This window comes from Hyperolius riggenbachi, chromosome 2, assembly GCF_040937935.1.
Source record: "Hyperolius riggenbachi isolate aHypRig1 chromosome 2, aHypRig1.pri, whole genome shotgun sequence".
Taxonomy (NCBI): Eukaryota; Metazoa; Chordata; class Amphibia; order Anura; family Hyperoliidae; genus Hyperolius; species Hyperolius riggenbachi.
In genome coordinates, this window is record NC_090647.1 from 430,956,203 (window position 1) to 431,174,202 (window position 218,000).

At 45.4% G+C, this 218,000-nt stretch overlaps 3 protein-coding genes across 8 annotated transcripts in view; 1 reads left to right on the top strand and 2 right to left on the bottom strand.

Moving 5' to 3' along the window:
- LOC137544538 (acetylserotonin O-methyltransferase-like) overlaps positions 1-18,489 on the bottom strand; it is an 83,288-nt gene extending 64,799 nt beyond the window's left edge. Inside the window, exons 1-2 of one of the 3 annotated variants that reach the window (XM_068265632.1) lie at positions 18,383-18,489; positions 12,914-13,027 (exon numbers count right to left, since the gene is read on the bottom strand). In XM_068265632.1, the coding sequence (XP_068121733.1) occupies positions 12,914-12,985 (72 nt within the window). In that variant the 5' untranslated portion in view covers positions 12,986-13,027; positions 18,383-18,489. Of the gene's footprint in view, positions 1-12,657; positions 12,713-12,913; positions 13,028-18,351 lie in introns of those variants that run through there. The other 2 variants (XM_068265633.1, XM_068265634.1) reach the window with 2 other exon arrangements.
- Positions 18,490-63,820: 45,331 nt separating this feature from the next.
- On the top strand, positions 63,821-190,655 carry AKAP17A (A-kinase anchoring protein 17A). 2 transcript variants are annotated; one of them, XM_068269942.1, is made up of 5 exons: positions 63,821-63,841; positions 176,945-177,719; positions 182,954-183,102; positions 186,302-186,542; positions 189,595-190,655. In XM_068269942.1, the coding sequence occupies exons 2-5, from the start codon at positions 176,958-176,960 to the stop codon at positions 190,432-190,434; spliced, it is 1,992 nt and encodes a 663-aa protein (XP_068126043.1). In that variant the 5' UTR covers positions 63,821-63,841; positions 176,945-176,957; the 3' UTR covers positions 190,435-190,655. The 2 variants fall into 2 exon arrangements, with proteins under 2 accessions (XP_068126043.1, XP_068126042.1); XM_068269941.1 differs by lacking the exon at positions 63,821-63,841 and adding an exon at positions 173,513-173,653.
- Positions 107,126-173,571, bottom strand: LOC137546914 (acetylserotonin O-methyltransferase-like). Of its 3 annotated transcripts, XM_068269944.1 has the most exons (10): positions 173,471-173,571; positions 173,180-173,291; positions 165,525-165,643; positions 161,792-161,966; positions 136,733-136,862; positions 131,924-131,992; positions 126,240-126,358; positions 123,249-123,389; positions 118,064-118,186; positions 107,126-107,432 (listed from the first exon to the last, which is right to left on the bottom strand). In XM_068269944.1, exons 3-10 carry the CDS (start codon positions 165,591-165,593, stop codon positions 107,221-107,223), a joined length of 1,038 nt encoding a protein of 345 aa, XP_068126045.1. In that variant the 5' UTR covers positions 165,594-165,643; positions 173,180-173,291; positions 173,471-173,571; the 3' UTR covers positions 107,126-107,220. The 3 variants fall into 3 exon arrangements, with proteins under 3 accessions (XP_068126045.1, XP_068126046.1, XP_068126047.1); XM_068269945.1 differs by lacking the exon at positions 173,180-173,291 and having other exon boundaries at positions 173,355-173,488; XM_068269946.1 differs by lacking the exons at positions 173,180-173,291; positions 173,471-173,571 and having other exon boundaries at positions 161,792-161,914; positions 165,525-165,620.
- Positions 190,656-218,000: the final 27,345 nt, after the last annotated feature.

Genomic DNA, 218,000 nt, shown 5'->3' on the forward strand with positions numbered 1-218,000 from the left:
ATATCGTTACACCGTGCTCCCCCCTCCGAGTCTGACTGCAGAGTGAGCGCAGGGAAGCGCTGTATACAGACTGCAACTCACCTCCCTTGTTCCAATCGCCGCTCACTCACCGCTGGTCTCCTCCTCTGCCTAGCCGCTGATACACACATCAGTGGCTGGGCAGAGGAGGAGACCTTCAGCAAGTGAGCGGCGATTGGAACGCAGGCAGGTGAGTTGCTGTTTGTATACAGGGCTTCCCTGCGCTCACTCTGCATCAGACTCGGAGGGGGGAGCACGGAGGGCGGCCCGCGGAGAGGAAGGGAGAGAGAGGTCGGGCAACCCTCCTCGCGGCTAACTCCCCCCTCCATTATGGGGCGGTACCTAACTATACTGGGGGGCAGCTACCTATCTAACCTATACTGGGGGGCACCTACCTAATCTAACCACACTGAGGCAGCTACCTAATCTAACCTATACAGGGGGGCAGCTGCCTAATCTAACCTATACTGGGGGGCAGCTACCTATCTAACCTATACTGGGGGGCAGCTACCTAATCTAACCTATACGGGGGGGGGGGCAGCTACCTAAATTAACCTATACTAAGGGGTACCAACCTAATCTAACCTATACAGGAGGGCAGCTACCTAATCTAACCTATACTGGGGGGCACCTACCTAATCTAACCTATACTGGGGGACAGCTACCTAATCTAATCTATACTGGGGGGCACCTACCTAATCTAACCTATACTGAGGCACAGCTACCTAATCTAACCTATCAGAATCAGAATCAATTTATTTTCACCAAGTAAGTTTGCACCTACAAGGAATTTGTCTTGGCAGTTGCTTAACAAACTCAACCAAAAACAATACAAGGACAGACAGTGTGTATATTACAAGTCAAGGACATTATAAGTATAGTGGCAGTAAGCAATGTGAGAATTGTTCATTTTCAGTTCTGTGCTGATTACTTTCAAGTCCTAGCAGCTCTAATGTGGTTCAGCATTAAGTATGGCTACCGCTTGAGGAAAAAAGCTGTTCCTGTGTCTAGAGGTTTTGGTAGCGATTGACCGGAATCTTACTCCTGAAGGCATGCACTGCAAGATGGAGTGAGCTGGGTGAGAGGGGTCAGAGGCAATTTTGGTCGCTCTCTTTCTGCACCTGCTGGCGTAAAGATCCTGCAGCCAGGGAAGGTAAACTACAGCCAATTATCCTTTCCGTTAATCGGATGATGCGCTGCAGCCTCCCCTTTTCTAATGCTGAGAAGGAGCCGAACCATACAGTCATAGATGATGTTATGGTGGATTCGATGATTGCAGTGTAGAACTGCACCATTAGATTTTGAGGTAGGCCAAACTTTTTCAGCTGCCGTAGATGGTACATCCTCTGTTGCGCTTTCTTGACAATAGTGGCAGTGTTGTTGTCCTATTTTAGGTCATTTGAGATCATGGACCCAAGAAACTTAAATGACTCAACCTGGGTTATTGTGGATCCATTTATGGTTAAGGGGAGGTGCTTGGGGGGAGATCTCCTAAAGTTTATTATCATCTCCATAGTTTTGAGAGCATTTAGTTGTTGCTGCTGCACCAGGAGGAAAGCTGTCCCACCACATGCCTGTATGCAGACGTTTTGTATGAGACCAACTACTGTTGTGTCATCTGCAAGCTTCAGAACCTTAACAGATGGATCTGTGGAGATGCAGTCATTGGTGTAAAGTGAGTAGAGCAGTACTGACTGTCAGAGAGCTGGATGTGAGTTTACCAAGTCTAACACACTGTCTTCTGTCGATTAAGAAATCGGTTATCCATTTGCAGATGGATTCAGGTATGTGTAGCTGGGAGAGCTTGCTGTGTAGCAGAGATGGCATTATGGTATTAAATGCAGAGCTGTAATCTATGAATAAAATCCTGGTGGGGTGTCTAGATGTTGTAGTACATAATGCATACACATGTTCACGGCACCGTCTGCGGATCTATTAGGCCTGTAGGCAAATTGCAAAGAGTCCAGCAGGGGATCTGTGATGGATTTCAGGTAAGTCATTACCAGTTTGTCAAATGCTTTCATGACCAATGATGTCAGGGCAACAGGCCTGTAATCATTTAAGCATGTAGGTTTTTTGTTTTTTTTGGAATTGGTACAATAGTTGAGCTTTTAAAACAGGCAGGAACAATTGAGAGTTCTAGAGATGCTTTGAATATGTCTGTGAATACAGGCCCTAATTGATCAGCACGGAGATTCAAGCATTTCGCAGAGACAGTGTCTGGCCCCATTGCTTTCCTAGTGTTTTGTCTTTTGAAGAGTTTATTTACAACTGATTGGCATATTGTTAGAGCATGCACATCTGGGGACAGGTTAGCAGATTGTGTCTGATCTGCTGTGTTATGTAGATACTGAGGCACTGCAGGAGGTGGAGACGATGGCTGGCTGGAGGAGTGCTCAGTTTGCCTGTTACACAGATGTAAATTATGTAGACTGACTTGGTGTGTTTGGCTATTGTTGCTAGTGTCAAACCTGCAATAAAAAGTATCCAGTTCATTTGCAAGCTTCAGGTTGTGTAGTGAGGGCGGAGATTTCTTCCTGTAGTCTGTAATTTCATGTAGAGATTTCCATATTGAGGATGAGTCGGCGTTGGAAATTTTTTCCTCAAGTTTTTTAGAATAATCTTTTTTTGCGTCAGTAATGGCTCTCTGCAGTTTGTATTTCACAGCTTTGTAGAGGACTTTATCGCCTGTATGATATGCCCTTCCTTTATCGAGGTGCAGCTTCCTGAGATGTGATATAAACCAGGGTTTATCGTTATTGTACCTGGTGCACTTTTGATACAGGACTCTTCGCAAAAGGTAATATATGATGTCACAGCGTCAGTGTATTCATTTAGGTCACTGGAGGATTCTTTAAATATATTCCAGTCAGTTAAATCAAAGCAGCTCTGCAGTTTTTCTACAGCTTCACTAGTCCATTTCTTAATTGTGGTAACTACATGTTTGGCAGTTTTTAATCTTTGGATGTATGTTAGGATAAGCTGTATAACAGCATGATCAGAGTTCCCCAAAGCTGCCCTGCTGACAGAGTGATACGAGTCCTTAGTCGTAGTGTAACAGTGGTCAAGTGTCTTACCTTCTCTAGTTGCACTTGTGATGTGTTGCCTGTATTTGGGGAGTTATTTGGAAAGGTTAGCACTGTTGAAATCCCCTAGTATGATAAAAAAAGAATCTGGGTACTCCCTTTCCACCTCTGTGATTTGATCTGCGAGATCTTGGAACGCAGGCTGCATACATGTTTGTGGAGGGATGTACACTATACTGGGGGCAGCTACCTATCTAACCTATACTGGGGGCACCTACCTAATCTAACCTATACTTGGGGCAGCTACCTATCTAACCTATACTGGGGGGCACCTACCTAATCTAACCTATACTGGGGGGCAGCTACCTATCTAACCTATACTGGGGGGCACCTACCAATCTAACCTATACTGGGGGCAGCTACCCATCTAATCTATACTGGGGGCACCTACCTATCTAACCTATACTGGGGGGCACCTACTTATCTAACCTGTATTGGGGCACCTACTTATCTAACTTGTATTGGGGGCACCTACCTACCTAGCTAGCCTATAGTGGTGGCAACTATACTGGCTACCTATATTTGAGGCACCTACCTAACTAACCTATACTGGGGGCACCTACCTATCTAACCTATGCTGGGGGCAACTATTCTGACTCTCTATATTAGAGGCACCCACCTAGCTAACCTGTACTGGGGACACCTACCTATCTAACCTATACCAGGGGCACCTACCTATCTAACCTATACCGGCTACCTATACTGGAGGCACCTACCTGGCTAACCTATACTGGGGGCAACTATACTGGGGCACCTATGCCTGGCCACCTATACTGGGGGGACCAATAGCCGGGCATCTATACTGGGGCACCTATGCCTGACTACCTATACTGGGGGGACCTATAGCTGGCTACTGAGTGCAACTAGACCTGGCTAACCTATACTGCAGGCATGTATACCTGGCTCCGCGGGGGGGGTTGTTTTTACACCCTCGCCCTTGGTGCATTTTAGCCCAGAAACTGCCCTGGTCAAAATGCTTGAATTGAATCAAAACACAACAAAGGTACCACTTCCAGTAATCCTCCTCCCATGTTTGCGCAGGCAAGGACAGGGCGCTCTAGCGATCGCATGGGGATGTCGGGCATGTGGACATTCTTTAGTCCAACTCCTCGACTTAGCGCTTCCAGCTCCACCCTCCATCAACGCCTGGACCGGCAGGTAGCCGACTACCTGGCCTTAAGTGTGGATGTAAACACTGTGAGCAGCGATGAACCCTTGAACTACTGGGTGCGCAGGCTTGACCTGTGGCCAGAGCTGTCCCAATTTGCCATCCAACTTCTGTCTTGCCCTGCCTCAAGCGTCCTGTCAGAAAGGACCTTCAGCACAGCTGGAGGCATTGTCACTGAGAAGAGAAGTCGCCTAAGTCACAAAAGTGTTCAGTACCTCACCTTTATCAAAATGAATGAGACATGGATCCTGGAGGGCTACTGCCCGCCCGAAGACTAAGTCAGTCCCCACACACAGCATCTCTGCCTGCACGCCGTGTGACTGGCTGCCTGCCCCAAGACTAAGTCGCTCCCCACACAGCACCTCTGCCCGCAGGCCGCTTGACTGCCTTCTCCGCCACCACCACCAACAGGGTCCAGGACTCCAGGCAAGCAGCGGCCGCTATAATAATTTTTCTGGTGCGTGTACATGCCTGCCTAATTTTTCTGGCTGCACTGCAGCTGCAACCACAAAACAAAAGGCATGTACATGTGCCCATTCCCCTTCGTGATCATTACCTTGCTGCGGTGAAGGGGCTTGCGTATCACAATGAAGCAATGACCGCCGGCTATATGAGTGTCTCGGGGGGTGGCACACCAAAGATAATAAGGTCGTTGCTTCATTGTGGACAGACCAAATTTGATTAGCTGGACAGTCACTGTTGTTCTATCATTGAGCTACCACAGCCCAGCGACCATATGGGCTTGAAAACCGCCACGGCCTGCACTCTGGCCATGGTGTGCACCAGTCCAGCAAGGCCATCACTACACAAACAGCTGTTTGCGGTGCGTTACACAGTGAGTTTGGTGTGTCAGTGTGAAGCAGTACTCTAATTACACTCCCTGATTGATGTATACACATACAAGATGTTTGAAAGCACTTTAGGCCTGCAATTTAGCATTCAATGTTATTTCTGCTGCTTTGCATCCAATCCAGATTTTTCCCCGGGAATTTTGGCATGTATCCCACTCCGCCATGCCCCCCTTTAGGTGTTAGACCCCTTGAAACATCTTTTCCATCACTTTTGTGGCCAGCGTACATTTTTCTAGTTTTCAAAGTTCGCCTCCCCATTGAAGTCGATTGCGGTTCGCGAAAGCTCGCGTGAACCGAACTTTTGCAAGAGGTTCGCGAATCCGGTTCGTGAACCTAAAATTGGAGGTTCAGGCCATCCCTACTGGCAAGTAGCCTATGTGTGATGTGGGACTGCAATACAGATAAGATCTGTTACATCTCAGGCTATTCTCAGTTTCTCTCCACTCTCATTCTCTCCCTCATTCACCTTTTCCCCCTTCCACTAGTGCTGGGTGTCTGTGTCAACTTGTCATATCGGTAAGCTAAATAAAGGTGCAATCCAGTGTTGCCAACTCATCCCTTTAATTACTGACACATGTAAGTTATACAGGTTCTCGGGCTACTTACACATAATCAGTGCCTTAACTGCATCTACCTAGCCATGAAACCTGTATAATTCATATGTGTCAGTAATTAAAGGGATGAGTTGACAACACTGGTGCAATCCTGGTGAGGTAAATATCTTCTTCTCTCTCTTTCAGCTTCTCTCCCCTCTCTCCTCACTGCCTCTCCCTTATTTTCTCCTCTGTCTTTGCGTCAATTTTTACTGACAGACGAAGCAGTTCATTTCGGCACTCAGTGCCAAAGCCGGGCGCCGTCATAGCAGCAATGCTATGCTGCAGCCCCGTGTAACGGTAATTCAGGGATCCGGTGATTGCTGGACCCAAATTACATCTCCCTTCGAGCTGTAACAACTCAGAGGGGGAATAGTATTTAACGCTGCTGGGGAGTTTAGCGGCAGCAGGTAGAGCCGTCATTCTGCCCGGCGCCGTCGTAGCAAGCAGAGAGGTTGCGAACGGTTCCCGAACCATTCGCCGGCAATCATCTCTGCTTCACTGGGCCTTGTACTACTTCGGGGTTGCTATGACCTGGAGTAGTACGCCTGCGCTGCCTGGCGGAGCGTGTTCTAGATCGCTCTCCTGTTGCCAGGCACTTTCTGCGCATCTGCGTGACGTCATGAACGACGTCACGCTCATGTGCAGAAAGTGCCCGGCAACAGGAGCACGATCTAGGACGCGCTCCGCCGGGCAACGCAGGCATACTACTCCGGGTCATAGCGACCCGGAAGTAGTACAAGGCCCAGAGATGTTCGCCAGGCGAACGGTTCAGGCCATCTCTAGTAGCAAGTACCCCCGACAGATTCTTTTACTATGATTAAATCTGCTGCTTATCAACTAGCCACATCAAAAAATGTATCAGAATTACAATCAAATGGTAAATTTTGGTTGACTGGACACAGCGGTGGAGTGGCAGTAGATTAACGGCCCATAGCATTGCACTATATCGAACAGTGCACTGCTGCAGTCCAATAGATTTCATGGTGAAATCTATGAAAAATCTGTGTGCAGTGTATGGGGAGAATCGATCCCTCTCTGATCAGATTAAGATCAGAGAGGGATTGATCTGTTTGCCACATGAGGAAAAAATCTATGCATGTATGGCCACCTTAATACTTTTACTTAATTGTATCCCTATTCCTATAACCCCAGTCCCTATACTATAGCTATATTGTCCAAGTGCTAATTTCTCCTAACCTCCATGTTAGATACTTTTACCTTACTTTTGTTCCTTCCCACTCAAATGTCTAACCCTGATCCCCTGATTTCTCAGGATTCTTAAAAAACACGTATTTCCCATAACGGATAGCCCTATCCTAACTTTAAAACCTTGTACACATGCATGAGGAATGTCGCCTGATGGGTGACACTATAGACTGGCCCAATACAGATGTATCTCTAGCCTGCAGGCTAGCGATGTGTTCTGTTGCTTGGTGAGGGGGGTCAGAGGGCCAACAGAGCAGAGCAGTTGTGACAGTGGGTTAGGTTGGTGGGGAAAACAAAGCTCTAGGTTGTCGCTCGGCTGTAGCAATCCACCAGGTGAATCCTCACTCTCCTAGGGCCTACCTCCTTTGTTCTCTAAAAATCTATTAACCCTTCGCACTCTCGCATGCAAATGTTCAAACAAATGCATTCACAGATTCACTCATCCAGGCACAACTGTTATCCCTACAGCTAAGTTAAAAGCCGGGGACTTAGTTCACAGAAGAATGCATTCTTATGCTTAGTCACCTATACTGCGCAGAAGTACCCATAATAGTAATCCATTGATAGGTTTGATGCAATGAATGTGTTTGCATGTCTGCACTATGCATGTTACAGGGCCAGAGTTAGGACACCTATGTTTACCTGGGTACTTCTGCGCAGTATAGGTGACTAAGCATAAGAATGCATTCTTCTGTGAACTAAGACCCCGGCTTTTAACTTAGCTGTAGGGATAACAGTTGTGCCTGGATGAGTGAATCTGTGAATGCATTTGTTTGAACATTTGCATGCGAGAGTGCGAAGGGTTAATAGATTTTTGCTGTTTTCTAGCCAAACCCCCTTCAGCACCTCCCTTTCTTTAACCACTTGATGACCCAGCCTTTACCCCCCCCCTTAAGGACCAGCGCTGATTTCGCTGATCTGTGCTGGGTTGGCTCTACAGCCCCCAGCACAGATCAAACACCAGGCAGAGCGACCAGATCGCCCCCCTTTTTTCCCCACTAGGGGGATGATGTGCTGGGGGGGTCTGATCGCTCCTGCCTGCGTGTGGCTGGCGGGGGGGGGGGGGCACCTCAAAGCCCCCTCCACCGCAGGATTCCCCCTCTCCCTCTCCTCCCTCCCTTCCCCGGAGATCGGAGGCTGCACAGGAACGGATCTGTCCTGTGCAGCCTCTAACAGGCTCCTGCCTGTCATGTGACAGCGATCCCTGGCCGCTGATCGCTGATCTAGTACAACGCTGCTACTGTTAGCAGCGTTGTACAAATGTAAACAAAGCGGATTATTTCCGCTTGTGTTTACATTTAGCCTGCGAGCTGTGATCGGCGGCCCGCAGGCTATTCACGGAGCCCCCCCGCCGTGAATTGACAGGAAGCAGCCGCTCGCACGGCTCGAGCGCCTGTTTCCTGATTAATTAGCCTGCAGCCGGCGACGCAGATCTGCGTTGCTGGTCCTGCAGCTGCCACTTTGCCGACGCGCATTATGAGTGCGTGGTCAGCAAGTGGTTAATAACTTATTTAATGTCCTAACTAGAGGCCTGGATATATGTATTTTTTTCCTTTGTTCTCCAGGCATGTGCAGAGCTCAGTGCAGTGGTGGGATTTGAGATAGAGACACACCTTCTCCAGAGTTGGATGTCCTGTATGTTCTCTGCATGGCCACCAGCTGTCTACTACCCAGTTCTTCTGCAGGAAATCTAGACAGGCAGAGAGTGGCCAGGTGAATCAGAGGATGGATGAGACATCCAGCACTGGAGGAGGTGAGGGTCTTATCTCAAAACCCTGTGTAGCACGTAGCTCTGCATCTACTGGGGGACCACTAGACCACCAGGAAAAGGAAAGCTATGTGGGGAAGGGGGGACCATCAGACTACTACCAGGGAATACTGTCAGGGAGATGGGGGGACCACCAGGAAGAGGCACATTGGTATACCACAAGACCACCAGGGAATATTGTTGGGGGGGGGGGGGGGTAAAGTACACCACCGGGGAAAGTTATATGGGGATTGGGGACAATTAAACTGCCAAGGAATACTATAAGGGTGGAGGCCAGGGGGGGGGGGGGGGACCACAGGAGTACCAGGAACTACTGTGGTGGGGGGCACTTAACCACCAGGGAATACAGGGCTTTTAAGGGGTACTCTGCCTACTTATGTTTAGTAGTGCACTGCTACTTTTTTGTTCTGATAAAAAAGCCTTTTTCCCCCCAACAGATCGAGATTAGAAGGGGGGGGGGGGCTCGGGGCTGTAGGTTTGCCAAGTAAGGGGCCCAGAAATGTATGATGGCAGCCCCGGTGCATGGCATGCATGCTAGCCTACTTACTCTGACCCCTGTATTGAAACTTTCTGATTGGTGCTGCCAGGTCAGGCTGTCACAGGCAATGCGCTGTGACCTGGCTGTAAACTGTGAGAGAATTGAACAAGGATGGATTGGAGGAGAGAAGGATCCTTGACATCCAGACATGCCAGCACTTGAGGAGGAGATTCTGCGTAGTCTGGTGACCACACTAGCCTGACTCTGAGGACAGATGAGCTGAGGTCTGAGGAGGCCACCAGAACCAGAAAACCTTCACTGGTAGAACAGTCACTGAGAACTGGAGAGAGGGAGAACTGCCTGGATGTTACACTCAGGTTATCATAATGGCTTTTTTAGCTATCACTACTGACTATGTACAGTATGTGGCCTGTAGGGTGTCATACTATAGTGAAGTGGGTGACCACCGATTAAATGCAGGTAATCAAGGCATGGATAAGTGTGTGTGTGTGTGTGTGTGTGTGTGGGGGGGGGGGGGGGGGTAGGAAGTTTAGTAGAGATGTGTCTGCTAAAGGGGGAGGGGGGTATCAGAGATGGAAGGGGGGCCTATTTGAGGAATTAGTAGAGATGGTAATGAAGGGTAGAACATAAGTGTGTGTGTGTGGGGGGGGGGGGGAGGGGGGAGTCTTGGGGAATTAAAGTGTACATACATCTGGCAACTTGGTAATTGGTCACGTGTATCGATCTGAGATGCTGGGAAATCTCAGGCTGATGTATTTGATCGCATGCATGGCTGACACAACGGAAGTCCATTGCCATTGTCCCTCAAAATGTATTATGTGCCCCCTGGTGCCTGTGCATTTATACTGTCACACTCTCTGTCAAGTGTCCTTGCTGTATTTCAGTATTTCCGCATTGGCGCCCTATGTGACTACCGGCATATAGCACATGGGGTGCGTGTGTGACATCATTTAGGCTGTGGCTGCCATGAAAATGGGCCTCTGATTTGTGTTTTCCCCCAGGCAAAAAGGTTCCATTCCTCCCCTGATCAGCTGTGCCACTATTGATACAGCAATAACTTTTTATTACCTATGCCCTTTATTAGGCGTAAACACAAAAATTACACTTTTTTTATGTTTCCATTCCACAGTTTTAAAACGCCTCAAAATAGGGGTTGTAACTGGTAATGGTTGTAACTTCACAAAAAAAACAACAACAACTTACATTTTATTCCCCCACCACTGTAACTTTATTTGAATGATTGCTGCTTAGAGATGGCCCAAACGGTTCGCCGGCAAACGGTTCCAGGCGAACTTTGGGTGGTTCGCGTTCGCATGCGAATGCAAACTTTTGCGGAAGTTCGATTCGCCCCCATAGTGCACCATTAGGGTCAACTTTGCCCTCTACATCACAGTCAGTAGGCACATTGTAGCCAATCAGGCTACACTATCTCCTGGAGCCACCAAACCCCCCTTATATAAGGCAGGCAGCATCGGCCATTATAGTCGTTCGTGTCCCTGTAGTAATTAGTGAAGGGAAAGCTGCTGACAGACTCTCAAAGGGAAAGATTAGTTAGGCTCTTGTAAGCTTGTTAGCTTGCTCCTTGCTGATTGTTATTCCTGAAATAGCACCCCACAACAGCTCTTTTGAAAGCTAATCTTGTTCATGTGGTTTTTTTTTTTACCTTCCTACCTTTCCCTTCTACCTTCCTACCTTTCCCTTCTCCCTTCTCCCTTCTCCCTTCCTCCCTCTCCCTCTGATTTTGTCTTCCAGGGATTTATAGGCTGTCAAAAGCAAGCTCACATATATTGACCAGGAATCAAACCCAGTTCAACTGCTTGGAAGGCAGCTACGCTCACCACTATACCACCATTGGCCAGGAATTGAACCCAGGTCAACTAACATTACAGGCTGAAGCCAGCCATTTCACTCATCTCTTCAACTACAAGAAAGTAGTCTTAGCTACCGTAATATCTATGTTACGGCAGGGCCCTTATTACACTTTCTCTTACAGAGCTATGGAAACCGTTTTGCCCATGCGATAAAGCGAGGTGCAAAAATTAAATCATGCCTAGCAGGGGGTGGTTTCAATCCATCAACCTCTGGGTTATGAGCCCAGCACACTTCCGCTGCGCCACTCTGCTTACATTTGTATACAATCTTCAAGTTTAAGAAGGGTACAATAGTTGAAATAGTTACACTACAATCTATGTTACAGCAAGGCCCTAATGACACTTTCTCTTAAGGGGCTATGGCTGCCGATTGGCCCATGTGGTAAAGCAAGGTGTAAAAAACAAAGTACACCTAGCAGAGGATGGTTTCAATCCATCAACCTCTGGGTTATGGGCCCAGCACATTTCCGCTGCACCACTCTGCTGCCACACAGTGAATGCTTCATTGTAGGAAAACGTGGTGTTAAACTTCTTAGGCCAGACTTACTTCCTCCCTCTAAAAGACACACATACATCCCCATAAAATCATTTAGCAGCAACTACATACACAATCTCTGTGGCACAATTGGTTAACGCATTTGGCTGTTAACCGAAAGGTTGGTGGTTCAAGCCCACCCAGGGATGGCTTTGTGTTTTGTGAAGGGAACTAATGTACCCTTCTTAAACTTGAAGATTGTATACAAATGTAAGCAGACTGCAGAGTGGCGCAGCGGAAGTGTGCTGGACCCACAACCCAGAGGTTGATGGATTGAAACCATCCTCTGCTAGGCATGATTTCATTTTTGTACCTTGCTTTATCGCATGGGCAAACCGGTTTCCATAGCCCTGTAAGAGAAAGTGTAATAAGGGCCCTGCCGTAACATAGATATTACGGTAGCTAAGACTACTCCTGGGCCTTTCTTGTAGTTAAAGAGATGAGTGAAATGGCTGGCTTCAGCCTGTAATGTTAGTTGACCTGGGTTCGATTCCCGGCCAATGGTGGTATAGTGGTGAGCATAGCTGCCTTCCAAACAGTTGACCTGGGTTTGATTCCTGGCCAATGTATGTGAGCTTGCTTTTGACAGCCTACAAATCCCCGGAAGATAAAATCAGAGAGAGAGAGAGAGAGAGAGAGAGAGAGAGGAAGGAAGGGAGGAGGGTGGAAGAATTACACTCCCTGATTGATGTTTACACATGCGGTAGTGTAGGCCTGCAATTTAGCATTGAATGTGATTTCTGCTTTGCGTGAAAACTAAAAAAAATTCTGGGACCTTTGACATCTATCCCAGTCAACCATGTCTCCCTCCAGGTGTTTGACACTTTAAAACATCTTTTCCATCACTTTTCTGGCCAGCATAATTTTTTCAAATTTTTCAAGTTCGCCTCCCCATTGAAGTCTCTGGCGGTTCGCAAGTTCGCGAACGTTTGCGGAAGGTTCGCGAACCTAAAATCGGAGGTTCGGGCCATCTCTATTGCTGCTACCACGCATGAGTTCGGGGGCACGTGCACAATCGTGGCAGTGGCTTTAGTTAGTGTTGGACATGAGTCTAAGAACCTTTAGTGTAGCTAGTTCGGACGTGAGACATCCAGGAAGCTGACATGGGCTACTCGTTCCTGTTCTGGAAACGTAGGCACATGATTTCAACTAGAAGAGATTGAATACATTTATAATATTTACGGTACAAACAGTTCTAAAATTATGCATATTATGACTAACTTATAAGGCGATAATGTATATGAAGGAGATAATGGAAATGAACTGAAAAGAAAAGCTGTCTCCAAATAACAATATACATGGTAAATAGACTTACTTTTGAGACTAAAAATCCATCTCTATAGTCAATGAGTTGCTTTGGATAGTCCAGCTGCTCTGTGGAACTCATGTTGTTGTGATGAATCAGTCAATCCTTCCAAGTCGCCTTTACCTAAAGATATATTACAAAAAACAGTAACTGACCTGCACGGGGTGACCCAAAATCACTAGGAAAGTATAGGGGACTGTAATGATCCGCTCAGCTGTCTGTACAGGCAGACAGCTGTTTGACTATTCCTTAAAGGGGAACTGAAGAGAGAGGTATATGGAGGCTGTCATGTTTATTTCCTTTTAATCAATACCAGTTACCTGGCGGCCCTGCTGGTCTATTTCTCTGCAGTAGTATCTGATTAAAACCAGAAACAAGCATGCAGCTAGTCTTGTCAAATCAGACTTATAAGTCTGAACCACTGAAACACCTGAACTGCTGAATGCTTGTTCAGGGGCTATGGCTAATAGTATTAGAGGCAGAGGATCAGCAGGGCTGCCAGGAAACTGGTATTGTCTAAAAGGAAATAAACATGACAGCCTCCATATACCTCTCTCTTCAGTTCCCCTTTAAGTCTGAGGGCTGCAGGTCTCTGGAAAAGAGACCTGTCTTCACTTTGCAAGTTTCAGACCTGCTCTGCTGCTGAGGAATTTGCATACATTTGTCATGCAAATTGCCTAGCCGCCTCCTTTGAAGGCTTGCAGCATAAATACCATGTGATCCCACAATCCTTTGCTGGTCATGATGGTTTGTTACAGCTAAGCACTCCTGGAGTGTCAGCCTTGCTATTACTTGCTAAAGATTATCTTAGAGCAGGGGTAGGGAACCTTGGCTCTCCAGCTGTTACAGAACTACAATTCCCACAATGCATTGCAGGAGTCTGACAGCCACAGTCATGATTAATAAAGGCAAATGCATTGTGGGATTTGTAGTTTTATCACAGCTGGAGAGCCAAGGTTCCCTACCACTGTCTTAGAGTATTCTTGGGGACTGCACTAGGCATCCCTCTAGTGCAGTCAGGTTGCATTATCTGTATTGCCTGTCTTGGCTTGTCCTTGCGATTGCACTGTCGCCAGCGGTTGGCGATGGTGAATCGTTTGGTCCAGTACCTGGATCACACTTGCCCTAGCGTTAGTGGCAGTGGGTCTCTCTAGTCTATGTCTTGGAGTTTTACCGTAGCTGCGGTTGCTACTGGTTACTCTTTCTGTCTGTCTTGCCGTGTGGATCGCACTCGCTCTGGCGGTAAGAGCAGTGGATCCTGCTAGGCCTATTCCTGTATTTGGATCACACTTGCTCTGGTGGAAAAAAGCAGTGGATCCTGCTAGCTCTGTTTCTGTACTTGGATCACACTTGCTCTGGTGGAAAAGAGCAGTGGATCCTGCTAGCTCTGTTTCTCTACTTGGATCACACTTGCTCTGGTGGAAAAGAGCAGTGGATCCTGCTAGTTCTGTTTCTCTACTTGGTTCACACTCGCTCTGGCGGAAAGAGCAGTGGATCCTTCCTGTCCTGTCCCTGAACCCGGATCGCACTCGCTCTGGCGGAAGAGCGGTGGATCTTATCTGACCTATTCCTGTTGTTCGTTCTTCTGTCTGTCTGGAGCAAACGCTTGCGGTTGCCTGTGGTAAGGCAGCCGTTTAGCAAGCGTTCCAGTTATTTGTTCATTTGTGTTCATTCGTTAGTCAGGGTGGCGTGCTTGTCTCTGTTGCGCTTATCGTGCGGAGACCGCGCCGTAAACGCGCTTGTCGCTGTTGCGCCTAACACGCGGTGACCGCGTTTAGGTATTGCGTTTGTTATTTTCGTTGACATTCTCATTGTATGATATGCTGTGCCTTTCTCTCTGCTCCTGCGTTTAACCTTTACTCTGTTTTGTGTCACTGTTGGCAATCGCCACTCTTGCGATTGCGTTCACACTTTGGTCTTCGCTGTTGTATGTCGACCGTCGCCGGGCAGCGACTAGATTGGTAGACATACATACATTCTGTCTCTGTGCTCTCTCCCTCGAGAGAAACTATCCTGCTCTGTATTGCCCCATTACGTACAATCATTATCTGGCATCTGTGGCTGTGCAGAGGATCTGTTCCTCTGCACTCCACAGCTCCATCTGCCGGCAGGAATTCCCCTCTACAGGTGCATTGCACCGCAGCTGGGTTCTCTCAGATTAGACGCTTGTGGAGGATTTCCGCAGTGTCAGTGCGCATCCTGTGCACTGACCACGGAAATAATTCCACAATCGTTATAAGTATTCCTTGGGACTGCACTAGGCATCCCTTCTAGTGCAGTCAGGTTGTATTATCTGTATTGCCGTGTTCTGTCTCTCTGTCTCGATTGTCTTGTCGCCAGCGGTGGTCGACAGGAAATCGTTCTGTCTGTCTGGGAGTGTAGGCCAGAGCTGCGGTTGCTACTGGCTGCTCCATCTGTTTGGATTGCATTCACCCTAGTGGTAGTGGCTGTGCTTCCTTCTGTATTCTACCTTGGGGGTGCTAACCAGAGCAGGGGTTGCTACTGGTAGAGCCCCATCTGTTGTCTGTCTGGATCGCATCCGCTCTAGCAGTAGCAGCGGTGGTTCCTTCTGTGTTCTGCCTTAGGGGTGCTAGCCAGAGCAGCGGTTGCTACTGGTAGTCCCATCTGCCTGTCTTGTCTGGTACGAACGCTTGCTGTAGGCTCGGGGAGGTAACCGTTTAGCAAGCGGTTGCGTTTGTGTTTGTGTTTCATTGGTTAGTTAGGGTGGCACGCTTATCACTGGACACCTAACACGCGGTGATTGTGCTTAAATGTGTTCGCTGTTGTGAATGAGTGCAGTGTTTGCGTTTAGCTAGCGTTTGTTATTTTCTTTGACGTTCTGATCATTGTTATTGTTGTGTCTTTCCTGCTACACTTGTGCTCTGTCTGATCTGGTCTTGTGTCTCTATTGGCAATCGCCACTCTTGCGATTGCGTTCCCACTTTGTTTCAGTTGTTGTGTGTTCACCGTCGCTGGGTGGCGACTGGATTGGTGGACACACATACATTTTATCTCTGTGCTTATTCAGTTTTGTTTCGCTGTTAGCAATCGTCATCTCTTGTGATTGCGTTCTCACTTGGTTTCCGCTGTTGTGTGTTCGCCGTCGCTGGGTGGCGACTAGATTGGTGGACACACATACATCCTGTCTCTGTGCTCTCTCTCTTTAAGGGCTATCTTGCCCTGCATTGCTTCGCCTCGTACAATTCCTATCTGGCATCTGTGGCAGTACAGAGGGGTTGTTTCTCTGTTCTCCACAGCTCCATCTGCCGGCAGGAATTCCCCTCTACAGGTGCATAGCACCATTGCTGGGTTCTCTCAGATTATACGCTTGTGGAGGATTTCCGCAGTGTCAGCGCGCATCCTGTGCGCTGACCACGGAAAGAATTACACAATCGTTACAGGGACTAAAAAAGATCAAAAAGCCCTCCTACCAAAAAAACAATGGTTAGTGTGGTAGTTCAGATGTAAGCATGTAACTGTGGTTACCTACAATGCATGCTGCTGAATATGTAAATTATCTCTTTATGCCCTTGAAGCCAGTCTTACATCCAGAGACGCTGATGTATGTTGGTGTAGACCAACAGTCTGAAACAGGCTGTCTACATGTTGGGTTGATGTGGCTCTGTAAAATTTAAAGAGACACTGAAGCGAGAATAAATCTCGCTTCTTGTCTCATAGTCAGCAGGGGCATGTGTGCCCCTGCTAAAACGCTGCTATCCCGCGGCTAAACGAGGGTCCCTGACCCCCCAACCCCCCCCTGCAAAATCTACGACCAACTTGGTTGGTTGATTTTGCTGCTCTTGAGGCAGGGCTAATGGCTGCAGGCCTGCCTCTGAGCGCCGTCTATCAGCGCCTCATCGCCGCCTCTCCCCCGCCCCTCTCAGCGAAGGAAGACTGAGAGGGGCGGGGGAGAGGCGGAGATACGCGCTGACAGACGCGCGTGAGGCAGGGCTGCGGCGGTTAGCCCTGCCTTAATAAGGAAGAGGGGATGCGCTGCTCGGAGGGGATTTCGGGGGGTAAGGGATCCCCGTTTAGCCGCAGGATAGCGGCGTTTTAGCAAGGGCACACATGCCCCTGCTGACTATGAGGTCTGAAGCGAGATTTATTCTCGCTTCAGACTCTCTTTAAAGCTTGCTATACATCAGTGGTTCTGGGTGTAAGCCTGGCTTCATGGGCATAAAGAGATACATAAAGAGATACTTACAATTAAAAACTAAGCCAGGATCAGACAGATGCTTCCTCATCTGAGTTTGTACAAGTATTTCTATGAGGCATTTTATTAGTGTACTTTATATAATTACTTCAGAGAGTTTAAATGAAAGATCACATTTATTTAAAAAAAAAAAAATCACAGCAAGGAATCATGATTTTAAATACTGTACAAATAAATATGCATTCATGTTTAGAATAATAAATATCTAGTTTTAAAATACCGTGCATCATAACTGATACTTTAAAAGATTTGTCAAAAAAGGATTGCTAAACTTTCAAATGTTAGATTTCCAAGATGATAACAAAACAGATATTAGCAAACGCGTACGTATATGCGTGTCGCTGGTGAGCTGGGTGCAGGGCGAGCCAAATGACGTCTCTCCCTGCTGCCGCGAAACTCGGAGGGAGATGTAATTTGGATTCTGGCAACCGCCGGAGCCCCGTATTACCCTTACGTGCCCTGCACAGTATTACATTAGTGCTATGGGGCAGATCTCTGCTAAGCAGGTAAGTGTGTTTTATTTATGTATTTTCATTTTTTGTGATGTGGATGTACTGCTTTTTTACTTTTAGTCATTTATGTAAATGGGTAAGGGGTTCAAAGAATGGCCTCTTTACCTTTTTGCAATGGCATGGGTGGGTATTTGGTAACCCCATTATTAAGGAGATGACCATGCAACACCATAATCCCACATTTTTTTAACCTGCATGTTCTTTATTAAGAACAGAAAAGTGTGATGGGACAAAAGTGCTATCCAAAGGTAGGATTGAGATTAGAATTTGTATAAAGTATAAGGTGCGCTGGAATTAATATTACATAAGAATTAACACCTACTACAATTCCCTTTATGGATTAAATAGTTTTATTGTTCACAATTGCAAAGAAAAATAAATATAAATCTGTGATAAATCACAGTTTAAAAAACATTCCTCACATCAATCTCAATCCACTTCACTCGTCCACACTCACAAGCATACACGAGTGATCTGGTCCCCTTTAAAAGAGTAATAAAAAGGTTGTTGCATATGCATAAGCTCAAATAATTAGAATTAGTAGGAAATATAAAAATCTTTGCATATACGTCTATGACGATAAGATTGAGATCCTAACTGGTAGCCGCATTGGCCTAATACACTCATGTCCGTGCTGTCCGTACTATGGGAGCCACACCACAAATGTCCCAAGGTGCTCCGTCAATGCTGAAAGATTAGCAAATAGATTAAGGTATGCTCACCGGTCCGTTTGTGTGTAAAGAATCCGCTCACCTTTCTGGTGTGTCGGGCTTACCTCCCGCCCGGCGTATGTTACCTTCGGGACACGGATTGGATTGAGATTAGATGCAAGATATGTAGCCCAAATCCTCATGGATAGCTACTGAGCAGGGCAATGAGCCAAGAACTTGGTTCTCTTTATTTACACAGTTGCCATGTGATGTCATCGATGCGCTGCTCTGTCATTCCCCCCTGCTCATAGCAACAGGTCGTTCTTTAGCCTGCAGGCTAGTCATATGGCTGTACAGTGTTGGCTTCAAACTCTTGCCCGAGGGATCAGATAACAATCCCTTGCTGGCAACTTTTCATGTGCTCCTGTAGAGGGCTTTCCTTTAACTAAGTGTTAACTGTTTCATGCAGAAATTAAAAGGCACTATGGTGAAAATTATGCTGTTCCATTATCACCATCATCCGTTATTTAATATAAACAGCATACATTTCACCATAGAGCTAGTGTTAAAAAAATAGCTCCTAACCAATTCTACTCTCCTATACAGCTGAGCTGCATCATTAAATCAGCTGTTCCTGATAAGAAGTGACGGGCTGGGCTGTTTCATTCTCTGCTCTCTGCTTAACTGCTAGCAGACACTCTGCTACAGCTTTATAATGGGACTCACACACTACAGAGCCAGGCTGTTGCTTTTCACATGTGGCTAGACCTGTATGCGGAAGGAAGAACTTTACTGAATATAACAATGAGTAAAATTGTTTTGTTTTTTTACAATATACATTTATATTTATTTAGCGTTTGCCCATTATAAATTCTTTCCTCACCCTAATTTACATTCTGACATCTATCATAGGTGGCGACATATTTACTGTTGGTAGGTATGTGCAGAATGTTTTGTTTACTGTGTGTTCTGAAACCAGCTGAAATAAAACCTGGTATTCCAGAATGCTCTTTTATGCGTAATGAACAGCCTTGGCTAAACATCACTGGGAGGGCAGGGCTATGTACCAACATACAGCAATAATGATATAAGAAGAAATTATGATGCTGAAACTAGGATAATTAAAGTGTACATGTAAGAAAAAAGTGCCTCCAAATGGGTTCTCACCTCAATAGAGGAAAACCTTTGGATAATCCAGAGGCTTCCCTGTCCTCCTCCACCGGGTTGTTCAAGCTCCGTGTTTCCTTAAATACTGTTGGAAGAGGATGGGGAAGCCTCTAGAGGAGGGAAGTATCTACATTTTTTTCTTTACAAACCTCACAGGTTTACTTTAACATAAAAGTGACTATTGTACTGACTAATTTATTACATTCTGTTATATGACCCTTGAGTCCATTTTTAACATCAGATGCATGAAGGGCTGGATTTACTATAAGGCATGTGCTTGATGATGGAAAGGCAGCTCACTCCCCTCCTCTAGTGCCTCCCTCCCTATGCAGAGTCCCGAGCGAGGTGTAAATGAGAGCTTTTAGCATTCCTCTGATGAGATCTCCCTTCAGCCAGGGGCACCTCAAGCCCCCTAATACTTGGGGCCAACTCTAGCTACATAATACTGAGGGTACCTCTAGCTACCTAATATCAAGGGGCACCTGTGGCTACCTACACTGGGAAAGGGAAGTAAGGGAGAGGTGTCAGATGGTACAGCCAGCACACTTGCGGTGTAGTTCAGCGGGGTTTGTGGATTCATGGATGGTGAATTCTAGGGTGCCAGAACATCTGTGCCTATAGGCTCCTGTTATGTAAATCTGGGCCTGGTTGCAAGTAAACTTACGGTATCCTAAAGACTGCTGTATACTGGCATACTGCCACCCTACGTGCTCAGAATATAGATCCCTCTCTGATCAACATCTGATCAGAAAGGGGTCTATTGCTTTTAAAAGGAGGTTGAGCAGTTAAGGTAGTATTCAAAGGGCTCACATTGCTTTGGACCGCCACCCACAAGAAATACCCAAGTGGCATGGGGGCAGGCAGTGCAAGTATTTTTGTGGAAGTAGTTGTGTGTGGTTTCCCTGGTGGTGAGGGCACTTAGGGAGAAGCAAGGAAATTTGAGCCCCTGTGGCTAATGGACTATTTGGGCGCCACATAGGCACTAATGTAAACATTGGCTATCAAATGCCAAAAGCAGCATTTGTGCACCCGATAAATAGCAGGCACTGGGCCCGTCTAACTGAAATTTTTCGTTTTTGAGAATTATCGTTTTGAAATGTATTGTTATTTTTCATATTAAGATGTGTCTTTTTTAAAATGTATTGTTTTTTTAAATGTATTAGGGTTAGGGATCAGGAAGGGGGTTTTAGAGTTAGGCATCAGGAAGGGGTGTTTTAGGATTAGACATCAGGAAGGTGGGCCTTAGGGTTAGGCGTCAGGAAGGTCGGTTTTAGCGAAGGTCGGTTTTAGACGTTAGAGTTAGGCATCAGGAAGGGGGGGTCTTAGGGTTAGGCATCAGGAATGGGGGTTTTGGGGTTAGGAATCAGGAAGGGGGGTTTAAGACTAGACGTCAGGAGGGTGGATATTAGGGTTAGGCATTAGGAGGGTTGGTTTTAGGGTTGGGCGTCAGGAAGGGGGATGTTAGGGTTGGGCGTCAGGAAGGGGGATGTTAGGGTTGGGCATCAGGAAGGGAGGTCTTAGGGTTAGTGGTCTGGATTGGGGGTTTTAGGGCTAGGCATCAGTAAGGGGGGGGGGGGGTTAAGGCTAGGCATCGGAAGGGGGCTGGGTATTGGCAATATTTACCAATGTTTTACTATCGTCATTACCAGCAGGGTTGCTCGAATACCTCCAATCACGATTAGAGTGGATTCGAATCCAGGTACGGGAAAATCCGGATTCGGCTGTGATCACGATCATAGAAACCGATTCGAGTTCGCATTCGTGTCGCGATTACGCATTGAATCCGGATCACGAGTCGTAATCACGAATGGCCTTTAAATTGCTTTTAAAACTTCTTTTATGGTAAATGATGCATAAATCATCATGTTTCTTTTAAAGAAAAAACACAATTAAATAGGTGTATAGGTATAATTAAAAAAAAAAAATTATGGAAAAAAATTGTTTTCTGTATTTGTTTGTTTATTCTTCTTCACTGTCTTTGTCTTCACCTTCTTCTTCTTCTCTCCATCTTTTTCTTCATCGTCTTCTTTTTCACCTGGTTCTTCTTCTTCTTCATCGGGTTCTTCTTCACTTGGTTCTTCATCTTCTTCTTCACCTGGTTCTTCTTCTTCTGGGTTTTCTTCTCCTTCTTCTCCTCCTTCTCCTTCTATCTTCTCCTCCTCCTCCTTCTTTTTCTTCTTCTTCCTCTTAATTTTTTTGTTCTTATTCTTCCTCTTGTACCCAACTTAATTTTTGTTCCTTTTCACATTTTTTTTAAAAAATGTTCTGCAACAGCATAGCTAAATTTGTGGCGTAATAGCTAGTGGCGCATGGCAGCAGCACCTTATTCTGTGGACCCTGGCTGTGGCAGCACAGGCAGCAGGAGGTTAAAGCAGCAGCAGCAGCAGGAGGAGGAAGAGGAGGAGGAGTGACGTGTGGCAGCAGGCAATATAACAGGCCATGGCACCTAGCGGTGGTACCACGGCTGTAAATATAACAGAGCAAACAGCAGGAGGCTCCGGACAGCGGTCGTGAAGCCCACATTGTGTCCAATACAAAATTGGGACAGCACAGTTTTCAACACAGACACTTCTATTTTTATTTAACAACTACAAAATACATAGCTATTGTAGTGGCGTAATAGCTAGTGGTGCATGGCAGCAGTGCATAATTCTGTGGACCCTGGTGGTGGGAGCACAGGCAGCAGGAGGTTAAAGCAGCAGCAGCAGGAGGAGAAGTGACTTGTGGCAGCAGGCAATATAACAGGCCATGGCACCTAGTGGTTATACCACAGCACAAACAAAAATAAACAACCGTGAGGTTCCAGGAAGTGGTCGTACAGCTGCAGTTGGGTTCTTTTTTGGGGGTTTTTTTTGTTTTTTTTTTTACACAAGAACAGTAATAGCTATTTTGATGGTGTAAAATAGGTAGTGGCCACAGCGCATAATTGAGTGGACCCTGGTGGTGGGAACACAGACAGCAGGAGGTTAAATACAGCAGGAGGAGTAACATACATGGCAGCAGGCAGCCTAGGCCATGGCACCTAGCGGTGGTACCACAGCACCTAAAGAAAAACCAGGCTGGCCAAATTAGCAGGAGACTGAAGGTTGGTGTGCAAAAAAAAAAAAACATTCCCAGACACCTCATGTCCCCCTCTCGCCGACAACAGGGGCCAGGAACATGCCTTCAATCCAAGCCTGGTTGATGTTCAGGAATGTCAGTCTGTCTACAGACGAGAGCGCTTCTCTATCACCATGCCACCGGGCACACTGAAGCACCTCTAGGACAGCACGCTGGAAGGTGGCAAGCCAGGACTTCCAGGGCGTACTGCGCCAGCTCACTCCAGATCTCCAAGCGCTTGACCTAGTACTCCAAGGGGTCCACAGGCTCCTCACCACCGCTGGTGTCAAGCCCGCTGAAGGACCCCATGTAGTCTGCCACCATCCGGGTCAGGCGCTGGCTCTGACTTTGAGAGGAGGATGATGCTGCAGGCACCTCTTCTCTCGGCAGCTCTACTGTCGTGTAGAGTGCCTTAGTCAAAGCCAGCAGGTCTCCTGGGCGCCTTCTGCTGCTGCTGCTGGCTGGACAGGGACAGAGGGGGTGGAAGGCTGGGGGAAGGCTTCCTCCAATCACCGAACAAGGATCCGCTGCAACTCTATTGTTTGCTGCTCAGGGTCTCCAGCAGGCAGGAACTGGCCCACCTTCTCCTTCAGTCATTTGTCCAGGATAATGCTGATGCAGATGTCCTCCCGAGTACGCATCTGCTTCACCCTGGGGTCCCTGCGCATGCACCGCAGCATGTGCGCTGCCATGGGAAACCGGCTGGACAGTCCAGCAGAGACATCAGAGTCATCAGCAACGCTGTCCTCCTCCTCTGGCCCCTGAGCCTCTTCCTGCCCTCTCCACCCTCGCACCACTGCAGCTGCGCTCTGCTGTTCCCCCTCAACAGCAACGTCAAGGACCTCCAACTCCTCCTCCAACAACTCAAAGTCCTCCTGAGAGGTGGACTGCGCAGCCGGCTGCTTATCCAGCTGGTTCAGGCCCTCCTCTCCCACTTCCATCAGATCACACAGGGCCCTGTCCAGCAGACAAACCATGGGCACCCACTGGCAGAGGTATGGCCATTCCTGGCTCACCAGGTTGGTTCCCTGCAGGAAGGGAGCCAACACCAAGCACACCTGCTGCATCTGCCCCCACTGTGCGTTGGAGAGGAGCTGGAGGTTGGTGGTGCCGGAAAGAGTGGCGTCGATGATGTAGCAGTTCACAGCCCTCCTCTGCTCAAGCAGCCGCTCCAACATCGCCAGGGTGGAATTCCAGCGAGTTGGCACATCAATGACAAGCCAGTGTCGTGGCAGACCCTCGAGCTGCTGCACGTCGGCCAGGTTTGCTGTGGCATCGGCTGAGCGCTGGAAATGGCGCACAATTTTCCTAGCCGCTTCCAACAGATTGTCCATCCCCTGGTAGGTGCGCAGGAACTTCTGCACCACCAGGTTCAGGACATGGGCCAAGCAGGGGACGTGGGTCAAGTGTCCCCTGGTGATGGCAGCCAGCAGGTTGGCCGCATTGTTGGACACCGCCAATCTGACTCTGAGGCCTCTGGGGGTCAGCCATGTCTTCTCCTGCTCCCTGACTGGCTGAGGTTTTTTCCTTTTGGAGGCAGGGCCGGATTTATGGGCAGGCCACCAAGGCTGGGGCCTAGGGCGGAGCCTAGGACGATGGGATGGCTGGGGCGATTCATGCTTGCCTCTGCTCGTCAATGCGTCCTTGCTCTGCCCGCCCTCTATGCGATCTGCATCTGCCCGTCTGGTGTATGTCCGCCCGCTCCTCCTGTCACCCGCCTGCTTCCCTCCCCGGCTTGCTTCTGCTCTCCTCTGTCCGGGGTGTACCGGCATTTGGCTCCTCTTAGTTCCCCCTCGCTCGCTGCCTGCTCAGCATACATACTCGCACCACAGATCAGCGCCGGTAGCCGGGGCGCCTCTCACAGAGATGAGGACAGCGAGAGGCGTACAGTGCAGTGCCGTATACAGGAAGTGACATCACCGTCACTTCCTTGTATTTGAACTACATGGCACGCACTACACTGTACGCCTCTCGCTGTTCTCATCTCTGTGAGCGGCGCCCCGGCTACCGGCGCTGATCTGTGGTGCGAGTATGTATGCTGAGCAGGCAGCGAGCGAGGGGGAGCTAAGAGGAGCCAAATGCCGGACGGAGGAGAGCAAGAAGCGAATGAGGACTGACGGGAGCCAGCCGGAGGGGCTTAGGTAAGAGCCAAGGAAGAATGGTCTATGGGAGGGGTCTTTTGGAAGCTGACCTGGGTAACTATACTGAACTGGGGTGGGGAGAGCTCACCTGGCTACATATACTAAATTGGGGGGAGGGAGAGCTCACCTGACTACCTATACTAAATTGGGGGGAGGGAGAGCTCACCTGGCTACCTATACTGAACTGGGGTTGGGGGGAGGGAGAGCTCACTTGGCTACCTATACTGAACTGGGGTTGGGTGGAGGGAGAGCTCATCTGGCTACCTATACTGAATTGGGAGGGAGGGGGGATGGGAGAGCTCACCTTGCTTACCTACACTTGACTGGGGGCAGGTGAGGTAGTGGTCATCTGGCTACTTATACTGCACTGGAGGAGGGGGGGAGGTCATCTGGCTACATATAATGTATGGGGAACTTCATCTCTATTTTGTACTGGGGGGGGGGTCATTTGGAAACTTGTACTAGGGGGACGGGTGGGGTAGGGCCATCAAGCATTTATACTGTAAGGATTGGGTCATCTGGCTACCTATACTAAATGGGGGCCGGGGGGGGGGCAATTTCTTACATATTTTATTCATCAAGTTACATTTATCACTGCAATGACCACTTCTGTGCTTTGTACAGTGTCTATATTTGGTGTACACCATTATCTGTATTATTATGTACGCTGTGTTTATATTCCTACTTTATACAGCGCCACGGAATACGTTGGTGCCTTATAAATCAATAATATTCATAATGTTGCTGCTTAATTATTTTACCTTGAGGCAACTTGTGGTTTCATTTAACTTCTGGCCCCTACTTACTGGTAATTATTGTATCTGCAGGCATGTGACTGTTTTACATGGAGGCATGTGATTACTTAAAGGACAACTGAAGTGAGAAGAATATGGAGGCTGCTATATTTATTTTCTTTTAAACAATACCAGTTGCCTGGCAGCCCTGCTGATCTATTTGGCTGCAGTAATGTCTAAATCACACCAATAATGTCAGAAATGCCTGATCTGTTGCATGCTTGTTCAGCGACTATGGCTAAACGTTTTAGATCAGCAGGACAGCCAGGCAAGTGGAATTTCTTAATAAGAAAAAAATATGACTGTCCCCACATACCTCTTGCTTGCAGTTGTCTTTTAATTCTCTTATCTGGGATCACTACTTTTTATCTTTAGCATCTAGCTACTGTATTCTTTTATCTTGGGACATGTGACCACTTGATTCTTTTATCCTGAGGCATGTGACTACTAAATTACTTTATCTATAGGCATGTAATGTGAATACGTAATTGTTTAATCTGAGAGCATGTGACTACTTCTTGTATCTAGGGAAGCTACTGCAACCTAATGTTTGTATTCATGGGGTTATAGTGGCTATTCAATTGTGTGTATAAGTTGTGTGTGTGGGGTGGGGGTGTTTCTATTGGTCAGGACAGGGGGCGGCTGGTGATAGCGGGCCTTGGGCGGTAAAAAGTACAAATCCGGCCCTGTTTGGAGGGCTTTTTTTCCCCCTTTGGTTGGAGGTTTGGTGCGGGTGGTGGGAGCAGCTGAAGCAGCACGCTGTGGCTCCTGCCTTCCACGCCCTGTGTTGGCCGCCATGCTGCTGTGCCTGTGTCAGAGCCGCCTCCTCATCCTCCCCCGAGCTGCCTTCACATAACTGTGGCACATAGGGACGGTCCCGCACCTCATCATCATCATCATCCCCAAACATCTCCTCTAAGCCCCCAACCACCTCTTCAGAAACAACATCCCCTGGATCAGGCCCCTCCTCCTCCACCTCAAACTCCTCCTCCTCGCCTGTCCCCATCATCTCATCCTCAAACTCTGGCACAACATCCCTTTAAAGCGCTTGCGGTCTTTGGGGTAAACAGCGAGTTCAGGCTGGCCGCTGGGGTCGCCGTGACCTCAAGTGGTGGTGAAGTGTGGCGGCTGTTGCGGACCGGAGTGCTAGTGGTGGCACTGGTCTCGCTGGAGGTCTGGCTGGAACCGGTGGCCTGCTGCTCCGCCATCATTAACACGACAGCCTGTGTCTGACTCTCCTCAATGGGCTGGCAACGACGACCCGTCTCAAAGATGGGCGCAACACGCTGCTGCTGCACCTCTGCTCCCTCCTCCACAGCTGTGCGGCCAGTGGCTGGCGGCGGACCAGTCACAGACCTGCCAGCAGTGGTGACGACAATGGCGCTGCCTTTCCTGGTGGTGCCTCCTCTACCTCTGCCAGTCATTGTACAATATTACAAAGACAATAAGAAAAACAAAAAAAAAATATATACTTCGCGTCCTGGCCAGCCACTTCAGGTTCTGGCCGGCCAATGTGCGAAGTGGCCGCAGCGCAGCGGCCTATCTATCTATCTATCTATCTATCTATCTATCAATACATTATATATTGTGAAGTTTAGAGGGGTCGCAGCCAGCACGCAGTACACAGATGTATAAAATAAAGTCAGTTTATTGTGCAGCAAAAGATAAACAGCTTCAGTTCAGCAGTAAAAAGTGGAAAATAAACAGTCAGCTTACTTCAGCTTTGTAGTATAAGTCCAGCATGTTCAAACAAAGTTCATTTTTCCATCAGGCCAATGCCATACTAACAACAGACCAGCGTATGGTTTGGCTTCCATCAAGTGATCTCCAATACTCCTTGTCAGGAGATTCCGTAGCAGACATGCTACTGCTCCAACACCTCTCCTCAGACTGCCTGTGAGGCTGCTTCTTATGCATACATTAGCATCTAACCAACACCCCATTAGTGAGGCTTTCTCAGCCCCACTGACAACCAGGTGCAGGGTTGGACTGGGCCACAGTGTGATGATTTGCTCAGCTGCCTGTGCAGGCAGGCAGCTTTTTGACCATTGTGTAGGTTTGCATGCTGCAGGACTCTGGAAAGAAGAGCTTCTGTCAGTTTTGCAGCTTGTGCTCGCTGAGGAATTTGCATACGTTGTCATGCAAATTGCCTGGCCACATTCATTGGAGGCGTGTACTACAAGTACTATGTGTTTCCCACAATGGCTGTTCATAAGGAGTCTTCCTGTGAAACACTCTGGAGAGTGTCAGCCATGCTCTTTGTTTGAAGATCAGCTTAGAGTAATTCCTGGAAACTGTGCTAGGCAGATTTCCCTAGTGCAGTTAGGATTGTTTATCTGTTTTGTTTGTCTGTTGCGATTGTCCTGTCCCAGCGGTGGTCGATAGGAAGTCGTTCTGATCTCTGTTCTTGGAGCATAGCTGGTGCAGCGGTTGCTACCAGCTATCTCTTCTGTTATTCCTCTCTGGATCGCGCTAGCCACTTTTTGCTAGCGCTGTGGATCCTTCTGTTCTGTCTCCTTGGATCGCACTAGCCACTTTTCGCTAGCGCTGTGGATCCTTCTGTTCTGTCTCCTGGGATCGCGCCAGCCACTTTTCGCTAGCGCTGTGGATCCTTCTGTTCTGTCTCCTGGGATCGCGCTAGCCACTTTTCGCTAGCGCTGTGGATCCTTCTGTTCTGTCTCCTGGGATCGCGCTAGCCATTTTCCGCTAGTGCTGTGGATCCTTCTGTTCTGCTACTCTGTATCTGGATCGCACTAGTCTCTTTTCGCTAGTGCTGTGGATCCTGTCTCTCGCCTGTTCTTGTTCTCGTGTGTCTGTCTTGTCTGCTACGGACGCTTGCTGGAGGCTCGGTGAGGTAACCGTTAAGCAAGGGTTCGCGTCCTCTGTTTAATGTTTGTCTGTCGATGGTTAGTTAGGCGTGCTTGTCTCTATTGTGCTTATCACGTGGAGACCGCGCATAACCATGTGCACTGTTGCGAATGAGTGCGGTGTTCGCGGTTAGCTAGCGTTTGTTATTTTCCATATCTCCTCATTGTATGATTTGCTGTGCCTTTGCTACTCTCGTGCTCCGCCTTGCTGTAGCCTTGTGTCACTTCTGGCGATCGCACCTCTCGCGATCGCGTTTCTGTTTCGTATCTGCTGTTGTGTGTGCGCGGTCGCGGGGTGGCGACTAGATTGGCGCACACACACACAACCTGTCCCTTTGCTCGTTCTCATTTGCAATCGCTTCTCTTGCGATTGCGTTCTGCGCTTCGGAAAATTCCTGTCTGGCATTTGTGGAGGTACAGAGGATTGGTTCCTCTGCACTCCCCAGCGCCATCTGCCGACAGGAATTTCCCTCTACGGGTGCGTAGCACCTTTTGCTGGGTGCCTGCAATTATACGCTTGTGGAGGTTTTCCGCCGTATCAGCGCACGCGTTGTGCGCTGCTCACAGAGAAAGTTCCACAATCGTTACACACAGTAGTACAGTTTTTTCCCTCGGTGGGCCCCACCTCCAGGTCTCTGGTGGGCCCCCCCTCCTTGTCTGACAGAGCTCCAATTGCTGATTGCAGCACAAAAATTCTCTTCTCAGTGCTGTAATCACTCATGCTGAGACCAGTGGCGTAGCTAAGGAGCTGTAGGCCTCGATGCAAATTTTACAATGGGCCCCGCAAGCACTCTATACATAACAATTGATTCGACGCACCAAAACCTGCCAATGGCAACTACAGTGTCAGAGCCAGGGCCGGATTTGTACTTTCCAGTGCCCTAGGCCTGCAGTCACCATGCTTCTTTGTCCTCTGTGCGACTGGCTGCAGTCAGAGCCACAAACAGGTGGCAGGGCAGTGCGAGTGGCCAGAGCATGCGCTGCTTCTTTGTCCTCTGTGCGACTGGCTGCAGTCAGAGCCACACACAGGTGACAGGGAGCGCGAATGGCCAGATCATGCGCTGCTTCTTTGTCCTCTGTGCGACTGGCTGCAGTCGGAGCCACAAACAGGTGGCAGGGCAGTGCGAGTGGCCAGAGCATGCGCTGCTTCTTTGTCCTCTGTGCGACTGGCTGCAGTTGGAGCCACAGACAGGTGACAGGGAGCGCGAGTGACCAGAGCATGCGCTGCTTCTTTGTCCTCTGTGCGACTGGCTGCAGTCAGAGCCACAAACAGGTGGCAGGGCAGTGCGATGGAGAGTAGAGTTGGGCCGAACGGTTCGCCTGCGAACGGTTCCATGCGAACTTCAGCGGTTCGCGTTCGCGTCCCGCAGGCGAACCTTTGCGGAAGTTCGGTTCGCCCCATAATGCACATGGAGGGTCAACTTTGACCCTCTACATCACAGTCAGCAGGCCCAGTGTAGCCAATTAGGCTACACTAGCCCCTGGAGCCCCACCCCCCCTTATATAAGGCAGGCAGCGGCGGCCATTACGGTCACTCGTGTGCTGCCTGCGTTAGTGAGAGTAGGGCGAGCTGCTGCAGACTGTCTCTCAGGGAAAGATTAGTTAGGCTTAACTTGTTCCTGTCTGGCTGCATACCTGTTCTGTGAACCCACCACTGCATACCTGTGCTGTGAACCCACCACTGCATACCTGTGCTGTGAACCCACCACTGCATACCTGTGCTGTGAACCCACCACTGCATACCTGTGCTGTGAACCCACCACTGCATACCTGTTCAGTGAACCCACCACTGCATACCTGTGCTGTGAACCCACCACTGCATACCTGTTCAGTGAACCTGCCACTGCATACCTGTTCTGTTCAGTGGACCCGCCACTGTATACCTGTTCATTGAACCCACCACTGCATACCTGTGCTGTGAACCCACCACTGCATACCTGTTCTGTGAACCCACCACTGCATACCTGTTCTGTGAACCCACCACTGCATACCTGTTCAGTGAACCTGCCACTGCATACCTGTTCTGTTCAGTGGACCCGCCACTGTATACCTGTTCATTGAACCCACCACTGCATACCTGTGCTGTGAACCCACCACTGCATACCTGTTCTGTGAACCCACCACTGCATACCTGTTGTGTTCAGTGAACCTGCCACTGCATACCTGTTCTGTGAACCCGCCACTGTATACCTGTTCTGTTTAGTGAACCCGCCACTGTATACCTGTTCTGTTTAGTGAACCCGCCACTGCATACCTGTTCTGTTCAGTGGACCCGCCACTGTATACCTGTTCAGTGAACCCGCCACTGCATACCTGTTCTGTTCAGTGGACCCGCCACTGTATACCTGTTCAGTGAACCCGCCACTGCATACCTGTTGTGTTCAGTGAACCTGCCACTGCATACCTGTTCTGTGAACCCGCCACTGTATACCTGTTCTGTTTAGTGAACCCGCCACTGCATACCTGTTCTGTTCAGTGGACCCGCCACTGTATACCTGTTCAGTGAACCCGCCACTGCATACCTGTTCTGTTCAGTGGACCCGCCACTGTATACCTGTTCAGTGAACCCGCCACTGCATACCTGTTCTGTTCAGTGGACCCGCCACTGTATACCTGTTCAGTGAACCCGCCACTGCATACACTGCATACCTGTTGTGTTCAGTGAACCTGCCACTGCATACCTGTTCTGTGAACCCACCACTGTATACCTGTTCTGTTTAGTGAACCCGCCACTGTATACCTGTTCTGTTTAGTGAACCCGCCACTGCATACCTGTTCTGTTCAGTGGACCCGCCACTGTATACCTGTTCAGTGAACCCGCCACTGCATACCTGTTGTGTTCAGTGAACCTGCCACTGCATACCTGTTCTGTGAACCCGCCACTGTATACCTGTTCTGTTTAGTGAACCCGCTGTCAACTATGCTTTACAATGCCTTTAAGGGTGATGTGACGGCACAACGCCAGCAAGGTACCACTGCCACTAATCCTCCTCCCGTGTCCACGCAGTCAAAGACAGGACGCTCCAGCGATCTCATGGTGATGTCGGACATGCGGACGTTCTTTAGTCCAACGCCTCGCCGTAGCCCTTCCACCCTCCACCAACGCCTGGAACGGCAGGTAGCCGACTACCTGGCCTTAAGTGTGGATGTAGAAACTGCTGTGAACAGCGATGAGGAACCCTTGAACTACTGGGTGCGCAGGCTTGACCTGTGGCCAGAGCTGTCCCAATTTGCCATCCAACTTCTCTCCTGCCCTGCCGCAAGCGTCCTGTCAGAAAGGACCTTCAGCGCAGCTGGAGGCATTGTCACAGAGAAGAGAAGTCGCCTAAATCACAAAAGTGTTAAGTACCTCACCTTTATCAAAATGAATGAGGCATGGATCCCGGAGGGCTGCTGCCCGCCCCAAGACTAAGTCAGTCCCCGCACACACAGCATCTTTGCCTGCACGCCGTGTGACTGGCTGCCTGGCCTGCCCCAAGAAGACTAAGTCGCTCCCAGTCCCTCCACACAGCATGTCTGCCTGCAGGCCGCTTGACTACCTTCTCCGCCACCACCAACAGGGTCCGGGACTCCAGGCGGATTGCTGAATTTTTTAGGCCGCTGCTAGCAGCGGCCGCTGTAATAATTTTTCTGGTGCGTGTACATGACTGCCTAATTTTTCTGGCTGCACTGCGGGCAGCTGCAACAACAAAAGAAAAGGCATGTACATGCGCCCATTCCCCTTCGTGATCATTACCTTGCCGTGGTGAAGGGGCTTGCGTATCACAATGAAGCAATGACCGGCGCCTAGATGAGTGTCTCGGGGGGCACACCCACGATAATAAGGTCGTTGCCTCATTGTGGTCAGACCAAATTTGATCAGCTGGACAGTCACTGTTCTGTCATTCAGCTACATCAGCCAGGCGACCATATGGGCTGTAAAGCCACCAAAACCTGCACTCTCGCCATGGTGCGCACCAGTCCAGCACGGCCGTCACTACACAAACAGCTGTTTGCGGTGCGTTACACGGTGAGTTTGGTGTGTCAGTGTGAAGCAGTACCTTAATTACACTACCTGATTGATGTATACACATGCAAGATGTTTGAAAGCACTTTAGGCCTGTCATTTAGCATTCAATGTGATTTCTGCCCTTAAAACGCTGCTTTGCGTCAAATCCAGATTTTTCCCCGGGACTTTTGGCATGTATCCCACTCCGCCATGCCCCCCTCCAGGTGTTAGACCCCTTGAAACATCTTTTCCATCACTTTTGTGGCCAGCATAATTATTTTTTTTTTTCAAAGTTCGCATCCCCATTGAAGTCTATTGCGGTTCGCGAACTTTAACGTGAACCAAACCTTCCGCGGAAGTTCGCGAACCAGGTTCGCGAACCTAAAATCGGAGGTTCGGCCCAACTCTAATGGAGAGAAGCCCATCCAAAACCGAGAACAGGTAAGTAGCAAACATCCTGTCAGGACCCACTTTGGATGTTCTGTTGTTATTAGAGTGGACCTGAACTCAGAACTTCCTCTCTGCTCTAAAAGATACGCAACAACATAACCTTTAAATAAAAACATTTCTTTGTTACAGCTGATACAAATCCTGCAATAAATCTGCAGTGTGTCTACTTCCTGCTTTTATGGAAGCAGACATCTTTTTAACATCCTGTGCTTTCAAATGAGCTTAGCTGTTTTGGCAGTCAGGTGACACAGTGTAGAGATTAAATTACAACTTGTGACACAGAGGAGGGGGAATTAGACAGGCTCTCTAAATACATACAGGGTACAGTTCTCTGTTTTCCTTCTGTCCTGTGCAAGAGTTCAGCTTCACTTTAAAGCATCTGAATGACATTTATTTATATTTGCTGAAAAATCTATGCATCTCTTTTGAATGCTGAATGTACATATGGTGGTGTGCTCTAACATATTGACAGTATACGGGAACAAAGTCTGAAGAAGGCTTATTTAAATTGCCTTTAAAACGTTTTTTTAGGGTAAATGAGGCATGTAACATCATGCTTTTTTTAATGATGTGGGGACTTAAAATACCTCTCTCTCTCAGATGGGAAATCCGAGTTTGCTCGGACAGTGCTATTCAGATTTTGTTATGATCATGTCTGCAGCGTTTACTGCTGGCTGCAGTGGTATTGTAACCCAAGCAGTTCTGATGTCATTACATGCATTTTCTTGCATAGTTTGGTTTGCACTTAAACTAGTTGCTGATTCCATCTGCAGTCGCTCTGAAGTTAATGACAGTTTAATATGCTTTTGTGTACACAAACATTGTCTGCTGCAATGGAGGGGCAATCCCTTTCCTGCAGGCTGCATATCATTGTCTGCCTTTTCCTGCTGTCAGCCTGTGATTAATTACCATTCACTTGTGTGGGAATCTGCAGGTCTGCTCCCATTGGATGACCTCAGTATAAAGAACTGCTTCCTGCAATGCTTGATGGGCTACCATAGTCTCAGATTCTGTCTGTTACTCTGCCCGTGCCCCACCTCGTTCCTAGTCCGTGTGGACTGCGCTGACTCCTGCGAAGGGGTCAGCGAGTCCTCCTAGTTCTGCTCTTGTTCTAGAAGTTGTTACTCTGCTTGTCTTGTGCCATATATTGGTTCATCGCCAATATATACGCATACTTGCGCATTTTATTATTTTCCTTGTATTCGTGTTATGTTGATACATCAGTGTCGCTGATATATACGTACACGAACTGTTTATATCCTATGTTCCGTTAGTCAGCGTTCCAGCACGCTGAGCTAGTTATCCTGTTCCTGGTCCTGTTTGTGGATTGCGTTCATCTCTGCGAAGAGATAGCGAATCCTTCTGAGTCCTGTTCCCTGTATTACTCCAGCCTTAGTCAGAGTTCCTGCTTATGTCATATATCGGTTCATTGCCGATATATACATATGTTAGTCAGACGTTACAAATAGTTTCATTGATAGCTGTAATTGTAATACACTAGGAAATCATACTTATTGTATATTTATCTGTGTTACGTTCATCTATCTTGATCCTGCTATTTCCTGACTATCCTGTCCTGTCTTTGTGAGGCACGCCATTGCTGCAAACGCATTGGCTACCTCATTCCAGTCTGTTTTATTGTGGACGCTTGCTGTCACTAAGTAGTGGCTAGTTTAGCAAGCGTTCATTCTGTCTACCTGTCCTGATCTCCTCAGTCCTGGTTTATGCGCTCAGCGCTACTTTGCGCTGAGACGTTATTACGAAAGTGTTGTTTGTGGCTGTTCGAATCTGCACTGGCTCTGTGCACCACAATCTCCTATTGGAGTCAGTCCTCTCCTCCACTAAACTGGGGATATCCTGATTCCTTGTGCTGGTGTGTGTACCTCCTTCACGTCAGCTTATGTGTTGCATGCTGACTGTGGAGATTACACCTCCAAGCTTAACATTATGGTAGCCCCATTACCAATCCCTATTGTGGGGGGAATTTCCAGAAATTATGACACTGTTTGTCAGGGGTCCTGCTCCTTTAAAAAATTTGAAAAGCTTGGTCCTGAAGTTACAGACAAATTTATATCAGAATAGGTTAAAGTTCTGGCCAATCCCGACTTTCGGGCTTCTGCAATTTCTACCTGGTCTGATTGGATCGTTTGTGCTCTTTTTAAGGGCAAACTTTTTGATTGGGCAATCGATGTCTTAGATCACACTCAGTTTAGACAAAGTCCTTTGCAATTTATAGCTTTTGTAATTCACAATTGGTTGCGCATAGATCCATTGCCTTTTCCTCTTAATGAACTCCTGGCAGCAGGCCAATCAGCTGCTCCTTCAATTGCTTGCAAGAATGAGCAGCAAGCAGAAAGTGTTACTGATAATTTTCCTGCAGCTTTGAATAAATCACCAAAAACAGCAAGGTCAAAGGCAAAACGCAAACGTTCTAAGAAACGTGTCCAATCTGCAGAATCGTTATCTTTAGCGACTGCGCATCAGACCTGCAATAAGATTCTGCCATTAACAGATAATGAAATGCAATTGTCTTTCAGGGGAGTTAAATGGACTTATGAAACTACTAATGAACTTTCATCACTGGCTAGGGAAAATAAAGATTTTTGTTTAAAAGAATTATCTGAGTATGATTATGAGGATATATTACAGAGTACTGAACAAATCAATCTATTCGTGCAGCAAGAAAAATTTGCATACACTACAGTCCAACACTTGCTACAGGTATTGGAGATCCTTAGGAATAAGAAATCTGCCAATCGCCTGCTAAATAATCCAATGTATGTTTCTGCCAAAACCACATTTGCAAACTGTGATCTGCCTGTTAAGTATGCTTGGAATCCTCCATTTGAGAAAGGAGAGATGGAAGCTCTGGTCAATGAATGGAAGAATGATTCAAGTTCATTTTGTCAATTCTACAGTGCAAAAAAGTGAATTAGTATTGAATGCATGCATTAAGTCTGCCTATAACCTAATAAAAACTGGTGTGTGTGGGTATGACCTTGTGGCTCCATTGATCGATGTGTGGAAAATGATTTTGGACGATTTTTATGCGATTCAATCAGTTGATACCAGGGAAGACACACTGTCAATTGGAGACTGTTCCACTTCTCCAGTTACTGAGTCCCTACCATGTCTTGTGAATGTTCCCGTAACTCCACCCTGTACCATGGATAACTCAGTGTTACTTCCCAGTAAAACAGAAGCCACTGATAGTTTCTTAACTTTGCCCTGCACAAATTTCTCAGCAGAGAATCCAGAGGTCCTGCTGACTTCTGAGTCCAGCCTAGCCAGTACTCATGAGTCTTTGTTCAGTGAAACAGACACCAGAAAAATCTTGCCTGTCTCTGCAAACACTTCTGCAGAAATTACCTGTGTTAATAAAGTTCAACTCCTGTCTGATCCAGCAAATGCCAATAGATGCACTACATCAGTTTCCGAGTCCCAGCAATCCTGTCCAGAAACCTCAGAACCCCAGCATCTGAATTTTCCAATTTCACAATTGAATGGTGATTTAGATGCGCAAACATTGTGTTTTGATCTTCCTGTTTCTACACCTCACTCTAGCTTCGTGAATAACTCAGAGCGTCTGCTATGTGAATCCGAAATCGCAGAATTATTACCGTGTTCAGAAAATGTCCCAGTAAATTTGCCCTGTACCATGAATTGTGCAGTAGATCTCTCCAATGAAACTCAGGTCACAGAATCATTATGCTGTCCAGCAGGTGCTTCCATGGTTTTGCCCTGCAATATGGACTGTTCAGTGATCCTGTCCAGTGAAGCTGTGGTCGCAGAGTCTTATGCTTCACCCAGTACTTTGGATACTTCAAACCCTCTAGCAGAGGAGTCTGAGGCACTGCTTACCTCAGTTGGTGTTGCAGTAATATTCACTTGTCTAGCAGCTGTTTTGGAATTACAGTCTGCTCTAATAAAACTTGATGAATTTCTGCCCAGCGAAGCAGAAGCCATTGAAATATTGTCCTCGTCAGCAAGTGTGTTAGATACCTTGCCCTGTACACAGTCTGATTTAACCAATGTTGTTGAGTCCCTCTCCAGTGTTGTAACAGCCGAGGAACTCCAGCCCTGTCCTCTGAATGTTTCAAAAGTCTTGCCCTGTAACATGGATAATTCTGACTCGCTGGAAAAAATAATAGAAATCTCAGAATTTCAGTCCGGGTTAATGAGTGTTTCTGAAACCCAGCCCTGTATCCTGGAAAATTCTGGTTCTCTGGCTGGTGTGGCAGAAGTTCCAGAGTCCCCTTTCTGTCCAGTGAGTTACTCAGTTTTGCCTAGTTCAGTGGGGATTGCTGCACTACTGACTTGTTTTGCAGCCCTTCATGAGCTCCAATCCAGTGTATTTGATGAGTCTCTGTCTAGTCCAGAAGAAGTTATGGGAACCCTGTCTAGTTCGGTGCATACATCAGAAGATTTGTCCTGTCTTGTAAATGCCCCTGAACATGATTTGTTAATAACCTTGCTGGAATCAGAGACATCTAAGTCTGATCCTGCATTTTTTAGTGAGAATCCAGTAACTGTGAAGTCTAGTCATGATGATTTTTTTTTGCCCAGTCCTGGTTTGGGTCCTACCTTGACTGACTTTGAGGTTCGCAGTTCCTTGACATGCCCAGAAGTCTCTCTTGTGCCGGTGTGCCCAGATGTGCTTCGTATGCCAGAGTGCCCAAGTGTGTCTGTGTTGGCGTGCTCACACGCTTCCCTAGTGGAGACATGTTCTGATGTTGCCGGTTGGCCTGCATGCCCGGAGATGGTTCTGGTCCCTAAAAGCCCTGATCTTGATGTTTGTCCTTGTGACCCTGACTCTAGAGTTGCCCTGGGTTCCATAGGGGTTCTTGATAGTTCTCCATATGAGCCTAAGGGGCGTTCTGACCTGTGGGGATCTCTTTTGAGCTTCCAAGTGTTCTGGGAGATCTCTGAGGAAACTTGTCCTGGTACCTTGGACTGGTTCAACGGTGGGTTTTGTGTTGGTAGGGACAGTTCCGGTGGGCATTGCAAAGGCTTTGGCATTTTTGGACAGTCCCTGGAAGGCGGTGGGTATCGCTCAGAGAGTTTCTGGGGGCTTTTTTTCTGGAAGTCGTGGTTCTGATGGGTATCACACTGAGGCTTGTAGTGCTGACTGGCATGGTTCTGTAGGTTCTGGTTCTGATGGGTCCAGTCTTGTGGGGACTGATTCTGGAATTTGGTCTTGCCGGGCTGTCCCGGTCATCATGAATTATCAGTCAGATTGTTTTGTTGGGAATTTCAGTTTTGAAAAGCGTCTGGTATCCGCTTTTAAGGGGGGGGGGGGGGGTAATGTTATGATCATGTCTGCAGCGTTTACTGCTGGCTGCAGTGGTATTGTAACCCAAGCAGTTCTGATGTCATTACATGCATTTTCTTGCATAGTTTGGTTTGCACTTAAACTAGTTGCTGATTCCATCTGCAGTCGCTCTGAAGTTAATGACAGTTTAATATGCTTTTGTGTACACAAACATTGTCTGCTGCAATGGAGGGGCAATCCCTTTCCTGCAGGCTGCATATCATTGTCTGCCTTTTCCTGCTGTCAGCCTGTGATTAATTACCATTCACTTGTGTGGGAATCTGCAGGTCTGCTCCCATTGGATGACCTTAGTATAAAGAACTGCTTCCTGCAATGCTTGATGGGCTACCATAGTCTCAGATTCTGTCTGTTACTCTGCCCGTGCCCCACCTCGTTCCTAGTCCGTGTGGACTGCGCTGACTCCTGCGAAGGGGTCAGCGAGTCCTCCTAGTTCTGCTCTTGTTCTAGAAGTTGTTACTCTGCTTGTCTTGTGTCATATATTGGTTCATCGACAATATATACGCATACTTGCGCATTTTATTATTTTCCTTGTATTCGTGTTACGTTGATACATCAGTGTCGCTGATATATACGTACACGAACTGTTTATATCCTATGTTCCGTTAGTCAGCGTTCCAGCACGCTGAGCTAGTTATCCTGTTCCTGGTCCTGTTTGTGGATTGCGTTCATCTCTGCGAAGAGATAGCGAATCCTTCTGAGTCCTGTTCCCTGTATTACTCCAGCCTTAGTCAGAGTTCCTGCTTATGTCATATATCGGTTCATTGCCGATATATACATATGTTAGTCAGACGTTACAAATAGTTTCATTGATAGCTGTAATTGTAATACGCTAGGAAATCATACTTATTGTATATTTATCTGTGTTACGTTCATCTATCTTGATCCTGCTATTTCCTGACTATCCTGTCCTGTCTTTGTGAGGCACGCCAATGCTGCAAATGCATTGGCTACCTCATTCCAGTCTGTTTTATTGTGGACGCTTGCTGTCACTAAGTAGTGGCTAGTTTAGCAAGCGTTCATTCTGTCTACCTGTCCTGATCTCCTCAGTCCTGGTTTATGCGCTCAGCGCTACTTTGCGCTGAGACGTTATTACGAAAGTGTTGTTTGTGGCTGTTCGAATCTGCACCACAATCTCCTATTGGAGTCAGTCCTCTCCTCCACTAAACTGGGGATATCCGGATTCCTTGTGCTGGTGTGTGTACCTCCTTCATGTCAGCTTATGTGTTGCATGCTGACTGTGGAGATTACACCTCCAAGCTTAACAGATTTTAAGAAATATCCGAATTGCTATTCGAAGTTCGGATAGTGGAAAAAGTTCAGATTATCTGGGTAGTTCGGATACCCAAATATTGGATGAGCACCACTGCTCAGGTGTCATTTAAAATGACAATTTAGCAATGAAAGGGAAGAAAACAGCATTTTTTATCCTGCAGTCTCATAGATTTTAGGAGCTGGAGCACAGAAAATGAGTCAGGAAAGAGTTAACTAAGGAACAGAAGAGACCACTGCTAGCTAGGAAAAAAAAAGTCATAACAACAGTCATAAATTAGGATTAGATAAATTAACATCTGCTGAGGTCAGTGTCAAAGCTGTAAAAAGAGGAGAAGAAACGGCAGAGCTCACAGATGTTTGGGAATGCCTGCATTAAAACTCAGCGGAACTTAGTTCTATCTGCTTTACATCTTGTAATGTAAATCTCTGGTATTTCTCACATCGATCTGTAAGTCCATCATAGAAAGGAATGGATTATCAGATGACCGTTATGATTGATCCTGATTGTTTTAACACATCAGGAAGTGAGAGAGAGATGCAGGGATTGGGGAACTCTGGAATTCAGCTATTAGTGCAGAACAGGGCGCTGGATGGCTGCGCTGCGGGACCAGAAGAGATGATTTACTTTGATATATGACCTCTTCTCTCTCCAAGTCCTGCCGCCCCTCTTATCTTATCTAATTTTATCGCCCTAGGCCGTGGCCTTTCTGGCCTTTCCAGAAATCCGGCCCTGGTCAGAGGTGCAAAAAGGGGATGGGGAAATAGCTTGCTAATGATTACCACTGTTCAAAGTATCTATAGAAGTGATTATTATGAGCACAGGACCAATAGAGAGGTAATACTGTAGGTTAGGGAGGGCCCTTCGGGGCCCCTTTGGCCCAAGGGCCCCCGATGCGGTCTCAATCTCTGCAACCTCTGCGGTCGCATCCTCTGCAAAGTAGGACATTACTTTATATTGAAGGACAGGACTCTATGCAAAGTTTTGCTGGGCAGCAGTGTCTCTGAATTACAATGCTGCTAAGATCATGTACATTTGGCCCTGTCCATAATACATCATGACCACGCCCACCTTCCGGTGCATGGTCACGTCCTTTTATCACCTCAATCATGGGATGTGTGGGCCCCAGGTTGAAATTTCTTTGGTGGGCCCCCAGTGTCCCAGTTCGACCCTGACCAGGTGGGTACCTTGAGGGCGCATGTGCTGCTTCCCGACCCCCTTGCCTCTCTCAGCCACGGACCTTGCTCCGGTTCAGCCTCCGGATCTCCGCCTCCATTATCCGGACACTCTCCAGCATCTGACACAGCAACGCATGGTCATGTAAGCAGTCCTGAGGGCATGGTACACATTGCACACCGCCTGCTTGCTGTTTGCTTTAGACGCTGGCTTGCTTCTGCTCATCATATGCTCTGTGCTTCAAGACTTTGCATGTCACAGTTGATTATGTGCTTGGTTCACATGGACTAAATGCTGTTTTCTTGTATGGCTGAAAGGCTGCAGATGCTACATGATCACATGCTTTGGCTACAGTGCTCCCTGGCTATTGTGCAGATGGACTATATGCTCCTATATGGCAAGTGACCGGAGGATTTAGCCAATGGATGCTTCCTGATGTTTCTTTTGTGTGAACTCTGTGAACTTGGAGTTACCTATTAAGTGATGTCCTTACTTCCAGTTACTATATACAAATGAACTTTGCCTTTAATCATTCACAAGTATCTACATTGGGACTTTGCATCAAGTCGGTCCAATTACTTTTTCATATCTAAACCAGTTTTTGGGGGCCCCTTTGAGTCCAGCACTGCGGGTCAGTAGGGGGAGCAGTTTAGCGTTAGGCGGGTCATTTGGGGCACCTGGGGAGGCTGTGGGGGGGATCTTAGGGGTGCGGGACGGCACTTTTTTAATTGTGGTTTTTTAACGTTTTTTTTTTTTATAAATAACGTTTTTTTATATTTCGATAAATCAGGCAGGTGACAGGGAGCGCGAGTGACCAGAGCATGCGCTGCTTCTTTGTCCTCTGTGCGACTGGCTGCAGTCAGAGCCACAAACAGGTGGCAGGGCAGTGTGATGGAGAGAAGCCCATCCAAAACCGAGAACAGGTAAGTAGCAAACATCCTGTCAGGACCCACTTTGGATGTTCTGTTGTAATTAGAGTGGACCTGAACTCAGAACTTCCTCTCTGCTCTAAAAGATACGCAACAACATAACCTTTAAATAAAAACATTTCTTTGTTACAGCTGATACAAATCCTGCAATAAATCTGCAGTGTGTCTACTTCCTGCTTTTATGGAAGCAGACATATTTTTAACATCCTGTGCTTTCAAATGAGCTTAGCTGTTTTGGCAGTCAGGTGACACAGTGTAGTGATTCAATTACAACTTGTGACACAGAGGAGGGGGAATTAGACAGGCTCTCTAAATGCGTACAGGGTACAGTTCTCTGTTTTCCTTCTGTCCTGTGCAAGAGTTCAGCTCCACTTTAAAGCATCTGAATGACATTTATTTATATTTGCTGAAAAATCTATGCATCTCTTTTGAATGCTGAATGTACATATGGTGGTGTGCTCTAACATATTGACAGTATACGGGAACAAAGTCTGAAGAAGGCTTATTTAAATTGCCTTTAAAACGTTTTTTTAGGGTAAATGAGGCATGTAACATCATGCTTTTTTAATGATGTGGGGACTTAAAATCCCTCTCTCTCTCTCAGATGGGAAATCCGAGTTTGCTCGGACAGTGCTATTCAGATTTTAAGAAATATCCGAATTGCTATTCAAAGTTCGGATAGTGGAAAAAGTTCAGATTATCTGGGTAGTTCGGATACCCAAATATTGGATGAGCACCACTGCTCAGGTGTCATTTAAAATGACAATTTAGCAATAAAAGGGAAGAAAACAGCATTTTTTATCCTGCAGTCTCATAGATTTTAGGAGCTGGAGCACAGAAAATGAGTCAGGAAAGAGTTAACTAAGGAACAGAAGAGACCACTGCTAGCTAGGAAAAAAAAAAGTCATAACAACAGTCATAAATTAGGATTAGATAAATTAACATCTGCTGAGGTCAGTGTCAAAGCTGTAAAAAGAGGAGAAAAAACTGCAGAGCTCACAGATGTTTGGGAATGCCTGCATTAAAACTCAGCGGAACTTAGTTCTATCTGCTTTACATCTTGTAATGTAAATCTCTGGTATTTCTCACATCGATCTGTAAGTCCATCATAGAAAGGAATGGATTATCAGATGACCGTTATGATTGATCCTGATTGTTTTAACACATCAGGAAGTGAGAGAGAGATGCAGGGATTGGGGAACTCTGGAATTCAGCTATTAGTGCAGAACAGGGCGCTGGATGGCTGCGCTGCGGGACCAGAAGAGATGATTTACTTTGACATATGACCTCTTCTCTCTCCAAGTCATGACGCCCCTCTTATCTTATCTAATTTTATCGCCCTAGGCCGTGGCCTTTCTGGCCTTTCCAGAAATCCGGCCCTGGTCAGAGGTGCAAAAGGGGGATGGGGAAATAGCTTGTTAATGATTACCACTGTTCAAAGTATCTATAGAAGTGATTATTATGAGCACAGGACCAATAGAGAGGTAATACTGTAGGTTAGGGAGGGCCCTTTGGGGCCCCTTTGGCCCAAGGGCCCCTGATGTGGTCTCAATCTCTGCAACCTCTGCGGTCGCATCCTCTGCAAAGTAGGACATTATTTTATATTGAAGGATAGGACTCTATGCAAAGTTTTGCTGGGCAGCAGTGTCTCTGAATTACAATGCTGCTAAGATCATGTACATTTGGCCCTGTCCATAATACATCATGACCACGCCCACCTTCCGGTGCATGGTCACGTCCTTTTATCACCTCAATCATGGGATGTGTGGGCCCCAGGTTGAAATTTCTTTGGTGGGCCCCCAGTGTCCCAGTCCGACCCTGACCAGGTGGGTACCTTGAGGGCGCATGTGCTGCGTCCCGACCCCCTTGCCTCTCTCAGCCACGGACCTTGCTCCGGTTCAGCCTCCGGATCTCCGCCTCCGTTATCTGGACACTCTCCAGCATCTGACACAGCAACACATGGTCATGTAAGCAGTCTTGAGGGCATGGTACACATTGCACACCGCCTGCTTGCTGTTTGCTTTAGTCGCTGGCTTGCTTCTGCTCATCATATGCTCTGTGCTTCAAGACTTTGCATGTCACAGCTGATTATGTGCTTGGTTCACATGGACTAAATGCTGTTTTCTTGTATGGCTGAAAGGCTGCAGATGCTACATGATCACATGCTTTGGCTACAGTGCTCCCTGGCTATTGTGCAGATGGACTATATGCTCCTATATGGCAAGTGACCAGAGGATTTAGCCAATGGATGCTTCCTGATGTTTCTTTTGTGTGAACTCTGTGAACTTGTAGTTACCTATTAAGTGATATCCTTACTTCCAGTTACTATATACAAATGAACTTTGCCTTTAATCATTCACAAGTATCTACATTGGGACTTTGCATCAAGTCGGTTCAATTACTTTTTCACATCTAAACCAGTTTTTGGGGGCCCCCTTGAGTCCAGCACTGCGGGTCTGTAGGGGGAGCAGTTTAGCGTTAGGCGGGTCATTTGGAGCACCTGGGGAGGCTGTGGGGGGGATCTTGGGGGTGCGGGACGGCACTTTTTTAATTGTGGTTTTTTAACGATACTTATTTGATAAATAACGTTTTTTTATATTTCGATAAATCAATTTCTTGGTATTTGTGTCCAACCGGGTCATACCCACCTCTCCCTTTATCTCATCCATTTATGTGTATATATAAAATAAAGTCCGTTTATTGTGCAGCAGAAGATAAACGGCTTCAGTTCAGCAGTAAAAAGTGGAAAATAAACAGTCAGCTTACTTCAGCTTTGTAGAATAAAGTCCAGCATGTTCAAACAAAGTTCATTTTTCCATCAGGCCAATGCCATACTAACAACAGACCAGCGTATGGTTTGGCTTCCATCAAGTCATCTCCAATACTCCTTGTCAGGAGATTCCATAGCAGACATGCTACTGCTCCAACACCTCTCCTCAGACTGCCTGTGAGGCTGCTTCTTATGCAAAAATTAGCATCTAATCAACACCCCATTAGTGAGGCTTTCTCAGCCCCACTGACAACCAGGTGTGTACCTAGGTGGGATGGGAAGGCCCGCCCTTCCTTCCCTCCCATCCCAGGAGTCCGGTCCCTGAAAAGAAAAAACACAAGCAGCAACTGCTTGCTGCCACCAAAATCCGGACTCCTTTCCTAGGACCACACAAGGTTTTAACCTCCTTGCCGGTTATCCCGAGCTCAGCTCGGGGTAACCTGCGCAGGAGGATATCTCAGGCCCCGCTGGGCCGATTTGCATATTTTTTTTTTTGTTACAAGCAGCTAGCACTTTGCTAGCTGCTTGTAACTTCCGATCGCCGCCGCTCGCCGCCGATCCGCCGCAATCCGCCGCGCCGAGTCGCTCCCCCCCGCCCCAGAGACCTGCGCTGCCTGGCCAATCAGTGCCAGGCAGCGTTGAGGGGCGGATCGGGATTCCCTATGACGTCCCGACGTCCATGACGTCGGTGACGTCATCCCGCCCCGTCGCCATGGCGACCGGGTAAGCCCTGCAGGAAATCCCGTTCTCAACGGGATTCCCTGCATACTCTGATCACCGAAGGCGATCGGAGTGGGTGGGGGGATGCCGCCGCTTAGCGGCTATCATGTAGCGAGCCCTTGGCTCGCTACATGATTTAAAAAAAAAAAAATTAAAAAAATGTGCGGCGCTGCCTCCTTGCCGGATTTTTTAGACCGGCAAGGAGGTTAAAGGGACCACAGTCCAAATACTGGGGAAATGTACCTCCCATCTAATACCCAGCCCCGATGACCCCTACAATATGTAGTGTGTTAATTAGCAAAAACGCTGTGTTTACACAATGAAAAGCACTTGCTCAGACCAACAATAGCACTGGAAATGCTCTCAGTACCACAGAGTCACAAGCAAGGACGAGATCCGCAAGATGGCCGCCACTTTATATAGAGGAGGGGAGGGCCAGGCTCCCCTCCTCTAAAAGGTTGCTAGGGCCTCGGCTGGGGGCCTTCTGATTGGCCCATCAGCGTCATCGCCTGGATACCGCACGTCATCCGGATTCGTGATCACGGGTTAACCCGTGATCACGGCCGGTATTCGACTGCATTCACGGGTGCACTCGAATTTGGACCCGTGATCGGCATCGATCACGGGATCCAAATACTGAGCCCGTGATCATGAAAAACTATTAGTTCGTGATGAGCAACCCTGATTACCACTGTAAATATTTTTCCATTTTCATTGTTATAGATGATATGTTTACATTTTGGCTTAAAAAATCAAAGGGCGCTGGCTTTTAACACCGTTATTAAAAATATTTATTATTCTAACGCAGATAAAGATGAAGTAATGATAAAAAAATATATAATTATAGACTGTTATAGATGATATTTGGAAATGACAGCTTCATCTCATGCCCTTTCTTCCTTGCATCTTTATTCCGTGGCGGCTCCAGGATTTTTTTTTAGGGGGTGCTAAGCAGGTGAAAAAATGGGCGTGGTCATGACCGGATGAGGGCGGGGCTAACTGTAATTTAAAGTGAACCCAGGGTGAGAGTGATATGGTGGCTGCCATATTTATTTCCTTTTAAACAATTCTAGTTGCCTGGCAGCCCTGCTGATCTATTTGGCTGCAGTAGTGAACTGAATTACACCAGAAACAAGCATGCAGCTAATCTTGTCAGTTCTGACAATATTGTCAGAAACCCCTGACCTGCTGCATGCTTGTTCAGGGTCTATGGTTGAAAGAATTAGAGGCAGAGGACCAACACGGCAGCCAGGCAGCTGGTATTACTTAAAAGGAGATAAATATGGCAGCCTCAATATTATTCTCACCTCGGGTTCCCTTTAAAAGTGCAACGCAAAGACAGAGGGCCCAAGTATTGGTGACCCTTTCCCCAGAAAATTCACATAATTGTGCAGGTTTTCTCAAGAAAATACACGTAATGTGAGCAGATTTGAACAAAAAACATGTTCAATAACCCCAATATGCACAATCGGTAGCAGATATGGCCCCAATATGCACAATCGGTAGCAGATATGGCCCCAATATGCACAATCGGTAGCAGATATGACCCCAATATGCACAATCGGTAGCAGATATGACCCCAATATGCACAATCGGCAGAAGATATGACCCCAATATGCACAATCGGCAGCAGATATGACCCCAATATGCACAATCGGTAGCAGAAATGACCCCGATATGCACAATCGGTAGCAGAAATGACCCCAAAATGCACAATCGGTAGCAGAAATTACCCCAGTATATGCACAATCCGCAGCAGATATGACCCAAATATGTACAATCCGCAGCAGATATGACCCCAATATGCACAATCCGCAGCAGATATGACCCCAATATGCACAATCCGCAGCAGATATGACCCCAATATGCACAATCCGCAGCAGATATGACCCCAATATGCACAATCCGCAGCAGATATGACCCCAATATGCACAATCCGCAGCAGATATGACCCCAATATGCACAATCCGCAGCAGATATGACCCCAATATGCACAATCGGTAGCAGATATGACCCCAATATGCACAATCCGCAGCAGATATGACCCCAATATGCACAATCCGCAGCAGATATGACCCCAATATGCACAATCCGCAGCAGATATGACCCCAATATGCACAATCGGTAGCAGATATGACCCCAATATGCACAATCAGTAGCAGAAATGACCCCAATATGCACAATCGGCAGAAGATATGACCCCAATATGCACAATCGGCAGCAGATATGACCCCAATATGCACAATCGGTAGCAGAAATGACCCCAATATGCACAATCGGTAGCAGATATGACCCCAATATGCACAATCGGTAGCAGATATGACCCCAATATGAACAATCGGTAGCAGAAATGACCCCAATATGCACAATCCGTAGCAGATATGACCCCAATATGCACAATCCGTAGCAGATATGACCCCAATATGCACAATCCGTAGCAGATATGATCCCAATATGCACAATCCGTAGCAGAAATGACCCCAATATGCACAATCAGCACCACCTGAAAAAGAAAAGAAAAACCCATTTACTCACCTAGAGCCAGAAGACCTTCTTTCCCGACCACTGGCAAGACCTCCTTGTGGCGCGCAGCGCCCGCGCGCCCACGATCCTCTTCCTTCCCGACGTCACGACGAGACTTCCTGCTTGCATGCTGAGAGCAGGGCTACAGGAAAATGGCCGCCCGAAGTCTGCAGAACAGGGCTTTGGGCGGCCATCTTACCGTAGCCCTGCCTGCTGCTCCGTGCTGCCGCTGTGTGAACTGACTTGGCGTCTTTTAGACGCCTGAAGTCAGTTCACTCCAGGGGGTGCTTTGGGGGTGCTTGGACAATTCTAGGGGGTGCTCGAGCACCCCCCTGGCGCCGCCCCTGTCTTTATTTAATGTATAAACAGGAAGAAGCGTCAGGCACTAGAGAGAGAAGCATCCGCGCTGAAATGAAAGGAAGGTATGTGCATCTGCCGCTGCCCACCGCTGCACACACACAGTTATTGAAGCTGGAGGGGAGCGCAGAGGGGAGAGCCTAAGGTGAGGGAGGGCGGACCGTCCCCCCTCCCCGCCGAGTGTGGCCTTAGCTTTCCCCTCATGCTGCAACCCCTCCAGCCCCCCAAAATGACCCTGAGCAGGCCCTGGGGGGGGCGGGGCCTCCACGGGTGCAGGGGCTAAAGCCCCTATTGTTATGCCCATGGTGACATGGGTCCAAGCTTTAAGACACACCAAAATGTATTCTACAACTCATCATGGTTAAAATTATACCACATGTGCCTAATTTAGTAACAAACTGGTGGTGTACTCTCCACAACTATACTGACTGGACGTATTATACTGTATACGTCCTGTTGTCATTAAAGTGACTCTGTAACAAAAATTACAACGTTTTTTCTACCATCCTACAAGTTCCTAAAGCTATTCTAATGTGTTCTGGCTTACTGCAGCTCTTTCTACTATAACCATCTCTGTAATAAATCAATGTATCTTTCCCCTGTCAGGACTTGTCGGCCTGTGTCTGGAAGGCTGCCAAGTTCTTCAGTGTTGAACTGTTCCTCTATGCACACTCCAGTGTGTGTTTTATTTACATAAGCCAGCAGCTTCTCTGCTATCTTATCAGTGATAGAAGAGAGCTGGATAAAAATCCTCCTCTGGAGGGTGTGAAAGGAGCTGGTCTGTCACATACTAAGGAATTAACGACATAGGCAGAGCTGTCTGCAGGAAGCCTGTAATGTTCAGTGCATGAGAGAAGCTGGGGACAGAAGGTAAACACACACAAGTGATCTCTTGAGATTCAGAAGTAAGGCTGTATACAGCCTGCTTGTGTATGGATGTATTTTCTATGTGTGGACATACTGTACATCAACCTACTTCCTGTTTTGGTGGCCATTTTGTTTGTTTATAAACAAACTTTTTAAAACTGTTTTTGACTACTTTTAATGCGGCGGGGAGCGGTGAAATTGTGACAGAGGGTAATAGGAGATGTCCCCTGACACACTGGTATGTTTACTTTTGTGCGATTTTAACAATACAGAATCTCTTTAAGTGGTTCAACCCTTGCTAGATCTGGTACTGTAGGTGCCGATGTTGAAAGGCTTGTCCTGCAGACCATTTAAACAGCCAAGTGCTACTTGGGAATGAGCCATTCTTGGTGTAGTGATTTATTGCTGCCACATACTGCAAGTAGATTTTTAATAGATTTCATTTAGAAAGAAAGGATAGACAATTTGGTATTATAAAGAATTAACTTAGAGGCAATAAGAGTGCAGGGGGGGGGGGGTGCTCTGGGTGCCCAGGCGCCCCAATTTTAAAAATTTCCAAAAAAGGCCCCTGTGGCCGTGCAAAACAACCTCCGCCCCCGAATGCGATAAGCCCTGTCCACCCATGGGAAGCTCTGCCCCCCCCCCCCCAGCCTGGAACACTTTCAAGTGAAGAGGCCCAGACAGGAATCCTAGTGTGGCATACTGACCTCTCCCTCCACCTAGGACCCATACTGATCTCTACCTCCCCCAGCACCCACAGTGACCTCTCCCTCCAACTAGCACCCACAGTGACCTCTCTCTCCACCTAGCATCTACAGTGACCTCTACATCCACCTAGCACCCACAGTGACCTCTCCCTCCACCTAGGCCCATACTGACCTCTTCCTCCCCAGCACCCACAGTGACCTCTCCATCCATCTACCACCCACAGCACCCACAGTGACCTCTCCTTTCCCCAGCACCCACAGTGACCTCCAGAGGCGTCGCTAGGGCCTTTGATCTGGGGCACAAGCCTGGAACCTGTTGCCATGGTCCCCCGGATCGATTGATTGGCAGGAGGGGGCACTGGGCTGAGCGGTGGGGGGGGGGGGAGCAAGCAGTTAAAAACTCACCTCCCAATCGCAGCCTCCATCTTTCTCCGACTTCCTCCCTGGCGTCCATCGCTTTGGTTACAGCGCCCCCTGTGATATCATCACAGGGGGCGCTGTTACCAATGTGAACTACGCCGGGGAGGAAGTTGGAAGAAGCTGGAGGCTGCGATTGGAGGTGAGTTTTTAACTGCCCGCTCCTCCCCTGCTCCGCCTCCTTACTCCCGCCTCCTACGTTGGGGACAGCTACCTATCTAATCTACCCTAGGGAAAGCTTCCTATCTCACCTACACTGGGGGCAGCTACCTATCTCACCTACGCTAAGGCAGTTACCTATCTCACCTACACTGCGGGTGTTATAATTTAAGTAGGCCTCAGTTACTTGGCCTGAGTTTTATGTAAAAGGCTTGTCCGCAGTGTATGCCTTTAAAATAGATAGAGGTTTGGTGATGCAGGCAGAGGCATCTCAGGGTCTGCGTGTAGCAGAAGATACACGCAGATACTGAGAACATGTTCCTAAGAGAAGGCCATCGGTTTACTCTGACCTCCACTTACAGGACAGGAACAGTAAACATTGGCCATATTTACTAAACATCCACAGGCCTGCATCTGGGTCAAGTGCCTCATCGATTATTAATCGAGTAGGCGGGTATGATGACACCACGAGTGGGTCCACCAATAGACTGATATAGGGGGTGGCGAAGATGATGTCATATTTAACTCTTTCCTAGTCGGTATTAAATCTGGAGCGAGCGATGGGGAACTCACTTCTGCTTCTTCCTTCTGCACTAGCTCGCAAGGCCGACTTGGACCTCTAAGCATGTTATTCCTTTCTGTAATCTGATATAATGTATGCTGTACATAGGTAGTTTAGTGGAACGTAGGTTAGCAAGAAGTGCCTGAGTGACTTCAATAGGGAGTCTAATCATGAGCTTGTAACGCAACATGAAGATTGGCATGGCTAGGATATGATGAATGTATCTATCTGTATTTCTGTAGTTCTGAATAAATAACGTAAACATTTAAGAAGCCTGAGAAAGTCTATCTACTGTTTGCTGTGTGGAGAGTCAAGTGATCTCACAGTCTGTGAGACGATGGTGTCGAAGCAAGGTGATAAGAACAGTTTATAACAGTGGTGCCTGAAATCCTTCCCTGCCTAGCAAAACAGGCAGACGGGGCCGGGGCCGAAGGAAAATGGTTTCAAGATATTCCACAGCAAAACAAGCGGAATAGACGGACACGGACTGTAAAGCTTATCAAGCTGAGACTGATAAGCTGGTGTGAGTAGTGTGTGGGAGCCGAGCACACACGGGCACGGGCTGCAATTCGGGGAAACCAGCGGCGACACTCGTGGATGTTAAACTTTGACTGACAGTGCACATCAGTCACAGCCTAAACCGGATCACAGGTGACTGGAAGGCTCCGAGGCCGGCTGGCAGCTGCCGCTGGAGATTGATCCGCTGAGCCAGTGTGGGTACACAGAGCTGACGCTCAGTAGTTCCAGAGATCCACTCAGTGTCGTGGAAAGTTGCCAAAAGCTGGTCGAATTCGCAGGCGTACAAAGTCTTCTGCTCAGGCAAGTATGTTTTACGTTGTTATATGGCGTTATCTGTGTTAATGTGTACATTCTGTGTTAATTGCAGAGTGGAGGCTGCGGGCTTCTCATCTCTCCTGTGCGTGAAGGGAGGGGTGAGGAGAGGTGCAGCTCCAATGTAAATACAGAAGTGCTTTCAGAGTTTATGCGCTTTGATTGTTTCTTAGGATTCGATGTTCCTGTGTGGCAGATGTTTTGTTTTCTCTCTCTCTGGGTTTTGTTTTGTTTTTCTCTCCCTGTCCAGAGACTGGGCAGGATGATAGATAAGGGGGGGGGGGGGTCCCCCGCGGCAGAGGGAAACCAACAGTGTTAGTGGTGGACAGGGGGGAGAGGTAGCAGAGTAGACAGGAGAGAACAGTTGTAAAACTTAGAAGTAAGTTTTTCTCGGGGAGCTGGGTGGACAGCCCTTGTCTCTGGGTAGCTGTGGAAGTTCGCAGAGGGACAGCTGAGATAATGGGTGAGGTTTTTGTTTGTCTTTCCTCCGCGCGTTTCCAGTCAGAGGTGCTAACATGCTTGTAAATATCTGCATCTGTTATGTTGTTCAGCCAGCTCGTCTGTTGTTCGTCTCAGTAATAGCGCTGTAATAGTTCTGAGTTATGGCTGAGATAAGCTGCAGATGAGTTGTGGAGAGAGGGGATAGAGGGAGAGAGGAGGAAAGCGAGTGTCTTTCTGTTTGTGAGATGTTCTGCACGTTTCTCGCATTTCCAGTCGGTGCTGCTGCTAACATGTTTTTTCAATGTCTGTATTGTGTTGAAGTTCGAGCTGGGATGTTAACAGTTAAAACAGTTACAGTGGTTTGGAGTCGTATAGCTCGCTCGGGCGGTTCTTAGTTATGTCTGTGATAGAGTGAGAAAGATTCCTACGTCTCTGGGGATCCGTATGTCTGATTGCAGTTCGGATTACAGCTGAGACGTGAAGGAATGCTGAGGCTGATTTTTGTGCACTGTGGATAGATGCTGTGTGTAACTATGCATAAAAAAAATGTATGTTCTATTTGATTTTGTTCTTTCTCCTAAGATATAGGAAACGAGTGGCTGCTATGGGAGCAGCCATCTTAGCTGGCAGTCCAGGACTCAAAATGGCGGCAGTGGAGAGAGCCCGCCCCCGTGAGTCATGGCCCCCACACGTCATGGCAGGGGGGAGGAGGGGCTGGGGGATCCACGTCACGTCAGGCTGTGCTCGCGGCTCCGGGCAGAGCAGCTGAAAGGGAGGGGGGTAGAAATACAGAGACAGTCTACTGTGTGTCTCGGTTCTCAAAGTATTTCCCCAGAGCTTTTCCCTGGGTCCATGGAAAGGAATGCCAGAATAGGAAGTGTTTCCCAGCTGGGTGCAGGGACACACGTAGCAGTACAGATCAGAAATGGGTCTGTACTGTGTTGCTTATGGGATTATTCCTGTAAGTGGGGCACCTTAATGGGTGGTGCAGCATGAGTTCCCAATAGAAGGAAGGGGGGGACAGTGCATCAGGGGGGTGCCGGAGTTGGAAAAAAGGGAGTTGACCAATTCGGGTTTCCGTCGCCGCTTCTGCAGAGCGGTAACGTTTTTTCCGGTTTTGTCGTGAACAGGGCCAGAGCTGGACTGAGAGGTCTATGCTGGGCTGGAGCTGTTTTAGTGTGCGTTTTTTTTCGTCCACTGATTGGTCAAATATGTTTTTTCCAGCTCCTATCAATTGTAGCACAAAGAACAAGGACTGACAACAGTTCATGGGGCAATTATACAGATGATAGAATTGCCGTTTACAGAGTGACAGTGTATCAGTACGGTGTTTGCCATGTGACTACCTACCATGTGGGCATTCAGGGATCTGCATACAGGCATGTGACACTGGTATGCTTAGCCCTGCACCCTGTGTAGTTTAAGTGCAAAGTGCTCCTTCCGACAGGGAGGCAGCAATTTTTTGGTAGTTTAGGTGGTGGCACGGCAAACATTGATCAGAGGGTACAACACACAGAACTTCTAGCAGAGCTGGTATCGCGATGAAGTTCTAGATAAGTAAATGCGATAATGAGTAAGAGCATTGCAGGCTCACCTGCAAAGCAGCATCAGGTGTGGCATCCGTAATCTGTGCCTGCGACGGCCGCGCATGGACAGATAGGGGGGGATGTGGAGTGAGCTGCAATGAGGTGAGAGCTTCCAAAGGTGAAGCGAGCTTCCAAAGGTGAAGTCCGCGGGAGCATATTTTAAACAGGTAAGTACTAAGGATAGTACTGAGGTAGGGGGGTGAAGTTTAACTCCAATCTACCAATAAGAGTAAACAGAGTTCATGAGAACCATAAAGCAACGAGATCAATTACGGTATATATTGATCAATTTAAAGTGTAAAGAGTACACGCCGCAGGGCGAATCCCAAATCATTAATAAGAATTGATTTGTTTGTATTTCGATTTCAGGTGTTTGGCAATATGGAATTGAGACAGCTGCAGTGCTGGCAGCAAAGATGGAGATGTCAGTCGGATAAGCGAAAGGTTCCAGATGCCAATCTAAGCTTGGAGGAACATGAGATTCCTGAAATTGGAAAGAGACTAAAACACGAGATTCCTGAAATCGGAAAGAGACTAAAACACGAGATTTCGGAGATCGGAAAGAGACTAAAAAAACTGTCTGAGCAAAGCATAGTGCAAATTGCTAATGTTTTTCTTTCCCAAGGTGGTGCTTTTATAATGAGGAGTACCGTGCTGATGGTGATCCTGGGTTGAAATTTCGTCCTAGGAGAACGAAGAGAGGACATTCTCATGTATAATAAGGGGTTAATGAGAATGCAAGGCCCAAGCATGTTAATGTTTGGTGACAAAGGTACTAATCCTTTCACACCTCCCTCCGCTTGGCACAGACGGACCATGCAGGGACGGAGGAAAAGAGCACTTGTGCCAGGAGAAAGCAAATTTCATGGCACAAGGTGGGTGAAAGGTCTGAAGGGTCAAGTGTGCGGGCAGTGGGAATTTAATGGCAGTGTAAATCTGCTATTGAATGCCACACTCCCAGAATCAATGCACCGATCCAAAGGTTTGTTAAAAGGTACATTGCAGTACAATGGGTACATGCAAAAGGTGGAGTGTGTGATTCAGGGGTACCTTGTCGTGGTTATGCAGAGTGAGATGGTTCCAGATTGGAGAGGAACGAGCAGGGGGCGTCAATTCTCTTACCAGAGAGACGCAAGGGACAACATCACGCTCTGGAGCTACCAACAGAGAGTGCCTCTGAAACAACTATACACACGTAAAGGCTGGAAAGCCAAGGGTGGGTGGTTCTCGAAACAAGAAGTAAAAATCGAGATCAAGCCACATTTCCAGGTGACAAAGAGGGTGGGGAGAGCGGTCCCGGGGGAGGGAAAGCCCACACAGGGAACCCCATTCACACCACACGGGTCACAACAGGGGACGATATTACACAGTCCATATGCAGCAGCTTATCCTCATGATAGTTGGGTAAGTGATGAGGTACTCTTAATCGAAAGATTGCAGAGAGTACAGTCTTCCCGACCTCAGGTACATATTGTGCCTCAGGACATAAGGGGGGAAGAGGTCCAATCAGGACAGCTGGGGACATATTTTGTCAGCGAGAGATTGGACAAGGGGAGGTATATTAATTTTTCTGGAGAAGGATCTTTTGCATGGCAGCTTCGAGATGTTTGGGTGAACAAATGGAAACGGTGCAACGTTCCTTTAGGCACCGCTACTTCCTTAGTTCCCACCTCAACCCGTGTCTTACACCAGGACCTGAGAGGTCAACCTTTTTTGGTGCTAGACGGGGAGGTGAAGCAAGTAGAGTTGTCCTCATGCGGGCAATTCTTGCAGAAGTATCTGCGTTGGCCGGGGCAAGCCAAATTTAGTGAAGAAGCCTGCAGGCTCAATAACGCAGAATGCGAGGCTACCATTCAAAAGATCCACCCTGAAGCCAAACCAATAGTTCCGGTGGCTGAAGGAAGGGTTGGGTTTTTTAACATAAGGTCTAATGATACATTCAAGGTATATTCTCATAATTGTTCCGATAAGGGGGATTTTCCAAGGGGAACATATTGTGTGAGTGGAGATCCCATATGGATCCTGTCATCCAGGCTGGATGACGTTGTTTCTCAAATTGTTAAGAGAACTCTAAAGGTCAAAGTTTCACGGGTAGTTCCCGTCCTGAAAGAGAACACGACATGGGACAAAGGGGAACAGGGTTTGATCCAAGACGACCACATTTTGTTACAAAGGTTAAACAAACAGTACACTAAGTTAGAGGTAAGATTTCACCATGATACAGGTGATCTTAACGAGGTAGAACACAAAAATGAGCAGGTGAGTTCCAGTCTGCCCTGGTGGACAAAGGTTCCGGTGATGTTCCAGGGACACTCGGACGGGGCATCTGCAGTTCCAAAGTTCTTTCTACACCCACTGGTCGTCTGGATGGGGATGACAACTTTAGGCATCATTGTCCAGGTGAGGTTGCGGGTTAAAATTACGTAAAATAAATTAACCTGGTCCAGAGATTGGTGCCTCATAAACAATCTACTGAACCAATAGTTTAAATTAAGGGATATACAGGGTTACGGGTATAGGTTTAGTAGTACCTATGATGGAGCTGATTGTATAAAGGCGCTCTTTTAGAAGGCACCTGGCACTGCTCCATCGAGTAACAAACAAACGAGTTTCACTTTTCTGTGGTCATGCAAGTTTGTGAGTGATACGCAAGTGACGCAAATGCTGAGCATGTGGTATTGAGGGATTTAGAAGTAGGGCCTCCCCAGAGAGCCTGGTTACAGGAAGACCAAGAGGTCTTGCTCTCTCTCTTCCAGGGGTAACCGCCTAGAGCAGAGAAGTTGTGTGAGCACGAACATCGAAAAGTGAAACATACAAGAAAGAAACCAGGTACTGGGAGGTTCAGACGCTGAGATCTGCGGGTCAAGCCGTTTTAGGGGGGATTGTTATAATTTAAGTAGGCCTCAGTTACTTGGCCTGAGTTTTATGTAAAAGGCTTGTCCGCAGTGTATGCCTTTAAAATAGATAGAGGTTTGGTGATGCAGGCAGAGGCATCTCAGGGTCTGCGTGTAGCAGAAGATACACGCAGATACTGAGAACATGTTCCTAAGAGAAGGCCATCGGTTTACTCTGACCTCCACTTACAGGACAGGAACAGTAAACATTGGCCATATTTACTAAACATCCACAGGCCTGCATCTGGGTCAAGTGCCTCATCGATTATTAATCGAGTAGGCGGGTATGATGACACCACGAGTGGGTCCACCAATAGACTGATATAGGGGGTGGCGAAGATGATGTCATATTTAACTCTTTCCTAGTCGGTATTAAATCTGGAGCGAGCGATGGGGAACTCACTTCTGCTTCTTCCTTCTGCACTAGCTCGCAAGGCCGACTTGGACCTCTAAGCATGTTATTCCTTTCTGTAATCTGATATAATGTATGCTGTACATAGGTAGTTTAGTGGAACGTAGGTTAGCAAGATGCGTGGAGGTGTACAGAGGCGCCGGTAGGATAAAAGTCAATAAAAAGTTTAAAATTGCTTCGGTTGAGGTGGTGGACTAGCCAACCAAAGATAGGCACATGTACTCGTAATAATATCATCAATAATATACAATTTATTTGTTTGCTCCCAATAGTAGTCGCAACGCGTTTCACGGGCAAGAACCCGCCTCCTCAGGCAATAAAAGACAGGAGCAATACACAACATGTACTCGATGAGTTGCTTGGCACCTCTCTGTACACAGAGGTGCCAAGCAACTCATCGAGTACATGTTGTGTATTGCTCCTGTCTTTTATTGCCTGAGGAGGCGGGTTCTTGCCCGTGAAACGCGTTGCGACTACTATTGGGAGCAAACGAATAAATTGTATATTATTGATGATATTATTACGAGTACATGTGCCTATCTTTGGTTGGCTAGTCCACCACCTCAACCGAAGCAATTTTAAACTTTTTATTGACTTTTATCCTACCGGCGCCTCTGTACACCTCCACGCATCTAGAAGTCCACCCTTGGTGGAAGGGTGACATACCCTGCTATTTCCTCCTATCTACAGAGAGCGACGTCTTAATCCTGAGTGGGGACAGGCTTGTTCTCCCCACCTGCCTTTACAGTGGTTGCCTTGGAGGTAACCCTGGTTTGTGAGTATATTACTTACCTCTCATATTACTTTCCTTCCCTTCCGATACATACTACACCATATTGGGCTCTCGGTCTTCTACCCTTGTAGGTTAGCAAGAAGTGCCTGAGTGACTTCAATAGGGAGTCTAATCATGAGCTTGTAACGCAACATGAAGATTGGCATGGCTAGGATATGATGAATGTATCTATCTGTATTTCTGTAGTTCTGAATAAATAACGTAAACATTTAAGAAGCCTGAGAAAGTCTATCTACTGTTTGCTGTGTGGAGAGTCAAGTGATCTCACAGTCTGTGAGGCGATGGTGTTAAAGCAAGGTGATAAGAACAGTTTATAACAGCGGGCACCTACCTATCTAACCTATACTGGGGGAACATACCTATCTAACCTATACTGGAGGCACCTACCTATCTACAGCCAAGCAAAGTCCCAGGGCCCCAGCGCAGCAAAGCAAACCCCCCTCCCCATCCTAGCAAAGTCTCCTGGTCCCAGGCCAGCAAAGCATACAGCCAAGCAAAGCCTAGTAAAGCGCCCAGCCCAGCAAAGCCCCTCAAAATGCCCCCAGAAAATTGCCCAGCAAAGCCCCCAGCAAGTCACCTAGCAAAGCCAGGCCGGCTCAACTTCACCGCCAGCCAAGCTGGCACAGCATCACCGTCAGCCAGGCCAGCACAGCATCACCACCAGCTAGGCCAGCACAGCACAGCACAGCATAGCATAACCACCAGCCAGGCAGCCAGCATAACCGCCAGCCGAGTACAGTGCACAGGCCAGCCAGCCGAAGACAAGACAGAAGCCAGGTGAGGGGCTTATATATGTGAAATACTGCCTATTGAATATATTTAAGTTATGCCACTGCTATGTTCATGTACATTTGGCCCCACCTATGACCATACCCACTTTACGTGGCATGACCACGCCCATTTTTCGCTCTATGTGTGCCGCACACTCATTCCCTCTTGGTGCCCCGGATCTTCCAGGAACCTAGAAATGCCCCTGGTGACCTCTCCCTCCACCTAGCACCCACAGTGATCTCTCCCTCCCCAGCACCCACAGTGACCTCTCCATCCACCTAGCACCCACAGTGACCTCTCCCTCCACCTAGGCCCATACTGACCTCTTCCTCCCCAGCACCCACAGTGACCTCTCCATCCATCTACCACCCACAGCACCCACAGTGACCTCCAGAGGCGTCGCTAGGGCCTTTGATCTGGGGCACAAGCCTGGAACCTGTTGCCATGGTCCCCCGGATCGATTGATTGGCAGGAGGGGGCACTGGGCTGAGCGGTGGGGGGGGGAGCAAGCAGTTAAAAACTCACCTCCCAATCGCAGCCTCCATCTTTCTCCGACTTCCTCCCCGGCGTCCATCGCTTTGGTTACAGCGCCCCCTGTGATATCATCACAGGGGGCGCTGTTACCAATGTGAACTACGCCGGGGAGGAAGTTGGAAGAAGCTGGAGGCTGCGATTGGAGGTGAGTTTTTAACTGCCCGCTCCTCCCCTGCTCCGCCTCCTTACTCCCGCCTCCTACGTTGGGGACAGCTACCTATCTAATCTACCCTAGGGAAAGCTTCCTATCTAACCTACACTGGGGGCAGCTACCTATCTCACCTACGCTAAGGCAGTTACCTATCTCACCTACACTGCGGGCACCTACCTATCTAACCTATACTGGGGGAACATACCTATCTAACCTATACTGGAGGCACCTACCTATCTACAGCTAAGCAAAGTCCCAGGGCCCCAGCCCAGCAAAGCAAACCCCCCTTCCCATCCTAGCAAAGTCTCCTGGTCCCAGGCCAGCAGAGCATACAGCCAAGCAAAGCCTAGTAAAGCGCCCAGCCCAGCAAAGCCCCTCAAAATGCCCCCAGAAAATTGCCCAGCAAAGCCCCCAGCAAGTCACCTAGCAAAGCCAGGCCGGCTCAACATCACCGCCAGCCAAGCTGGCACAGCATCACCGTCAGCCAGGCCAGCACAGCATCACCACCAGCTAGGCCAGCACAGCACAGCACAGCATAGCATAACCACCAGCCAGGCAGCCAGCATAACCGCCAGCCGAGTACAGCGCACAGGCCAGCCAGCCGAAGACAAGACAGAAGCCAGGTGAGGGGCTTATATATGTGAAATACTGCCTATTGAATATATTTAAGTTATGCCACTGCTATGTTCATGTACATTTGGCCCCACCTATGACCATACCCACTTTACGTGGCATGACCACGCCCATTTTTCGCTCTATGTGTGCCGCACACTCATTCCCTCTTGGTGCCCCGGATCTTCCAGGAACCTAGAAATGCCCCTGGTGACCTCTCCCTCCACCTAGCACCCACAGTGATCTCTCCCTCCCCAGCACCCACAGTGACCTCTCCATCCACCTAGCACCCACAGTGACCTCTCCCTCCACCTAGGACCCATACTGACCTCTTCCTCCACCTAGCACACAATGACATCTCCCTCCCCAGCACCCACAGTGACCTCTCCCTCCACCTAGCACACCCAGTGACTTCTCCCTCCCCCAGCACCCACATTGACCTCTCCCTTCACCTAGCATCCACAATCACCTCTCCCTTCCCAGCTCTAGCAGTGATCCTGCCTACCCCAGCACCCACACTGACCTATCCGTCCCCCCAGCACCCACAGTGATCTTTCCCTCCCCCAGCGGCTACCCTCCTGTCCTCTGCAGCACCCACAGAGACCTCTCATCCCAAAAGAAGTTGACATCCAGCACATGCACCCAGAACTCACAAGGGACAGAGTACCTGCAATGAACACCCACCTGATGCAAAATACTCACCCATACAGCCAAAATCCACATGAAAACCCTGTGCAAGCACCCAGAACCCACATGGCACCCAACATCTGCATTTAGTACCCACATGACAACAAATACCCCACTAGCCAGAACCCATCATCCATATGTCACCATGTACTCACTCCTAGTACCCACTTGGCACTCAGTATTTGCACCCACATGAAACACTATAACCCCCATAATAAACACCCACATGGGTTCCTAGTACCCGTCCATGGCCAGCACCCAAATAGCACTCAGTACCCACCCTTGGTCCGAACCCATATGAGACTCAGTAATCTCCCAAGGCACACATCCAGACCACACATGGCACTCCCTACTCACTCATGTCCAACACTCACATGGCTCCTTGTACTAATTGGCACTCACATAGCACCCACTATTGTTTGTCACCATCTGCTACTCATTCAGCACCAAATACTGCATAGCACTCACGGCAAATAAACACCCAATACAAACTGGACCTTTGTACGCACAGAAGCTTGACACATACTGTACTTTTGCATCTCGGCACCCACAGCAACTTAGCCCAAAGTGGACCTTTGCATCTTACCACTGGGCACCTTGGCACTTACTACAGTTTTGCATCTACTAATGCTTAGCAACCACTGCATATTGGCAACCACTTCTTTGCCTGAAAAGCAGCTTGGGTGCTGACAGAGCCGGGCCAACACATACGGATCAGTGAATAATGGCACAGAGCGCCTATGCATAAAAATGGCGCCGCATTAAAAAGATACGCTTATCGCTATTTATTGTTAGTACTGCATAATAATATCGCACAGGGAAAAAAGAAGAAAAACGGCACACACTAACGTTATTTATCAATAGTGGCACACACTAGCGTTATTTATCAATAGTGCCGTTTATTTGCGAAACAGCAGACGTTATTGCCCACAGTAACGTTATTTATCAATAGCGCCCTACATAAGCCAAACTGCAGACGTTATTTAACTGCAAAACGGTGAATGGATTTAATGTGACACTGTCAAGGTTAGGCGACATCAGGGGGGTCTTAGGGTTAGGCATCACCAGGGGGATGGTTAGGGTTAGGCACCACCAGGGGGATGGTTAGGGTTAGGCACCACCAGGGGGATGGTTAGGGTTAGGCACCACCAGGGGGATGGTTAGGGGTAGGCACCACCAGGGGGGTCTTAGGGTTAGGCACCACCAGGGGGGTCTTAGGGTTAGGCACCACCAGGAGGGTCTTAGGGTTAGGCACCACCAGGGGGTGGTTAGGGTTAGGCACCACCAGGGGGGTTTAGGGGTTAGGGATAGGTGCAGAGAGGGTTCTGTGCGTTAACGCTAAATAACAATAAGGCTTTAACGCTAAATAACAATAAGGCTTTAACGTTAAATAGCGATAAGCGGCAAATGGATTAGCGGCAACACCGTGCGCCATTATTCACAGGCGCCATTTTCAGATGGATCCCGACACGAATCATAGGCTGGCAAGGCTACAGTCTCGGCGTGCTGGTCAGTGATGTAATTAATGAGCGCAGCCGCAGGATCTGATTCTTCTTTGTCTGCCCGGCGCCCGCCCTGTCTGCGGCTAATAATTCTGCGGCAGCGCAGTTCATTCTGTACTTACTCTCTTTGAGAGTAGGTAGTTGCCATGGTGACAATAATGCCAGTGCCGCCCTCTGCTCTCTCCTGCCACCGCCGACATGTTGTAAATGTGTAAGCCGCATGCAGGCCTGTCGCATATTGATTTACGCTCTTCTTGGCCGCCCGCCCCTCTGCTAATTTTTACTGGGATCTCTGCTGCCCACCTACCACACTAAGCTAACATCTCCTGTCCCCTGTTGTCTGCGGTCATCCTCCTATGTAGCTCACCCACTTGCCCTGGTTGTAATAGCCGCGCTGTCATCACAGTGTTGACAGGCACAGCTGTGGCGCTGGACCCGGACGCCACGGCCACAGGGCTCTGGCCTTTTCTGCTTTTTTAAGGCCATATCTCTGCCTACACTCACCTCTGAGCTCGCTCTTGCTGAGGTGGGAGGCGAGAGACATGGGCACGGCTGATCCTGCTCTGAACCGGCCACGGATCGCAGCCTGCGGGTCGGCGTGAGGACGGGGACCACGTGCAGGCATGGGAGAGGCGGAATGGATCGGCCGCCGCCACCTCCGGATCATCCGCGCTGACTCCACCAGGCGACGCAGCGTGTCACCCAGAACGGCTCCCAGCATCATCCAGGACAGCGGCGGATCGGCCACCACCACCTCCGGATCACCCGCGCTGACTCCACCAGGCACCGCAGCGTGTCACCCAAAACTGCTCCCAGCATCTTCCAGGACAGCGGCGGATCGGCCGCCACCACCTCCGGATCACCCGCGCTGACTCCACCAGGCACCGCAGCGTGTAACCCAGAACAGCTCCCAGCATCATCCAGGACGGCTCCATTAGGTGGTTACCAGCGTCCACAGCCGTCCCCTGAAGCCGCTGCCATGGAGACTAGAAAGCCGCCGCTATGGAGACCAGGACGCAAGGGGGGAACGCACAGCTGTTCCCACACCGCTCACAGCCAGCAAGCGCTGCCGGAGGATCCAGGTCGCTGCACAGAGGTGGGTCACAGCTGGTCCTCCGCTGCTGCCCCCAGCCTCTCACTGCACGTGGGAGAAGCCATGGCAGGCCTCATCCACCAGGGCCTGAGGATCCTTTTCAAGGCCTGAGGATCCTTCTTGTCCACATGGCAGCCCTGGATCCCCTTGGGCCCTGGAGAGCTTGGTTCTCTCTTCTACAGTCCTGGCTCTGTGGGTTTCAGCTGCTAGGAGCACGGGGTCCACTTTGCCTGCAACCACCATCCATACGGATTTTTGGCACATTTCCCCATCGAGGGATCCTTCACTGCCGCTGCCTCGGGAGATCCCTGCACACAATTGGACTGATTGTCGGACCCAGGGGTGTTCTTTTTTAATCTGCAGCCCCATAAGGTCCCTGCCTCTGTCTCTCTCTCCTTGCCTCGGTTCTTCTCTTGCTATCCTTTCTTTCTTTCTCTATCCACTCCTTTCCAGGACACACTGCGGGGCATCTGGAGCTGTTGTGGAGCGAGCGAGCGCCGTCAGTAGTTGGCAGGCTGCTCACCTCACACAGCACTCCAGTTTTCCTTCACTACAGTATGGGCTATATGTGTATTTAGGTATTTGCTTACTTGTACCACTGTACCTAATTGTATGTGTTGAATTGCATGCACGTATTGTACCATCTCCGACCCTGTATGAGCCAAAAATAATTCCGGGTACAACCCCCGTTGTACTTGGCGAAATAAATGATTCTGTTTCTGATTCTGATGTTGCTAGGCTACAGCAGGAAGCCAGTATCTGCTGTAAGGGAAGTGGTGCCGGCTTCCTTCAGAGTTGCCTGTTTACTTGCTGCACGTGTGAGCTGTGGCTGGACTGGACGGGGAGGGACCCCCTTATAACACTCAGCCAGACAGCAATAAACGTCATTCCTTTGCCCTTTGGATGACCGAAGGGGAGAGGGACCCAGCTGTATTCACGTGGATGCCTGGTATGAATTAGGTATGGAGGGGGGTTGGGGTTTTGAAAGAGTGAGTGTGTGAGTGTGTATACTGTATGTGTGTGTACTCTGTGTATACTGTATGTCTGTGTAGTGTATGTCTGTGTGTGTACTGTGTGTGTATACTGTATGTCTGTGTAGTGTATGTCTGTGTGTGTACTGTGTGTGTATACTGTATGTCTGTGTGTGTATACTGTATGTCTGTGTAGTGTGTGTCTGTGTGTATACTGTATGTCTGTGTAGTGTATGTCTGTGTGTATACTGTATGTCTGTGTAGTGTATGTTTGTGTGTGTGTGTGTACTGTATGTCTGTGTAGTGTATGTCTCTGTGTGTGTACTGTTTGTCTGTGTAGTGTATGTCTATGTGTGTGTATACTGCATGTCTGTGTAGTGTATGTCTGTGTAGCGTATGTCTGTGTGTGCGTGTACTGTATGTCTGTGTAGTGTATGTTTGTGTGTGTGTACTGTATGTCTGTGTAGCGTATGTCTATGTGTGTGTATACTGCATGTCTGTGTAGTGTATGTCTGTGTGTGTGTACTGTATGTCTGTGTAGTGTATGTCTGTGTGTATACTGTATGTCTGTGTGGTGTATGTCTGTGTGTGGGTATACTGTATGTCTGCGTAGTGTATGTCTGTGTAGCGTATGTCTGTGTGTGTGTACTGTATGTCTGTGTAGTGTATGTCTATGTGTGTGTATACTGCATGTCTGTGTAGTGTATGTCTGTGTGTGTGTACTGTATGTCTGTGTAGTGTATGTCTGTGTGTATACTGTATGTCTGTGTGGTGTATGTCTGTGTGTGGGTATACTGTATGTCTGTGTAGTGTATGTCTCTGTGTGTGCATACTGTATGTCTGTGTACTGTATGTCTGTGTGTTTATACTGTTTATCTGTGTACTGTATGTCTATGTGTGTGTATACTGTATGTCTGTGTACTGTATGTCTCTGTGTGTGTATACTGTTTGTGTACTGTATGTCTGTGTGTGTGTATACTGTATGTCTGTGTGTGTGTGTGTATATATTGTATGTCTGTGTACTGTATGTCTGTGTGTGTATATACTGTCTGTGTGTATACTGTATGTCTGTGTGTGTGTGTGTGTGTGTGTGTGTGTAAACTGCATGTCTGTGTACTGTATGTCTGTGTGTACACTGTATGTCTGTGTACTGTATGTCTCTCTGTGTGTGTATACTGTATGTCTGTCTGTCTACTGTATTTCTGTGTACTGTATGTCTGTGTGTGTGTATACTGTATGTCTGTGTACTGTATGTCTGTGTGTACACTGTATGTCTGTGTACTGTATGTCTGTGTGTGTATACTGTATGTCTGTGTACTGTATGTCTGTGTACTGTATGTCTGTGTACTGTATGTCTGTGTGTTTATACTGTTTGTCTGTGTACTGTATGTCTATGTGTGTGTATACTGTATGTCTGTGTACTGTATGTCTCTGTGTGTGTATACTGTTTGTGTACTGTATGTCTGTGTGTGTGTATACTGTATGTCTGTGTGTGTGTATACTGTATGTCTGTGTACTGTATGTCTGTGTGTACACTGTATGTCTGTGTACTGTATGTCTGTGTACTGTATGTCTGTGTACTGTATGTCTGTGTGTTTATACTGTTTGTCTGTGTACTGTATGTCTATGTGTGTGTATACTGTATGTCTGTGTACTGTATGTCTCTGTGTGTGTATACTTTTTTTGTACTGTTTGTCTGTGTGTGTGTATACTGTATGTCTGTGTACTGTATGTCTGTGTGTACACTGTATGTCTGTGTACTGTATGTCTGTGTACTGTATGTCTGTGTACTGTATGTCTGTGTGTTTATACTGTTTGTCTGTGTACTGTATGTCTATGTGTGTGTATACTGTATGTCTGTGTACTGTATGTCTCTGTGTGTGTATACTTTTTTTGTACTGTATGTCTGTGTGTGTGTATACTGTATGTCTGTGTGTGTGTATATATACTGTGTGTCTGTGTACTGTATGTCTGTGTGTGTATATACTGTCTGTGTGTATACTGTATGTCTGTGTAGTGTATGTCTGTGTGTGTGTATACTGCATGTCTGTGTAGTGTATGTCTGTGTGTACACTGTATGTCTGTGTACTGTATGACTGTGTGTGTGTGTATACTGTATGTCTGTCTATGTACTGTATTTCTGTGTACTGTATGTCTGTGTGTACACTGTATGTCTGTGTACTGTATGACTGTGTGTGTGTGTATACTGTATGTCTGTCTATGTACTGTATTTCTGTGTACTGTATGTCTGTGTGTGTATACTGTATGTCTGTGTACTGTATGTCTGTGTGTACACTGTATGTCTGTGTACTGTATGTCTGTGTGTGTATACTGTATGTCTGTGTACTGTATGTCTGTGTACTGTATGTCTGTGTGTGTATACTGTATGTCTGTGTGTGTACTGTGTGTATACTGTATGTCTGTGTTTATACTGTATGTCTGTGTATTGTTTGTGTACTGTATGTCTGTGTGTATACTGGGGGGGGGGGCGCGCAAATCTCTGCCTCTGGTGCTGGGTAACCTTGTCCCAGCCCTGGGTGCTGATCGTGTGTGTGTGTGTGTGTGTGTGTGTGTGTGAGTGCGTGCGTGCGTGCGTGTGTGTGTGGTTTAAGACTGCCTAATGCTTTCTGGAGAGGGGGTATTACATACACAATTTAGCACGATTGATCGATTAGGGCCCCTTTTTCTAATCTGAGCACCAACCCCTTGAGGATCCTCTGCAGGGCCCTGAGTACATCCTGGGAAATTTAAAGGCTCGGCAAACAAATTTAAAGAGAAACTCCAACCTAGAATTGAATTTTATCCCAATCAGTAGCTGATACCCCCTTTTACATGAGAAATATAATGATTTTCACAAACAGACCATCAGGGGGCGCTGTATGACTGATTTTGTGCTGAAACCCCTCCCACAAGAAGCTCTGAGTACTCTGGGCAAACTGCCACAATGTAACAATGTTCACAGACAGGAATTAGCTGTTTACAGCTGTCTCTGACAGCCAAAACAGCTAGGAGCAGCTACATAACCTGCCCACAGTAAAAATGTCACCATGTAATAAATGTCAGAATGTAAATCAGGAAGAGGAAAGATTTTACAATGAGCAAACACTGACTAAATCATTTATACATAATTATGGTAAAAAATGAAGCACTTTTTTTACTACATTATTTTCACTGGAGTTCCTCTTTAAGGAGGAAAGGAGGTTTTTGTAACCAGTTTAGATGTTCTTTACAACAAGACTGGTCAAGATATGGGATATCTGACTACAGGAAGGAAGTAGTTTAGCAATTTGTATATCTGTATTCAGGGCGTGTTCACAGCAGGGCAGGATTTGTAATTTCCACTGCCTAATGGCCCATACTCACGAGCTACTTTTGTTGCCTGTTGCTAGCACACGGGAGCGTGTGCGCAAACGTTCGGCGGCAGCTCGTCGCCAGGTCCCTCCGCATACACACGCGGAAGAGGGACTAGGGATGCGACGGAAGCTGTCGGCGACGTTCCTCCCCCCTGCCGGAAACTCAATGCACCGGCTATTAGGTTGCTGTCGCTAGTCCGCACACACACGTGGACTAGCGACAGTTGCGGCGAAGTTGCGGCGGCAACTGTCGCCAGGCGATTGACCGTGCCAATCGCCTGGCGACAGCAGCGACGAGCGATGGCTCGGGGTGCGTGCGGCATACTCACGGGCGACCTGTCGCCGCAACACGCGCGTGTCACGTGGTTGCGGCGACAATTGTAGCCCGTGAGTATGGGCCATAAAGCATGCTGTCACCAACCATCCCCCCCCCCCACCAAACACCATTCTGTCTAACACCCTGACTAGTGATCACTGGTTTGAATGGGCTCATTTCGTTTGTACTGCTCTGCCCTCCATTCAACAGTGGATGCTCTGTCTACTCACGCTCCCTGTAATTTGCGCTCCTGCACGAATGTGCACAGCAGCCGATAGTGTTCTGGGCATGCGTACTTGAGAAATGATGCTCATGTATGACCGGTACTTGTCAAGAATGCATAACACTGTACTGGCCTCAGTTGTTGTGCACATCTGGGCAGGAGCGGGAAATTACAGGGAGCGCAAGTGGCCAGAGCAAGCACTGCTCCTTTGTCCTCTGTGCGACTGGCTGCAGTCGGAGCCACAAACGGGGGACAAGGCAGTGCAATGGAGTGAAGCTCATCCAAAAGAGAGAAAGAAAACAGGTAAGTAGCAAACATCCTGTCAAGATCTCCTTTGGATGCTCTGTTGTAATTAAGGCATCTGAATGACATATATTTATATTTACTGAAAAATCTATGAATCTATTTCAAATGTTGAATGTAAAGTCTGAAGAAGGCTTATTAGCAGAAAGCTTACTCTTTTTCCTCTAAGCCAATAAATTGTATCATCCTGATTCAAAACTTTGCACTGATGGCTAAGACAGTACAATGCTCTGCTGCTATAGGAAAGTAGAAGGATCCCAAACTACACGCGCTGGCATAGATGTAGTATCAGCTCAGGTGTCCTTTAAACAGTGACAGTTTAGCAATTAAATGGAAGCAAACAGCATTTTTATTCCTACAGTTTGTCCTGGTTTCTAATAACTGTAGGAGCTGAAGGACTTAAAGAAAACCTGCAATGAAAAAAAACCTCCCCTGGGGGGTACTCATCTCGGGTTGGGGAAACCTCCGGATCCTATTGAGGCTTCCCCCATCCTGCTCGGTCCAGCAGCGGCGGCGATAAAGCTCCCCGAACAGCGGGGATGTAAATACTTACCTTCCAGACTCCAGCGCAGACGCAGTATCGGCTCTCCACTCGGAGATAGGCGGAAATAGCCGATCACTGTCGGGCCACTCTACTGCGCAGTAGAGCGGACCCGACAGAGACCAGCTATTTTCGCCCATCTCCATGTGGAGAGCCGCAACAGCGCCCCCGCTGGAGCCAGGAAAGTTAAATAAATCAGCGCTTATCAGTGCTTGTCAGCCTTGTCGAGGAAGGATTCCGGGATACTGCGGGGGAGCCAGCACTGGACTGCCTGCAGCTACTGGGGAGGGGGAAGCCTCATTGGGACCCTGAGGCTTCCCCCTCCCGAGGTGAGTACCCCCAGGGGAACTTTTTTTTGTTACAGGTTCTCTTTAAAATGAGTCAGGAAAGAGTTAACTGAAGCAGAGATCACTGCTGCCATAAATGTCCCTACCTAGCAAGAAAAAAAAAAAAGATAACGGTCATAAATTTTAGGTTTAGATAAGAAAGTAATTAACAGCGCCACAGCAGTTTCACAGCTGTAGTAGAGGAAAATAGCAGATCTCGTTGATATTTTCCATCTGTGAATGTTTGCATTAACCACTTGACCCTTTGACCCTATCTGGATGAATATGTTCGTCCAGTAAAAAAATTTACAATTAAAAAAAAAAAAAATAGTTACCTAAGGGTCTGAACTTTTTAAATATGCATGTCAAAGGAGTATATTAATATCATTTTTTAAATTATAGGCTTGTAAATAGTGATGGGACATAATTTAAATGGTGTAATAAGCGGGACAAATGGGCAAATAAAAAACATGGGTTTTAATTACGGTAGCATGTATTAATTTCAAACTATAATGGCCAAAAACTGAGAAATAATGCATTTTTTCCATTTATTTCTTAATCTTTCTGTTAAAATGGATTTAGAATAAAATAATTCTTAGCACAATGTACCACCCAAAGAAAGCCAGAAAAACCAAGATATAGATAATTTCAGTGTGATAAGTAGTGATAGTTATTGGCGAATGAATTAGAGGTAAAAGTTGCTCGGATGCATAAAGTTAACAACACTGTAGGCTGAAGTGGTAACCCACGGTAACTTGTTTCTGGCTGTCTGTGTACTGTAAATCAGGGGAGGACTGGGACCATTTGGCCTGGGGGGAAAAAATAACCTAGAGGCTCGGGTCTCGGAATCCCCAGCCCAAATACATTTGCATGCAATAAAGATATGTTTCAATGTTAGTTTAAAGCAACGATACATTTTGTAGTTATGTTAAGAAAGCATGGATCCATCCTGCCTCTTGTCAGCATTTCAGGCTAAGGGTGTAATTGCATGGGGGACACTTTCTTGGTGCACTTTGGGCCTTTGAGGGTACTAATCAGCCCCCTGAGTCAATACTTTGTAGAACCACCTTTTGCTGCAATTACAGCTGCCAGTCTTTTAGGGTATGTCTCTACTAGAGATGTAGCGAACGGTTCGCCGGCGAACGGTTCCAGGCGAATTTTGGGGGTTCGCGTTCGCCTGCACCAGGCGAACTTTTGCGGAAGTTCGATTCGCCCCATAATGCACTATGAGGGTCAACTTTGACCCTCTGCATCACAGTCAGCAGGCACATTGTAGCCATTCAGGCTACACTAAGCCCTGGAGCCCCACCCCCCCTTATATAAGGCAGGCTCCGGCGGCCATAAGCCTCACTCGTGTGCCTGCTAGAGACAGAGTAGGGACAGCTGCTGCAGACTTGTTCTTCTAGGGACAGATTAGTTAGGCTCTTGGCTGCTTATCTTGCTCCTGGCTGATTGTTATTGCTTTTATAGCACCCCTCAATAGCTCTTTTCAGAGCTCATCCTGTACTTTTTTTTTTCTGTGTGTCAAACTGACACTTTTGTTGCATGCACAGCCTTGCAATTGATAGTGTGTGTGTGCCACTGCCAGCAGCCCAGCACATTCAGTGACTACCTGTGTGTGTGACAGGGAGCTGCACATTGTACTACCCAGTGTAATGCATATACTGCAGTACCTGTTGTGTTTACTTAACCCACCTCATCACTGCATATACCTAGCTTTGTGTTGAGTGAACTCACCTCACTGCATCTAAGTATCTTTACTGTTCAGTGAGCCCAGCTCACTGCATCCTACTACCTGTTGTGTTGAGTGAACTCACCTCACTGCATCTAAGTACCTTTACTGTTCAGTGAACCCAGCTCACTGCATCCTACTACCTGTTGTGTTGAGTGAACCTACCTCACTGCATCTAAGTACCTTTACTGTTCAGTGAACCCAGCTCACTGCATCCTACTACCTGTTGTGTTGAGTGAACCCACCTCACTGCATCTAAGTACCTTTACTGTTCAGTGAACCCAGCTCACTGCATCCTACTGCCTGTTGTGTTGAGTGAACCCACCTCTCTGCATCTAAGTACCTTTACTGTTCAGTGAACCCAGCTCACTGCATCCTACTACCTGTTGTGTTGAGTGAACCCACCTCACTGCATCTAAGTATCTTTACTGTTCAGTGAACCCAGCTCACTGCATCCTACTACCTGTTGTGTTGAGTGAACCCACCTCACTGCATCTAAGTACCTTTACTGTTCAGTGAACCTAGCTCACTGCATCCTACTACCTGTTGTGTTGAGTGAACCCACCTCACTGCATCTAAGTACCTTTACTGTTCAGTGAACCCAGCTCACTGCATCCTACTACATGTTGTGTTGAGTGAACCTACCTCTCTGCATCTAAGTACCTTTACTGTTCAGTGAACCCAGCTCACTGCATCCTACTACCTGTTGTGTTGAGTGAACCCACCTCACTGCATCTAAGTACCTTTACTGTTCAGTGAGCCCAGATCACTGCATCCTACTACCTGTTTTGTTGAGTGAACTCACCTCACTGCATCTAAGTACCTTTACTGTTCAGTGAACCCAGCTCACTGCATCCTACTACCTGTTGTGTTAAGTGAACCCACCTAACTGCATCTAAGTACCTTTACTGTTCAGTGAACCCAGCTCACTGCATCCTACTACCTGTTGTGTTGAGTGAAACTACCTCACTGCATATATCTAGCATCCACCCGAGATGGACAAAATGGACAAACCAGGTAGAGGAAGAGGTAGAGGGAGACCCAGAGGAAGGCCACCAGGCACCGGCAGGTCTGTGCGAGGTGGTGTTGCTGTGATTTCATGCGGACCTGTCCCAAAATACAGTGCTCAGAAGAAGGCACGTGCCATCACTTCCCAAAATTGTGAGGATGTGGTTGAGTATTTAACACAGAAGACCTCATCTCCCGCAGCCAGTGCCACCAGCGCTAGTACAAGCACCACACCCGCTGCATTTGACACTTCGCCTGAGTTATTTGGTGGTGGTGGTGAAATCACTGATTCACAGCCACTACTGCAACAACAAGAAGAAGTCGCAGGTACACCACCTCATACATCTGAGTTAGGTGGCGATAGTATGGACGTATCGTGTGAGGAGGGGGATGATGAACCACCTGAAGTTGGTGCAGTTGAGGAGGTGTCTGAGGAAAGCCAAGCTGGCCAGGAGGATTATGATGACGATTATACGGATACCACATATGTTCCCGGTAGAAGAGATGACCAGGGGGACAGTTCAGAGGGGGAGTCAGAGAGGAGTAGGAGGAGACGACTCCATGATAGAAGCAGAGGAAGCTCATCCTCCAAAACAGCTGGGGGCAGTGTCTGGTGCCATGTATCGCCAGCTATGGCCAGCCAGCCAACATGCCCTTCAATGTCAGCTGCTGATGCCACCATAGCGCCATCACCGCAGGGGGGCTCAGCCGTTTGGAAATTTTTTCACGTGTGTGTCTCAGATCGGAGCAAAGCCATCTGTTGTCTCTGCCAGCAAAAATTGAGCCATGGAAAGGCCAACTCTCACGTAGGGACAAGTGCCTTACGAAGGCACCTGGAGAGAAGGCACAAACAGCTATGGCAAGAACACCTGAGGAAAAGCAGCACCCCTCAAAAGACAAGCCACCCTCCTTCTCCTCTTACTCCTTCAGGTGCATCGTCTTCATCCACTTTCTCCCGTGCACCTTCACAGCCACCCTCCTCCACACCGCCTCTTCCCTTCAGCGGTTCCTCCTCCTCTGCCCACAGCAGTACCCAGCTGTCCATGAAGGAAGTATTTGAGAGTAAGAAGCAAATGTCTGCCAGTCACCCTCTTGCCCGGCGTCTGACAGCTGGCATGGCGGAACTATTAGCTAGCCAGCTATTACCATACAAGCTGTTGGAGTCGGAGGCTTTCCGTAAGTTTGTGGCCATTGGTACACCGCAGTGGAAGATACCAGGCCGCAATTATTTTTCACAAAAAGCCATACCCAAACTGTACCGTGCAGTTGAGAGGCAAGTGGTGTCATCTCTGGCACACAGCGTTGGGTCAAGGGTCCACCTGACCACGGATGCCTGGTCTGCTAAGCACGGGCAGGGCCACTACATTACATACACAGCCCATTGGGTCAACCTGGTGACCGATGGCAGCAAGCAGGGAGTACGTGGCTGCGCAGCGGACCGACTTGTCACACCTCCATGGCTTGCAGGCAGGCCTTCAGCCACCTCCTCTCCACCTGCTACCACCGCTTCGCTGTCATCATCCTCCTCCTCCTCCTTGGCTGGTGCCGCGATCTCCTCTCCAGCTACACAGCCCCAGCACCCCAGGCCTATGCTGCATGCCAGGTACGACGGTGTCACGCAGTGTTAGACATGTCTTGCCTGAAAGCGGAGAGTCACACTGGAGCAGCTCTCCTGGCTGCTCTTAACAAACAGGTGGAGCAATGGCTGACCCCGCACAAGCTTGAGATCGGCAACGTGGTGTGTGACAGCGGCAGCAATCTCATTGCTGCGTTGAATTTGGGAAAGCTGACACACATACCCTGTATGGCACATAAAGCAGAGGGACACCAAGAGCCCCAATAGTGTAATTCGTCTTGGGGACAACAAAATAAATGAGAAGTTAAATTTATACTTACAAACCAGGGTTACCAATAGGCAACCACTGTATAGGCAGGTGGGGAGAACAATCCTGACCCCACTCAGGAATAAAAAGTCGCTCTCTGTAGACAGGAAAATAGGGTAACAACCCTCCACCCAGGGTGGACTCAATGTAGTGTACAAGATACAGAGGCGCCAAAAGAATAAAAGGTAATTAAATGAACTTAAAAAACCAACTGGTTAAACAGAGGAGGCAGCGGTGGTCTTACCCCCTCCAAACAGACACAGGCAAGGACTGCAATTCAGACAGTCAACAATTTATTCGGAACTCCAAAAACAATGCAACGCGTTTCACGGGACATACATCCCACTTCCTCAGGCAAAATACAGTAGGAGTCACAGCTGCAGAAAATACACAAACAGACAACCAGAGGCATAAAATCGTCAAAGTGCTGATATGAATACGAAAATTTACATTTTGCATTACATTTTAGTGACAAGTTGTGCGCGGGTTATAAATATTAGTTTCGAGCTGATAGTAGTCTCAAAGGTATGCTTGACAGCTTTAGAATGGGTAGGGGGAATGTTAAGGTGCATTGTGCTGAACAGAGTAAGACCAATGATAAATACAAACAAATATGCAAATACTCAAAGTAAATATTGGCTGGGTTTGCTGCCGGTTGTTGCGGACATCATGCAGAACAACAGTGAATAGTGGGTGAAATTGGGAGAAAGGGTTGACGTGGTCTAGACAGGGCCGGCCCTAGACTTTTTGCCGCCTGAGGCAAATTGTTAAAAAATTGTCACCGCCGCCCCTCCCCCCCCCCCTCGGAGGGGGGGGGGGCGCTCTGGGGGGCCGCCGAGCTGGAGGGGTAGCTGGCAGGACGGGGGTATTGGGCCAGCGGCGGGGAGGGGGGTCGGACCCCCCCCTCCCTCGCCTGGGTCCCCCGTCCTCCGCTCCCCTCCAGCCTAAATAGCAGCAGCCGTATGTGTAAGAGGCACGGGCGGGGAGGACACTCACCTCTTCCCAGCGTGCGTTCCACTGACGTCACTTCCTGCAGCGTTGCAGGAAGTGATGTCAGTGGAGCGCACGCTGGAGCGAGGAGGAGGTGAGTGTCTCCCCGCCCGTGCCTCTTACACATACGGCTGCTTCTATTTAGGCTGGAGAGGAGCGGAGGACGGGGGACCCAGGCGAGGGAGGGGTGGGGTCCGACCCCCCTCCCCGCCGCTGGCCCAATACCCCCGTCCTGCCAGCTACCCCTCCAGCTCGGCGGGCCGGCTCCCCGCACCCACGGACGGGCGGGTGCCGCCCCTGGAAATTTGCCGCCTGAGGCAAAAGTTTCACCCCGCCTCATGAGCGGGCCGGCCCTGGGTCTAGAGGAGAAGGAGGGAGGGAGGGTGTTGGAATGGCTAAAAAACAGGTGGAGTGGTTTCGGCAGCAAGTAAACAAGGGTATAAGGAGAAGGCAGACTTACCATCTGTATTATATCAGCGAGCTCGGCGCCTCTGTAATGCCAGAGGACACCTGAGTTCATTAAGTAGCATGGATTAGTATGAGGAATGTGAGAGTACTTCCGGGTGGAAGTGTGTCATAGAGGGGCGGGGACATCATGTGTGTATACTTTGTAAATTTTGTAAATAAAGTTGGGGAAGAAAAAAAAAAGGGAAAAGGTTAGAAAAATTAGTTTCGAACTGATGGAAGTCTCAAAGGTATGCTTGACCGCTTTAGAATGGATAAGGGGGGATGTAAAAAGTTGCATTGTACTGAACAGAGTAAGACCAATGATAAATACAAACAAATATACAAGTATTCAACATAAAAATGGTAGAAAGACATGTAAAATGCATAAAATGTATAAAAATCTAAATAAAAGTTGTATATCATAAAATTATAATAAACATATACATTATTAGAAGGATAAAAGAGAGGACTATTAAAAGACTGAACGGATTAGGTAAAGTGCTTAATGTATTTTTTCTAGTACTTCATTAAGACCCTCAGGAACCAAAGTCCTGAGGGTCTGTATCCAATACATTTCCAGTTCTTTTAGGGTAACAGAGGCCGCCGGGGCACTGTCGTTGATCTGATCAATGAGAGTGATGGTGAAGGTGTCAGGGGTGCCGTCGTGTGCGTGGTGAAAAAGACGTGAGACACTATGCAAAGGGAAGTGTTTGAGGATATTCCTTTTGTGTTGTCCTATCCTACTACGGGCGTCTTGTGTGGTTCTGCCAATATACTGGAGACGGCAAGAACAGGAAATGAGATAGATGATAAATTTGGAATGGCATGAGATATGTTTTTTTATTTGGTATTGAGTACCTGTGGTGTGAGAACTAAAGCTGACGGTGTTGGTAATGAAAGGACAGGCTAAACAGCGGGTGTGGTTACAGGCCCAGGAGCCGGGGGGAAGTGTACTGGAAGAGGCGGAGGGAGGATGGTTGCGAAGTTTACTGGGAGCTAACAGGCCGCGGAGGTTGGGTGCTCTCCTATAGGTGATTTGCGGTCGGGTAGGTAATAGGGGTTTAAGGTAGGGGTCCTGGAGCAGGATTTCCCAGCGATTATGTAAAATAGATCTAATGATTGAGTGTTCTTTGCAGTATTTTGTGATGAATCTAGATTGAGGGTTATTGTCAGTGGTAGGATTGGGGATGGTTTTAGTAGTGGATGGTTGGATTTTGGCCTTATGCCGTGCATCGCGGATCAGCTTCTTGGGGTATTTTCTCTCAGAGATTTTTTTTGCAAGAATATCGGATTGAGTATTGTAGTCATTGATATCGGAACAGTTTCTAAAAATCCTTTTAAACTGGCTATATGGGGTATTCTGGGTCCAAGGGCGGTGGTGAAAACTGCTGAATAGAATGAAATTGTTGGAGTCTACTGTTTTCAAGTATGTTTTGGTTTGTATGGAGTTGTTAACTATGGAAATAGTAAGGTCGAGGTAGTTGATTGTGGTAGGGTGGTGTTGGGGAGTAAAATTGAGTTGGGCTTTGTTACTGTTGAGGAATAATATGAAATCAGGAATGAGGGTGGTATCACCCTTCCAAATGAAAAATAGGTCATCAATATAGCGTTTATATAGGATTATATTGTTTTTGAATGGGTGATCATTGTTGAGTAATGTTGTTTCAATCAATCCCATGGTCAGGTTAGCGTACGAGGGTGCAAAGGAGCTCCCCATAGCTGTACCGCTAACCTGATGATAAATACAGTCATTAAATATGAAAATGTTGTTGTTCAAAATGAACTCAATGCAGTGGAGAAGGAACTGTTGTTGTAAGGGGGGCATATTGGGAATAGTGGTGAGATAATATTGAATAGCAGAAAGGCCGAATTGATGAGGAATATTGGAATATTTGTATATAAGGATGTAATGTCACAGGTTAACCAACTGTATTCAAAGGACCAGGTGATCTGGGATAATAGTTGTGTGAGGTGGTAAAAGTCTTTTAAATAGGATGGGAGGTTGATGACAAGTGGCTGTAGATGTTTATCAATAAACCGGGAGAGATTACTGGTCATGGAATTAATACCGGAAATGATGGGTCTTCCGGGCGGTTTATGTAGCTGTTTGTGGATTTTAGGTAGATGATAGAAAAAGGGGGTAGCGGGGTGTTGGTTAATGATGAAATTGCGTTCGTTTTTTGTAATGATGCTCTGGAAGAAGGCCTGATTGATGAACTGTTTGAGAATATTGTTAAGGGCTGTTATGGGGTCGGAAGTGAGTCGGTTGTAGTGGTTGCAATCATTAAGAAGTCTGAGGGATTCGTCAAGATAATCAGATTTATTGAGAATAACTATACCACCGCCCTTGTCCGCAGGTTTGATGCAGGTCATCAAACCTGCGGACAAGGGCGGTGGTATAGTTATTACAAAAAACGAACGCAATTTCATCATTAACCAACACCCCGCTACCCCCTTTTTCTATCATCTACCTAAAATCCACAAACAGCTACATAATCCGCCCGGAAGACCCATCATTTCCGGTATTAATTCCATGACCAGTAATCTCTCCCGGTTTATTGATAAACATCTACAGCCACTTGTCATCAACCTCCCATCCTATTTAAAATACTCTTACCACCTCACACAACTATTATCCCAGATCACCTGGTCCTCTGAATACAGTTGGTTAACCTGTGACATTACATCCTTATATACAAATATTCCACATCAATTCGGCCTTTCTGCTATTCAATATTATCTCACCACTATTCTCAATATGCCCCCCTTACAACAACAGTTCCTTCTCCACTGCATTGAGTTCATTTTGAACAACAACATTTTCACATTTAATGACTGTATTTATCATCAGGTTAGCGGTACAGCTATGGGGAGCTCCTTTGCACCCTCGTACGCTAACCTGACCATGGGATTGATTGAAACAACATTACTCAACAATGATCACCCGTTCAAAAACAATATAATCCTATATTGATTACCTATTTTTCATTTGGAAGGGTGATACCACCCTCATTCCTGATTTCATATTATTCCTCAACAGTAACAAAGCCCGACTCAATTTTACTGCCCAACACCACCCTACCACAATCAACTACCTTGACCTTACTATTTCCATAGTTAACAACTCCATACAAACCAAAACATACTTCAAAACAGTAGACTTCAACAATTTCATTCATTTCAGCAGTTTTCACCACCGCCCTTAGACCCAGAATACCCCATATAGCCAGTTTAAAAGGATTTTTAGAAACTGTTCCGATATCAATGACTACAATACTCAATCCGATATTCTTGCAAAAAAAATCTCTGAGAGAAAATACCCCAAGAAGCTAATCCGCGATGCACGGCATAAGGCCAAAATCCAACCATCCACTACTAAAACCATCCCCAATCCTACCACTGACAATAACCCTCAATCTAGATTCATCACAAAATACTGCAAAGAACACTCAATCATAAGATCTATTTTACATAATCGCTGGGAAATCCTGCTCCAGGACCCCTACCTTAAACCCCTATTACCTACCCGACCGTAAATCACCTATAGGAGAGCACCCAACCTCCGCGGCCTGTTAGCTCCCAGTAAACTTCGCAACCATCCTCCCTCCGCCTCTTCCAGTACACTTCCTCCCGGCTCCTGGGCCTGTAACCACACCCGCTGTTTAGCCTGTCCTTTCATTACCAACACCGTCAGCTTCAGTTCTCACACCACAGGTACTCAATACCAAATAAAAAAACATATCTCATGCCATTCCAAATTTATCATCTGTTTCATTTCCTGTTCTTGCCATCTCCAGTATATTGGCAGAACCACACAAGAAGCCCGTAGTAGGATAGGACAACACAAAAGGAATATCCTCAAACACTTCCCTTTGCACAGTGTCTCACGTCACTTTCACCACGCACACGACGGCACCCCTGACACCTTCACCATCACTCTCATTGATCAGATCAACGACAGTGCCCCGGCGGCCTCTGTTACCCTAAAAAAACTGGAAATGTATTGGATACAGACCCTCAGGACTTTGGTTCCTGAGGGTCTTAATGAAGTACTAGAAAAAATACATTAAGCACTTTACCTAATCCGTTCAGTCTTTTAATAGTCCTCTCTTTTATCCTTCTAATAATGTATATGTTTATTATAATTTTATGATATACAACTTTTATTTAGATTTTTATACATTTTATGCATTTTACATGTCTTTCTACCATTTTTATGTTGAATACTTGTATATTTGTTTGTATTTATCATTGGTCTTACTCTGTTCAGTACAATGCAACTTTTTACATCCCCCCTTATCCATTCTAAAGCGGTCAAGCATACCTTTGAGACTTCCATCAGTTCGAAACTATTTTTTTTTTCTTCCCCAACTTTATTTACAAAATTTACAAAGTATACACACATGATGGCCCCGCCCCTCTATGACACACTTCCACCCGGAAGTACTCTCACATTCCTCATACTAATCTATGCTACTTAATGAACTCAGGTGTCCTCTGGCATTACAGAGGCGCCGAGCTCGCTGATATAATACAGATGGTAAGTCTGCCTTCTCCTTATACCCTTGTTTACTTGCTGCCAAAAACACCCACCTGTTTTTTAGCCATTCCAACACCCTCCCTCCCTCCTCCTCCTCTAGACCACGTCAACCCTTTCTCCCAATTTCACCCACTATTCACTGTTGTTCTGCATGATGTCCGCAACAACCGGCAGCAAACCCAGCCAATTTTTACTTTGAGTATTTGCATATTTGTTTGTATTTATCATTGGTCTTACTCTGTTCAGCACAATGCACCTTTAACATTCCGGGCGGATTATGTAGCTGTTTGTGGATTTTAGGTAGATGATAGAAAAAGGGGGTAGCGGGGTGTTGGTTAATGATGAAATTGCGTTCGTTTTTTGTAATAACTATACCACCGCCCTTGTCCGCAGGTTTGATGACCTGCATCAAACCTGCGGACAAGGGCGGTGGTATAGTTATTCTCAATAAATCTGATTATCTTGACGAATCCCTCAGACTTCTTAATGATTGCAACCACTACAACCGACTCACTTCCGACCCCATAACAGCCCTTAACAATATTCTCAAACAGTTCATCAATCAGGCCTTCTTCCAGAGCATCATTACAAAAAACGAACGCAATTTCATCATTAACCAACACCCCGCTACCCCCTTTTTCTATCATCTACCTAAAATCCACAAACAGCTACATAAACCGCCCGGAAGACCCATCATTTCCGGTATTAATTCCATGAACAGTAATCTCTCCCGGTTTATTGATAAACATCTACAGCCACTTGTCATCAACCTCCCATCCTATTTAAAAGACTTTTACCACCTCACACAACTATTATCCCAGATCACCTGGTCCTTTGAATACAGTTGGTTAACCTGTGACATTACATCCTTATATACAAATATTCCAATATTCCTCATCAATTCGGCCTTTCTGCTATTCAATATTATCTCACCACTATTCCCAATATGCCCCCCTTACAACAACAGTTCCTTCTCCACTGCATTGAGTTCATTTTGAACAACAACATTTTCACATTTAATGACTGTATTTATCATCAGGTTAGCGGTACAGCTATGGGGAGCTCCTTTGCACCCTCGTACGCTAACCTGACCATGGGATTGATTGAAACAACATTACTCAACAATGATCACCTATTCAAAAACAATATAATCCTATATAAACGCTATATTGATGACCTATTTTTCATTTGGAAGGGTGATACCACCCTCATTCCTGATTTCATATTATTCCTCAACAGTAACAAAGCCCGACTCAATTTTACTGCCCAACACCACCCTACCACAATCAACTACCTTGACCTTACTATTTCCATAGTTAACAACTCCATACAAACCAAAACATACTTCAAAACAGTAGACTTCAACAATTTCATTCATTTCAGCAGTTTTCACCACCGCCCTTAGACCCAGAATACCCCATATAGCCAGTTTAAAAGGATTTTTAGAAACTGTTCCGATATCAATGACTACAATACTCAATCCGATATTCTTGCAAAAAAAATCTCTGAGAGAAAATACCCCAAGAAGCTAATCCGCGATGCACGGCATAAGGCCAAAATCCAACCATCCACTACTAAAACCATCCCCAATCCTACCACTGACAATAACCCTCAATCTAGATTCATCACAAAATACTGCAAAGAACACTCAATCATAAGATCTATTTTACATAATCGCTGGGAAATCCTGCTCCAGGACCCCTACCTTAAACCCCTATTACCTACCCGACCGTAAATCACCTATAGGAGAGCACCCAACCTCCGCGGCCTGTTAGCTCCCAGTAAACTTCGCAACCATCCTCCCTCCGCCTCTTCCAGTACACTTCCTCCCGGCTCCTGGGCCTGTAACCACACCCGCTGTTTAGCCTGTCCTTTCATTACCAACACCGTCAGCTTCAGTTCTCACACCACAGGTACTCAATACCAAATAAAAAAACATATCTCATGCCATTCCAAATTTATCATCTGTTTCATTTCCTGTTCTTGCCGTCTCCAGTATATTGGCAGAACCACACAAGAAGCCCGTAGTAGGATAGGACAACACAAAAGGAATATCCTCAAACACTTCCCTTTGCACAGTGTCTCACGTCACTTTCACCACGCACACGACGGCACCCCTGACACCTTCACCATCACTCTCATTGATCAGATCAACGACAGTGCCCCGGCGGCCTCTGTTACCCTAAAAAAACTGGAAATGTATTGGATACAGACCCTCAGGACTTTGGTTCCTGAGGGTCTTAATGAAGTACTAGAAAAAATACATTAAGCACTTTACCTAATCCGTTCAGTCTTTTAATAGTCCTCTCTTTTATCCTTCTAATAATGTATATGTTTATTATAATTTTATGATATACAACTTTTATTTAGATTTTTATACATTTTATGCATTTTACATGTCTTTCTACCATTTTTATGTTGAATACTTGTATATTTGTTTGTATTTATCATTGGTCTTACTCTGTTCAGTACAATGCAACTTTTTACATCCCCCCTTATCCATTCTAAAGCGGTCAAGCATACCTTTGAGACTTCCATCAGTTCGAAACTATTTTTTTTTTCTTCCCCAACTTTATTTACAAAATTTACAAAGTATACACACATGATGGCCCCGCCCCTCTATGACACACTTCCACCCGGAAGTACTCTCACATTCCTCATACTAATCTATGCTACTTAATGAACTCAGGTGTCCTCTGGCATTACAGAGGCGCCGAGCTCGCTGATATAATACAGATGGTAAGTCTGCCTTCTCCTTATACCCTTGTTTACTTGCTGCCAAAAACACCCACCTGTTTTTTAGCCATTCCAACACCCTCCCTCCCTCCTCCTCCTCTAGACCACGTCAACCCTTTCTCCCAATTTCACCCACTATTCACTGTTGTTCTGCATGATGTCCGCAACAACCGGCAGCAAACCCAGCCAATTTTTACTTTGAGTATTTGCATATTTGTTTGTATTTATCATTGGTCTTACTCTGTTCAGCACAATGCACCTTTAACATTCCCCTTACCCATTCTAAAGCTGTCAAGCATACCTTTGAGACTACTATCAGCTCGAAACTAATATTTATAACCCGCGCACAACTTGTCACTAAAATGTAATGCAAAATGTAAATTTTCGTATTCATATCAGCACTTTGACGATTTTATGCCTCTGGTTGTCTGTTTGTGTATTTTCTGCAGCTGTGACTCCTACTGTAGTTTGCCTGAGGAAGCGGGATGTATGGCCCGTGAAACGCGTTGCATTGTTTTTCGGAGTTCCGAATAAATTGTTGACTGTCTGAATCGCAGTCCTTGCCTGTGTCTGTTTGGAGGGGGTAAGACCACCGCTGCCTCCTCTGTTTAACCAGTTGGTTTTTTAAGTTCATTTAATTACCTTTTATTCTTTTGGCGCCTCTGTATCTTGTACACTACCTGTATGGCACATGTGCTGAATCTGGTCGTGCAAAGATTTGTGTCCAAGTACCCAGGCTTAGAGGACATTTCAGGCACTCTTACAAGGCCATGGCACGCTTTGCGGACATTCAGCGTAGAAACAACTTGCCGGTGAGACGCCTGATTTGTGATAGCTTGACTCGCTGGAATTCCACCCTGCTAGACCAGGAGAAAGCCGTCACCCAGTACCTGTATCATTACAGTACAAGGACACAATCTGGGAGGATGGGAATGTTGTGGCCCAACAACTGGACACTGATGCGAGTCGCAATGAGGGCACCATCAGCGACTTGATCCCCTACGCCTACTTCCTGGAGCGTGCCGTGCGTAGAGTGGTGGATACAGCTGTGGAGGAGTGTGAACGAGAACAGTTACAGCAGCAGGAGTCGTGGGAGCAATTTACATCCGAACCCGATGTTTCCACAACACCTGCGGCAGCACAGGGGGGGGGAGGAGGAGGAGGAGGAAGAAGAGGAGTCGTGTGGGGAAGGAGAGGAGTCAGACTCTGATGATGGTGATGATGAGGAAGGTGTTTCTGTGGAGGAGGAAGAGGCGGCGGAAGAAGAACAACCGCGGCAGCCGTCACAGGGGGCTTCTGCTGCTCCACGTTCCCGTGGTATTGTTCGTGGCTGGGGGGAGGAGGAGGAGTTGAGTCCCGTCACTGTGGAAGAGCAAGAGGAGATGGAGTACGTCTGCATCCAGCTTTGTGCAGGTGTCCTCTTTCATGTTGTCCAGCCTGTTGAGGGACCTCCGTATCAAAAAACTCAAGGCGAATGACCTGTACTGGGTGGTCACGCTACTAGACCCTCGGTAAAGGCACAAAGTGGCGGACCTGTTACCAACTCAACAGAAGGCCGAAAGGATGCAGCACTTGCAGAACAAGCTGTCGATGATGCTTTACAATGCGTTTAAGGGTGATGTGTCTGTACAACGCAATCAAGGTACCACTGGCAGTAACCCTCCTCCTCTCAAGTCCACGCAGGCAAGGACAGGACGCTCCAGCGATCTCAGGGTGATGTCGGACATGTGGACATTCTTTAGTCCAACTCCTCACCATAGTCCTTCCGGATCCACCCTCTACCAACGCCTGGACCGGCAGGTAGCCGTCTACCTGGCCTTGAGTGTGGATGTAGACACTGCGAAAAGCGACAATGAATCCTTGGACTACTGGTTGCGCAGGCTTGACCTGTGGCCAGAGCTGTCCCAATTTGCCATACAACTTCTCTCTTGCTTTGCCGCAAGCGTCCTGTCAGAAAGGACCTTCAGTGCAGCTGGAGGCATAGTTACTGAGAAGAGAAGTCGCCTAAGTCACGACAGTGTTCAGTACCTGACCTTTATCAGCGGCCACTACACTAATTTTTCTGGTGCGTGTACATCCCTGCCTAATTTTTCTGGCTGCACTGCGGGCAGCTGCAACAAATAAACAAAAGGCATGTACATGTGCCCATCCCCCTTCGTGATCATTAGCTTGCCACGGTGAAGGGGCTTGCGTATCACAATGAAGCAATGACCACCGGCTATTTGAGTGTCTCAGGTGGGGGTGGCACAAAAAAGATAATAAGGTCGTTGCTTCATTGTGGTCAGACCAAATTTGATCAGCTGGACAGTCACTGTTGTTCTATCATTGAGCTACCACAGCCCGGCAACCATATGGCCTTGAAAAACGCCACCGCCTACACTCTGGCCACGGTGCGCACCAGTCCAGCACGGCCGTCACTACGCAAACAGCTGTTTGCGGTGCGTTACACAGTGAGTTTGGTGTGTCAGTGTGAAGCAGAACTCTAATTACACTCCCTGATTGATGTATATCCATGCAAGATGTTATAACCTCCCTGGCGGTAAGCCCGTGCTCTGCCGCGCAGGAGGATTTCTCAGGCCCTGCTGGGCCGATTTGTATAATTTTTTTTTTGCAACACGCAGCTAGCACTTTGCTAGCTGCGTGTGCCCTCTGATCGCCGCTGCTCCGCGCTCGATCGCCGCAATTCGCCGCGCCGTGCCCTAGGCTCGCTACATGATTTAATTTTTTTTTTTAAAACAGTGATGCGCTGCCCCCCTGGCGGTTTCTAATAGACCGCCAGGGAGGTTAAAGCACTTTAGGCCTGCAATTTAGCATTCAATGTGATTTCTGCCCTTAAAATGCTGCTTTGCGTCAAATCCAGATTTTTCCCTGGGACTTTGGGCATGTATCCCACTTCGCCATGCCCCCCTCCAGGTGTTAGACCCCTTGAAACATCTTTTCCATCACTTTTGTGGCCAGCATAATTATTTCTATTTTTCAAAGTTCGCATCCCCATTGAAGTCTATTGCGGATCGCGAACTTTTCCGCAAACAGAACCTTCTGCAAAGGTTCGCGAATCGGAGGTTCACGACATCTCTAGTCTCTACCAGCTTTGCACATCTAGAGACTGAAATCCTTGCCCATTCTTCTTTGCAAAACAGCTCCAGCTCAGTCAGATTAGATGGACAGCGTTTGTGAACAGCAGATTTCAGATCTTGCCACAGATTCTCGATTGGATTTAGATCTGGACTTTGGCTGGGCTATTCTAACACTTGGATATGTTTTGTTTTAAACCATTCCATTGTTGCCCTGGCTTTAAGTTTAGGGTCGTTGTCCTGCTGGAAGGTGAACCTCCACCCCAGTCTCAAGTCTTTTGCAGACTCCAAGAGGTTTTCTTCCAAGATTGCCCTGTATTTGGCTCCGTCCATCTTCCTGTAATGATCTGCTCAGCTGGCTGCACAGGCAGACAGCTGTTTGACCATTCCGCTAGTCTGTGGGCTGCAGGTCTCTGGAAGAGAGACCTGTCTTTTCTTTGCAAGTTTCAGACCTGCTCTGCTGCTGAGGGATTTGCATACATTTGTTATGCAAATCGCCTAGCTGCCTCCTTTGAAGGCTGGCAGTGTAAAAGCCAGGTTTTCCCAGAATCCTTTGCTGGTCATCCTTCATGGTTTGTTTCTGATGAACTCTCCTTGAGTATCAGCCCTGTTGGTTTGCTAAAGTTATCTTAGAGTAATTCTTGGGACTGCACTAGGCATTCTCTGGTGCTAGTCAGGTTGCTTTATCTGTTTTGTCTGTGTTGCCTCTTTGCTGCGATTGTTCTGTCGCCAGCGGTGGTTGACAGGAAATCGTTCTGTCTGTCTGGGGGTGCTAACCAGAGCAGTGTTTCGATCGCACTAGCCTCTAGCGGTAGCGGCTGTGGATCCTTCTGATCTGTATTCTTGAGTGTAAGCTGGAGCAGCGGTTGCTACTGGCTACCTCATCTGTCTGTCTTGTTGGGATCGCACTAGCCTCTAGTGGTAGCGACTGTGGATCCTTCTGATCTGTATTCTGGAGTGTAAGCTGGAGCAGCGGTTGCTACTGGCTACCTCATCTGTCTGTCTTGCTGTGGTTCCTGCTAAACCTATTCTGTACTTGGTTCACACTCGCTCTGGCGGAAAGAGCAGTGGATCTGACCTATTCCTGTTTCTGTTAGTTTGTCTGTCTGGATCGCACTCGTTCTAGTGGTAGCAGCGGTGGTTCCTTCTCTCTGTCTTGTCTGATACGAATGCTTGCTGTAGGCTCGGTGAGATAACCGTTAAGCAAGCATTCGCGTACTCTATTTTCTTGTTTATGTGTCTTGTTTATGTGTCTGGTTAGTTAGGGTGGCGTGCTTGTCTCTGTTGCGCCTAACGTGTGGAGACCGCGCAGTAAACGCGTTCGCTGTTGCGTATGAGTGCGGTGTTCACATTTAGCTAGCATTTGTTGTTTTCCTTGTCTCTCATTGTGGTTTGCTGTACCTTTGCTCCTCTTGAGCTCTATCTAGATTCGGTCTTGTGTCACTTCTGGCAATCGCCTCTCTCCTGCGATTGTGTTCCAGCTTTGTTTCTGCTAATGTGTGTTCACCGTTGCTGGGTGGCGACTAGTTTGGTGGACACACATTTAGTCTGTTTCTGTGCTCTCTCTCTTAGAGGGCTATCGTGCCTTACTTGCCTTCATCTGTACAATTCCCATCTGGCATCTGTGGCCATGCAGAGGCTGTGCTCGTCTGCACTCCACAGCTCCATCTGTCGGTGGGAATGCCCTCTACAGGTACATAGCACCTTACCTGGGTCCTACCTTAATTATACGCTTGTGGAGGATTTCCGCTGTGTCAGTGCGCATCCCACAATCGTTACACTTCCCATCAACTCTGACCAGCTTCCCTGTCCCTGCTGAACAGAAGCACCCCCAGAGCATGATGCTGCCACTACCATATTTGACAGTAGGGATGGTGTGTTCAGAGTGATGTGCAATGTTAGTTTTCCGCCACACATAGCGTTTTGCATTTTGGCCAAATAGTTCCATTTTGTTCTCATCTGACCAGAGCGCCTTCTTCCACATGTTTGCTGTGTCCCCCACATGGCTTGTGGCAAACTGCAAATGGGACTTCTTATGCTTTTCTGTTAACAATGGCTTTCTTCTTGCCACTCTTCCATAAAGGCCAACTTTGTGCATTGCATGACTAATAGTTGTCTTATGGACAGATTCCCCCACCTGAGCTGTAGATCTCTGCAGCTCGTCCAGAGTCACAATGGGCCTCTTGACTGCATTTCTGATCAGCGCTCTCCTTGTTCGGCCTGTGAGTTTAGGTGGATGGCCTTGTCTTGGTAGGTATACAGTTGTGCCATACTCCTTCCATTTCTGAATGATCGCTTGAACAGTGCTCCGTGGGATGTTCAAGGCTTTGAAAATCTTTTTGTGGCCTAAGACTGTTTTAAATTTCTCAATAACTTTATCCCTGACCTGTCTGGTGTGTTCTTTGGGCTTTATGGTGTTGTTGCTCCCAATATTCTCTTAGACAACCTCTGAGGCCATCACAACGCAGCTGTATTTGTACTGACATTAGATTACATACAGGTGCACTCTATTTAGTCATTAGCACTCATCAGGCAATGTCTATGGGCAGTTGACTGCACGCAGACCAAAGGGGGCTGAATAATTATGCACACCCCACTTTGCAGTTATTTATTTGTAAAAAATGTTTGGAATCATGTATGATTTTCATTCTTTTCATTCCACTTCTCACATGTACACCAGTTTGTATTGGTCTTTCATGTGAAATTCCAATAATATTGATACATGTTTGTGGCAGAAATGTGACAAAATGTGGAAAACTTCAAGGGGGCCGAATACTTTTGCAAGCCACTGTATATATATATTTGTATTATGCACATAACATTTGTACACATTTGTTGTTGAAACTCAATAAGAAAATCTTCAGTATTTAAGTTATTCCAGTGCCATCTTGTGGGCAAAGCTGGAAGGACACCATCTATTCCTCAAATGAATTGTATTGTCCCTATAAAAGGAATTAAATGCAACTAAAAAATATATAATGAATAGCTGATCCAATTAACACACCTCCTTGTTAGGCAAAATAGGTATAAAGACACACCGTCCACTAGCAGACCCATGTAATTAGCATAAAGGAATGAATCTATCCAGGGCCGGCCTTAGGTTTCACAGCGCCCTGAGCGAACCAGATTTTGGTGCCCCCCCCATTCATCCTCTTTGCGTGTGAGCGCACCACACACATACACTAATGGGGGGGGGGGCTTAGTAGTGTGTAGGTAGATAGGTAGGTGCCCCCAGTACAGGTTAGATAGGTAGGTATCTGCAATATAGATTAGATAGGTAGCTGCCCCCAGTATAGGTTAGATAGGTAGGTGCCCCCAGTATAGGTTAGATAGGTAGCCACCCCCAGTATAGATTAGATAGGTAGCTGCCCCCCAGTATAGATTAGATAGGTAGGTGCCCCCCGTATAGATTAGATAGGTAACTGCCCCCAGTGTAGATTAGATAGGTAGGTGCCCCCAGTATATGTTAGATAGGTAGGTGCCCCCAGTATAGATTAGATAGGTAGCTGCCCCCCAGTATAGGTAGGTGCCCCCAGTATTGGCTAGATAGGTAGCCACCCCCAGTATAGGTTAGATAGGTAGCTGCCCCCCCAGTATAGGTAGGTGCCCCCAGTATTGGCTAGATAGGTAGCCGCCCCCAGTATAGGTTAGATAGGTAGCTGCCACCCAGTATAGGTTAGATAGGTAGGTGCCCCCAGTATAGGTTAGATAGGTAGGTGCCCCCAGTATTGGCTAGATAGGTAGCCACCCCCAGTTTGGGTTAGATAGGTAGCTGCCCCCCAGTATAGGTAGGTGCCCCCAGTATTGGCTAGATAGGTAGCCGCCCCCAGTATAGGTAAGTTAGGTAGCTGCCCCCCAGTATAGGTTAGATAGGTAGGTGCCCCCCAGTATACGTTAGATAGGTAGGTGCCCCCAGTATAGGTTAGATAGGTAGCTGCCCCCCAGTATAGGTAGGTGCCCCCAGTATTGGCTAGATAGGTAGCCGCCCCCAGTATAGGTTAGATAGGTAGCTGCCCCCCAGTATAGGTTAGATAGGTAGGTGCCCCCAGTATACGTTAGATAGGTAGGTGCCCCCAGTATAGGTTAGATAGGTAGCTGCCCCCCAGTATAGGTAGGTGCCCCCAGTATTGGCTAGATAGGTAGGTGCCCCCAGTATAGGTTAGATAGGTAGGTCCCCCCAGTATAGGTTAGATAGGTAGCTGCCCCCAGTATAGATTAGATAGGTAGCTGCCCCCAGTATAGATTAGGTAGGTAGGTAGGTAGGTAGGTGCCCCCCCCCCCCCTCATAGTGGAGGGGGGAGCCACGGGGAGGGCAGCCCGACCTCTCCCTCCCTTCCTCTCCGGGCCACCCTCTGTGCTCCCCCCTCTGATGCACACTGCAGCAGAGATAACTCACCTCCCTGGTTCCGATCGCCGGCGCCTCTCAATTGCCGCTGGTCTACTCTCTTCTACATAGTTTACTGATACACACTAAACTTCCTGTTAAGCAGGAAGTTTAGTGTGCATCAGTGACTATGTAGAAGATACCAGCGGCAAATGAGAGGCGCCGGCGATCGGAACCAGGGAGGTGAGTTATCTCTGCTGCAGTGTGCATCGGAGGGGGGAGCACAGAGGGTGGCCCGGAGAGGAAGGGAGGGAGAGGTCGGGCTGCCCTCCCCGCGCTGCGGCTCCCCCCTCCATCACTGCGCACGGACATCTTTACCCCCTTCCCCCCCCCAATCACCCCCAGCAGCGGCACCAGGGGGCGGAGCGGGAGTACCCAGCCGGGGCCGCAGCATCGATATAAAAACATGCAGCCAGGGGAGAGGAGCGCCCCCTGGAAGCCGGCGCCCTGAGCGATCGCACCGGTCGCTCAGGTCAAAGGCCGGCCCTGAATCTATCCTAATAGTTATTAACTGCATGCACTCGGCCCTGCAAAACAAATGTGTGTATATAAGTCATGCATGCAACCCGTACACTCACTGGTGTGCATGCAAAACATGAGAAAAAGGAAGGGGAGAGAGTGCATGGAACCAATGTATCCACTACTCACCAATGGATACAAAGACATCTGTTACTCAAACACAGAACAGAACATTTTATATCGCGCTTTTCTCCAGGCAGACTCAAAGTGCCAGAACTGCAGCCTCTAGGACGCGCTCTATAGGCAGTAGCAGTGTTAGGGAGACTGGCCTAAGGTCTCCTACTGAATAGGTGCTGGCTTACTGAACAGGCAGAGCCGAGATTCGAACCCTGGTCTCCCATGTCAGAGGCAGAGCCCTTAACCATTACTCCATTCAGCCACTCATACTCACAGCCAGATGTCAAATAACGAGTAAAAGGGTAGGGATGAAAGGGCAGTTAGAGCTTGTTGGTCATTGATTTGGGGTCAATCTGAGACAGGATACATAGAAAAAATTTTAGTTTAAGAAACAACCATAATTATAGTCCTCAGTAAGGCCCCATGGAGCCCTGGTTTTTAATTTGTGTATCCACCTCCACAGGCAAACCCGGGGGGGGGGGGGGGGGGACTTACAGCTGCCCAGAATCCGCCCTCAGACCAGGGCTGGTGCAGTGTCTGGAGACAGGCACAAGTTGAGACACCAGAATATCTGCATGCATCCTGCAGCTCACAGCACTGCCCCCTTTCTTTCCTGGCTACAGTTGACTTTGGATGGAGCAGCTGCGTGTGTACTGAGAATGGAGCAGGTCTGTGGAACTTAACAGAGTCAGGTATGAGCACAGCCCCATGCCCTGCTGTGTGAATGCTTCACTTTCCCCTTCATTAGCAATGTCAGCCGTCCTCATTATTATCTGTATCCAAACTGCTCCTGATTTATCCTATTGTCGATCGGGAGCAGATCGGATATTTAGGAAATAATCGCTAGATCCTGTCAGCCGGATGGGAAATTGCATTATTCTTACCCAGCATGATGTCCCACCATGTTATTATACTGTACTAGGTGACCTAAGCCCGTTTAAAAACAGGCTGTAGGTCTGTGTCGAATCCACCTCCCCTCCCCTTTCCTCTCACCTCCCCTCTCCTCTCCTCCCACCTCCCCTCTCCTCCCCTCCCACTCTCCGCCGCAGTGTCACCGCGCATGCGCGCACCCGCCGCACATCCGGCCACCCGCTGACCCTCTGCACGTCTGGCCTCCTGCTGACCCGCCACATGCCCGGTCGCCCACTGACACGCCACTCACCTGGCTGCCCGCTGACACGCCGCCCGCTCGGCTCCCTGGTCCCAGGCTATCCCTGTGTAGCGTTGTCCGTGCTGCGCAGTGCGCACATGCGCACAACGGTTCAGCACGGACAACGCTACACAGGGACAGTGCATGGACACAGGGTTTTATTATATAGGATTGTGCGTGGCTGAGGGAGACCTTTCAGGAATCCCCCCCCCCCTTGAAAATCCTGGGTTTGCCCCTGACCTCAACTCCTTCTTTAGTAGCACAACTGATATATTTCCTCCTTGTTCACTGCCCCTGACTTGTTGGATACCTAGAAACTTCTATCCCTTCATGTTACCATTGTGATAATCCAAGGCATGCTCTGCTATTGTGGCTAGTGTCTTGCCTTGCTGTCTGTCCCCATCTGTTAGACACACCGTGGACATATGTTTTTGCAGACGTATTTTTAACTGATTTTTGGTTTGCCCTACATACTGCTTGTGGCAGTGACATTCCATTAAGTATATTACTCCTTTAGTTTGACAGTTTATAAAGTCTCTGATGTCATATGTCTTACCTGTACTGGTACTTTGAAAATTTTTGTTTGTAGTCATCCATGGGCATATAGAGCAGTTTCCACATCTGTAACTTCCTGCTGCATCCATTTTCCTTTTTCTTCGAGAGAAGTGACTTTTACTCAAGATGTTCTTCAGAGTTGGGGCTCGTTTAGCTGTTACGCTAGGATGTGTGGTAATGCATTTTTTAATAATTGAGTCATTTTGTAAAATGCTCCAATGTTTCCTCAGTATTCCATAAATCTCATTCCATGCATTATTATATGGTGTAACAAACCTGGTTATATTGGTCTTGGTTTTGGGTTTGGATGTCAAAAGTTTTTCCCGTGGTGTTGTGCTCTGGCTCTATTTATCGCTTTTTCTAGACATTTTCTAGGGTAGCCCCCTCTGTTGGAATCTTGCTTTCATGTTGACACTTTCTTTCTCAAATACTTCTGTTGTGAAGCAGTTCCTTTTCAAACGTATGAATTGGCCTGTTGGTATATTTACCTTCAGATTTCTTGTATGATGAGAGTCAAAGCTCAGAAGGCTGTTGGTCGCGGTGGACTTTCTATAAATAGTGGTCTCCAAACTACCCCGCTCACTTGTTTGAATCCTTAGATTCAAGAACACCACCTCTTTTCTTGATATGTCGTATGTTAATTTGATGTTCAAGTAATTAATATTCAAGGTGCTCAGGAATTCCCGACAAAGGTGCTCCGGTCCCTGCCACAGAATGAGCAGGTCGTCGATGAAGCAAAACCACCCCAAAATATGGGGATGGTACCACTTCATCGACTCCCCCCACACAATCTCTCTCTCCCACCAGCCTAAGAATTAGCCACTGAAGGTGCGCATTTAGTGCCCATGGCAACTCCTCTTGTTTGAAGATAGTATTGTTGATCAAAAAGAAAAAAGTTTTTTTTGTGAGCATTAATTCCAAAAGTCTCAACAAGAAATAATTTCTCTCATTGTTGATTCTACTGGCCATTTGCATAAAGTACCTGACAGCCTCCATGCCATGTGTGTGGTTGATGTTGGAATAGAATGACTCCACATCACACGTTATGAGCAAAATATCCCTAGATAGACCTAGGTTGTTAATCCTACTTAACAGGTCACCCATGTCCTTAATGTAGGAGTCTGGGATAGTCACATAGGGTTGTAGGAAAAAATCAACATACTGACTGATCTTCTCGCTCAGGGCACCTATGCCGATATAATTGGCCTACCGGGAGGATTAACTCACTCAGCTATCATTCCCCTATTGTGTTTGAAGCAGAGAGAAACAAGAAAAGGGGATGCATGGCAGTGACTGCAAGCCGGATAACTAGAGATTAGGGTGTTGGGGGCCCTGGGGAGCCTCTTAGTCTAATAGCAATCAGTGTGTGATGGCTGGAATGGGAGGGATGGAGAGGCACACTGTGGTGTCTCAGCCTTGGGTGCTGGAGGATCTTGTCCCGACTCTGCGTCCGTGTGAACCGGGCCTAACTTTTTTCTTACAGAAAACTAGATAAAAACAAGGAACACCAAGAGCGTAATATGTACTGGTAAATGCTTACTAGATAGAGTAAATATTAATACTCACAAACCAGGATTACCATTAGGCAACCACTGTAAAGGCAGGTGGGGAGATTTTCCTGACCCCACTCATGAATAAGAAGTCGCTCTCTGTAGATGAGAAAAAAGGGGTTCAAATCTCCACCCAGGGTGGACTCAATATTATGCAGGAGAACAGAGGTGCCAAAAGGATAAAAGGAAGCTAAATGAGCTTAAAAACCAAATTCTTGGTAATTAGAGGAGGTAGTGGTGGACTTACCTCCTCCAAGTAGACACACAACGACTGTAGTAAAGACAGTCAATATATTTTATTTATGAACTCCAAATATGCAACACGTTTCGCAGGTTTGATCCCGCTTCATCAGGCAATAACAACGGAGCAATAGCATATGTGGTCAGTAGATGAGCCAGGCACCTCTGTTGCTGCACAAAGTATTGCCTTGTCACTTTACTGTCCCTGTCTATGTATGCATCATGTAGTGAATGTAACATAGTATAGGGCCAATTTACGGAGGGAGGGGGTGATAACAAAATACAAAAATGTCACTCTTTTTATTAATTAAAAAAACTGATATTAGACCAATGGGGAGCCTTGGAGCCAAAATTCAAGGATGTTTTTGGCTCTAGCTCTAGTATTTTTTTCTTTCTGCTCTCCTACTCGCATACTGCACTTATAGCATCCACCCACGCTGGCACCCTGGAACACCCATAGCACCCTGATATCTATGAGTAGATTTCCTCTTGCTCTTACTGCCCTCCTTAAAGGGACTCTGTAACAAAAATGTCATTGTGTTTTCTACCATCCTACAGGTTCCTAAATCTATTATAATGTGCTCTGGCTTACTGCTGCACTTAATACTATCACCATCTCTGTAATAAATCAGCTTATCTTTCCTCTGTCGGACTTGTCGTCCTGTGCCTGGAAGGCTGCCAACTCTTCAGTGTGATCTGCTATGCATGCCCCCTCTATGCACACTCCCCTGTGTGTGTGTGTGTTATTTACATTAGCCAGCTTTTCTTTGCTCTTATCTTTTACAAGCTGGATAAATCCTCTGTTCACATACTGATGAGTCACATACTGCAGAATTACAGACAACCAGGCAGAGCTGTCTGCAAGAGTAAACAAACAATCAGCTTGTAACTTCAGTGAGCTGCAGAGGTAAAGAAACACACAAATGATCTCTTGAGATTCAAAAGGAATGCTGTATACAGCCTGATTGTGTATGGATGTATTTTCTATGTGTGGACATACTGTACATCAACCTACTTCCTGTTTTGGTGGCCATTTTGTTTGTTTACAAACAAACTTTTTAAAACTGTTTTTGACTACTTTTAATGCGGCGGGGAGCGGCGAAATTGTGACAGAGGGTAATAGGAGATGCCCCCTAACACACTGGTATGTATACTTTTGTGTGATTTTAACAATACAGATTCTCTTTAACCACTTTACCCCCGCGCGTACGTATTTCTCCGCCCCTTTTTCCATCCTTTAACAACCAGGGACGGAGAAATACGTACTTTCCGCGTTCCCGACGCTGTCCGCGCTCCCGCTCGTAAACACGCCGCCCGCCGCTAGTAAACACGCCGCCGCCCGCTCGCCCAGAGATCAATGAACGGGAAAATCCATTCCCGTTCGTTGATCTAAGCCCCGCAATGATCCGCTGCTCTCCTATGGGCAGCGCGATCAGTGTGAGAAAAAACTCACGTGTCCAGCCTCCTTATACTTCCTCCAAGCTTCCGGAAGGAAGCTTGGAGGTCGCATTAAAACAAAAAGTTACTGTGGCCATCTTGTGGCCAAATAGTAAACTACACCCTACACATTTTTCACATACAAATAAATGACTTTTACCCATAAAATTAACTCATTACCTCCCACACTCCTCATTTTTTTTTTTTTTGTAATTAAAAAAAAATTAAAAAATTTACAATTAAAAAAAATACATAAATAGTTACCTTAGGGACTGAACTTTTTAAATATTTATGTCAAGAGGGTAGAACACTGTTACTTTATAAACTATGGGCTTGTAATTAGGGATGGACACAAAAATGAAAAAAATGCACCTTTATTTCCAAATAAAATATTGGCGCCAAACATTGTGATAGGGACATAATTTAAATGGTTTTATAACCGGGACAAAAGGGCAAATACATTTCATGGGTTTTAATTACAGTAGCATGCATTATTTAAAAACTATAATGGCCGAAAACTGAAAAATAATTATTTTTTCCCCCACATTTTTCCTATTTTCCCATTAAAACACATTTAGAAAAAAATAATTCTTGGCATAATGTCCCACCTAAAGAAAGCCTAATTGGTGGCGGAAAAAACAAGATATAGTTCATTTCATTGCGATAAGTAATGATAAAGTTATAGACGAATGAATGGAAGGAGCGCTGAAAGGTGAAAATTGCTCTGGTGCTCAGGGGGTAAAACCCCTCAGTGGTGAAGTGGTTAAAGAGGAACTCCAGTGAAAATAATGCAATAAAAAAGTGCTTTATCTTTACAATAATTATGTATAAATGATTTAGTCAGTGTTTGCCCATTGTAAAATATTTTAAATTCCTGATTTATATTCTGACATTTTACTGCTGGCAAGTGATGTAGCTGCTGCTTGCAGTTTTGGCAGTTGGAAACAACTGTAAACAGCTATTTCCCACAATGCAACAGGGTTCACAGACAGGAAACTGCCAAGAGTACGTACTCAGAATTTCTTTGTGGGAGGAATTTCACCATAATATCAGCCATACAGCGCCCCCTCATGGTCTGTTTGTGAAAAGAAATAGCTTTCTCATGTAAAAGGGGGTATCAGCTACTGATTGGGATAAAGTTCAATTCTTGGTCTGAGTTTCTTTTTAACATACCCTGCAAAATTTGTGTTTGTAGCACGTAAGGGTGCTTTGTTATTAACCGCTTAAATCATCATACAGAATGACATTTTGTATAAAGGATGCAGAGTCATCATACCACAAAAGTATACATCCAGAAATTATCACACGAATCCACTCAAGTCACCAAGGCATAGATGCATGTCTTTGCAAGGCAAAGGATGTGATATTTTAGCTACAAATGGGTCCAGATCTAATTGCTGCAATAAAGGGCTGCAATACTTGCAATGAATTTCTACACAGACAGACAAAGGAATCTCCTTTGACACACAGTTTGCCAACTCTACCCTGGAGTAAGCTGGGAATAGACCTATTCTCTGTACCTGGACAGGACTATATGATAATAGTTTAATATTATTCAGACTTCTGGGAGATAGACGCATTCTGTGACACTACGTCAAAAACAATAATCGAATGCTGCAAGATACATTTTATTTGGTATGAAATGCCTAACTCGGCCATAACAGATAATGGACCGCAATTCGTCAGCTCTTTGTTTGAAAAATTTTCAAGAAAGTGGGAATTTTAACATATTACATCATCCCCATACCACAGCCAATCCAATGGCAAGGCAATCAGCTGTGAAAACAGCAAAGACATTTATAAAGAAAGCCAAGAGAGATGGCAAAGATCTTTGGAAATCTATCTTAGTAGACTGTAGAAACATACCAACAGAAGGTAATTAGGACAGGTTATCAGGACACCTGTGAAATATAAAGACTACATCCGTTAACATATTTTTTTCTTTGTAGGCGCAGCAGTCCACAAACTGTTTTATGTTTAGAATTTACTTACATTTGCAAAAAAAGAGATGTTAGTAGATAGATGCATATATCTGCTGCCATCTACAGTAATGTAAAAGTACTGCATTCTGGCTGTGTGTTAATATTGTCTCTCAATAAGGTTTGTTGTTGTTCCACTGACCGGGAGGTAGACTAACATCGATCATGCCTGTTTATACGTGTGTTTCTTACTGTTAAGATACAGTTTAGTAAGAAAATGTGGATGGATGTGCCAAAGAAAAAAACAAAAACAAAAAAACCCTGAATACACACACACACAGGCATGCGCACACACACGCATGCGCACACACACACATGTACACACATACACAAACTCACACACACACAATGCATTAGGTGGGAATTAGCTCATTGACTTACATGTGCTGTCAATTCTAATGCATTTCTTAATTGTAGACAAATGTTAAAAAATGGACATAGTGTGAATGACGCCATAGCAAAAAACCTCAAATTCAGATTCTAACTGTCTCCTTGGATTTATCCAGCAACTAACAAAATCATTATCACTCAGTACATGTGTTCTGTTAAATTTTATTTATACGGTGTGTCTTTAGGTAGCAACATCATGGATGACATTACAGGTATACATCATCTTGGAACCAAATGACATACCTGATACATGAATGGTTTCTTTTCATGTATAGTCATTTTTTCCACATTTGGGTTTTTTACCTAGCTTTACACCTATGTGCTCAGAAAAGAAGGACTTGATGGAAGGACTTAATCAAAGATGCACCAGAGATAGGTTCATGTCTAGTGCAAAACATGATGTTTGTGTATTAAATGTTTTGTGATAACATAGCTCCCAAATATCCTTTTGGAGGGACAGTCACTCTTTGGAAGCCATATCCCATTGTCCCTCTTTCTTCCTCATTTGTCTCTCTTTAAGGACTGATGTACAATCTATGAAAATATATATTTTTCTACTGAAAAAAATGACTCTAAACTTCATTCCCTTCCTTTAAATTGATGTATTTCTTATTTTCATGAGTTAATATGAAGTAAAATTAACCCGGATAGAAAGGATTAGTGTGGTTTGAATTATAAAACATATTTTCCTTATGACATTTTTATGGTATGCATGACTAGGGGTGTGCCGGGGGCGTGATTAGGGGCGTGGCAGCACATGGCTTAAGTGTCCCTCTTTCTTATCTCAAAAAGTTGGGAGGTATGGGGATAATGTTGCTACCATTAATACTTAAAGGAATGCTCCGCGCAAAAAAAAAAGTTCCACTTACCCGGGGCTTCCTCCAGCCCGGAGCAGCTGTCCTTTGCCTCCGCCGCAGCTCCTACGTCTCCCGGTCCTCTTCGCCGGTGGAGCCGACCTCGCCAGGTCGGGTTCCGGGTCGGCCTCTTCTGCGTTCCACTGCGCGGGTCACGTGGTCCGGCCGACGTCATCTGGATGCTACTGCGCAGGCACAGAACTACTGCGCCTGCGCAGTAGCATCCAGATGACGTCGGCTGGACCACGTGACCCGCGCCGTGGAGCGCAGAGGAGGCCGACCCGGAACCCGACCTGGCAAAGTCGGCTCTGCCGGCGAAGAGGACCGGGAGACGTAGGAGCTGCGGCGAGGGCACAGGACGGCTGCCCCGGGCTGGAGGAAGCCCCGGGTAAGTGGAACTTTTTTTTTTGCGCTAATCATTCCTATGACGGAAATCTAAAGTAAAACAAAAAAACTAGGTTAACTTATCAGGGGATTCTTGCAGCCCCCCACAGCTATTCTGTGCCCGTGACCTCCTTCTGAGACCCTCCGGCCAGCAGCAGTGACCCCCTGAAAGCTGGCTGGCCACGCGCCTCCTTGTCACATCCCCGTGCATGGCAGTGTTCTGCGCATGTGCAGTATGGGAAAATCCCTACTGTGCACGTGCAGAACGGTCCCTGCAATGGGAATGTGATCAGGGTGTGCACGGCTCGGGACCGCACATGCGCAGTAGCCTCTGCCTGTTATAGACAAATGTTCAACAGAAAACAAACACACCTTTAAATGAATCCCGAGGTGAGAGACATATGCAGGCTGCCATATTTTTTTCCTTTTAAACAATACCAATTACTTGGCAGTCCTGCTGATCTTTTTGGTCAGTAGCATCTGAATCACACAATTGAAACAAGCATGCAGCTAATCTTGCCAGATTCTTGTCAGAAACATCTGCTCTGCAAGCTTGTTCAGGGTCTATGGCTTAAGGTATAAGGGGCAGAGGTTCAGCGGGACAGCCAGGCAACTTAACCACTTGAGGACCACAGTGTTAACCCCCCCCCCCCCCCCCAAAGACCAGGCCATTTTCAGTTAAATAGGCCACTGCAGCTTTAAGGCCTCACTACAGGGCCGCACAACACATCACACAAGTGATTCCCCCCCCCTTTTCTCCCCACCAACAGAGCTCTGTTGGTGGGGTCTGATCGCCCCCCAGTTCTTTGTTGGTTTTTTTCACAAATATTTATTCATTTTTATTCTTATTTTTATTCTTATTTTTATTAAATATACTTTTTTTATCCCCTCTCCCTCCTTCCCGCCACCAGCCAATCACGGCGATCGGCTGTCATAGGCTTCAGCCCTTGAGAGCCGATCGCTCTCTGGTGCCCCAGGGGGACAGCCGTGTCACCCAGTACAGCGCTGCTGCGGATCACAGTGCTATACAAAGTAATTAGACGGCAGTTTCGCTGTCTAACAGTCTCATGAGCGTCGATCGCCACTCAGAGACTGAAGGCGGGGCGGAGCTCCACCTTCCGAGCAGAAGATGCACGCACAGCCTGCACGTGATCTCCTGTACAAAGTAATTAGATGGCAGTTTCGCCATCTAACAGTCTCCCGAGCGGCGATCGCCACTCAGAGACTGAAGGCGGGGCGGAGCTCCGCCTTCCGAGCAGGAGATGCGTACACAGCCTGCGCGCGATCTCCTGCTAGCCCCATAGACGGCCAATCACGCCAATCAGCGTGGAGCGGTCCTGGGGTTGCCGCACTGCTCACGCCAATTGGCGTGGAGCAGTCGGCAAGTAGTTAAAGGACAACTGAAGAGAGGAGATGTGGAGGCTGCCATATTTATTTCCTTTGAGGCAATACTAGTTGCCTGGCTATTCTGCTGGTCCTCTGCCTCTAATACTTTTAGCCATAGACACTAAGCAAGCATGCAACACACCAAGGGCTTGATTCACTAACAGGCGCTAAGTATTAGAGCCAGAGTGAAAAGCCACTTAGTGCCCGAAAAGTAGCTTTACGGGCACTAATTGCCGCGCAAAGCTACATCGTGCACAGCCCAGGGCAGTGCGCGCGCAGCCGTTAGTAGTGCGCGGTGCGACGATAACACGCACCCGCTGCCTTGTAAACGTCACACCTGGTATGCCGAAAACGGCGCATCAGGTGTCCCCTAAAGCAGCGCAGTGATGCGCCGTTTCGGGGGCACCTGATGCGCCGTTACAAGGCAGCGGGTGCGACGTTACAAGGCAGCGGGTGCGATGTTATTATCGCACCGCGCACTATGAACGCACTGTCCTGGGCTGTGCGCGATGTGTGAGCGCCGGTTAGTGAATCAATCTGCAAGTGTTTCTGACATTATTGTCAGATCTGACAAGATTAGCTACCTGCTTGTTTCAGGTGTTTTTAAGACACTAAAGCATCCAAATAGATCAGCAGGGCTGCCAGGCAACTAGTATTGCTTAAATATGCCCGCCTCCATATTTTTCTCACTACAGTTGTCCTTTAAAGAGGAACTCCAGTGAAAATAATTTAATTTAAAAAAAAAGTGCTTCATTTTTACAATAATTATGTATGAATGATTTAGCCATTGTTTTCCCATTATAAAATCTTTCCTCTCCTTGATTTACATTCTGACATTTACCACATGGTGAAATTTTTACTGCTGGCAGGGGATGTCAGTGGAAGGAGATGCTTGCTTTTTTGGCAGTTGTACCCAGTTGTAAATAGCTGTTATTTCCCACAATGCAATGAGGTTCACAGACAGGAAACAGTCAGGATCATGGTCCTGACATCACACAGTGGGAGGGGTTTCACCACAATATCAGCCATACAAAGCCCCCTGATCATCCGTTTGTGAAAAAGAAAAGATTTCTCATGGGAAAGGGGGTATCAGCTACTGATTGGGATGAAGTTCAATTCTTGGTCACAGTTTCTCTTTAAACTGAGAAAATAAGGGTTGCCTGTTCTGGAAATAGGATTCCTGTGTTGCTGCACCCTGGATATTAGTGCACTTGCCCATTGCTTTGCCAGCACATTTACATGACATTCCACCCCAGCTTATCATTATTGCACATTCTTCATTCAATTTTTTTTATAAAAAAATCACAGGACAACACAATAAAAACAGATAATACAGTCAAGTAGGTATGCTGGAATAAGTAAACATTGCGGTTCATATTTTATGATCATACAATATTCAAATGTAGCAATGTGGGTACATACAAAAATCAGTAGGGTTATTGATCATAGTAAATAAACTTACACCAGACAGAAATATTACTGTTATATATTTGAATAAAGCAATGATGAGTTGAGTATATGACCTGGCAAGAGGCCATATAACAACTGGTGGGGTAACTGGGGTGCTTGGGGTTTGCCCTACATATAGCAGACTGTGCTTGGAGGCAGGGGTAGTTCACTGTGATTAGTTTGTAAGATATGAACCTATGTGAAGTGCTCAAGTGGTAGATTTTTTTTTTACTTGGGGATTAAAGGTGCAGTAAGTCCACTCCCAGAAAACAAGTGGGTCTAGATTGAGTTCACTGACGTATACTTGAATGCGGCCACTTGACATGCATGAAATAGTATAAACAGGGAAACAGGATAGGGGTACTTGATGTGCAGGGGGGTTGAGGAATAAAACATAAAAACAGCTGTGTGCCAGTAATAAACTGTTGGAAGCAAGGAGATGTCTTACATTATTAGATAATAAAACAAAGTTAGGTTGAATTAGCCATGCAGGAATAAACTCTATGCATCTTGCAGGAGCTTAGTGTCAGGGAGACTGCACTCTAAAGGTGAACTTTGTCAATGAAGGTTGTAAGTGTGTGAGATCTACGAGCCAATGCAAGTCCACTTTCCTTAGCACAGACTGGGTAGTAGGGAGAGAAACAAATTTCCAATTTTCAGCAATGGCTACCCTAGTGGCGATTAACACGCAGGAGATAATATACCTGGATTAAGCGAGCAAGGTTTCACCTTTAAGGTGGAGAATAGCTAGATGGGGTATAACTTCCTTAGTTTGACAGGCAGTTTGTTCAAGCATGCTTTAACAAATGCCTGCACTAAGGGACATGACCAGGATATGTGCGGGAGGGTACCTGGGTATCTGCATTTTCTCCAGCACTCTAAGGACATTTCAGGTTGAAACCTAGCAAGGTGCACTGGTGTGAGGTACCATTGCCAATAAGTTTTGAGAGATTTTCCAGGTGGAAAGGGTAAAGGGTAGTTCTGCAGATCAATTACTGCTTTTGTACCAATCCTATAGTGTGGGGGAGATATTAAAGGATGGGTTCCAGCTACTGAGTTGCCATTTATTGAGTCTTGTTTAAAGGAGCTAATCAGAATTGTGTCCTGGTTAAAGGAGCTAAGCAGAGAATAGATCAGGGAGTTGCCTTTAGGTGGGTTTAACTTGGGACCTAGTTAGTTGGATAGGGCTGGCAGGAAGTTAAGAGGTGAAGTGTTGGCTGTGTTTAGGAAGTAGCACTATTTGTAGGTATTTGTAGAAGTCATGATTATTGTACATATTTACTGCACATTTATTTCCAGGTTTATTCATAGTTCAGTGAACTTCCTTAGTCTTGATGAATTATAACACTATTGTGTTTTAATTCCTTAGTTATGTTGATACAGGAATATTACTTGTTCACTTATTAACCAGTTAGGTACCAGCAGTCACTGGCCCCTTAAAGAGGAACTCCAGCCTAAACAAACATACTGTCATTAAGTTACATTAGTTATGTTAATTAAAATAGATAGGTAATATAATCTCTTACCCACACTGTTTTAAAAGAACAGGCAAATGTTTGATTTCATGATGGCAGCCATCTTTTTGGTTGAAAGGAGGTGACAGAGAGCATGAGACACAGTTCCAACTGTCCTGTGTCCTGATCACCTCTCCCAGTTGCTAGGCAACGTGAATAACAACATAGGAAATCTCATCTTGCTCTGCACAGCATCAGGGAAAAAAAGCCTGGGCTTTTTTTCTTTGATGGGTGGAGCTTAGATAAAAATGCAGCTAAAAATGATGCTTTGGTAAGAAAAACAAAGTTCTGACGCTGTGAAACTGTTAAAGAAACACCTAGCCTTTCAGTTCTGCTGAGTAGATTTTTAGTCCGGAGGTTCACTTTAAGGACCAAAGACCGGTGGTACTAAATACCATGGCTCACATCACGCCACATGGAATTGCCACTGTCACCGTACCTACGTATATTTTTAGGTAATTCTTCACTTATACATTTAAGAACTTTTTGGAAACTGAGGATACAACAATATATATACCCTTCTTCGCTTGATGTATTCAGAGTGCAATAGTATGCATATGCATAATGAACATAAATTTTCATGCAACACAGGACAAAATATATGGATTTTAAAGTGTTTTTTTTAACTTTGCTGTGTATATATGTATATGGTTTGTTGTATTGAATAAACTGTTTTCTAATACCTCTCAGTGGTGCTGTCAAATGGCCTAATTTCCCTAGGAACTTACATAGTTACATAGTTACATAGTTATTTTGGTTGAAAAAAGACATACGTCCATCGAGTTCAACCAGTATAAAGTACAACACCAGCCTGCTCCCTCACATATCCCTGTTGATCCAGAGGAAGGCGAAAAAACCCTTACAAGGTATGGTCCAATTAGCCCCAAAAGGGAAAAATTCCTTCCCCGAAACCAGATGGCAATCAGATAAAATCCCTGGATCAACATCATTAGGCATTACTAGTAATTGTAGCCATGGATGTCTTTCAACGCAAGGAAATCATCTAAGCCCCCTTTAAATGCAGGTATAGAGTTTGCCATAACGACTTCCTGTGGCAATGCATTTCACATCTTAATCACTCTTACTGTAAAGAGCCCTTTCCTAAATAAATGGCTAAAACGTTTTTCCTCCATGCGCAGATCATGTCCTCTAGTCCTTTGAGAAGGCCTAGGGACAAAAAGCTCATCCGCCAAGCTATTATATTGCCCTCTGATGTATTTATACATGTTAATTAGATCCCCTCTAAGGCGTCTTTTCTCTAGACTAAATAAACCCAGTTTATCTAACCTTTCTTGGTAAGTGAGACCGTCCATCCCACGTATCAATTTTGTTGCTCGTCTCTGCACCTGCTCTAAAACTGCAATATCTTTTTTGTAATGTGGTGCCCAGAACTGAATTCCATATTCCAGATGGGGCCTTACTAGAGAGTTAAACAGGGGCAATAGTATGCTAGCATCTCGAGTTTTTATTTCCCTTTTAATGCATCCCAAAATTTTGTTAGCTTTAGCTGCAGCTGCTTGGCATTGAGTACGATTATTTAACTTGTTGTCGATGAGTACTCCTAAGTCCTTCTCCAAGTTTGATGTCCCCAACTGTATCCCATTTATTTTGTATGGTGCTAGACCATTGGTACGACCAAAATGCATGACTTTATATGTTTCAACATTGAATTTCATCTGCAATGTATGTGCCCATATAGCCATCCTATCCAGATCCTGTTGCAATATGACACTATCTTCCTGAGAGTTGATGATTCTGCACAATTTTGTATCATCTGCAAAATAGCAACATTGCTCACTACTGCATCTACTAGGTCATTAATAAATACATTGAAGAGCACTGGACCCAGAACAGACCCCTGTGGTACCCCACTGCTAACAGTCTCCCATTTTGAGTATGATCCATTGACCACAACTCTTTGTTTTCTGTCCAGTACGATCCATTGACCACAACTCTTTGTTTTCTGTTTTCTGACCTTGTTTTAAATATTGCTTGAGGCTAATAGCACAAAGAATACAGGCAGTGGTGCAGGTCCATTTGTTTTTTAACCACTTTGCATCCAGACCTTGTTTTCCCCTTATGGACCAGAGTGGTTTTGTCGTTTCAGCTATGTCCCTAATTAATCAGCAATAACCTTATCCCTACTCGCGACATCTAAATGATCTAGATATCATTTTTTTTCAAGGCAAAGTAGACTTTTGCTGGGGGGTATTTTGTCCCATGAAAAAATTTGTTTCCTACGCATTTTAAAGGGAAAAAGAGGGGGAAAAAATAAAAAAAATGCATTATTTCTCAGTTTCACCAATTCCAGTTTAAAAATAAAAAGTGCTATGATATATAAAAAAATGCCACCAGTATTATGCCCCCCCCAGGATAGATAGCCAGATGTGTCCCCAGCATCAGCCCCCCCAGTAAAGGTGAGCCAGTTGTGTCCCAATATCAGTCCACCCCAGTATTGCCAGATGTGAACTTCGCCTAACCGCCCCCCGCATCACCCAGTCCCATGCACGCCTCCAGGACTTCTCAAGAGCTGCTCCAACACTATGGAACTCCCTACCTCCACCCATTAGGGCAGCCCCCTCCTTCAACATCTTCAAGAAAGCCCTCAAAACTCACCTTTTCACTCTGGCCTACTACCCCTCACAAGTGCTCTAAACCTACAGTTGAACTCTAGTCCCCTACCATTCGTGTCCTTACCTCTCCCTTTAGATTGTAAGCCTTTGGGCAGGGTCCTCCTCCTTTTGTGTCCTACCTGATCTTGCACCTCCATGACTGTGAACCCATGCTATGCATCTGAGTGAACCTAACTTGCCTAATCTCCATGCTCCATCCAGTCACTGACTAAGCATTACCTGGTACTCATACTATGGTGTGTGATCTGGTTTTCTTGTTTTCCTGTATTGTCATATTGCTGTATGTCACCCCTAAATATTGTCTGTAACCTAAGTTAATGTTCAGCGCTGCGCAATATGTTGGCGCTTTATAAATACAATAAATAAATAAATGTGTCCCCCGTATTTGGCAACCCCCTAGTATAGAAAGACAGATGCGCGCCCAGGATTACTGGCCCTCATTATAGCCAAATGTGTCCCCAGGGATAGTGGTCCCCCATTACAGCCAGGTGTGCTCCCAGGATTAGCATCTCCTTCCCATTACAGCCAGATGTGCCCTCAGTAGTAGGGTATGCCTCCCAGGATCTCCAGATTTGCCCCTATTATTAGTTTACCCCCAGCCCAGTTACCCAGATGTCCCCCAGTAAACATTTCAACCCCCCCACTTCAGTATTCTTCCCCCCCCCCTTATGGATAACCAGACGAGCCCCCCCCCCCCTCTAGTCAGTCCACCCTTCCCCGTGGCCAGATCACTTAAAAACCGCCCCTGCAAGCAGCCTTTCTCACTTCACCTCGTTCCTGCGAATATCTTGCAGCCAGAGCTTCGGTTCCATGCTCTGCAGTCAGCCCTGTGATATCGAACATCCGGGTCCCGGCTTGATGACGTTGTCATGCTGGGACATGGATATTCACCACAGGGCTGACTGCAAAGCAGGCAACGAAGGCTCGGGCTGCAGGATATTTGCAGGAATGAGGTAAGGTGAGAGAGGCTGCTGGCAGGGGCGGTTTTTAAGCAATCTGGCCATGGAGGGGGAGAGATGAAGGATTGCTGCAGTTGGCTATTGTAACGATCATTCACCCGCAGGGGGGGTGTCTCTCTAATTGGCTTAAAGGGAACAATCAATTAGTAATGCAGCTGAAAGTGCCCGGGGGAGCGCACCTGATCGTGCACAGCTATGCTACAAGGCAAAATCATATATTTACGTCTTCGTGGCTTTAATGAAGTCTCAGAGGACGTAGGTATACTGTATTGGTGGGATACATGATTAATAAACAAACATATTTACAGGTCAAAGATAACACAACATTTTTATTAGTCCTAATAACTCATTAATACACTGCATTCATTTTCAATAACTATAAAAGGACACATTGGCTTATTTTCTCCCCAGAATGGCATCATACATCTTTCCAGTCGCTCTCACTTCAATATCTCTGAAGCCAGAGTCTTCTAGGAGCTTTCTATACTCAGATGGCATCCTCTCTTTGCCTTCTGTCTGAAGCAACATGTTCAGAGAATACAGTTGGGAAGTCAGAGGACCACTTCTGTCTTCATTCAAAAGGACTTCAATTATCAGCACTGCACCACCTTTGTATAGAACAGAGGGAAGGATAGTTTTTAATTATATCACATGAATAATAAGAAAATAAGAACTTTTGGTATGAAAACAACAACGTTCTATCACTTGTGCAAATTTGAATGTTAAAAGAAAACATCTGAGTTTAACGACAACATAGCCATTTGCACTTGTCCTCCATGACAGTCACCAGAAGACTACTCCTCCTATCTATGGGACAGAAAGCACACACACAGTTAGAAAGACACTCGACGCTTCCATCCCTCAGTATTTTCCCCTGTGATAGAAGGAAGTGTCATCCTGTTGGACTGTTGCGGACCCAAGGGTAGGTGCACATGTCTTCTTACCTGACTGGGGGCAGCCTTGTCTGTAAATCTCGGAGCGGCAGGAGAGGAGGTGTTCTGCAGTGCAAAAGCAAGATTGGGAGCACCCAAGCCCTGTTGAGGAGAGCATCCATTTTCCTATCAGCTACTTCTTTAAGATTCGCTGTATCTGTAAATCAGGGAATTTTTCAAAAGTATGGATGTAACCAAATCAAATTAAGGAATTTTATTGCCCACCTAGAACTATCATCTACCTCAAGGGGAAATCTTCTCTTGGTTGACTTATACAGTATGAGTTAATTTTGTGCCTGGTTCCTTCCACTCCTGAGAAATCAAATTTAACATAGATTTAAATATGGGGAAAGAGGGAGGTTTATATGCCTGATGTTCCGCAAACATTTCATCTTTAGCTGACAACTCTTTAGGGGTCTCCACAGGCAAATTAAGTGAAGAACGTATAATTTTCAAGAGCTCATCCATCTTTTCAGGAATACGTTTAAATTTACCCTTAATTAGCAATTTAGGACTCTCCTCATCCTGGACCTAAAAAGCCCCTGCCCCCTCCATATCGTCTGAAGAGGATTCCTCTTCCTGCACACCTGAAGTACCCTGCACCTCAGATTGGGGTACAGAAGGCTGAGGAAAGAAGTATAAGTATTTTTAAGATCTTTTTTTAAAATGCTGCAAACGTTTAAATGAGGCAGAATTTTCCTCATTAATAATTGTAGCTGTACAAGAGTGACATAAAGGCTTGTCATAAAATAATAATCTTTTTTTTACACACACCACAAGATTTGTTATGATTTTTTTCTGTGGCTTTTTTGGGTGCCTCCTGCAACACTAAACCTGACCCTAACTGCACCTTCTAGACATATAGCAGCTGCAGACCAGGCTTACCCCACCAGTAGTTGGTAGCTGAGTCCCTGCACTGAGACAGAGCGTCCACTATGGTTTCAGAGGCATAATGGTAAAAATAAAACATGCAGCTTTCTTTAACTTTAGTCTGTCATAGGAGGTCATAACTCACCCTGCTGGTGTTCAGCATCCTTCGGCAGCCACTTTCTGTTCCCCCCGCCCCCAATGTTATTTTTTTTTCAGAGAAAAAATGTTGTCTGTCCCTCATACAGCATGTGCAGACATTTCTTTTAACTGCTGTGGTGACTATCAGTGCAGGACTCTGTGATAAGTTATGATTCAATCAGACAACAGATCAGCCACTGCCTGCTTGAACAGACTGGCACTCAGAGTCCTCCAATGACCTCTCTCCCAGCAGATCTTCCTATGGGCAGAGGAGAATCTTCTCTCCCTGAGAGCTGTTCACCTAAAATGACGGGAGAACACAGTCACAGACTTTCTAAGTCATTAGATCCTTCTGTTATGTGCTTGAACAGGGAGGTCTTTGGCCAGATGGGGACATCGATGGGGGCGGCGTGTGCCCCGGCATATGCATGCCTGCATCTGGGCCTTTGGGAGAGACAAGATGTCTACCCAAGCCCAGATTTCGGGGCACATGTCGCCCTCTGGATAAGGTATATTGATGACGCCTTAATAGTATGGACGGGAACGGAAGATGAACTGCGAGCATTCATTGATCAACTCAACTGTAACAGGAGAAACATACGTCTAACATACACAGTTGATGCGTCTGAGATATCGTTCTTGGACCTAAAATTGATGTTCGATGATGGTCTCATAAGGACATCAACGTATCGGAAGCCGACGGCAGGCAACAGCATCTTGCATGCTACAAGTCATCATCCCCCTGCCCTGCTCAGATCAATCCCCTATAGTCAGTTCCTGCGACTACGCAGGAACTGTTCATCGGATGAGCAGTTTAAAATTGAAACTAGAGCTATGTATACACGCTTTAGAGAGCGAGGATATTCCCACAGACTATTGAAGTCAGCGATGAGAAAAGCTTGGGGGAAGCCAAGAGAGGAGTTGCTGTCATCGAGACCTAAAATCCCAAGAGAGACCCAATTTATGAGGATCACTACCACTTATGGCACACATTGGAGTGACCTAGGTGAACTCCTTACAAAACATTGGGGTATTCTACGAGCAAGTCCAGAGATATCGAAGATTGTAGGACCCAGACCACTATTGACTGCTAAAAAAGCTCATAATCTAAAAGATAAGCTAGTTAGAAGTGAATATAGACCATCCCAAAATGGAACTAACTGGCTGCGAAGTCAAGCAGCCAAAGGAATGTTCCGTTGTGGAAGATGCAAAATGTGTCCCTACGTTGACAAAACCAAAAACTTCAAAGATAGCAGTGGATCCCAGACTTTCAACATTAGGGAGTTCTTGAACTGCAATACAGAACGTGTAGTCTATGTAGTGGAGTGTCCGTGTCAGATGTTATATGTTGGTAAAACAGAAAGAGAACTAAAAGAGAGAATCCTTGAACATTTTAGAGAAATAGAAGATGGAGATGTTCAAATGCCACTATATGAACATTATAGACAGGTACACGGATCCTCCCTAGCGGGAACCAAAGTAAAAGCCATATATAAACTAAATTTGTCAGAGAGAAGGGGTGACTTCAAGGACATATTGCTAGCTAAAGAAAGTATGTGGATATATAAATTAAACACAATGGTACCCTATGGGTTCAATTCTGAATTAGACTTAACCCCATTTCTCAGACAGATTACATATAATAAATAAATCAATAGTAATATGGCCCTTAAGACTAAGCATGGTATGAATGAAAAAATGTTTGAGAAGGAAATGGCTAACTATGAGAAAATGAGACGGCCATTACAATTATTAGGTGAGACTCCAGTCCAATTATATATAAAATCTAAAGTAGAAAGAATCTACACTGTACTATGCGCTTGAAGCAAACATCTGTGTATAAATTGGAACTGTTATCTAAAGAGAAAAGGTCCAGAAGTGCAATAAACGTAGTTACTATAATTACCTCCTTTGAATGGAAAGAAACCTCTTCACATGCCACTAGATGGCAGTAGAAATCATGAGGCCATGCCAAGGAACTATTAGATTGGCTGCACGCATGGGATGTTGCCATGGTGATGTCTGATACGGAAGAAGCCATCTGTTGACCTACATGAAAGGCGGAACTATATGTGTGTTGAATGCGGAAGAGGCCACGCATTGACGCACATGAAAGGCGGAACCAAGGTGGAGGCGGAGACAGTGGGAATGTAAATAGGGCAGTGACGGCAACGGCAACCACGCCCTGACGAAGCGTCTGATGACGCGAAATGCATAGGCAGGAGGGGCCATCAACTTCCGTGCAGAGCAGCACGTGAGACGCCAGGCCGCTTACACCTCCTTACCTCAGCATACGCAGCCACGCTGAAACCTTTGAGAGGAAGCCGTTGGATATAACCCAGGAGCAAGAAACTGCACCCGCTGATGAGGAAATGGTCGCCCATCGCTGGGAAAAAGGCCTGGGAAGAACGGCATCTCGCTAACACAGGAAGCTGCAAGTATATTTCAAACTATCCAGTGTTCTATATCACATGACTATACCAGCTGGTGCATGCTGTTATGCTGAGCTTTTAAGCCTGATAAACACTGATGAAAAATGCAAAAGTTTGAATGCTGCAAGCTGTCAGTATACCGCTTCACTAACAACTGCCTCTGTGCTGCATAATCCATGTGAATTGCTTCTCTGCTATGCTACTGTGCTGTGTTTGGAAAGAAGTTTGCTTTATACTGAATATAGCTGAACAGCTGAATAGATGAACTGTTATCACCTTCTCTTGCCGGCCAACTGCGCATATATGTCATAGCCATATGGACTCTGTCCCTGTTAGTAGGGAGGCAGCTGCTGTGTAAATGCAGGATTGTCATCGTATGATTGCAGTGGTAGGAGGTGGGCGTCTGACTGCGGGGACGTTTTGAGTCAACATGGCCGCCGTCCCCGTAAGCAGATGAGACCTGACAAAAAAACATCTAGATATTGATGGCCCCCCGTGGTTTTTAAACACTTTCTGCGCAGAAAATTATTTTAATATAATACTGTGTCTGGCTCTTTTCAAAGAGCAAGTCTGTGAGTTCTATATGTGTAATAAATTCCTTTTTTCACCCATTTTTGCAACAATGAGCAGTGCTTAGACCAATTTGTTCTATGTTTTATGAAGAACAGATCAGCCACTGCCTGCTTGAACAGACTGGCACTCAGAGTCCTCCAATGACCTCTCTCCCAGCAGATCTTCCTATGGGCAGAGGAGAATCTTCTCTCCCTGAGAGCTGTTCACCTAAAATGACGGGAGAACACAGTCACAGACTTTCTAAGTCATTAGATCCTTCTGTTATGTGCTTGAACAGGGAGGTCTTTGGCCAGATTTGATCATTATTGGTTATTTTCATACACAAATTTCCTGCTACCTTGGTTCTTTACTCTGGATCCAAGGGGGAAGTAGGTAATGGGTGCATTTGCTCAGGATTGGAGCCTGGAGAGTGGGTTCGCATTTCCTCCCTTAAATCTGATTGCACAATTTATTTAAAAAGTTCTCCAGGATCAGCTGACTACAATATTGATTGCTCCAGATTGGTAACAAATGTGGTGGTATACCCTCCTGCTGAACCTTACAATGGGCCATGCCTGGACACATCCAGCCAGAGAGGATCTAATTTATCAAGGCCCAGTACTTCATCTAACACCTGCCAAACTCAGGCTCAACGGATGGATTTTTAAAGGAAATTTTTACTAAACCAAGTCATTGCCGAGAAAGCAATCTCCACGTTGATAAGTTTCAGACAGCTAATTACTTTTGGTATTTATCATAGAGTTTGGAAGGCATTTAGGGCGTTTGATCACAAAAAGCCAGAGTAACACCATTAGTTTTCATACTTCATTCCACTAGGGCAATTTCCTCTACTTGGGTGGAGAAAACCTCAATGTGTTTGTCACAAACTTGTAATGCAGCCACTTGGTCTAGTTATAATACTTTTATAAAGCATTACCTGATTGAATCTGCCTATCAATGAAGATCTGACTTTTAGATGCAAAGTTCTTTCTGCAATAGTTCCACCCTGAGAGGAGTAATGTGTAACTCCTGGTGACTGTTGTGGAGAACAAGTGAAAGTCTATGATTTCAGTTACGGAATATTATTTTCACTAAGTTCGCATGACAGGCCTAAATCTTGCCATATGGCAAGTCCACTTCTATACTCCAAGTAATATGTAAGCACTGAGGGGTGGAAGTGCGGAGTGTCTTTTGAACTGTGCGTGTGCTTCCTGTCTCATAGATAGGACAATCAATCTCCGACTCCCAGTGACTGTCATGGAAGACTTTGTGAAAATCATATTACTTGTAAGAGTAATCGTAGATGTCCATTTCCAACCTTTCGGACTGATTGTGGCAAGCACATACATGGATTTCAGCTGCCCTTGGAAAGTCTGAGTTTTTATGTATTGCTGTAGATTAAAGTGTTTGTAATATTCATACTTCATAGGAATCAATAAGAAAAATGAAATTTTATATATATATATATATATATATATATATATATATATTTGTGCATAATTACTTAGAGTTAAAGTCTTCTTAAAAGCTTCTTAAAATAATCATTGTTCCCGAGCACTGGCATACGACCTAAAAACTAGGACACATGGATCCATCTGAAAATGGCACCTGCGAATGATGGCACACGGTGTTGCCGCTAATCCGTTTGTCGCTTATCGCTATTTAACGTTAAAGCCTTATCGTTATTTTGCTCTGTTTATGTTATTGAAAAATAGTGTTAACACACAGAACCCTCTCTGTACCTATCCCTAACCCCTACACCCCCCTGGTGGTGCCTAACCCTAACCACCCCCCTGGTGGTGCTTAACCCTAACCACCCCCCTGATGCTGCCTAACCCTAACCACCACCCTGGTGGTGCCTAACCCTAACACCCCCCTGGTGGTGCCTAACCCTAAGACCCCCCTGGTGGTTCCTAACCCTAACCACCCCCCTGGTGGTGCCTAAACCTAAGCACCCCCCTGGTGGTGCCTAACCCTAAGACCTCTCTGGTGGTGCCTAACCCTAAATCTCCCCAGGTGGTGCCTAACCCTAACCTTGACAGTGTTACATTAAATCCATTCACCGTTTTGCAGTTAAATAACGTCTGTAGTTTGGCTTATTAGGGCGCTATTGATAAATAACGTTACTGTGCGCAATAACGTCTGCTGTTTGGAATATGAACTATTGATAAATAACGTTACTGTGTGCCGTTTTTCTTCTTTTTTCCCTGTGCGCCATTATTATGTAGTACTAACGATAAATAACGATAATCGTATCTTTTTAATGCGGCGCCATTTTTATGCATAGGCGCTGTGCACCATTATTCACTGATCCGAGGACACATGGGCCCATATGCAATTATCTTTTTCTCCTGAGTTTTCTCCTAGGAGAACATTTTCATCTTCTATTTACCAATTCTGCCGCCCGGACGTGAAGCTCACGTCCGGGCGGCTGCTCTGCTGCTGTGCCGCGCTTCGGTGCGCTCCCGCGCGTGATAGCGGGTGCGCACCCGTGCCCCTGTGGTGTCCCCCGGTAGCCCTGGGATCAGTGAATGGGAACATGGTTCCCAATAACCGATCTGTGTCCCCCGCAGAAAAACCGAAGCGCTCTTACAAGAGGCTTCAGTCTTTCTGCGCGTCAAAATTTCCGCATCCTCCTTGTGTTTCCGCTTAGTGAGAAGCACAAGGAGGGAAACAAAATGAAGGTGGACAACTTGTGGCCAAATAGTAAAACTACATCTACATATTTTTTACCTTACAATTTACACATATAACAACATTAAAAATTAACTGTTTATTTCCCACACCAAAATATTACCCAAATAAAATTTTTAATGAAAAAAAAAAATTACAATTAAAAAAAAAAAAGACATAAATAGTTACCTAAGGGTATGAACTTTTTAAACATGCATTTGAATGGGGTATACTACGAACATTTTTTAAATTATAAGCTTGTAAATAGTGACGGATGCAAAACGGAAAAAATACACCTTTATTTCCAAATAAAACATTGGCGATATACATTGCGATAGGGACAAAATGTAAATGATGTCATAACTGAGACAAGTGGACAAATAAAATACATAGGTTTTAATTACGGCAGCGTGGATTTTTTTAAAGCTATAATGGACGAAAACTGAGAAATAATGATTTTTTTCCATTTTTTCTTATTAATCCTGTTGAAATGCATTTAGGAAAAATAATTCTTAGCAAAATGTACCACCCAAAAAAAGCCTAATTAGTGGCAGAAAAAACAAGATATAGATCAATAAATTGTGATAAGTAGTGATAAAGTTATAAACAAATGAATGGGAGGTGAAAATTGCTCTGATGCATAAGGTGAAAAATCCCCGCAGGCTGAAATGGTTAAAGTAACTTTTCAGCCCTTTGCAACTAAAAAGGTACCAAAAAGAAGATGAAAAAGTACTATCACAATTATTTTGAGCATTTTCTTGCTTGCAGGGGGTTTAAAATGCATTTTATTGACAATTTTGAAAATATCACCTAGGAGAAAACTCAGGAGAAAAGGTTAATTGCATATGGGCCCATATGATGTCTGGTTACCAGGAGCTTTGTTTGGAACAAGCAAATGTGCCAGTGCTCTAAAATTATTAGAAACTTACATAGACAGTCTGATAAGGCTGAAGTTAGATAAGAGAAGCAGCAAAACATAATCGTGAAAAAAGGCGGTATACATAATAACCAAATGTGGCTTCTTTCATGTAAGCGAACAATTCTAGATTACACCTCACAACAGTGTTTTTAAAATAATAATATTCACTGATAGTAGGAAAGAAGCCTGGAAAGACCAAAGGAAAACTGACTCACGACTCTTACTTCCTAAGAAGCATCCAAAATTAAAGAACTAAAAAATAAGGAGGATGAACTACAGTTCATTCTCCCTTTCTTCGGTTTACTAATTTTGGACACTTTTTGAGTTAGATTTAGCTAGGCTGACCAGGCGTCCTCTTTTGCCCGGACAGGTCCACTTTTTATGACCTGTCCGGGCCGTCCTCCCGGGTCTTTAAATGTCCGGGTGAAGAGAGCTGAACACAGAGTGAGCCGAGCTGCAGAAGAGCCGCTTTGTTCAGTGTGTGAGTCAGGCGCAGACTGGCCAGGGGGGAAGGGGTTCAATCTCCCCCCAGGCAGCCTTTCATTCAGTGATTTAGGGCAGGTCTGGTGTATTCAGGTTTGTTGGTGTAAGACAATGTGAAACACTAGGCTAGCTGATAAAAGTGCATTTAGAGGGCAGGCAAGCTTGTAAATATACACAGCATGATGCAGAGCTTGCCTGGAGGGTCCCTGGGCAAATATCTGTCTGGTCTCTCCCCATTGTTATAATGACTGCATGTGTGGATAAGGCGCACATTTTCTCAGCAGTTACAGTTTTAGGTTGAACAGAAGAAATACAGCCATACAGTTCAGCCAGAATACTAAATCATTGTGCTTAACTAGCATGGTTTTTACCAGGGCTGTGGAGTCGGAGTGGGAGTCGTGGAGTCGGAGTCGGGGCAATTTTGGGTGCCTGGAGTCGAAGTCGGGAAAAAATGCTCCGACTCCTAATGAATTTAAACTGTAATTAAAATAGAAAATATGATAAAATGTTCTATTTCTCAGATAATAGTCATCATAAATAATTTATACATACAGTAATAGCTGTGCTTAGTCCACAAAAATAAAATAAACCAATCAAAATTAGTTACTTGGCTGCTTCAATAAAGCAGTCCCTGTATTTTTAAAGTCAGATATGCACATCTGATAGTGACTGTATATATGATGTGTACACAGGAATCTCTTATATATACTAAATAACATCTATGCTGTAAGTATAAAGCCTGATGTGTAGCCGTGTCACTAATAGAGATGGTCAATGAGATGGAAATAATTCTGCGTTGATTCTGATTTATGCAAATGTACTCATTTGCTCATGAAATCAAATAATTTGATATGTTGTTAAAAATGGTACCTGAGAATGATGAAAACAAAAGTGTTATACATACCTGGGGCTTCCTCCAGACCCATTCAGGCTAATCAGTCCCTCGCTGTCCACCTCCACCACCTGGATCTTCTGCTATGTGTCCCGGTAATTCAGCCAGTCAGCGCTGTCTGGCCACATGCCGCTCCTACAGCCAGGAACATTCTGCACCTGCGTAATAGTGCTGCGCAGATGTAGTACGCTTCCGGCGGCGGAGTGTGTGCATGTGCACTACGGCAGACTGGCTCAAGTACCTGGACTCATAGCAGAAGATCCAGGTGGCGGAGGAGGACAGCGAGGGACTGATTAGCCTGAAGGGGGCTGGAGGAAGCCCCAGGTATGTATAAAACTTTAATTTCATCTGTCTCAGGTTTACTTTGTTACAGAGTAGTACTATACTCTACATATGCACTCTCCACAGAGCTGCAGGGAATCCACTGAGAATGGTGTGCACATTGAACACAGCGGTGTTGTCTATCACCCATAAACCTGGTTCAGATTGTACATGAAGAATGTGTAATAGAGGAATAATCCCCTTATTCCCCTGCAAAGTACCTGCACATCACTCTTACATGTCCCCACAGTTACATTGCCTAGGGCCTGATAGATGTTCTTTCTTCCAGTCTGTACCTTTTACAAGTACTCTTACCAAGGACTAGTTTTAGTCTATGACTAAAGGGAATAAATATGGCAGTCTCCATATCCTTTTCACTTCAGTTGTCTTTTAAAATTCCAAACGTTGGCAGTTAAGAGACGAATTCCATGTTACATACTTTCAATCAACAAGATTGTAATATGCAAATTAGAGGAGTCGGAGTCGAGGAGTCGGAGTCGGTGGAATCCTAAACTGAGGAGTCGGAGTCGGTGGATTTTTGTACTGACTCCACAGCCCTAGTTTTTACAGTGTTCTCTGGAGTTCTCACCATGATTGTCATGTGTCTCCTGCCTGTGTGATTTTATTGCATTTTGTGGGGAAATCTTCTGCGAATCTGATTGCATTTTGTGGTCGGCCGGCCCTCCACCACCATGTGGTCTGGAAAAAAAAACGGCCCTCCATGCCCGCGAAGTTGGACAGCACACTGCTAAGGTCTTGTATATTTGGCCCCACCCATGACCACGCCCACATGCTGTTGTGATCGTCCTCTTTTTTGGAAATCAAAATATGGTCACCCTAGATTCAGTGTGCTAGTCCTGAACAGATGCTGATGCTTATCAGATCAGTCCAATTTCCAGTTACTCAGATAGCTCCATAAACCGTACTTGTACTTGCAACGTTGGCAGCATTGTTTCTGTTGCGTAGAATGTATGAGACAGTTGCAAAATGCTTAACTCAGTCATCTGCATAAATTCTATGAGCTCACCTGATCTGCAAGAATGGTAAATCTTCTTCAGCAGCTCCAGGCATTTGTCTTCCTTCCAGTCATGAATAATCCTGGCCATAATAAATAGGTCTGCCTCAGGAATGGTGTCATTAAAAAAGTCTCCTTTTGTGCAAAAGCAAAGACATTCTCATCATAATATTTGTAAACACTTGGTAAAAAAAAGGAAACCATTTAAAGTAACCCTGACTGGAAAAATAGCTCCCAATGTGGGTACTTACCTTGGGAGAGCCTCTAGATCCTCCTGAGACTTTCCCCGTTGCTCTCCTCCTCACAGAGCCAGCGCTAAGACCCCCATTTGCCCGTACTGCGCAGGTGCAGACAGCTCATGCCTGCCCAATAGCACAGAGCCAAACAGGCTTTGCATTTTCTGCCAGACCTGAGCAGTGGCTCTATGCTACTGCACAGGCCTGAGTCGTCTGCGCCTACCAGGGTTGCCAACCTGATTTCTAGTTTCTGACGGACAAAAAGCCCAAAAAATCTGGACACCCACAATTTTGGACGGACAGGGGGCGGAGTCAACAGCGCAGGGTTATGGGTGGGGCTTAATTGTGGGCGGTCACTTTAAAAAATGTTTTAATATAAATTAATGGTTGCAGCAGGACTAGGGCGCCGCATAGGGATCCCACAGGTCCTCATTTCTCTTTACTACCCCATTTCACCCTCAAACCACTCCCCTCCATATCGATGTCTTGCTTACGTACTCATTGGTGGTGAGTGCACTTCTGATTATCTCTCTGCTACAGTACTGGTAAAAGCCCTGTGTGTCATCTGAAAGGTGACTAAATGCTGTAAGCGTGCTCAAAACTGTGTATTGGTGTTGGTTATGAAATGAAGCCACGCTGGTACAAAGCCCTGAGCAGGTTTATATTGCACGGCTGCCTGTCAGATGACACAGAAAACACTCTCATGTCCCTAAATGTATCAGTGCTGCCGCAGTGGGGGTATGCTATACAGACAAAGCAGTGAGGTCTTGTAGCTCCTGCAGCAATGGTGACCCTGCAGAAGGAATGGTATAACTAGTGGAGGCTACATGGTGCACACCTGTAGAAAAATGCTGATCAAAGGTGGCAGGATGGGGGCTGGCAATGCATTTAGGGCTGGTGGAGGCAGACTGCAGTCAACAGGCACTCTATATGTGTGTTATGTGTGATATATATATATATATATATATATATATATATATATATTTAGCAATAAATGAGCTAGTCCTCACCTCTCACACAGCACTGCAACAGGAATAGGGGAAACTCTTAACATGGCTCCGACGGCCTCTACTGCTGAATTCAGGCATGATTGAACTCTGCATGACCTGATCAGTGGTCACAAGCAGCAGACCAGACCAGAGCGAGCTCCGATGGAATGCGGTGAGGGATAGCATTACTGAGTTGGGCTGCTGTGCTCCATTAGCTGGCCACACGCTCCAAGGTCTAGCAAGTCTGACTGTTTTTACTCACTTGCTTCTATCATGCCCATGCCATCCCGGAGAAGACTACAGACGATCATAGCAGCAGCTGGAGGCGGGGCCCGAGCCTGGGACGTTTTCACAGTGAGGGAAGAGATCTTACTGGCGGGGAGGAGTGAAGACTGAGTGATGTATCGCAGCAAGAGAGAGAAGCTGCAGTACATCACAGTAGAATCCACAAATTGACGGACACACTGAGCAAATATACGGGCAGTACGGACGGGACAATTTTGCCTCATTATTCACGGACTGTCCGTCAAAAGACGGACGCTTGGCAACCCTGGCGCCTACACAGTGCCGGCGAGCTCCATGGAGCTTCGGGGGTCCTAGCGCTGGAACGGAGGGAGGAAGGGGGATGAGGGAGTCTCTGTAGCATCCAGATGCTTTCCTCTCCCAAGGTAAGTATCTACATTTTCAATTTAACTATCTCCCAGGTTTGCTTTAACAAAATGTGTCAAAATAAAATAGCTGCTAGAGGCAACAGATTCATTACAGCTGAACTGTTCATACTTTCACAAATTATACAGTGTCATAGGTATACTTGTGGTGAATTCATTTTTTATTTATTATTTTACATATTACATTTAAGTTGACAGTGATTTCATCATTTAAAGGCTAATGAACTAATATCATACTTATGGGACCCTGTTGCATTACATTGTTATGTAGAATCAAAGAAAATGGCAGCACTCTAAACCAAGCTACAACTAACAGCAAAGGGCTACTTGAACATTTAAAGGCACACACTGCACTCACTACAGCTGAAGCAGGGGCTGTAAACTAATTAGACTTTATAGGAAATAGTACTTGAAACTTTGGTAGAGAGACATCAGTTCTATATATTGCAACAGCCTGCAAGATTCTCTCAAGTTTCCACCCTAACCTCAGTTTAAAACTCCTCCAATATTTTTGGGAAACATGCATACAAATAGTTACTTAGGCGCTACTTACCATAAGAGAGGGGGTGCAGCGCAGACAGCGTCCCCAAGTACTCTTACCACCTGGGGACACTGTCCAAAACTGCACACCGACCATGAAGGAGAAAGCATAATACAATTTGTTTGTAGAAACAAAGAAAATTAAAGTGCTCTTAATCAAGCTGAACCTAACTCACACTAGCTGGGAAGGGCTACTCAACAATTTAAAGGCAGACAATGTACTCACAAAAGCTGTACAAGTGAATGTACTACATGGAACAGTTCAGTACATGTTCTATTCCAATTGTAATTAAATAATGAGGTATCCGATGAAAAAGCAACTCGGCAAGAGTTAAGCATCCCTAAAGGCAGCATCTGACTCCCTGTAATAGCTAACACTGGAATATAAAGTGAATTTCCAAAGTTTATAACTGTCACCATAACAAAGCCAAAGGATAAATCACTACATGTGGACACCAACTCCTGGCAAGGCTGGAATTTCCCAAGCTATGAGAAATTCTCTACCCCATATTCCAGTGGGATAATGTGTTTCATATGGCAAACTAGGAGATTATTAATAAACAAGACAGCATAAATAGTACATAGCCAGCAAAGGGCTACATGGTATTTTTATTTTTATCTCCTCACAAAGTCCTTAAAGTGTACCAGAGGCAAACCTTGGGTACAAAACCCATACTTACTTAAAAAGAGGGAAGCCTCTGGATCCTTTATAGAGGCTTCCTACACCGTTCTCCGGTTCTCAATTGTCGAATTAGCAGCAGGGCTGCGCTCCACTTTAGACTCGAGCGTGGCATCTGTGTAAGCATAGCTGCCCCTGCGCAGTAAGCCAGAACCACTGGGAATTTCAGTCCATTGGGCAAAGAGAGAATGCAATGAATTTTACTGCATCAGAGGCAGTCAGGCTTTTATCTGTGTTTGTGTGACTCCAAATTAACAGAATTAAAGAGAGCCTGAGGTGGGCTCATAGATTAAAAAAAAACGTAGGCTACTTGATCCGAGTGGCTGAGCGGATCAGGTAGCCACAACAACTGCCATTCTCAGCCCCTCCTGTGGGCCCGCACTGGACCATTTTCACTTTTGTGACCTCTGGGTCACAACACTGGAATGAGAGACTGTGTCTCTCATTCACAGCGTGAAGGGAGGCGGGAGAGCAGCAGGAAGCACAGCCAGGGAGTGAGAGCTGCCCAATGGCAGCTCTGGAAACCCTGCAGGAACCCCCCTGGTGGGCATTTTAAACAGGGAATCCCTCTCCCCTATGCTTACCTCAGAGATAGTGACAAATATTGTAGCTAATCTCAGGGGGCTATAGCGCGGCAATGGGGGGGGGCAGAGAGTGGCGGTGGGGGGGACACAGAAGCATGTAATGAGGCAGAGAACATTCCTCTGTGTCCCATCTGCCCCCCATGAACCGCCTCAGGCTCTCTTTAAAGAGCTGGGTTACTCAGATACCAGAATTAAATAGCCATGTGCTCTCAGATACTAGAATTAAATAGCCATTGTGCCCTCCTAATTATTATTAGATCAGTATATTCCCCCAAAGTTGTTTAACCACTTAAGTCTATCTGCACGGATATATACGTCCAGATAGACTGCCCTGCTGCTGCTAACAGAGGCACGTTATCGCATGCGCTGCCATGCGCGCTCCCGTAGCCTTCCGTTATCCCCGAGATCAATGAATGGGAGCAACGTTCCCATTCATTGACCTAAGTCCTCGGCACAAAAACCAACGGCCTCTTATCAGAGACCGCAGTATTTCTGCGCAAAAATAAGTTTCCCGTCCTCCTAATGCTTCCTGGAAGCGAAAGCGTTCACTTCCAGAACTTTTTGACTGTGGCCATCTTGTGGCCAAATAGTAAAACTACACCCACATGCATTTTATATTAAATAAACACATAATTTTACATGTAAAATTAACTGTTTACATCCTACATCAAAAATTACCCAAATAAAAGTTTTAATTAAAAAAAAATTACAATAAAAAACAACATAAATAGTTACCTAAGGGTCTGAACTTTTTGAATATGCATGTCAAGAGAGTATATTACTATAATTTTTAAATTATAAGCTTGTAAATAGTGATGGACGCAAATTGAAAAAATGCACCTTTATTTCCAAATAAAATATCGGCGCCATTAATTGTTATAGGGACATAATTTAAATGGTGTAATAACCGGGACAAATGGACAAATAAAATACATGGGTTTTAATTATGGTAGCATGTATTAATTTCAAACTATAATGGCCAAAAACTGAGGAATAATTTTTTTTTTCCATTTCTTTCTTAAAGGACAACCGAGGTGACATGTGAGATAGACATGTGTATGTACAGTGCCAAGCACACCAATAACTATGCTGTGTTCCTTTTTTTCTTTCTCTGACTGAAAGAGTTAAACATCAAGTATGTAAGTGACAGTTTCTGTCTGGGTCGGGACCGGGTTGGACTGGGTCAGACTATAGCATAACTTTCACTGACAAGTAATTACAGTCATAAAACACTTTCCAGACAGCAAATGGCTTCTAAGAGTGAGAATGAGATAAAAAGGGTCAACAATTCATAGATTTGAGCTCTGGCATACTTAAATGAAGGTGTCATTGAGCAGAGATAATGAAACAGTAAAAACTAAAAAACTAGATTTAAATATAAAATAAAACTGTGCGATATCTAAAAAAGTTGTTTTAGGAGAAGGGGGATGGATACAATTGTTTCTGTACAACGCTTTTACCAGTAGTGTTATTATTTCCAGTAAAATGAAATATTTTGTACCTTCATGAAAATAGATTTGATGAACATTGTCTGTAATGAAATACTTCTTCGCTGTTTCAATAACTTTTGGTAACTCCATCACTGTGACTGTAGATCCAGGATATACAGATAAAAACTGCTTTGCAATAGCCCCCGAACAGCCTGTTAATCAAAGAGAACTTTGTTGTAAAATGAAGGTTTACACAGTAGCCTTGATTTTCAAAGAATGGAGAACAATGGAGACTGAGGACACTGGAGAATGCAAGTCATTCAGTAAACACAGACTTGATTTTTTAAAATATTGTCAACTTCTCGGCTATAAGTTTTTTTTGAAAACGAAGCATTGAATGAAGCCTGAATTGTATTTGTCTTTGGTCCTTAAAATATTTCTAATGTTATTGATCAACTCTGAATTGCTTCATCTCTGAATCAGAATAATTTTATTTTGCCAAAAAGGCTTGTACTTACAATGACTTTGACTTGGCAATTGCTTAACTGACACAGACAATATGATCCAAGGACAGACAATAAATATAAGTCAAGGACAGTATATGAGTTAAAGTGAACCTCCAGACTAAAAATCGACTCAGCAGCACTGAAAAGGCTTGGTGTTTCTTTAACAGTTTCAGAGCATCAGAACTTTGTTTCTCTTATACAAGCCTCATTTTTAGCTGCACAGAAGAAAACTGCCCAGGCTTTTTTCCCCTGATGCTGTGCAAAGCATGATGGGATTTCTGATGTTGTTGCTCTCGTTCTGCTGTTTTGGTGCAAATTTTATTTTCTTACATTTTGAATTTGACATTTGAAGCCTAGCGTGCGCAACTGGGAGGGGTTATCAGGACACAGGACAGTTGGAACTATGTCTCATGCTCCCTGTCACCTCCTTTCAACCAAAAAGATGGCTGCCCCCATGACAAAGATGGCAGCCCCCATGAATCACAAACATTTGCCTGTTCTTTTAAAACAGGGCGAGTAAGAGATTATATTACCAATCTATTCTAATTAACATAACTAATGTAACTTAATAACAGTATGTTTGTTTAGGCTGAAGTTCCCCTTTAAGATACCCAGGCCAAACAGATGTGTTTAAATGGAGGCTACAGAGATGTGACTTATTGCTCCTCTCAATCCTTCCTATGATGCTCCATTCCCGTGTTGAAGGCCCCATTAGCAATGGTGACCTGACTGAGCCACCAACCTTTAACCTGGAGGTACTCAGCTGTGCATGTGCCGTATGTTTGATCCACCCCCTTGTACTGTGGTCTAGATGGGAGTGTGTGCGCCAGTAATGCAGGAGCTAAGGGATCAGGATCACAAGGGGAATGGATCAGATATACTGCGCATGTGTAGCTGAGTATGTCCGAGTTAAAAGTCAGTGAGGCCTCTAATGGCCTTTTTCCACTACCCTGCGATTTGCGATTTGATTCTGATCGCAAATCGCAAGGTATTAGTGCGATCCGATTGCGATGCGATTTTGGTCAAAACGCAATCATCATCCTGCCGCGTTTTGGGTGAGATTGAGCTTTACTATAATGAGTATAGTAGCTCAAACGCAATTGCAATCGCATTTCATAGTGGAAAAGAGCCCTAATGCTTTTTGCAGGGAAATGGAGCATCAGGCTAGTAATCAGTGGGAGACTGGAGTGGTAAGCCTCTGCACTGATGCAGACACATTTCTGTATCCTCCTTTAAAGAGAACCCGAGGTGGGTTTGAAGAATGTTATCTGCATACAGAGGCTGGATCTGCCTATACAGCCCAGCCTCTGTTGCTATCCCAAACCCCCCTAAGGTCCCCCTGCACTCTGCAATCACTCATAAATCACAGCCACGCTGCTGACAAACAGCTTGTCAGAGCTGGCTGTGTTTATCTCTATAGTGTCAGTCTGCTGCTCTCCCCGCCTCCTGCAGAACTCCAGTCCCGGCCCGCATCCCTTCTCTCCCTGCTGATTGGAGGGAAGGGACGGGGGCAGGGACTGGAGCTATGCAGGAGGTGGGGGAGCAGCTGAGACTGACACTACAGATGTAAACACAGCCTCACAGCACGGCTGTGATTTATGAGGGATTGCAGAGTGCAGGGGGACCTTAGTGGGGTTTGGTAAAGCAACAGAGGCTGGGCTGTATAGGCAAACCCAGCCTCTGTATGCAGATAACATTCTTTAAACACACCTCGGGTTCTCTTTAAACATATCTGTTTGGCTCAAGTATCCTTGTCCTAGTGGAAAAAAAATGATGAAAGCATTCATAGTAGAAAAACAAGATGAGAGCAAAGGTGGATCGACTTGAGTTCTACATGAAATTATTTCTGACAACAAAACTATGCTTTAAAAAAAAAGATTTTTTAAGGAAAATAAACAATCAATGGCCCATTTGCAATTCATTTTTTCTCCTAACTTTTCTCCTAGGTGATATTTTCACACCAGGGGCTTGATTCACTAAACCGTGATAACTCAATTATCACACTTTATCAAAGATATCACACCTTATCAAAGTTAACACCCCTTATCAGAGTAGCATAGCAAGCGCTACGAACTTATGCCTGCTAATTGGCAATGGCCCTCGTCCAGCCCTGAGCCCCTGCGAGTTTGTAGCGCTCGCTATGCTACTCGGATAAGGCGTGTTAACTTTGATAAGGTGTGATATCTTTGATAAGGTGTGATATTTGAGTTATTACGGTTTAGTGAATAAAGCCCCTTGTCCATAAAATGCCCTTTAATCCCCCACCAAGCAAGAAAATACTTAAAATCATTTTGTTAGAAATTGTTTAACTTATTTTTGTAATAGTATTTCAACTACAAATTGCTGAAAAGTTATTTTAAAGAGAAGATCACAAATTATCTGAGGAGAAAAAGGTAATTAACCTCTTGAGGACCACAGGCTTAAGCCACAGGACCACAGGCTTTTTTTTGTTTTGTTTTTTTACTCCCACCTTCCCTACCTCTCTGCCCCCCAACTGTTAGTCTAGTTGTAGAATGAACAAATAAAATATAAAGCAAAACAGTACTGAAATTTTACCCCCAAGATCAAAGACTGTGCGAAATTCAGAAAGGTCAAAAGCTTGTATCACATCCTTCCCACATATATTCCATATAGAGTCCATATGATGCATGAAAGTCACCATCTCCTCGTCTGACCTAATAATGAACACAACGGGACATCAGACACTGAAACTGTTTAGCAGAAAGTGAAACATTTTCTATGTAGTTGAAAAGGACACAGATATTTATTAATGAATGTATTGCAGGAGGCAAAGCTATAGCAGCAGGGCAGTTTTTTTTTTTTTTTTTTTCCTTCAAACTCAGATGCATTTTTGATATGGGAAGTTTATCAGCTTATGGTCTAGTCGCTTGGACGCCCAAACCAGCGCTGAAAAATGCTTTCATCATTGTTTGAGCCATACATAGTTGAAACTTTATTTCACTATATTTATGTCTATGTGTGCTTCAAAAACCATAAACTCCCCCCTTCCCTTACACAACCCTCCCCATTCCAGAATTAACCATGTCTTACCATATCCTGTATCCCCTATATCTTAAATGAAAGGGAGGTGTAATAGCCCGTTGTTCTTGCAACCGAGTATGTATACACATTCAGAAACTCTTACATTCAACCAAGCATACCCTTCCTTAACCCATAACCCATCCATATTAACCTGGCCCAACCCACCTGACCACCCCACTTTTCCACTCTTACCCCCACTCGTGTTATACAGCGTAGCCCCTAACCCATCTTATTATATGTATACTTATTGCTTATCCATATAATTTTTTGTAATTGACAGCCAGGTATCCCTATAGGATCTGACCCACTGAGTACAATCTAAGTCAGGTGTGTGATCTGCTGTGTCGCCGTTGATTTCACTGCCACACAACCGATCCATTCTGCTCAACCAGTCATCGAGATGGGGGGGAGTCGAGTCTTTCCATTTTTCTACTATCATTCTTTTTGCGACTTTTGTTCCTAGTTCTTTAATAAGAGCACTTTCTTTACTATCGCCTGCTTCAGATATGCCAAAAATAGCTTCACTTGGAGAACGTTTAAAGCCCCCTTCTAGCAGGTTTTTACAAAAGCTTATTATACTATCCCAAAAGGTCTTTGATATGGGACATGCCCACCACATGTGCAATTCGGACCCGTCCTCCTGCCCACACCTCCAGCACAATTCTCTTTGTTTGGAAAATTTTTGTATACGTTCCGGGGTAATGTACCATCTAGCAATGGTCTTGTACTGGGTAAGCTGGAGATCAATATCCGGGATCATCCAATTTTTATGCCAAATCGTGAGCCATTTACTTTTAAGCGAAGGGCCGAGGTCTCTTTCCCATTTTGTACAATAGTGTGGAGTAAAATTTTGCCTTTCTCCTTGGCAAATAAGTCTATTAAGTTTGGATAAAGCTTTGTCCATTTTTTTATTAAGGAGAATATGTTTTTCAAAAATATTTGGGTCGTTCCTTAATCTGACAAACTTGAATTTTAATCTATGTATAAAACTTCTCGCTTGCATTGTACACCAAGTCTCCTTTTGCCTACGATTGTTTAATATGCCAGGTATCCCCAATGCAGGGTTTCCCCAGAGATTGATAATGCGCGTATCGGGGCTTATCGTGTTTCTGGAAAACCAGGACCTCACCAAGCCAGGCATGAAATCTGGATTCTCCCTTAAAGTGGTAAGTGGGGATGGGCCTGTGTCTTTGTGCCATTTTGAGACGAACCAAAAAAGAGTTTTTACTGTTGGTTTAATCAAAGGGTGATCCGTAGTGGAGTAAACTTTATAGATGTTTACTGGAATCCACGAGAAAATTAAATCTAAGTTACATTCGTCCTTTTCTAAGATAGACCAAGCTTTACCAGATCCAATGGGGGAAGATTCTATCTTCCAGTCCAAGACCCTTGCCAAGTGTGCACTTCTATAGTAATTTATAATGTTTGGTGCGGCTAGGCCTCCCTCCTCTTTCTGCCTAGAAATAAGTTTATAACTAATTCTACGTCTGGATTTACTCCAGATAAAATTTTGAAAAATTTTATGCCAGTTTTGGAACCATGAGTTGGGGATAGCCACTGGCAGGCTCCGCAAGAGAAAAATAAGTTTTGGTAAAACCAGCATTTTTAATATGCTGATCCTACCGATGACATTAAAACAGGGTCGATCCCATGATTGGAGTTTACCCTTGTACTCTTTAACAGTCTTAGAAAAGTTAGCCGTGAACAGGTCGTTAGGGTCTCTAGTGAGGGTAATACCAAGATATTTAATTGCTTGATCACTCCATCTAAATTTACTGTGTGTTTTAATAGCATTCACGGTGTCATGTGAACAACCCAAATTCAGGATTATAGTTTTAACCTGGTTAATCTTAAAATTAGAGTGTAACGAGAATACCTAGAGAAGTTTCTCACACCTGGCGATGGATTGGATTGGTTTGATCAAAGTTAGTAATAAATCATCGGCGTAGGCAAGTATTTTAATCTCCTCCGTCTTTGTTTTAACTCCTTTAACCATGTTGTCATTCTGAATTAGTTGTATAAATGCTTCTAAACTAAAATTGAAGAGCCATGAAGACAATGGGCAACCTTGCCTAACCCCATTCTTAATATTGAAAGTATTGGATACGGATCAGTTTATATTGACGCCTGCACTTTGATTGATATATAATTTCTTTATTCTGTTTATAAAGTTCCGGCCCAAACCCAATCTTTCCAATATAGCAAAGACAAATTCCCTTGATAGACGGTCAAATGCCTTTTCTGCATCTACTGCAACCATAACTGCTTCTATTTTTCTCTTTTTACAAGTATGGATCAGATTTGTTGCAGCGTAGATATTGTCTTGAATTTGGCTATTTTTGACAAAGCCCGATTGTTGTTTGCCCAGAACTCTATCGGCAACCCTGGTCAGTCTATTTGCCAATATTTTTGCATAGATTTTCACATCGCAATTTAATAGTGAAATTGGCCTAAAGTTTGCACAGTCTAAATTTGATTTCCCTTCTTTAGGGATTAGTGTTAGTATAGCTTGGTTAGATTCTTTTGAGAAGGTAGCAGTTCCTTCTTTGTTATTGACCAAGTTGCAGAAAAGAGGGGCCAAAATATGAGCAAAGTGCTGATAGAATTCTATGCAGTAACCGTCAGGGCCCGGGCTTTTCCCCTTCTGAAGCTTAGACACTGTTTCCAGAAATTCACTTTCAGTCACTGGTGTTTCGAGCATTTCGCGGTCACTGTTATCTAAGACAGGTAGGTTAATATTTTCTAAATATTCTCTTGTGTTTGTGGGTTTTGGTATGTCAGTGTTGTATATACCTTCAAAGAAACTAGAGAATATCTTACCTATGGTTTCGGTGTCCTGAACAATGCTTCCATCTTGATTTTTTATTTGGTGAATGAAGCAGCAGGGCAGTTTTTAGGTGAAATTGCTCCCAGGGCAAGGGTCGAAAAAAAAACCTCCCTCCCAAAGTATAAGTAGCCAGATGACACCTGCAGTGTAGGCTGCCAGATTCCCATCCTAAGCACACAGTATAGGCAGCGAGACCACCCCCCAACCAACCCAACCACACACAAGCACCAGAGACGCATACCTATTAATATGCCGCAGGGAGATTTGGGCACAGGATAAAGCCGATATACGGCTTACCTGCTTCTGGAGGTGTTAATTACTATTCCCCCTCCAGGTTGACGTGGATGGTAGGAAATGATGTAATTCGGTTTCCAGCTAATGCTGGCAGCTGAATTGCAGTGTTTTAAAAGTAATTTGAGCTTTGTCTTTTGACTGTGTCCACATTTTTCAGACTATAAGACGCTCCTGACCATAAGACGCACCTAGGTTTAGAGGACAAAACCAGGGGAAAAAATAAATACTAAAACTGGTGCATCCATGGTGAGGGGGCATCTTGTGCATCTTGTGGATTGTACCTATTGTGTCTCCCTGTGTCCTCCTGTGTCCCTCATGTGTCTGCCTCTGTCCACCTTGGGTCTTTTTCTATGCCCCTTTGTGTCCTCCTTTTATGCCCCCCTGTGTCCTCCATTTGTCCCGCTGTGTCCTCTTCTGCATGGGCACAGTACAGGGAGTCCCCGACATTGCGGCAGGTTGGAGGTTCATATTAGCAGGCATGCACCAGTTGTAATAAATATTTGTTGGTTGCTATTGGCAACAACACTACACCTTCGTTCAGCACCATATCACAGGAAGTGTGATAACTTGACACTCATCACAGCAAACAGCATAGGAGATAGAACTTCTTAGACGTCATCAAAGGTTCAAGAGTGTATTTGTAAAACAAATATACAGATGTGTTCAGTAGCAATATCTTCGTTACAGGTTAACCTCGGCAAAGCAAACGGTCTGTAGAATCTTATGCATTCCAGGCAGACATGATCTATCCCTAGTGACTAGATCAGGCGTTTTCTTTTGTTACATCTATGCTAGTTGCACTTAGGCATATATACAGCATACAGTTACGGAAAGTTACAAGAAGGAAGTCAGCAGGGAGCCCATGCTGACTATTCTTATTCTAAACTCTAAAGAGTTAAATGTGACATCATCCCGCAGGGATGATCTAGTACCCATCGCATGCAATTGGCTTATAATAGCATGTGATGGATGACCCTATCTACGCATGCTCCTAGGGGACAAGCCAAATATGGCGTTTCCTCCCTTATTACCCAGAAATGAGGGAAAATGTTCCCTGGCTATTGTTTACCTTTAGGAAATATGAAAACACTTGATGTTACAGTAAAGATGCCTAGCAGTCTGTACATCATGGACAAATAAGCACTCTGGCCTTGGGCTGGCCTTGTGTGAGAGACAAGACCATGTTCCACAGTGCTTCTAGAAATGCTCCTTAAAGGGAGACTCTCTGCAAGTCAAGTCTTTTAATTAACCTCAGTTAAAGTAACTGAGGCCTACGAATTCAAGCATACTTAAATTCTAACACAAGTCAGGAACTCCCTGTATTTGGACTATGAGACACACTTTCCCCCACTTTTGGGGGAGAAAAAGTGAGTCTTCAAGTCCAAAAAATACAGTACTCACCAAGCGCCGCCATAACCATAATTCCTATTACGGCCTATGGTGGCATGGCTGCGCCAAAATTTCCTGCTCTGTTTTAACAGAGTTTGCCAGAGACCCCCCATCCCCAGCCCCTTCACTCAGTATAGGCAGCCAGAGACCCCTAAACCCCACCTGAAGTATAGGCAGACAGAAGCAGTGCAATTCCACATGTGTCTATTTATCAAGAATTATTTGCCAAATGCTGTTGGTGTTCCGTTATACAGCTAGATATGGTGGCTTTCTGAGTTACAACATCACTTGTAAAAGTTGTCTGCACAATTAAGTTCTCAATGTGACCACAAGGCTATATATTAGTACTGGGGATGTCATTGTATGCAGCCCTGGAGCTGTTTCTGGGAAGTATGGAGTTGGTTTCACAAATTGACCTCCATTATGACTTGAACATATTTTAAAAGTTTGAATTAAAAATGTCTACTTCAAGATGTAAAAAGTTATTACTTTTTCTTCCAAAAGTATTACAGGCAATGTCATTTTCAAAAATGCTATTGTGTGTAATTTACATAACAAAATAATAATCAGACAGTCTGATAGTGGGGACAGGACACACAATATTCAAAATAGCATTTCATTTAAAAAGCAATATTGATAATGGAAATAATAGAGCATTGCTTGATGCAAATAGTGATATGCACATTACCTATAAAGAGCTTTAAATAAGTCCTTTGAAGAGACTCCAAAAGCTCTTTCATACTGACATCTTCCTTCTCTGAGACATAATAGAGAAACATTATTTAATTACATATGCACAACAAAACTTAACATTTATAGTTATTGCTTTCCTTCTGTCCATATATCTAAGATATCACAGAATTTACTAGCACAATCATGATCTCAGTGCACTAACTCTATGAGAAATTTGGGATACTAATTGGATAAAACACGATGACAACAGCATATGGTAGTTTTTTTTAATATTATTAACGACATATAAATGGTTTGGTCAATAACATTTTTTAATACAAATGCTTGGAATGTAGAACAGGATAATAAAAAAGTTCATTTCAAAATAGACTGCGAAACATATCCAACTTATTTTCTATATTAGAGTGCTAGACAAAAATATTGTATTAGCTTTATATGCGGATGTACTTGGAATGTAGAACAGGATAATATAAAAAAGTTTATTTCAAAATACACTCCGAAACAAATCCAAGTTATATTCTAAAGTAGAACACTAGACAAAAATATTGTTTCAGCTTTTTTACTGTAGGTGTTTCCCAAAATATAATAAGACGATGTACAAGAGGAATTATTGTGGGAAAAAAACATTTCTCAGCTTTTATTTACATATAAGCAAAAAGTGTCCAGTTCAAAATTATTCACGCCCAGTCACAGTCACAGTCTGTGGGAAAATCCAGAGTATTTATCTATACCATTCCAAATAGTCCAAGCTGTTCTAAAGCATCCTAATTACCCTGATTAATTGGAAACAGCTGTTTTAATCAACTCAACAGGTGAAAAACAGCAGCTCTCTGCAGTTGGTTTGTGCACAGTCATGGCTCAGACAAAGGAGCTCAGTGAGGACCTGCGGCTGCGCATTGTGGCTGCTCACAAGTCAGGTGGCTACAGTGTAAAGTATTATTAAAAATACAAGATGTTTTGCACTGTGGAAAATCTCAGAGGATGTGGTCGGAAGTCAAAAGTGACACCTGTGCTGGCCAGGAGACTAGTGAGAGAGGTGAAAAATAATCCAAGGATCACCACCAAGGCTATCCTGGTGAATCTGGGCTCTGCTGGTGGCAATGTCTCAAGGCAGACAATGCAATGGACACTGCACTCTGCTGTGTTCCATGGATGCAGACCAAGGAGGACGCCACTTCTCCAGATAAGGTACACAAAAGCTTGCTTGGCCTTGGAAAATGCTCATCTGGACAAAGAAGAAAAATTTAATTGTTTGGTCACAATGATGTTTCCTTCATTTGTAGTAAAAAACGGAGAAGCCTTCAACCCAAAGAACACCATCCCCACTTTCAAACATGGTGGTGGGAACCTACTGCCTTTGGGGATGTTTTTCAGCCAATGGACTAGGGAACCTAATCACAGTACACAGCTCCATGAAAAAAGAGCAATACATGAGGATGCTCAACAAGAACATCAGGCAGTATGCAGAAAAACTTGGCCTTGGGCACCTGTAGGCATTTTAGCATGACAATGACTCAACACACACAGCAAAAGTGGTGAAGAAATGGTTAGCAGACGACAACATTAATGTTTTGGAGTGGCCCAGCCAGAGTTCTGACTTGAATCCAATTGAGAATCTGTGGAGGTAGCTAAAGATCAGGGTGATGGCAATAATACCCTCTAACCTGAAAGATTTGGAGCTCATTGCTAAAGATGTATGGGCAAAAATAATATTGATTGCTATAATAGCCAATAAAGGCTTTTATATTGATTACTGAGAAGGGTATGAATAATTTTGGACTGGACACTTTTTGCTCAAATGTAAATAAAAGCTGATAAATTTTATTTTCACAATAATGCCTTTTGTACAGTCTTATTGTCTTTTGGGAGACACCTATGTCATTTCCCATCAAAAAATTACTTGCTGGTTGAATAACAGTAACTTTAAGTCAAAATTTGCCAGGGGTATGAATAATTATGGGCAGCACTGTACATATACACAAATTTTTGACACAGCTGAAATTAAATGGTGGGACGGAAACAAGAAAGGTGTGGTTCATCAAGTAGAACACATTTCTCCATTCCTCAGTTCAGCACCTCTAGCCAGAGGCAACTGTTTCTTCATGAACTGTTAAGTGTAAAATGTAAAGCCTGAAAGATTGCTTTGTAAGGCTGAATGAAATTCAGGTAATTGAAGATACTTTCCTCATTAGCAAAGCTCATTTTGGGTAGAAGTATGCTGTATGGGCGGTAAGGACTGATTATAAAGCATCACCACTACGAGCAGTATATGTCCTAGTAGCTGTGGATCTATTTACTTTAGTTTGCTTTTCCTCAAATTGTGACTGTTCTACCTACATCCAATATTATGTTCTGTTCTTTTGTTTACTATGTTAAATCATTATTTAGTACAGATGATATACTGTACATTCCGTGAGTAATGTTATGGCCAAAGTATAGAACTTTCTCTTAGAGGGTCAGTACCTACCTCTGAATGTGGAAGGATATTATACAGCGTTGTATACTTTTGGTATATTCCAACCAAAAGAGGGAAAATAGGAAAGGCAACAGTCTATACCCCTTTTACATATGCTGCTATGTTGTAAAGACTTGTAATCAATATCATATTGCAAAATACATGGTATATCCTGAAGTCATCTTCCATGTTATCTTGCCTTTTTGTTCATTAAAATTATTATGTGAAAAAAAGTAAAGTCTGAGACTTTCCTATGTATACCATGCTTGTAGAGCTAAGCTGAGTAAAGGTACGTACACAAGTCTGATATTTGCACGTGTATACGTTCGATCGTTAGACTGATAGCAGCAGTTTTGACTGATCCACTTGGCGGATTCGTTGGACTAACTATCATTCAAACGACAGCTAGGTTTGTACAGGTGTACAAATGACTTGTTGTTTGAAAGTCTATTACTTTGACACTAACAGACATTCAAACAACAAGTTGTTTGATCAATCTTTTGATCTGGTCCATTGTTCTATCCAGTCCAGTGACCAGTCAAACAACATTTAAATTAGCTGTAATTAGCACTTAAAACGTTTTGTCGTCTGTGTGTACAAGGAATCTGAACAACTTTTTGTTTGAATGACAAGTCGTTCAAACGTCCAGTTTGAACGACAATAGGGCATAAAATCAGATGTGTGTATGCACCTTAAAGAGGAACTCCAGTGAAAATAATGTAATAAAAAAGTGTTTCATTTTTACAATATTTATGTACAAATGATGTAGTCAGTGTTTGCCCATTGTAAAATCTTTTAAATCCCTGATTTACATTCTGACATTTATCACATGGTGACATTTTTACTGCTGGCAGGTGATGTTGCTGCTGCTTGCTGTTTTGACAGTTGGAAACAGCTGTAAACAGCTATTTCCCACAATGCAACAAGGTTCACAGACAGGAAACTGATAGGAGTACCATGGTCCTCAGAGTTTATTGTGGGAGGGGTTTCACCACAATATCAGCCATACAGAGCCCCCTGATGATCTGTTTGTGAAAAGGAATAGATTTCTCATATAAAAGGAGGTATCAGCTTCTGATTGGGATGAAGTTCAATTCTTGGTTACGGTTTCTCTTTGAGATATCTGAAAGTTTTCACACTTCCTTCACCTTCTGGAGAAACACTTTCAGGGGTGGTTAGAAAGACTTACATTTCAACACTTTCAGAAAGGGTTCTGTACTTAACTCCAGGGTCTACCACTGTTTACTGTTAGTCATCAGAACACTAAAAACACTAATCAATTTTATTTTAAATCATCAGGCATGTGGAGCTTCCCATATGGTGTCCCAGGAATAAAAGCCTTTGCTTAAAGGGTGACTCAGGTCTATATGCTTTTGAGTATTTTAAATCATCTGTTACAGTAGGTGTCGGAAATAAATGAGTTTTAATATTACAATTCAAAATTGAAGTTACAGACTAACAGTGAACATACAACCTGCGTATGGACTGAGTGTACATGCACAGCCCTAAGACCATCCTGCCTGCAAATTTCACCTTTCACCGGCGAACCGGAAGTACTACCCTCAGTTCCCATAGCAACAAGGACACTTGATCATTTCCCTGCCCAGCCCTTATGGCTATATATTCTTATGTGTGCACAGCAGTGACTCACTTGACAAAGGTGTGGATGCGCCGAAACGCGTTGTAAGGTCACTGCACACGGTCACCAGAGGGAAGGCTCCTAATGTCCACTACCACCAGGGACACACACCACTGCTGGCCACAGAGGAGGAGCAGGTTGCCACCCATGGTTGTTTGTTTGGGTTTTAACCCAAGATATGCTTGTGTTCTACCACTTTCTAGTAAGTGTATTTAAAACCTTGCGTGTTTTATGATTACAATTTTAATGCACTACGGAGCGCTCCTCCTTTTTTCTTTTTTCTGCCTGGATAGACAAATGTCTTTTTTTTCAACCTAGATAATTTTTATTCAACCTAGATAATTATATAACTTTGTAAGTTCAGATAAGACAATGGAGTTAATTTCTTCATTACCAGGTGAATATAACAAATTACTATCTAAACACAGACAAGACGCAAAACATTTATATTGCGCTTTTCTTCTGGCGGACTCCAAGCACTTCATTGCTGCAGCCACTTAGGGCGTGCTCCACTGAAAACCAGGATCATTAGAGAATTTTATTTAAAGACTCCTTTCTGTTTTACGTACTGGCTTGAGCCAGGTTTCGAACACTCAGCATCAAAGGCCAGATGGTGATTTTGCACTCTGGATACCAGTATGCTGTCCAGCTGACCCTCCTAGGGCTAATCAAGAAAAAAAGACACCACACCAACATGAATAAAAAGTTACCTTACAGCTTGAGGTAGGAAGTTCCAGCACATATACATGGTCTGGGAATAGTACATCATCATGTGAAATAAGGTCTTCGGACTTGATTTAACCAAGTATATGGAAGAAATTTCTGTGTTGGAATAAAATGCTTAAAAAAGACAAAATACATAAAATTACATAATGCTATTTAGGTGCATGCAAAATATTTGTTTGTTAAAATCTCAGCTCCTTGTACAAATATTCTATCAGTGCTTTAAATGCACTCAGTGGCAGAATAGGGTTTAATCAGCAATTGATTTTCTGGTTTTAAATAATTTTTAAACAAATTAATGAAGTGCTCTCCTACCAACCATTGCAACATATGCTTCTCACAGCTAGAGAATATGGTCTTATCAGGAGGTTAGATGTTCCCTGAACAGCATAATGATGCCACTACCATCAGATGCCTCTGCCACAGAGACTAAAGTTAATTCTTGCTGGTGAACTGCATCACGTCACATGATCACATTTGTACAACAGTGTTTTTTGTTGCAGAATTTGAGCCACAAAAGAAAGCTTTTAGCTTACTAAATTATTGGGTAGTATGTCTAGATCTGTGCATGGAGCTAGGGGAGTATAGGTTTCATTTTGCAAGCAAATCAGCAAAAATATACCAATCATAGCTGGTGTTTTTGGATTAACCGTAGAAATCAGTGTGTAAAGAAAATATGTCTAGTGGGTTTGTGTAATACTGATAACAGTGTTAAAGAGCAGTTGTTTCAACCTATGTGTACATACTTGTACCCCTGACCCCTGTGTCTCTGCGTCCTCTCCTGTCCCTGTGTCCGTGCCTTTGCGCTACTGTGCATGTGTGGCACGCAGGTGGCCATTGGGAAGGGAGGAGGACGGGGCCAGGGGCGGGCGTATGCGCGTGTGGTGGATGGGCGTGTGTGGGTGTTATTGTAACGGGATTAGGCCTACTAGTGAGTTCATAATGATTTAGTATATTCGGAAAGCAAGCATTAAAGCCAACAAGAGACAAAAAGATAAATGTGGCAAAAACAAAGTGGGGAGTGCCCCTCAGTGCGTTGCAGCAACAGTTGGGAACATGTTAATTCATTCAGAGGAGAAAGCAGTGCCCCTGTCTGTAAAAAGGATCATACTTTCTGTGGAATCCCCTTCCAAAACTCATTAGTCACTCTTCAATCTTTGAAATCTTTAAGTGCCCCCTCACAACTCACTTTTTCCCGACAACAAGCATACACTCTAACTTAGGCCATTCCCATTCAACCTCTGGCCAAGTTGTACTCCTTACTAAATATAACCTAAAAACACACTAGGTATACGGTACATATTCTATATTACCCCACCTCTTGTCTCCTCCCTATTCCTTTAGATTGAAAGCAAGAAGTTTTGAATCAGGATGATTCAATTTATTGACTAATTTAGAAAAAAGCAGTAAGTTTTGGCTATGAAGCCTTCGTCAGATTGATTCCTGTATACTGACAAAATTTAGAACACAGCTTATATACACTGGACATTAAAAAAAGGAGATACATTGTTCTGCAATAAAAGTCATTGGATGCCTTAATTACATCAAGAAGGTTTCACAGGCATGCCAGCTAATTTATGACCAAAAGATAAGACCACTTGTTTGATTGAACATCAGATTTCTCAGACTTAAGGCTTGTACACACATCTGACGGAAGGCAACGACGGGTCCGTCGGCGGGCGGATCGCTCAGAAACAGCCTTATCAGTCCGCCGACAGACTGTACACACGCTGTACTGTCTGCTGAAAACCCGCCCAGCGGAGGTGCCGACTGACCCGTCGTTGCCTTCCGTCAGACGTGTGTACGAGCCTTTAGTGTGAAGAGGAAACATCGTAACTCATTCAAACACAACTTGGTCAGGCTACATACAATGTTTGTTGTAGGCTAAAGTAAATTGTAGATTTTAAAGCCCTTATTACCAGCACAAGGATTAAAAAGAATTATGGCACAAGAAATAAAAAATAAAATAATATATAAAACAAAAAATAAAAGGATAGTGGGATTTAAAGTGGACCTGAACTTTTGCAAAGGACAGAAGGAAAATATAGAGAAATGCATACATATAAACATGCTAGAATGCATGCTTTGTCTCCTATTTTTAGCTCAACACATCTCATGATTCTCAAATAGTGATAGTGATAAAAGAATATAGTCATTTTTTGTTTCACCATAATTTTCACAAAAATGTCACATTTTATGTAACGACTAGTTTAAAGGCCCACCCCTTAAAAAAACAAGAGCTAGGCCTCAGCCTTGGAAATGTAAGTGTGTACATGTGTTCCCGATACGGTTGGCCTCCCTTCCAGCAATTCACCAGGGTATATTGTTTTCCCCATAGCCTTTTGCTTTAGCAGGAACTTCAAATGAATTTCCTGCATCTTGGTGCCACTGGTATCTCCTTCCCTACCTTTTCCAGAGAGCAGAATATGCTGTTTGGCTGGAAGCCCTTGTTAAGGAAGACACATATGTTGGGAAGCCCAAGATAAACTTAGAAAATATCCAAGCAAAAATTAAAGAAAAAAAAATGAAAATAAAGAAGCAAAAAACAGACAGGTAGTATTAGATAAAATTATTTTTGCATATATCAATACAATTCATGTTGCAGAGCTAAAGTTTTGCTAAACACCAACCAATGTCTACATTTTTTAATCTGTGGCCCTATTGAGTCTCTAAATAGTACACTGCATTCCAAATTATTATGCATATTGTATTTAAGTGTCATAAAAAATATTTTGGTTTTCAGTTAAACTCATGGATGGAATTGTGTCTCAGGGCTCTTTTAATCACTGAAATCAATATTGGACACCTCTGATAACTACTGGTGTTTTCCAGGTGAGCCTGATTAAAGGAAAAACTACTAAAAATGGTGTTCCACATTATTAAAGGATAGCAGAGCTGAAACTCTTAGGAGAAATGGATGGAGCCAGCATGTATGGTGAGCTGTCCTGATGGCCACCGCTCCCCCCGTTCTCCTGCGTCCACCTCCTTTCTTATCTATAGCTCCCTGGCAGCCTCTTTCAGGTCACCGGAGTCGGGCTTCACTGCACAGGCGCTAGCCCAGCTTGCCCGCATCCCTCAACGTACAACTGCGCCAGGACAGCTCTGAGCATGCGCATGACTTCATGATTATTCTTGTTTACTGATAAGTGACGTGCAACTCTTGATGGTCCAGATGGATTGAGTGGTGGATGGTTGGTTAACAGCCACCACATCCCAACAAGCCTGCAAAGTCAGCAAGAAGGTGGCAGAGTAATGTTTTTGGCTGGAATCAAGAGAAGAGAGCTCTTCGGCCCCTTTAGCGTCCCTGAAGGTGTCAAAATTACCTCTGAAAAGTATGTGGCGTTTCTAACTGACCATTTTTTTCCATGGTACAAAAAGAAGAACTGTATTGACAATGTACAATCTCATGCCAATAGTATCATAGGCTGCTATTGGCACAAAAGGAGAGAAACTCATGGTGTGGCCCCCATCCTCCCCTGACCTCAATCCTACTGAGACCCTTTGGTAACCTCAAGCAAAATATCTTTTTTTTTTTTTTTTGCAAACACTCAGCAGCTGTAATAGCCCAGACCCAACCATAAAACTTGGCTTCATCAGGACCTTCCCAATGTTGGGAGTGATTTGCATCATGGTTTGCGTTTATACGTTTCTATATCTTTATTAAACCATCTCTATGCCTAATCTCTATAAAAATGAAAACTCTTTGAATAGGACTAACAGCCATTCATTCTACTTCCAACAGGCACCTTCTCACACACTTCACCATCCAATTGTTAAAACAAACTATCTTCCCCCCTTTCTCATACTACATCCACCACCCTCCCCTACCACATTCATTCATCCACTCCCTCGTCTAATATTCTTCACTCATTCCCTCAACTCCCACACCCCCACACAGCCATCTCTACTGTTATATAACATATCCATCTCCACACCCCCATCTAACATATTCAGCATTCATTCACTCCGCTCCCACACACATCTACCACAGTCATCACCAATCATCAATTTTCAATTTCCTGTCTTGTGTACCTCCCCCCACATCTACTAAAGGTAGACACAGTATCTGTAACGATCGGTGTCAGCACACAGAGAGAATCTGATTATTGGTGATCTGCAGTATCACCAAGAATACAGATATATACCTGATTATTGATGATCTGCAGAATCACCGATAATCCAAGTATAACTAACCTCTGGACACCTATATAGTGTGAGTGTTTGGTGCAACAGTAATGACTTTGAGTTGGACCACCCAAGGAACAGGTGGTCTTTGGCAGTATGGGCGATACCGCCCTCTGAGAAGTGCAAAAACCTTCCAACAGCCTGGGACCTTTCAAAGAGGTGGAGCCCACCGGCGTACCTACCGGGGATGCGACCCCCTCAGCCGCAGGGGGGCCCGGGGCTGCTCTGGGGCCCGCTCACTGTGCGTGGGGGGAGCGCTGCTCTGGACCCCCCAGCAAGGTGCTCAACTGGCCGCAGCGTCTAATAGACGCTGCGCCAGTTCATTCCCTGCAGCCCCGCTCCAGCAGCCGGCATAGTCTCCGGCAGGCAGAGCAGGGCTACGACAAGATGGCCGCCGAAGAAGCCCTACACTGGAGACTATTTGTGTCTCTAGCACAGGGCTTCGGCAGCCATCTTGCCGTAGCCCTGCACTCTGCCTGTCAGCGAGGGAGATGTGCTGCAGGAGGACTCGGGGAGCTGCGAGCCAGATGCCGGGAGAGGAGAAGACTTCTGTCAGGTAAGTGAATTGTTTTTTTTTCACAGGTGCATTTTTTTTCTAGTGTCTGCTGCCTACATTGTGATTTTCAGGTGTCTGCTGCCCACCTTGTGATTTTCAGGTGTCTGCTGCCCACATTACGATTTTCAGGTGTCTGCTGCCCACATTGTGATTTTCAGGTGTCTGCTGCCCACATTATGATTTTCTGGTCACTGCTGCCCACATTACGATTTTCTGGTGACTGCTGCCCACATTGCGATTTTCTGGTGCCTGCTGCCCACATTACGATTTTCTGGTGTCTGCTGCCCACATTACGATTTTCAGGTGTCTGCTGCCCATATTATGATTTTCTGGTGTCTGCTGCCCACATTACGATTTTCAGGTGCCTGCTGCCCACATTACGATTTTCAGGTGTCTGCTGCCCACATTACGATTTTCTGGTGTCTGCTGCCCACATTGCGATTTTCAGGTGTCTGCTGCCCACATTACGATTTTCTGGTCACTGCTGCCCACATTGCGATTTTCTGGTCACTGCTGCCCACATTGCAATTTTCAGGTGTCTGCTGCCCACATTACGATTTTTTAGGTGTCTGCTGCCCACATTACGATTTTCAGGTGTCTGCTGCCCACATTACGATTTTCAGGTGTCTGCTGCCCACATTGCGATTTTCAGGTGTCTGCTGCCTACATTACGATTTTCAGGTGTCTGCTGCCCACATTGCGATTTTCAGGTGTCTGCTGCCCACATTGCGATTTTCTGGTGTCTGCTGCCCACATAAGGATTTTCTGGTGACTGCTGCCCACATAAGGATTTTCTGGTGACTGCTGCCCACATTAGGATTTTCTGGTGTGTGCTGCCCACATTATCATATTCTGGTGACTGACTGCTGCCCGCATTAGGATTTTCTGGTGACTGCTGCCCACATTACGATATTCTGGTGACTGCTGCCCACATTAGGATTTTCTGGTGACTGATGCCCCCACATTGCGATTTTCTGGTGACTGCTGCCCACATGGCGATTTTCTGGTGACTGCTGCCCACATTGCGATTTTCTGGTGAACTCTGCCCACATTACGATTTTCTGGCCCACATTACGATTTTCTGGTGAACACTGCCCACGTTACGATTGTCTGGTGAATGCTGTCCACATTACGATTTTCTGGTGAACGCTGCCCACATTACGATTTTCTGGCCCACATTACGATTTTCTGGTGAACACTGCCCACATTACGATTGTCTGGTGAATGCTGTCCACGTTACAATTTTCTGGTGACTGCTGCTCACGTTACGATTTTCTGGTGACTGGTGCCCACATTACGATTTTCTGGTAAACTCTGCCCACATTACGATTTTCTGGTGAACTCTGCCCACATTATGATTTTCAGACTAACCAGCAAGCTCATGGTGACCCAGAACTCATTGGGGTGTGTAAGGGACTACAATGGTCCTAAAAGCCCCCTTACTAAGATGTTAAGAAAAACAAAAGTTTGCTTTCCTAAAACAGAAAGAATTTGCGATAATTCAGGTTGGAGTGAGCTCGAGATGTCTCCCAGGCACCACTGCTGAATATATGCAAATTAACCATTTTCTAAAGGCCCACATTACGATTTTCTGGTGAACTCTGCCCACATTACGATTTTGTGGCCCACATTACGATTGTCTGGTAAAATGCTGCCCACTTTACAATTAATTTACAGTGAAACGCTGCCCTATTACGATTATTTGGCACCTATGGGGGGGGCCCCATCCAAATATTCGCAGGGGGGCCCAGTGATTTCTAGTTACGCCCCTGGTGGAGCCCCAGGCTGAAAGTAGGAAGGACCTGTGAGTGAGTGACACCTGATAGGTGGATGTCACTAGCAGGTCTGGAGACTATCTCTAATGGAGAGAGATAGCTCTCAGGGTCGGGCAAGCCGGGTCGGCAACACACGGACAGATAAGGTACAGAGACAGAAGGCTGATTCGGTATCCAAAGGAAGGCAGGGTTGGCAACAGATAATCAGATATGCGTAGGTACCGAATCAGAAAGCAGAGGGATAGTCAGAAATGCAATAGGTCATAACAGATATCAAAACAATGCCTAGTCTTGGGTGTGAGGTCCGTGGTCTCGACACCCTGGAACTAGTCTGAAGTATAACACAATGATAACACAGAGTCCCTAATCTTGGGTGTGATGTCCGTGGTCTCAACACCCTGGAACTAGTCTGAAGTATAACAGAATGATAACACAGAGTCCCTAATCTTGGGTGTGAGGTCCGTGGTCTCGACACCCTGGAACTAGTCTGAAGTATAACAGAATGATAACACAGAGTCCCTAATCTTGGGTGTGAGGTCCGTGGTCTTGACACCCTGGAACTAGTCTGAAGTATAACAGAATGATAACAGAAGTAATCTAGCTCAGTGTGAATTCCCATGTCCTCCTGGTTTCAACACACTGTAGGATCTGACTAAGGTCTGAGTGCTTACACGTAAGTGTTCGCAACGGCAGACAACCTGAGACTGACCAGCAGTAACTATATATAGAGCGGCGCTCTCCGGTGCCACCCATCAACGATCAACCAATAGTCACTTGCTCTGAGGTCAGCTGACCAACCTGGTCAGCTGATCCCTCCTTGGTTGTCATAAAGGTTCTGCCTCTCAGCGCGCGCGTATTCCTCAATCTGTGTGAACTAACAGACCCAGCCACACCAGACGCACGTTGCTGCGTGCAAACCGCCGCGCTGGACGCGGAATCAGCCACCTTGCTGTCAGTACATGTGGCGACTTTTCCGTGTTCTATCACAGTATCCCTTTGTTTATTAAGGCTATCAAGCCTTGCCCAATTTAAGTAGTTTCCTCAAGATTTTTGACAAGGTGGTTCCATATGTTTCATCACCGTCATACAGCATGTTCCTATTCACCCATTCATTCAATGTTGGTGGGGTGGAGCTTTTCCAATTTGATGCTATCATCGATTTGGTCACAACTGTTCCAGTTTCTTTAATAAAACAGCAGCCCATCCCATCATATTTATCCGCAAAGCTGAGGATAGCGTCTGATGCTGTTAATTTAAAACGTTCTTTCAGCAGAGTGCTAGGAAAATCTACTATTTCCCGCCAAAAAGGTTCAATTACAGGGCAGGACCACCACATATGCATAGCCGTACCTCCTCTCTGGCCACATCTTTAACATTTGACCCCAACCTTGACATATTGGAGGCGTGTAGGCGTTAGGTACCATCTAGAAATAGTTTTAAACTGGGTAAGCTGAAGCCCAGGATCCCAGATTTTCCAATTTTTTAACCATATTGTGGACCACTTATCTTTAACCACTTGAGGACCGTGGGCTTTACCCCCCTTAAGGACCGGCCACTTTTTTTCCATTCAGACCACTGCAGCTTTCACGGTTTATTGCTCGCTCATACAACCTACCACCTAAATGAATTTTGGCTCCTTTTCTTGTCACTAATAAAGCTTTCTTTTGGTGCTATTTGATTGCTCCTGCGATTTTTACTTTTTATTATATTCATCAAAAAAGACATGAATTTTGGCAAAAAAATGATTTTTTTAACTTTCTGTGCTGACATTTTTCAAATAAAGTAAAATTTCTGTATACATGCAGCGCGAAAAATGTGGACAAACATGTGTTTGATAAAAAAAAACCCATTCAGTGTATATTTATTGGTTTGGGTAAAAGTTATAGCGTTTACAAACTATGGTGCAAAAAGTGAATTTTCCTATTTTCAAGCATCTATGACTTTTCTGACCACCTGACATGTTTCATGAGGGGCTAGAATTCCAGGATAGTATAAATACCCCCCAAATGACCCCATTTTGGAAAGAAGACATCCCAAAGTATTCACTGAGAGGCATAGTGAGTTCATAGAAGATATTAATTTTTGTCACAAGTAAGCGGAAAATGACACTTTGTGACAAACAAAAAAAAAAAGTTTCCATTTCTTCTAACTTGCGACAAAAAAAAAATGAAATCTGCCACGGACTCACCATGCCCCTCTCTGAATACCTTGAAGTGTCTACTTTCCAAAATGGGGTCATTTGTGGGGTGTGTTTACTGTCCTCGCATTTTGGGGGGTGCTAATTTGTAAGCACCCCTGTAAAGCCTAAAGGTGCTCATTGGACTTTGGGCCCCTTAGCGCAGTTAGGCTGCAAAAAAGTGCCACACATGTGGTATTGCCGTACTCAAGAGAAGTAGTATAATGTGTTTTGGGGTGTATTTTTACACATACCGATGCTGGGTGGGAGAAATATCTCTGTAAATGACAATTTTTTTATTTTTTTTACACACAATTGTCCATTTACAGAGATCTTTCTCCCACTCAGCATGGGTATGTGTAAAAATACACCCCAAAACACATTATACTACTTCTCCTGAGTACGGCGATACCACATGTGTGGCACTTTTTTGCACCCTAACTGCTCTAAGGGGCCCAAAGTCCAATGAGTACCTTTAGGATTTCACAGGTCATTTTGAGAAATTTCGTTTCAAGACTACTCCTCACGGTTTAGGGCCCCTAAAATGCCAGGACAGTATAGGAACCCCACAAATGACCCCATTTTAGAAAGAAGACACCCCAAGGTATTCCGTTAGTAGTACGGTGAGTTCATAGAAGATTTTATTTTTTGTCACAAGTTAGCGAAAAATGACACTTTGTGAAAAAAAACAATAAAAATCAATTTCCGCTAACTTGTGACAAAAAACCAAATTTCTCAAAATGACTGTTCAGGGGTATAAGCATCTGAAAATTTTGATGACAGGTGGTCTATGAGGGGGCGAATTTTGTGGAACCGGTCATAAGCAGGGTGGCCTTTTAGATGACAGGTTGTATTGGGCCTGATCTGATGGATAGGAGTGCTAGGGGGTGACAGGAGGTGATTGATGTGTCTCAGGGGGTGGTTAGAGGGGAAAAAATATGCAATCAATGCACTAGGGAGGTGATCGGAAGGGGGTCTGAGGGGGGTCTGAGGGTTTGGCCGAGTGATCAGGAGCCCACACGGGGCAAATTAGGGCCTGATCTGATGGGTAGGTGTGCTAGGGGGTGACAGGAGGTGATTGATGGGTGTCTCAAGGTGTGATTAGAGGGGGGAATAGATGCAAACAATGCACTGGCGAGGTGATCAGGGCTGGGGTCTGAGGGCGTTCTGAGGGTATGGGTGGGTGATTGAGTGCCCTAGGGGCAGATAGGGGTCTAATCTTGGGTAGCAGTGACAGGGGGTGATTGATGGGTAATTAGTGGGTGTTTGGAGGAGAGAACAGATGTATACACTGCACTAGAGATTGGCCGAACGGTTCGCCGGCGAACGGTTCCACGCGAACTTCGGTGGTTCGCGTTCGCGTCCCGCTGGCGAACCTTTGCGGAAGTTCGGTTCGCCCCATAATGCACCTTGAGGGTCAACTTTGACCCTCTACATCACAGTCAGCAGGCCCAGTGTAGCCAATTAGGCTACACTAGCCCCTGGAGCCCCACCCCCCCTTATATAAGGCAGGCAGCGGCGGCCATTACGGTCACTCGTGTGCTGCCTGCGTTAGTGAGAGTAGGACGAGCTGCTGCAGACTGTCTCTCAGGGAAAGATTAGTTAGGCTTAACTTGTTCCTGGCTGGCTGCATACCTGTTCTGTGAACCCGCCACTGCATACCTGTACTGTGAACCCACCACTGCATACCTGTTCAGTGAACCTGCCACTGCATACCTGTTCTGTGAACCCATCACTGCATACCTGTTCAGTGAACCTGCCACTGCATACCTGTGCTGTGAACCCACCACTGCATACCTGTTCTGTGAACCCACCACTGCATACCTGTACTGTGAACCCATCACTGCATACCTGTTCAGTGAACCTGCCACTGCATACCTGTGCTGTGAACCCATCACTGCATACCTGTTCAGTGAACCTGCCACTGCATACCTGTGCTGTGAACCCACCACTGCATACCTGTTCTGTGAACCCACCACTGCATACCTGTGCTGTGAACCCACCACTGCATACCTGTTCTGTGAACCCACCACTGCATACCTGTTCTGTGAACCCACCACTGCATACCTGTTCAGTGAACCCACCACTGCATACCTGTTGTGTTCAGTGAACCCGCCACTGCATACCTGTTCTGTTCAGTGGACCCGCCACTGTATACCTGTTTAGTGAACCCGCCACTGCATACCTGTTGTGTTCAGTGAACGTGCCACTGCATACCTGTTCTGTGAACCCGCCACTGTATACCTGTTCTGTTCAGTGAACCCGCCACTGTATACCTGTTCAGTGAACCCGCCACTGCATACCCGTTGTGTTCAGTGAACCCGCCACTGTATACCTGTACTGTTCAGTGAACCCGCCACTGCATACCTGTTCAGTGAACCCGCCACTGCATACCTGTTGTGTTCAGTGAACCTGCCACTGCATACCTGTTGTGTTCAGTGAACCCGCCACTGCATACCTGTTGTATTCAGTGAACCTGCCACTGTATACCTGTACTGTTCAGTGAACCCGCCACTGCATACCTGTTCTGTTCAGTGAACCTGCCACTGTATACCTGTACTGTTCAGTGAACCTGCCACTGCATACCTGTTGTGTTCAGTGAACCCACCACTGCATACCTGTTGTGTTCAGTGAACCCGCCACTGCATACCTGTTCTGTTCAGTGGACCCGCCACTGTATACCTGTTCTGTGAACCCGCCACTGTATACCTGTTCTGTTCAGTGAACCCGTCACTGTATACCTGTTCAGTGAACCCGCCACTGTATACCTGTTCTGTTCAGTGAACCCGCCACTGTATACCTGTTCAGTGAACCCGCCACTGCATACCTGTTGTGTTCAGTGAACCCGCCACTGTATACCTGTACTGTTCAGTGAACCCGCCACTGTATACCTGTTCAGTGAACCCGCCACTGCATACCTGTTGTGTTCAGTGAACCCGCCACTGCATACCTGTTGTGTTCAGTGAACCCGCCACTGTATACCTGTACTGTTCAGTGAACCCGCCACTGCATACCTGTTCAGTGAACCCGCCACTGCATACCTGTTGTGTTCAGTGAACCCGCCACTGCATACCTGTTCTGTTCAGTGGACCCGCCACTGTATACCTGTTTAGTGAACCCGCCACTGCATACCTGTTGTGTTCAGTGAACCTGCCACTGCATACCTGTTCTGTGAACCCGCCACTGTATACCTGTTCTGTTCAGTGAACCCGCCACTGTATACCTGTTCAGTGAACCCGCCACTGCATACCTGTTGTGTTCAGTGAACCCGCCACTGTATACCTGTACTGTTCAGTGAACCCGCCACTGCATACCTGTTCAGTGAACCCGCCACTGCATACCTGTTGTGTTCAGTGAACCCGCCACTGCATACCTGTTGTGTTCAGTGAACCCGCCACTGCATACCTGTTGTGTTCAGTGAACCTGCCACTGTATACCTGTACTGTTCAGTGAACCCGCCACTGCATACCTGTTCTGTTCAGTGAACCTGCCACTGTATACCTGTACTGTTCAGTGAACCCGCCACTGCATACCTGTTGTGTTCAGTGAACCCACCACTGCATACCTGTTCAGTGAACCCACCACTGCATACCTGTTGTGTTCAGTGAACCCGCCACTGCATACCTGTTCTGTTCAGTGGACCCGCCACTGTATACCTGTTCAGTGAACCCACCACTGCATACCTGTTGTGTTCAGTGAACCTGCCACTGCATACCTGTTCTGTGAACCCGCCACTGTATACCTGTTCTGTTCAGTGAACCCGCCACTGTATACCTGTTCAGTGAACCCGCCACTGTATACCTGTTCTGTTCAGTGAACCCGCCACTGTATACCTGTTCAGTGAACCCGCCACTGCATACCTGTTGTGTTCAGTGAACCCGCCACTGTATACCTGTACTGTTCAGTGAACCCGCCACTGCATACCTGTTCAGTGAACCCGCCACTGCATACCTGTTGTGTTCAGTGAACCCGCCACTGCATACCTGTTGTGTTCAGTGAACCCGCCACTGTATACCTGTACTGTTCAGTGAACCCGCCACTGCATACCTGTTCAGTGAACCCGCCACTGCATACCTGTTGTGTTCAGTGAACCCGCCACTGCATACCTGTTGTGTTCAGTGAACCCGCCACTGCATACCTGTTGTGTTCAGTGAACCCGCCACTGCATACCTGTTGTGTTCAGTGAACCCACCGCATCAGTGCGCATACCTGTGCAGTTAAGTGAACCCACCTACCTACGTGAGTGCACGCAGTGTGATATACCACTCCGTGCATACCCGATATGGACAAAACAGGTAGAGGAAGAGGTAGTGCCAGAGCCAGAGGAAGGCCACCCGGCAGGTCTGCGCGAGGTCGTGTAAATGTAATTTCGTGTGGACCTGGCCCACAGTACAGTGCTCGGAAGAAGGCACGCCCCATCACCTCCCAAGATTGTCAGAACGTGGTTGAGTATTTAGCGACACAGAACACCTCATCTTGCTCAGCCACCAGCGCTACTACTAGCACCACTTCCGCTGCATTTGACACTTCGCAAGAATTATTTAGTGGTGAAATCACTGATGCACAGCCATTGTTGTTACAGCCAGATGATTTTTCACCAGCTCATATGTCTGCGTTACGCGGCAACACTATGGATGTAACGTGTAAGGAGGATGAAGGACCTACTGATGGTGCATGTTTGGATTTTTCTGAGGCAAGCGAAGCTGGGCAGGATGATTACGATGCTGACGATGATAGGGATCCTCTGTATGTTCCCAATGGAGGAGATGAAGAGGGGGACAGTTCAGAGGGGGAGTCAGAGAGTAGTAGGAGGAGAGAAGTTGCTGAAAGAAGCTGGGGCAGCTCTTCATCAGAAACAGCTGGTGGCAGAGTCCGGCACCATGTATCGCCACCTATGTACAGCCAGCCAACTTGCCCTTCAGCATCAGCTGCTGAGGTCCCCATAGTGCCCACATCCCAGGGTGGCTCAGCGGTGTGGAAATTTTTTAATGTGTGTGCCTCAGATCGGACCAAAGCCATCTGTTCGCTCTGCCAACAAAAATTGAGCCGTGGAAAGGCCAACACTCACGTAGGGACAAGTGCCTTAAGAAGGCACCTGGAGAAAAGGCACAAACAGCAATGGGATGGCCACCTGAGCAAAAGCAGCAGCAGCACACAAAAGAAAAGTCACCCTCCTTCTCCTCTTCCTCCTTCAGGTGCATCATCTGCTTCTGCCGCTTTCTCCCTTGCACCTTCACAGGCACCCTCCTCCACTCCGCCTCTGCCCTTGAGCGGTTCCTGCTCCTCTGCCCACAGCAGCAGTCAGGTGTCCGTGAAGGAAATGTTTGAGCGGAAGAAGCCAATTTCGGCCAGTCACCCCCTTGCCCGGCGTCTGACAGCTGGCGTGGCGGAACTGTTAGCTCGGCAGCTGTTACCATACCAGCTGGTGGACTCTGAGGCCTTCCGTAAATTTGTGGCCATCGGAACACCGCAGTGGAAGATGCCAGGCCGCACTTATTTTTCGAGAAAGGCCATACCCCAACTGCACCGTGAAGTTGAGAGGCAAGTGGTGTCATCTCTTGCGAAGAGCGTTGGGTCAAGGGTACACCTGACCACGGATGCCTGGTCTGCCAAGCACGGGCAGGGCCGCTACATTACGTACACAGCCCATTGGGTGAACCTGGTGGTGAACGATGGCAAGCAGGGCGCAGCGGACCAAATTGTGACACCTCCACGGCTTGCAGGCAGGCCTCCTGCCACCTCCTCTCCTCCTGCTACATGCTCTTCGCTGTCCTCCTCCTCCTTGGCTGAGTGGCAGTTCTCCTCTCCAGCTACACAGCCCCAGCTCCGCAGGGCCTATGCTGCATGCCAGGTACGACGCTGTCACGCCATCTTAGACATGTCTTGTCTCAAAGCGGAGAGTCACACTGGAGCAGCTCTCCTGGCTGCTCTTAAGAAACAGGTGGATGAGTGGCTGACCCCGCACCACCTGGAGATAGGCAACGTGGTGTGCGACAACGGCAGCAATCTGCTTGCCGCTTTGCATATGGGGAAGCTGACACACATACCCTGCATGGCACATGTCATGAATCTAGTTGTTCAAAGATTTGTGGCAAAGTACCCTGGCTTAGCGGATGTCCTGAAGCAGGCCAGGAAGTTCTGTGGGCATTTGAGGCGGTCTTACACAGCCATGGCACGATTTGCAGAAATTCAGCAGAAAAACAACATGCCGGTGAGACGCCTCATTTGCGATAGCCCGACTCGCTGGAATTCGACCCTGCTCATGTTCTCCCGCCTGCTAGAACAGAAGAAAGCCGTCACCCACTACCTCTACAACTACAGTAGAATGAAACAGTCTGGGAAGATGGGGATGTTCTGGCCCGACAACTGGACACTGATGAAAAATGCATGCAGGCTCATGCAGCCGTTTGAGGAGGTGACCAACCTGGTGAGCCGCAGTGAGGGCACCATCAGCGACTTAATTCCCTACGCTTACTTCTTGGAGCGTGCTGTGCGTAGAGTGGCGGATGAAGCTGTGAATGAGCGTGACCAGGAACCGTTACGGCAGGAACAGCCATGGGACCAATTTTCATCAGACCCAGCTGTTTCCTCAACACCTGCGGCAGCACAGAGGGGGGAGGAGGAGGAAGAAGAGAAGTCGTGTGCAGAAGACAGTCAGACTCAGAGGATGATGAGCAAGGTGCTCCTTTGGGGGAGGAGGAGGAGGAGGGGACGGCGGCAGGAGAACACCCGCAGCAGGCGTCGCAGGGGGCTTGTGCTGCTCAACCTTCCCGTGGTATTGTTCGCGGCTGGGGGGAGGAGGTTGACTTACATGACGTCACTGAGGAAGAGCAAGAGGAGATGGAGGGTACTGGATCCGACTTTGTGCAGATGTCGTCTTTTATGCTGTCCTGCCTGTTGAGGGACCCCCGTATAAAAAAAACCTCAAGGGGAATGAGCTGTACTGGGTGGCCACACTACTAGACCCTCGGTACAGGCACAAAGTGGCGGACCTGTTACCAACTCACCGGAAGGTGGAAAGGATGCAGCACATGCAGAACCAGCTGTCAACTATGCTTTACAATGCCTTTAAGGGTGATGTGACAGCACAATGCCAGCAAGGTACCACTGCCACTAATCCTCCTCCTGTGTCCACGCAGTCAAAGACAGGACGCTCCAGCGATCTCATGGTGATGTCGGACATGCGGACGTTCTTTAGTCCAACGCCTCGCCGTAGCCCTTCCGGATCCACCCTCCACCAACGCCTGGAACGGCAGGTAGCCGACTACCTGGCCTTAAGTGTGGATGTAGACACTGCTGTGAACAGCGATGAGGAACCCTTGAACTACTGGGTGCGCAGGCTTGACCTGTGGCCAGAGCTGTCCCAATTTGCCATCCAACTTCTCTCCTGCCCTGCCGCAAGCGTCCTGTCAGAAAGGACCTTCAGCGCAGCTGGAGGCATTGTCACAGAGAAGAGAAGTCGCCTAAATCACAAAAGTGTTAAGTACCTCACCTTTATCAAAATGAATGAGGCATGGATCCCGGAGGGCTGCTGCCCGCCCCAAGACTAAGTCAGTCCCCGCACACACAGCATCTCTGCCTGCACGCCGCTTGACTACCTTCTCCGCCACCACCAACAGGGTCCGGGACTCCAGGCGGATTGCTGAATTTTTTAGGCCGCTGCTAGCAGCGGCCGCTGTAATAATTTTTCTGGTGCGTGTACATGACTGCCTAATTTTTCTGGCTGCACTGCGGGCAGCTGAAACAACAAAAGAAAAGGCATGTACATGCGCCCATTCCCCTTCGTGATCATTACCTTGCCGTGGTGAAGGGGCTTGCGTATCACAATGAAGCAATGACCGGCGCCTAGATGAGTGTCTCGGGGGGCACACAAAAGATAATAAGGTCGTTGCTTCATTGTGGTCAGACCAAATTTGATCAGCTGGACAGTCACTGTTCTGTCATTCAGCTACATCAGCCAGGCGACCATATGGGCTGTAAAGCCACCAAAACCTGCACTCTCGCCATGGTGCGCACCAGTCCAGCATGGCCATCACTACACAAACAGCTGTTTGCGGTGCGTTACACGGTGAGTTTGGTGTGTCAGTGTGAAGCAGTACCTTAATTACACTACCTGATTGATGTATACATATGCAAGATGTTTTAAAGCACTTTAGGCCTGTCATTTAGCATTCAATGTGATTTCTGCCCTTAAAACGCTGCTTTGCGTCAAATCCAGATTTTTCCCCGGGACTTTTGGCATGTATCCCACTCCGCCATGCCCCCCTCCAGGTGTTATGTTAGACCCCTTGAAACATCTTTTCTATCAGTTTTGTGGCCAGCATAATTATTTTTTTTTTTCAAAGTTCGCATCCCCATTGAAGTCTATTGCGGTTCGCGAACTTTAACGCGAACCGAACGTTACGCGAAAGTTCGCGAACCCGGTTCGCGAACCTAAAATCGGAGGTTCGGCCCATCTCTACACTGCACTTGGGAGGTGATCTGATGTCGGATCTGCAGGCGATCTATTGGTGTGGGTGGGTGATCAGATTGCCCGCAAGGGGCAGGTTAGGGGCTGATTGATGGGTGGCAGTGACAGGGGGTGATTGATGGGTGGCAGTGACAGGGGGTGATTGATGGGTGATCAGTGGGTTATTACAGGGAAGGACAGATGTAAATAATGCCCTGGCGAATTGATAAGGGGGGGTCTGAGGGCAATCTGAGCGTGTAGGCGGGTGATTGGGTGCCCGCAAGGGGCAGATTAGGGTCTGATCTGATGGGTAACAGTGACAGGTGGTGATAGAGGGTGATTGATGGGTAATTAGTGGGTGTTTAGAGGAGACAATAGATGTAAACACTGCGCTTGGGTGGTAATCTGATGTCGGATCTGCGGGCGATCTATTGGTGTGGGTGGGTGATCAGATTGCCCGCAAGGGGCAGGTTAGGGGCTGATTGATGGGTGGCAGTGACAGGGGGTGATTGATGGGTGGCAGTGACAGGGGGTGATTGATGGGTGATTGACAGGTGATTGACAGGTGATCAGTGGGTTATTACAGGGAAGCACAGATAGAAATATTGCACTGGCGAATTGATAAGGGGGGGTCTGCGGGCTATCTGAGCGTGTAGGCGGGTGATTGGGTGCCCGCAAGGGGCAGATTAGGGTCTGATCTGATGGGTAACAGTGACAGGTGGTGATAGGGGGTAATTGATGGTTGATTGATGGGTAATTAGTGGGTGTTTAGAGGAGAGAATAGATGTAAACACTGCGCTTGGGTGGTGATCTGATGTCGGATCTGCGGGCAATCTATCGGTGTGGGTGGGTGATCAGATTGCCCGCAAGGGGCAGGTTAGGGGCTGATTGATGGGTGGCAGTGACAGGGGGTGATTGATGGGTGATTGACAGGTGATTGACAGGGGATTGACAGGTGATCAGGGGGGATAGATGCATACAGTACACAGGGGGGGGGGGGGGGTCTGGGGAGAATCTGAGGGGTGGGGGGGTGATCAGGAGGGGGCAGGGGTAAAAAAAAAATAGCGTTGACAGATAGTGACAGGGAGTGATTGATGGGTGATTAGGGGGGTGATTGGGTGCAAACAGGGGTCTGGGGGGTGGGCAGGGGGGGTCTGAGGGGTGCTGTGGGTGATCTGGGGCAGGGGGGGGAGAAATCAGTGTGCTTGGGTGCGACATAGGGTGGCTGCAGCCTGCCCTGGTGGTCCCTCGGACACTGGGACCACCAGGGCAGGAGGCAGCCTGTATAATACACTTTTTAAACATTACAAAGTGTATTATACACTTTGTATGCGGCGATCGTCAGGTTAACATCCCGCCGGCGCTTCCGTATGGCCGGCAGGATGTTGCGGCGGGTGAGCGGAGACAGGCACCGGCGGAGGATCGCGTCACGGATGACGCGAACGCTCCGCCCATGCCCCTACAAGGACCGCCGCCATTTGTCAATACGGCGGTCCTTGCGGTGTCCACTTCCTGGCCGCCAATTGTCAATACGGCGGTCGGGAAGTGGTTAAGGAGTGGATCAAGTTCCTTCTCCCATTTGGCACAATAGGAAGGGGGGGGGTGGGAGGGGGGGAGTGCAGCCCTCCATATATCGCACAAAATCATACAGTTTGGATAGTTTTTTTTCCAGGTCTATATTTAAAAATAGATGTTTTTCAAATATGTTTAGTTCTTTCCTCACCGGTCCCTCATTAAACTCTATTTTCGGCAAAAAACTACAAGCTTGTATTAATCCCCATGTATTTCCCTGTTTTGTTGTTTCTACAATCCCAGGAATCCCTAAGGTCCGATCACCCTTGAAGCTTATAATATGGGTTTTCAGACTTAGTTTGTTCTTATAAAACCATTTATTCTGCATACCCGGGGGGGAAGTCTGGATTCTCCCTCAGTGATGTAATCGGTGAAATCCCTGTATTTTTCTGCCATTTGGAAATTATCCAATAAAGAGCTTTTAAGGTTGGTTTGGTTAAGGGATGGCTAGATGTCTGGAAAAGTCTATAGATATTCTCGGGGATCCATGTAAAGACCTTCTCAAAGCCACACCCTTCCCCCTCCAACCATGGCCACAATTTTGACGAGCATTTAGATGTAGGAGCTCTAGACAGTTCCTTTTTTAAATCCAGCATCCTGGCCAGCTGTACACTTATATAATAATTTTTAATATTTGGTGCTGCCAGTCCCCCACGCCTCTTTATCCCTTATAAGGAGTTTATAAGCAATCCTGCGTTTGGAGTTACACCAAATAAAATACTGGAAAATCCTTTCCTAATTTCTCAGCCAGGCACTGGGCATGGTCCCAGTATCAAAAATAACAATTTTAGAAGTATCATCATTTTAATTATGTCTACTCTTCCTAGTACCAGTGCTGGGCCGAAATTACGCATTAGCGTAATTACGCATCGTAATTCACTACAAATGCACCGTAAGCGTTACGTGTAAGGTTATGGTATTACGCGTAATTAATTACGTGTAGACCGTAGGTTACGTTATTACGCATAACAAATTACGCGTAAGACAGTAAACTCCCATTGATATTACACAGTCTGCCGTAATCGCGTAATATTACGCTCCCGTATAATATAAAAAAGCAGCCGACTTTAAGGGTTAATAGCAAAGCCCCCTTAAGTGCTAAGAGCCTCAAATTTTGAGAATATATTAAGGAGATCAGAAGGAATAAGAGGAAAAAAGACCTTATAGTTTTTTGAGAAAATCGATGTTAAAGTTTCAAAGGAAAAATATATACATTTAAAAACCTGCCGACTTTAACGGTTAATAGCAAAGCCTGCTTAAAATTTAGGAACACCAAATTCCCAGGGTATATTAAGGGGATCAGTGGGAATAAGAGGAATTTTTTTTTTTCAAAAAGACCTTATAGTGTTCGAGAAAATCGATTTTTAAGTTTCAAGGGCAAAAATGTCTTTTAAATGCGGAAAATGTCAGTTTTTTTTGCACAGGTAACAGGTAATAGTGTTTTATTTTCATAGATTCCCCCAAGTGGGAAGAGTTTTACTTACTTCGTTCTGAGTGTGGGAAATATTTAAAAAAAATGACGTGGGGTCCCCCCTCCAAGACCTCTTTAACCCCTTGTCCCCCATGCAGGCTGGGATAGCCAGAATGCGGAGCACTGGCCTCGTGGGGCTCCGCACCCTGACTATACCAGCCCGCATGGTCCATGGATTGGGGGGTCTCGGAAGGGGAGGGGCAGCCAAGCTTTCCCCTCCCCCTCCGAGCCCTTGTCCAATCCAAGGACAAGGGGCTCTTCTCCACCTCCGATGGGCGGAGGTGGAGGCCGTGATTTCATGGGGGGGGGTTCATGGTGGCATCTGGGAGTCCCCTTTAAAAAGGGGTCCCCCAGATGCCCACCCCCCCTCCCAGGAGAAATGAGTATAGGGGTACTTGTACCCCTTACCCATTTCCTTTAAGAGTTAAAAGTAAATAAACACACAAACACTTAGAAAAAGTATTTTAATTGAACAAAAAACATAACCACGAAAAAAGTCCTTTAATATTCTTAATTAACCATTAATACTTACCTGTCCCTTTAAAAGCCAGTTCCCACGCAATATCCTCGGAAATATACTAATCAGTTACAATGTAACAAAGTTGTTACAATGTAACAACTTTGTTACTTTGTAACTCCGCCGCACCCGACGTCTCTCGCCGCTCACCCGCCGGCCGCCGCATACACTACGCTAAGTCCCCGCCGGCTCCCGCCGTCCACTCCGCCCACACCTGTCACCCATATATATGCTGGCACCCATGGGTGCCAGCATGTATATAGGTGACATGTGGGAGAGGCGGGGAGGGCAGCGAGAGCCGGCGGGACTTAGCGTCCTGCACGGAACACAGAGCTCTGAGCTATATAGCTCAGAGCTCTCTAAAGCATCTTTGTATTTGGGCTCTAAGGAGCCCCATTGGTCCTTAGCAGACCAATGGGGTTCCTTTTGATTTGAAGTATTAATATAAGTATTAATGGTTAATTAAGAATATTAAAGGACCTTTTTCGTGGTTATGTTTTTTGTTCAATTAAAATACTTTTTCGAAGTGTTTGTGTGTTTATTTACTTTTAACTCTTAAAGGAAATGGGTAAGGGGTACAAGTACCCCTATACTCATTTCTCCTGGGAGGGGGGGTGGGCATCTGGGGGACCCCTTTTTAAAGGGGACTCCCAGATGCCACCATGAACTCCCCCCCCCCCCAGGAAATCGCAGCCTCCACCTCCACCGCCCATCGGAGGTGGAGAAGAGCCCCTTGTCCTTGGATTGGACAAGGGCTCGGAGGGGGAGGGGAAAGCTTGGCTGCCCCTCCCCTTCCGAGACCCCCCAATCCATGGACCATGCGGGCTGGTATAGTCAGGGTGCGGAGCCCCACGCGGCCGGTGCTCCGCATTCTGGCTATCCCAGCCTGCATGGGGGACAAGGGGTTAAAGAGGTCTGGGAGGGGGGACCCCACGTCGTTTTTTTTTAATATTTCCCACACTCAGAACGAAGTAAGTAAAACTCTTCCCACTTGGGGGAATCTATGAAAATAAAACACTATTGTTACCTGTGCAAAAAAAACCTTTTCCGCATTTAAAAGACATTTTTGCCCTTGAAACTTAAAAATCGATTTTCTCGAAAACTATAAGGTCTTTTTGAAAAAAAAAATTTCCTCTTATTCCCACTGATCCCCTTAACCACTTCACCACTGAGGGGTTTTACCACCTGACCACCAGAGCAATTTTCACCTTTCAGCGCTCCTTCCATTCATTCGTCTATAACTTTATTATTACTTATCCCAATGAAATGAACTATATCTTGTTTTTTTGCCACCAATTAGGCTTTCTTTAGGTGGGACATTATGCCAAGAATTATTTTATTCTAAATGTGTTTTAATGGGGAAATAGGAAAAAATGTGGGAAAAAATTATTATTTTCCAGTTTTCGGCCATTATAGTTTTTAAATAAAGCATGCTACTGTAATTAAAACCCATGAAATGTATTAACCCATTTGTCCCGGTTATAAAACCATTTAAATTATGTCCCTATCACAATGTTTGGCGATAATATTTTATTTGGAAATAAAGGTGCATTTTTTTCAGTTTTGCATCCATCCCTAATTACAAGCCCGCAGTTTATAAAGTAACAGTGTTATACCCTCTTGACATAAATATTTAAAAAGTTCAGTCCCTAAGGTAACTATTTATGTTTTTTTTTTATTGTATTTTTTTTTTTTTAATTACAAAAAAAAAATAAAAATTGGGGAGTGTGGGAGGTAATGAGTTAATTTATTGTGTAAATGTAATGTTTGTATATGTAAAATGCTTTTAGGGTGTAGTTTACTATATGGCCACAAGATGGCCACAGAGTGTTTGTTTACATGCGACCTGTAAGCGTCCGGAAGGACGCTTACAAGAAGCAGTAGGAGGCTGGGAGACGCACAATGATCTCGCTGTTTCTGAAAGAAGCAGCAGATCATTGCGGGGGCTAGATCAACGAACGGGAATGGCTTTTCCCGTTCATTGATCTCCGGGCGAGTGGGCGGCGGCGTGCACGAGCGGCGGGTGCGCGCGCACGAGCGGCGGGAGCGCGGACAGCGGCGGTAGCGCGGAAGGCACGGATTTCTCCGTCCCTGGTTTTTTAGGAGGGAAAAAAGGGGCGGAGAAATTCGTACCGCTGGGGGTAAAGTGGTTAATATACCCTGGGAATTTGGTGTTCCTAAATTTTAAGCAGGCTTTGCTATTAACCGTTAAAGTCGGCGGGTTTTTAAATGTATATATTTTTCCTTTGAAACTTTAACATCGATTTTCTCAAAAACTATAAGGTCTTTTTGAAAAAAATTTTTTTCCTCTTATTCCTTCTGATCTCCTTAATATATTCTCCAAATTTGAGGCTCTAAGCAATTAAGGGGGCTTTGCTATTAACCCTTAAAGTCGGCATCTACCCAACATTGATCCATGCGTCAACTTTTCCGCTTGGAAGCATGGCCTTACGCATTAATTGCTAGTAGGAAATTACGCGTAAGGCAATAACGTAACAACCTGCATTACGGTATTCTTATGCGTAATTGCGTAAGGGCTATGCGTAATTACAGACATGAACGTAAATAAATGTCTACGCCGTAAGCGTAATTCCGTAATGCGTAATAGCGTAAAATTACGCGTAATGATCCGTAAGCGTCGTTTTTTCCATTACGCCCAGCACTGCCTAGAACATTAAAACATGGTCTGTCCCATGCTTGAAGTTTCTTTTTGCATTCTTTCATAATCGGAGGAAAATTGGCATTGAAGAGACTTGCAGGATCGCTGGTAAGATTAATGCCTATATATTTTGTCCCCTGATTGTTCCACCTAAAATCATTATACTGCTTAATAACAGTTTCTGTTTGCCGAGAGCAGCCTAAGTTCAATATTGTTGTTTTTTCTCTATTTAATTTAAAATTAGAAACCTTACTAAAGCTTTCGAAAAGAGTCTGGCAGCTCAACAAGGATTCAATGGGATTGGTTAATATGAGTAATACAGTAGGTCATTCGCATAAGCCAGTGTTTTGGTTTCTTCTTTCTTAGTTTTAACTTCTCTTATACCCATGTCTTGTTCAATTTCCTGAATTAAATGCTAAGGTTAAACAACCAGGGTGACAAGGGGCATCCTTGCCTAACTCCATTCTTTATTTGAAATAGTTTGGATATAGAGCCATTAACCCTTACCCCTGCACTTTGATTAATATAAAGTCCCGTGATTTTGCCAATATACTTTTTGCCCACACCTAACTTTTGTAATGTTGCATATATAAAGTCTCTAGAGAGACGGTCGAAGGCCTTTTCTGCGTCTATTGCTACCATTGCTGACTCCTCCTCCCTTGTTCTACATAAATGAGTGAGGTCTATTGCAGTATAAATATTATCCTGTGTCTGTTTATTTTTCCTGAAGCCTGCCTGTTGGTTCCCCAGTAACCTTTCTGCCACTGTACTTAATCTATTTGACAGGATTTTTGCATAGATCTTCACATCACCGTTTATAAGGGATATTGGTCTGAAGTGTGAACATTCCAAACCAGAATTTCCCTCTTTAGGAATCAAGCAAAATATCTATAAGAGTGGGAGGCAGTTTACATCCAAACAGCAGCTCTGGGAGGCTATTCTGACATCCTGCACAGAAATTCAAGCAGAAACTTTACAAAAACTCACAAGTTCAATGGATGCAAGAATAGTAAAGCTACTATCAAATAAGGGGTCCTATGTTCATATGTAACGTGACCTGTTGTTTTTAATTAAATTAGCTTTTGATTGCAGTAAATATGACCTCCTAATGCTGCAAATACAACAAATTACCATTTTCAGTTCTTTACAACTTCTAAACGTAATAATTTGGAACAAAGCATTTTAAGTTTTTTATTTGTGAAAAACATACTGTTATCTTTAGGAGGTTTGTTCAGTAACATTCAAATTATTGTAATTATACGCTAATGGTTGATGACTCAAAATTTATGCTGGCTACCACTTGCATCGACTATTTAGGAAAATCAGAGGAAAATATAATTTGCATAATAATTTGCAAGGTGGTGTATTTTGAATGTTGCATCCTACATGATATTTACTGTAACTGTATTTATTAAAACAATATTTTCATAAAATGTACTAAGACCATTATTAAAACAAATATTAAAATCACAATCTTCACAAATCCCACTAAATAGAAAAAAAATACACTTCCACTGAAAGATCAATACAAAACAATACAAACATATTACTTATGTGTTCAAAGGGACACTTTTTTTCTAGTATCCTGCAAAAATAGTTGAGATCTATCTTACATCTGTTATGTAATTCCTCCCCTCCCCCCCCCCCACCCCCTCAAAAAAAAAATAACATCCATGAGAGACTTACGTTCATTGTTTACCATTTCTGCCTTTAAGAGCTTCAGTCCAACACAGGCATTGAGTAACCGCTCTGTGCCATCCACACTGGTACACAAATGAGAAGCAATGGCAGCTGCTGACATAGGCTCACCTATATCATGCAATACATCAAATATTCCCAATTCACATGCTGTAAACATTGTCTGCAAAAATAAGCACATATTTATATTCTTTCTTTTGTGTGTTGAAGCAGTAGAGTGTTGTACCATGTTAGCCCTCAGTAAAAGCAATAATTTTTGAATCAAGATGATACCATTTATTGGCTTAGAGGAAAAGGAGTAAACTTTCTGCCAATACGCCTTCTTCAGACTTGGACCCCAAAGGAATTTATGTGGCAGAAACAGGACAAACTCTACATGAGTGTATGAATCAGCACAGGTTTGCTAATAACAGCAACAAAACAAAACAATAGCAAATGCTGTATACTGATCTGCCAGTGCCCACACATTTTTGCTTATGTGGACACAGTTTAACCCTTTCTGGACCAGCACCCTCTGCCCCCTTAAGGACCAGAGGGTGCTGGTCCAGCAAACCGCCGCTTCCCGAGGAATCGCCGCAAGTTACCGTCGCTCCCGTCGTACACGCTGCTCTGTCCCCGCCGCAGGCTGCTCTCTCTGCCGTCGCTATGGCTCCTGACCCTGTCATTCCATGTAAGCCAATGGGAACGGCTTACATGAATGACAGGGCCAGGAGCCAATGAAATAGAGGCGGCAGGGCAACACATTGCGGCGGGGGCAGAGCGGACCGAGCGACGCGGACGGGCTGGGGCGCACAGTCAATGGGACGTAGAGTTTTCGTCCGGTCAGGACCGCAGCTCCCCCTGCCCGACGTAGATTCGTACTCGCTCGGTCCGCAGGTAGTTAAGCAATGTTCTCGTCGCTGTATTAATGGGTGGTTTCAAATCGCATAAGACTAACAAAAGGGACAAAATATACACATTTGTTCAAAATTGTAGATGAAGGTTTAAACAAGAATTGTAATTTCTTGAGCTGGTATTATGGGTTTTAAAGAGACACTGAAGCAAAAAAAAAGACCAGAGACATAAGTCTAATATTTGTTTCCAGTACAGGAAGAGTTAAAGGGACTCCGAGCAGTGCAAAAACTATGGAAAGATGCATACTATTTTGAAGCTCTCTTTCTCCTCTTTCCAACAATATATAAACTGCCGCCCTACGCCTTTAAGTTTACGCTATTCTCGCTATTGAAATTGCGGCAAACGCGATTTTGATCGTGAAAATAACGAAAACTAAAAGGCATTATGTTTCGTTGGAAAGAGGAGAAAGAGAGCTTCAAAATGGTATGCATCTTTCCATAGTTGCTTGTATTACACAGAGCGACTTTCCCCCAAAGTCGGCAGCTCCATTCAGCTGCTGACTTTGGGGAAAAGTCGTCCTGTGTAATACAAGTAACTATGGAAAGATGCATATTATTTTGAAGATCTCTTTCTCCACTTTCCAACGACACATAAACTGCCACCCTACGCCTTTTAGTTTCCGATATTTTAGCGATCGAAATCGCAGCGGCGGCGTAGGACGCCCGTTTATGTGTCGTTGGAAAGAGGAGAAAGAGAGCTTCAAAATGATATTCATCTTTTCATAGTTACTGCACTGCTCGGAGTCCCTTTAAATGCCTGTATGTTGTGGACTGCAGCATCATCGCCATCTTGTTTTTTAGCGTGCTTATGTTAACATACAGTAACTCTCCCTATCCTGCTAGAGTACAGTCAGTGCAGATTCAGCAGCTTCTGATTAGTTCTATGGGCAAAATGTAATGGAATTTTATAAGGTAACACTTTACACACTGTTACAAATATGATTTCGCTGAATGCTGAACTGCTTTATCTACTTTTTTAATTCAACTTTAAAAATACTTTTGATTACTGACTTCCAAACTATCCTCTCTGGGCATCCAGTGTTTTGCTCTCTCAGGGCTTTCATCTTATCTCAGAATCAGATAGGATCTTCAGAGTTTAATACTCACACTCCTGCACCACCTCCTTCTCACGCCCCCTCTCTCTTGGAGTAATCCAAGGTTCGGTCCTCAGACCCCTTCCCTTCTCTATCTATACCTATGGTTTTGGGCAACGTATCAATTTCTTTTGATTTTCAGTATTACTTATATGCTGACAACATCCAAACCTATCTTTAAGCTCCTGATTCCGCTATGTTAAAGTGCACCTGAGATGGGGACTTATATATAAAATATACATACTTGGAGCTTCCTCCAGCCCCCTCTAGGCATATTGCTCCCACGCCTTCCTCCTTTGCCTGGGTAAGTCATCCAGTCAGGGCCAGCGCACCTCCCTGTCTTGCTACTGTCACCGGGAGCGTTCTGCACCTATGCAGTGGTACTGTGCAGCCACTGAATGCTCCCAGCGACGGGAGCAAGACAGGGAGGTGCGTGTGGCCGGAACGGTGCATGCACAGTTGACCCTGGACTGGAGCACTTTTCGGGGCCAATTTCAGAAGAATGAGGAGGCGGAGGAGGACAGCATGGGAGCGATATGCCTGAAGGGGGCTGGAGGAAGTCCCAGGTATGTATATTTTATATATAAGTCCCCATCTCAGGGTCACTTTAACAACTCATGCCCCGACTGCCTCAAACATCTCTCATTCCTTGTGTTTTAATTTAAGGAGAAACTCCAACCTCGAATTGAACTTTATCTCAATCAGTAGCTGATACCCCCTTTTACATGAGAAATATAATGATTTTCACAAACAGACCATCAGGGAGCGCTGTATGACTGATTTTGTGCTGAAACCCCTCCCACAAGAAGCTCTGAGTACCGCGGTACTCTGGGCAAACTGTCACAATGTAACAATGTTCACAGACAGGAATTAGCTGTTTACAGCTGTCTGTAACAGCCAAAACAGCTAGGAGCAGCTACATAACCTGCCCACAGTAACAATGTCACCATGTAATACATGTCAGAATGTGAATCTGGGAGAGGAAAGATTTTACAATGAGCAAACACTGACTAAATCATTTATCCATAATTATGGTAAAAAATGAAGCACTTTTTTTTACTACATTATTTTCACTGGAGTTCCTCTTTAAAGACTTTTATAATTTACTACATTTGCTTTATTTAATGGCCAAAATACTTTGACCACCACAAACAAATCTCTAACTCTGGGGCATTTTCTATAATAAAAAAAATGAACATCCATAATGTTATGCACTCTTACTTGTTCTGGGTTCTTATTATATAGCTTTAAAATGTGCGTGAAAAGCAGATCATATTTCATAAAGATATATCTATCTATATAACTGTATTGTAATGTACTGTTAAAGAGATTAATAGTGTTCTTACAGTACATTAAAAGGCAACTGAGTTATTTATTCCACTTTATACAGTTGGATACCACTAACTGGATAGGAAAATTTGAATAACATTAAATGAACTCAATCATTAAAAATAGATTACAGTACTTTAAATTATTCTTCATTCTTTCATTTCAATTACATAGATATAATACAGTAAAATATATCCATGTGCGGCTAGCTATGCAATATAAGCCGTGTTCGATTTGCAAAAAGTCTACATAAAAAATATTAAGAGGTTGAATCATCTTAAAATGTATACTGTACAAGCAGTTCTACAATAAGTAATATTGTGCACATGCATGCAACAGGAGATAACAGCATGAACTGTAAAGAAAAGCTGTCTCATAATAAATATATATCATAAATAGACTTACTTTTGAGACTAAAAATCCTTCATTATAGTGTAAGAGTTGCTTTGGATAGTCCAGCTCTGAGGAACTCATGTTGGTGTGATGATCAATGGATCAGTCAGCCCTTCTAAGCTGCTTTTTACCTAAAGATATATTACAATGGAGACCTAAGCCAGGATTAGATAGTTGTTTCCTCACCTGACCTAATTTTTTTTTGTACAAGTACTCGTATGATGCATTTCAACAGTGTACATGATTACTTCAGAGGGTTCATATGAAATACCACATTTGTTTAAAATAAACTCACAGCAAGGAATCACAATGACTTTAAAATGATTTTCAAATAAATATAAATGAATGTTCAGGATAATAGATATCCAGTTTTAAAAGATGTTTTGATATTTTAAGAGATTTGCCATACAGTCAATGGAAACAAATGTGATGGATCGCTAAAGCCATGAAATGTTATATTTCCTAGATTATTATGGAACAGATAATCATTAAAGAGGAACTTCGGCCTAAACAAACATACTGTCATTAAGTTACATTAGTTACGTTAATTAAAATAGATAGGTAATATAATCTCTTACCCACCCTGTTTTAAAAGAACAGGCAAATGTTTGATTTCATGAGGGCAGCCACCTTTTTGGTTGAAATGAGGTGACAGGGAGCATGAGACACAGTTCCAACTGTCCTGTGTGCTGATCACCCCTCCCAGTTGCTAGGCAATGTGAATAACAACATAGAAAATCCCATCATGCTTTGCACAGCATCAGGGAAAAAAGCCAGGGCAGTTTTCTTTGATGGGTGGAGCTTAGCTAAAAATGCAGCTAAAAATGATGCTTTGGTAAAAAAACCAAAGTTCTGATGCTGTGAAACTGTTAAAGAAACACCAAGCCTTTTCAGTTCTGCTGAGTAGATTTTTAGTCTGGAGGTTCACTTTAAGTGGTCTGTTTATTACCAGTTCTCTACTAGGCAGGTAGATGTGTTTTTTGTTATAGATTTTTTTTTCTTGTGATCCTGGTATTTTGTTTTTACTTTTACCATTTGTGTAAAAAGGCGAGGGGTAAAAAACTGTCCCTTTACCTATTTGCCAGTACAGGGAAGAATATTTGGTCACCCCACTATTATGGAGGTCACCAGATAGAACCATAATACCTGGGGTGCTGCTTGGCCCAGGCAAACCAAGCAGCAGCTTGGGGCCTTACTCATAGCTGGGGCCTCCCATGCTGCCAGGTCTGCCCTGTTTGTGACTAGTATGGCCCCCGCTGCCACACCATCACTCACACACAGACCCCAAAACAACAACGTGAACAGAGGTAAGGGCGGCACAGTGACAGAATACACTTCAGATGCTGTACTGAGGTAATTGCTCATTTCCTGCATTTCAGGTGTGCTGCAGAATCTCTTTGTTCTGCTCTCTTCCCGTCGCCTCTGACCTCGGGTTTGTCAGCATTGGGAATGGGGAGGTAGCAGAAAGCGACATACTCCCACACTAACACCAATGCCCTATGTGGGGGGAGGAGAACCTTTGACTATCTATTATTATGGGAGAAGGGGCCTCTCACTGGGATGAGCCACAAATTATGTGCCGCTTGGGGCCACAAAAACCTTAGCAGCAATCCTGCATAATAGCCCCATACTATTACTCTTAGGCATGGGCGTTGCTAGCCCCAAAGATCAGTGGCACATGCCCCTTGGGGTGCCCCGGATGTCCCCCAGGCAGTGTAGAGGCACCACAGCACCCAGCATGGCAACACACAGTACCCAGCATTCCCCACGGAGGCATCAGAGCACCCAGCATGGCATGACACAGCACCCAGCATAGCACAACAGCACCCAGCATGGCATTACAGCACCCAGTGTGCCCCATAAAGGCACCATAGCACCCAGCATGGCATAACAGCACACAGCAATGGGGGTATGCTGGGTGATATGGTTCCTCTATGTGGGCATGTGATGCTATGCCAGGTGATGTGATGCCTTTATGGGGACATGCAGGGCGCTATGGTTGTTGTATGGGGTCAGGCTTGGAGTTGAGGTGCCTCAATGGGAGGTCTGTGGGAGCATGGGAGGCGGTCCACTAGAAGGTCAGGGAATGATATGGGGAACTGGCAGGAGACTAGCACACAGCCTATTTATGTGATATGCTGCATTTTTTATTATTAAGAGATGGGGGCTCCAGCCAACATTTTGCTGAGCTGACCTACTTAGACCGCTGTTAAGTTCATGTAATTTTAGCTCCACCCATGACCACACCCACATTCCATTGTATGGCCACACTGATTTTTCATCTGGAGTGCCCAAAAGTACCCCGGATCTCTTAGTATCCTAGCAACGCTCCTGCTCTTAGGTTCTTCTTCAGGAGCACAGAAGTGGGTAAAGAGTCTTTTAACGCAAAACACTGGGGTGCTTTGCAAAGATGGCCTGGGGATTAGCGCCCCCCCCCCCCCACACACACACACACACTAGGCTGACCATGCGTCCTCTTTTGCCCGGACAGGTCCACTTTTTCAGACCTGTCCGGGCTGTCCCACCGGATTTCTGAAATGTCCGGTGAAGTAAAGAGAGCCAAAGACACTTGCAGAGATCCATTGGGCTGAGATGAGCCGAACACTGCGAGCCAGCGACAGAAGAACCGCTTGCAGAGATCCACTGAGGCTGAGATGAGCCGAATACTGCAAGCCCAAGCAGCAGAAGAACCGCTTGCAGAGAATCTCTGCAAACAATTCTTCTGCCTTGGGCTCGCAGTATTCGACTCATCTCAGCCTCAGTGGATCTCTGCAAGCTGTTCTTCTGCAGCTTGGGCTGGGCTGCAGGAGAAGTGAGCTAGGAAGTGCCGACAGCTAGGGGAGGAGGCGGAAACAAGCCAGTGGCAATAACACACAGGCTGTGTGTGAAAGCAAGTCATCGGAATGCCGGGGATAAGATAAGGAAGCCTCAGATGGGAGGGGGAGAAGAAATGTGGACAGCCTGACACAGGACAGAGAGAGGAGGCTGAGATTGGAGGGGGAGAGGTGAGCTGACAATAGAGGGAGAAGCAGAGTGCAGCCTCAGCCACTACTAGTGTTCTGCATGCTGTGCACTGTGTAGAAAACTCCAAGCCCTTGCCAGCCACAGTACTTCAACACAAGCTGGACACTTGTTAGACACCCTGTATACATGCTTGTTATATGCTATTCAACCTGTAATATCTTAAAAAAAAAAAGTCCTCTTGTCTCCTGTTGCAGCCAAGTTTTATTCTCGCAAGTCGATGTCCCTGGCCATGCGCATCTACGTTCGTGTTCCCTTCGCCATGAGTGTCCTGCGCGGGTGCAGTGCAAGGTTTTCTCGTACTGTGCAGGATGCTCTTGGTGATGGGAGTGTGAATGAGGACGTTTGTGTGGCCAGGGGCAGTGGACGTTGACTTGCAAGTCCGCAAGAACAAAACTTAGCTGCGGCGGGGGACTGGTGGATCGTTCAGAGACGGCGTGTGCCCACGGAGGCTGCAGGGGGCTGGCAGAAGCTCCAAGTAAGTGAAACTTTTTTTAAAGACATTACAGGTTTCCTTTAAAGGAATTCTGAGATGTTTAATAGTTTTCTTTTCATACTTGGGGCTTCCACCAGCTCCATGAGGTGCGTGGACTCCCTTGCCTTCTTCTCCAGCCACTCTGTTATCTTATTATCCCCTCCAATGATCTGTCCAGTCGCACTCTTTGCGTTGGTGACTTGGTCAGAGGAGAACAAGGGAGGTATATTTAGGCAGCCGCACGCAGCATGGGGGAAAGAGCATTTTGTGGGGAAATGTGCTGCCAATCTCATTGCATTTGTGGAGAAATGTGCTGCCAATCTCATTGCATTTGTGGGGAAATGTGCTGCCAATCTCATTGCATTTGTGGGGAAATGTGCTGCCAATCTCATAGCATTTGTGGGGAAATGTGCTGCCAATCTCATTGCATTTGTGGGGAAATGTGCTGCCAATCTCATAGCATTTGTGGGGAAATGTGCTGCCAATCTCATTGCATTTGTGGGGAAATGTGCTGCCAATAAGATTGCATTTGTGGGGAAATGTGCTGCCAATAAGATTGCATTTGTGGGGAAATGTGCTGCCAATTAGATTGCATTAGTGGGGAAATCTGCTGCCAATAAGATTGCATTAGTGGGGAAATCTGCTGCCAATCTTATTGCATTTGTGGGGAAATATGCTGCCAATCTCATTGCATTTTGTGGGGAAATATTCTGCGAATCTGATTGCATTTTGTGGTCGGCCGGCCTCCGCCATGTGGTCTGGAAAAAAAAAACGACCCTCCATGCCTGCGAAGTTGGACAGCACACTGCTAAGGTCTTGTATATTTGGCCCCACCCATGACCACGCCCACATGCTGTTGTGATCGTCCTCTTTTTTGGAAATCAAAATATGGTCACCCTAACACACACACACCTGTAAGGTCTATAGTCCCAAGCCAAACTGGTTGCTGTTAGACTGGTAATGAGATTTATGTGACTGTCTCTTCCTGGCCACCCAACATTCAGAAGTACTAAACTGTTTCAATAGGCTATTTAGGGAGAGTCTGTTAAATTGGGTGCTTGGTGTTATTATATAGCTGAGATACTGCAATAGGGATAGGTTAGTATTTGTGTTATGCTGGGCATACATGGAGTTTATTTCCCTTATCAATCAAGCCGCTGATGGCTCGATTAATAATATCCGACAGGTCCGATGACCTGCCGTATAGATTCCCCGCTCGATCGACGATACCGCAACAGGAACTGTCCCCGAAAATTCAATAGAATTTGGGGTGAATGGATTAAATTGTTTTCCTCTGAATTCACTCAGTGATTTGTAATAATGGCTGCCGGTGACTCTTGTAATCTTCTTTCCTCCTCGACACGGATGGTTCTTTTCCCTGGTCGGACCCCCTCCTGCCCCCACCCCACCACTTCTCTTTTTCTGCTCTTTATACATCTTAAGTTCTTATCTCAGGTTAACTGGTTGACTCTGCTCTGCGGGTTGCTGCGCATTACCCATGCACCTGGCTGTCTCATTGAAGGATTGGTAGGATTTTGCAAGTTTTGACCAGTCATCCGAGTGATGCACTTGTTACTGTTATTTATGATTGACTGTTTATCTGTTAATTTACACTGACTTTGTGTTCATTAGTGTTCAAATAATGACTATGCAGCTGATGTGTGTCACTTGACACACTATATATGTCACTTAATGTACATGATAGCTTTATAAATTATTTATCAACCCAGTTTTTGGGTCCCAATATGTTATGTTGCTTATACTGTTGACTTCATGTACTACTGTTTACTGGTGTATTGTTCACCTTTCATTATGTGTAATCCTGATGTGCTGCGTTAGTAAACTTGTATTGTTTAAAAAAATGAAGGTGATTGCCATGAGAGGAGGGGTTGGTATTAGACATGAAAGCATTTAAGCAGGGGTTTGCTATGGTTTCATGACAGGCAGGTTTTTTGTGCTGCACCCGGTAGAATATTGATAATATAAAGTACTTATATTTTACCTATCTGTAATACCTGGCATAAAATTTAACATGTAGCTACATTAAAAGCATGCTTTTAAGGGAATGGGAAGGCAGGCTAAAAAAATTAAAAATCTAATATGATGTTTATTTGACCTTGCAGGGATTTATAAGTATTTTCATAAACAAAATCCATGATTAAAAAGCTGCATTGCCGTCTACTGGATGGTCATCACTACAGCACTATGAAGCATAAAGCTCCGCAGTGATAACTGAGAATGGATTTGTAAATTTTGAATGTGGCATCATGATTAATGTGTGGCACCCTTTTCTTCTTAAATACACTATAGAGTCATTCTCTCCAAAATGGTCATTTAATTCAGCTTTCATAAATCAGCCCACAGTGTACATCACACTTTTATACAGTAGTACGCTATTTTCATTTTTAAACCCTTTTACCAAATTAATAGAAGAGATCTAACTCAAATAAATATTTGATGATTACACCCTTTTCCCATACAAAAATAAAAGTAGTTTCCCAAGGGGCTGTATGCCCCTTATGCCCCTTTGAGAAATGGAGACCATGGTCTGAGAAATGGCTCCAAAAAGTATTTTTATGTTGTGAAAAAATTATGATATGTGATTAAAGTTTTTTAAAAGAAGGTATCTACACCACATGCAGTTACAAAAAAGGAAAGTGCAATTATATGATAATATAATAAATTAATGTGACATTAACAATAGTAGCAAGGAGGTAATAAAAATGCTGATGCGCAGGGTTACAAACACTGGCATTCAGCTGCATTACGTTACATCTGAAAGATAATTGTGTCTGTTTTGCACTACATGAAATTTGCTGCATTTTGCGATTCATTTCTGATTACATGCAAACCGCGCCGCAGGAAGCACGGCTTGCGGCATGGGCAAGGTGGTGGTAAGGGGGTTCGCAGCTTAGCCCTAGCGCCCGTGTTAAACGGGCAGGCTTATGCCTAGTGTTTACACATTAACTACGGTGACCATATGTCCCGCTTTACCCGAGACGTGTCCCGCCTTCGGGGTCCGCTGTGCCAGGCTGCATGAGGTCCCGGGAAACGTCCCGCTTTTAGCCGCGGGACATCCCGGCCTCAGGACTCTGGCCACTGTACTATTGAATAAACTGGCCGCAGCGTCTAGTAGACACTGCGCCAGTTCATGGTCTGCAGCCCCGCTCCAACCTGCATAGTCTCCGGCAGGCAGAGCAGGGCTACAGGAAGATGGCTGCCAAAGCCCTGTACTGGAGACTATTTGTGTCTCCAGTACAGGGCTTCGGGCGCCATCTTCCCGTAGCCCTGCTATTGCATTCCAGCATGGGAGATTGGAGGAGCAAGATCCCTGGGGGAGCTGCACGCCAGAGGCCGGCCGGGAGAGAAGACTTCTGTCAGGTAAGTACATTTTTTTCCCAGGTGAAATGCTGCCCAAATTGCGTTATTTTCTGCTAAAATGTTGCCCCCATTGAATTTATTTTGTGCTGTCATGTTGCCCATTGCGTTTATTTTGTGCTGAAATGTTGCCCACATTGCGTTTATTTTGTGCTGAAAAGTTGCCCACATTGCGTTTATTTTGTGCTGAAATGTTGCCCACATTGCGTTTATTTTGTGCTGACATGTTGCCCACATTGCGTTTATTTTGTGCTGACATGTTGCCCACATTGCGTTTATTTTGTGCTGAAATGTTGCCTACATTGCATTTATTTTGTGCTAAAATGTTGCCCACATTGCGTTTATTTTGTGCTGACATGTTGCCCACATTGCGTTTATTTTGTGCTGACATGTTGCCCACATTGAGTTTATTTTGTGCTGAAATGTTGCCCACATTGCGTTTATTTTGTGCTGACATGTTACCCACATTGTGTTTATTTTCTGGTGTCTGGGGTAACTGTTGCTGCATTTATTATTTAATGGTCATAGTTGGCTATGTTTGCTGCTTTGCGGTTACGGTATACTGTTAAATAGCATCACACAGTTTCTGCACACCCATGATGCGAATCCTCATTTGACCACATCACGGCGTAAACACTGCTTTCTTATGCCTCGCTGTTACATCATTACGTTAGCTCCGCCCATACAATGTCATGGCCACGCCCATGTTTCACGCTCCGCAGATAGTTGACAGCTCAATTACACTGGCTCATTACTTTCTGAAAAGGAAGAATTAGGCTGTATATATACACACAGGGTGGACACAGTTTGGATTTATCAGTTTTCCTTCTCTCCTGTGCAAGAGTTCAGGTCCACTTTTAAAGTGTCCCTCTTTGTTTCCTCAAAAGGTTGGGTGGTATAGCTCACTGCAAACAAAAATAAAAACATAACAAATTATTTTTGTCATTTAACTGCAAAAAGACAACTACCACACAGTTTATGCTTCTCAAAGCTTGCAGCCATTGGCGTAATGACATTTGTAGTTTAATTCATAGCATTAATATCTTTGCCCATAAACACTATGGCGCCTTGCACTTCAAAATACCACAGGGTGTTCTGCCTGAGTGCCTGTAGAAGGCAGCGACTGTCACCATGGAAACCTCCTCAATTCCTAAACCGGAAGTATTCCCCCGGCATCAGTGCTCCTCCTTCTCCCACAGTGCAGAGCGGCTCTTCGTCCTTCCTGCCGGATGAATTGATGGTGGTATATAGCGGGCTGACAGCAAAGGTAGGTCGTGTATGCACGGGGGTTCCGAGATGTTGCTGGGGTGGCATGCCGGTCGCCCGCCACACTGAGCAACCCGTGCGCATACGGGGATGGGGGCCGGGAAATAAGGGAAAAACAGATCCAGTTAGCAAAGTGATGCTCCATCTCCTTATTTATAATGTTATGCTGAACATCATCATCTGTTATGCAGAATCCTGAAAAGTGATTATTAGTGTTATTGTTATATCTGTGCATTTGTATATTTCTAACAGTATAGCAGTGCTTTTTTTTAATAGCTTGTGTGAGTCAGTCTTCCAGGCAGGGTTCACACTTATTCAAAATTGTGTGCATATTTGTGAAAATATGTTCAGTGCACATATAGCTGAAGTCAATGGTGAATCTTACTTCTGTTTAAAAATTGCAATCTTTCTGCGCCAGTCAACTTTCGGGGACCCAGCAGGAAACCTAATAGGGAAATTCAGCTAATGTGATTGCGTGGACAGCACCCTCTCAAACGTCTAGGTTTCCAATAGGTTGTAGTTAATTAAGCCCACACTATTTCACCAATCACAAAGCTTTGTGCTGTAAGAAGGTGTTGTGATTGGAGAACTGTTTTCTATGAGATTTCCTGCTGGGTCCCTTAAAGTAGACTAGCTTCCATGTTTCCACGTAAAGTTGCACATTGAACGCAAATTCTCATTAGAAACCCTGAAAATACACACACGAAAAATGCATACAAATGCAAAAAAAAATTATAATAAAGCATGTGAAAAAACATTCTGTTTTCCATACTGATAAGTGTGAACTCTGCATCAGTGGAGGTCATGCTCTAAACCCAGAGATAATGTGCTTGGGGTGACCCACTAGTCCTACTTGCCCTGAAGATTAGTAGGTACATCCCCAGCGTTGTACCTTTATTAGCAAGAGTAGACGTAGGCACTGTGTCGCCTGTCTCACCACTGTATCCCAAGAGCTCAATAATTATACAAAACTACATCAATTACAGTGCTGCCTGGATGACATCTTAATCTTCCAAATGGCATTCATCAAAAGACATGCCTCCATCCTCTGACTGGACGACTGTGGAAAGGGGCGTGCAGGGGTACATGCCTGTAGCAGACAGATGTTGGATCCTCTGCAGAGGAGTAGGGTGCCAAGACGTTAGGGATGTGCCTACTATTCTGTAGGGGAATGCAGACTATTGGATCACCTCAAGCATGCTAGCTACCTAATCTACCCAGTGACCTGTGGCTAGGGAACCATGGACCCCAGTCAGAAATCTACACTGCGCCCCCATTTGGCAAGGTATATGTTACATATAAACAACTGCATGGTATGACCATGATGTATATCCACACCATGAGGAAGGCCAACAGTTGAGGATGGCATCAGACCAACAGATATGTGGAACGGACCCATACTTTCCTGTTGCCCTGTTCATATGTGTCCGGGTTTGTCTCTTGGTTTCCCACAATAAGGCCAGAAACCCTCTAGGAGCGATTTATTTTCTGAGCGCTTTGTGATTTGAAAACTCTTGCTAATGTAATGCTATGGGTGTGATCCCACTTGAGCGATGTGATTTTAAAAAAATCCCCCATAGCATTGCATTAGCAAGAGCTTTTGCAAATTACTAGCGATTGTAAATCGCTCCTAGTGGGTTTCTGGCCTAAGGGATGAGCTTATGAATTAAGAACACCATACTGAATGTGTGGGAACTGAATCCGAAATATACATATAATGTACACGTGCCTGTTTTAACTCTTCAATGGATGGCGTCAAGTGGTTAAAGGACCACTATCGCAATGAATTGCAAAATGTAGAATACATGTGTGCACATACTTATAAAGAAGTACATTTCTTCCGGAGTAAAATGCACCATAAATTACCTTTCTCTTAAATTGCTGTTACTTATAGTAGGCAGCAAAAAACTGAAGGTTTGGGATTCGTCCATCTCCACATGGGGGATTCTCAGTAGCTTCTTTACTCTTTACAAAAAACAATAACTGGCAAGGATCTGTACAAAGATGTTGGCCAGCCTCCCTACTCGCATGCACACTGTTTTGGCAATTGGGACTGTCGTTCAGTAACTGCTTGTAAAAATAAATAAAACCCTGAGAATACCCTGGCCCTGAGGGAACGGATAAGTCCAAAACCAGCCTACTGTAAGTGGCAAGAATACAGTAGAAAAGTCATTTTGTAGTGCTTTTTATTCAGGGAGAAATGTACTTCATATAAGTATGTGTATACATGTATTTTAAATTTTATTATTTTTCACAATCGTGGTACTAAAACTTTTTCAGACAGAAAAATAGTAATACAGCCTTGTTATTTGTGTGATTGGCACTGTACATCCACATGTCTATCTCATCGGGTCACATGTCACCTCAAGTACACCTTAAAGCAGGGTTCTCAAACTCAATTTACCTGAGGGCCGCAGGAGGCAAAGTCAGGATGAGGCTGGGCCGCATAAGGAATTTCACAATCGCGGCGCATTGCCGCCTCTGCCCGCCCCTCTCACTCTTCCTTCACAGAGAGGGGCGGGGAGAGGTGGCGATTCGTGCGGCGGTTGACGTCAGGAGGGGCAGAGCTGAAGCTGAAAGCTCTGCCCCTTCCAGAAAATGCCGGCGGACTGCCCCCCGGGCGATTTGGGGGCTCTGCAGCCCTCATTTAGCGGCGGGAATGCGGCGGATTACCTGGGAGCACTGAAGCGAACTATAAGGAAGTTTTTGCCAGCGAGGGCCACAAAATATTGTATCGAGGGCCGCAAATGGGCCGCGAGTTTGAGACCCCAGCCTTAAAGGATACGTCCAGGGGGTTAAAAAACAGATCTACTTACCAGGGGCTTCCTCCAACCCCAACTTATGTGTCCCTCTCTGCAGCTCCGCTCTGAGCCGGTGGCCGGAGTCCTCTCCGTTGCAGCAGCCGACCTGGAAAGGTCAGCAGCCTCCTACATGAATGCATGGTTGCACCCTCGCAGCTGGAAGCATTCGGAGCAGATGCAGTACTATGCCTGCACAGAAGGATCCCAGCTACGTTAGCACGATTGATTGCGGCTGCCGACTTCGTCAGGTTGGCTGCTGCAATGGAGGGGACCTCGGGTCACCAGATGGGAGCGGAGTTGTGGCTAGGGACACATAAGCTGCCAGGGGCTGGAGAAAGCCCTAATAAGTAGATTTGCTTTTTTTAAACCCTCCAGATGTATCCTTCTCTAGCCAACATGTACCACATTGTTAGCATTAGTCTAGCCATTCTACAGTGTATGGTGTAGAATGTTATATTCACTTGTTAAAGCTAAATCTTATCATTTAACAGGAAAGTGAAAGGTATGGCTGCGGCTACCATAGTCCATGACACCTCTGAAGCTGTAGAGCTATGCGCATCATACGGTCTGTACCTCAAACCCATCTCCAAGATGATCATCAGAGTGGCACTCCCTCAGCTGAAACAACCTGGAAAGTCCATCTCTAACTGGGAAGTAATGGAACGTCTTAAAGGCATGGTGAATAACCACCAGTTTTCCACTTTACGGATCTCCAAAAGCACCATGGACTTTATCCGATTTGAAGGAGAAGTAGAGAACAAGAGTTTGGTGAAGGCTTTTATAAGTGCACTAGATGGCAAGAGTATAAAACTGAGTGGTTTCTCTGATATTCTAAAAGTTAGAACTGCAGAATATAAAATAGATTTTCCCACTAGACATGATTGGGATTCTTTCTTCCGCGATGCTGAAGACATGGATGAAAATCTGCCAGGAGAAAGACCGGACACTATTCATTTGGAAGGCCTTCCTTGCAAGTGGTTCGCTGTCAAAGACTCCGGTTTTGAAAAACCAAGCGAGGAAGTTCTGAAAAAGGTCTATAGCATCTTTGGTGAAATCAGGAATGTAGACATCCCCATGCTTGACCCTTACAGAGAAGAAATGACTGGCAGGAACTTCCATACATTCAGTTTTGGGGGGCACTTGAACTTTGAAGCATATATACAGTATAAAGAGTATGTTGGTTTTGCCAAGGCCATGAATGCTTTGCGTGGAATGAAGCTGATGTACAAAGGTGAAGATGGTAAAGCTGTTGCATGCAACATAAAGGTGAGTATTTTATGTAGCCTAGCTTTGGTTTACATTGATATACTTTAATCCATGCATTGATTGTTTCCTTACAGCCTACTCCCAACTTTAACAAGTGCATCCATTAATAAAGTAATGTTTCACTATGCTGTATTGTATTGTTTAAACTGTTTTTAGAAGTTCCATAAAATAGTATTTTGTTATGCAGTGTATCTGCTGCAAACTTTTTGTCAGTCCAGTGTTTGGTAGGAATGTTGATGAGAATCCCAGGCTTCTGTTTGCTGGCAGGTCTGCTACTTGATGGACCATACTGTGCTTGCCGGGAGGTTGACCCACTCTGATAGTATGGAAAGGAACAAGAAAGAAAGAGCGCTCTCAGCATGTTTACTGAACAGTGAATGTCCCTATCCAGGACAGGTCTCGCCTTCTTAGTTGTGGCTGTGAGGAAAACAGTCTGTAGTAGCATGCGTCCAACTTGAATATCTAGGGACTGGGCTCACTGTCTGTGGTAGATGATCCTCCCTCAGTATAGCCTCCCAGTAGTTTACTGGTGACAGAGGGGGAGATTTATCAACGCATTACCCCAATATTTTTTTCTTCTTAATCTGTTCTAACCAGCAGGGAGAACAGTTCTGCATGATAAGAACCTTCTTAAATCCTATGTAATAGTGGCAATTTAGCGTGGATTTCTAGAGCAGCACTACAGTTAAGAAAAGTGCAAATCCATCCCTAAAGTGGCGCAGATTAAGACGTGCTTGATAGCAGTTCTACAGATGTAGAATTGCAGGCTAGACATGATTGAAGAGTTCAGGCTAGACATGATTTGTGTGGTGCTCCTTCCCCCTGCTGAAATCCTCCTCAGAGACTGTTGCTATCAATACAGCAGGTGTTGGTTACCTCAGCAACAGCAATTCCCCTCATACACTGCACTGTCTGAGAGACGACTCCTAGTGGCTAGCACCTCCTATTTTACAACAGTTTTAGAAGAAATCTGCACTATTTAGTGATTTCTTAGGCTGTCTGAGACATTTCTGCACGGATTTCTAAAAACCTACTAATATTTTGTCTTAGACACTCTTGATAAATGTCCTCCAGATGGTCAGCAAGTTAGGAAAGGCGGCATGCACCGCACCGAGGCTGCCAGCTCTCATAGAGGAGAGGCGTAGCCGCGCGCATCAAACTGCTGTGCAACAGTGCTGCTCACACCACTTGGTTGCTAGGTGGCTGACGCTAAGAAGATTTGCGCAGGAGCATAGGTAAAGGTAATGTATGTTCTGTTATATAAGTAGACAACACGTTTCATGGAGGTACTCCCTTCGGTTCTTCAAGGTGGAAAGAAACGCTCAGGTAGAACTCTTCAGATACCAGTGGAGAGGGATGTGGTGTCCCAGCAGAGTAAACTCTAGCATGCTGCTTATTAGAGATGGTCAAACAGATGCTCATAATTTCAAGTTGATACAAATTGTATGTTAATATTATGCAAATGTATGCAGCCTTTGTAATGAGTCATTAAAAATGATCAGATACTAAGCTGGTCCAGTTCCAAGCTGTATAAGTTTGCATGTAATTAACATAACATTAGCACCAACTCGAAATGAAATTTTGGTATCTCATTGACCTTCTTTACACACATTACTCCGTAACAGTGTTGATTGGAAGGGTTGGGGAGTTCCTTTGAAAGAGGCACTTTGGCAGTCTTTTTTCTTTTCAGTTGGCAGAAAGCTTTCTGATATACATGGGGTCAGATATCAGTAAATGTAGGAGAATGGGATGTAATGTAAATATGGAGTACTGTACAGCCTGTAGTTCTGCATGCTTTTTTTCTAGATGATTGCTGGGAATTTCCAATCGTTGAAAGCACAAAGAACTAGTTTTCTGCTATAAGATACCAAGCATGCATAGCGTTGCCATTTGTTTCTGGAGAGATAGTTTCAAGAATCCTTTCAAGGTTTTATAATGGCCGACATGAATAACCATTAGAATTCCCTTTAAAGGGGAACTGAAGAGAGAGAGGTATATGGAGGCTGTCATGTTTATTTCCTTTTAATCAATACCAGTTGCCTGGCAGCCCTGCTGGTCTATTTCTCTGCAGTAGTATCTGAATAAAACCAGAAACAAGCATGCAGCTAGTCTTGTCAGATCTGACTTTAAAGTCTGAAACACCTGATCTGCTGTATGCTTGTCAGGGGCTATGGCTAATAGTATTAGAGGCAGAGGATCAGCAGGGCTGCCAGGCAACTGGTATTGCTTAAAAGGAAATAAACATGACAGCCTCCATACACCTCTCTCTTCAGTTCCCCTTTAAAGCAAACCTGTGAGGTTGGCAGAATCAAAAATAATAGATACTTACCTCAGGGGAGGGGGGGGGGGGGAGCCTCTGGATCCTTTAGAGGCATGGCCATGCTGCGCAATAGCATAAATCCAATTGGACTTAGCTTTTTCTGCCCTTGTTGATGGGTTTGCAGAGGGGACAGCGCTGGAACAGTCTGGTGGATTGAGGATGCTTCTTTAAGATTTAGAGGCTTTCTTCTCCCAAGGTGAGTACCCATTTCGGACCCTTTTTTCCTTGACAGGTTTTCTTTTAAGTTAGAAAAACCAGGTGGAAGTCTTGAGTGTCCTATTAGAGACTTAGAAATCAGAAATTGTCTCAACTCACAAGCCATAGCTTTAAGTGTACCAGAGCTGAATAAAGAAGAAAATCGATTCTTACCCACTGCTTCCTGCAGCAACATAAACACGTGCGAGTCCCTCGGCATCCTCCCACGGTTTGCCGTTCAGCCACGATCAGCTGTAACTGTAGCGGTAACTGTCTCAGTCCAGTGTAGGTTTTCTGCGCATGGGCGGACTGATGTGACTGAGCAAGTTACCGGGGCTGGGCACGGCTGAACGACAGACCGCGGGAGGACGCCGAGGGACTCGCACGTGTTTATGCTGCTGCAGGAATCGATTTTTCTTCTTTATTCAGCTCTGGTTTACTTTAAAAGTGAAGACTTATCCTAATGCAATAAAGCCATAAATTCCAGGCATGCAGAGGCAGTGAAAGGTTTCTAGAAGTGTTACTGCCCAAGACACATGCCCAGTACACACTTGTAGAAGACTTTTTTTTTTCAGCAAGGTCTAGGTTACCTAGCATGACCTATCTAGCTAGGAACCGTATCAGAAAATGAATATCCGACATAACTTCAGCTGAATACTCAGTCCAGGTAAAGTTCTGATTACCAACAGTTCAAATAACAGATCTGTCCAATACTGTGTAGCTGAGAACTTCAAAGTAATGATTTCTCTCCAATATATCACAGATTTACCAGTAAGTTTTTGTGCAAATGACATAACTAGTGTCTAAAAAAAATCACACCATTTGTCAGATTCATGGGACATCTGGCTCCTCAGGAGTATAGGTAAATCAGTCTTGTTCAGTGGATTTGCAAATATATATATATGTACGGAATGGGGACGTAACACAATAGTCTGTATTGTGGCTGATAATACTGTATGGCAGAGCTCTTACGAGGCCACCTAGACGGACTGGTTACATATATTGGCCCGCTGATGGAAAGATCAGAGTTATGGTATGCTGAGAAATCTCTTTGATGGGTACTTATGCTGTACATCATTTTATTGATATGAGGGGGGGTCTGCTTAGTGTGTTAAGAACTGTTGATTGCTTCATGGAATGACACAGGTTTGTGCATTGACATTCTTTTCCTAGCCATTACGGACACTCCTAGTCACTTTTTTGTATTGCGCCTGTCTGGAATAGGGTAGCTCCAGCTGCATCATTTAGCTCTGTCACTGCTCATACTGATTAAAGTGACTGCTAATCCACGGCTTTTCAGATTTCTTTATGCACAGCTGAGCTTATATTCAGATTAAGGTTGATAAGTATATGACACTAATTTTCTACCTTTCATGGTTGTCCTTAAATATTAATTGAAAAATATTTCATTTCCAAATCAAATATCATTACTATGCATACAAGGGCTTCATAATTTAAGTTTTGTTATAACTAGAAAAAAACATCCCCCCCTGGCCACAGCAGCATCAGCATCCTCCACAGTCTTTCCTGCAACAGCACCCTCTTTGTACACAGGCTCTACTGTCCACCACCAACTTCCCTGCCATTATCTACTCCAGTGCCCCAGCCTTCCCTGCTGCTATCCCCTCAGTTGCCTCAGACTCCCAGCTGTAGCCAGTGATTAAGATTCTCTGGGCTGCAATTATCCACCGCCAACGTTCCACTATAGTATAATCGCATTATAGTAAATTCCAAGGGACCATGAAAAGTGATTTACTATATCAGTAGTTTACTATCTCAGAAATTGTCCTTGAAATGGCCCAGCATGCCCTGGTACATTCTCTGCTGCAAAGGACCAACTTTGTCCTCCCAGTGGAGATACAGTACAAGCACTTGCACATTTGGTTCACTACAAGGTAAGTATACCTAAGGCCTGTTTCACACTGTAAACTGGGGTCTGCGATGCAGTGAATCACTTGCAGCGCATCGCACCACCATAAAACGCCTTCGGAGAATACCGCATGGTATTTCCCATCTGGCATTGGGACAAGCAGGAAGTGACGCGTGCCTGCGGTGACATCCTGCTTCAGGGTATGCGGGAGTGCACAGAAGCGTATTGTAAAAATACTGCACTGCCCAGGTGTGAAAGGGCCCTCGGCTGCATAGCCAGGCTGGACAAATCGCTAGCCAATGAGAGAGAGAGCGAGCAAGGCCAGCACTGTATTTAGGGAGTTTATTAGCTTAAAAGTTGAACACTTACAGTCGGTAGTCAGGCAAGGAGGAGAGCGGTTAAGTGGGCACCAGGCCTATATGTCACCGCAGACGACCGTATCGTGCTACCAGCACTTGTTCACTTCCAATCAGGAAGGCAGATGTAGATATAACCGAGAAGGGGAACAATTTTTATACTCTGGTGCAAGGGGAGTCTCTCCACGTTTTACAGATTTTATTAAATTTGAAGAGTGTACCTCTCCTCTCATAAATTGCTTTACGCAATGGTAGAATTTTAGTCACAGAGTCAACCCATTCAGTGCTTGTAGGGACTGCAGCACGTTTCCAATATTTGGTAGGAAGTTTTCTAGCAATGTGCAGTACCTCAGGTACCCATAGTTTCAAGACATGGCTGCATATCAATAGAAAGACTTTTGGGCATAATTTACATATCAAATTATAATTTTCCCTTGTGAGAAAACTTGCATGTTGAATTAGTTATTTGATTTTGTTTACAATTTTATTACAGGTCTCATTTGATACAACAAAGCATCTGTCTGAAGCATCCATAAAAAAGCGTCATCTTGAGCGGCAGAAATTGCAAGAACTTGAACAGCGACGAGAGGAGCAGAAGAGGAAACAGAAGGAAGCGGAGGAGAGACAGAAAGAAGAGGAACGGTAATGCCTAAGTCAAGCAGTAGAGATCATTCAGAGTTTAGGATTCAGCAGATATTAAAATATGCAGTTCGTTCTATTGTTATACATAATTTGCCACTTCAGTGGATGTCGGACAGTATCTAGTTGACAATTGGCAAAGTTACTTTACAGTTTATAGCATTTGTGCTGTATGTTTTGTTGAGAACTGAGCGATCTGGGACCAGAAGCAAAAATTCCTAACCTTTAAGAAACCTTTAGGCCCCTTTTACACTTATAGGGTAAACTTGTGTTGCCTTATCCTAGTTTACCGCAAGGGGCTGCAAAAGCAATGAAAGTCTATGGAGACTTGCACACTTATTGCAGTCCATTGGGGTGCGGAGTTTTACCACAAGCACGCATGGTGCTTAGGGTAATGGAAGTCTATGGGCAGCACACATAGTGTAAACAAAAGGTGTGTCACGGAGTGCATTCATGGACTGACGGTAATCTCAGTGACGTAATTCCTGCCCAGGCACCCGATGTTTGCAGATGCGATAAACCCGACACAAATTGTCGGTCTGATGAAGTGAGACGTTTGGGCTCACGAAACACGTTGCCCTGTTGAAACAAGTTACAGCTGTAGTAGCAGTGGGAACAGTTTCAAAACTCATTGAAAGTGTACCTGAGGTGAACTGTGACATGATGATAAACGTGTATGGTCCACTGCCAAGCATACAAATAAGTAGCATGTTTTATGCACAATTTTTAAAGAGAATCTGTACTGTGAAAATCTTATATAAATAAAAGTACCAGCCTGTTTGTAGTCTTCTCCCAGCCCCCTCTGTGACATTTTTGCTGCTCCTGCTGCTTTCTCGGTGATAAAATCACTGTTTTATTCATTATTTTTGTAAACAATGAAGATAGCCGCCAAACAGTAAATACATCATCAGAGCAGGTGCCTGTTTGTAGTGGCTCCTCTCAAACGTGACTTGACTGCTGTAGTGTTTCTCCCACTTGTTGCTTTAGCTGCTTGCATGGGCTTTGAACTGATCTTGCTGCACTCACAGCTGTTCACAAGGTCACAGACACCCTGGCTGTGAGCAGAGACCTGTCTGTGCGGGATAAATAAAGCACGCACACAGAGCCTGCAGGGGGCGTGGAGGAGGTGTGCATAACTTCTCCCTATCACAGCAGAAGGCAGTGCATTCCTCTTTGGGCCTACAAACCTTGACAAAGGAAGATTAGATATAGAAGATTAGATATATTACAGAGACAGTGCAACTAGAAAAGGCTGCAGTAAGCCAGAACACATTAGAACTTATAGGATAGAAGAAATAAGGCTGAACATTTTGTTACAGTCTCTTTAAGGCACACTGTGCTCATCATTACAGCTGAAGCAGGTGCTGAAAAAAACTAATGTGACTCTCACTACTATAACTTATTAAAGATATACCAAGGGGTGAGCAGCACAAACCAAAATTTAATGCAATTTTTTTTGCAAAGTATGCAAGCAGCAATAGAGATCCCAATCTCCACATAAAAATATATAATAAATGCAGAGGGGCTGCAGCACACAACAGGAAACAGTGATATGGGGCTCTTGGTTACGCTTAAGCTCACCAACTGCGCCAAAGTGTCCCCAATCTGGTGAGTCCTACTCTACCATGCAAAATGCCAGTTTTTATAAGCAGTCTAGTGAGAACTAATCCAAAAACCCAGAGTCAACTAAATGGGAGAAAAGGAAATTAAAAACACCTCACCTTTCACTAGCTACCAAATGAACTCTCTGAACATGTGCTATGCACTAATTTATATGCGTAACTGTGCTAGAGGTGGGCGTGGCTATGCAGGCTCACAGGGGAAAATTATAAACAAATACCAAGGGGTGAGCAGCACAAACCAAAATTTAATGTGCGTTAAAGCGTAACCAAGAGCCCCTGTCACTGTTTCCTGTTGTGTGCTGCAGCCCCTCTGCATTTATTATATATTTTTATGTGGAGATTGGGGATCTCCATTGCTGCTTGCATACTTTGCAAAAAAATTGCATTAAATTTTAGTTTGTGCAGTACATAGTCAGAATATAGCGTAACCTTCATTGATAAGGAGTTACAGCAATAAAACGATTTTCCTGGAAGTGAACATATTCTGAATGCAGGGGATAGATTAAAAAAGTCAATAGTTCATAGATTTTAGCTCTGGGACACGGAAAGACTGTGTCATTGAGCAGAGACAATAAAACATTTAAATCTACTTTAAAAAATCTAAACATTAAATAAAACTGGGGGGTATTCTAAAAAAAACAAATTTAGGAGTCTGAGTGTAATAGAATTGCATATCTCATCAGTTTATTTTCACCTCTGTTTTCCTTTAACCAGATATCCACATACACCTATGATGTATTGAGGCAAACAGGCTTGTATCCTAAAAAGAGGGTTAACTAATTTAGGTTTATGGTATTATTGGTCAGGGCTCCAATCCATTTTAACAACACTCAGCACTTTAAGAATGGACCACAAACGTGCTTCAGCTGGGGTTGTGTGGTTGAACAGCTTTTTTCCAGCACAGAGCAAAGCAACTGAATCAGGCGTGTTGTTAAACAGTAGGCATTTTCCTTCTTACCTTTCTACATTTCAAATACCATGAAAGGATGAGGGGCTTTTTTTTTATTTGTCATATTTGAGTATTTGAAATGCAGATGGACTATGCTGGATAGTTCTTTAGGCTGATTTCACACTTTTAAGTAGCGATGCAGTGCAAATACCACAGAAAACAGCCTTCACATGACCCTACGCCACTATGCGCCAGCAGGGTCATATGCGTAGTGCCGACCCACGCTCATAGACGTACTCCCTACTGGGCAGGAAGTACATCACTGGGAGTGCCGTCGGTCTATGCACGTGTGCCACGTCGCACCGCACTACACTTGCTGTGCCGCCCATTGACTTGCATTGCTACATAATCCGTGCCTAGGACACAGTTCAGCTGCCAAGGCTTTGCAGATTTTGCATTGGGAATGCAGCTGTTTTAATACTTCTGGCGCACCGTGTTGCAGTGCATGAATTATGCAAGTCTCTATAGACTTGCGTGGCCCTTGCATGCGGTATGCGGCAGGAAAGCATAGCATGGGGCGATACAGTGTCCTAGTGTAAAAGGGGCTTGAATAAATTAGAGACTTGGCAGTTTTGTTATTTTTCTTGACTTCCAGTTTGTGTTTAACATGACTGATCTGTGTGCATTTTAGAAAACAAAAAGAGCTGGAAGAGCTGGAGAAAGAGAAAAAACGTAAAGCAAAAATAAAACGAAAAGAAGATAAACAGCGGGAGCGAGAAGCACGTAAGAACAAGAAAAAGCTGCAAAAACTTCAGGCCGAGGAACAGAAGAGATTGCAGGAGAAAATCCGATTTGAAGAGAGAAAGCTTTTACTGTCTCAGAGGAATTTGCAGTCCATCAGGTTAATTGTGGAGCTTCTTAGTAGAGTGAAGGTGAGACTTTTGGGTTTACAAGCTCTGGTTCTTTAAAAGAAAAGCGTATTAGCTGTTCTTAATACACAACCATGAATTAAGCTAATAACAGACACGTGCTTTAGTGCACGCACTGATTAGTCAGGGTTCACACTTATCATTGCAACAAACAGAATGTTTCACATTAAAATGTGTTCGTATGCACATTTTCTTGCGTCCTCCTCCACCATCTAGATCTTCTGCTATGAGTCCAGGTACTTGAGCCAGTCTGGCGTAGTGCGCATGCACAGACTCCGCTGCCCGGGAGCGTACTACACCTGCAGAGCACTATTGCACAGGTGCAGAACGCTCCTGGCTATGGAAGCGGCATGCGGCCGGACTGTGCTGACTGGCTGAATTACCAGGACTCATAGCAGAAGATCCAGGTGGTGGAGGTGGACAGCGAGGGACTGATTAGCCTGAGGGCTCGTTTCCACTGTAGCGGTGCGGAATCGCCTGGATTCCACCGCAGAAGAAATCGCATGCGGCTGCGTTTCCGCATGCAGATTTACCCGCGATTTCACATGGCAAGGAGCCAGGCGAATTTAACCATGTCACTGCCTGTGTAAAGCTCCATTGCTTTACATGCGAAATCGCAGGGAAATCCGCATGACAAAGCCGCATGCGATTTCCCTATTGAATGCATTAGCGGCGATTCGCCCGCATTCCTGCCGCACGCGCAATCTGACGACCCTGTCGTGCAGATTTTTCCCGCACGCCGAAACGCATCCGCACGACGCACAAGTGGAAACAATCCCATCCACTTGTATTGCCTATGCGAATCCGCATGCAGTGCCTGCATGCGGATTCGCTATAGTGGAAACGAGCCCTGAATGGGGCTGGAAGAAGTCCCAGGTATGTATAAAACTTTTCTTTTCATCCTTCTCAGGTACCATTTAATTCGTAGTCACCAAACCAAATTTTAACAACATATCAAATTATTTGATTTCATGAGCAAAAAGAGTACATTTGCATAAATCAGAATCAACGCAGAATTATTTCCATCTCATTAACCATCTCTATTAGTGACACAGCTACACATCAGGCTTTATACTTACAGCATAGATGTTATTTAGTATATATAAGAGATTCCTGTGTACACATCATATGTACAATCACAATCAGATGTGTATATCTGACTTTAAAAATACGGGGACTGCTTTATTGAAGCAGCACAAGTAACTAATTTTGATTGGTTTATTTCATTTTTGTGGACTAAGCACAGCTATTACTGTATGTATAAATTATTTATGATGACTATTATCTGAGAAATAGAAAATTGTATCATATTTTCTATTTTAATTACAGTTTAAATTCATTAGGAGTCGGAGTCGGTGCATTTTTTCCCGACTCCGACTCCAGGCACCCAAAATTGCCCCGACTCCATGACACTGACTCCACAGCCCTGCGCAATAGTAAGGTTTATTTGCATGTGCGAAAATGTGAATTTAACAAGTGCAATTCCGTTAAATTCACATTTTTGCTTGCATCGAGTTTGTGATGCCAATTGTGATTTTTATAATGAAATCGCTCTTGGGAAACCAGAAATACATTTAATTAATGTGATAGTACTACTTCTGCAATATTACTGATTTGTTGATTGGATTTTTGTTCTGCAGTGATTGAACACAAAATATGAACACCATTAATTCTGGAAAACTACTATTGGCAAAATCATTGCTGGCTGTGTGTCAGAGGGTACTTCAGTTCCACATAAATTCAGTCTGTTCAGACATCATAGCAGTCTTCTATAACGGAATATACTAATTTCATTCTCAAATGTTACAGAACCTGTTTTAAAATAGCAGCAGTACTGACAGGTGCAGTTTGATTTTAATCCATCAAAGACATCCTTTAAAGGAATACTGTAGGGGGTCGGGGGAAAATTAGTTGAACTTACCCAGGGCTTCTAATGGTCCCCCGCAGATGTCCTGTGCCCGTGCAGTCCCTCACCGATTCTCCGGCCCCGCCTCCGGTTCACTTCTGGAATTTCAGACTTTAAAGTCGGAAAACCACTGCACCTGCGTTGCCATGTCCTCGCTCCCTCTGATGTCACCAGGAGTGTACTGCGCAGTCCCAGTACGGTCTGTGCCTGCGTAGTACGCTCCTGGTGACGTCAGTGAGAGCAAGGACATGACAACGCAGGCACAGTGGTTTTCAGACTTTAAAGTCTGAAATTCCAGAAGTGAACCGGAGGCGGGGCCGGAGCATCGGTGAGTGGCTGCGCAGGCACTGGATGTCTGCAGCGGACCATTAGAAGCCCTGGGTAAGTTCAACTCATTTTCCACCGACCCCCCCCCCCCCCCCCCCCCCCCCCCCCCTACAGTGTCCCTTTAAATCTTGTAGCTGCACATTACCAGTGACAGTACTTGTACCTAATTGTCATTGTTGTTATCTTCCTAGGTGTCCCTTTAATCACTGCCTAATCCACACAGGAAATATTAAATATAAAGTGAACTGTGCATCCATAGCACATCCGTTCTCCGTAGAACCTTATCAAAAATTAGTTTAAAATCAGGTTAGGAAACGGATTTACTTTAGATCTGGATGTCTTAGAGAGGAGTTGGATTTGGATGGTCTTCGATTACTTTTTGTTGTCTGTGTCTCCATTGTGGAGACTTCCTGTCCCTGGAAACCGCATGACTGACAGGCTATGTTTCCACGGGAAACATGCAAATTGGATGCAAAACTTTCATGCAGATGCAAAATAGTATATGTATGTATGCAAATTAGCTTGCACCTGCGCGCTGTTTTTTTTTTTTTTTTTTTTGTAGAATTTTTACAAAGACTTGTTACTGTTGATTGCAAATTCAAAAACACTCATGGAAACGCAAAGATCTCATCACATGTTATTTTCTGCATGCAATTTCCAATTTTGTGGAAACAGGCCCATAGAAAGACATTGCAGTGCACATTTGTGTGCTGAAAAAACACACAAATTCGCACCTATACCCATATGCAATTAACTTTTTCTCCTGGGTTTTCTTAATATTGAGAGTTTTTTTTCAATATTCACTCCCTTTTCATTTTATAGGCTGCAAAGATCCATGAACAGGAGGAGAAGGAGGCTGAAAGGATTCGGCTCCTTCAGGTGGAAGAAAGGAGAAGGCAGCAGGAGGCGGAGTTAAAACGTGTTGAAGAAGAGAAAGAGCGTACCTTGATTTTATTCCGTAAGGAGAGAGAGCTGAGAGAGAAACTTGTGAATAGTTTCCTAAACAGAAATGTGTGTGCTGCCTCTCAGAAGAATGAAGAGTACCCACCACTACAGAGTTATCCTCTAAAGCCCAGTGAAAACCTCCCTCGAGACTCTGCCACATCTACCTCAACACAGACACCAACTCAGTATGAGCCACTCAGGCCACATATTCACTATGCAAACTCAACTATACACTTGGTTAATGGGGTCTGTTTAGAAGACTCTGCACCACAGGAATGCAAACAAACCATGAACCACAGTTCAGGAAAGCCTTTGTACTCACTTACCAGCATTCTCAGCAATACTATCCAGCATAATCATCCAGCAGGAAATGATCCCACTGCGAGGCTGCAGGAAGTTAGAACTCACCAAAGCAAGGGTGAGCTTCACGCTCACACAGGCCCCAACATAACCAGCAAACATTCACACTCTCAGGACCGAGAACATAAGTACAAATCCAGACACAAGCGGGACTTGAGCAGAGAAGAGGAAGACCATAAAAAAATAAAGAAATCCCATAGAAAGCATTCCTCTAGAGACTGCAGTCCACATAGAAGAAGCAGTAGTAAGGAACGTAGTAGACATGGTAGTAGAGATTTGAAATCAAGGCATGCTTATAAGCAGAAAAGGCGCCATCGAAGGTCTTATAGCAGAGACCGGGATTCCTGCAGTAGCTGAAATGTACTGGTTGTTTTGATTGGTTTCATTCTATGAAACCGTCGGCTATTCTGGAATCCAGAACACTGAATATGTGGAATGCGATGTACATACTGATAGTGCAACTCCTTCTCATTTTGTATTTCCAGGGATATTTCTTCTGTAATGGTCCAATTTAGTTTCGTTAAAGAGAACCTGAGGTGGGTTCGAAGAATGCTGTTAGCACACGGAGGCTGGTTCTGCATACTATCACCAGCTCCTGTGTCTGTACTGTCTCCCCCCAGCTCCCCCTGCACTCTGCTGTCTCTCATAAAAAAAAAAAATGCTAGTGTCACGCAGCTTGTCGCTAGCTGGCTGTTTACCTTAATGCTGCCAGTCACCGCCGATTCCCCGTCTCCTCTATAGCGCCGCTCCCCGACTCCGTAAGCTGATTGGAAGGAAGGGACGCAGACGTGGAGCGGCACTATAGAGGAGGCAGGGGAGTGGTGGTGACCGGCAGCATTAAGGTAAACAGCCAGCTAGCGACAAGCTGCATGTCGCTATCACGGTGTTTTTTTATGGGGGACAGCAGAGCGCAGGGGGGGGGGGGGCACAGTACAGACACAGAGGCTGGTGATAGTATGCAGAACCAGCCTCTGTGTCCTATTAGCGTTCTTCAAACCCACCTTGGGTTCTCTTTAAAGGACAATTAAACCTAGAATGAGAGTTCTCAGTTCATGCACTTTTTTTTTTTTTTTTAATACGGATTCAACAGGACCTTGTTTTAAATTAATAATGCATTACGTTTAGTAAAAACTAATTGTAGGAAAATACCTGCAACATAAAATGCTATCTCCTCCTCAGAGACCTACTGCTTGCTTTTTGTCCCCAGTAACTCTCTGAAACAATTCCAGTTTAATCACCTGGGCTAGTGGAGAGAAAAGTGATTGCTCTGTCAGATGAATCCATTCCAACCTTCAAACTAACTAGGAAAGGGGGAGTGAGTTGGCAGTTGGAGATTGCTGAAGATTTGTGAATTGGTGCAGTAGGTATTTTCCTCTGTTGTTTTTACTAAATCATTTGGTGCATAATTCATTTGTAATGTCCTTTTAAATGCTTAAAAAAGTGTTTCTGTACCTGAGTTTTAAACTTTATATAAATAGCTTTTGCTACAATTAACATCTGCTTATACAATTGCAGAAAATGATCCTCTCCTTGACCAACATTGCTGTTAGTTTAGCCTCAGCCTTTGTTCAGCTTGGGGTGGAAAACTGCTAGAATTGATGGATGTTCGCTGGTACTTAGGGCCAGATCACCCGGATGTCTGGGCAGCAGTAAACCACAGCCACGGCGCTCGTTGTTTAAGTGCTGGCTATTCAGCTAATTGGACAGGGCTTGGTACCGTCGCTTACCATCATTTGCTCAAAAGCCACAATCCATAATGATAATTTTTCCCATCATTTTGGCTTATCTTGTGCGTCAAGGAACCGCAGCGCTTTCATGTGTGCCCCCCCAGTCCCGTGGGGGTCAAACATGAAATGCACAGAAAGAACCACGGTAAACCTTCTCTGAAGGTAGCTTATGTTTTTCGGCATGGTTGCAGAAAAAGCATTAGAACAAGATGCCGGGTGGCTGGAGTCTGCTGGTTCAGACGCCTATCTAAACAGCTCTTACTGTAAGCAGTACTTGCAAGTTCAAGGTAGCACATTTTCACCACTTTCAAGGCAAAGCGGCTAATGTAGTAACTGGGAGAGCAGTCACAATATCGATATGGGACCAGACTCCAGAAGAGTCACCGCATTGGTGGTTTTAGAATATTGTACTTGGCTAGTCAGATTTGTTCTTCATATTTCATTATTTCAAAAAGGTGAGCAAAAATGGCCTTGTTTAGTGATTCAGTTATAGATATATAGCATTACATATTGTGAATGTGTGAAATGGTGATACAGAGCAACCAAGGGCTTTGGTTTACAGAGCCAAAGTTGCCATGTTCCATACCATGTACTCCTATTGCAGCTCCCTCTGCCCTGTAGTGTTTGTTCTTCTACCTCTAGCTTACCCTGGATATAGGGATCCACTGCTGGATATGATTTCTTTATTAGTACTTGTAAACCCTATAGAGCACTTCTGTGTTATATGCTGGCTGGCTCCCAGAACCAAGTACAGATCACATCTGCTCAGGAAAAAATCTGAAGGTGAAGTGTTAATTACTAAAAAAGAGCTTGTCATAAAAGTAGTGAGAATTTACAAATTAATTACTTCCAGTCAATCTTTATTGCACCTTTTTCTGTAGCTCTGGCCCACAAGGTGAGAAGACATTGTGTACTAAATAGGTAGAGTGTGTTTGAAATGGGCTCAGGTGGAGGAATGCGTAGCTCAGGTTGCTTTAAGCCTTACCAACCAGTGTGCATGCTTTCTGTCTTCTGGTGTTTTTCACACGTTCATTATTAGTGAGGCACAATGTCTTCAATAGTCTTCAAGAGCATTTAGAGGTCTAAATCTTGTCTTTATCATGACCAAGAGAAATATTAGTACGTGTCCTTTGTACGATGCATGCGATTGGCTATAGATTCTAGTTTGAGGCCATTGACTTGCAGAAGATGCCAACATAGCGAGGTTGGCATCTGCAGCGGAGGGGACGCCAGAGCTGCGGCGAGAGACATATCTGCTGCCAAGGGCTGGAGAAAGCCCCAGGTAAGTAGAACTTTTTTTCCCCTCGGATTTTCCCTGTTTAAGACTTACCTGGGGCTTCTCCCAGCCCCCTGAACTTGCACTGTGCCCTCGACATTGTCCTGATCTCCTCCGGCCAGCAGTGGCGTCCCCCGCAAAGCTGGCCTGTCACAGCCAGTCAGCAGCTGCTGCGCATGAAGGCCCCGAGCCACGTGCAACCTGATCGCGCTCCTGCAGCCGTGAGCGGTTTACGCATGGGCAGTAGCGAGCGCATGAGTAGAACACTCCTGGCCACGGAAGCGTGATCAGGGAGCAACTGGCCAGCTTTGCAACCGGCCAGCTGCTGCTGGCTGGAGGGGATCAGGAGGACATTATGGGCACAATATGAGTCCAGGGGCCCGCAGGTAAGTTAAAATATTTTTTTTTTTTGCCTTAAAGGTAATATCCGAGGTGTTTAAAAAAAAAAAAAAAGTGTGTGTGTGTGTGTGTGTGTGTGTGTGTGTGTGTGTGTGTGTGTGTGTGTGTGTGTGTGTGTGTCTGTGCCCTCACCGCACTTCCACTTCCCACTGGTGGCCCCGGATCTCCTCCGGTGCAAGATACCGACCTTGGCAGGTCGACATCTACTGTGCCTGTGCAAGAGCCGCTCGCAGTGGTGCTGACCTTGTCTCGAGTGTACTGCGCAGAACTACTGCGTCTGGGCAGAACACTCGAGATGATGTCAGTGTGGAGCTGCGGCGAGGGTACAGGATGGCTGACGGGCTGGAGGAAGCCCCGGGTAAGTAGATCACCTTTCCCTTTAAACTTCCCTTTAAATAATTAAGCTTCAGGAAAGACAGTGGCAACTCCCATATCCCATGTGCATGATTTCACAAATGTATGTATTGACCATTTTCTTTGCAAAGAGATCTGTAAGAAGGTGAAATTGACAGTCATCCTCACCTGATGGTACCAAGCACAGGGGCTGCCATCACACATCATTCTGGCTATAACCTGCAGCACCTCAAATTTGTGAAAATATGTATCAAAGCTGACCACTAGCATGCTCTCAATGCAGTGTGGATACCATGTTGCATTTACAGATTTTTGGTGGGTGAGATTTAGCCCATTGTGGACAGTTCAAGCTATTTAGGTGCCCATTAATGGTGGGAAATTTAGCAAATTAACTTATTTTCAATAAAGAAGAAAAGTTTCTGTAAACTCTTGATAGTATTTAAAGTATACCCGAGGTGAGACGATAAGATAGACATGTACAGTCTAGCATACAAATACCTGCTTTTTCTTTTTCTGCCTGAAAGACTTCAACATCAGGTATGCAATTGACAGCTCCTCTCCAGATGTAGTTGGACTATAGTTTAATCCTCACTAATAAGGAAGAAACCAATAAGTCAATAGTTTATGTATTTTATTTTCACATTTTCTCAGCCTGTATGAAAGACTTTTATCATTCAGTTGAGACAATACAACATTAAACCTACTTTTCTTTAATCTGATATACAAAAAAATAAAACTGTGGTATTCTAAATAGTCATTTTTGTTTATCTCATAAGTTTTTGTTTCCTTTAAGTATCTCAACCTCTTTTAGGTGTCTGACAACTTTCCTGCAAATCATACGGTGTCTTTTTCTTGTATAGATGTATTGGGTTTAGTGGTCCTTTAAGTATGGGACTTTACATTTCACCTGTTTAAAAAAAAATGAGATTGAGCTCCTCGGGACCATATATGATTGCAAAAACATTTCAGTTCCGGATAATAAAGTATTTCTTTCTTTTTTTTCAAAAATATAAAACAGAATCAAGTCTGTTCTTTTATCGAGTTGCATTGCTAGGAAATGGCCCAAGTACCCCACGGCCGCATCACCAGCGATCCACTTGGCAAGAGTATTGTTCTTCCCTTTTAACTCACAAACAGTGTTGCATCACTTCTGTGGCGCTCCATTGGCTCTCTGCCTCCCTATAGCAATAAAATGTGTCGCTGCTTACAGGCTAGCAGTGCGTCTGTACAGCTTAAGTCCTGCCGTGTCACCTGAGGGATTTGGTACCAATCCTTGCTGGGTGACATGCCTCGTACGTGGGTGAGAGGCTTTAGACTTGAGTAAAACTACAGTTTTGTTGGGGAAAACAAAACACATTTGTTTTTATTTGAATGAAATACAAGAATTGTAGCAAACCTCTGTGCCTTTAGTATGCATAATGAGACAAGGGATTCCTGCACACTTTCTGAAAGTAAATGCCAAGTTAGAGGTTTTTGCTTGCCTTAAAGGACAACTGAAGTGAGGAGAATATGGAGGCTTACATATTTATTTCTTTTTAAAAAAAATAGTAGTTGCTTGGCAGCCCTGCTGATCTATTTGGCTGCAGTAGTGTCTGAATTACACCAGAAACAAGCATGAAATAATGTCAGAAACATCTGATCTGCATATGCTTGTTCAGGGTCTATGGCTTAAAGTATTAGAGGCAGAGGATCAGCAGGGCTGCCAGGCAACTGGTATTGCTTATAAGGAAATAAACATGGCAGCCTCCATATCTCTCTCACTTTAGTTGTCCTTTAAAGTGACACTGAAGTGGAAAAAAAACCTTGTAATATAATGAATTGTATGTGTAGTGCAGATAATTAAATAGAACATAAGTAGCAAAGAAAATAAGTATTTTATTATACATAGATAGATATACAACAATTTACAAACCATACTCTGCTCTGTTTAAAACACAGAGCTAATGACCCTTTGAATTTCCCTGAAATAAAATCTTATCTGAAGCTGTTTTTTCCACTGTTTCTGTGATGTATAAGTGCTTCAGAAAATAGCATTGTAGCTGACCAACTTGCTCTTTTTTAACTCTTCCTGTACTGGAAACAAAATGAGAATAATTTCTTTGCTACTAATGCTCCAATTCTTAGCTGTACTACACATCAACTCATTATATCATTAGGTTGTTTTTTTTGCGCTTAACTGTCACTTTAAGGTGGCCATACACAACACAGTTTTTGGTTTGTTTTTTAAGATTTTTTAACCACTTAAGTACCAGCGGTCTCTGCCCCCTTAAGGACAAGAGTACAATACCGACGGAATACCTACAAATCGCCGCATATACCCGTCGCAACCGCTGTCCACACCGTGATCCTCGGGACACCCATTCTGCCGTCTCTATGACAGCAGAGTCTTGTGAGCCAGTCAGAAGACGCTTTCATTGGCTCCTGACCCTGCCTATCAATGTAAGCCTGTGGGAGTTGCTTACATTGATAGACAATGAGATCGACTTCTGACCGGTTCACAGGGCTCTGCTGTCATAGAGACAGGCAGAGCAAGTGAGCTGCAGCGGGACATGGCAGGGAGACAGCAGCAAGATCGGCGGGAGCGACGAAAACAGCGGATGCGCGCTGCGGAGGTGAATTGAAATTCACTCCCTACTAAATCTACTTGTAGATTTCAATTACCTTGGTCCTTAAGTAGTTAAATACAATTTTCTTGATCAAACCAATTCTCAAATTATTCAAAAAATTTATCAGAATTTTCCACTACGATCGATCGATCATAACGTGTTAAATTCAGTTAACCACTTCACCTCTAAGGGTTTTCTCCCTTAACCCCGTGGGGACTGGCTGCCTAACCCCCCTTAAGGACCAGAGCATTTTACATGCGCATGGGGGGGGTGGGGTCAGGCAGCCGAATCCCCAGTCTAGCTAGCTGGGCATGGTGTCCCCCTTGTAGCCAAGTGTCCCCCCTGTAGCCAGCAGTCACTCACTCCCAGGCTCCAGTGATGAACAGCTGTAGACCCCTCCGCTCTGGCCGGTGTCCCCGCTCACACTGCCGTTAATTTCCAGGTAGCGGTTTGATTGCATCATCAAGCCGGGACCTAACACGTCAGAGCGAGCGGGGATGCCGACTAGAGCGGAGGGGAGCGACGATTGCCGGGGAAACGTCAGTATGGTGAATGGATCTTCTTCCCTCCCTACCGCGTCAGCTCTAATAGTGATCACTACGATCTGCTGGCGATCGTAGTGATCAAGAGCCAATCGCGATGGCTTCTGATCACTGAGGGGAGATGTCAGCTGTCCTATGACAGCTAAATCTCCTCTCTGGTGCACACGATCTTGTCAGGAGCAAAAATGACAGGTGGCGTATTTACATGCGGCAGTCCCCAAAAGGTTAAAAACCAGAGCAATTTTCACGTTTTAGCCCTGCGTCCATTCTCCTGCCAATAACAATCAGTACTTATCACACATTGGTTTTTTTTTCCGGCACAAAGTAGGCTTTCTTTGGGTGGTACGTTGTGCTAAGAATTATTTTATTCTAAATGCATTTTAATAGTGATAAGAAAAAAAATGGAAAAAAAATCATTATTTCTCTGTTTTCGGGCATTAAAGTTTTAGAATAAAACGATCTATTGTGGATAAAACCCACACATTTTATTTGCCCATTTGTCCCAGTTATTGCAATGTACAATGTATGGAGCCAATATTTTATTTACAAATAAAGGTGATTTTTTTTTCAATTTTGCATCCATAACTAATTACAAGCCCATAATTAAAAAAATAACAATATACCTCCCCTCTTGACCTACATATTAAAAAAGTTTAGTCCCCAAGGTAACTGTTGTTTCTTTTGTTGTTGTTTTTTTTAAATGCAAACGTTTTATTTGGCGACTGAGATAGTGTGGAAGTTAAGGGGTTAATTTTAATTGTATGTGTAGGACCTTTTATTAAAATAAATGTAGGTGTAATTTTATTATTTGGCCACAAGATGTCCTTGTGCATTATTTCCTGTTAGCGTACTATCAATACGTGGACAGGAAGTAATGTGTCTGCGACTCTTTGGTAGTTACAATGATCGCAGGCATCTCATTGACGCTGGTGATCATTGACATGGGGACTTAGATTAATGAATGGGAACTGCGTTCTCATTCATTCGTCTTCCCTCTAATGACCGGCGTCAAGAAAGAGCGTGAAAGTGCGCGGTGGCAAGGGGTGAGTATCTTTGTCCCTGCAAGCTGCAGTGGTGTTTTGCAGGCACGTCAATAATCATCCCAGTGGAGGGTAAGTGGATAATTTTTCATGATTAAAAAAAAAATTACATTCAATTTTTTTATACAGAGAATTTTTTTTTTCGAAAAGGTAGATTCCTACCCACAAAGCATTTTGATTTTCAACAGGTATCGGAAAGGAATCTACTGAAAATTGATCAAATTTCAGTTTTGCAGTATGTAATGCAGTGCAATACTATGTCTGTCAATATACTTTCTGCTCCTGCTCTGCCCCCGATCCACCTAGATTTTTTTGTGGTCAGTCAATTCTCTGTGTGTTCGAAACTACAGGGAATCAAACTGGTAAATCCATGTGTGTATGACCAAACCAAGTCACACACCAAGGCCCATATGCAATTAATTTTTTCACCTGAGTTATCTCCTAGGAGATAATTTTCATCTTTTCTGTAAACTACATTTTCAGCATTTTACAATTGAAAAAGTATCTAATAGTAGGTGAAAATGTACTATCAAAATTATTTTGAGCATTTTCTTGCTTGCTGGTGGTTTAAACAGGATTTTGTGACAACTTATGAAAATATCACCTAGGAGAAAACTCAGGTTAAAAAGTGAATTGCATATGGGCCCAAGTGTATTACTTTCAACAGGTTATTCACAAAAATGGAAAGCTGACAGCAGATAAGGATTTTAACTCCAGCTTTGTGTGAAAGGTAAAACAGTAACATTTAGGAAAACAAGAAGTCTGGTATGAGCTTTCCATAAATGCCCTTCGCAAGATTTCAAAAGAGCAAATGTGATTTAAAATTGTATCTTGCTTCTGGCTGAATTGGATATGTAACTGTTCAGAACATTAAGGCACTGTTTCGACAAGGACTGAAGTAATCAGTTTTCTTGGAAAGTGAAACTGCATTCTGCTTGAGAGCAATGTATTTTCAATATACCATTTCCACTAAATCCAAATGTTTGCATTGTGAAGAAAACTAACCAACAAAGAAAAAGAAAGGTTGCCCAAAAAGTACAGTACTACTCAATCGATGTAAAAAGTAGAAGTATCTTTATTCATATAAATATATATAAATAACAATAAAAACATTTAAAATCAGCCATCAATTAGGGAATATATACGTGATAATTAATGTAGGTGAAAAAAAAAATCAATGAACAGTTGACAATCCCTGTCTGCCTGGCAATTAAAGTGCTTAATCTAAACAACAACCACATTCATTGTCATATGTGCACAAATGTTCATCAATAAAGTGCAAATCCTAATGGAGGAAACATGCTGGCTGGATGTGCAACTAAAGAACAAATGAAGGGTGAATCCATCAATAGAAACCACAAGACAAACTTCATGAAACAAGAATAGCCAGCATGAAATGACTATACAACTGTGGGTGAATGGTATAGAATGGATGCCCAGCAAACAAAAAATAGTGTGCCAAGAGCGTGAATGGTGCAGAAGAGAGAGGAAACCAATACCAGCCGTGGCCATGTAGAGGAGAAGAGGAAAGAGACACCCCCACCATGCCCACGTGTTCTAGTGAAGAAAACTGACAACCTGCAGCATTTTTAGACATTGCGTCTGTTTCAAATGTAAGGATAACCAATAGGCTACACACATGCAAACTCGTGATATAATTATTTGTATATGTTTTACTAATGGTAAGTAGAACATTGGTAACATAGCCAGATATTTTTCCTTCTGTTTACTGTTCAGTCTAGTTTTACACTACACACAATGCCATGCTTCACAGTACTCTCCCCTGCTATAGCTCATCACATGGGCAATGTCTATGGAGACTTAGGGTGGATACACACATCAGACCATAGTCTTTGGAAAATGAAAGATCACAGACCAATTTTACCCCCTTCCATGTAGTATGAGAGCCATACCTCCACAGTCTATTCTATTAAGCTGAACTCCCCATCAAATAGAAAACTTTGCAAGATGCTGCACACATTCAAAAGATCAGTATCTGCAAAAGATCTGTTCCTGCAAAAGATCCGTTCCTGCAAAATGCATTCATAGTCTATGATATCTGCAGATCCTCATACACACCTTGTTTAACAGACAATCATCTGAAGATCCATCCTGGTGGATCTGATCTGCAGATGAATGTCTGTTAAAGGGACTCCGAGCTCAACTTAAAAATGAAAATAGTACTCACCCGGGGCTTTCTCCAGCCCAGTGCTGGTCGGGAGGTCCCACGACGGCGTCCTGGCTCCTCTCCTAGTCCCCGCTCCGGAATGGCTGCCCGGCGTTAGCCCAGCGACACTCGGCTGAGTGTCGGGCTCCTTCCGCATATGACGCGGCTGACGTCACCACGCCGGCCAACTCGCGTCATCACGGCAGCCGGTGTGAAAGCGCGCATGCGCCGTATTTTCATGCCGCTGTGATGACGCGAGGCGGCCGGCGTAGTGACGTTAGCCGCGTCATACGCGGAAGAAGGAGCCCGACACTCGGCCGAGTGTCGCCGGGCAGCCATTCCGGAGCGGGGACTAGGAGAGGAACCAGGACGCCGTGGTGGGACCTCCCGATCAGCACTGAGCTGGAGAAAGCCCCGGGTGAGTACTATTTTCATTTTTAAGTTGAGCTCAGTGACCCTTTAAACAAGGTGTGTATGAGGATCTGCAGATATCATAGACTGAATGCATTTTGCAGGAATGGATCTTTTGCAGATACTGATCTTTTGAATGTCTATCTACAGCATCTTTGTGTGCAGCATCTTGCAAATATTTCTATCTGATGGGGAGTTCAGCTCAATAGAATAGATTGTGTAGGTATGACTCTCATACTACATGGAAAGGGGTAAAATTGGTCTGTGAGCTTTCATTTTCCAAAGACTATGGTCTGATGTGTGTATGCACCCTTACACACTAATGGGACACAGTGCAGGGGAAGTAGTGAAATCAGTGCAAGCCCATTGCAAATTCTGCAGTGAGTTGCCACAGGATCCGTGTCTAAAGCACAGATTATGCAGCAATGAAAGTCTATGGGGACATATAGCAATGCATGGCGACTCGGTAAGTATAAACGAGCGTTCGCAGAAGCGGCATGCATACACACAATGACGGGTTATCCAGTGATGTATTTCCTGTCTGCATATATTTCCCTGTTTGCACACTCAGCTGCAGTGCTAGGCCAAGGTTTAGGCTGGATAGGCTCGGCACCGTGAGGGCGCATTCCTCTGCCCTATCTCCGTCTGCTGTATTCCTGTGTGATCTCCCCACCTGCCTGCCGCATTCCTCAGCTATCTTCCCCGGCTGCCTCTGCAATCGCCCTGAGTCTACTAGTGGTGTTGTCATCCTATCCAGTGCGCCCTGTGCCGTAAACAGTTGCACTGTCATCAAAGAGATGACAGGCATGGCTGTAGCGTTGTGTTGCTAGGCAACAGCAGGAAGCCGGCATTTGCTCCGACGGAAGTGACTTCCTGCAGCGTTGCCTGTAGACAAATGTGAGCTGTATTTGGACTAGACAGGGGAGGTACTACCTGATAGCACTCAAGCAACAGTGAACGCCATGCCTATGGATGACTGAACGGGACAGGGACCAGAGACTTCCCACTACTGAGGTATCTACAGTGGGTTGCAAAAGTATTCGGCCCCCTTGAAGTTTTCCATATTTTGTAACATTACTGCCACAAACATGCATCAATTTTATTGGAATTCCACGTGAAAGACCAATACAAAGTGGTGTACACAGGAGAAGTGGAACGAAAACCATACATGATTCCAAAAATTTTTTAAAAATCAATAACTGCAAAGTGGGGTGTGCGTAATTATTCGGCCCCCTGAGTCAATACTTTGTAGAACCACCTTTTGCTACAATTACAGCTGCCAGTCTTTTAGGGTATGTCTCTACCAGCTTTGCACATCTAGGACTTGATTCACAAAGCGGTGCAAACTGTAGAATCGCTGCAAATTGCGCGCGCAAAAGTCCGCGATCGCGCGAATTGCGGCACTTTGCGCATGCAAAAGTCTGCGAAAAGCACTTCACGTGCTAACTGTTTAGCACACCCGTGCTAAACAGTTTGCACCGCTTTGTGAATCAAGCCCCTAGAGACTGAAATCCTTGCCCATTCTTCTTTGCAAAACAGCTCCAGCTCAGTCAGATTAGATGGACAGCGTTTGTGAACAGCAGTTTTCAGATCTTGCCACAGATTCTCGATTGGATTTAGATCTGGACTTTGACTGGGCCATTTTAACACATAGATATGTTTTTTTTTAACCATTCCATTGTTGCCCTGTTTTTATGTTTAGGGTCATTGTCCTGCTGGAAGGTGAACCTCCGACCCAGTCTCAAGTCTTTTGCAGTCTCCAAGAGGTTTTCTTCCAAGTTTGCCCTGTATTTGGCTCCATCCATCTTCCCATCAACTCTGACCAGCTTCCCTGTCCCTGCTGAAGAGATGCACCCCCCCCCCCCCCCCCCCGAGCATGATGCTGCCACCACCATATTTGCCAGTGGGGATGGTGTGTTCAGAGTGATGTGCAGTGTTAGTTTTCCGCCACACATAGCGTTTTGCATTTTGGGCAAAAAGTTCCATTTTGGTCTCATCTGACCAGAGCACCTTCTTCCACATGGTTGCTGTGTCCCCCACATGGCTTGTGGCAAACTGCAAACGGGACTTCTTATGCTTTCTGTTAACAATGCCTTTCTTCTTGCCACTCTTCCATAAAGTCCAACTTTGTACAGTGCATGACTAATAGTTGTCCTATGGACAGAGTCTCCCACCTGAGCTGTAGATCTCTGCAGCTCGTCCAGAGTCACCATGGGCCTCTTGACTGCATTTCTGATCAGCGCTCTCCTTGTTCGGCCTGTGAGTTTAGGTGGATGGCCTTGACTTGGTAGGTTTACAGTTGTAACATACTTCTTCCATTTCTGAATGATCGCTTGAACAGTGCTCCGTGGGATCAGGGGCGTATTTAGGTAATATAGTGCCTATGGCAAACTCTGAAATTGCGCCCCATATCCAATTGTGCCCCATATGTATACTGAAGGTGTCCCTCCAGTATTGGTATCCAGAGGTGTCCACCCCAGTATCGATAGCCAGAGGTGCCCCCCAGTATACGTAGTGAGAATTAGCCCCCCAGTATTTTAATCAGAGGTAGCCCCCAGTGTAGGTCACCAGAGTTAGCCCCCCAGTATAAGTAGCCAGGTAGCCAGAGGTCACCCCCTAGGATAAATAGCCAGATGCAGTCCTTCCTGTATAGGTAGTCAATCATTTTAGGTTGCCCTCCCAGCATAAAGTAATTAGAGGAGTGCCTCCCTCCTATAGGTAGCCCCCCAGTATAGGTTGCTAGAGTTAGCCCCCCAAATATAAGTTACAAGTTGCATTTCTCAGTATGCTGAAGGGGCAGCCATGGGCGCCCATAATGCTGTGGCGCCCATGGCACGAGCTATGCCTGCACCCCTCTAGATACGCCTCTGCGTGGGATGTTCAAGGCTTTGAAAATCTTTTTGTAGCCTAAGCCTGCTTTAAATTTCTCAATAACTTGATCCTTGACCTGTCTTGTGTGTTCTTTGGACTTCACGGTGTTGTTGCTCCCAATATTCTCTTAGACAACCTCTGAGGCCCTCACAGAGCAGCTGTATTTGTACTGACATTAGATTACACACAAGTACACTCTATTTAGTCATTAGCACTCATCAGGCAATGTCTATTGGCAACTGAAGGCAATGTCTATAGGCAACTGACTGCACTCAGATCAAAGGGGGCCGAATAATTATGCACACACCACTTTGCAGTTATTTATTTGTAAAAAATGTTTGGAACCATGTATGAATTTTGTTCCACTTCTCATGTGTACACCACTTTGTGTTGGTCTTTCATGTGGAATTCCAATAAAATGGATTCATGTTTGTGGCAGTAATGTGACAAAATGTGGAAAACTTCAAGGGGGCCGAATACTTTTGCAACCCACTGTATTTTTTTTTCTCTCCAGGTACCCTTTAACATCTCTGTTCAGTGTGCCTTACAACAATTCTGTCCATTCACTGTCCATCCAAATTTAACAATAGCGCAGGAACTTTTCTAAAGCATATGGACTGCAGCTTCACTGGGTGGATTTAAAAACATCTTTGAAAAAAAACGTTCACTGCATTTATCAGCAAGGAAATACGTTTAATGTGCTAACGCACCATAAGACGTGTAATTTTTGATACAGGATGCACCTCTCCTTGAGTGTCATGTTTCTTGTGATTTTCTTAATTTTGTCTCCTGAAATCACAGAGGGGATGGTGATTATCACTGTAATCAAGGTGCTTCTTCTTTTCCTACTACAGTGATCAGGCCAATGCGGTATTTTCACCTAAGCACAATAGTATTCTATGGGAGCATATGAAAATCACATAACAACCAAAGTACTGTGCGATTTACGTGCGATTTACATGCGATTCATCTATGCAGAGTAAAGCCGGGTGAGGCCTCATCTGTGGAAAAGGCTTTTAACAAGGGCCCAAAAGCGTAAGTGTAAATTCATCCTAAAAGCAACATCATTTGCTCGTTAAAATGCTTTTAGCAGTTAGCTTTGCTTGCATTACATGACTGCTGCCACTAGAGAGTGCTGCTGTTTTAAGAAAATAATGAACAAATGCAATGGCTAAATAATACAGTACTGGCTTTTTAAAATGAATATATATTTTTCAGCACTCTGCAACTTAAAGGGAAGGTTCAGGGACTATAAAATAAAAAGAAAAATCCACATCCACTTACCTGGGGCTGCCTCCAGCCCGTGGCATGCAGGAGGCCGCTCCACAGGCTCCCGGTGGTCTCCGGCGGCGTGACCGACCTGGCCAGGCCGGCGGCCAGGTCGGGCTTCTTCTGCGCTCCAATCTGCGTCTCACTGGTGCGCGCTGACGTCAGTAGTTCTGAGCCTGCGCAGTACAGCCCGGAGGACGTCCGGTGACGTCAGTGCGCACCAGTGAGACGCAGATTGGAGCGCAGAAGAAGCCCGACCTGGCCGCCGGCCTGGCCAGGTCGGTCACGCCACCGGAGACCACCGGGAGCCTGCGGAGCGGCGCCGAGGGCACCTCCTGCTTGCCATGGGCTGGAGGAAGCCCCAGGTAAGTGGATGTGGATTTTTTTTTTATAGTCCCTGAACCTTCCCTTTAAAAAGTATCAAAAAGTAGGTGTAAAGGTACTATTTTGAGTATTTTCTTACTTGCTGATGGATTAAAACGCATTGGCCCATATGCAATTACATTTTTCACCTGAGTTATCTCCTAGGAGCTATTTTTAATATTTTCTTTAAACTAACTCTTCAGCATTTTACAATTGAAAAAGAACCCAAAAGTTGGGGAAAAATTACTATCAAATTTATTTTGAGTATTTTCTTACTTGCTGGTGGCTTAAAAACATTTTATGACAAGTTCTGAAAATATCACCTAGGAGAAAACTCAGGAGAACAAGATGATTCTATATGGACCAATGTCGCAAACCATGCAATTTAATCACTTAAAAAAGTACACTCAATGCATGATGTGTTTCCTTTTGTCAAGGCTACAGTACAGAATGGTACCATTCTGTACTGTAGCCTTGACAAAGGGGACCCTACGGGGCCCCGAAATGACTCGTTGGTTGTAGAATGGTATGTCACGTGTTTTGAATAAACAGGACATGGTACTTTAGAGTGTGCGAACCTTCTGGAATTTTTTGTGGATTATAAACATTGGTCCAGCACCGCACCAGTGGTGTGCGACTTCTCCTGCTGTGCACTTGGTCAATGCATGATGTGCCTTGCCTCATGTAAGCCTTACCGCACTCACTTTTAGGAGGTTTACCTCACATAAGTAGGAAATATAAACATGACATGGCTCATTGTGTGGACTGTGAATAAAAAGTCTCAAATATTTCTTCTGAGAAGATTTATAATGTTAGTGCTAGATGTAATTGTGCCAGACCCTAAGGCTAAACCCCCAAAAATAGTCCCGTATAAGCTGCAGGTTTGCAAACAGCAGGAAATGTACTGAATACTGCTTCAAAGGTGGTAGCACTAAGAAGATGAAGAAATATCGTAGGAGAAACACAATATGGGTGAAAGAGGCGCCCTGGTGAGTATAAAATTCTTTAAAAACAAATAAAAACGGAAGAAAGGGTGGTAGCTTACCAATCACTAATCTTGCTGCAGCTCAGTATCGCCAAACTCTCTCATCAGCCCTAGAGGTAGCTGCTCCCCCAATATTCCGCTGCAACCACCCCTCTAACCCCCAGCCCTGGCGCACAACCCACACTCGCAATCTCCAGAGGGTAACACGCGCCACTGAACGGAAATGGAGGAAAACTCAACTTAACTAGGATTTCCTACAGTACAAGACTAACCTGCTGCAGTTCCACACTGCCCTTACTGATGCGAAGCAGGAATACTTTACCAAGCTCATCAGAGCACAAGCTTCCAACCCCCCGCGTCTTTTTGCCACTTTCAACTCCCTGCTTAAACCCACCTCCCCACCCTCCGTTTTCTCCCTCTCTGTCACAGATTTAGCCACCTACTTCACCAACAAAATTGTCTACATCCGTCAGGAAATATCCAATCTTCAATCTTCACCTCCCACCCCCTCCCAACCAGCTCCTCCTCCACCCTATCCTCCCCTCACATCCTTCACTCCTACTACCACCGAGGAAGTCAACCACCTACTGCAGACTTCCCATACCACTATCTCTTCCCTTGACCCCATCCCTTCTGATTTACTCCAGCCTCACCTCACGGATTTGGCCCCAGTCCTCACTACCCTGTTTAACCTCTCCCTAGCCACAGGCACCTTCCCCTCAGACTTCAAGCAGGCCACTGTACTACCCCTGCTAAAGAAACCCTCCCTTGACCCCTCACTACCCTCCAACTACCGCCCTATCTCCCTCCTCCCCTTTGCCTCAAAACTCCTTGAGTGTCTGGTTCACAAACGCCTGACCCAGTACCTCATTGCCAACTCACTGCTAGAACCACTGCAATCTGGATTTCGGCCTGCCCACTCAATCGAAACTGCTCTTACCAAAGTGGTCAATGACCTTGCCTTAGCTAAAGCTGAAGGTAAATACTCCATTCTCCTCCTCCTTGACCTTTCAGCAGCTTTTGACACAGTAGATCATCCCCTACTCCTCCAGTCCCTCCAGTCTATGGGCATTCACGACCTCGCCCTGACCTGACTTTCTTCCTACCTCTCCAACTGCTCCTTCACGACCTCCTTTAATGAGTCCTCATCCACCACCATCCACCTCTCAGTAGGAATTTCCTAAGGCTCGGTCCTTGGCCCCCTACTGTTCTCCCTATACACATCCTCCAGTGGCAAGGTTATCTCCTCCATGGGTTTTAACTATCATCTGTATGCAGATGACACCCAGATCTACCTCCACACCCCTCACATATCCACCACTACCATGGACATGGGCGTAACAATAGGGGATGCAGCCTCTGCTCTCGCGGGAGGGCCCGGGGAGAGCTTGGTAGCACGCTCAGGGCTGTTTTGGGGGGCTTGAGGGGTCGCAGCATGAGGGGAGAGCTTGGTAGCACATCGGTGGGGAGGGGGGACGGTCACCCCCCTCCCTCACCTCGGGCTCTCCCCTCTGCGCTTCCCTCCAGCATTGAATAGTGCGTATGCAGGCGGCGGGAAGCGGCAGATACATACCTTCCTTGCGTTCCAGCGCGGATGTTTCTCCCTCTAGTGTCTGATGCTACTTCCTGTTTATACAGGAAGTCGTGTCAGAAGCTAGAGAGAGGAACATCCGTGGAATGCAAGGAAGGTATGTATCTGCTGCTGCCCGCCGCCTGCATACGCACTATTTAATGCTGGAGGGAGCGCAGAGGGGAGAGCCTGAGGTGTCCCCAACGACATGCTGCCAAGCTCTCCCCTCATGCTGCGACCCCTCCAGCCCCCAAAAATGGCCCTGATCAGGCCCAGGGGGAGGGGGGGCCCGCTCAGAATTTGTGCAGGGGGCCCAGCGGTTCCTAGTAACGCCCCTGAACATGGACAAGGTCTCCTCCTGCCTATCAGCTATCTCCTCCTGGATGTCTGCTAGGTTCCTGAAACTAAATCTAGACAAAACGGAATTTATGATCTTCCCACCCCGGCCACAACTGAACCTCCCAGATGTGCATGTCACTGTTAACCACACGACCATTCACCCTACCTCTCAAGCCCGCTGTCTGGGAGTCACCCTGGACTCCGCACTCTCCTTCACTCCTCACATCCAAAACCTCACAAAGTCCTGCAACTTCCACCTTCGTAACATCTGCAAGATCCGCCTTTTCCTGACCTCTGCCACCACCAAACTCCTCATCCATTATTATTATTATTATTATTATTTAGTATTTATATAGCGCCGACATATTACGCAGCGCTGTACAGTGTTTATATATATATATATATATATATATATATATATATATATATATATATATCTTGTCACTAACTGTCCCTCAAAGGAGCTCACAATCTAATCCCTACCATTGCCATATGTCTATATTATGTAGTGTAAGTACTGTAGTCTAGGGCCAATTTTTTTAGAGGGAGCCAATTAACTTATCTGTATGTTTTTGGAATGTGGGAGGAAACCGGAGTGCCCGGTGGAAACCCACGCAGACACGGAGAGAACATACAAACTCTTTGCAGATAGTGCCCTGGCTGGGATTCGAACCGTGGACCCAGCGCTGCAAGGCGAGAGAGCTAACCTCTACGCCACCGTGCTGCCCAATCCATGCCCTCATAACTTTCCTACTACTGCAATGCTCTTCTGTCTGGCCTCCCTATGACCTGAATAGCCCCGCTGCAGTCCATCATGAATGCGGCAGCTAGAATTATCCACTTCTCCCTTCGCTCCACCACGGCAGCTCCCCTCCGTGAATCCCTCCACTGGCTTCCTATCCAGTCCAGAATCAGATTCAAGACACTGTGTCTGACCTACAAATCTGTCCACAAAACCTGTCTAACCTACATCTCCGATCTTACTCAGAGGTACACACCTAGCCGCTCACTCCGCTCCTCCAAAGAACTGCGCCTGACTGCCATAACCCCCCCCCTCCCCCCCGCCCGCATCACCCAGTCCCATGCACGCCTCCAGGACTTCTCAAGAGCTGCTCCAACACTATGGAACTCCCTACCTCCACCCACTAGGGCAGCCCCTTCCTTTAACATCTTCAAGAAGGCCCTCAAAACTCACCTTTTCACTCTGGCCTACCACCCCTCACAAGTGCTCTAAACCCGCAGCTGAACTCTGGTCCCCTACCTTTCGTGTCCCTACCTCTCCCTCTAGAGTGTAAGCCTTTGTGCAGGGTCCTCCTCCTTTTGTGTCCTACCTGATCATGCACCTCCATTACTGTGCACCCATGCTATGCAATTGAGTGAACTCAAATCGCATTAACTCTAAAAAAAGAAAGGTTGACTGTATAGGACTCCTAAAGGATGAGGATGGGAACTCAATGGTGGATGACCAAGGTAAGGCAGAGTTATTAAATGCTTTCTTTGCTTCTGTCTTCACAAAAGAAACAGCACTGTTGCAAACTACAGAGGCGGAAGAGTCTCAATCTTCTAACTGTAATATTAAATACTTAACGCAGGAAGAAGTGAAGGCAAGACTAAATAAATTAAAAATAGACAAGGCACCTGGCCCGGATGGCATGCATCCTCGGGTCCTAAGGGAATTAAGTTCAGTTATAGATAAACCCCTTTATCTTATCTTTTGTGACTCTCTTGCAACTGGCAGAGTCCCAGTGGATTGGCGTACAGCCCACGTTTTCCCATTATTTAAGAAGGGCAAAAAATCTGATCCAGGAAATTATAGACCTGTAAGTTTAACATCAGTTGTATGCAAACTATTTGAGGGGTTACTAAGAGATACTATACATGACTTCATAGTAGAAAATAATCTTATTTCTCAGCATCAACATGGGTTTACTAAAGACAGGTCCTGTTTGACTAACATGCTCAGCTTTTATGAGGTAGTGAATGCTAATATGGATATTGGGAATGCTGTAGATGTGATATACTTGGACTTTGCAAAGGCCTTCAACACTGTTCCCCACAAAAGTCTGGTGCAAAAGTTGAGGATGCAAGGACTGGGGAAGAGTCTGTGTTCATGGATAGAGAACTGGCTAATGGACAGAAAACAAAGAGTTGTGGTCAATGGATCGTACTCAAAATGGGAGACTGTTAGCAGTGGGGTCCCACAGTGGTCTGTTCTGGGTCCAGTGCTCTTCAATTTATTTATTAATGACCTAGTAGATGCAGTAGTGAGCAATGTTGCTATTTTTGCAGATGATACAAAATTGTGCAGAATCATCAACTCTCAGGAAGATAGTGTCATATTGCAACAGGATCTGGATAGGATGGCTATATGGGCACATACATGGCAGATGAAATTCAATGTTGACAAATGTAAGGTCATGCATTTTGGACGTACTAATGGTCTAGCACCATACAAAATAAATGGGATACAGTTGGGGACATCAAACTTGGAGAAGGACTTAGGAGTACTCATTGACAACAAGTTAAATAATCGTACTCAATGCCAAGCAGCTGCAGCTAAAGCTAACAAAATTTTGGGATGCATTAAAAGGGAAATAAAAACTCGAGATGCTAGCATAATATTGCCCCTGTTTAACTCTCTAGTAAGGCCACATCTGGAATATGGAATTCAGTTCTGGGCACCACATTACAAAAAAGATATTGCAGTTTTAGAGCAGGTGCAGAGACGAGCAACAAAATTGATGCGTGGGATGGAAGGTCTCACTTATCGAGAAAGGTTAGATAAACTGGGTTTATTTAGTCTAGAGAAAAGACGCCTTAGAGGGGATCTAATTAACATGTATAAATACATCAGAGGGCAATATAATACCTTGGCAGATGAGCTTTTTGTCCCTAGGCCTTCTCAAAGGACTAGAGGACATGATCTGCGCATGGAGGAAAAACGTTTTAACCATTTATTTAGGAAAGGGTTCTTTACAGTAAGAGTGATTAAGATGTGGAATGCATTGCCACAGGAAGTCGTTATGGCAAACTCTATACCTGCATTTAAAGGGGGCTTAGATGCTTTCCTTGCGTTGAAAGACATCCATGGCTACAATTACTAGGTAATGCCTAATGATGTTGATCCAGGGATTTTATCTGATTGCCATCTGGAGTCGGGAAGGAATTTTTCCCTTTAGGGGCTAATTGGACCATGCCTTGTAAGGGTTTTTTCGCCTTCCTCTGGATCAACAGGGATATGTGAGGGAGCAGGCTGGTGTTGTACTTTATACTGGTTGAACTCGATGGACGTATGTCTTTTTTCAACCAAAATAACTATGTAACTATGTAACTATGTAACTAATCTCCATGCTCCATCCAGTGACTGACTAAGCATTACCTTGTACTCATATTGTGCTGCATGTCTGGTTTTTCTTGTATTCCTGTATTGTCATATTGCTCTATGTCACCCCTAAATATTGTCTGTAACTTAAACTAATGTCCAACGCTGTGTAATATGTTGGCACTTTATAAATACAATAAATAAATAAATAACAAAATCTTTGTAACAACAAAAGAGTTTTATTATTAAGCACAGGCATTACATTTCACAGGTCTAAGCCAGCTTCCTCAGGCCAATAACAGTGCCAAATGGAAAAACCTCATTAGCATAGGGAGCCTCATACCATCGGAGGAGAAAACTTATGAGGAAAAGTTAAAGGATACCCGAGGTGATGTGACATGATGAGATAGACATGTGTATGTACAGTGCCTAGCACACAAATAACTATGCTGTGTTCCTTTTTTTCTTTCTCTGCCTGAAAGAGTTAAATATCAGGTATGTAAGTGGCTGACTCAGTCCTGACTCAGACAGGAAGTGACTACAGTGTGCCCCTCACTAATAAGAAATTCCCCTTTTTTACCTCTTTCTTGCTCTCAGAAGCCATTTTCTGCTAGGTGTTTTATAGTTTGAATTTCTTATCAGTGAGGGGTCACACTGTAGTCACTTCCTGTCTGAGTCAGGACTGAGTCAGCCACTTACAAACCTGATATTTAACTCTTTCAAGCAGAGAAAGAAAAAAAGGAACACAGCATAGTTATTTGTGTGCTAGGCACTGTACATACACATGTCTATCTCATAATGTCACATGTCAGTTCGGGTATCCTTTAAATTGCATGTGGGCCAAGGTGTGGTATTATTCAGGTTATAAATACAGGAACCTGGAGGTTAAAATTTGCAGGTTGCTTTATTCTCCCAAGTCTAAATAATTGCATTTTCTTTTCTGATATGTAGAATTTGTTCGCATTTTTGGGGAAAAAAACAGGAAGGCATACATCAGGGAAAAGGTCGAACTCTGTAGGTATAGGGAAAGACTGAACTTTCAGAAGCTATCTAATGAGGAATGGTATTAACCCATCAGCATCTTCAAACAAAAATAACCTCAGTTGGTCTTCCTACTGAGGTCATGCAGATCGGCACAGGGAGCGTTTTTATATTTACCTGTTCCAGGGGGTTGGATTGATTTCTCCTCTTCCTCTACCCACGGTGATACACTCCCAACATCCTCTTCTAACATGCAATATTCCATCACCAGGTGGCGCTGCTACGCTGACACTATCCTCTAAGCCCAAATCACAAGTAATATTTTTTACTTTATTTGGCTGCTAAAGGTATAATAACTTCACATATGTAGAAAGGACCATAAAAATGAAAAAAAATACGGGCTAGAGCTTTTCAATGCAAAAATATCAAAACTTTATTGACACAGACATAAAAAAAGAGTAAAAAAATTCTCTGTTAGAGGTTCCTTGTGGACATATCCAATACAGAATTAACAGTGCAGACATCGGCTTTATTGTAGACTTAATGCAAATTTTGAAAAAGGCAACGACACGCTCGTTTCGGGCACAGAAGGCCCTTCATCAGGCCAAGTTGCAGAAAGCACTGTCTACAAAAGAACACATGAATAGGTATATATTAATAACATTAATATAATGCATAAAATATATCCGGCACCTCATAGAGAAATAACCCAAAGGTGAGAAAAGTGACACCGTGTGGACACCAGGTCTCATATTGGTAGACCCCCACACTTGTCAATGAAAGAAGAAAAAGTGTCAACATCAGATAAAGAAACACAGGCCACAATGAGGGAATGAAAAGGCATATAATCACAACCTTAGGGACTAGTAAATATCAGTCCACTATATATGCCATAGTGTAGCGGGAGAGCTTAAAAGTACCAATTAGTGACAAGCCCAGAGGTCTATAAATATCGACCTCGTCACTGAAAAAGGCTAAAAGTATAAGAAGAAAGGAGAAAAATCAAAAAATAATAGAGATATTTCAGCAAACCTGCCAATGCTGTGGACAATGCACAATTGGGACACCAAAGAAGCAAAAGAGCATCTGAACCAACCAGATGTAGATTACACCTTTAATGAACGGCATAACATGACAACAATAAGTACATAACACAGGCAACTGTCTAATTAAGGCACTCTATAGAAAAAAAGTGTGATCCTAAATGCTGATATTTACACAGCTATCGAGGTCACAGTCCTAAACAGTCACCTATGCATAATAAGAAGCCCATCCAAACACCTGAAATCTAATGGGAAAGCTGCATAGGACCAAACGAACAGCGGCCATGCTAGACAAAAAGGCACAGCCAGAAAGTAACACACTGCACTCTAGATATTAATACATATTATCTCCAGAGTTATCAAGGCAGAGAGCTGCATGCAGTGTGAAAAATCCTAAGTTACCCCAGACCTCAAAGATATAAATAAGGCAGGCTAGTCCAATGTACAATCAAAAAGCGTTGACAAGCTACAATACAATTGCTGTCAAATCTATAGACAACATAGTCCATAATGATAATGCCCATCTATAAACAACTTAGTCCATAATAACAATGCCCATAAGATGAAAAGGGAGCATACTTACAATCCCAGTGGCTAATAAGCGACCAATGTGGCAAGCTGCAAATGTGGGAGTGCACGGCGTAATGGCGGCAATCAACTTAAATATCGTCCCCGGCGTCCATGGGGACGCTCTGCGCATGTCAATGGGCGGAGATGGAGGGTAATCAAACAGCTGCGCCCAGCGTGGTCACGTAACCAAGCTGGAGCGCAAGCAGGAAGTGGCCTCCGAGAAAAGCCGGAAGTGATGTATTCAGCGTAGATAGGGCATAGAGGTAGAAAGGCGGTCTCCGCAAGGCACGCCCACCACCCCCACATGCCACGCTGGAGCGCAAACACAGGAGCGCCCAGCGTGTCATATGTGGGACAGCCCAACTAGGATTTAAAGTGGGGAGGCGGTTTTTGTGGTACGTTCAACACTCCCATGTCATCAACGGAGCAGCCATATGTACCCAAACGCCCACAAACGTAAACACATAAGATGGATAGACAACCTGCCTCAAATCAAATACACAGACACACCACCAGGAGGGGCGCACTCCACACAGAACAGAGAGCCATACACAATGCACAAAATGTTTGGCTGTAAACGAATTGGTATGACAAGACTATATGTCACAAAGCTACCCCAGCACATGCCTTAGATACACTGTTGTACAACCAAACATGTGATATAGCATAAGGCTACAAATAAAGCAAGACAAGACTATGCAACAAGCCATATAGCGCCATTAAAGGGGACACAACATTACATTAGAGCTATACTATACCCTAGTGTCCCAACACGTGCGGCAGTCCCACAGGATCAGCAAAGGATGCAGAAAACATCAAACGAAGTAAGTAGGGATCTGAAAAGGAAACGGAGAAAACAGTAATAATAGAGCTATCATAAAAATTAATCTATAATAGACTAGTAATATCGATATCATTGGGGTCTGTATTCCGCATTCATGCCCCATGGGGTCAAGGTTTGAAGTGTCTTAATCCAGCGAGCCTCCCTATGTAATAAGCTCACTTCTCTGTCGCCGCCTCTTCTTAGGCCCGGTTCACATTAGCGGTTGCTATCCGGAATCGCCGTGCCGGAGCCGTGCCGGAGCCGGACCGCATGCGGACCGGACGAAACGGACGCACGGCATAGCAATGAAAGTCTATGCGACCGTTCACATGCGTCCGTTTCGTCCGGACCGGAGCCGGACCGGATCCGGACTCCGGCGTCCGTTCCAACATGCGCTATTTTTTGGTCCGGCTGGTCCGGCTGACGTATCCGGACCGGAGCCGGAATGTTGCATCCGGCCAATGGAAACCAATGAGAACCGGAGAGCGCACAACACACTGGCTATAAAAACCGGATGTTATACCACACTTCCTATGCTGACTCTATGGTATGGTGGCCATTTTGGATGGGGACCACATGGCACCAGCGTTCACAGAGTGGAGCAGCAGTGACTTCATGCTGGAGCTGTTTGGCAGCAACATGTCTGACGATATGTCTGATAACGAGGGGGTGAGGCCCTACACATCAGAAGACCTCATCCTACAGGTGCAGCAGGTACCAGCCCTGTGGGACAAGGGGGATGCGGACCACAGCAACATCAAAAAATGCAGAGGCCTGTGGAAAAAAATTGCCAAGCTGTATGTGGAGGACTTTGAGCACTTGAGCAAGAGACAGCAAGGCACAGAGGGTATGTTGACTAGAAGTTTTTGGGGGGGCTTGTGGTTAGCTTGTGATGTATTCCACTTTTGCTATGGATTTGTGTCACCCACGTGTTGCCCACCAACCCGTGGCCCACCCACCTGTTCCCCACCCACCTGTACCCCACCTGTGATGTATCCCACCCACCTGTGATGTATCCCACCCACCTGTACCCCACCTGTGATGTATCCCACCCACCTGTGATGTATCCCACCCACCTGTACCCCACCTGTGATGTATCCCACCCACCTGTACCCCACCTGTGATGTATCCCACCCACCTGTGATGTATCCCACCCACCTGTACCCCACCTGTGATGTATCCCACCCACCTGTGATGTATCCCACCCACCTGTACCCCACCTGTGATGTATCCCACCCACCTGTGATGTATCCCACCCACCTGTACCCCACCTGTGATGTATCCCACCCACCTGTGATGTATCCCACCCACCTGTACCCCACCTGTGATGTATCCCACCCACCTGTACCCCACCTGTGATGTATCCCACCCACCTGTACCCCACCTGTGATGTATCCCACCCACCTGTGATGTATCCCACCCACCTGTACCCCACCTGTGATGTATCCCACTAACCTGTGATGTATCCCACCCACCTGTACCCCACCTGTGATGTATCCCACCCACCTGTGATGTATCCCACCCACCTGTACCCCACCTGTGATGTTTCCCACCCACCTGTGATGTATCCCACCCACCTGTACCCCACCTGTGATGTATCCCACCCACCTGTGATGTATCCCACCCACCTGTACCCCACCTGTGATGTATCCCACCCACCTGTACCCCACCTGTGATGTATCCCACCCACCTGTGATGTATCCCACCCACCTGTACCCCACCTGTGATGTATCCCACCCACCTGTGATGTATCCCACCCACCTGTACCCCACCTGTGATGTATCCCACCCACCTGTGATGTATCCCACCCACCTGTACCCCACCTGTGATGTATCCCACCCACCTGTGATGTATCCCACCCACCTGTACCCCACCTGTGATGTATCCCACCCACCTGTGATGTATCCCACCCACCTGTACCCCACCTGTGATGTATCCCACCCACCTGTGATGTATCCCACCCACCTGTACCCCACCTGTGATGTATCCCACCCACCTGTGATGTATCCCACCCACCTGTACCCCACCTGTGATGTATCCCACCCACCTGTGATGTATCCCACTCACCTGTACCCCACCTGTGATGTATCCCACCCACCTGTACCCCACCTGTGATGTATCCCACCCACCTGTACCCCACCTGTGATGTATCCCACCCACCTGTACCCCACCTGTGATGTATCCCACCCACCTGTGATGTATCCCACCCACCTGTACCCCACCTGTGATGTATCCCACCCACCTGTGATGTATCCCACCCACCTGTACCCCACCTGTGATGTATCCCACCCACCTGTACCCCACCTGTGATGTATCCCACCCACCTGTACCCCACCTGTGATGTATCCCACCCACCTGTACCCCACCTGTGATGTATCCCACCCACCTGTACCCCACCTGTGATGTATCCCACCCACCTGTACCCCACCTGTGATGTATCCCACCCACCTGTACCCCACCTGTGATGTATCCCACCCACCTGTGATGTATCCCACCCACCTGTACCCCACCTGTGATGTATCCCACCCACCTGTGATGTATCCCACCCACCTGTGATGTATCCCACCCACCTGTGATGTATCCCACCCACCTGTGATGTATCCCACCCACCTGTGATGTATCCCACCCACCTGTACCCCACCTGTGATGTATCCCACCCACCTGTGATGTATCCCACCCACCTGTACCCCACCTGTGATGTATCCCACCCACCTGTGATGTATCCCACCCACCTGTGATGTATCCCACCCACCTGTGATGTATCCCACCCACCTGTACCCCACCTGTGATGTATCCCACCCACCTGTGATGTATCCCACCCACCTGTACCCCACCTGCGATGTATCCCACCCACCTGTGATGTATCCCACCCACCTGTACCCCACCTGTGATGTATCCCACCCACCTGTGATGTATCCCACCCACCTGTGATGTCTCCCACCCACCTGCGATGTACCCCACGTGTGCACATAAAACATACACAATGACCAATTATTAAACATCAATTTATTGTAAAAAATTAAGACATTTAAAATCACTTAAAAACTTGAAACTCCAAAATAAACACATTTCAACAAAACATATTAAAAACCAAACATTCACCCTCGTCCTGGTGGTGTGGTAAAATAAAGTCTCAGTTGGTCCCTGTTCCGCAGTGACACTACCCTTGGCCTGGTTGCATACCTCCGCAGGGGCATTAGTGGAAGCACATTCGGGGGTTCCGGAGTCTCTCTTTCCTCCTGCCGCACAAAGTTGTGGAGGATGC

What these genes read in the sequence shown, in the direction of transcription:
- LOC137546914 (XM_068269944.1), bottom strand. Translation starts at nt 165,593, where the DNA reads ATGAGTTCCTCAGAGCTGGACTATCCAAAGCAACTCTTACACTATAAT. An exon ending in TTATTTAAAGCTCTTTATAG is followed by an intron (nt 126,359 to 131,923) that starts GTAATGTGCATA and finishes GTTCATTATTAG; the next exon opens with GTCAGACGAGGAGATGGTGA. An exon ending in CACAGTCTTTGATCTTGGGG is followed by an intron (nt 123,390 to 126,239) that starts GTAAAATTTCAG and finishes TTTGATTAACAG; the next exon opens with GCTGTTCGGGGGCTATTGCA.
- AKAP17A (XM_068269942.1), top strand. Translation starts at nt 176,958, where the DNA reads ATGGCTGCGGCTACCATAGTCCATGACACCTCTGAAGCTGTAGAGCTA. An exon ending in CTGTTGCATGCAACATAAAG is followed by an intron (nt 177,720 to 182,953) that starts GTGAGTATTTTA and finishes ATTTTATTACAG; the next exon opens with GTCTCATTTGATACAACAAA. An exon ending in AGCTTCTTAGTAGAGTGAAG is followed by an intron (nt 186,543 to 189,594) that starts GTGAGACTTTTG and finishes TTCATTTTATAG; the next exon opens with GCTGCAAAGATCCATGAACA.